This window comes from Mesoplodon mirus (assembly GCF_964341445.2).
Source record: "Mesoplodon mirus genome assembly, chromosome: 6".
Taxonomy (NCBI): domain Eukaryota; kingdom Metazoa; phylum Chordata; class Mammalia; order Artiodactyla; family Ziphiidae; genus Mesoplodon; species Mesoplodon mirus.
The window spans coordinates 81,381,641-81,669,998 of record NC_138982.1 but is presented as its reverse complement, the minus strand read 5'-3'; the positions used below and the strand labels follow the sequence as shown (position 1 = coordinate 81,669,998).

The 288,358-nt window shown below is 41.5% G+C and overlaps 5 protein-coding genes across 7 annotated transcripts; 3 read left to right on the top strand and 2 right to left on the bottom strand.

Moving 5' to 3' along the window:
• Window positions 1-9,441: 9,441 nt before the first annotated feature.
• Window positions 9,442-18,336, top strand: ADPRH (ADP-ribosylarginine hydrolase). 2 transcript variants are annotated; one of them, XM_082625889.1, is made up of 5 exons: window positions 9,460-9,501; window positions 10,929-10,962; window positions 12,042-12,367; window positions 14,354-14,714; window positions 16,107-18,336. In XM_082625889.1, the coding sequence occupies exons 3-5, from the start codon at window positions 12,055-12,057 to the stop codon at window positions 16,519-16,521; spliced, it is 1,089 nt and encodes a 362-aa protein (XP_082482015.1). In that variant the 5' UTR covers window positions 9,460-9,501; window positions 10,929-10,962; window positions 12,042-12,054; the 3' UTR covers window positions 16,522-18,336. The 2 variants fall into 2 exon arrangements, with proteins under 2 accessions (XP_082482014.1, XP_082482015.1); XM_082625888.1 differs by lacking the exon at window positions 10,929-10,962 and having other exon boundaries at window positions 9,442-9,501.
• Window positions 18,337-26,143: 7,807 nt separating this feature from the next.
• On the top strand, window positions 26,144-60,657 carry PLA1A (phospholipase A1 member A). 2 transcript variants are annotated; one of them, XM_082624787.1, is made up of 11 exons: window positions 26,146-26,411; window positions 34,617-34,818; window positions 36,813-36,990; window positions 37,515-37,623; window positions 38,907-39,008; window positions 41,459-41,548; window positions 50,566-50,733; window positions 52,125-52,214; window positions 55,700-55,808; window positions 59,409-59,573; window positions 60,246-60,657. In XM_082624787.1, the coding sequence occupies exons 1-11, from the start codon at window positions 26,339-26,341 to the stop codon at window positions 60,328-60,330; spliced, it is 1,371 nt and encodes a 456-aa protein (XP_082480913.1). In that variant the 5' UTR covers window positions 26,146-26,338; the 3' UTR covers window positions 60,331-60,657. The 2 variants fall into 2 exon arrangements, with proteins under 2 accessions (XP_082480914.1, XP_082480913.1); XM_082624788.1 differs by lacking the exon at window positions 60,246-60,657 and having other exon boundaries at window positions 26,144-26,411; window positions 55,700-55,812; window positions 59,409-59,545.
• Window positions 60,658-78,168: 17,511 nt separating this feature from the next.
• POPDC2 (popeye domain cAMP effector 2) lies at window positions 78,169-94,366 on the bottom strand (the record flags this gene model as incomplete). Its single annotated transcript, XM_082625712.1, has 4 exons — window positions 78,169-78,662; window positions 83,744-84,155; window positions 89,683-89,791; window positions 93,876-94,366. The coding sequence occupies 4 exons, from the start codon at window positions 94,364-94,366 to the stop codon at window positions 78,577-78,579; spliced, it is 1,098 nt and encodes a 365-aa protein (XP_082481838.1). The 3' UTR covers window positions 78,169-78,576.
• A 9,924-nt stretch (window positions 94,367-104,290) lies between these two features.
• COX17 (cytochrome c oxidase copper chaperone COX17) lies at window positions 104,291-111,624 on the bottom strand. Its single transcript, XM_082624666.1, has 3 exons — window positions 111,391-111,624; window positions 109,162-109,250; window positions 104,291-104,423 (listed from the first exon to the last, which is right to left on the bottom strand). The coding sequence occupies exons 1-2, from the start codon at window positions 111,495-111,497 to the stop codon at window positions 109,166-109,168; spliced, it is 192 nt and encodes a 63-aa protein (XP_082480792.1). The 5' UTR covers window positions 111,498-111,624; the 3' UTR covers window positions 104,291-104,423; window positions 109,162-109,165.
• A 9,617-nt stretch (window positions 111,625-121,241) lies between these two features.
• Window positions 121,242-280,342, top strand: CFAP91 (cilia and flagella associated protein 91; the record flags this gene model as incomplete). The annotated part of the gene is made up of 18 exons (XM_082625711.1): window positions 121,242-121,365; window positions 146,161-146,237; window positions 146,740-146,897; window positions 147,872-147,955; window positions 149,060-149,116; window positions 169,924-170,105; window positions 188,489-188,666; window positions 191,930-192,087; window positions 194,098-194,280; window positions 195,183-195,325; window positions 231,722-231,838; window positions 233,293-233,364; window positions 234,553-234,699; window positions 237,185-237,406; window positions 241,306-241,454; window positions 242,018-242,109; window positions 262,497-262,649; window positions 280,140-280,342. 17 exons carry the CDS (start codon window positions 121,242-121,244, stop codon window positions 262,646-262,648), a joined length of 2,295 nt encoding a protein of 764 aa, XP_082481837.1. The 3' UTR covers window position 262,649; window positions 280,140-280,342.
• Between the last annotated feature and the right edge of the window lie 8,016 nt (window positions 280,343-288,358).

Here is a 288,358-nt window from a genome sequence, read left to right as displayed (position 1 = left end):
CCCCGAAGGCCCTTTGAGGGGGAAAGTATGCATCTTGGAGGTAAGAGAGATGGTATGTTTGTTTAAAAAGCTGTCAGGTTGTTGGTCACTAGGTCTATCAAGCTATCCCATATTAAGATAATAGTAAATGTACTTACTTGCTGAAGAACAACTCCTCTTTTTCTCTTGTGTTGAAAATCGAAGGATGAGGCCCCACTTCTGTTCTTTTCTTGCTGTCTCCAAAATACTGGCAAGTCACTCAGTTATCTTTGAGTGATATTTTACAGAGGTGACATTTCCCCTCCCAACTTCCTTTTACTTGGTAGAGAACTCTAATGTTCCGAGACACTTAAGTCAAAAAAAAAAAAAAAAGAAAAAGAAACAAGTCAAATCAGGGGATGAGCAAACTGTTATTTATGTGCAATTTGAGGAAGCTCCCTCTGCTGTCCTACTGTTCCCTCCAGATGGTGTCACAAACCACACAGCAACCCTCCCTCACCTAGTGCCAGCACTGCCTCAGTGTCAAGGGGAGAGGAAACTGCACTGGGCAGCCTGGGGGAGAGGGTAGAAAGGTGCCCCACCGTGGGAGGGGCCGACCCATCGACTTTGGTGGTAGATCGTCTACGAACCCCGTGGGCTGGCTGTGTCTGTGCTGGTCTCAAGTTTTGTTTTAGCCCCCAGAAGTACCCCTCCCTAGTCACAGTCATGCCACTGCAACAGTGGACCACCCATCTCATGTGTAGTAGACACTTTGGGAGAGTGCTTAGCTTACAAGGCCACCCTTACCTCCACTCCCACCCCTCCACCCCCACCATCTTCACAGAGTGGGCGCCTGCTAGCCAAGTTAGACATTGTATCCCAGTCACCCCAGCCCCGGTAGAGTAACCCTCAGGTGAACACAGCGACAGAACCGAGGGGTGGGGTGAGGAAGATTTTAGTCCTCCCCCGACAATTTCCAACCAGCCTGCTACCTCTGTGTAGAATGCTGGAGCCTTCCATGGGTGAGCAGCCAACCCATGTTGGTCCAGTGGATCTCTTTTGTACCCGTGGAACCTGAGAGCACCTTGTCTGAGCCTGCACCTTTCTCAGTCTGCTTCTGGCACTGGGACTTCTCTGTTGCCTTGGATAGGATCCCCTTGGAAATTCTGTACTAAAGCATGTGCAACTTGGAAATACGAGGCACTTAAAACCCATGGAGCTACTCTTGACCAAAAGGGGCTGGAAGATGATGGGTGACTGCTTACCACTTTTGTCACCCAGATGGAGAGTTGAGAGACACATTTCATGAGGCTTTCCAGAAGGTCCCGGTGGGATGGAGTACCAGTTGCCTGCAGCAGAGGCCAACGTGGTAAGGCCCCGTTGTATTGGCTTTTCTTCCTTCCCAGTTTCAATTCCCCTGTCCTGCACCACTGGACTTACGTTCCCAACAATCTAGGGCTTTGTAACTAACTTTGCTTTCTGGAGAATCTAGGCTAAGGCAGGAGGGATACTTATATGGTAGAGATACAATGGTTTCCCATCTAAAATAAATGTGTAGAAGTAAAAAGGTGAGTCAATTTAGAGGAAAAAAAAGAAAATGATAGGAGACATGATAATATGAATATGGTAAATACAATACATTTGGTTTTGCCCCTGAACAGGGTGATCTTTGTAAAATGGTGATTCAATCTTTCCTCTCTCCACCTTAGAGCTGTTTCACTCTCCTCAAGCTGATAAAAGCCAGGCTGAGCTAAAACTGTACCACAGGGCAGGGTCCGGCTGGACCCCAAGGCTACTGCAAAGTTTTTGCATGTTGAGTGCTCAGGGTCCAAAGTGCTAGGACAGCTTAGGTGCTAAGAAAACCCCTTTCCCACAGTGGACTCTCTGTTGCCAAAGAAACAAACCCATTTTTTGCGTTAACAAAAATTTTCAGGAAGTCATGTTTTTGGTTTTTCTAACAAGACTGGCTGCAACCCCAGCAGTGAAGAGTCACAAGAAGCTTTCTGACCTCTGTTTCAGGTCAGTTCCCCAGGGTACCCACCTGGCAACAAGCACCCTGATTTCTGCTATGGAGTGTTGTTGCAGTGTCTTTCAGCCTGTCAGTGGAACCCCTGTGACTCCTTTCTCAGCTTCATTCAAACCCATCTATATAGCCTGCACCCAGAATGGGGTGGCCAGACCTGGGCTTTAAGACCACGGTGCTCCCGAGTGGTGCCACAGTCTGCTAAAGCTGTGGGAAAAGCCACCAGTGTGAGAGCGGTCACCTCTTCTTTGTACGCTCTCACATTCTTTCTGGTTCTCTGAGATGGAAAGCACCAGAATTCTTAAAACGAAAAGAGAAGTGGACATTCAGAGTTAACCCTGATCTCTCTTTCCCTATTGCCCACTGCCTCTCTCCCTCCGGCATTTGGCACTCTACTCTGTGCCTGAAAACCTTGACTCTACCATAATCCCTACACCGCCTTTCCCTATCCTCTCTGCCCATCCAAACATCTTCCTTCCATAGAGGAGCATTCCAAATGTCACTTCCTCAAGAAGCTCTCTTTGGGCCTCCCTGGTGGCGCAGTGGTTGAGAGTCCGCCTGCCGATGCAGGGGATACGGGTTCGTGCCCCGGTCTGGGAGGATCCCATATGCCGCGGAGCGGCTGGGCCCGTGAGCCATGGCCGCTGGGCCTGCGCATCCGGAGCCTGTGCTCCGCAACGGGGGAGGCCACAACAGTGAGAGGCCCGCATACCGCAAAAAAAAAAAAAAAAAAAAAAAAAAAGAAGCTCTCTTTGACTCTTCTAATCCCCATCTGCTCTTCCCCTTCTCTGAGCTCCTAAAGTCTGTACCACTCCTTTGTCACATCTAGCCAATTCCCCCCAATTTACTGAGTGCCTACTGTGTGCCTAGAACTGTATCAAGCACTGTGGATGCAAAGGTGAACAGAATGGGAGAGAGATAAGAGCAAGATGGACAGACCCTAAGAAAAAGAAACAAGCAATGGCAGGAAAAGACCAAGGCAACCAGCCAAATCTGAGGCTGCAGGGTGGTGAAAATGGCCACAAAACATTGGGAGGAATGAGTGGAAATAAGACATACCATGGCCGGGAATTATCTTTGTTATCTTTCAACATGAGCCCAGATCCTGATTGAAATATAACATTCAGTTTCAAACTAAATGTAGAAATAGATCCAGAAAAAAGTAACAAGCAATAACAAAACAGATGTTAAACTGGGTAATTCAGAGAAAAGAGCAATCAAAGGAGAGCTGAGATATTTTTAAGACTGGCCAAGGGGTTTTGAGGTTCTTTTTTTTTTTTTTTTTTGCGGTATGGGGGCCCCTCACTGTTGTGGCCTCTCCCGTTGCGGAGCACAGGCTCCAGACGCGCAGGCTCAGCGGCCATGGCTCACGGGCTTAGCCGCTCCGCGGCCTGTGGGATCCTCCCGGATTGGGGCACTCTCAACCACTGCGCCACCAGGGAAGCCCTATTACTTGATCCTTTAAGAGAAGAGACAAACCCTGTATCCATCAGCATTTGGGCTTCTCTGCGTGAGGGTAGGGGCCTGCCCTGGAATCCTGGCAGTTTGTGATTCTAGGATTCTGGGGATTGAGTTACCACAGACATTGGCTGCTATCCCCCTACCCACACTGTCCATTAGGGCTGCTGGCCAAGTTACAAAAGCCATACTTTTTTCAGTTTGTATTTCATTTTCCTTGTTCCCCAAGAAACAGTAAGGAGCCAACCATCTGGCAGTAGAAGAACACAGAGATGATTTTGGTGCTTTCATAATGGGACAGTGTAGCTGTCATGAAATCCAGCTTGAATAAATGAAAGCTGAAGAGACAAGTGAACAGCCCATTAAAGATTGAACAGCAGGGTGTTTACTGCTTAAACACACTAAACTATTTAACCCCCCCTTAGACAGAGTAACCACCTTCCTCGACTCCCCTCCTTCTTTCTTCTTCCCCTTCCTCCTCCCCTTCTCCTCCCTCTCCTCCTCCTTTCTTCTTTCTTGCATATTTTCCTGAAAAGTGAAATAGATAGCTGCCCTTTGTTTCTTAGTGACAAAGTAATCTAGGGGAAAAACGATCTTTAACAAAAGGTCATGGTCTCCATATTTCAAAAAAAAGGGGGGGTGGGTAGGGGAGTAGTCTAATTCCATGCATAAAATTAAAGAGAATTTGCATGGCTTTAGTGGAAAGCGGGAATTTATCTCTCATAAACTCTTCCCAGAAAGGGCAACATTTAAAGTATACCTTGCACAGACACATTTAGCTGTTATTTGAATACGAGAAGAGATCTGGCCATTTGCAGCCCAATTTATACAAGGACTGTCCCGTGTAGAGCAGAATTTGATGGAGTGAAGGGCCTTAACAGCACCCTCACACTGACTCCCTCCCGATTCTGGAACTGATTTTGCTGGTGTCCACGGGGGGAGGTTGAGGGACTCTCCAGTGGCTGTCACTACTAGAAAACCTTCCTAAACCGGCTTCCTCTGTGAAGTCTTGGTTTCACTCTCACTCTTTTTAGTTTCCCCCACCCCAAACTTCAGTTCTCTCCAAAGAGCAGTTTTAGGAATGAACGCCAGAGACCAAGGATGAGGGAACTGACACCTCATCAGAGGGAGGAGGAGGGGGCTAAAATCTGAGAGCACCTAAATGTCCCCTGACCAGGTTTCTCTTTACCCATAGTCCCAAGGATTCTTCTAGAAACAAAAATGAGAGCGGATTCAGGTAGGTTAGCCTAGGCTGACCCTGATGGAGGGGTTGTGGAGCAGAGGCTGGGGCTGGGGGGAGGGGTGGGGAGGGAGGGAGTGGGGGAGGGGTGGGGAGGGTGCGGGAGGGTGGGGAGGGAGGGAGTTGGGGAGGGAGGGGGACGGGGTAGGGGACGGGGTGGGCACAGGCAGGGAACTTTAGCAAGGCTCCCCAGGTTTCTAGTTTATGGAGTAGTTCCTTTCCATTTCCTGGAAGCTATATTTTCACCCACTGAGAGCCAGTCTTGTGGGCAGTGAAGTTCCTTCAGGATGAGCCTGTGGCCAGGAGCACCAAAGGTCCATTGCAAATCAGCGAAGGGGAGTGTGGGGACTCGGCTGACCAGCTGAGCTTCCCTCCCTGTGGGAAATCCCAGCAGGACTGGGAGAAGTGGAGCAGTGGAGGCCATCTGGTAGAAAAGGTACCAAAGAAGGTTTTAAAATCTACCTGGGTCTCCAGATCAAGGGCTGGGAAAAAACAACCTACAGAAGCAAGCTGGAGCACTCGGGGACGGGGGGAAGAGGGGCAGGCAGGAACATGGACTTCCCCCAGTTCTCTTTCTGTTCTGCTTAGAAGGATAGAAGCCACTGCCAGCTTTTAAAACACCAATTTGTATCCACTTATCTCTCCACTCAGTGTTCCCATCCCCACCCTCTGCCATCTTTGATTACTGCCTGCTTATTAGAATTACAGCACATATCTTAGACCTTTCTTTAAATGCTGCTTTTACACTGTCATAAAGCAGAGGCCTCTTTTGGAAGGAGCATGAAATATTTTAAAAATCAGATTCAGGAGGTTCAGAGCATTAACGAACTCAGGGTTTAGTCTATCGTATCATTTCAAAGTTTGTGTAAATGGCAGTACAGAGAATGGAAGAAGTCCTGGACTGAGAGTTCAGAGACAGTGGACTCCAGGACTACTTCCCACTGCTTGTGTGACCCTAAGGAACTCTCTTCACTTCATTGGGCCTCAGTTTCCTCACTATAAAGTAACAGGTTGTACAAATATCCCTTCTGACGCTAACATTTTGTGATTTAAACTTTGCTCTTATGTACGTATGGATTCTATTTTTAAAGAGTACTTTGGGACTAGTGGCCAGAGAGCCTGTTGATAAGCTGATCTTCAAGTTCTTTCCTAGCCTTCTTTAAAATCCTTCAAGCAGATACCTGATTTCCATTGTGCAAAGCTGGTGCTCAATCTTACGGAAGATGTGTTTGGAAATGATTCATTAAGATGGAAAGGAGAAAGCTTAAGACCGTGACCGCTCTCATAACCCAGTGACAGGCCCGACTGGAAAATAACTCACGCCTCAGGACTGAGGTGGCACCGAGCAACCGTGCATTACTGGGGAGGAAATGTCAATCTAAACTTGCATCTTTGCTTTTACTTTTACTATTTTTTAAAAATCTTTGCTTCTCTTGTGCACTAGCTGCTCCAGTTATTTCTGGGCTTCTGGAAATTTTAGTTTGTCTTTTAATTGTTCTTTAAAAATTAGCCCAGACATAATTTTCTCTATATGCCTCTGTGAACGCTGTAAGGTGATAATGTCTCTCTCATATTTGCCCACCTTGTACCTTGCACATTCTCCTTTGTCACAGTGCTCGTGGCCTAATGTCATTACACCCTACGAAGTCTCCTCTATTTGTGTGATTCTTGCCCTACCTCAGTAGCTGCATGGAGTGCCTAGCAAAGTGTCTAGCACATTTTATATGCCGTATTAGTCAGGGTTCTACAGAGAAACAGGACCAATACATACATGGAAAGAGAGAGAGATTGATTTTAAAGAATTGGCTCATGAGATTGTGGAGGTTGGCAAGTCCAAAATCTGCAGGATAGGTCAGCAGGCTGCAGACGCAGGTTAAGAGTTGAAGTAGCGGGCCTCCCTGGTGGCGCAGTGGTTGAGAGTCCGCCTGCCGATGCAGGGGATACGGGTTCGTGCCCCGGTCTGGGAGGATCCCATATGCCGCGGAGCGGCTGGGCCCGTGAGCCATGGCCGCTGAGCCTGTGCGTCCGGAGCCTGTGCTCCGCAACGGGAGAGGCCACAACAGTGAGAGGCCCGCGTACAGCAAAAAAAAAAAAAAAAAGAGTTGAAGTAGCAGCTCCATCTGAAGACAGTCTGCTGGTAGAATTTCTTCTTCCTTGGGTGAGAGCAGTCTTTTTTCTATTAAGGCCTTCAACTGAATAGGTAAGGCCCACTTACATGGAAGATAATCAGCTGGCTCCATGTCTACTGATTTCAATGTTAATCTCATCTTAAAAATATCTTCACAGAAACATCTAGAAAATGTTTGACCAAATATCTGGGTACTATTTCCTAGCCAAGTTGATACATAAAATTCACCACAGATGCTCACTAAGTCTTCTGAAGTGAGTTCATGATACAGCATATGTATGTGAACAGCCGCTTTCGGCTTCCTATTTCTCCTGGACTAGCTTTCTTCTGTTTCCTTCTAAAAAGCCTCTACTTCATTTTTTACTCACTTTAAATCATTTTCACAGATGTGTATTGTGGTCCTATTCTGTGGTCTGCTTTTCCTTTGAAACTTTTTGTTATTTTGTGTTTGCTGCAGAGTTCAAGGGGCCCTGTCTATTAACCATTTCCTGTTAGCTCTTTTTAAAAAAAATTTTAGCTCTCATGATTTAATGAGGCATGGTGGCATGGTATTACACATTCAGGCCCATGAAGTGGCAAAGATTTGTTTACTCTCCTGTCTTTCAGTTATCTATGCTTCTGTTTTCCTTCTGTTGAGCTAGCCTTGGCCATGGTATGGTTGGAGAGGAACTGAACATCAGAGCCTCATATTTCTTGGTATCAACATGAAAGGGAGTTTACCCTAGAGGCATTACCTTATCTGAATATTTGGATTCAATTATAGTAATGATACTATCACAAATGACACAGAGAAATGCTTACAATGTGAAGCTCAGTGGTTAAAAAAAAAGGATATAAAATTGTATAGACAAAATGATCCGATTTTTTTAATGTGCATAAAATAAAGATTGTAAGTATTTAAAATCTGAGTGGTGGAATATGTTTTTTTTTCCTGTGCTTTCTAAAATTTCTTTCTACATGTAAAAGAAACATTCTTAATGTGAAAAATTTCCCCTTCTCTCTCTCCCTACTCCCAGCAAACTCTCCCATTAGCCTCCTGAGAGGTAATTATAATCATTACTAACAATGTGACATGTATTCTTTCAGTCATTTTACACACACACACACACACACACACACACAGAGCTCTTTTTTCTTACATAAATAGACCATGTATATTACTCACTCAAAAACTTGATTTTTTTACTTAATGAAATGTCTCCAAGCTCTTCCCTTGTGAGCCTGATTATTTACCCAAAGTCTACTGATTTAAATGTCTACCTTTTTGGAAAGGTAATTATAATAATTCATAATTATGAATAATTGATTCATAATTATGCCCTAATTTAGGAGAAGGAAACTCATTCTCCACTCTAAACAGAGATTGAGGTATTTCCAATTTTCTGCTATGAGAAACAATTCTGCAAAGAAATCCAGAAACATTTATCTTTGTGAACACATGAGAGTTTTTAGTTATTTATTTAGTTAGTTATTTAGTTAGTTAGTTAGTTAGTTTTGGCTGCGTTGGGTCTTTGTTGCTGCGCGCGGGCTTTTCTCTAGTTGCGGCGAGCGGGGGCTACTCTTTATTGTGGTGCGCGGGCTTCTCACTGTGGTGGCTTCTCTTGTGGAGCACGGGTTCTAGGCGCGTGGGTTTCAGTAGTTGCGGCACGCGGGCTCAGTAGTTGTAGCTCACGGGTGTAGTTGCTCCCTGGCGTGTGGGATCTTCCTGGACCAGGGCTCCAAGCCGTGTCCCCTGCATCGGCAGGTGGATTCTTAAGCACTGCACCACCAGGGAAGTCCCTGAGAGATGTGTTTTTTAAGAGAGGTTTCTAAAAGTTTTCTCAACTTTTCTACTGGAAGTATGCATTATTTTTTTATCATAAAAAAGGAACATTTTATTAAAAAACAAACAAATCAACAGGCTAAGATGAGATCACTCAGCTGGGTGCAGTCCATGAGAGCAGGTCTGTGCCAGGACCTAGTATCCACCTGGTACACAGTAGGTGTTTAATGTCTGTAGCGAGAAAGATAAGCACAGCAAATCAAAATTCTTGATAAGTATATAGAATACTTGCATATGGTGATTCTAGTATTTTTCAGATGATATTATTTATTCAGACAAAAATACTTAGTTTTTCTTTGCTTTTCTTTGTTATCAGGATGAAAAAATTCTATTCTGCAACCAAACAAATGACAAGAGTTAAAATTAATTAAATTCTAACAACCAACCTAAGAGGTAGGTACTATTATTGTCCCATTTTATGCGTGTGGGGCCCAGACCGTGACAAAGGCCGCGCACACACTAAACACCCTTTTCCGAGTCAGGGGCCACACGCTGTTCACTGCCCAGAGGAGCTGGACTGGAGGAAAGGCCGAGGCGTCAACCCAGGGTCACACGTGAGTCTCCAACAGTCTCTCAAAAGCGGGGGTGCGGGGGTGCGGGGGTGCGGGGGTGCGGGGGTTCGGGGGTGGGGAGCGGAGCAGCGCCAATTCTATGCGCCTGGGGACGCGGGTCCCGCCGCCCGGCCCGGGCGCAGAAGGCTCCGCGCCTCGCCCGAGCCGAAAGCGGCGCCTGGCACTCGTCCAGCTCCGTTGAACCTGGGCGTGGTCCGCGGGCGCGGCGGCAGGGTCCGCCCTGGGCCTCCTCGCACCCAGACTTCCCCGCGACCGGCCCCGCCCTGAGCCCGCGCGCCGTGCCCGCCTCGGGGCCACCAGGTACCCCTCCCCGCTGTCGGTTCCCACACCCGCGCTCCTCGTCTGCCGGAGACCAGTGCCGCCCGCCCCTCCTCCCCACCCTCCTCGTTCGCGTCCCCCGCGCGCTCCTCCCTCGCGGTGCCCCATGGGGCCACCCCCCACCCCTTGTCGGGCCTGGACCTGTTCCCCAGTCGCCTGCTCCCGCCACCCCCACCCACCCCCCCAAAATAGCAGAGGACTGCCGGGAAGCAGCTGTCCAGATCCCAGTTGTGAATTTATAGCTCGGGGATGAGCCTATAAACTGTAAAAGTTAGAGGAGTTTAGAGAATATCAGCGTGCTGAGAGCGGGAGGCCAGAGCAGTACGGTGTCAAAGCTAAAGGAAATTTCCCCACAGAACGAGGTGGTCATCGCCCCCAGCCTCACTCAAAACTCACAAAAACACATTCGGGTGGAGCCAGAGGAATTACAGAAAAGAAGCTGAGGACTTTGGAAGAGGGTACAGAGGGTTAAAGATTGGTCTTCAGAAGCCAACTAAGCTTGGTCTCTGAAGCACTCAGCGCAGAGACAGGAGCTCAGGCTGCCTCGCTAGCTCCCCTCCTGCCCCGCAATCCAATTTACCCTGGGAAAGTTGAGATCCAGGATGGGTGGCTTGTCCACAACCACACACCTGATTCTGGGCAGAGCCAGGACTATCAGCCCAGAACGCCAGTTCCTAAGCATCATTTATAAACAACAAAATGTGTAAGTAATGTTTTACAAATAGCCTTTGGGAACCAGGAAACTCAGCAGGATCAGTAACTCAGTAATGGTCTGCTCAGTCTGTCGTCATTTTTCTCAGGTGCTTGCCAGTCTGTATCTCCTGGCCCACAGCAGTGCAGCTGGAGGAGGACTCTTGGAAGCCCAAGGACTTGAACTTAACCCTGAGTAAATAGATTTTAGGGAAGAGGAGGAGAGGAAGGCATCTTGGATGGGGAAAGAACTTGAGCTGAGGGAGGATGAGCTGACCCACCAGCGTTTGCAAGTGTTCTCCTGGCCGGGGCAAGTAGAGTGGCTGATAGAGTGGGAGCAGACAGTGGAGGGCTTTGGAGGTGAACGCTACAGGCTATAGGGCACAATGGGGAACTGGAAACGCACCGACAGGGAAACCAGCACTTTACTGGGGATTAGACTCATGGAGAGAGTGTTAGCTGAGACCCCAGGACTCTAGAACTCAATCATTTAGAAGGAAAACAAAATTTAAATATTGCTGTTGAAAGGAAGGTTGTGGGAGAAAGTACAGTCTTCTAGTTCAATTAATAGAAAAATCATTTTCCCTGGTTGTGTATGAATAATAAAAATACTGCTTACTATGTGCAAAGCACTGTTCTAGGTGCTTTATAAAAATTAATTCACTTACTCCTCATAACAAACCCACGAGGTTGTTACTGTTTTTGCCACCACTTTACAGATGTGGAGGGTGAAGCACAAAGAGGTTGCTCAAGGTAAGTAGGTCTGTGCTGAGGCAAGGGCCCAGAATCAGAAGATTTGGGTCCCAGTGCCTCCATTTGTTGCTTCTGTGAACTTACCCTCTCTGACCCTGCTTTCTTTTCTTTTTTTTTTTGTAATTTTATTTATTTTTTTGTACAGTAGGTTCTTATTAGTCATCAGTTTTATACACATCAGTGTATACGTGTCAATCCCAATCGACCAATTCATCACACCACCACCCGCACCACCCCCGCTGCTTTCCCCCCTTGGTGTCCATACGTTTGTCCTCTACATCTGTGTCTCTATTTCTGCCCTGCAAACCGGTTCATCTGTACCATTTTTCTAGGTTCCATGTATATGCATTAATATACGATATATGTTTTTCTCTTTCTGACTTACTTCACTCTGTATGACAGTCTCTAGATCCATCCACGTCTCAACAAATGACCCAATTTCGTTCCTTTTTATGGCTGAGTAATATTCCATTGTATATATGTACCACATCTTCTTTATCCATTCGTCTGTCGATGGGCATTTAGGTTGCTTCCATGACCTGGCTATTGTAAAGAGTGCTGCAATAGCTGTGAAGTGCATACTGTAATCCGGGCCTACTTATGAAGCAGGATGTGCAGGTGCTTTGCAAACAGTGCATTGTGATACCAGTGGAAAGTGTTAATATTTAAGTAAAGGAGGGATGCATTCCAAGGCCAAATTCAAACCAAAAAGAGAAAATGACAAGCTTGGTTTGACTTGCAGAATTTAATGGCTTGCCACTCACAGAGAGGCAAAGATGGAATCGTAGTTAAATTGTGGGCTTTGGAGTCAGATGGATCTAAGTTGGAATGCCAGCCCTGCCATTAATTACCTCTGTGACCTAAGATGAGTCACATAACATTTCTGATACTGTGTGGCTGATTTACTTATCTGTAAAATGGGCCTATCCCACTCCCCATAGAGCAGCTGTGAGGATTAAATGAGATGTCCTTAATACTGTGCCTACAAGCTGTGAGTGCTCAGTAAAATGTAGATAGGGCTATTATTTTTTCTGATTTTTTTTTCTCCCCATCCTCTGTGTGTCTTTATATTCGCCCAGAGACAGCCTCACCATGAGTGGGGAACTGATCAAGAAGTATGTGGCAGCCATGGTGCTGAGTGCAGCTGGAGATGCCTTGGGGTACTTCAATGGGAAGTGGGAGTTCCTCCTGAGTGGGGAAAAGATTCATAGGCAGCTGGCCCAGCTTGGCGGCTTGGATGCCATAGATGTGGAGAGGTGGAGAGTCAGTGATGACACGGTGATGCACCTGGCCACGGCAGACGCTCTCCTGGAAGCTGGCAAAGTCTCGGACTTGGCTCACCTGTATTCCATCCTTGCTAAGCATTACCAAGACTGCATGGGAGACATGGATGGCCGGGCACCAGGTGAGAGCAGCCAGTGGAGGTCCTGGACAAGTGGAGAATAAAACAGGCCCAAGGAAATCATTAAAAATGTTGAATGAGACTTAAATATCAAGGAGACATTAGTTTTTTTTGTTTTGTTTTGTTTTTGTTTTCTGTTGTTGTTTTGTTTTGTTTTGTTTTGTTTTTGCAGTACGCGGGCCTCTCACTGTTGTGGCCTCTCCCGTTGTGGAGTACAGGCTCCGGACACACAGGCTCAGCGGCCATGGCTCACGGGCCTAGCTGCTCCGCGGCATGTGGGATCCTCCCGGACCGGGGCACGAACCCGTGTCCCCTGTATCGGCAGGCGGACTCTCAACCACTGCGCCACCAGGGAAGCCCTGAGACATTAGTTTTTATAGTTGTGACAGAAATAGAAACAACCTGAATGTTCTGTAATTTATTTAATTATGGTGACACATCTGCAGCCATTTAGATTATGCAGATAAATATTTACCAATATGGAAAGATATTGTATATTAAGTAAAAAAAAATTAGGTTACAAAACACTATGTATCTTATGAACCCATTTTCTTTCTTTTTTTTTTTAAACATCTTTATTGGAGTATAATTGCTTTACAATAGTGTGTTAGTCTCTGCTTTATAACAAAGTGAATCAGCTATACATATATCCCCATATCTCTTCCCTCTTGTGTCTCCCTCCCTCCCACCCTCCCTATCCTACCCTTCTAGGTGGTCACAAAACACAGAGCTGATCTCCCTGTGCTATGCGGCTGCTTCCACTAGCTATCTGTCTTACATTTGGTAGTGTATATATGTCCATGCCACTCTCTCACTTTGTCCCAGCTTACCTTTCCCCCTCCCCATGTCCTCAAGTCCATTCTCTAGTAGGTCTACGTCTTTATTCCTGTCCTGCCCCTAGGTTCTTCATAACCTTTTTTTTTTAGATTCCATATATATGTGTTAGCATACGGTATTTGTCTTTCTCTTTCTGACTTACTTCATTCTGTATGACAGACTCTAGTTCCATCCACCTCACTATAAATAACTCAATTTCATTTCTGAACCCATTTTCATTAAAAGTATATATGTATATCTCTGTTGGGAGAGGTCTGGAAGAATATACACAAAGATGTTAATCATTGTGTCTGGGTGATAGGGGTATTTATGGTTTCTTATTTTCCTTTTACTTATTTGTAGCTTCTGAGTTTTCTTTAATAAAGAATTTTTTTTTTCTTTTTAAACAAGACTGGAAAAGGTCGTGTAGAGACCCCTTTTCTGGTTCCAGGTTGCTAACAAGTGGTTCCTGCTCACTTTGGGAACTTTTTACAGCCACTTGGGCCACCAGCTGATGTGAATCGCCTTTCCCCTAGCTCCTCCTGTATTAGTTAGCTTGACCTGCTGTAACAAAATACCACAGACCAGCTTGCTTAAACAATGGACATTTATTTTCTCACGGTTTTGGAAGCCAGAAGTCTGAGATCAAGGCGTCGGTTTCATTTCTTCTGAAGGAGGAGACCTTTCTCTTTGGCTTGCAGACAGTTTCCTTCTAGCTGTGCCCTCTCACAGCACACATTCCTGGTGTCTCTTTGTGTCTCCAAATTTCCTCTGCTTATTAGGACACTGATCAGACTGAATTAGGGCCCACCCTAACATTCTCATTTTAACTTCCTCACCTCTGCCCTATCTCCAAATACAGTCACATTCTGAAGTACTAGGGGTTAGGGCTTCAACATATGAATTTTGGGGAATACAATTCAGCCAGTAACACCTCCTGATGAAAAAAACTCCCTGCTCCATAAACCCAGAGGCGTCTAGTATAAGTACTCTGGTGTAAATAAGGCACAGTGTTGCCCTGGGGTTTGGGGTTTGGAGTTTGGGGACATTCATCATCATACTTTTTGGCTTTCCCTTTCCATCAAGGAAAGCTGGAGACGGGGCTTGGTTCTCTCATCCTGCGGGACCTTCGCTTTGGTACACTGACCCCATGCCCTACCGGACTCTCCCCAGGGGGCGCCTCAATGCAGAACGCCATGCTGCTGGAGCCAGACAAAGCCGATGGCTGGAGGATTCCCTTTAACAGCCATGAGGGTGGCTGCGGGGCTGCCGTGCGGGCCATGTGCATCGGTCTCCGGTTCCCTCACCACAGCCAGCTGGACACCCTGATCCAGGTGAGCGTCGAGAGTGGCCGGATGACCCACCACCATCCCACAGGCTTCCTGGGAGCCCTTGTGTCTGCTCTTTTTACAGCCTATGCTGTGAACGGCAAGCCTCCCCAGCAGTGGGGAAAAGGACTGATGGAGGTGCTACCAGAAGCTAAAAAGTACATTGTACAATCAGGCTACTTCGTGGAGCAGAATCTTCAACACTGGTAAGTTTGTAGGTGCACGCTCCTGCTAGAAGATGGTTGAACCTGTGTGCGCACGTGCGTGCATGTGTATGCCTAAAACTCATAGATCATAGCAACCATCCTGGTTCTCACCATCCAGTTCTGTCGTCCACCGCATCCAGCTGCCTCCCCACCCACCTGCTAAGGATTTCAAGTACAGTCCCATTGGTGGTGGCCACCAAGTCGCCAAGTGAAGACCTCAGGGAGTAAGGCAGCTACACTGCTTCCCTCATGCGTAGGGATCCTGTTCTCTATAGTTTTTGTGGCTGTTCTTTTTTTTTTTCTGGCCACACCGCGTGGCATGCAGGATCTCAGTTCCCTGACCAGGGATCGAACCCATGTACCCTGCAGTGGAAGCTCAGAGTCTTAACCACTGGACCGCCAGGGAAGTCCCTATGGCTATTCTTTACTGAGATGAACTTCCCTGCTTATTTCCTGGAACTTGTTTTTTCAGTGTTGTCTTGACACACAAATAATACTGTGAAATCCTTGGCTAAAATGATCTAGAGATAGGTTTTTCCACCAGCTAACTAATAAGTGGTAAGGCCACATCTTCCCCTTTTTCTGAATTCATTTCACATTCCCTTTCTTAGAATAAAAAGGTCCAGGGCTTCCCTGGTGGCACAGTGGTTGAGAGTCCGCCTGCTGATGCAGGGGACGTGGGTTTGTGCCGCGGTCCGGGACGATCCCACATGCCATGGAGCGGCTGGGCCCGTGAGCCATGGCCGCTGAGCCTGTGCGTCTGGAGCCTGTGCTCTGCAACGGGAGAGGCCACAGCAGTGAGAAGCCCGCGTACCGCAAAAAACAAACCAAAAAAAGGTCCAGAGGCTTTCTAATGAAATCACCCATGGTCATGGTGTTCCAAAGTTCTCTCTTAAAAAAAATAGTAACCGTATAAGGAGATGATGTGTTAATTAGGTTGATGGTAGTGATCATTTCATTATGTATATGTATATCAAATCATCATGTCATACAACCTTGAAAATGTACAATTTTTGTTAAGAAAATAATATACAGTAAATAATAAAATATATAATGACAGGCTAAATACGTAAAGTTCACCCTTGAAAGTTGACACTTGCCTTGATTCTCAACTCAGGAAAAACAAACCTTTATTTCTCACCTTTAACTTGCTGTATATCTTCTTTATGTAGCAACAGGTATCAATGCCTTATTGACATCATTCCTTAGCAAAAATTTATTGAATGAATGTCGCTTAGAGCTCATTTTGGTTTTTTTATATCATATGATTTTAGTACCAGAAGTTGAAGTCATCTTGGAGCTTTCCCTGCTCACACATCTATCTGGTACCTTTCCTAATGGCTTTTGACTTTATTTTTTCAATTGACTGTAGATTTTTTTTCCTTCCTACAGGTCTTACTTCCAAGACCAATGGGAAAAGTACCTAAAACTCAGAGGGATTTGGGATGGCAGATCAGCCCCTACCTTCCCCAAGCCCTTTGATGTGAAGGAGAGGGATCAGTTCTACACCTCCGTGAGCTACTCTGGCTGGGGCGGCAGCAGTGGACACGATGCCCCCATGATTGCCTACGATGCCATCCTGGCTGCAGGAGACTCCTGGGAGGAGCTTGCCCACCGAGCCTTTTTCCATGGTGGAGACAGTGATTCTACAGCTGCCATTGCTGGCTGTTGGTGGGGAGTGATGTATGGTTTTAAAGGAGTGAGTCTCTCCAACTATGAGAAGCTAGAATACAGAAACCGGCTGGAAGAGATAGCTAGGGCTTTGTATTCTCTTAGGTCAAAGGAAGATACCGTAATTACCCTTTAGGGAGAAGTGACATTCATTTCTGGTGGTTTCTCCTCTTGTGTAGTCCCTTTTCTGCTCAGTTTCACTTTTTTCAAAGTCAAGAGTCTTAACCTTGTACTCAGGGAATTTTGAGATAACAGTCCCTTGGGCACCTGAAGGTCAGTCTTTCCAAACTTATCCTGTCCTTGCCCCCGACCCCAAATCTACCCCTCTTCCTATCCTGAAGAGTCTTTATCTCAGTGGATGGCATCAGCGTCTCCCAAATTAGAAATCTCATAGCCTCATATTGAGTCCTCATTTTTACCATCTAACTTTTCACTCAGTTTTTTTCTGTTTGTTTTAGGGTGGGTTCCCCAAAGTGGACTCTGAGACAAGGATTTGAGTGCAAGTAGTCTATTTGGGGGGTGATTCCAGGAAGCACTGTTAGGAGAATGGGGAAGTGAGACAGGGAAGGGAGGGGAGCCAGGACAAGGTGCGTTAATGAGCACATTACCAATGTGGGCAGCTGGGACTCGGTCCATCTGGGTCCTCTGCGTAAGGCACTCGGAGTTGTCCCACCGACTTCCATCTGATGTTGGTGGAGGACCACGCCCAGGTGTGCTAACTCCCTGGTGCTTCCTGGCCTGCCTCTTGCGCAAGCCAAACGTGAGGGTCCTCAGGTAAAGCCTCAGAGATGTTTGCAGTGGCAAGCTGTATGGTGCATGGGAACAGTGAGGGGTATATGTGGGGTCCCAATAGCATCTGCTGGTTGGTTCTACCTCCTGAATATCCTTCAAATCTGTTATTCTTTTACCTTTTTGCACCAAGTATGTTTCAGCTGGATTTCTGCAATCCAAGCTACTCAAGTCTGAGGAGAGGCTGCTCCTAGCTGTGCCCTCTAACTTCCTGGGCATGGCACTTGACATGGTGCCAGTTTGTTGTTGCCTATTTGCTTGCCTTTATTCTCCTCTAGACAGAACCTAGTATGGTGCCTGGGCACACAGGAGATACTTAATCAGTATATATTAAATGAATGTTGTTTATTAGCCTCCTATCTGGTGCCTCTAATTCCAGTACTGCCTTCCTCATCGCCCTCCAGAGTGGTCTTTACAAATACCAAATTGATCATGCTGCACTTCTAATCACCTACAATGACTACTCACCCCCTTTCTTCATTCCTTGGTGCTCTTCCTTCTCCTCGTTCACTTTCAAGCCCCAGCTCAGGTAGCATCTCCTAGATGAAACCTACTCTGACTGTTCAGGCTCTTGACTCTCTCTCCTCACTACACCCACAGCCTTCTGTCTCTAGCCCTCTCGCCACACTGATCCTGTTGTGTGGTGATTGTGTGTCTTCTGGGGACGACCTCAGGCTACTTGTGAGGGCTTGTGTCTTATTCTTTTTGTGGCCTCCCCGTCTGGCCCATTAGAGATATTCAGTATCTACTTTGGAAGTTCATCAATTTGTGTTGATGTGAGTGCTTTCAATATGCGGTGCCTCATCTGTTTCGGATGCCCTCTACTTCATGATTGTCAGGAGTGACCTGTGCCGGCTTGAAAGAGGTAGAGGGTTTGATGCTTTAACCAGGCCTGTGTGCTGACTTAAATGAGACAAAGCTCTCAACTCTGTATTTGAAGCAGGACTCCAGCAAAGGCATGAGATTTATTATTCTTTTAAACGTAAAGAGAGAAGAAAATTCCAAAGCTCTTTTTCTGGTTCAAAAAATTCTGATGTGAGCTGGGACGAAGTGAGAGAATGACATGGACTTATATATACTACCAAATGTAAAATAGATAGCTAGTGGGAAGCAGCCGCATAGCACAGGGAGATCAACTCTGTGCTTTGTGACCACCTAGAAGGGTGGGATAGGGAGGGTAGGAGGGAGACGCAAGAGGGAGGGGATATTGGGATATATGTATAGCTGATTCACTTTGTTATAAAGCAGAAACTAACACACCATTGTAAAGCAATTATACTCCAATAAAGATGTTAAAAATAAAAGCTCTGATGTGTATTTATATATTTCAGAAAACAGACGTGTTTTAAATATTACAACTAGGACAGCAGAGTCTTCAGCAGGACAATCAGAATTGCAGACTTTAGGGGTGGGGATTTACAATTTACAGAACACGGTAATAACCTCTTAGATTCAGGTGTCTTAAATTCAGGTGTACAAGAAGACTTCTTTGTAGAAATATTTTGAGGACAGTTTTAGAATAATAGAAAACAGTCAGTACATATGTTTTTACTCAAGATTCTTGAACAGAAGATTAAGATGGAGACTCTCATGACTGTTTGTAATTTCCCACTTGATAAAAACTGATAGTGCAAAAGAGTGTGTGCTTTTCTGCAGCTGTAGGAGAAAAGGAAACATCTTTTCCTGGTCTTTCTGGGGTTTCTTTTACCAATAGTCAGGAGAGCCTGAAGTTTTAAGGTGGAGAACTAGAATTCAGTTAGCACTGCCCAAACAGCAGAACTGAGATGCTTAAACGTTACAATATAGAAAAGGGAAGAAGAGTATTTTAACAAGTGGATTCTGAAGCATGACGTGTTTTACCTCTGTAACTGGTTTGGTGAATGGTCTGAATTTAGTGAGAAGCAAACATGGAATGATTTTCTTTTTCTCTAGCTACTGCCTTCATACATACTCCATTGAAGCTGCTTTTCCTGCCCCTTAGCGTCATCTTTTTGGTCTTGGGATGGGGGTGTGGTGGTGGGTATTAAAAACCCAATCCAGGGCTTCCCTGGTGGCGCAGTGGCCGATGCAGGGGACACGGGTTCGTGCCCTGATCCGGGAAGATCCCACATGCCGCAGAGCGGCTGGGCCTGTGAGCCATGGCCGCTGAGCCTGCACATCCGGAGCCTGTGCTCCGCAACGGGAGAGGCCACAACAGTGAGAGGCCGGCGTACCGCAAAAACAAAAAAACAAAAAACCCAATCTAGTCCATCCCAGTCTAGTTTTTTAAAATTTCAGCTTTATTGAGGTATAAATGACAAGTAAAATTGTAAGATATTTAAAGTGTACATTTGTGGTGATTTAATATACATTGTGAAAGGTTTCCCATCATCTAGTTAATTAACATATCCATCACCTCACATGTTTATATTTTTTTGGTGAGAACATTTAAGTTCTCTCTTAGCAAATTTCAATTACACAATATAGTGTTATTAACTATAGTCACCATGGTTTACATCAGATCCTCAGACCTTATTCATCTTATAGCTGAAAGTTTGTACCCTTTTACCAACCTCTCCCTATTTCCCTCACTACCACTGCTTCCCCCAACCAGCCCCTGGCAATCACTTTTCTACTCTGTTTCTATGAGTTTGACTTTTTTTTTTTTAGATTCCACATATAAGTGATATCATGTAATATCTGTCTTTCTCTGTGGCTTATTTCACTTAGCATAATGCCCTAAGGTCCACTGATGTTGTCACGAATGGCAGGATTTCTCATAGCTGAATAATATTCCATTGTATATATGTACTACATCTTCTTTATCCATTCATCAATTGACAGCCCCTTGAGTTGTTTCCATATCTTGGCTATCATGAACAACACTGCAATAAACATGGGACATAGATATCTCTTCGTTACCCTGTTTTCATTTCCTTTGGATATATACCCAGAAGTAGGAATCCCAGTCCAGTTTGATCAATTCTAACACTTTAATGTCATGTCCTCCTTTCTCCCCACCACAGTCAGTCCCGAGCCCAGAGGGCTTAGAGGAGAAATGGAGACATGGATGCCTTTTTCATTCCTTGCCTCCCTCTCCTGGGGTTCCCTGTCCCTCTCCAGTGTTGCCCTAGACCACCCTCACCAGTGGAGCCCTGATGGGAAAGGGTCAAGCCAGTTGTCTTCTGAGGGCTCTACTCAACCCAAGGGAAACTCATCCTTCCCGGTCACATCCACCAGTGAGAGTGCAGGCTGCCCCACCTGCTGCTGTCTACATTTCCCCCATCCCTCTCAAATAGGACAGATCAGGAGGACGGATCAGGCTGCCTAGCAGACAGCTGCCTCGGAAGCAGATGCCACTGTCGCCTTCATGTGGTCACCCTCACGCTCAGCTGGTAGCCCCCCTCATTTGGCTTTGCTGTGAGGGTGAGGAAGAGCACCACCTTTCCTTCCCTTTCAGGAAGGGATGGGAAACCCCCCATAGAACTTATGGTTCTTGTGATTTTTCCTTCAAACGGCTGATTTTCGGCGAGAGGAGGTGGGGAAGGGAGGGCTCCTAGGGCAGTTCTGCAGCCTCCTAGGAAGTCCCGCTGGGATTTGTCTTTCCAAGGCCTTCCAGTCTCTTTAGAATGTAGTGGTGGAGGTGTGTGCGTGGGGGGGAACGGGGTCCCAGCAGGGTAGGAGGGTGGAGACTGTGGCATTTTTTGTTTGCTAGTAGGACTTCAGCTGCAATTGGAGACAAGAGATAGCGTCTTTTTAAGATCCTGTTCTATTTGCTATGCAAATTCTCACTCTTCACAGCAGTCACAATTCAGAAAGAGATCAGACTTTCAGACTCCTTTTTCTCAAACCTCAAAACCTCCTCTCCAAACTTGACTCTCAATTGGCAGCTTTGCTTCCTATTTCTCTGAGAAAATAGAAGCCATCGAAAGAGAACTGTCACACCCATCCTCACCTCTGTCTCCACCTACCCGCACCTGGGCTCCTGGGCTCTGCCTTCTCTCCTGACTGTGAGTGCTGGGGTGTGTGTGTGTGTGTGTGTGTGTGTGTGTGAGAGAGAGAGAGAGAGGGAGAGAGAGAGAGAGGAGGAGGACCAGAATGAACAGAGGAAAGAGACAACAGACTTAATTATATGCATAATGTTAGAGTAAATTTAAAAGATGACCTGAATGACAGTATGAACTTGTCATGCTAATCAAGTTAACATCTGTGTTCTGAAAAACAGAATAGGTCATGAGTAACATTACAGGGATTAATGGTATTTTTTGACCTGCTAAGTGATGGTACTTCATTTGCTTTCTTTGGTACCTAAGATTGCTAGATGTTACTAGAAGTCTTGGCAATATATACGTTTTTAAGATCTGCATTGGCCTCATCTGCCCTTCTCCAAGCTTCTTCAACCACACATTCTCCATTTCCTCTTCTGTCTCCACCTCTCCAGGGCAAGTAAATGTGCATCTTTTTAAAACAGCCAGAGCTACTGGGGGTGGTGAGGGAGGGAATGGAGACTCTGATGATTTCACAGTCAATCATCCCAGTGGATCAGCTCCTCACGGAACGAGGTCTGGTTAAGGACCCAGGGGGCATCCAGGCATGGCAGAGAGGGCAGTCTTGCCATCATTTTCTCATCCCTGGGGTTTGGGTTTGGGGATATTGACACCTAGGGAGTTGGTGAGACTCTCTCCTTTGGGGAAGGAAAGGCAGGAGGTAGAAAGAGTTGCTGTGTGTGCGTCAGGCAGTTTACTAGAGCTTGTTAACAGGTGAAGAACTGGGGCTCAGAGAAGCTGCCATCCATCTGAAGTCACACGGCTGGGATGAGATGGAGCTGGAGTTTAAAGCCAGGTCTGCCTGCCTCCAGTCCTACCACACTCTTATTGTTGGCTATAATTAGAAAATGTTTCCTTAGACGAAGCCAAAGTGAAACCCAGGAGTGAGATGGTGCTGGCAGCAGCCTGTGGCCTCTCTCCACCTTCCCACAGCTATGAGGTGACATCAAAAGGAAAGATGGTGGTGGGTTTGAGATGCACGTTGGGGGCAGGGGTAGGAGTGGGCAGAGCTGAGCCCAGCTAAACCCGTGGATGGGCAGATGGGTCACTTCCAGCCAGTTTCTTCCACCACTTGGAAGGCCCAACCCAGGGGACCCCCGGGGTGTCCTCTTCCTTTGACCTTCTCGTGGAATTGCCAGTACAGTACTGCACACCTGGCAACAAGCTCTCAATGTTCACAGGTCATTTTACTTTGAAGTTAGAAGATCTCAGGGAACAGAAACTAAACCATAGAATTTGGCATCCAACTGTCATTTAAAAGCTGCAATTTTCAGTCTTTCTCAAAATTTGGAGGCCTGGAGACACCTGTGATACATTTTCCTGACAGGTGTAAAGCAAGGGTCTACCTGTTCTTCCAAGGAAAACAGAGACAGAATATAGACAGCTTTAAAATGAAAGCAAAGTTATGTGGTTTGGGGCACAAAGGGCATGAAGTATTCTCTTTACATGAGTTTAGATGGCCTTATGCTCGTGTATTATGGTTTGTTCTGAGAATGGGTGTGTATGTGCGTGCAGGCCTGTGCACGCATGTGTATACACATGCAGTACATATAGAACACCAGGAGTGGAGGCTCCAAAATCATGCTCTTCACCTCAAATTGGAAAGGAACCTGGCAAAAGATCAGACTTTCCGAAAATCGAGTAGGATAGGGGCTTGAGCCATTTTGGGCTGTGCACTAAAATTTCATGAGAAGTTCTAATGGGTTTCTATGCGCCCTTAAAAAACAAATGAGGGCTTCCCTGGTGGCGCAGTGGTTGAGAGTCCGCCTGCGGATGCAGGGGACACGGGTTCGTGCCCCGGTCTGGGAAGATCCCACATGCCGCGGAGCGGCTGGGCCCGTGAGCCATGGCCGCTGAGCCTGCGCGTCCGGAGCCTGTGCTCCGCAACGGGAGAGGCCACAACAGCGAGAGGCCCGCGTACAGCAAAAAAAAAAAAAAAAAAAAAAAAACAAACAAATGAGGCAGGTGGAAAGAATTTTGTTTAGTGTGAAAAGCAAGGTGCAGAGGGTTTGTGTAGTGGGTCAGCAAGTGTGTAAAAAGTTCAGAAAGGATGGGATAGAATAAACTGGTGAGGCTCAGAATCATAATTTCCTAAGATTATTTTATATTAGTATGTTAGTTTATATTCCCCCCACTCCCAACCCCACCCTTAAACTGAAGGCCATGCTTCTATACATGTGTGCATGCACACATGCACACACACATAAAGGCTTACTCATTTATGGAACTGTCAGCCCGGGATCCTGAAGGAAGGTGAGGAAGCTAGGAAGCTGGGAATCTGAGCTGGGAATGGGCAGGCAGGAAAGGCCAAAAGAGATTCTATGGATTCCAGGGGTTATAGCCAGTAGCTTCCTCTCTTCCCCTCCACTCCCTTCTCTTCCTCTCCTCTCTTTCTTTCAAAACAAGTGTTTAACGAGCACCTATTATGTGCCAAACACAGTTCTAGGCAGGAGGCACACAACAGGGAGCCCTGAGCAATGAGCACTGGATATTGAACCCGGTGTCCTTGGTCTCTTGCTTGCCTCCCTGTGTTCCTTGATCCTAGGCAAGTAAAGCCATCTGACTCCACTTCACGGTGGGGGCCTCTATGCGGTCTTGGGATCAGGTCCCTTCCCACTGCCCTCTCTAAATGAGCACACCATACCAGAGGTACCATGCCTTTCCTTAGCAAAGATTGAGCGCTGGCTGCGTGGCAGGCACTGTGCTAGGCGCTGGGGACACCTCACTGAACAAAAGAGGCCAGAATTTTGCCCTCCCAAGGCTGACATTCCCCCTGGGGGAGACGGACCATATACACTGATTATAAGCTGGTGTTCCCTACCAGTGTCTCCTGTAGAAAGATCTCTATACTCACCTTCTAAAACACGTCACCTCACTTTCCAGGCGGACCCCGCTTCCTTGGCCCCCTGAAGCAGTGCTCCCCAGGTCTCTGGCCTCTGTGAGCTTTAGTTTCCTCACTGGTGAAACGGAGATGGCTGTGGTTAGAGCTAACAGAAGACTGGTGGCTCTGACGTGCGTACAGTCACCTGCGGAGCCTGCTAGAACTGCAGAGTCTGGGGCCCAGCCCCAAGGAGTCTCATTCAGTGTGTCTGGGTTGGGCCCAGTGGTCTGCCCCCCGTCCCCTGGGTGACTCTGAGGCAGGTGGTCTTGCCCAGGACCACTCCAGCCCCATGTGGAGAGCACTGCACCAGACGATGAATGTGACAGGGAGGGCACTCTCTACATGTCAGCTGTGTTGATGTTGCACAGGGAACACTGTGCTGGAAAAGCTGGAATGACTGGCCTGACGCGCCAGCTCTGGGTGTGATGGAGTGGCCAGGAGAATGCAGTCCTCAGTCTCCTGCTGTGAGGAGCCTAATTGACTGATGGTCCTGGTTGCTACCCTTCTGGATCTACCCTCGTCTTTGTGCTGAGACTGCCCACAGCTAGTGACTGAGCAGGGCAAGGCTGCTAACACAGCTCATTTTCATAAGAGACTTCAGCTTGAGGCTTCCCCGCTGCCTTGGCCAGGACATTCCAGGAACTGCATGGTGTTCTGGGGCTTCCTGTGCAATCCTCTTTCCTTCTCCCTGTCCTGCACAGGTGTCAGCCCTGCAGCAGGGTCTAAAGGGTCTCCCTACTGTCTTCAGCTCCCCTTTTTATTCATCACAGGTCTTATCCCTGATAAATTTCTTGCACCTCTGGTCCCGTCCTGGCTTCTTTTCTCTGAGGACCTGGACCTCTACACCTGGCTTGGTCTCTGACATCAGGACAGCCTTCGGTAGTGCCCTTCCTGGTGGCAACAGCACCTGATCAGTGGCATCATGTGCAGGGTGGGAAGCAAGGCCCCTCCAAAATCATTTTATCCCTGTCTTGGGCAGGCCTGGCACAGCTTGGTGCAGTGGTTGGTGCCGCCTGTTGACACAATGGTTCAGAGCATGGCCTCGGGAGCTAGGTTGTCCTGCTTCAAATCCCAGCTCTGCATGAGCTTGTGTAAGGTACTTAACCCCTCTATACCCTGAAGCTGTATGTAGATAGTACTCCCCTCACAGAGCTATGGTCCAGGAAGTTCCATACTGCCCTGTTGGTGGGTTCTCTGCCTCACAGCAATGTGCTGCAATTAAGGAGAGCTGGGTAAGTACGGTGCCTCCCCCTTCCCCTGACCCATCTAGAACTAGCGCTCTGTGGTTTCTGCCACTCCTTTGGGTGAAGGGTTCATGCAGTATACTGGAAACACCCTGGTTCCAGGCCAGCTCTGCCACTTCCAGCAGAAGGGTCTCCATAGGTCATTTTCGTTCTCTATTTCTTTGTTTCTTATCAGTGAATTCAAGACACTGAACGACTCTTCTTAGAGGCTGGACTTCTAGCCCCAAGATTCTATCAAAGGATAGTACTCTCAGAGGCCAACTTCATCTTCTTTCATTATTTCCGTTAAATGTACACTAAACATGTTAATACATTGTTGTCTCAGCTCTGTGCTGGGCACTGGGGACTCAAAAATGAAAAGAAGAGGCTTCCCTGGTGGCGCAGCGGTTGAGAGTCTGCCTGCTGATGCAGGGGACACAGGTTCGTGCCCCGGTCTGGGAAGATCCCACATGCCGCAGAGCGGCTGGGCCTGTGAGCCATGGCCGCTGAGCATGCGTGTCCGGAGCCTGTGCTCCGCAACGGGAGAGGCCACAACAGTGAGAGGCCCGCGTACTTCGAAAAGAAAAGGTTTTTGCCCTCAAGCCACTCAGGGTCCTCCTAGGGGGAAAAAACGTCCACAGATGACTCTGGGACAATGTGGGTTTGTGATCCCCTAGAGATGAAAGAGTTCTGCCTTGGTTTTTACTAACATTTTATAATGGGAAGTGGGAGAGGTGCAGGAAATAGTTTCCTGATGATGTTTGGCTCAGAGAGGAAGGGCAATGTGTTTACATGTCCCCTGCTTAAAAAAAAAAGAAAAGAAAAAAGTATATTTCTTTTCATTGAGAAGAAGAAACAGAAAAACTGGGGATGTTAAACAAATAGGGAGAGACCTGTTACAGGTCATGAGGCCAGTTAATGATTAGTGAGACCCGAGTGGGTGTTTAGTGTTCAAAACTGTGAGAGCCTGGGTTATGAGATCTCTTTGTCATTAGGGGTCGGCTTCACCCCAGCTCCGAGACTTCCAGCTCAACGATGGCCCCAGACCCCTGGGAGGGCTGCTTCTGGTCATGGGGGCTCCTTCTGTGGCTCAGTGTTGGAAGTACAGGTAAGTCGGGGGCTGGGGCCTTGAGTGGGACTTCTTTCGGTCAATAATTCTATTTTTTCAAGCCATCTATTTATGTAGCACTAACCTTTGGAAGGTCCCCTAAAAGCCCTCTCCTGAGATGAATTTAAAAGAGGGAGAAAAAAACCTTCAATCATAATGGGAATGACAGCACTTTCTTAAGTCACAAAAATTGAACTTCCTCTAGTTGTTTTACTCATTTTTCTAAAACCTGCGTTACTCCTTTCACCTTGCACAAGCCAGGAAGAGTATAAAAAAATAAAATGTGATGAATTCCAAAACATGATTCATTTTCACCCTGTAAATATCCATTGTTCCAAGATATATTTAATTTTAAAAATTTTAAATTTCCAAACTATCAACAATTTTGTCCTTGAGATTGTTAGAGGTCCTTTCTAATCTTGCCGACCCAGCTCAAGTTCAGGCTTGTCATCCCTCTTGGCAGTACTATGATAACTAGTCCTGTTCACCACAGATAACCAATGACCTTTAGCACAGTTTCTCTCAGATGCCATTTGCATGGTGCCTTTCCCAGTGAAAACCCCACCCACCGCTCTCCCTTGCTTAATATAGCAAATCTAAACCCTCTTATGGCATAGGGCATCTCGGAAGAGTAAAATCCCCTCCTCTGACCAGCAGTGGCATCACCTTTGGAAAGCTCCCTTCCCTCTGCCCCCAACAGCAGACTGCTTTTGTGTCATGTCCACGAGACATTTAATTCTCATTCCCCAGCTTTAGGGTGTGTCATTCTTTCTGCCTGTAGTTGCTCACACTACCTTTTTGTTCATTTCTGCTCTTCACGTCTTCCAAAAAGGCCTCCATGATTCATACTTCCCTTGCAACACCACAGGCCCCTGCTCACCCCTTCCCTGCATCAACGGTTGGCGTTGAAAAGGTGCTACTTAGCTTCATGTGTGCTTTCTCCTAACGCAATCATTTATTTGAGTGCATGTGTGTGTGTGCGTGTGTGTATCTAAAGTGACCGTATATCTTGTTGGTTTTTTTTTTTTTTTTTTTTTGCTGTACGCGGGCCTCTCACTGCTGTGGCCTCTCCCGTTGCGGAGCACAGGCTCCGGACACACAGGCTCCGCGGCCATGGCTCGCGGGCCCAGCCGCTCCGCGGCATGTGGGATCCTCCGGCATCGGGGCACGAACCCGTGTCCCCTGCATCGGCAGGCGGACTCTCAACCACTGCGCCACCAGGGAAGCCCTATCTTGTTTTATGAAGTGACTGTTTATACACTATATACTAGATCTAAAAGGATTTATATTTTACACATTTTTGATAAATGTGAGAAAAACTGCCCTGCAAAGAAGTCATAACTGTTGATTTGTACGTGAGCATGTCTGTTTTCCCACCCTCTCCAACAACACTTTGTATTATCAGATGTTTTTCATATTGGCAATCTCATAGAAAAAATAGTATTACACTGTTGTCTTAATTTTTATTTCTTATTGTGATTTGTGCTTCTGGTGTCTTGTTTAATCAATCTTCTTATAAAAATAACCTTTCATATTTTCTTCTAAACTCTATGGGTTTAGATGAAGATCACCAGGGACAAATCTTGTGGTCATGCGGTATTGTTTTTTTCCTACTCCTGTGGGGTATTTTTTAATATGATGTTGAATTTTATTTGCCAACATTTATTTTTATTTTTTCATATATTTCTATTTATTATTTTGTGTATTTGTTCATAAAGGAAGTTTATCTATCATTTTTTTTCTTGTATTGCCCTTCTCTGGTCTTGATACTAAGATGATTATAACCACATAAAATAAGTTTCTGTTCTATGAAAGAGTTTTATATAAGATAAAGGTTACTTGTAATTTAGAGGTTTGGTGGAGTTCTCCAATAAAACCCTCTGGCTCTAGTGTATTTTAGGGCCAGAGAAGACTCTTGATTACCAGTTTGATTTTTTCTTTTTTTGGTGCTAGTAGGTTTATTTGGATTTTTATTTCTTCTTGAGTCAGTTTCAGGAAATTATATTTTTCATTGCTTTTAAATTTTCCAATGCATTTCTCTGGGAATTTTTAAGAATATCTTTTATACTTACTGTTCTGCAGTTTTACTATCAACTGCCTATTTCTATAGATTTATTTCCTTTTTATCTTGCTCATTACCCTGAGTATAACTTGTGATTAGAGAACTCATATCTCTTTTCAGTTATGGAAAATTCTTAGCAATTACCTTTTCAAAATATTGTTTCTTCTCCCATTCTCTTCCTTTAGATAACAGCTACTAGTTAAATGTTGGAGCCTCTCCATCTATTGTCTGTACTTTTTAACTGCACTTTCATATTAAAAAGCTTCTTTTACTTCTTCTGCACTAGATATTACAACATTGATTCCATTTTTATTTCCATGACTATCTTTATCATTTCCATTTTCTAATTAGCTTTTTACTATATATCTTATCATTTATGCCCATTTTTATTTCATAATTTCTTATGCTCTGTCTTTATTTTTATCCTTGTGTATTCTCAGCATACTTATGTTAAAGCTTTGTCAAAGATTTTTTTTTTTTTTTTTTTTAATTTTTGCGGTACGCGGGCCTCTCACTGTTGTGGCCTCTCCCGCTGCGGAGCACAGGCTCCGGACGCGCAGGCTCAGCGGCCATGGCTCACGGGCCCAGCCGCTCCGTGGCATGTGGGATCTTCCCGGAACGGGGCACGAACCCGTGTCCTCTGCATCGGCAGATGGACTCTCAACCACTGCGCCTGTCAAAGATTTTTTAAAACTTTATTTCACCTGGAATGAATTCATGATCCACTTATTGGCTTTATCGACTATCTGTGTAAACACTTGATTTCTTTATATATTTGTTTTCAAGCTTTTTAAAAAGTAAACTAGTTACTGAAGTACAACATACATACAGAAAGGTACACAGATTATTAATACACAGGTTATTAATACACAGGTTAATAAATTTTCAAAATGATTTCACCTGTGTAACCATCATTCAGATCAAGAAATAAAATGTTACCAGATTCTTAAAACCCATTCCCTGTATCCCATCTTACTCACTACTGCCCCAAAGATAACTCTTATCTTGACTTCTGACACAATAGATGTTTCATTTTAATTTTCAATGGAAAATTTGTTTTCAGTCTCTCTCTTCATCTCTCTGTCTCCCCACCCGAGGCCCCATCTTTGCCCTCTCTCCTCCAGAAAGGTGCGTTGTCTCAGCTCCTGTGAGTGCGGCCTTGTCTTTCCATCCTGTCTCCCTAAATAAAGCTATAGCCCCAGTAAAAAGTCAATAGCTGTTTTTGTTTGTATTGTTTTTGTTGTTAGCTTCCTTTCCTGAGTCGGGGAGCCCCTCTCCACCGCTGGCTACCACTGGTGGGTCTTCCACACCTGACTTGGAGCACTTTTGGATCCCGCTTACCTCACAAAACTGAATTCTTACAACCACTGTCTTCTCTCAGACCTGGAACCCATCACCATTTTGCAATTCTATTCTTGTTCCTGTTTTGGAGATATTATTTTTATATTTGAGATTGTCTATGTCTTTTTCTCTCTCTCTTTTGGATATTCGTCTGTTACTACTCTTTGGCTAAAGTGGTGCTTGGAGAGATGAGGTATCTGAGCATGATTCACTGTGCCACGTTCCATAGTCTTGAATGACGGACAGTGCAATCCTATCGTCTGCAAATATCGGCAATTTTTTCTCCCCCTTTTCAAACCTTATAATTTTTATCCTATTTTATTGTCTTGTTTTACTAGCTAGGACTAGAACTTCCAGTCCAATATTTAATGGAAGCACTGATAGCAGACATTCTCATTTGTTCCCAGTTCTGAATGGAATGCTTCTAACATTTCACCAATAACTATAATCATTGCTATAGGCTTTGGGTAGGTACCCTTCCTTTCTTATGTTGAAGAGTGCTGGGTATTGAATTTTATCGTGTGTTTTTTCCCTACATCTATTGAGTTGAGCATATGGTTTTTTTCTTTAATTTGTTCATATGTGAATTACATTAATACATTTTCTAATGTTAAACCATCTTTTCATTTTTTTTGGATTAAACCCTGCTTGGCCATGATGTATACTTGTTATCCTCGAAGGATTTGACATTTTATCTAGGATTTTTATGTCTGTGTGTAATAGTGAAACTGGCCTTTAGTTTTCCTTTCTCCTTCTTTCCTTGTCCAGTTTTGACATTTTGGCTATTTTCATAGAATGAGTTTGGATTCTTTCTCCCCTTTTCTATTCTCCAGAACAGTATGTGTAAGATAGGAATTGAAGGATTGTTAGAATTTCTCTGTGAAATCTGTCGTGATAGAGTTTTTTGATGAATAGATTTAAAACTACTGTTTCAATTCTTTTATACTACAGTTTTACATTTGATTTTCTGTTTTTTCTTTCTTGACTAAGTTTTAGTAAGCTATAGTTTTCTAGGGGATTATCAATTTTCTAGGAAAATATCTATTTTTTAACTGTTGGATGGGTATAAACATGTTATTTTGTGGTTTAAAAAATCTACTGGGCTTACATCCCCTTTTAATTCTCTATATTGTTTATTTGTGACTTCCCCCTTTTTTTCTTACTCTATCATCAAAAGTACATGTTTTTTTTTTAAGTACATCTAGTTTATTATTCTTTTCAAAGAACACCCTTTTGGTGTTTATTGTGTGTGGCAGTTTCTATTCTAAGCAGTAGAGTGAACAGAATGGATAAAAATCCCTTCCTTCTTTGAAAGTATCTTCTAATGTGGGGAAATTAATAAACAATACATTTAATAATAAACTGGTAAATAAAGAATCTCCATTAGGTGATGATTGCTATAAAAATAAACAGATCAATTTAAAGAAAATTGAGAGAACAGAGGTGAGGCACATAGGCAGATTGCAATTTTAAATAGAGGGTTAGGGACTTCCTTGGTGGTCCAGTGGCTAAGATTCCACACTTACAATGCAGGGGGCCTGGGTTCAATCCCTCATCAGGGAACTAGATCCCACATGCCGCAACTAAGACCCGGCGCAGCCAAATAAATAATAAATAGGGGGTTAGAGGAAAGAAGATGCCATTTGACAGGCAAAGACTTAAAGGAGGAGAGGGAATTAGTCATGTGGATGTCCAGAGAAAGACACTTTGGGCAGAAGGAATGGCTAGTGCAAAGACCCTCAGGTGGGAACCTGTCTAGAGAGAGGAAGAGCTAGGAGGACAGTGGCTGGAACAGAGGAAGCAATAGTCAGACAGGCAAAGGGCTCCCCAAGGGGATGGTCTAAGATATTTAGGGCTTTCTTCCACTGTTAGGACTTTGGATTTGATTCTGAGTGAAATGCCTTGGTGGCTTTTGCACAGAGATGTGACATGATTTGATTTACTTTTCTACTACTGTGTTGCAAATAGACTGAAGGGGGACAAAAATGAAGGCAGGAAAAGCATTACAGGCTACATAATTTTGAGAGATGATGGTGGCTTAAACCAAGGTGGTGCCAGTGTAGGTAGTGAGAATGGTTTAATTCTGAATATTGTGTTCTGAGGATTTACTCACCATTGTATGGGGGTGGCAGAAAACAAAGTGTCAAAGATTTCTCCAGGAAGGTCAGCCTGAGCAACTGCATGGACTGAGCAGCTACTGATGCTGTTCATATTCATTGTTTTATTTAATTTCAACTACTTCCTTTTTTTTAAAAAAACGATTTAATTTTATTTATTTTTGGCTGCATTGGGTCTTCATTGCTGTGCACGGGCTTTCTATAGTTGCGGCGAATGGGGACTACATTTTTTTGTGGTGCACGGGCTTCTCATTGTGGTGGCTTCTCTTGCTGCGGAGCACGGGCTCTAGCTACGCGGGCTTCAGTAGTTGTGGCTCTTGGTCTCTAGAGAGCAGGCTCAGTAGCTGTGGCGCACAGGCTTAGTTGCTCCATGGCATGTGGGATCTTCCCAGACCAGGGCTCAAACCTGTGTCCCCTGCATTGGCCAGCAGATTTTTTTTTTTTATCCACTGTGCCACCAGGGAAGTCCCTTAACTATTTCCTTTATATTTCTTTTCCTACATTTTATTTGGTGTTGCTGTTTTATTCTTTTTCAGCTTTCTGAGTTTAAGATTAATTTACCTAATCTGTGTCTTTCCCCATTTTCCCCTGATATCTACATTTATGTTTATAGATATCAGCCTAGTACTGTTTTAGCTACTTTAACTCAAGTTTTGATATTGTATTGGTTTTATTGTTATTTAGTTTTTAATATTCTCTGGTCTCCATTGTGATTATTCTTTAACTCATTCATTACTTAAAAGGGAATTTTAAAATCTCCAAATGTGTCTTTAAATAACTTTTGTTACTGATTTCTAATTTTATTACATCTTATTTAGATAACGTTGTCTGGAATATATTGATTCTGCGATGCTTGTTGGGCCTTGCTCTGTGACATACTATGCTTATTTAAAAGGACTCAATTCTCTGTCTGATGGATGCAAACCTCCCTACATGACCAATAGAGCAAATGTATTCATGTATGTGGTTCAAGTCTCATGCTCAAGCAGAGTCCTTTCATCTTTTCTTCAAAGAGCTGGGAGAAGGCAGATGAAGTAGTCAAGTCAGGCATCGTTCTCTCTTGTGTCCCATGGGGGCTCAAGTTGCCACAGGCTGAGGAGCCTGGGGGCCTGCACAGTCATAGTGGGCTTCATCGCTGGGGTGTCCAAGACCTGGCTGCTCAGAAGGGAGATACAAGGGAGCTTGGGGACCAGGTCTGGGACTTAGGTGCTGAGGTGAGGAAACGGCTCTCAGCACTCTCTAAGGGTGCGGTTCCCACAATCTGCTCACAGTTCCACAGCCCAGCGTACCCCAGATCCACTTGCTTATTGTACATGTGCTCCCCCGTTACCTCTGAAGGCAGATAACCATTCCAGAAACCTGAAATAGCTGTCTTCCTGGTGAAGAGCCCTGCACAAATCAGTCTGCAGTCTGGACCTGTCTTCTGATTCTGCAGATAGTTTTGTCCCATGGCAGGAATATGAGGTAGCTAACAGCACCAGGACTTCGGGGCTGGGGGGCCAGTGCGACAGTGTGTGCCCTGCTGCTCCAGCCGGTCTCTTTCTGTAAGACCAACTGGGTGTCAGGTGCCCCCCCTCTTTATCACAGGCGTGAGGGTGGGCTGTTGGGTGTTGAAGATAGGCCAGATTTTTAGCTCCCTGGGAAGCAGGAGTTTCATGCTGCTGTATCAGTTCAGTATTGTAGAAGGCCTTTCAGTGACCTTGACCATAAAATATCCCGTTTAAACGTACCTGTTGGAAGGCACTGTAGAATACATACAGCTCATTAAGGGTCCTCTCTACCATCTGGCTGGGCAGCCATGTGCTGGACGCTGGAAGGCTCTGGAGTGGCTCTGGACTGCTCATAAGGAAAAGAAGTGATGAGGCTGGAGGGGGGAGTTTGAAACCCTCTGGGATGGGGTGCTCAGACCAGAATGAGCCTAGTCCCCAGGGCAACTGCTCATTTCATAGCCCAGAAAACTGTATTATTTAGCTAGGACTGCTGTAACAAAGTGCCAGAGACTGGGTGGCTTAAACAACAGAAGTTTATCATCTCCCAGTTCTGGAGGCTGGAAGTCTGAGATGAAGGTGGCAGAGGGTTTGTTCCTTCTGAGGGCTGTGAGTGAAGGAGCCATTCCAGGCCTCTCTCTTTGGCTTGTAGATGGCTGTCTACTCCATGTGTCTTCACATCATCTCTCTTCTTTGTGACCAAATTGCCTCTTCTTATTAGGACACCAGTCATATTGAATAAGGGTCCACCCTAAAGGCTTCATTTCAATGTAATTACCTCTGTAGGGACCCTATCTCCAAATATAGTCACGTTTTGAGGTGTTAGGGGTTAGGACTCCAACACATGAATTTATGCAGGGGTGGGGGGACTCAGTTTAGCCCATGACAATATCCATTTCACCATGGCCTTTAATCTTCTCTAGCTGAGCAATATTCATATTCTCCTCTGGTATTTTATCTTTATACCAGAAAAATATATATGTGAATTTATACTGTGAAAAATATACACAGATTTTGGTTACAGAAGTGATGCCTTTAATAAATGAGTCTGCTTATTACACTTGCTGATTTATGATGAATGCCTATAAGCCCCTGTTTCTCTCTTCCTTTCAAGAACACCTATTTTCCTTTTAAGAACAGATGACCTCACCTTGGATATTTCTTGGTTTTTTATTTGTTTGTTTGTTTTTTCCTCTAGGAGATGCACCTCCTACCCCACAGACAAAGTGCACTGACTTCCAGAATGCTGATCTTCTCCGAGGCACCAATCTCAAAGTCCACTTTCTCCTCTTCACCCCTTCTGATCCTCTCTGTGGGCAGCTCGTGGAAGAAAGTAGTGACATCCGGAACTTGGGGTTCAATGCCACTCTAGGAACCAAGCTAGTTATCCATGGATTCAGGTGGGAGCCAACCAACCAATAGGATCATCTCAGCTAAGAGCTAGAAAGTGACCATAATTCCATAGGAAGTTAGTGGGGAGCAAAAGGTCACAGGTCCCATTGCTCACCTCCTGCTGACTTTGAAGATGTCTCATAGCAGCCTGAACACACATCGTGTTGTTCTTTCTTTTTGGTCACATACGTTACTCCTCTGCTAACTGTAAATATGTGTGACCCTGGACACACTCTCCAGCTGTAAATATGTGTGACCCTGGGCAAGTCACTTTAGCACATAGAGCCTTGGTTTCCATATCTGAATAAAAGGGAAGTTGTAGAGATGGTCTCAGTGATCCTTTCCTCCCGAAGTGTGGGTTGCACGATTCATCTCAGCCAGTGAGGTTGTAGGCTTTGTGCAATCACTCAGGGGTAACATCGTGGTGTTTTTATCCAGGTTTTTTTTTTTTTTTTTGCGGTACGCGGGCCTCTCACTGTTGTGGCCTCTCCCGTTGCGGAGCACAGGCTCCAGACGCGCAGGCTCAGTGGCCATGGTTCACGGGCCCAGCCGCTCCGCGGCATGTGGGATCCTCCCGGACAGGGGCACGAACCCGTGTCCCCTGCTTCGGCAGGCGGACTCTCAACCACTGCGCCACCAGGGAAGCCCTTATCCAGGGTTTTATGTCCTCTTCTTCTCTTCTTCCTGGGTTTCATGACCTAAGAAACTTCCTCTTCCATCTCTCCCAGAGGTTAGCGTTTCTCAGGCACTACACACTTCTTCAAGTTCTCTGAGGCCCTGCAGGCCAAATTTTGTTGTAATGCATTGTCTCTGAGTCCCAATTTAATCACCACCCTTCCTTCCAACATCTTCTCTCCAAAGCCCGCTGAGAATGCCGGGAACAGAAAAAAGTTGCTGAGAGGAGAGAGGGAGAGAGCATGGTGAAAGAGTAGCCCTATGGAGCAGCTGGAGTTGGGGGGCCCGATGAAGAGGTGGACAGTGGGGCACTGCACAAAGGGTCACCATTTCCTCATCTCTGGGTTCTCTCTGCCTCTCCAGTCCCTCACTCCAGGTCCCAGCCACATCCTCCCTCAGACATCCCTTCTCTCTCTTGTGCCGAAGTCTCTTCTCCGGCAAATCTTGCATTCAGCCACTACCCAAGGCTGAGTGTGTGCCCTCAACCCAGAGATAGCTAATGGAGCTCAAGAGCTCAGCAGCCTCACTCTGCTGCCCGCTCCCAGATGCCCCAAAGCCACGTTCCCTGGCATACACCCAGTCTGGGCCCCCCTGTCCACGCGAGCAAGCTCTGGGCCATTGAGAAAACTTCTTCCCCATTCCCAATCTCTTGGGAAAGCTCTCTGAAAATTTTCCTATTCTTCTTCTTTTCCTAGAAAAGTCCTATTATACTCTAAGTTCCAGAAGGATAAGGAATATATCATGTTTCTTTATTTCTCACAAAGCACCTAGCATACTGCCTGGCCCATTTGTTGAATGAAGGTAGGAGTGAATGAATGAATGAGTAAATGAAAACATCCTCAAGGAAAGTGCCTATACTATAGAATGAGAATTAAGATTGCAAATCTTAACTCTAATCCACAAAGCTATCTTTTCTTTCCCATGAGTAACACAAGCAGGGTCAGTGCAGTGGTTTGTGTGGTCTATGCATTACACAGACGTACCTGACTCAGGGCCGGGGGCTGAACTCTGACCTGAGCTCTGAGCCCTGGCCTCAGGCTACATCCACCTGGAACAAAGGTACTCTTTTATAATTTACACACAGGCTCCACATGTGCAGTCAGGAGCCCTAACTGCTAACTTTGAGATTATGTCCTCCTTATGCTCACAGTGTTGTAGGATTTAGTGCCCATACCCGCCCCCCCCCCCCAACCCTGCTGACTTGTGACTTTTTCTCTGGGTTTGTTCTATTTATAGAAATCTCATTGTAATTTCCATGACAATGGATGCTGGCTGGGAAGATAATTTTTCTATCTTTTCTTGCCCCCCCCACCCTCCCCCCGTCTAGGGCTTTAGGAACAAAGCCTTCCTGGATTGATAAATTCATCAGTGCCCTTCTGCAGGCAACAGATGCTAACGTGATCGCTGTGGACTGGGTTTATGGCTCTACAGGTGTCTACTTCTCAGCCGTGGAAAATGTGGTTAAGCTGGGACTCGAGATCTCCCGTTTCCTCAGTAAACTCTTGGTAGGTGTAGAAGAGCTTAGGGTGAGTTCTGGCTGCTTACGGGGGAGCAAGGGGTCAGAAAGAAAGAAATGACATGTGAGAAGGAGCTTTAGGTGGAAGCAGAGCCACCCAGTAGTCTGTGGGTCTTCCGTTCGAATCTCAACCTAGCCGCTTACAGTGCTGACCTTGGGCAGGTTTTTGAACCTCTCTGAGCCTCCTGCTGCTCCTCTGTAAAACATGCCAGTGCATGTTACATCAGGGGTGCCAATGGCTGACTCTTCTAGGTCCTCAAGAGGAAATGGCCATGGTCATGCCTCACATACTTTGGACACCAAAGGGAAAGTGAGTGGGTTGTCCAGGTGGGGCGCCCAGGGAGAGGGCAAGTGATTAACAGGGTGAGATTCTGCACTTTTTCCCAAAGCATGTGTGGCTGGTGTGTCATGCCCAAGACCTTCTGCTTCTGATGCCTCAGGGAAAAGTGTTACCCTTGTAACGCCAGGGGCTGCTGTGACACAAATGTAGCTCACTGTAAATGCCCGTTCTAGGTGCTGGGTGTGTCAGAGTCCTCAATCCACATCATTGGTGTCAGCCTGGGGGCCCACGTCGGGGGCATGGTAGGACAGTTCTACAAAGGCCAGCTGGGACGGATCACAGGTAACATTCTTCCCTGCCCATCCTCTCAGGTTTAGAGAGAGAGAGAGAGCGCACAAGAGAGGTCATGACCTGGAAGAGTCTTTTCTAAGGCAGGCAGAGGGAAGTGTTGGGCCTTTGTTCTTATGATCAAGTCATCGATCACCACTGAAATTTACTCATTGTGGCCCTTTTGGATAAAATGATATTGTGTTGTTACTGCATGATCTTTAATGTCAGTGTTAGAGGCTATGTATTTCTTTCTGAGCCTCAGTTTCTACAACTGTAAAATGGGTTGTAACAGCTCATATATCCTTGGCCTACTATGGAAATCACCTGTAGACAGTTTTGTTAAATACTTGCAAAGTGCTGGGAACTTTATGCTTCAGGAGCTACCCTCAATTAATAAGGGACCAGAGCTGTGTGGTAAATACCCTGGCTTCCTGGCACTTCATTGAGACAATTCTGAGTCATGTTCTACAGCGTCCTTCAGAGGGACCCCAGTGGGATGAGACCCAAAGAGATAATCTATTCATTAAAATTTTCTTTCGTTCTCTGACTTGTTTTTCCACTCCCTCACTACGCTTTCTGTGATGCTCTCCCAAATAAGCTACTTGCACTTTATTTTATTTATTTATTTTTTTTTTGGGCGGTACGCGGGCCTCTCACCGTTGTGGCCTCTCCCGTTGCGGAGCACAGGCTCCGGACGCGCAGGCTCAGCGGCCATGGCTCACGGGCCCAGCCGCTCCACGACATGTGGGATCTTCCCGGACCGCGGCACGAACCCATGTCCCCCGCATCGGCAGGCAGACTCTCAACCACTGCGCCACCAGGGAAGCCCCGCTACTTGCACTTTAAATCCTTGTCTCACCGTCTGCTTTTTGGGAGGAAGAGGAAAAGGGATCCAAGCTAAGGCCTGGGGAGAGTAATATTTACTTTGCTCTGTTGTTGTAAGGACTAGAAAGTGTGAAAGTGCCCAGCACAAGGCCTGGCACATAGTAACTACTCAAAAAATTATAGCCATTGTTATTACTACCTGAGGACCAGTATTACTGACATTAATCCTGGCCAAATGGTTGGTGTTAGCAAGCACATTTCAGAGCCAGAGAAACTGGGTCATTGAGAGGTTAGAGACAACAGAGTAGAGCTTCCTGGGAAAGGTGGTCCTGAGCTAGTTCTCTTGCCCTTGGGTCCTTGTTGGGGGACTCCGATCCGAACCGGAAGGGTTGCCCATGTAGGTGTGCAGTGGGTCCATGGGGCTTCCTGTGGCTGACACGAAAGGGTCCCTGACATGTCTGTCCTTGCAGGCCTGGACCCTGCTGGACCGGAGTACACAAGAGCCAGCCTGGAGGAGCGCCTGGACCCTGGGGACGCCCTCTTTGTGGAAGCCATCCACACAGACACGGACAGTGAGCTGGGGTGGGGGAATGAGCACAGGTCAGAGGCCAGGAGGCTGGCATTTATCTGTGTGGCCCTGGGAGGAGACCCTTCCCCTCTAAGCTTCTGTTGCAGTGAGGAGTTTACCAGCATGATCTTGAAAGTCTCTTCCAGCTCTGTCATTCTCTGAAGACTGAGATGAATGATTTTATTTTTAGCCAGCAGCAGAAAGGAGGATTCTCATTTGTGGACCAAAACTGTTTGGTCATGAGTCTCACTCTGATTCAACGCTAAGCTTTGTCTGAGGTAGTACTCAGAGGGTACTTCTGCCGGGGAAAGTCTTGCTGCTTTTTCAGGGTGAACATGCCTGGCCCCAGGAAATTGGGGCATTCCACTCCTGGGGCAGGTACTCAGACCTATCAGGACTTCCCTCCTCCCCAGAGGATAAGGCCAGCCCTCAGTCTAGTGAAGAATGAGAATTGCCCCCTCCAGTAATGACAGGCACAGTCAAGAAGCCCCAGCTCTGAATCCATCACGACCAAATTAAGCTCTTCTGACCAGCGGGCACTCCTCCTCATTTCTACTCGACGTCAAACACCCACAGAGTCTGGTGCCAGGCCCCATGCTCAGTGTGTTGGATACAAGAAGAAATTACATTTGTCTCTGACCAGAAGAGTTTGCAGTTCAACTGAGAGATGGCCATGTCTCATTCCATTTGGCTAGAAGCCTTCTTTCAGCATTCAAGACTCACGGATTCAGGATTCTGGAAGAAACTCATGCAATCATATTATTCAACCCTCTTTCCCACCTCCATTTCACAGATAGGAAACCAAAGTCCATAGCCCTCTGCTTAGCTATTAAGTTAATTAAACATGCCAATTAACAAGGTTAATGCCTTATATTCCTAAATTTGCTAAATAGGTGACTCATTGGTCCCTGTTTACCTGTGCTAGGCTTCTCAGTCCCCTTCAAAGTTGGAGCCACTTCTTAATGTGATTTTTAAAAAAAAGGCATTCCATTTATTCAGTCGGTCTTTATGATCTATGTAGCAGGCACTGAGAATACTACAGTGCACAAGGCATCAAATAAGATCCCTGCCCACATGGAACTTACAAGCTAGTCGGCAAGCATTCGTTCACTATTTTGTTCAATAAATAAGTATTTGGCACTAACGTGTGCCAGGTACTGTGCTGGTGTTGGGGATAAAGCAGGAAAAAAGACAGGTAAAGGCCCTGCCGTGGTGGAGCTTACATACAAGCAAGCAATCAAGATAATTCCACCCTGTGATTATGATAATGAGGGATATGGGAGAAGTGTGACTCAGCAGGGGGTTCGGGGTCTGCTTCAAATAGGATTATTGAGGAAAATCTGGCCAAGTAGGTGATATTTGAGGTGAGACTTAGTGGATGAGAATGAGCCAGCTCTGGAAAGAGTGGGGAGAAGAACACGCTAGGGGGAGAGGACAGCCAAAACGAAAGCCTTGTGGGTGGGGGCAGGCGGAAGAGCCACGTGGTTAGAGCGTAGTGAGTGCTGTGCTGAGAAAAGGGAGCAGGACCAGGCTGGACGTGGCGAGGAGTTTAAATTTTATTCTATGATCAGTGAGGAGAGGGCGGCGATTTTGGATTTCCTTAAAAGAATACTCTGGCTGCTGGGCAGAGAATGGACTGCCAGGGGACAGTAAGGGAAGGCTCACTGGAGGGTGTTTGCAGTGCTGGCCTGGGTGAGGGGGACAATAGTGGCATGGGCGAAGGTGGTGGCAGTAGAGACGGAGAGAAGTAGAAAGACTCAAAATATACTTTGGAGGTAGAGCTGACCCGACAGATGATGGGAGAGGATGAATTCTAGGTCATCACTTAAGCCCTGGATAGATGACGTTAAGCAAGTAATACACGCTCAGTTGCTTACAACTCTGATAGATAATATGAAGAAGAAAATCAGGGTCTTTGGCAGCTGAGTCTGACCAAGTCTGAGGGGTCAGATATAGTCACAATGATGAGATGCAGGCTACAGCCTCTCAAACTCATCTCTTTGTAGCCAGATTATATTTCTGCTCAGTCATGAAAGCACAAAAATATGTGGGAGACTGGAAATGCGGTCCCCCACACACATATCTGAACTATCACTTGAAGCAAAATAGAAACTATTCAACAAGGAAATTTACCAAGCTTATTATAACATTTACTGATTCATAAAAACTTATATTAAGGGATATTTTTCTTGATTTTATTAGGCAAATATGAGTATCTTCTTATAAATTTATTCTTAGCTTCCTTTCAGCATGGCAAAACCTGTTTAGAAAACCATCGGAGGGCTAGTTCTGTAGTCTCCCAGCACTTAGGAATGAAGTGGGCACCCATTCAGCACAGAGAGGGGGTGGGCCCCCAAGGTCAGACCTCAGGCTCTGCTGCTGGTGGACCCTGCTATGGGACCTGGAAAATAGGCCCCTGCAGTAAGAGGTTAACGGGGTTCTGCCTCCTTGCAGATTTGGGTATTCGGATTCCTGTTGGACATGTGGACTACTTCGTCAACGGAGGCCAAGACCAACCCGGCTGTCCCACCTCCATTTATGCAGGTCAGAAAGCCAGAGAGAGTTGGTGTGTGGCTGCCCCAGAGACTGGAATTTACCAACAGGCTTCGTGTTGAGTCAGCCAGTATGGGCCATAGGGGGTCTTCCTTACAGTGTCCTTTGCTGTGTCCCATCAAGCTTACTCAGCACTTATTAAATGGATGTCTCTGGAGCCCAGGAATTCTAGGGGAGGAGTGCCTGAAATTAAAAGCCTGCTCCATATTTAGGCTCCCTCCCCACTTCTTAGGCCCTGCTGTAATCCAACGTCACTCAAGCCAATAACCTCTCTTCTTCCTGGACCCCGCTTTGTGGCAGAGTCCACAGTAGCTACATCCTCTGCAGAGCCTCGTTGTGGCAGAAACAGACTGATGCGCCCAAAGCTAGCTAGCTGAAGGATCAATTCAGTGCATGACCATTTCCCCAAGCTAACTAAATTTAAGTTCTCTAAAATTGCTTTCAAGATAATCTTCTTGAATACATTCAGTGAATATACATTTCTTCTCTTCTAAATTTATTCTTCCAGAATGTTCTTTTTGGATATCTTAATTGAATATATTCTTAGCATAATTTTAAATTTATCAAAAGCTAAGCGTTAAGGATTGTGTAGTCTTCTTATATTCTTATGAATATAGCCAACCTATCAACATTTCATGTGGGAATTTTATTTTGATTTCTGATTACTATGTTTTTAACCTTTTCCTGCTTTACCAAAATTTTAACATTTTAAGGATTCTTTTGACAACTGTGTTGAGTAACCACTAATCCAAACTTACCAACTTTACTGATTTTCCAAAAAGATGTTTCTTTTAACAATTCATAAATTTTTCAGCAATTCTGATCAGATGGGATGGTTTGATTTTAATGGCTTTTAAATTTTTCTTTGGCATTTTAATTGGCCACTTTTTCTTTTCTTCATGACACAATCTGAGAAGGGTTTAGTTTGTGTCTCCCAGCTCCCTGTTGTAGCTAGAAGGAGGTTGGCCATAGACAGTGTCCCAACTCTGGGGGAAAGGAAAGTCAGCAAGCAGCTCAGACTTGGTTCTGGTCCCAGAGAGGGGGTCCCAAGGTGAAAGAAGAGTCTGAAGACCCTAAACCCTGGAGTTATGGCTCATTATAGACCTCTTAGCCCCAGCAAATTCATTCAGTGTGAATTATTACAGATTTTAAAATAATCAACAAAAGGGGGAAAGTGGGGGGGGTGGTGGTGGTGGTGTGATGAACTGGGAGATTGGGATAGACATATATACACTAATATGTATAAAATAGATAACTAATAAGAACCTGCTGTATAAAAATAAAATAAAATAAAATTCAGTAAAATAGTCAACAACAACAATAACCAGAAAACCAAGTGTCTGTTATATTGGGACATTTGGCAAATTCAGTGTATCAGTTACTTGGTGAGGTGAACCTCAACACACTGGCTTTCTTTTTTTTTTTTTTTAGGTTGGTTCCAATTTTTATTATTGTTGTTAATAATAACACAGTGAATGTGCTTACACACCAACCTTTCCCCTTTCTTTTTTTTTAACATCTTTATTGGAGTATAATTGCTTTACAATGTTGTGTTAGTTTCTGCTGTATAGCAAAGTGAATCACCTATATGTATACATATATACACATATCCCCTCCTTCTTGCATCTCCCTCCCACCCTCCCTATCCCACCCCTCTAGGTGGTCACAAAGCACCGAGCTGATTTCCCTGTGTGATGTAGCTGCTTCCCACTAACTATCTATTATACATTTGGTAGTGTATATATGTCCATGCCACTCTCTCACTTCATCCAGGCTTACCCTTTCCCCTCCCCATGTCCTCAAGTCCATTCTCTACGTCTGCGTCTTTATTCCTGTCCTGCCCCTAGGTTCATTAGAACCTTTTTTTTTCTTTTTAGAATACATATATATATGTTAGCATACGGTATTTGTTTTTCTCTTTCTGACTTACTTCACTCTGTATGACAGACTCCAGGTCCATCCACCTCACTACAAATAACTCAATTTTTGTTTCTTTTAATGGCTGAGTAATATTCCATTGTATATGTGTGCCACATCTTCTTTATCCATTCATCTGTTGATGGACAAGTAGGTTGCTTCCATGTCCTGGCTATTGTAAATGGAGCTGCAATGAACATTGTGGTACATGACTCTTTTTGAATTATGGTTTTCTCAGGGTATATGCCCAGTAGTGGGATTGCTGGCTCATATGGTAGTTCTGTTTTTAGTTTTTTAAGGAACCTCCAAACTGTTCTCCACAGTGGCTGTATCAATTTACATTCCCACCAGAAGTGCAAGAGGGTTCTCTTTTCTCCACACCCTCTCCAGCATTTATTGTTTCTAGATTTTTAGATGATGGCCATTCTGACTGGTGTGAGGTGATACCTCATTGTAGTTTTGATTAGCATTTCTTTAATGATTAGTGATGTTGAGCATCCTTTCACGTGTTTGTTGGCAATCTGTATATCTACTTTGGAGAAATATCTACTTAGCTCTTCTGCCCATTTTTGGATTGGCTTGTTTGTTTTTTTGATATTGAGCTGCATGTGCTGATTGTGTATTTTGGAGATCAATCCTTTGTCAGTCGCTACATTTGCAAATATTTTCTCCCATTCTGAGGGTTCTCCTTTCCTCTTGTTTATGGTTTCCTTTGCTGTGCAAAAGCTTTGAAGTTTCATTAGGTCCCATTTGTTTATATTTCCATTTCTCTAGGAGATGGGTCAAAAAGGATCTTGCTGTGATTTATGTCATAGAGTGTTCTGCCTATGTTTTCCCCAAAGAGTTTTATAGTGTCTGGCCTTATATTTAGGTCTTTAATCCATTTTGAGTATTTTTGTGTATGGTTTTAGGGAGTGTTCTAATTTCATTCTTTTACATGTAGCTCTCCAGTTTTCCCAGCACCACTTATTGAAGAGGCTGTCTTTTCTCCATTGTATATTCTTGTCTCCTTTATCAAAAACAAGGTGACCATATGTGCGTGGGTTTATCTCTGGGCTTTCTATCCTGTACCATTGATCTATATTTCTGTTTTTGTGCCACTACCATACTGTCTTGATTACTGTAGCTTTGTAGTATAGTCTGAAATCAGGGAGCCTGATTCCTCCAGCTCCATTTTTCTTTCTCAAGATTGCTTTGGCTATTCAGGGTCTTTTGTGCTTCTGTAAAAATTGTGAAATTTTTTGTTCTAGCTCTGTGTAAAATGCCATTGATAGTTTGGTAGGGATTGCTTTGAATCTGTAGATTGCTTTGGGAAGTATAGTCATTTACACAATGTTCATTCTTCCAATTCAAGAACATGGTATATCTCTCCATCTGTTTGTATCATCTTTAATTTCTTTCATCAGTGTCTTATAGTTTTCTGCATACAGGTCTTTTGTCTCCTTAGTTAGGTTTATTCCTAGGTATTTTATTCTTTGTGTTGCAATGGTAAATGGGAGTGTTTCCTTAATTTCTCTTTCAGATTTTTCATCATTAGTGTATAGAAATGCCAGAGATTTCTGTGCATTAATTTTGTATCCTGCTACTTTACCAAATTCATTGATTAGCTCTACTAGTTTTCTGGTAGCATCTTTAGGACTCTCTATGTATAGTATCATGTCATCTACAAATAGTGACAGTTTTATTTCTTCTTTTCCAATTTGGATTCCTTTTATTTCTTTTTCTTCTCTGATTGCTGTGGCTAAAACTTCCAAAATTATGGTGAATAATAGTGGTGAGAGTGGGCAAACTTGTCTTTTTCCTGATCTTACAGGAAATGGTTTCAGTTTTTCACCATTGAGGACGATGTTGGCTGTGGGTTTGTCATATATGGCCTTTATTATGTTGAGGTAAGTTCCCTCTATGCCTAGTTCCTGGAGAATTTTTATAATAAATGGGTGTTGAATTTTGTGGAAAGCTTTTTCTGCATATATTGAGATGATCATAGGTTTTATCCTTCAATTTGTTAATATAGTGTATCACATTGGTTGATTTGCATATACTGAAGAATCCTTGCATTCCTGGGATAAATCCCACTTGTTCATGGTGTATGATCCTTTTAAGGTGCTGTTGGATTCTGTTTGCAAGTATTTTGTTGAGGATTTTTGCATCTATGTTCATCAGTGATATTGGTCTGTAGTTTTTTTGTGACATCTTTGTCTGATTTTGGTATAAGGGTGATGGCGGCCTTGTAGAATGAGTTTTGGAGTGTTCCTCCCTCTGCTATATTTTGGAAGAGTTTGAGAAGGATAGGTGTTAGCTCTTCTCTAAATGTTTGAAAGAATTCACCTGTGAAGCTATCTGGTCCTGGGCTTTTGTTTGTTGGAAGATTTTTAATCACAGTTTCAATTTCAGTGCTTGTGATTGGTCTGTTTATATTTTCTATTTCTTCCTGGTTCAGTCTTGGAAGATTGTGTTTTTCTAAGAATTTGTCCATTTCTTCCTGGTTATCCATTTTATTGGCATATAGTTGTGTGTAGTAATCCCTCATGATTCTTTGTATTTCTGCAGTGTCAGTTGTTACTTTTCCTTTTTCAGTTCTAATTCTATTGATTTGAGTCTTGACCCTGTTTTTCTTGATGAGTCTGGCTAATGGTTTGTCAATTTTGTTTATCTTCTCAAAGAACCAGCTTTTAGTTTTATTGATCTTCGCCATTGTTTCCTTCATTTCTTTTTCATTTATTTCTGATCTGATCTTTCTGATTTCTTTCCTTCTGCTAACTTTGGTTTTTTTTGTTCTTCTTTCTCTAATTGCTTTAGGTGTAAGGTTAGGATGTTAATTTGAGATTTTTCTTGTTTCCTGAGGTAGGATTGTATTGCTATAAACCTCCCTCTTAGAACTGCTTTTGCTGCATCCCATAGGTTTTGGATCATCGTGTTTTCATTGTCATTCATTTCTAGGTATTTTTTGATTTCCTCTTTGATTTCTTCAGTGATCTCTTGGTTAGTCAGTAGCATATTGTTTAGCCTCCATGTGTTTGTATTTTTTACATTTTTTTCCCCTGTAATTGATATCTGGTCTCATAGCATTGTGATTGGAAAAGATACTTGATACAATTTCAATTTTCTTAAATTTACCAAGGCTTGATTTGTGACCCAAGATATGATCTATCCTGGAGAATGTTCCATGAGCACGTGTGAAGAAAGTGTTTTCTGTTGTATTTGGATGGAATGTCCTATAAATATCAATTAAGTCCATCTTGTTTAATGTGTCATTTAAAGCTTGTATTTCCTTATTTATTTTTATTTTGGATGATTTGTCCATTGGTGAAAGTGGGTTGTTAAAGTCCCCTGCTACAATTGTGTTACTGTCAGTTTCCCCTTTTATGGCTGTTAGCGTTTGCCTTATGTATTGAGGTGCTCCTATGTTGGGTGCATAAGTATTTACAATTGTTATATCTTCTTCTTGGATCAATCCCTTGATCATTATGTAGTGTCTTTCTTTGTCTCTTGTAATAGGCTTTATTTTAAAGTCAATTTTGTCTGATGAGCATTGCTACTCCAGCTTTCTTTTGATTTCCATTTGCATGAAATATCTTTTTCCAACCCCTCACTTTCAGTCTGTATGTGTCCTCAGGTCTGAAGTGGGTCTCTTGTAGACAGCATATATACATGTCTTGTTTTTGTATCCATTCAGCCAGTCTGTGTCTTTTGGTGGGAGCATTTAATCCATTTACATTTAAGGTAATTATTGATATGTATGTTCCCATTACCATTTTCTTAATTGTTTTGGGTTTGTTATTATAGGTCTTTTCCTTCTCTTGTGTTTCCTGTCTAGAGAAGTTCCTTTAGCATTTGTTGTAGAGCTGGTTTGGTGGTGCTGAATTCTCTTAACTTTTGTTTGTCTGTAAAGATTTTAATTTCTCCATTGAATCTGAATGAGATCCTTGCTGGGTAGAGTAATCTTGGTTGTAGGTTTTTCCCTTTCATCACTTTAAATATGTCCTGCCACTCCCTTCTGGCTTGCAGAGTTTCTACTGACAGATCAGCTGTTAACCTTATGGGGATTCCCTTGTATGTTATTTGTTGCTTTTCCCTTGCTGCTTTTAATATTTTTTCTTTGTATTTAATTTTTGATGATTTGATTAATATGTGTCTTGGTGTGTTTCTCCTTGGATTTATCCTGTATGTGACTCTCTGCACTTCCTAGACTTAACTATTTTCTTTCTCATATTAGGGAAGTTTTCAACTATAATCTCTTCAAATATTTTCTCAGACCCTTTTTTTTTTTGTCTTCTTCTGGGACCCCTATCATTCGAATGTTGGCTCATTTAATGTTGTCCCAGAGGTCTCTGAGACTGTCCTCAATTCTTTTCGTTATTTTTTCTTTATTAGGCTCTGTGGTAGTTATTTCCACTATTTTATCTTTCAGGTCCCTTATCCATTCTTCTGCCTCAGTTATTCTGCTATTGATTCCTTCTAGAGAATTTTAAATTTCATTTATTGTGTTGTTCATTATTGTTTGTTTGCTCTTTAGTTCTTCTTGTTCCTTGTTAAATGTTTCTTGTATTTTCTGCATTCTATTTCCAAGATTTTGGATCTTCTTTACTATCATTACTCTGAATTCTTTTTCAGGTAGACTGCCTATTTCCTCTTCATTTGTTTTGTCTGGTGGGTTTTTACCTTGCTCCTTCATCTGCTGCATATACCTCTGTTTTCTCATTTTGTTTAACTTGCTGTGTTTGGGGTCTCCTTTTTGCAGGCTGCAGGTTCATAGTTCCTGATGTTTTTGGTGTGTATGTGCAGTGGGTGAGGTTGGTCCAGTGGCTTGTGTAGGCTTCCTGGTGGAGGGGACCGGTGCCCGTGTTCTGGTGGGTGGGGCTGGATCTTGTCTTTCTGGTGGGAAAGGCTGTGTACGGTGGTGTGTTTTGGGGTGTCTGTGAACTTAGTATGATCTTAGGCAGCCTCTCTGCTAATGGGTTTGGTTTTGCTCCTGTCTTACTAGTTGTTTGGCATGGGGCGTCCAGCACTGGAGCTTGCTGTATGCCCTATGCCATGCCCAGCTCTGTTGGGTGGAGCTGGGTCTTAGCATTGAGACGGAGGTTTCTTGGAGAGTTCTTGACGATTGATGTTATGTGGGGCCAGGAGTTCTCTGGTGGTCCAGTGTCCTGAACTCAGCTCTCCCGCCTCAGAGGCTCAGACCTGACACCAGGCTGGAGCACCAAGACCCTGTCAGCCACACACCTCAGAAGAAAAGGGAGAAAAAAAGAAAGAAAGAAAAAATAATAAAATAAAAAATATATATTTTTAAAAAGTAATAATAAAATAATAATAATAATAAAAACAAGAGAGCAACCAAACCAATAAACAAATCCACCAATGATAACAAGTGCTAAAATCTATACTAAGATAAATATAAAAATTAGAAACAAATCAGTCACAGGCAGCAAACCCCAAGTCTACAGTTGCTCCCAAAGTCCACCGCCTCAATTTTGTTTTGATTCGTTGTCTATTCAGGTATTCCACAGATGTAGGGAAGCTCAGGTTGATTGTGGGGATTTAATCTTCTGCTGCTGAGGCTGCATGGAGAAATTTCCCTTTCTGTTTGCACAGCTCCTGGAGTTCAGCTTTGGTTTTGGCCCCGCCTCTGCATGTAGGTCGCCCTCAGGCATCTGTTCCCCGCCCAGACTGGAGGGGGTTAAAGCAGCGGCTGATTAGGGGGCTCTGGCTGTCTCATGCTTGGGGGAGGGAGTGGTACAGTAGTTATAATTGTAACGCAGGGTGAGCCTGTAGCAGCAGAGGCCACTGTGACATTGCAACAGCCTGAGGTGCACCATGTGTTCTCCTGGGGAACTTGTCCCTGGATCACGGGACCCTGGCAGTGGTGGCTGCACAGGCTCCCTGGAGGGGAGGTGTGGATAGTGACGTGTGCTTGCACACAGCAGCAGCCTTAGCGTCTCATGCCCAGCTCCGGGGTCTGTGCTGATAGCCGAGGCTCGCGCCCATTTCTGGAGCTCGTTTAAGCGGTGCTCTGAATTCCCTCTCCTTGGACACCTGAAACAATGGTCTCTTGCCTCTTAGGCAGTTCCAGACTTCTTCCCGGACTCCCTCCCGGCTAACTGTGGTGTACTAGCCCCTTCAGGCTGTGTTCGTGCAGCCAACCCCAGTCCTCTCCCTGGGATCCGACCTAAGCCTGAGCCTCGGCTCCCAGTCCCCACCGGTCCCGGTGGGTGAGCAGACAAGCCTCTCGGGCTGGTGAGTGCTGGTCGGCACCGATCCTCTGTGCGGAAATCTCTCCGCTCTGCCCTTCGCACCCCTGTTGCTGCGCTCTCCTCTGTGTCTCCGAAGCTTCCCCTCCCGCCACCCTCCGTCTCCTCCAGTGAAGGGGCTTCTTAGTGTGTGGAAACCCTTCTTCCTTCACAGCTCCCTTCCTGAGGGGCAGGTTCCGTCTCTATTCTTTTGTCTCTGTTTTTTCTTTTTTCTTTTGCCCTACCCAGGTACGTGGGGAGTTTCTTGCCTTTTGGGAAGTCTGAGGTCTTCTGCCAGCGTTCAGTAGGTGTTCTACAGGAGTTGTTCCACATGTAGATGTATTTTTGATGTATTTGTGGGGAGGAAGTTGATCTCCGTGTCTTACTCTGCCATCTTGAAGGTCTAACGCATTGGCTTTCATAGATGGACTGAACTGCGGGGGACTCCCTTGATTGTTTTGTTGCTGGGTTGTGTATAATGAGGTTGTAAAAAATTGGTTGTGTGGGTGATGCTGAAGAAGGTAAAAATGTGCAGACAGATATCCGTTTTGAGAGGGAGGGTCGGGATCGCCAGCTCTCTGTATGCTCCCATTTTCTGAGAGTTTTTATGATCGTGGAAGAATGGGTGTGTATGTAAACAATTTTCTTGGTAAATTAACTAAGTTATCCAGGAAAATTAAAAAGAAAAGTGAGAGTGTAGTAACCATGTTCATTAATATTTTTAAAATGTGGCTCCAGGGACATCCCATGTATTTATAGCCTGTTGGAGTATAAAATTCAATAGAATTACAGTTAAGTAGCATGGAGGGAGTTTCCATTTGTCTTGAACTGAAACCTTCGTTGTGTTCTTTTTGCCCTGTTCAGGCTACAGTTATCTGATCTGTGATCACATGAGGGCTGTGCACCTCTACATCAGCGCCCTGGAGAATTCCTGTCCATTGATGGCCTTTCCTTGTACCAGCTACAAGGTCTTCCTTGCTGGACACTGTCTGGATTGTTTCAACCCTTTTCTGCTTTCCTGTCCAAGGATCGGTAAATGCTACCCCTTTGGCTTCCTTTGACAGTTTGGGGACAGTTCAAGTCTTGTCACCTCTTTAAGTCCTGATCTCCTATGGTCAAGAGGTCTTCCCGAGCAGGGTAAAGAAAACTTAAGCAATGAGTTGTTCAGCCTGTCCTTACCTGGAAGGTGGTGTTTAGCTCTCTGCGTCCCACCCCTCACCCTCTATACCGCTGCCCGATGCCATACTGGCTCTGCACACAACCCTCACACACACGCACGGGCACTGGCATGTAAGTCCAGCCTCAGGATGCTCTCCAGAAGTACTGGTATAGTCCAGATTGCCTGTACCCGCCCTCAGACCTGATGCTCACCATAGGTCTTCCTCGCTAGGTCAGCCATTCTCCAATTCCTGATAGGCTGTAAATCGAAGTCTTTTGGGGGAATCCCCAAGGCTGGCACGCTGTGCCCACCTTAGAGGTGTGAGACCACATGCCAGCTGGAGGGGTTCCTAACTGCCGAGTGGCCTGGGCACACTCCTGGATGATCCAGGCCAGTCTGGAGAGAAGGGCTCAGGAAGGCTGAGGCTCCAGCCTCAACTCACCCTGTGAAGATCATGGCTGTGAATATCCTGGGGTCATCCAGTGTGGAGGGCTCCAGGAAAACGCCTGGGTAGTGTAAATGGGTCCTCCCCCTCCCTCACTCTCCCACTTCCCACTCCTGGCTGCCACTCAGAACCGCAGCAGCCTGCCATTGCTTATAGAAATGAATATCAGCTTGACAAAATGTTAAAGTAGGGGTGGTTTCCCATAATAAAGTGAATCAATATTACTTCTTACTCATCGGGCATATGTCACTGTTTCCCACAGATGTGATGGACCAGATGGTTTAACAGCCACTTCACACTGCCCCGCCTCATCTCTCGCTAGACTATCCCTTTTTTCCAAACACCACAGGGATGCTAACTACTCATACTGCCAAGAGTATTTCATGTTTCCTCACCCTGTGTCCCTTTGCCCAGACTGCACTTTCTGCCTGGAATGCCCTTCTCTGACTTGTCAATACTATTCTTCAGCTCAAACACCTCCCTGTGCTCCAGTGCACAGGATACAAATGCCATTAAAACAACTGTCATATAGATTGTTTTGCAAGTTGAAGACATCATTTCAAATTTCTTATACATACTTCCTGGGAATGGGCCAGATAATCTGCAGAATGTATTTGTTGTTTACCTGTATGTTTATTCCCATCTGGATGGGGTTGCTTGTATCCCAGGACTCACCGCAGGGCGTGGCACATCATGAGTATACAGTGGAGTTGTCTGTGGAATAAATGGGTGCATGAATTAATCGATACATGGATGGGTGCTGTGGAGCCCTGAAATGGCCTCCTCAGGGCTCTGCTGTCTTTGCTTCTCTATCTCCAGGGCTGGTGGAAGAAGGTGGTGTTAAGATAGAGCCACTTCCCAAGGAAGTGAAGGTCTACCTCCTGACCACTTCCACGGCTCCATATTGCGGTGAGTGCGGGCAAATGAGCTGCTCAGCTCTGCCAGTGTGCTGTCCAGCTGAGTCCAGGGCTCCGTCTTGGGCTGTGTCCAGCCCAGCATGGTAGCTGAAGTGGGAGATGAAGAGCTGGGGCAAAAATGTCATGGGAAGGGAGAGGTGGGGGTCAGCAGCTACTGGTCTTAGATAGAACCAAAACTTTTCAGAGCTAGCCCAAACCACTGCTCTATGGATGAGAACTTGGTGGCATCTTACCTTACATCGGTACACTGGTCCTCCTTCCTCCCCACCATGGAAACCTGCCTTCCAGTGTAGGTTCTCTCTGGAGTGGTATTTGGGAGTCCCTTTTGGATTTCTCCTTCCTGCATACATTTCCCCCTCCTTATTGCCCATCCTATGTGTCTCCCACTCTGGCAGCCCTCCTAGGTCAGGGTCCATGAGGAATACTGGACCTTCATATACATATTCCAGCTGTTTACTATGGCTCCTAACCACTGCATTTCATTGAAGCTAAGATGCCAGCGATTGTGAGAGGTGTTTAATGTGAGAGAAATGGGTGTCTTAGAATCTATGACATACATTACAGGCTGAACCATTCTCCTTCCCTATGCTATTTAACTAGGTTGACTATACTTCCTGATTTTGTTATCCTGTTATCCTGGTTTATTGTGTGTTCAGAATAGAAGTACGCTGGTTTGGATGGGACATTATATGACCACCCTAATTCTAAATGATTTTCTGATCAGCTGGTGTCTGGTTGGTTGGTGAAGGGATCTTTGTGGCTATACCTTCCTGGTACTAGAGGGCCTGGTGAAGTGTGAGACACAGCCCGAAGCTCAGGCTCTGTGGTCCCCCAGACCTGGATTTGAACCTCGGCTTCTCCATTTACCAGCTGTGTCATCAGGAGCAAGTTTTTTTTAACCTTTCTGAACCTCTATATACTTATGTGGAAAATGGGAAAAATAACGGTACCTACTTCAAAGAATCAATTGTGAGGATAAAATAAAATACATAGTACACAGACAATTACCAGCACAGTGACTGGAGCTCAGTAAGTAATAATTCCCTTCCCTCTGTCAATGGGAGAATTTGGGAGATGAGATGGGGGTGTTTCTAACTTCATGCCAGAGAGAATATGTGGCTACTTCTTAGGAATAAAGTGGGTTACAAGAGTCATCTGTGGGCTTTCCACATGTATCAGCTCATCTGAGAACCCAACCCTGAGCGGTGATGTGCCCAAGGCTGCATGGGTGGGTGAAGAAGTCAGCATTCAACTCCAGGTCTTCTGACTCCAAAATCTTTACCTTTTCCAGGTCATCATCTGCCTCCATACTTGTGTCTCTGCTCCCTCTTCCAAGAACCCGCTCTTTTCAGCTGTATTTCTCAGTTACTCTTGGGTCTTGCCACCCCTCAGAGGTCAGCCTGAGGGAGGACTTCTTCCGGGTCGGAGGCAGGGCTGCTGGGACCAGACACCCCGTTTCTACTTCCAGCTCCAGGGCAGCTTCGCGGCAGCTCCTCTCTGTCCGCACAGCCAGGGAACCTGAGGAACACCTGGAAGTTAAAGGCATTTTTAGGTCCCTGCTAAGGGTGATTCACCAAGCCATACATTTTCTTACTGTTTCATTTTTGTTGTGAGACTCCCTCCCCATTCTCCCAGAAGTATGGCTGTGTCTGTTCAAAAACCTCAGCGGGCCTGTGTCTTCTGAGCCTTCCATTCTGAGCATCAGAGCTGGGCCCATCCTCTCCTGGGGGTGGGAGGTACGGGGCACCCACCGGGTAGCCCACCTGGCAGCTCCCGCTCTCACCCTCTCCCAAGCCATCATGGCACTGAGCTCCCATTGCCCAGCACTCTTGGCCTGCAGTCACCCTTGGCCTCTGCCAGGCAGGCACCAGAATGGACAGAGAATCCTCTCCAAAAAATCATTTTTCTAACAATAGTACTTGTCTCTTGTAGAGTAATGTTTCACCCGAAATGTTTTCTCCCCATCACCTCATTTAATCCTCAGCATGTTCTGTGAGGTGATGTTGGGGGTTATTGATTACAGATGAAGGAACTGAGGCTCGGAGAGGTTCAGTGACTTAGGCAAGGCGATACAACTAGTAAGCAGCAGGCTTGGCCTTGGACCCAGTTCCCCTGGCAAACCATCCAGGGCTCATGTGCTGTTTCCCATGTCATGTCCCCAAGCAGGTTGGATTTCACTACCAGCTTCCACCCCCCCAACGTTAGCAGACCTGGCCCTCCTAGGGCTTTCAGGGTAATCAGAGAAGAGAGAAGCAGAACCTCAGGAAACTTTCTTAATCAGTGATACATGCTGATAAAGGAAGAAGCGATATAGTATATCAAACTCAGCCCAGAGAATTAAATTCCTAACGCTATGTAAGTTAGCCGTTTTTCCACATTGCAAATATCCACTCCAGTTCAGCCCTTGCCCATCAACATAACAATCTGCATCCATAATAAACAACTGAGAAAGAGAGACAGGAGGGACGTGGCATCTGATGTTTCGCTCTGTGGAGCGGGGAGCATGTAGCGCTCTCTTGTCTTCTTGTGGGTTCTTGGCAGTGAGTCCTGTTACTAACCCCATGAGCCCCGATGGACCACATCACTCCTCCAACTTAGAGCTGACTCTCCTTAAATTCACTTAGTCCCTCCCCCCAATGTTCACCCATAAAACATGACAATTGAAAAAGTACAGGTAGGGCAGAGCTCTAGCTATGTCCCAACCACCAAAGGAATCTGTGAAAATGTTCGGAGACTGAAGTCACTGCATGGTGCCACCAGATGAGCACCCCTTAATGAGGGAAGGATGGGGTGCTGGGCAAGCTGTAACCCTTCTTAACCTCTCTTGCCAAAGGGGCCGCAGGTGTGGGGTTATCACCATGAACCAGGCTGCTCAGCCAGTCTGTGTCAACAATACCAGCTTTGAGAGACTCAGTGTCTGTGCTGCCCACATGGGTGGAGATGCCACACAGGCACCCAGCCACCACAGGGAGGGCAGTAGTCATCTCCTGCACACACGGTGGGTTCCCTGACACAGGGTGTATGCTAAGGGGGGGAGGGGCATTGCTCTATTTTATGAGTTAATTGTTTAGTATAAGATAGACCCTTTTTGGTTCTTTCAAAATCACACCCTCAGGATAATGTCACTCGTTGGTAACAAAGAGTGACACAGTGCCAAAGAGTGGCACATTCTAGGATTACAAGTAATAATAAAAACTATCATGTATTGAATGATTCCGAGGTACAGGCACTGTCTAAGGACTTTATACGCATTAACTCATTTAATTCTCATTCAGACCCCTGGGGTATGTAATTTTATTATCCCAATTTACACTAGAGGAAGCTGAGAACCTGCGACAACAGGTAATCTGCTCCAGGTCACACAGCTGCTAAGAGCTAGAGCAAGGTTTCCTAACTGCCCTGCTGCTCTCTGGGACATTTTGTGCATTGCACCCACTGACCTCTGGCCCAGTTATCTGCTCTGCTTTGGTTTCCTAGTGCATCACAGCCTCGTGGAGTTTTACTTGCAGGAGCTGAGAAACCAGGACACCTGCATCACGGTCACGTTCCTTAGCAGCAGTGTCACCTCCTCGGTCAAGATCACCATGTACGTAAGTGTTCCACATGGCTGGCTTCTCTCCTTCCATTTACATACATGCACATATATCCCAGGACAGGCACTGTGTGATCACTGATGGGTGGGTGGAGCCAGCTGAGCTGGGGATGGGGGTGAGGGTGGCACCTGCCACAGATGGACCCACAGACACATGCTGGACACCTGTTCCAGGTTCAGGATCAGTACGGGGTCCAAGTATAGTGTATTCAGACAATAGCAGACAAGCAGGCACACAGCAGTAATGGAATGTCCCAACAGGTGGGGAGAGTTTGGGGATTGGCTCCCTGATAGGAAACAGCATCAGGAATCCAGGCAGGGGGCATTAAGGATGTCAGCAAGTAGGAAGGCCTCAGCCATGGGCCAGGGAGGGCTGGCCAGAGCCTGGGAAGCACCTACTCCTGGGCAGAGGGATGGGAGGAGGGGGAGCAGTACTAGATGGGTTTCTAGAACAGAGTCTCAGGAAGAGGGTCAGTTAGCAAATGAGTGCAAGGTGAGGGCCAGCAGGGTTGATGCTGAGTGGTGCCAATCCCTGGAACTGGGGCTGATTTCCTTCCTTTGTTGGGTCACACTTGGGCCTCGCAGCTGGTGAGACCAGGCTTGAGGTAAGCAGGCAGAGAGCCTCAACTGCAGGGAGCCGCAAGCCTGGCAGGGGACAGGAACTCAGCAGCAGTGGTGCATGTTTCTTTAAAAAGTCATTGGGGGCTTCCCTGGTGGCGCAGTGGTTGAGAGTCTGCCTGCCGATGCAGGGGGCACGGGTTTGTGCCCCAGTCTGGGAAGATCCCACATGCCGTGGAGCGGCTGGGCCCGTGAGCCATGGCCGCTGGGCCTGCACATCCGGAGCCTGTGCTCCGCAGCGGGAGAGGCTGCAGCAGTGAGGGGCCCGTGTACCGCAAAAAAAAAAAAAAAAAAAAAAAAAAAAAAAAAGTCATTGGTTAGTTACTCACAAGCCAGCAGGAGACAGACTAATCAGACAAATCACTGTCTCAGGGCTCAGTCTGGAAACCAGAGTCCAAGCCAGGCAGTCCAATAGAAGGGAATTCACACAAAGAGCTAATTACAAATGAGTTGGGAGAACTGAAAACCCAAAAGAAGGATGGGGAGGCAATGCAGAGATCGGCAAAAGGAGTCACTCCACCTCAGAGCTCAAGGGACAAAGCCAGGTGGTGTTGGTAGAACAAGGAATGGGATGGGGAGTGGAGGGTGGGAATGATTGGCAGGAGTTGGAAGCAGGGAGGAAATGCAGCTCCTCCAAATCACTGCCTGAAGCAGCCTCCCGCCTGTGCCGGGGAGCCTGAGAAGTGTGGTTTGCAGGGGGATGGATGGAGCACAAACAGGGATGTGACCAGTGCCCATACACAGAAATGCACAATTGTCAGCAGTGGCAGGGGCTACGAGAACAAATAAGATAGAGCCTGACCAAGTGTGAAGAAACAATGTTTGAGTTGATATCTGAAGGATTTGGAGGATCCTTCCCCCCAGACCAGGGGTTAGTGAGATATGACACGGGGAGCAGACAGCAGTGGGACCAGGCACGGGGAGAGGAGGCTGGAGGGGCAAGTCAGGGTCAGACCATGCCACGCCTGGAAGGACAGGGTAGGGATTTGGGGTTTTATCCTGAGAGCAGTTTGGAGAGCTGCTGGGAATTTTAAACAGGAGAGTGACGGGATCAGATTTGGGTTTGGAAACATTTCTCAGGCTGCAGTGATGGATATTAACTGTGCTGTCAGGGAAAGACAAGTTTCTGCTGGGAGGAGCTCACATCTGGGCTCCCAAACACTCTGCCACCAGGCAGGGTTCCAACTCACCCAGGCCGCACAGCACAGGACAGCAGGCAGTCAGGACACCCACACAGATCTTGGGGTGCCCACATGAGCCTTGCAGATTATAGCTGAGTAATTTTCATTAGATCAGTTCAAGGTCACATTACTTCTGCAAGGTTGTTTTTATCACCTTTCCAGCCCACTGGTAGATGAGCCGACACTGTCAGGAATCATGACAGTGACACACAACCCTGGCTGCTTGTTAGAACCACCTGGAGAGCTTTAAAGAATACTGACAGCAAGCCCCACCCCAGACCAGTAGCAGTAGAATCTCCAGGTATGGCTTCAACCACTACACTGTTAGAAGCTCCCTGAGTGATCGGAATGGACATCCACAGATTCCTTCTTCTTTCTCCCCAAAGAGATTTGCGTTACTGTTTTGAAGAAGGCTATCAGAACATGATTATCTTCAATTCCTTGGTTCTTGTTTCCTCTTGCAGAACAGAAATTTAAAAGAAGGGAGGGGGTTTATGTGTGGTCTTTCCCCTACTTTCTATAACTTTGTGAAATCCCAAGATTTCCTTCCAATTAGAAAATTTACCCAGGCCAAGTCCCCAGGCCACTCACTCACAGTGTCCTTTGTAGTCCTTCTAATTTGCAAGCTCTCCATCCAAGCAGACTCTTTTTTTTTTTTTTTTTTTTTTTTTTTTTTTTGCGGTACGCGGGCCTCTCACTGTTGCGGCCTCTCCCGTTGCGGAGCATAGGCTCCGGATGCAGAGGCTCCGCGGCGTGTGGGATCTTCCCGGACCGGGGCACGAACCCGCATCTGCTGCATCAGCAGGCAGACTCTCAACCACTGCGCCACCAGGGAAGCCCCAAGCAGACTCTTAAAGTGAATAATCTTATTTTTTCCTCTGAAATACTTCAAAACACTTTTGAAATCTAAAAAAAAAAAAAAAAGAAGAAGAAGAAGAAAGAAAGAGAGAAAGAAAGGAAGAAAATGGAACAGCTTTTAAACAAAGTTTTACCAAATCTTCCTCAAAAGGACAAAACAAACTATATGACTAATCCTGGGTTAGAAAGTACACAAAGAAGACATTTCATCAGTGTGAAGAAGCCAGAAAGGAAAGGGAAACCATGCTCAGTTTAGACAACACCCAGTGCCACAGCGGAGGGGAAAGCAGCACCCTCCGGGCTCTCCCTCTTTCTCACGGTCCCTCTTTCTGAGCCCAGAGGGGACTGGAACAGGCCAGAGCAGGGCACAGGGGAGGGGGGACTGGGGCTTAGACCTAGGGCTGTGTGACTCCAAAGCCACAGCTGGGAGGAGACCAAACCTGGACTCCACTGCAGCTCTGTCTGGCTTCGAGGCCTGTTGTTTGTTTGTTCATTTGTTTCCATCTACACTTTCATACTCAGTCTAAAATAGAGTAGTCCTCACACGAAATTCTTGGAACTGAACATCCTAGAAGAGGCCTCTACTTCCAGGTAGATGGACCTGAGACTGAAGATATTCACTAATCAGAATTCAGATCTTCACTAACCTGAATTCAGTTCTTCACTAACTAGGACCCTTTTCCAGATGTGAAAATCCAAGGGCTACTATTTTGCTGCAGGGTCCACTTATTTACTTTCAAAAAGCAACACCTATTTTCTGAATCACATTCAAAGCTGTGAGGGTGTGGGCCGAGGGGCTGGTGAGGGTGATGCAGAGGACCGTGGAGCCCACCTTCCAGGAACTAACTGACCGGGCTACCCGCAGAGCCCCTAGGAGCCAAGGGGAGGCAAAGGCCAAACGTGTGCGGCAGTAAGTTACTTTGCCTTTCCCTTACAGACCTAGACAGCAACGCCACGGGAAAGGAATCATAGCTCACCCCAGCCCTCAGTGCCAGATAAACCAGGTGAAATTCAAGTTTCAGCCTTCCCACCGAGTTTGGAAAAAAGACCGGACTATCATTATCGGGATGTTCTGCACTGCTCCTTTGCCCGTCAATGACAAGTAAGCCCCGTATCCACCCCGCCCCAGACACACCCACAAGGACCAATCCTGACCTTAGATGTGACACTTGTTGAGGTGCAATCTCATCACGGGTATGAGCTTCCTTGATGCGGAGGTGACAAAGACCCAGGGTTTTCCTGAACCTCCTGCAGGGCCATCTTGGGTTGGGATGCTAAGAAGGCAAAGAGGTTGGACTTTAATTCCCCATCCCCATTTAATGTAAGAAACTCCATTTTATCTGAAATATATATATTAAATATGTATAGATAATTATAACATACAATATATATAAATATATATATATATACACATATATGTTTTATTACCTGCTCTACTTAGTTTCTCTGTAAGACTTCATTGGAACAAACATTGCTCACTGCATATTTCCTCTTCTTTAGCCTCCACTGGTCACAGTCATGGGTGTGGATCCAGAATCCCTGTCCCCTTTACCCCACCTCTCGCAGGCATTTAGAGTATTAGTCTTACCACACCTGGTCCTCAGAGGACAGGAGGGGGCTTGTCGTAATCCAAGAGTAATCATCCCATAGACGATTGTAGAATTCTTTCACCTGACATCACGGAAACACAGGTGCACGCAACTCTGAGCCCTCTCTCCCGACCAACCAGGAACCTGCCCTGAGGACACACCCTCTTGTTGTTCTTCTCTTGCAGTAAAAACACGGTCTGCTTACCTGAACCAGTGAACTTACAAGCAAGTGAGACTGTTTCTCATGACCTGAAAATAACCTGTATATAGCTAATATAAGGGCAGGATACATCTCCCTGGATTGGGGATGGTGGTTCAACTTATTCTAAGCCATTACTACTAAGAAAGAACACAAAAGTCTTGGTTATTTCCCCCATAATTAGCTACCTTAGAGAGGAGAGAGAGCTCATTTTACAGAGCTTTATCTCCATTGTGAATTTAAAGAAGCTTACAAAGATACCATTTCAACTTTCCTATTCATACTTAACTGCAATTGCCCCATATCCTTGGACATCTGTACCTAGGATTCAACAGAAACATATACAGGGAAAAGGCTCTTTTTTTTTTTTCCAAATAAAACTCCATGGAATATCTGAATCGTTTAATTGTTTTATTGGTATGGAATTCTGTTATGTACAAAAAAGGTGATTTACGGTCTGTGGGATTGGAGAAAACAGTAGATGCTGAATTCTCTATATTAAAATAGCAATTGTGGGACTTTCCTGGTGGCCCAGTGGTTAAGAATCTGCCTTCTAATGCAGGGGATGCAGGTTCGATCGCTGGTTAGGGAACTAAGATCCCACATGCCGCAGGGCAACTAAGCCCCGCGCGCCGCAACTAAGAACCAAGGCAGCCAAATAAATAAATAAATGTTTTTTAAAAAAATAGGAATTGGGGCTTCCCTGGTGGCGCAGTGGTTTAGAGTCCGCCTGCCGATGCAGGGGACACGGGTTCGTGCCCCGGTCGGGGAAGATCCCACATGCCGCGGAGCAGCTGGACCCGTGAGCCATGGCCATTGAGCCTGCGCGTCCGGAGCCTGTGCTCCGCAACGGGAGAGGCCACAACAGTGAGAGGCCCGCGTACCGCAAAAAAAAAAAAAGAGAGAAAAGAAATAGCAATTGGAAAGAAGTGCTTAGTATAAGAGAAGGGGTGGAGGGTAGGAAGGAAGATGGTACCACTCACCATCCCTTACCATTGCCTTCTCTGGGTATCTGGAAGGTTTGGGGGATCAGAGAGATCTTTTGGGAATATAGGTGGATTTTCTTTGGGTCAGTGTTTCCCAAACTTTGATCTTTATAAATAACCTTGTATCAAGCCACAGTCCAACAAGAAACAGATGGTGTGCTCAAATTGTGTAATTTGAGAATTTAATAAAAGAACTATTTATAAAGGAGTTAGTAGGAAGTGAGGAAACCGCAAGGGACAGTGCAGTTCCCTGGGACTGGGGCCAGTGGGAGCTACTACTGTCCTATGTCTGAAGAGGCCAGAGGAAGGAGCACCAGAGTCTGGAGACAGAGAGGTCTGCGGGACCTTTGGTCAAGGAACAGTCATCGGGCAGCAATCCTGCAGGGAGAGAACCAGGCAAAAAGATTCTCCACCTCACTCTTCTTTCCTCCCCCATTCTGCTGGTGCTCCCACTGAGTGATTGCAACTAGAAGCCAGAAGGCAAGAGGCACGTTGATGTGGCCCCGGGGTATAGAGCAGGGCAGAGAAGGGTGAGAATGCCTGCGATGGCTGGCCGTGGGAACACACAGAGAGACATGACACATACCTTCACTGCTTTCTCCATAGCCAGGTATTCCTGGATTCCTCTATACTTAATGATTTTGTTTAACTCTTAAAAACCATTTTTAAGTGTACAATTCAGTCGTATTCACTACATTCACATTGTTGTGCAGCCCTTACCACTATCCGTCTCCAGAACTTTTTCATCATCCTGAACTGAAACTCTGTCCCCATTAAACAATAACTCCCCATTGCCCCTCCCCCCAGCCCCTGGTGACCACCATTCTAATTTCTGTCTCTATGAATTCTACTCTTCTAGAGTACCTGATACAACCATACAGAATTTACTTTCGTATCTGGCTTGTTTTACTTAACATAATGTTTTCAAGGTTCATCCATGTTGCAGCATGTGTCAGAATTCCCTTCCTTTTTAAAGGTGAATAATGTTCCATTGTGTGTATAAACCACATTTTGCTTATTGATTCATCCATCAGTGGACACTTGGATTGCTTCCACCTTTTGGCTATCGTGAATAATGCTGCTATGAACATGGGGATACATACAATGCTTGAGACTTTTTTTTTTTTTTTCCGGTATGCGGGCCTCTCACTGTTGTGGCCTCTCCCACTGCAGAACACAGGCTCCGGACGCGCAGGCCCAGCGGCCATAGCTCAAGGGCCCAGCTGCTCCACGGCATGTGGGATCTTCCCGGACCGGGGCACGAACCCGTGTCCCCTGCATCAGCAGGCGGACTCTCAACCCCTGCGTCACCAGGGAAGCTTGCTTGAGACTTTTTTTAAAAAACCTAAGTAAATGGGCTTTGAAAGGAAACTGCTGACTTGCTGATTCACTCTCCACAGTAAAGGCTGGGTGAATGATGCAAGCAACAGGCTGCAACTGCTCCATCTGGGCCAAGTCACCTAGGTCACCGGGAGAGAGAGGGAGCCTTTGTCCGAAGGACAGGTGATGCATTGTGAATGCTCACAGACACACTTTGTTTTCTGCACCGTCCACCCCAGTCAGTAGGAGAACAACATGTTTGGAGAAACTTCTTCAATATGCAGGATTGGAGTTCTTTTTTTTTCCCCAAAACCCAAACCCCTCTTTTGTTTTATCCCTCCCTTTACTCCACCCAGGTTCCCAGCAAGAACCTCCCTAGAGACAGACCTACCCTGGGCTGTATGAGGCTGTACTTCCTGTTCTCTTACTTTAAATCACTGTTAGACTCCCTCACATTTTATGTTGCTCCCCATCAGAAACTTTAGATCATTACCTTAAATGGAAAACCAGTTTTCCTTATCATAAATTAATCCTAAAAATAAATACAATGAGAGCATAACAATGTTTAAAATTCCAACTAGATACCGTGGCTTGCTGCAAGCTCTATGCCCTAGGCCTGTTTTTTTCCTCATTAAAAAGAAAAGGTTAACAAGTACAAGGGAGATGTCAAAAACTTATCAACACCAAACAGAGACTTTCTTCTATATATGTAATCAGTGGACTGAAATAAATTTAGAGCCGGACTAGCAATTTCACCGAGATTTGATGTTATTTAATGCTGGGTCTATGTGCTACCTTAAACTGTCTTGCCCATACTCTAGAAAACCTGGCTTTACGTAGGTGGAATGTGTGTGGGGTTAGGAAAAAGGGAGTGGTAACAGAACTTGCTTGATGGCAGGGCAAAGGGCCCCTCCACACCCTTGTCGCTCCCAACCCCTGCTGAGAACTTTTCTTGAACAGAGACTACCACGCAAGTAATTCAAGAGTCAACCCCTGCCCTTACATGGCACTGCACACATGAATTCCAGAGGCTTCCTCTCTCTGGTCACTCTACTCTGAGTTTGTTCAGTTTGTACTGCAGTCCCAGGACTGGGCTCCATATACCAGGCCTTCTCCCCCAGGGTACACCAGAGACACACGTTCATTTGTTCTTTGTTGTAATCCTCCATTGCTTCACCCAAGAGTCACTTTAGGGTTACCCACAATACTTCAGCGTTTAAAGGTCTGTATTCTTATTGATCCAGCTTGCTTGCTTTCTTGTGGAGTTGACTTTTTGAACCTGAATGAACTTTTCATGTAACCCAGTTCCTTTACATATTATTATTGTAGTTTCTCCAACCTGTTGGGAATTTTTCACATCCTGATCTTATCCTTAAGAATACTTAGCTCTCCCTCCAAGCTTTATGTCATTTATATCTATATCTATACGCAGATATATGACATTTTTTGTAGACTCCTTTTTCATAACTATAGCTAAGAACTTGAAAGGAGAAGGTCAAGGGTAGACACCTACCTCTAGAAGCATCTTTAAGATCAGTCAATACTCTGAACGTTCACGTATATTTCTAACTCATGTTTATCTTGGCTACTTACATATTATGAGAAAAGTTCCAATTCTTTATATTTACAACAATCCCCTGATTAAAATATGATTAATTTAACTTTAGCATGACTTAATTCCCAGAAATGCAGGCTCCTAATAATTGCTACTTTATTTCCTAAATACATGCAAGCAAACTTTTTAGTGATTTGTTCCTGGACTTTGCTGGGAATCAACATCAAACTTCCTGATCTCTAATTTTAAGAGTCTCTGCTTTCTGATTACTGGAGCAAATATATTCATCCACCGTCTTCTACCTCTTCTCTTTGGGATTATCTAGTGGTGACTGAATAAAGACCTCAGTTACCCCACAAGGTCTTCCTAAAACAAGATTATAATTCAGGGTCTGAGTACCAGGATTGATTTAAAGCAGTTGAGTGATTTCAATCTTGGTCTTCATGTTAATTTCCCTCCAAAATCCACGCCACCTTACTATATATATTTTTTTTTAATTACAGAAGCAATACATGTGCACTTTAACAAGTCAGACTGTAGACACATAGTTTCCGTGGCCCCGAGGTAATAAATGTTAATAGCTAGGTGTATGTCCTACACATCTCTCCACATTAATACAAATATATACACACATGATTGTTGTTGGTTTTTTTTAAACAAAAATGAAATCATAGCACACACATCATTCTGCAATTTTCCTTTGTTATTCACAATATATCATGAATATTCCTCCTGGGCTATACATAGACTTCATTTATTCCCTGGATGTATACATTCCACAGAGCATGTCATAATTTAGCCAACCATTTTCTTGGTGATGAATATTAAGGTTGTTTCTAGCTTTCTTCAACTACAAATGATGCTGCGATAAGTACTTTTGTACATCTATTCTCATACTGGCTATAGGATAGATTTCTTTGGTGAGAATAGCTGGGTCAACAGATATATCAAAAAGTTAGCAGTGCTGGATTACTTTCCAAAAATGTCATATGAATTCACATACACTCTGACAATGGTTGAAAGAAATAGTTTCCTTGTGATTACTTATTCAAATAATTGCCTCCCTAAGATAAGTAGCCCAAATCACCAAATTTCTCCTGTGGAGTTACTATGTGCTGTTAAACACTTTCCAAGTTGGCCGACCAGTTACGCGTCTGTGAAATTGGAATGATGGGCTCTCCTACAGAAGTATAGGGGCCTGAGATTTTATTACCTTTTTGAAATGACATTCATTCAGACAGAGTAGTCTTCAGAGCAGTGAAACTCCCTATGGGTGAACTATGATGAACTTTTAAAAATAAAGCCTATTTTTTATGATTATAAAATTCAACTAATTTAAAAATTTTCAGTCAATACAGAATGCTATGTAAGAGAAAGTGAAAAGCTAAAACTTCCTGAGCATTTAGAAGGTGCCAGGTAGCATTCTAATCTCTTTATATAAATAATCTTATGTAATCTTCCCAACAATTCTGTGTATTACTTCATTTCACATATAAGAAAACTGAGGGACAGGAAAATTAAACAACTTCCCCATGGTTAGACAACTAGCAATGAGTGAAATCAGGATTCACACCAAGCCATCTGACTCCATCATCTGGACTCTAACTGCCACATTATATTTATACATGTAAACTTGCTCAGGTTGGTTTCTTGTATTTAGATGTCTGAACAAACATATCTAAAGAGAGATCTCCTCAGTCTGACCCCACTCAATCTAACTAAAGTTACCTGCCATTTCCCTCAATGTGCTTAAGCCAGGATCCCCTAACCAATACTGTGGACAATGCCATCTCCAAGCCTTTGCACCTGCTGCCCCCACTACCTCTGTTCAGATTCTGCCAGTCATTCTGGGTCCACTTCCAATTCTACCTCCCCCGGGAAGCCTGCCATCCACATGTCATTGCAGTTGGTACCCGTGCAGCCTCACAATGGCGGTTTATAGCTTATTCCATGTTGGTCAGGTTTCTATGATGGGATTGTAAGGCCCTTAAAGCAAGGACTATGTTTTCTCATTCTCTGTGTCTTCCATGTTGTAAGCATGCAATAAAAGCTCCTTGAATTGAATTAAAGACAATACTCTAATTATGTAGACAAAGGTAACCAGGCACAGAGAAGAGTGTCTTAACTCTAAAGGTTGGTGTCTTTTCATAAGTTTCAGGAATGGCCTTCATTTATGCAACTTGTTGTAAAATTTCACCTGTCATTGTTACACTTTAACCTTTAAAATCTCTACAGGAGGAAGCTCTGGTTGTACAGGTAAAGGAAATTATACTGAAACATAAATCTTCCCAAATTGCTGCATTCTCATCCAGTCCTTGATCTCCTTGTTGAGTGGTCCTAAGTGACATTCTGAAAGTGACATACTGCTTTTCCCAGCCTTAAACACACCTCTGACCTCACTCTTGAGCACACCCAGGCCCAGCGGTGACCATCATAGCCCTGCCTCTACCCCAGCAGAGGTGGCTCCTTCCCCTTAGAGGAGAACTTTGAGGTGGTAAGACTATTGCCATGCCTGAGTCCTTCCATGCCCCTTTGAAAGCCCTGAAATCCTCCCTGATCCTCAGTATTCACCCTCTCGTTTATAAAACCATACTGTTTGATTTATGTGGCCATTCAGTGTCTTGACAGCAGCCCAAACTCAATCCATGCAAAATCAAATCAACATCTCCCCTAAAGTTGTTCTTCCTCTCCTTACTGTTATAGGCTCCACCATCATCTGCCATCCAGGCTTGAAGCCTGAGTCATCTTTGACTCAGAACATCACAGTGCTCAAAAAAAGAAAAAAAAGCTCATTTCCCTCCTTCCTCCTAATACTTTATTTACACTCAGACACTGTCACTTTCTTCAAAATTTGCCTGATATGTGTCCCTTCCTGCCTATTCCCTCAGACATGTGGTAAGACCCTGGATCTGGTACCAACCTCGAACTAGTCTCTTTTCCTCCAGCTTCTTTCTCCTCTAGTCCATTCTATTTACCTGTGCAGATAATTCCTCTATAAACTCTTTAAACTTATCATTCTCCTGCTCCAAAATTTTCACTGATATCCTTAGCTTAAGGGCTTCATTAACTTCTTAACCTAGAATTCAGGAACTTTCATTGTAGCTAAATCCTTATCTTTTTTCCTTTATTTCTTTCTTACTCTTTACCAGAAGAAATCCTTAGCCCCTGCTGGGTTGATCCACTATAATTATTATTGTTGTGTTCTTTAAATAACCTTTTATATTAGTCATCAAGCCACAGAGTGTCAGAGGAGGAAACCAAGGCCCAGAAAGATTAGGGGAATTACCCAAGGTCGTCAGCCAGTAGAGGAAAACATAACCCCTCTCCCATTTATATTGCACTTCCAAACCTGGGCTGCACTTCTATTGGGTTTTAATAACTCTAAATGACCTTCATTAAACATAAGTGTGAGCTTTAATAACGTTTTGAAGATAAACAAAGGACAGTGTTTATCTGGAAGTAAATTCCTGCTGCTGCCTTGAAGCTCTGGATCTCTAACATCAATCCAAGCCTAAGCCAGTACAGATTCTTATTTTAGACAGAGCTGGAGGGTGGAGAGGTGGAAAGAAATCTAGGTTTAGATCCTGGGAAGGTCAGCCTAATATGTGGGCACCCCTCTTCATGGCACTGGGGTCAGACTGACTCAACTAAAAATGCCCCTTCTCTCTTGCAGTCACCAGGACTCTCAACTTTAAAACTCCCAGTGTTCACTCAGCCCTCCTGGTCTGGGTTTGAAACTGAATCCACTCCAATCTCAAGATCACTCCCTTTGACTCTCAACCTAACCTTCCATTCAGAAGTTACCTTCTGCTATATTCCTTATCTGGAGAATACAATGAAATGGGTAAAACTGGAGGCAAGTAATCACAAAAGCAGAATGTTCATTCATTCATTCAGCAAACCTTTACTATAAGCCAGTGATGTACTGTGTACCAGGCACCGTTCTGAGGGCAGTCTTCTTAACAATACAACATACTGAATGCTTACTATGTGCCAGGCATGGTTTTAAGTATATATATATATATAGAGAGAGAGACAGAGAGACAGAGAGACAGAGAGACAGAGAGAGAGAGAGAGAACTCTTACAACAAACGTATGAGATAGGTTCTTTTTTATTGCCATTTTACCTATGAACAAGCTGAGGTGCAGAGCAGTTAAGTTACTGGACTGTGAATGACACAAGGCTAAGTGGCAGAGCTGAAATTCGAACCCAGGTGGTCCAGCTCCAGAGCTTCGTATTCTTAACATTATGCTGATAGGGCATCCTAACCCAATGTCTACTTGTGTCACCCCCATCTCCTTTTTAAAGAAAACTTAATTTAACAAACATTTACTGGCAATGACAAAGTGTCTGGCCATGTGCTACATGCTGAGAATGAAAAAACAAATAAGACAGAAAGGACTGTTCTCTTCAGAAGCTCACACATAAGTGAGCCATCATGTGCCAATGTTGGTGGTCTTATAATTTACTTTAAAATACTTCAGCTAGACAGTGTGATAAATGAGTTATCTTTAGTCACCATTCTTGGAACGTTTGATCATTTATCCAAATCAGGAGTAATACTTTAGGGGCAGTCATCTGACATTTCATCAAAAGCTCACAATCCAGAGGCAGCTACTATAATTGCTTCAGTCCTCTTCATGTCCCCACGTCCCCCTCTCAACCCTCGGAATCCCTGGGAAGCTTTTACAACTACAGATTCTAAGCCTAAGGGCCCCAGAAATTCAATTTTAACTGGTTTGCTATAGGCCCAGTTTTATATTATTTTATTTTATTTTATTTTTATTTTATTTTTTGGTATGCGGGCCTCTCACTGTTGTGGCCTCTCCCATTACGGAGCACAGGCTCCGGACGCACAGGCTCAGCGGCCATGGCTCACGGGCCCAGCCGCTCCGCGGCATGTGGGATCTTCCCGGACCGGGGCACGAAACCGTGTCCCCTGCATTGGCAGGCAGACCCTCAACCACTGCGCCACCAGGGAAGCCCTATATTATTTTATATATTTATATAATATATGTATTATATATTTAGTTTTAAACTTTTTATTATGGTACATTTCAAACACATACAAAATTAGAAATATAGCATAATGAATCTCCGTGTACCCATTATCCAGCTTCAACAACTATCAACTCTCGTGGCTGTCTTGTTTTATGTATGGCATTGGTATTTTTTAAAAACTTCCCAGTTTATTTTAATATGCAGCCAGGGTTGAGAATCACTGCTCTAAACAAATAATTTCAATGGGATCGCTTCAAACAAAGAAGTATGCATCAGACATAGTGGAAGCAGGGAGGGGGATGATGAACTCTGACCATGTAGGGAAAAAGGGTAGGGTTTCCATGACTCCTCTCTGGATCTCAGGGTCTCCAGGGCTAAACCATCCCTTGGCAGCTCTGATGTCTGCGAACCCGCCAGAGGTGCTTCTTTAACTTGGCCTGAGGATCCCAGGCTGGAAGGTGGAATCACATGCCCACACACCCACAAAATGAAGGTCTTCTCAAATATATATATATTTAGTTGCATTAAAGTGGGGTTTACTAGGTTAAAGTAATACAGTATAAACGTGAGAGTTTTTTAAAAATATGCTTATGTTTGTGACAAAGATGTTAAAATCATTTAGGAGTTATTGGAAGGGGGAAAAGGAAAGAAACAGAAGGGGAGCCGTGAATAATGAGGAATCAGGTCATGTGATAGAGTGGGGCAGGGAGCAGCCCTTAGCACGCGGCTGTTGCAGCGCTCTGTTACCATGCAACCCGTTACCAGGCAACGGTTACCGGGAGACCACTAACGCCAGACGGTTAGAGCGGCAGTTGGAAGTCCCGCTCGGCCACTGTTTGGCGCCGCAGTGGGCCCCTCCCCCAACGAACAACTGTCAATGAGCCACCGTTAGTAGCCCCGCTCGGCCAACGGTCGGCAGAGTGGTGGTCCTCCAAAGGAGAGTGAAGTAAGAGGCGGATCCGGCCTTCTCCCCGGGGGCCCTCCAGCTCACCTGGCCTTGGGCAGGTGAGCTGGGGGCCCCAGGGAACAGGCTGGGGGCTGTGTCCTGCAGGGCTCCAGAGCCCTCGCCACGGCCATCCACTGGCCTGGCCCAGGCCTCGACGTGGCGGTGAACCTCTCCCCCATCCCCGACTCTGTGACCTAATGACAGCCGCAGTCTGCATGGGTTGCAGTCTGTGGGGCCTGGCCTCCTAACTGCCATTTGGGCGGCCTGAGGAGCCTGAGGACGGGTTGGGTCCATGCCCCTCCCCCACCTTTCCTATAAAAGGGCTTTGCTGAAAGCTTTCAGAGAGTTCGGGGTATTGAAGGCGTGAGCTACGTGTTTCCTCGCAGGGCCTTGCCATAAAACTTTCTCTGCTCCAAACTCCTGATGTTTTGGTGTCGTTTGGGCTCACTGTGGGTCGGGCACATGGATTTGTCCTCAGCAAGTAACAACTGCAAGAAACAGGGAAAAGAGAAGAAAGCAAATCGGAGAAAGGAGAAGGAGTTGCCGGTGTTTTCCTCTCAGACCTTTCAGAGGGGAGCAGGCATGAAGGCCAAGCTGTCCAGGAGCAGGAGATGGGGGGCACCAGGCCTGAACCTGGAGACATCAGACAGAAAGGACCTACTTCCTCAGTCACACATGAGTCAAAGAGAAAGAGTTCTGGCTTGAATAGTGGACAGAAGCCAAAGAAAACTGCAAAGCAGAACTAGACGTCTCTAAAATCCCACGTGTTAATCTGACCCAAGTTGAAATGGGTAGCAACTGAGTTTAGCAAAGCTCTAACCGTTTCCACCTAAACGCCAGACCTGTAGCACCGTGTGAGGGGCCGGGACCACGGCCACAAGTCAGAGTCCACCCAGCCCTCTGGTGCCTCCAGAGGGAGTCTACGGGGAGAGGAGGGCTGGGCAAGGTGGCCCCAGAGGATCTAGGGTCCTGCGGGGACTGGTGATACTGACAGAGCTGGAGGGAAATGGCGAGAGTGTGGGAAGGGAGGAGACATTGGCACTAGCCTTGAGGGACGAATAGGGTTCAGGGCTGGTGGGAGGGGCAGAGGGCAATTCCAGGCCATTGAGCAGTTGGCAATTGCAATCATGTGCTGTGCAGAGGAGGACTCCTGGGAAGCCTCACGTCAGATAATTGAACCAAAAGTGAAATAAAATCCCATGACCTCCAGGGAATTTCTGAGTAGGAGTCAGTGTATAAATTCAATGACGATTAGAAGTGAAACTGCTGAGGGCATTGCTCACACTTCTTCAGTCATCAGGATTTGCGGAGGCGTCTACAGGAAACCAGGGTGTCCAGAACATACAGGGAAGAAGGCACAGAGCCCCTAAGGTGGACTCGACTCCCCGCCCAGGCAGTTCTCCCAGGGTCCCGCACAGGTGCCTGCCTCTCTCTCTACCCTTCGCCATCGCACGCTCTGGCTTCTGGTAGGGGCAGAGCAGGCACGCAGCTCTTAGCCCGAGACTGTTATCGCGAGACGTTAGCGCAGTAGTTAGAGGTCAGGCTCCGCCGGCAGTCAGCCTCTCAGGGCTCTCCCGGTGAGTGCGGTAAGAGGCGGGTCCCGGCCTTCTCCCTGGGGCCCGTGGGTGAGCTGGGGGGCCCGGGGACAGGCTGAGGGCTGTGTCCCGCAGAGCTCCAGAGCCCTCGCCACGGCCGACCACTGGCCGGGCCCAGGACCCAGCTCTGCAACCTAATGGGGTCGCAGTCCATGGAGGCCTCAGCAACTGGAGTATATGGACACTGCCATTCAGGTAACAGCTTCAACCAGCTTCAGTCTTTCCGTTCAAGTTTCAAAAATTGATACAGCTGAGACCGGTTGTCTACCCCTAGGAGGCGGCCAGAGGTCAGGGTTAGGCTGCAGGGACGTCGCACGACGTCTCTTCAGGTCCGCCTCTGTGGTGGGCTTTTCTCAAAGAAGGGCGACTGTGAGCTGGGAATTCGCCTGATTGGTATTCGCCACAACATGTACTCCTTCTGATCCTACACAGATGATTCTCTCCAGTGTAAATGAAAAGCCTGAGGGCTGGCTGGGTCCTGGGCGTCCAGAGTCCTCAGTGATGACAGCTGGGTGGGGTCTGGGGACCTGGCCCCGAGGGCGCCACCAGCTGAGATCTGCCTCGTGGGCCGGACACTGGCGGGAGGACCCAGCCTGGGTGCTGGATGAATGCTCCCGGGCAGGGTAGCTGCCCCCCCCCAGGGACCCCGTCCTCTTAGCCAGGACCTGGACCTCGGAGGGTGAAGGTTGAGCCTTGGGACCTTGCCCTTTCTCGTCAGAACAGAGAATAACATTTGTTTTGGTGAAGGTTTACAGGAACATCGTGACCTGACCTCAAGAACAAAGGATCTGACACCAAGAAGTTTGCAACAACTAACCATGCCCCTCCCTCACCTTTCCTATAAAAGGGCTTTGCTGAAAGCTTTCGTGGAGTTCTGGATTTTTAAGGCATGAGTCACCCATGTCCTTTCATGGCCCTGCAATAAACTTTTCTCTGCTCCAAACTACGACATTTTGGTATTGTTTGTCCTCACTGTGTGTCGGGCACACAGACTTGCATTCGATAACAGGATCTCACAACCCACTGACCATTTCAACGGCCTTGATTATTCTCCTGGCTTTGTTCCCTCTACTCAAGTCCCTCAGAACTTGAGTATTTGGGAAACAGCTATGCTCTGCCAGGCTCTGTGGTGTGCACTGAACACAGTCTCCCTCCGTGCTGCTTTGAGAGCACCATCTCCCGGCTCACGTCCCACTGCATTGTGGCTGGAGCTCAGATTCCACAGCTGGTCACTGAGAGCTGTTGCTTCCTTCTGCAAGCATGCCTTACTTGTACCTCCAGCCCACAGACTCACGTGCATCTTTTACCTGGATTTTTTTCTGCTTTGCCTACCTTTCTCTGTATTTTAAGGCACAGCTCAAAGTCAGCTTCTTCACGAACACCTCCTGATCCCAGAAATGGGAAGTGACACCTGCTGAACTTCTGTAGCTCTTGTAGTGGTTTCAACTACTCATGTAAGGCTTTCCACAATGGACTGGAATAGTGCTTATTTGTATATGTATCAGGGATCCAGCTTCACCTTAAACTGGTTGTGAGCCACAAGAAGCCTGTTAATCTTCAGAGGAGTCAGGCCCAGGGACCTTGACTTAATAAGACCTTGGTGGAGATGTGGGAGAGTGCCTATAACTCATGTATCTTCTTTTCTAGATCTGGAGCTCCTTCAGGGCAGAGACCATGATTGATTCACCCAGCAAAGCATGTGGTATCCAGAATAGTGTTTGACAGCAGTGGATATTTAGTAAGTCTTCATGAGATAAAAGAATATTTATTGTCCTCTCCTTAGAGCAAATCTGACTATATGTCAAGCTTTATTCCAGAATACATGAAGTTGTAACCCAAAGATTTTATTTTCACATGTGTGGACCTCTAGCATGGGATTTTGTAAGAGGTTCACAAATCCATATAATGTCAACAATATTATGGAGACTGAATAAACACAATGCTTTGTAGTTATATGTAATGCTCTGTTTCAAATAGGTAAAGATACCACTGTGGTAAATTTTTGAAATCTACAAATTTATCTATAACCCTTATTGGAATCCAAATGTCTTATGCCATTACATATGACATTAGATAATAAAAGCACAACTTCTGCCACGTTAAGGTCTGATCCATTTACTTATTTATTTGTTTATTTATTTTTGTGGCAGTCCTTGCTGATAGTTTTTTTGTTTTGTTTTGTTTTGTTTTGCGGCATGAGGGCCTCTCACTGTTGTGGCCTCTCCCGTTGCGGAGCACGGGCTCCGGACGCGCAGGCTCAGCGGCCATGGCTCACGGGCCCAGCCGCTCTGCGGCATGTGGGATCCTCCCGGACCAGGGCACGAACCTGTGTCCCCTGCATCGGCAGGCGGACTCTCAACCACTGCGCCACCAGGGAAGCCCCCTTGCTGATAGTTTTATTTTTTAAAGAAAGGAGTACACATCACTTTCCAAAGTTAGCTTAAATGCTATCCTGCCTGGGAGGAAGGATAATGGGCTAAATGACTTCTCAAGTTCTTTCTTTCTTTCTTTTTTGAGGATTTCAATCCATAATTTTTATTTTTTAAAAAATTTTATTGGCATATAGTTGATTTAAAATTTTGTGTTAGTTTCTGCTGTAGAACAAAGTTAATCAGTTATTATACATATACATATATCCACTCTTTTTTAGATTCTTTTACCTTATAGGCCCTTACAGAATGTTGAGTGAGTTCCCTGTGCTATACAGTAGGTCCTTGTTGCTTAACTATTTTAAATATCGTAGTATATACATGTCAATCCCAAACTACCAATCTGTCCCTCCCCACTATTTCCCCTCTGGTAACCATAAGTTTGTTTTCTATATCTGTGACTCTATTTCTGTTTTGTATATAAGTTCATTTGTACCATTTTTTTTAGACTCTACGTAAAAGCGATAAGGTCTGATCCTTTTGAAAACAAGCACACACACGTTAAAAGCAGTTCACATCCTGAGGAACCTCTGTTATATACCACATGTGTGTAACAACAGCCCTGCCTGGGCCGTCCTCCAGCTTGGGGGGTGGCCCCGCACCCCAGGTAACATTTTTGTTTGTTTGTTTGTTTGTTTTTTGTTTAGTTTTGTTTTTGCGGTACGCGGGCCTCTCACTGTTGTGGCCTCTCCCGTTGCGGAGCACAGGCTCCGGATGCGCAGGCTCAGCGGCCATGGCTCATGGGCCCAGCTGCTCCACGGCATGTGGGATCCTCCCGGACCGGGGCACGAGCCCTTGTCTCCTGCATTGGCAGGCGGACTCTCAACCACTGCACCACCAGGAAAGCCCTCCCAGGTAACATTTTTGAGTCTCAGTTTACAATGTACAAGGAGCTTTTTTGTTGTTTATTGCTTCATTCACTCCCTACAACATCCCTCAAGGATTGACAAGAGAGCTATTGGATTTGTCAAGACTGACAAAGGGCTTCTATTGTGAAATGTACATGGAAGAGAGAGAATTCCAACAAGAAAGAAAATAAATACATAGTATAACTTTAGGGGAAAAAATGAGAAAAGAACAGAAGAGCAATATAGAACACATTGCAAAGTTCTACAAAGCACGTAATCGGAATCCTAAAAGGTGAGGAAAAAGAACATAGGGCTCTGAAGACAGGGCAAGAGGGCAAGAGGACAGACGGTGATGGTGAGGTGAGGTGGGTGTCTTAGCTGGGTTGGTGACATCGAGCTGAGTGACCAGAAGAAGTCAGCCAGGAGAAGGTATGATTGAAAAGCATTGCAGAGAGAAAGAAAAACTGCAAAAGCCCTGATATAGATAGGAGCTGGGCGTGTGTGAGGAGCACCCAGAAGTCTAGTGTGGCTGAAACATGATGAGTGAGAATAAGAGCAGAATGATGTATGGCTGGAGAGACAGGCAGGTGGGGTCTTGTGGGTCCTCAGTAGCTAAAAGAGTAGCATTCATCAGCATTCCTTTTACTCTCCCACATTGCCCAGTCCCTTTAATCAACGGAACACAGAGCTGATTATTAAGTAGGTCCGTGTGACGAGTAGAAGGGATTCGTGTCACTTCTGGGCCAAAGCATCAAAGAGCCAGTACAGGAACGTCAAGCTGTCTCTTTCTTAAGGTAACAAAGCCAGAAGGTCAAAGTAGGTTGAATCATTGAGTTGCAACATGAAGACAGTTGCCCTGATGAGTCACGCAGATTCTCAGTAGACTTTAATAGCAATAAATCTGTGTGCCATTAAGTCATAATAAGCTGATTCTGACTAATATCACATGGTAAGAAATTTGGATTTTATTCTAAGTGGAATAAGAAGTCATTAGAAATTTTGAGCAAGAGAGTGATGACATCATACACATTTTGAAATGACCACTTTATGAGGAATAGATTATGGGGAGGAGGGACAGGAGAAATCAGGAGCCAGTTATAAATCTGTTAAAGTTAATCTAGCTATGAAATAATGGTGGCTTGAAATTAGTGGTGGCAATGGACATGCTGAGTTGAATTGGGGATATATTTTGAAGATAGAACTAGCAAGACTGATGGAAAGACTCCAAGGTTTTGGGCCTGGGCAACTGAGTGGAATGAGAATGAATAGTTATAAAACTTTTTTGGTTTAAAGATCTCTTTCATAGGACAGGGGAAAAGGGAGAGAGAGAGAAACTTCCCAACTCCTTTCACAAAGTCAGCATAACCTTGATATTAAAACCTGACAATGATATGACAAGGTACCTAGATTCAAAACTCCTAAACAAAATATTTACAAACCAAGTTCATAAATACATAAAGAGGAAAATACATCATAATAAGATTGGAATTGTTCCAGGGATGCAAGTTTGTTTTAACATTCACATATCTATTAATGTAGTTCATTAACAGAATAAAGCAGAAAAATAAGCTCAATTAGTGCAGAAAAAGCATTTGAATCTGAATAAAAGAACTGACTTGTCCTAGAGCCCAAGCTCTTACTCAATATGCTACTACCTCCTAAACTATTCTTTTTTTTTTTTTTTTTTGCATTACACCGGCCTCTCACTGTCACGGCCCCTCCCGCCGTGGAGCACAGGCTCCGGATGCGCAGGCTCACCAGCCATGGCTCACGGGCCCAGCTGCTCCGCGGCATGCGGGATCCTCCTGGACCGGGGCACGAACCTGTTTCCCCCGCATCGGCAGGCAGACCCTCAACCAGTAGGCCACCAGGGAAGCCCCTAAACTATTCTTAAACTCTATAAATCAGGGCTCCCCTGGTGGCGCAGTGGTTAAGAATCCGGTGGCCAATGCAGGGGACACAGGTTCGAGCCCTAGTCCGGGAAGATCCCGCATGCCACAGAGCAACTAAGCCCATGCACCACAACTACTGAGCCTGTGCTCTAGAGCCCTCGAGCCACAACTACTGAGCCTGCGTGCCACAACTACTGAAGCCTGCCCACCTAGAGCCCATGCTCCACAACAAGAGAAGCCACTGCAATGAGAAGCCTGCGCACCGCAATGAAGAGTAGCCCCCACTAGCCACGACTAGAGAAAGCCCGCGTGCAGCAACTTAAGACCCAATGCAGCCAAAAAAAAAAAAAAAAGAACCACAATGATATGCTGCTACATACACCCAAATGGCTAAAATGAAAGAAAAAAAAAAAGACAATGCCAACTATTGGAGAAGAAGCAACCAGAACACTCATACACGGTGGGAATATTAATTGGTATAATCACCTAGGAAAAGTGTTTGGCAGTATTTACTATAGTTGAACATATACATATCCAATGCCTCAGTAATTCCAGTATATACCCCCCAAATGTGTACATATGTGTACCAAAAGATAAGTTCAAGAATGTTCATAGTAGCACTATCCGTAATTGCCCCAAGCTAGAAACTACCCAAACACATATCAATAGTGGAATGGATAAGTAGATTGTGGTATATTCACACAACAGAGTACTATACAGCAATAAAATGAACAAACTCTTGAGAGAGCAAGGGTTACCCAAGGATTCCCAGCTGTTTCAGCCCTCAGCTGTTTGAGTCTTCCCAGCCTGGGCCCCAGACACATGCATGAAGAAGCCTTTGAGGTGATTCTGGCTGTAGTCACTGTCTGAATGCAACAACACAAGAAACCCTGAGTGCAAACAGCCCCGCTGAGCCCAGCCAAGCCCCACTTTTGTGAGCAAAACAAAGTATCATGATGATTTTAACTCACTGCTTTAGGGATGAACGTTACACAGCAATAGGTAACCAGAATACATGTGGCAGTATTTGGGGGAAAAAAATAAAGTAGAATATGTTAAATTTGTAAGTCTACTTTAAAATGTTTAAGGAAATTTAATTAAATAGATTTGTAAAAATCCCTCTAAAAACTACTGTTTAATATTAGGGTCATAAATAGAGGGAAAGATTTGTAAGTTGAACTTAAAAGCTTAATGGCAAACTAGGTTCTAAAATTTCTACTTCCCTATGTTGAACCTTAATGAAAAAATTTTTAAATAAAACAAGACAAAAACAGTGAAAACTTCTTGGATAGCGACTTCATTGATCCTTTCAGAACGCTGAAAGAAACAACCTAAGGAAAGGAAATGAGTGATTTATTGAGTGCTTACTAGGTGCCACGCCATGTCCTAGGTGCTTTACCTGAATCAACTCATTGAATCCTCACAACCCTGTGAACTGGGTTTCATAATCCGCACTTTACAGACACTCAGAGAGGCTATGTGACTTGCCTGAGGTTCCGCAGTTAGTAAAGGCTAGAATCTGTGCTTTTGCACTTTTGGATGCCTTCTTTGGGAAGGAAGCCTGGTGAAGGCAAAGTTCTAAAAGTCACTCGGGGGCCTTGGTGTGGCTGCAGCACTTTAGCATCTTCTGTGTCTGCTCCGACCTTGCCTGTGAGCCTTCCAGTGGGTGAGAAGAAGGGTGTGCACACGAGTGACCTTCCTGTGAGGATTAATGTGGCCAGAGAAAAGGATGCTCCATTGATCCTTACAGTTCAGGAGTCAGAGTTGGAGCCAAGGGGGCCCGTCCCCTGGACATAACTTGAGAGTAGCTCTGGAGAGGAGTTCTAGAAGCTGTGGAAAGACAGGGGAAGGATTTCAGCACTGTGGCTCCAGATAGCTCGCATAACTTCACAGGGTTCTTTTCACGTCTTTTTTTCCTCTACCGGTTCCCAATATTTTAACTGTACCCAATGCCTAACATAACAGGGGCAGATGTATCTTTGAATCATCTCCTTCTAGAATATAAGGGTGAGTCAGCTTTGAAGTTATATAGTCCAGTCCTCTCATTTTATAGGAGAAGAGACCAAGAGATTAACTTCGGTTGCTTCCTATGAAGAATCTATACACTTCCTATGAAGAATCCTACCTAACATTATGGAATGAGTTCTCAAAAATCTGCATAGAAAATCGGTGAGCTTTATAAAACCCTGTCTTTTATTTTTACAAAGAGAGGGATAGGTAAATGAGGCCTGTAAAAACAGAAGTAGAAGAATAACCTGGGGGTGGGCCCTGGTGGTAGGCTGCTGGGATCCCGAGGGCAGGGAGGGAACTGCTGCTCTAACTAACCTGCATGAACATGGAGACTTGGCAGGTCCAGTAGAGCTACCATCTAGAGACCCAGACCCTGAGGCCCCAGGCAGCCCTGCCATACCACCTTCAAGGGCAAGTCTTCTGCCCCAGGAGGCTTTCTAGTGGTTCTGGGAGAAACATGCTATTTAACAACACTGACAGCTAACTAAGCACCTTGCAGCCACTTTCGAGGGAAAGAGCCTGAATATAGTGCGACAGTGATCAGTCTCTCCTGGGCAAATAAAACAGGTGAAGGTCTGGCTATAGCTTAGTTATTCAGGGGCCAAGGAGCTAGTGTGTGCTTTCTTTAGATCACCACCTTTTTGCTGTTCCTTTTGTTGTCAGGGGATCCTATCAGCTGCTACCTTCCTTGGAATACCAGACTGGAGGAAAAAGATGGGAAATCATGTATCTCAGAGGAGGAGGGGTAGGGAGCGGAAGAGAGAAGCAGGGGCAGCGTGGGGAGGAGTTTGTTAAATAATTCTATACAGAACAGAATTTTAAAATACCTTATACGTTAAACTAGTGCTTTATAGCTTACAAATTGCCTTTGTGTACTTTATCTCATTTACTCCCCACAGCAACCTGGTAAGGTAGACAGAGGCTACCTATCTACTTATCAGTAGGTATTAATTATCTATGAGACTACTAGCCCTGTTTTGCAGATGAGGAACTGCTCTGGAAGGTGGTTAACTGGCAGGACTAGAGTCACATCTTAGAATCACAGAATCATAGCATCACGGAGTTAGAAGGCACCTTAATAGCAATAACCTAAGGCATCCTTCTCTCAGGGCTTGAATCACCTTAAAAAAACCTGAGAAGATTTCTTCTGATCCCTATTTGAATTCTTCCAGTGACGAGTAACTCACTACTCCTTGAGGCAAATCCATTGTTAATACTGAGCTAAAATCCTCTCCTTATAGCTTTCAGCCCTTAATTCATTTGTGTCCTCAAGAACTTCACCAAATTAAGGGAAATTGTAATTCCCCTTCTTTTCAAAATTCGAAGGTATTAGTCTTGTCCATCTCTTGCAGATTAAGCATCTTACATTCTTCCAACTGTTACTCATGATTACTCATAATGTGATTACCTGGCACAGTGCCTGAAATACACAGTGGATACTCAGTGAATGTTTGTTGAATTGGTTCTCTGGCCTTGGTATTTTGTCCTGGTCCTGGCCTCTTTCCTTGACCATAATTAGCTTCCATGTTGTAATCTGTTTCTCATTTGTTTGTTTATTTAAATAATAGAAAGGAAACAATATATAGTATTTACTTTCAAACCACAAAGTCTTCAGAACAACTTGAAAACATAAGCAAAATGGCCCAAATTTCAGACAGCTTTCAGTTAATTTGTGATAATGGACTCATTATCTGACTTAACTGACCACTTCAGAGATGCATTCATTGAGCATCTCCTTTAAGTAAGACATCAAGTGGAGCATTGTGGATTGTGTTCATAGTATTAACTGGAAAGATTCTAGTGAAAGCAGGGTTAATTTGAGGTCTAACTGTAAGACCCTGCATGAATACATTATCCAACAGCACTGCTTTGCATGTTAAAAAAAGTAGCACCCAATTGTGGATAATTCTGGGCACCACCAAACTGAAAAATGTGCTCTCTTCAAAAATAAGCTCCAGTAGAACCTCTGACTATTTTTAGTTGGTCTTAAATTGGCTTGGTATGAGGGACAAGCGCTGGCGTCAGTGTGATGAAGCTGTGTCCTGACAATGCAGAATCCAGTCAGCTTCATGCCTCTTATGTAAGTGCTGGGCGGGGATGAGTAGCAATGAGCTTACAACTTTGGTCATTGAAGAGCCAGGGACTAGATGGTGAATTGTGCCCTGCTTTAGAAAGGAAACAAGTAAATTGCTACCAATCACGAGGGACTATGCTTATTCATTACAGTAATAACCCTAAAAGGAGTTTGATGGCAAATAAGTCAAACCAAACACCCTAAAACACAGTTCGAGGAAAAGGTCTCTGGGTTAACTTATCCCATTATCACAGACTAAATTGAAAGCCATCTAAAATTTGGCCGATTTGATCACGTTTTCAAGTTGTTCTGAAAACTCTGTGGAAGTAAACAATGTGTTTTCCCCTTACTTAAGCCAAAGAACATTTATACTCTCTTTATACTACAAATACTAGTACTTTAGAAAGTTAGTTATGTTAGCAGTTTTCTCATCTTGAGCCTCAGAAAAGGCTGAATTTGGAAAGAGGCCTATTATGCAATAGTATTAAGGGTGGAGGACCTGGGAGATGGAGTCGTGACCGCCCTGCACATAAGCATCTGCACTGTCATCACGTGGTAGGTGATAGACTCTTCACAGGTACAGAATGGAGAGAACTCCTAGTCAAGCAGGACCTACCACCCAGCAGAGGGAGGAGGACAGTCCCAAGTCACAAGAGAAATCATAGAGAAATACAGCAGCAAGTTCTTGCTGGAAGACACGCTGATGTCCTGGGGCTTGTGTCCATTATACTGTTGACTGGCTGCTTCTCTTTCCTCCTCTGAACAGCACATCCTTTGCCTTCTCACATAAACCCAGGAGGGCCTTTGGGGGCCAGCTGGGCCAACACACTCACATGAAGAAAGTGAGGTTCAGTGAGGTTGTGTGGTTTGCAGTCAGTAGCAGAGCCAAACATAGCAGCCAGGACTTCGGGCTCCCGGTGTGGGTCTCTTTCTTGTTTACAACCCCGCCTGCCTCTTAACGTTTGGGATACTCATGCATAAGGTGTGTAGCCATCAAAGGTGGGAATTTTCACACCTCCACTTGAATGGTTTTCTTTATAGGCAGAGGGAGAGGTACTGATCTTGGAAGAGTCAGGATTAAAAACTAAGTTGGGGATACAGGGCAGCTTAGGAAGAAGAAGAAACAGAGCAAAATAGGAAGTGGGGCAAATGGGAAGAAGGCAACAGAGAGATAAAAACAGCAACAGTAAAATGGGGAAGACATGGAGGACAAATATGGAGAGGGGAAATTAACCGAGAAGAAGAAACAGGCCTTTTTCTTCTTAAGAGCAGCAAACTGAGGGAACCAAGGACTGAGCAGAAGTCAGAAGGAAGGGAGAAAGAGGAGAACAAATGGAGCCGGGAAAAGAGAAGAAAGCCAGGAAGAACATGAGGACACAGGGAGCTGCTATGAGTTCAGAGTGTGTGCAGGTGGGTAGGTGTGTTGGACAAAGAGAGGGACCCACAGGACAGAATCCATATGCACTGGTGGGGGTGGGCGAGTAGGGTACAGTGGGAAGGAGGCAATAGGAGAGGACAACACAAATGGAGGAGGTCAAGAAAGGGATCTCGGGTGCTAGACGCTGGTTGTAAGGACTCTGCTTCCATAGATTATCAATTCCACACTTACGAAACCAAATAGCTAACCTTTTATCATTTGCCTCTCTTGCCTCTTTCATTATTTATATGACTTGCTTTTCAAAATATACAAACATTCACTTACTTACCTCAAGTACCCTAAATGCCTTCCTCACTGAACTAGTTTCTTGGGAAAATAGTCAGTGTTTCCTAAAGAATGATTAATCTCTTAGCTAACCCTCCCCCACCTTGGAAATGCCTTCCAAATTGGGAACAGTGGGATTTTCCTCAGGAAAAGCCAGGCCTGCACCATGGTTGGCTGGAGTCCTAGAGGGATAAGTCACACAGCATTGTGAGAGCAGCCAGGGGGAACATGAAAGCAGTTACCCAGAACTGCTCAGCACACACTTTCTTGTACACTCTCCTAAGGTGTGAGGGAAATCCTGCATGTTAGTCCCACCCAGATTACGCCCACTCTACCTCCCGCAGGTGTGGTTTTCTGGGAAAGTCACCCTATCATAGTAATATTCAGTCACAGCAGTGTCCAGTCCTGTGCCTGAGCAAATAACACACTTTCCACTGGCCCAGAGGAGAGCAAGGTGGGGACATTTTCCTCCCAGAGTCATTAGCCTCTAATCACAAGCCTCTTCGAAATAATCGATGTTAACAGAGGTACCTGTCCAATCCAGGCTAAATAATGACTGCTTTCCAGAGCTGACTATATGCCAAGAAGAACCATTAGGAATTAGAACCATGCCAGCTTTTTAAAAAATCCTTTAAAATGCATGCCACAAATAAAATCCCCTTTAGTCTTAGCTGTGGCCTTAGTTATTAGCACAACCTTGCAAAAAAAAATTAGCAACCTATCTACTTGCTCAAAATGTTGACCAGCCAGCCCACTTTCAAAAATACAATCACACTTAATAAGGGATGAGTTAAAAAAAATTTTTTTTTACACTCTCATGCTTTGCGTGCGCCAGGAGTGAGTTGCTATCTGCAGGGTTGGGTTAATGCCACTTTCTGGGAATCCTCGGGAGGACAGACTCCATGAAATGATTTTTTGCCCTTACAAACCCAGTTAAGGCCAGCTGTTGGCAAGAAAGTGGCAGCTGCCTTCTGAGTACTTACACAGGATCCTGAGCCCGGCAGCTGTGCCCATGTTAGTTCTCCCCTCACCTCATGTACTCCCCATCACTCTGATAATCCATGAACGATTCTGATCCCGACACCTCCTCAAAATCCTCCAGCACCAGACTGGTAGAGTCCTCACCCAGGACGCTGCTGTCGGGCCTGGACATCCTGACCCAGGGAGGAGGTGCAGGAGGGTTGGTGGCCGCTGGAGGTGGGGAGCTAGGGGGTGTTTGCTGGACAGATGTGGGCAGGGCCTGAGGAGAGAGGGATGCGGCAGGCTCACGGACGTCCTTGTCATCCTTCTGAGACTCTGGTCCTGCATCTGTGGCAGCAGGACCTAAGACGTGGTAGAGGCTGGGGAGACGGATGTCGAAGCGCAGCCCAAACTTAGCAAAGAGCTTGTCATTGAGAGCGTAGAGCTTCTCCGAGATGTCATAGCCCAGCAGGGCCGAGAAGAGGCGAGAGATGTATCGCTGTTTGGCCAGAAGGAGGTGGAGACTTTTCCGGGGCCAGGAAATATAGCTACATTCAGTCTCGGCTGTCAGAGTGACCTGAGAGGGGTCAGGAGCAGAGAGTAAAGGTTGAAACTAGAAAATGTGTCCATGCTTAGCACAGAGAAATATAGCGTTTACTTGGCAAACTGCTGCACTTTTCCTGAAGAAGCTGTGGAAGTAGCTCTCCATGGCCTTGCCTGGAAGAGGTCCTATGACTGACGTTTACTGCGTGCACTGACACGACAGGGGTGGGGGGTGGTTGTGTGTGTGTGTGGAGGGTGCTCTTGTCAGGAGCCCTGAGATCAGCCCTTCACTCGCTGGGCCCTCACCTCCTAGAGCCTCAGTGTCCACCTCCAGTCTCCTCAGCTCTCCTACTCTGTGTCCCATGGCTGATCTCACTAATGGCTGCAGAAGGTTCTGAGCCTGCTGTGATTACAGGAGAGAAAAAGGGCCTCCTAGCACTCGGAAGAAAGGTCAGGATGCTGATGACAGTTTTTTTTAAGGATAAAAAGAGATAATATATTGGAATGGGGACACAAAAAAGAGTTGGAAAGAATTTCAGTGAGAGAAGAGCCAGGCTGCATCCAGTGGACAGAATGCTGGCTTGGGATTCAAGCCCATGAGCTGCTCTTGACTTGGGCCCTACAAGTAACCAAATGGATCCGATGACTGAAGTCAGCAAAAGGGCACAGGGGAAGAGGAACTCTTTTTTTGGGATTGGGGGGGCCGCCACCTTGCGGCATGCAGGATCTTAGTTCCCCGACCAGGGATCAAACCCGTGCCCCCTGCATTGGAAGCACAGAGTCTTAACCACTGGACCTCCAGGGAAGTCCCAAGAGGAACTCTTAAGAGCACAAAGTAGAAGGACACCCCACTCTCCATTTATTTAGACATCTAGAAATTTCTGGGCACTCGCTATGTGCCCATGATACAAAGCTAAGTTACACTTGCAGGGTCAATAACGTGTGCCCAGCACAGAGTAGGCGCTTGATAAACCTTGTTAAAACAATGATGGTAAAGCTAGGTTTCAAATGAAGACATGCTTAGGATAGTAAAGGAAAAGGGTGTGGAATCACACAATTCTTTATACTCTGGCCATAATACTTTAAACGTGAGCAGGTTGGCAGAGCTCAAGATGAAGATTTGTGAATCGAGACAGTGGAAATGAGGAGGAGGAGGATAGCAGCTGACATTTACTGAGAGGCGACCACATGTTGGCGTTGTGTTAAATCCTTTATGTGGGTCGTCTCATTAAAGGTAGGGTTGGCTTTCCAAACATTCTTTGTTAGAGATCATATAAAATCCTTTTATTTCTTTGCCTCCAGAATTCCCCCTCCCCTCCCCTCAATCATCAACACTGAAGTCAGGGCTCTAAATTAACTCATCAAGACCAGAAACCAGTTTCAAGTTCTGGCTTTACCACTTTACTAGCTGTGTGACATCAGATGAATTGCTTAATCTCTCTGGGTTTGTTGCCTCATGCGAAAGAATTATTACTCACAATCCATCCATTACTAATTTGGTTCAACAAGTAATTGTCACATCTGCCATAACCTGTACTTTCGATGTACTTAGTAACAATTCCCAAACAAGAAATAAGTGTGCTGCACGTGAAGTGGGTGTGCGTAAGAGCTAATCTGGATGCAAGCAGTGTCCTCAAAGCTGAACACAGAGACCATGGGCATTCTTGAGAACATGCTGTTACTTCTTCCATCTTAAAATGAATCAAAATTTTAAAATTAAAATCCTTTTTCTTCACTTCACTTCCTTGACTAGCTAACACTCCATTGATTTGCTCTCCTTTTCAGCAAAGCTCCATGAAAAAGTTGTCTATACTTGCTGTTACCAATTCCTCTTGCACTCTCTCTTCAGCCAGCAAGGCTTTGCCCCAGTGGTCCACAAACTATTCCTGGCAAGGTCACCAATGACCTCTACATTGCTGAGTCTGACAATCAGTTTCCATAGCTTTCAGTCTCTCCTCTTTGATACTCTTTACTTGGTTCCCAGGATGCCATACTCTCCTGGTATAATCTCCTGATTGGTCCCTTTCAGCTTCCTTTGCTGCTTCCTCTTTTCCCCTCCAAATTCTAAACACTAGAGTATCCCAGGGTTAATGGATTCTTGAACCCCCTTTCTGTCTACACGCACTCACTTGGTGATTTTGTCCGATTCAATGGCTTTAAATATCATCTGTGTGCTATGACTTCCAGACTTATGTCTCAAGCTCAGACCTTGTTCTTTAATTCCAGACTCAAATATGCAACTGCCTATGCAGTGTCTCTGTTTAAATGTCCATAGATGGCACAAATCTAACACTCCCCAAACTGGACTTCCTCTCTTCTCACAAAGACGATACTATCGTAGCCTTCCTTATCTCAGTTGATAGCAGCTCCATCCTTCCAGTTGCTCAGGTCAAAAGTCTTAGAGGTTTTCTTAATGCTCTTTCTCTCATGCACTACATCCGATGCGTTAGGGAATCCTTTTGTCTCTATCTAGAAAATATACTCTCTGGCCCTAGACGATGTGGCTCCATATCACCTCTCTGACTTCCTCTCCTACGATTCTCTCCCCTCCCTCTCTCTGTTCCAGCCACATTGGCCTCCCTTCTGAACCTCAAACATGCTAGTCCTTCCCACCACCCAGCTTTTGCCTCTGTCTAGTATGCTGTTCCCCCTGATATTCTCAGAGCTCACACTACCAATCACTTCAGGTCTTTGCTCAAATGTCGCCCATTCAACAAAGACCTCCATGAACACCCCATTTAAAATTGCAACTACGTTGACCCTTGAGCAACACGGGTTTGAACTGCGTGTGTCCGTTTAAATGGGGATTTTTTTTAATAGTAAATACTAAAGTACTACACATCGGCCGGTTGGTTGAATCTGAGGATGTGGAACCCCAGATATGGGGGAACATATATTTGGCAGTTGGACTATAAATTATACGTGGATTTTCTACTGCGTGAAGGGTTGGTGCCGCTACCTCCTGTGTTGTTCAAGGGTCAACTATGTCTCTCCCTTAATTACACTACTCTATTTTTTTTTTACTAGAAGTTATTATCTTTTAACATATTACATAATTTACTTATTCATTATGTCTATGGCTTATTTTTTGTCTCCCCTACTAGAATGTAAATAGCATGAAGGCAGGGACCTTCATCTGTTCTGTTGACTGATATATTCCGGGCACCTTTAATAGTGCCCAGGTGAGAATTCCCTGGCGGTCCAGTGGTTAGGACTCTGCGCTTCCACTGCAGGAGGCACAGGTTCAATCCCTGGTTGGGGAACTAAGATCCCACATGCCACATGGCATGGCCAAAAAGAAAAAAAAAAGATAGTGCCCAGGTTACAATAACTGCTCAATAAATACTACGGAAGTGAATGAATGAAATCAGGTGAAGACTACCAATCTTGTATGTTGCAAAACAACTTTATGTCATTTTCTCATGTCCTATGTAAAATCCTTCCTAAAAGTCTTCAGGAAACCGATGGTTTGACTGATTCCCACATACACATGCACATGTCTGTAATAAAGTTTTGACCAGCTCTTTCTTTAATCCTCACCTTCGAAGCTGGTTGAATGGATTAAATAAGCTGACGTACGTAAAGAGACCTTGGGTCCAGTAAAACGTGATGCAAGTTGGAGAAATAATGCTGATTTTTGTGTGATCCCTCCCATGCTATGTTCTTGGTGACTAATGAGAGGGTCACAGTGCTTAACAGTCAATAAATTCTTAATTGAATTCTTGAGAGGTGTGATGGAATGTTGATTCCCTTGTGGTAAACTTAGTAAGTATTATGATTCAGTCACTGTGGATTCCCTGTTAGTCAACAAAGACTATGCAATTGCAAAGGCAAGGACAAGATGAACTACAACCGGAGACAACACTTGACATTTGCAAAGAGGAAATGGGACTTCACAGAGCCAAGAGCAAATATGTGGATCTCATTGCTCCCAATGGGGAAGCATGCTAAAAATACAAATGGGAGAAATACGACAGTCCCTATATCCCTCTCAGATGACTGAGAGGCCATCTGCGGTCACAGCCCTTCCTTTCAAGCATAACTTAGGGGAGGACGCCCGGCTTATCCACCACCTGTTTCTCAGTTTCAGTGTCAGAAACAGAGCCTGGTCTGGCTGGCTCAGGACCTGACTCAGGCCTCCTGAAGGTTCTTATGGTCCTGGGAGGGTTCTCAAAGGAGACTGCTGGGTGGCTTGGAGAGGACGTGAGTGTGTGGTGGGTGAGGCACGTTCAGAGGGGATCTGTGGCTGGTGGTCTAGGCAGTGGGATCAGGATTGCCTCTCAGGCTCTGTCCTCACAGAGTTAGGAGTCAGGGTGGGGCGGAAGCAGGCCCAGCCAGGTGGCATTGCCTGGCATGTGTCTATTCTGGGGTTGGCTCGAATGCTCGCCTGAGGGACTCCCTGATAGAACTGGTAGGAGACACAGGGAACCCAGTACTGGCAAACTATCTGGACAGAGGAGTCCCTATAATGGTGGGTATGTGTAAACTCCACTCTCCTGGTAATCCTCCCATTTTAAAAAAGAATAGAAATAGTGGTGTCAGGCCACTTGGCTTTGCCACTTTCTAGATGAAGACCTTGGGCAAATTACTTGAGGTTTCTAAGCCTTAGTTCCCTCATCTGTTAAACATGTTAATGGACGGTTGTGAGAATCAATAAGGCAATAAAATAGGTAGTGCCTGCCACGTGCTAGCCATTCAGTAGGTGAGAACTACAAAGAAGGTAACTGAAATCTGAAGGACTGGCAGAGAAGAGAGGAGGGCTCTAGCAGCCAGGCCCTGAACTTGGAGTGTGTATGTGATGTCCTCTGGAGCCCTGAGACACCAACTGCCCACTGCCGAGCCAGTTCAGTGAACCTTTACTGAACACCTACTACTGTGCACAAGGAGCCTGAAGATGGAGAGGAGAGCCCAGATTTCTACCTCAAGGAGTTTACTATGCGAAAGACAGAAAGGAAACCAAATCGTTAGAGACATGTGCGCAGTCAGCATGGTAAAAGGAATAGAAGAGGCACGTAGGCGGTGTGGGGGCGGGGCGGGGCAGGGGAAGCTGGTGAGGTCAGCCTGGGCAGGCCTCAGAGGAAGTGAGATGCCGTAGCCTCCTCTGGATGAGGAAAGTGCATTTCAGATAGAACCGACAGTAGGAGCCAAGACATGGCCATTGCAAAACAATGTGGTGTGTTTAGGGAAGAACTAGTAGTTCCGTAGGGCTGGTATGAGCAGGAACTGTGAGGAAGGAAGGGGCTGGAGATGTGGCTGGTTGTCACTAAGGGTCTTAAGTTACTCCCTAAGGAGTGTGGGCTTTTATCTTGTGGTCGCTGGGGTCTTCTGGAAGAGTTTTAGGCATAGGAGTGACATAGCCCCCCTTTCAGGGGTCTGCACCTCCCTACCCCACCCTTCCTCTGTCAGGCACTTTTTCCACAGGAGGAGAGTGCTCCCACCCCGAGCATCATATTGGCAGTGGTTCAAATGACAGATGTAAGAGGGGAAAGATGGAGGCAGGGATATTGCTGGGTTACAGTGGGATGGTCTTGGGGTGGTGCTGCCATGGGGCTCCCTATTACCTGGAAGACCCCCTCTGCAGAGGGATGTAGCGATTCCCACTCGGGAGAGTCCATGAACTGGTAAGGAAAGATGTAGTGCAGAAACTGCCCATCCTGGCTCACACGAACCCTGGCAAAGGGAGAGAAGAGACTGTGTGGGAAAAGGGAAGTGGCTACCCAAATCCTCTCCGAAGTCTAAGTTACATGTTAAAAAGTGGAAAATGATTAGGGTCCAGTATGGGCTTTTTCCTGTTTTCCCCAGAAAACTCAGAGTGTCAGCCTAAACCTCTCCTCTAAAGTGAGTTATACCGGGAAAGGTTCCTCTATCAGGCAGAGGGGGCAGATCAAAAAGATCTCTAAGGTACATCCTGTCCATTTGGAAGGAGCTACTGTTCCAGTTTTTCTGGAGCTTTATTGGCTAAACAATTATGTATGGAGCACCTTCTGTGTTCCTGGAAATCTGGGAATGTGGAGATGATCTGATCCTTGCCTTTAAAGACGTCACAATTTAGTGGAAGTCACAGGTACATAAATAACTGGCTGTAAGTCAGCGTGTGCTACTGTGGGACAGGAGACTAGAGGACGGAGAGATCTTAGTTCTCTCCAAGTGGCAGACTTCTCAAAGATGATATTTGAGCTGAGTTTTGAAGGATGAATAGGATACTGAGAAGCAGATCAGAATGGGGATGGAGATCTGAGAAATCCAATGTGGAATTCTGTTTTCCAATATCTGCTTTTCCCTTCCTCCATATTAGGAATTTTAGCTGGGTTCATGGCTGCCCGGCTAAACTACATTTCCCTACCCCCCTTGCCGCGAGGTAGAGCCATGTGATTACGTTTTGGCCAAGGGGATATTAGCACTCCACACCTTGCTCCTAGTGAATGCCTAGACATATATGTGTGTGTGCAAATTACCAAAGACCACCATCAATTAATAGATCATTGCGTATTATCTGACAACCTAAAGATGGAAGACAGAAGGGGACGTAGGTCTCAAACCAAGCCCAGGATGTGGTGTCAACCTACACTCTCTGATGGCAGAAACGCACCTGCTCCTACAAGACCTATCAATATGTGTAGATAACCATCAGAACTTCCCTGAGTAATGAAAGGATACAAGGAAAGATGAAGTGCCGCGTTCTCCTACCTCACAGTCTTCACATATTCTCTCCCCTCCAGCTGCCTCTCTTCCCAATCCCCACCTTCTCCTCAGGCCTCAGCTTAAACATTCCTTCCTCCAGGAAGTCTTGTCTGGCTGCCCCAGGAAAGTTAGGTCCACCGCTTAAATGCTCTCATTGCACTTTGCCTTTCTCCTTGGAAATACTATGTCTGTTATTCACCACTATGTCAAACATGAATTAGTGCCTCTCTTCATACACTGTGAGTACAAGAAAAATATATTTCTTTTTTTTCTTTTTTTGCGGTACGCAGGCCTCTCACTGTGGTGGCCTCTCCCACTGCGAGCACAGGCTCCGGACGCGCAGGCTCAGCGGCCATGGCTCACGGGCCCAGCCACTCCGCGGCATGTGGGATCTTCCTGGACCGGGGCACGAACCCGTGTCCCCTGCATCGGCAGGCGGACTCTCAACCACTGCGCCACCAGGGAAGCCCTATTTTTCCTTTTTTAACACAAGATCCCTAGTCCCTAGCCCTCTTCATAAATATTTTTGGAAAAGGGGAGGGAGGAAGGAAGGGAGAAAGGAAAGGAAGAAGGAAGGAACGATCAAACAAATGAACTCACTGTGTCACCATAAATGGGACCAAAACCTCAAAGAAAAGCTTCTCTAACAAAGGAAGAAAGACAACAGGAAGGAAATGAGGTTGCTGCCACACACATCAGATCCTCCTGTCCTCTCCCCAGGCAAGGAATCTGGACACCCAAGCAAGCCACTGAGGAGGGACGAGATTTTAGAGTGTGAGTAACATCTAATGAGCCTGCATGACTCCTTGAAGCCATTCACATTGTATATTGTATCCTTTGTAGTTTGAGTCTCCTCTTCCTTCTTGATCTCCTGGACATCAGGTAATTTCATCCTCCAAGAAGAGCTTAGACAGTTAGTTGCCTCTTCAGGAGTTCATACTTGGGATTGTATATGAGAGAAAATCTCCAACAGTAAGCACAGCTTAACAGGGTGATGAACTTTGAGGAGGTCACTTTGCCTTTCTGAGTCTTGAAAGGGATTGATTGCCTTATGAAAATAAAACAAAAAGAACATCTGAGATTTCAGCAAAGCGCTCCAGATGAGAGTCTGCACACATGAACTGGGGAGGTCTCCACAAGAAGCCTCCATTTCTTGACATGGAGTTCTTGTCTGCTGCTTTGAGGTGTTTGGTACCTCACCAGCCAAAGGTACGATGATTCTCCTTTAAAGCTGGAGCCTGGTCATATAGACTAGAAGCCCCTTTCCCCAGCTCCAACTTAGCAAAGTTGAGACAGGATGATGTTGAAAGATCTCAAAACAAAACTCTTACTCCAAACCTTGCAAAGCAAGAAAAATATCAAAATTGTCTAATTTTGGACTCAGGTTTTGGATGCTAAGTATAATAGGAAAAGCCACACTGAGAGGGCAAGGCCCCCTCTCCTCTTCACAGGGACGTGGTCTTCTGCAAGTTCATGGTAACTCCATTATATGAAAGATACCTGAACCATACAATAATCCTGATGTATGGTTTCCTTTCAGTTCACCCATAAATGAAATGAAACATCACAAAACCTCATAGCTCATCCACCCCAGGACCTCAGGCTCCAAACAAACGAAAACCATGTGTACACCACACGTTGATGCTATACGTTAATACATGAATGCATACTACTGCTGGTGGCAGTAGTAGGTGTAGTGCCATCGTCATCATGTCAAACTCCTTTCTTTCCCCACCATGGCTGGCGGGCTTGTCTGGTTTCTTTCTCTTCTGTTTGGAATCAGACCCTTCTGATTACTTTCTTGTCCTTCTACCACATTCTCCTGGTCTCAAGAAAGCAGGAAAGAGGAAATTAAGGACAAAGCTTTTGAAATACTCTACTTGCTTGCCACAGAGCCAGCCCAAGTACATACCAGGTTAAGATGCTTACTGTCAGATGCTTAGCTCCACATACAAGTCCCACTAGGGCAATATTTCAAAGAAGTCACAATTTCCTACCAACTGTGCAGCACAGAGCTCCATGGTATATTTGTTCAGAAGAGATCAGTCAATGGCCAATGCTTGCATGCAGCCTGACCAGGCATACGGTAATCCTGACAAAGCCCATTTCTGTTAAGGTCTGACTGTCAGCCTCCTTAAAAGGTGTCAGCCAGGTGTCTCCACCATATACTCAAAGAGATACACGTAGGCAACACTACTCCTCCCTCACTGTCTGGCCCGCAGGTTTATAGCACTTTACTTCTTCGTCTGTAAGAAGCTCAATAGAACAATTGGAAGTGGAAAAGTGGACAAGGGGTATTCCTGCTCCATACCTGGGTATATACAGAATGGCTTTACCAGGGCTTCCCTGGTGGCGCAGTGGTTGAGAATCCACCTGCCGATGCAGGGGACATGGGTCCGTGCACCGGTCCGGGAAGATCCCACGTGCCGCGGAGCGGCTGGGCCCGTGAGCCATGGCCGCTGAGCCTGCGCGTCCGGAGCCTGTGCTCCGCAGTGGGAGAGGCCACAACAGTGAGAGGCCCGCGTACCGCAAACAAACAAACAAACAAAAAGAATGGCTTTACCATAGAATCTGTATGGGATATTCCCCAAGATCTTTGATGCCCTGGAGGGAACAGGGGTTACAGGAAACCCCCTCTGTTTTGGCACTGTTTCTTGTACATACTTGGCACTTAGCAAATGTTGAATGCATGTGGAAGGAATGAATTAGTCTTACTGAAATGTCCAGTTTTCCAAAGCTTACAGAGATATTGCTGCAGTTTAGGCATGACATGCTGGCGTGTGTGTGTGGTGTGGTCATTTCAGACCGAGGCTCAAGAAACACTCACCCCACACCTCCCAGCACAAGTGCACACACAATCCTTCCTGCCAACCAAGGCGCCTCATGAGCTAGTTTCCTCATGGAAAATGCTAAGAAAGGGGAAGCAAGCGCATGCTTAGAAAAATCTATTTTGGTTTGTTTGACTTGCCACATCCTTCCTCAGTGGAAGGGACATGAAATGGAAAGGGAGGCACTGGGAAATGAGAAGTGTGGGCGTGGGGAAGAAATGCTGGGCATTGACTGAGCAGCTTACCGGCCAGAAAGCAGCAGGGACAGGCGGTCGATGGGCGTCTCGCCCTCCACGGCATAGGTCTGCTCCGTGTCCAGAGTCAAGACTTGCTCCTCGCAGCAGCGAACGATCTCCTTGTACGCTGGCAGGGGTACCTGCAGGGGCAGGCACAGCGTCTTGTAGAGGAGCTCGAACTCCTCGGGGAGGGTGTCCTCGCGCAGGCAATACACCAGGTGTGCCAGCTGGAGCACGCAGGCAGTCGCTAGCAGCACGCTCCAGAGGACGATGTCTAGGCCGCAGGCGTCAAACCAGCCCCACAGCACACAGCACAGGTAGCCTGTGCCCAGGAAGCCAAAGAGGTAGAAGCACCCATACACCCCGCTGCCCCCCATGAAGCCCAGGAGCAGGAGGCAGGTGGCCAGGTGGTAGACAGCCCCTTCCTGGTCCTGCCTCCAGTCGACGCACAGCGGCCCGCTCCAGAGGAGCTGGCCCACTGCGCTGCCGTTGCTGCTCATCTTCGGGCCTCAAAGCCTGTCGGGCTCTAAGACTGTCCCCACGTGGGAAATTCAGGAAATGGGTTAGCCTGTCCTCTCAGATGTCATCTCACCATTGGCTTCTCCCCACCAGCTCCACCTTTCCTGGGAGGAATGCTTCCAGTAGCTTGGGGGAATGAATGGCAGAACATAATACACTTCATGGAGAACTGAAAACCTTTCTTTCTCTTTCCCTCAGCAAGGCTCTGGCCCTCCCCGCAGAGCTCTGACGAGCGTCCACGGCTCCAAGTTTCTTAGGACAGTCTTCACGTTTGGCTCTTGGCAGGAAACCTAAATTGTCCTGAGGAAAAGATAGGACTATGGGGCTGAAAACTTCAGCAGTGAGGGATAAAAAAGCAGCCACATCCTGCTTTCTGTTGTCTCCAAACAGAATGAGGAGAGCCCAGCATGGGAGGCGCATTTGTGCACCATTTGGAATGCATCTCTCTTGGCACCGGAAGAAAGGGTGACCCCAGACGGATACCATGTTTGGAATTGGAATCCAAGAGGTACTGTCAGTGAGAAAAAACAGGCCAGGCACACAGGCAGGCTGGAAGAGCACTTAACATACCTCCCCAGAGGACAAGATAAGACCTGGGGCAAAAGAGGCAAGTGAGTGTGTGTGTGTGTGTGTGTGTGTGTGTGTGTGTGTGTGTGTGTGTGTGTGAGGGGGTGGACAAAGGGAAAGTGAGCACAGAATTTACTGTCACGCCTCAGGCAGGTCACTGTCCAGAGCCCCCTCTGGGAGGGCTGGGGGCTCTCCTGAGGTAGGAGGACACTTCAAGGTCGGAAAGTATGGGACTATTATCAGAAAAAATCCTAACAGTGAGAAGTGGAAAACCCCTTGAAAGCCTTTATGAAGTCACGTTGGAAATATGACTTTATTTTGAAATAGGCATTTATTTGACAACCATTAAACAAAATTAGCTATGCAAAGCAGCTTTTTGAATTCTGACTTTCTCCTGCGTGTATGTGGATCTAGTAATAGTTAATACAATGGTAATACATTGCTCAGACCATCACCCCACTCACCCCAATGTTGGCAAATTATAATAACCATCACCTATTGAACACCTACAAAATGGCAGACGTAGATTAGGTATTTTTCATACGCATGATTTAGTCATCACACAACCACTCCAAATAAATATTATCCTCCTCCTACATTTGAAAGAAACTGAGGTTTAGAGAGGTAACAAGTTCCCACAGGTAGTAAGTGACAGAGGCAGGATTTTTTTTTTTTAATATAAATTCATTTATTTATTTATTTTTGGTTGCATTGGAATTTTGTTGCTGCGTGCGGGCTTTCTCTAGTTGCGGTGAGCAGGGACTACTCTTTGTTGCGGTGCGTGGGCTCTCATTGCAGTCGCTTCTCTTGTTGCGGAGCACGGGCTTCTAGGCACGCGGGCTTCAGTAATTGTGGCACGTGGGGTCTAGAGCGCAGGCTCAGTAGTTGTGACACTTGAGCTCAGTAGTTGTGGCTCACGGGCTCTAGGCGCACGGGCTTCAGTAGTTGTGGTGCACGGCCCTAGTTGCTCCGCGGCATGTGGGATCTTCCTAGACCAGGGCTCGAACCCGTGTTCCCTGTATTGGCAGGCAGATTCTTAACCACTGCGCCACCAGGGAAGTCCCAGAGGCAGGATTTGATCTCATCTGTCTGACTTATTGCTGTGTCCCAAGTACTTGGCACAGTTAGTGGAAATACAGGACCAGATCCATGACTCTTAACTCCACTCCCGCCAGAAAGTCTGAGGACGTTCAGGAACTTCTGGATGAACCTGGAGTCTACCTCGGGTCATCAATTTGAAATCTGGGAATATGCAAACACTAAACTAAGAAATGTCCCTCTGGCTTCCACATGACTCCTTGATTTTGTTTCCTTACTACCATTACTCCTACACCCCCTGAGGTATGGGGGCGGGGACAGGGGGTGGAGGCACCCAGTAACCTTCCAGAACTATTCAAGTGCTCGATTCATAGGGACCTTTATTATACTGCTAGTAACCTAAGTAAAATTAGTGAGAGATTAGGAATTGTCAAATATGCAGAGGAGTAGAAGTTTTCAACTCAACACACACTGAGTGCCTGCTATGAGCCAAGCACTTAGCGGATCAAAGATTCCCAAGAGCTTTCACTCTATCAAGGGAGAGATACCTCAAAAAACAACCTCATTTCAGTGTGGGAAGCATAGTAACTGAGTTGAGTTTAGGAGAGGTGGCAGCCTAGAAGGAAGGTGGCATTGAAGAAGGAAGACACAGGTGCTAACAAGGAATTTGGGGTGCAGGGGTTGAATTAGCCAGGTAGAGGGAGAAGAGGATGTCTAGTGGTGAGAACAGCAGAAGAAGCATAGGCATGGAGGTGTGAGAATGTACGGCATGTTGAAGCTGGGGTTTTTCTTCTTTAATCACAATCACCTAACCAACAAATGTGCATCTTATTCCCTTCTTTCTAACGTTGAGGGGGAAAATCAGTGGCAAAGGAAAAGAGCTAGAGAGCTTCTGGAGAAGGCCCCATGCCCCACCCCGCCGCCCTCGCCCCCAGCCTTTCCCACAGCAACCATTTGGGTCCTTGATGTCATTTCAGCAGTGGAGTTTGGGAATTTCCATATGCTGCTTTTCTGTCACCTGCCTGCCTCCTGGCCAAGCCACCCCCTTTAGCAAGCAGCAGCTGCTTATCCCTCCACCTTAGTCATGCACCCCCTGAGCTGTCAGAGTGGCTGTCTCTGCCAGCTGTGAGCAAGGAAATGAGAAGCACAGGAACAGAGAAACAACCAAGGCTCTGCCCAAGATAGAATTTCAAAACAGGTCATCTTTCTCAGCAAGCCTGACCAATGGGCTGGTCCTGATCCCTTAAAGAGCCAGGCAGACCAGCTAGCTGACTGCTGCTCTCAGCCTGCCTTCTTTGTCAATCCACAAATGTGCTCATCTGAGCAGAAGGTACTAACATTTGTCAAGCAGTTATTGTTTCCTCATGTCTCCCCGTGATACTTTATTTTTAATGGAAGAAACAAGCTCAGAGAGGTTAAGGAACATCCCCACGGTGACAGAGATAGTATGTGAATAGGGGCTAACGCCTAGGTCATTGTGACTCTAAATTGTAGGTTCTCTGTGCTGTACCACCTTGCCAGGTACTTTGGGGAGTTAATATGTGTCCATATGCAGGCTCATTCATTGCTACCAGGGATTTGTGTGTGCCACTGGGGTGGCATAAACACCACATGCTACCTGTAGTGACAGTGATGCCTGTGGGGTGGGACCTATGACACGAATACAGTGAAAAGCTGTATCTTTGTTTTTAAAACCAGGTTTGATAGAAGAAGAAAGAAAAATTGTGTGTCAAAATGGTATGTTCTTATAAGGAAAGCCACAAATATTCAGGCAGAAGCACGGTAGAAAATATTTGGGGGGAATAAAAGGAAAGACACAGGAGTCACATCATTTGTTGAGTCAATTCTATTGAATAAGCATTTACTTAGGACAAAGTATGTGTGCTAGGAACTGGGGATAGAAGATGAGGAAGACAATGAGTGAGGGAGACTGACCCAGAAAGAACTACAACCCCAAAAATACACTTATTGGGCATGTGACCAATGAGACATAAGAGGACGTGTCAGGGAGCTTCTGGAAGAAGTATATTCCCTGGTGGAGACAGTAAGGAGGCTTGCTACCTTTCATCCTGGCTTGAATACAGTTGTGTGATGATATAATGCTTGAAGCTACCACAACCATGAGATAGGAAGGGGTTCAAAGGAAGCACTGATAGGGGAGCAAAGAATTCAGGAAAAACATCACAAGGGAAGATGACATATAAGCTGGTTTACAAAGCCGAGTAGGTGTTCCCCAGCTACGGGAGGGCATTCCAGGAAGGGAGAACAGAATGTGAAGTCAAGTCCAGAAGTAAAACGAAAATACATGGCATATTCTGGTAACAGAGAACAGTTTGTTATCAGTGAATCAAAGCGAGCATCAGGACACGAGGCAGGAGAGGCAGGCCAGGGCCAGATTATGAAGTCAGCCAGCTACACCATCTCTCCAAGAGTGGTCACGGACCATGGCTGGTCCAACAGCTGTTACTGGTCCATCATAAGATATGGACAGAAACTGAGAGAACTTAAGACATCTTTATACAGTTTGACAGGAAACTTATTAGTCTGTGAATTGGAAAAACTTAAAGTAGTAGTAGTTTACTACTTGTAGTTTGAGAAACTACATGTAGTTTCACCACAGGTAGTTTGATAAACATTGGTCTTGATGCTTTTAATGCTTTCCTAATGTAGTTATTAAAATCGAACACAGGCATGATTCTAGGCATTGGACACATACTGCTGAGTTGATCTTGGGCAGACACTACTGGTTCCTTATCCATTTCCCCCTTTTCCCCCAGTTTATGGAACTCTGATTTTGCTTGGGCGATATGTAAAGGAGGGTGGGCTTCTCTCCCAGTTGCCAGGGCCTGAACTTAGACTGGTCAAGGGACTTCCCTGGTGGCGCAATGGATAAGACGCCGAGCTCCCAATGCAGGGGGCCCGCGTTTGATTCCTGGTCAGGGAAATAGATCCCACATGCATGCTGCAACTAAGAGTTCCCATGCCACAACTAAGGAGCCCACCTGCTGCAACTAAGACCCGGTACAACCAAATAAATAAGTAAATATTTTTTAAAAAACAATAAAAACTGGTATCAAAAAGACTTCCAAGTTAAAAAAAAAAAAAAAGACTGGTCACATCCAAGCACGATATCCCATTCTCCACAATGGCAACTAGTTTAAGAGTGGACATGTGGGCTTCCCTGGTGGCGCAGTGGTTGAGAGTCCGCCTGCTGATGCAGGGGACATGGGTTCGTGCCCCGGTCCGGGAAGATCCCACATGCTGCGGAGCGGCTGGGCCTGTGAGCCATGGCTGCTGAGCCTGCGCGTCTGGAGCCTGTGCTCTGCAATGGGAGAGGCCACAACAGTGAGAGGCCCGCGTACCTCAAAAAAAAAAAAAAAAAAAAAGAGTGGACGTGTGACTAATGAGACATAAGAGGACACGTGTGTGGGAGTATCTGGGGAAAAGTATACTCCCTGATAGAGACAGTAAGGAAGCCTACTACCTTTCATCCTGGCTTGAATACAGCTGTATGATGATGTAACGTGTGAAGCCACTGTACCCATGAGATAGGATGAGAAGGTTAAAGAGGAGAAAAATAGAACAAGCCTTGGTTCTTCAAAGTATCACTGAGCCATCGTCTCAAATCTGAAACTTTCAACCTTCAGACTTTATGACAGGAGATAAATTACATTTATTGCTTAAGTCTCTGTAGTTGGGTATTCTGGTACTCACAGTTGAAGGCATTCAGATTCCAATCTCCCTAAGGATCTCCGTAAGGACTACTCTTCAACCAACAGTTCTCCAAACATCTGCTGATTGTTTTACTCTATGAAAACTGAACGTCATATGACTTATTATGTGCTACCAATAATTTTCTCTCAAAAGTCTGAGTAAACTGAGAGGAATTGCTCCTCTAAACTCAATTTGACCATTCAGGATGACTTGGTTGTTAAGTGAACACGATGATTTAGTGCAAAGTTGGTTGTCTACTCAATACCCATTTACCATATACCACTTCCTCCTTGTAACAGAATTCCAGTTTTGTTCTGATATCTCACCTACACATGGATCCAAGGAGGAAATCCTGTTTAAGCTAGTCAGCAAAGGGCATTCTGTTGACAATTATTATTGGTCCATAAAAATACACATAACCTAATTTGGCTCAGTCAGACCAAAAAAAGGGTGGGTGGGTGTGGGGACTTCATGCCTTAGGAATGATTTCTCTTTCCTCTGCTGCACTTGAACAAGAAAGTAGATTATTAGCTTCATTAGTCCTAGGAGAGAGCTCTGAGATGAAAATAACTTGAGTCTTGGATGGCACCACTGAGCCTTGATATCACTGCATCTAGAGCTTGCCCTAACCCTGGACTGCCAGTTATGTGTTTCCCTTGATGAGGATTTTGTATTACTTAGCTGTCAAAAGTACCATAATTAACACAGATAGAACTACCACCTAGCAGTTTATAATAGCTAAAGAAACACTGGGTATAGTCACACATGCACTCTTTTAAGGAAAATATTTATCATAGCACTGAATATTCAACTTTATATTTTTATAGCTTATATACATATATCCACCAGAATATAAGCTCTTTGAGAGCAGGCCACGTCTTACTAATCTTTGTTCACTACTTAGCACATAGTTGGCATTTAGTATGTCCTCAGTAAATGTTGAGTCAAGCAGCCTCTATTCTTGAGGACAGGGGATATGTCTGATTCACACATACTCAACACTTAGGGCAGTTCCTTGCACATAATAAGCCTTCATTAAATATGTACTGAGTGAATAAGTGAATTTACAACTATTAATATATGATGTTTATATTAGACACCCGGTACAGGAAAGAACATTGGGCTTTTGGGCTTGAACTCTAATGACCAAGACTCACATCCCAGGTCACCAGATATTTAACCAGAGCAACTTCCTTAACCTGAGTGCCTGTACTCACCTGTAAAATGGGGATTATAGTTTCTCCATCACCCTCACATCAGACCTGCAGAAGGTATAGTTAACCTAATGGAGACCTTGCTTAGGGACATGGTCCTGTTCTTATCAACCTTCAAGGCAAATGTTTCACGTTAGACGAAGGGAACTAATTATAGAGAATAGCGTGAATGTATCTGTATTGAGATTTGGGGATGTATTGTGAATAGCAGAGGCTTAGCAAAGAGGTATGTGGTGGTCAGAATGTGGTGATCACCTATTAGGAAGCTAAGTTCTTCATTTTTCAAATTATTGTGGTGACACCTATTACTGTTAGTATCAAAATGCTGCACATGATTTCTGGGAAGGCTTAAGCACTAGGGAAGGGTGGGCAGAGGGTCTTGTGAGATGTACTTTTAACTATGGCAGGTGTCAAGAAGGGTGTGTTAATTCTTTACACATCAGGTGAGCGTATCAAACTGGCAAAGGCTGAAAAAAATTAACCTTGCTAAGAGCTTAGGGAAACAGGCACCCACAGGTACTAAGGTATTATAAATGGGCACCCCCTTTCTAGAGATCAGTCAGGCAGTACTCATTCAAAGCCTTGAAAACTCTGGCCCATCCTTAGTTAAATGATTAGTAAAGATACTTGTAAAGACTTTCCTATGGGGCTTCCCTGGTGGCGCAGTTGTTGAGAGTCCGCCTGCCGACGCAGGGGACACAGGTTCATGCCCCGGTCCGGGAGGATCCCACATGCCGCAGAGCGGCTGGGCCCGTGAGCCATGGCCGCTGAGCCTGCGCATCCGGAGCCTGTGCTCCGCAACGGGAGAGGCCACAACAGTGAGAGGCCCGCGTACAAAAAAAAAAAAAAAAAAAAAAAAGACTTTCCTATGGAAACTTCCATTGCAGTATTATAATGGAGTAGCAAAAAAAATAAAAATAAAAAGTGAACATACATGCGAAAGAGATAAATGGCAAGATGGTCACCAAAAAGTGGCCCTATTGTAGACTGGTGGGATTTCAGGTGACTTCTTTCTTTCTTCCTTACATGTTTCCATAAAACCAGCCAGCAAAACAATGTATTTTAAAATCAGAAATAGGGCTTCCCTGGTGGCGCAGTGGTTGAGAGTCCGCCTGCCGATGCAGGGGACACGGGTTCGTGCCCCGGTCTGGGAAGATCCCACATGCCGCGGAGCAGCTGGGTCCGTGAGCCGTGGCCACTGGGCCTGTGCGTCCAGAGCCTGTGCTCCGCAAAGGGAGAGGCCACAGCAGTGAGAGGCCCGCGTACCGCAAAAAAATAAATAAATAAATAAATAAATTAAATCAGAAATAATTTAGGTATCTGTTATGTATCCTGTTCAATTCTGAGACCCAATTCCTAGAAGGGTATCTGACACACAGCAGGCATTCTATAAAACATCTGATTGTTGAATGTATGTAGATAGGGAATTGGTAAGCCATAGAGTAGATTTATACATAGCTACTACAACTCATATTGTAGAACTGAACTCACAGGTGGTAAAATATATTAAGGGGAGAAGGTAATTAATAGTGATTGCATTAAAAATATGTAGTATAGAAAAATGATCTAATTTTTTGTTTTAGAAAAATGTATAAGAAAAGTTTGGAACAGCAAAAATTAACATTGGGAGATGATAAGGTTAGGGATTTTCTTTTTTTTTCCTTTTGTAGTCCCAGGACATATTCAAGCAGAATCTGGATAACCACCTGCCAAGGATCTGTATTGGGTGGGAAGTTGATTCACATCATCTGCCTTAGGAGTCCAAGATTCTATTCTTCACCCTAAAAGAATGCTCTGAAAACTATAAAGTGCTTACTATCAATAAAAACTCTACATCCAAACGAATATTAAAGTGAAAAATATGAATACAGACTCAAAGAATTAGAGAATGTTAGTTAACACTGAATGTTACAGTGCCAAATGCTTTATGTACACCATTTCAATGCGTAAGCACAGTCTTGTAACTTAGGTATTGCTACTCTCCCTGTTTTTTTCTTTCAGATGAGAAAAACAGACACAAACGGTTGACTTGCTTGAGGTTACATAGCCAGCTGTTGAACTTAAGTCTGTCACACTTTGAAGCCATGCTCTTAATTAACTAGGAAGGAATCTTAGGGAACATTTTAGTTCAGCTCTTTTGTAAGAGGCAGTTTTCCAATCGTGATACATGGATCCTACATATTCACTTATTTGTTTCTCAGTGTCTTTTGTTGTTGAGATCTAAAACTCCATTTACTTGAAGACAGAATATGACCAATTGTCTCATTAGCTCATAAGCAGCTAATAGGACCACAGGGCTTGTATTACAAGATTTGTTTATACCACAGTCATCCCTCAGGATCCTGGGCGATTGGTTCCAGGACCCCTGTGGATACTGAAATCTGCATTTGCTCAAGTCCCTTATATATTGATAAAATGGTGTTGTTTTTCTATATAACTTAAGCATATCCTCCTATATACTTTAAATCATCTTCTGATCACTTACAATACATAATAAAATGTAAATGTTATGCAAATACTTGTAAATACAATGTAAACAGCTGTAAACACTATGTAAATAGTTGAAAAAGCAGCAAACTCAAGTTTTACTGGAATTCACCCACCCCCACCCCCCAATATTTTTGATCTAAGGTTGGTTGAATCCACAGATGAGGAACCCACAGGTATTTTTTTTTTTTTAATGTCTTTATTGGAGTATAATTGCTTTACCATGGTGTGTTAGTTTCTGCTTTATAACAAAGTGAATCTGCTATACATATACATATATCCCCATATCTCCTCGCTCTTGCGTCTCCCTCCCACCCTCCCTATCCCACCCCTCTAGGTGGTCACAAAGCACAGAGCTGATCTCCCTGTGCTATGCGGCTGCTTCCCACTAGCTATCTATTTTGGTAGTATATATAAGTCCACGCCACTCTCTCACTTTGTCCCAGCTTACCCTTCCCCCTCCCCGTGTCCCCAAGTCCATTCTCTACATCTGCGTCTTTATTCCCGTCCTGCCCCTAGGTTCTTCATAAACTTTTTTTTTTTTAATATTCCATATATGTTAGCATACGGTATTTATTTTTCTCTTTCTGACTGACTTCACTCTGTATGTCAGTCTCTAGGTCCATCCATCTCACTACAAATAACTCAATTTTGTTTCTTTTTATGGCTGAGTAATATTCCATTGTATATATGTGCCACATCTTATTTATCCATTCATCTGTCAGTGGACACTTAGGCTGATTCCATGTCCTGGCTATTGTAAATAGAACTGTAATGAACATTGTGGTACATAACTCTTTTTGAATTATGGCCACAGGTACTCTTTAAGAAAAATAAATACATAAACGCCATGTGAGGAACACAAAAAGAAACACACCTGAAGACTTTTGACCAGGGATATTCTCCTTTTTTTTTAATAAGTTATAAATACTTTTTAATTTATCAATGTTCATCAAAGAGCTCCCAAAATTAAATCTTCTTCATTTTTCAGGAATTATTCATTCCCAGAGCAGACCACCTGCAGAAAAAGATGTATTTTAGAAAGTCAGGTTTCAAGCATCATGTCAGACCTATGGAGTCAGGGAATTAAGATGCTAGAAATGAATGCCTCAGCTGAGGACTATTAACTAACTGCCACAATTATTCTAAACCAGTCATGAAATAAAAGATCCACATTTTAAAATTCTATTTCTGTTTAAATAAAAACATCACGGAAACTGTTCAATCCATTACAAGGTTAAACCTTTAAAGTCTTTGTTGAAGTAAAAACTATACATTTATTTATTTTCTCAAAAACATCTTCCACAAAAGACTAAGGGAGTTTACTTTTGCAGATACTAAAGAGAAGAGACCTGTAGCCTCCTCCGTTCTGACTTAAGTGTTTGGCAAAGATCCATGAAGTGGAAGGCAGAAGGTCAGCTCTGTACACAGGCATGTCCTGTGGAAAGTTACTCAATCCCAAGGGCAAAGTAAGGGTAACACTTCTGAAATGAATTTGGAAAGATCAAAAAGGGACAGCAGCAGAGGATGGGGTTGCTGGTGTACCAGGCTTCTCTCCAGACAGCTGGCAGCCACACCACCCCCACCCCCAACCCCTATCCCAGAAGACAGGAACAATGCTATAAAGGTAACTGAGTAATTTGGGCTAGCCAACTCTTCAAGTCTAATTCAAGCGCTTCCCTCACCTAGCTATTCCCTGCATTTGGTTTAGAAAAGAAGATAAGCCTTAACAACAATATAAATATATAAACTCTCTCTTTTCTAAGGCTCAAAGGAAGAATACACTTAAAGATAAGCAAAAATGAAGCCACTCAACATTTCAAGAGATAGCAGTCTATATAGCATTGCTACCGCTTTTGTTACCAGCTACTATACATCAGGAGGGGCTACCCACTGAAAGCCTCTGGGTACAAAGTCCTTGACAGAAGAGACCCTGTGTCTTCTCATCTTGGCATTTTCTAGAGTTTTAAACAATAGATATCTATTGAATGAATAAACGTTCAAATAGCAGAAATGACCCTTTTTCTTGACTCTCAGGATATTTTGATACATCATCAGTTGTCTCCGTGTGTGTTTTTTGTGTGTGAACTATTAAGTTCTGTTAAGCTTAATAAATACTGAGTATCACCACCACTCAGTGCTGGTCCTTTAATTTCTTTCAATGATTTTAGCCCCCAAGCTGGATTCTCTAGGTTCCTCCTGGCTCCTAAAGGCAGAAAGATACCAGCTGCCATTTCCTCTTTACATTTCTAAGCAGGTTTTAGGTTCCTCTAGTTTCTCTTTCAGTAAAAGAAGCAGTCAAAAGATAGATGGGACTAGAATCACCACCATCACACCCTGTTTTTCCTTAGGAGTAGTTTTCAAGTCTCTGCCTTTGCTGCTATTAAATATTTAGACAATTTATATTTATTTATACCATCCCTACTACGTCTTCAGCTTAAGCCAGTGGCTCTTAAAGAGGGGGACACTTGAAAATTATCTAGGAGCTTCTGAGTCAACCGGTACAGTTCAGGGCTCAGGCTTGTGAATTTTGGAAACCATTCCTCGGGTGATTATAAAGGTACACTTACTTTCATACTAAGTCCAATTTACTGGATTCAAGGTACAATTAAGATCTATCTTATTTAGAAAATAACATTAAAATCTACAAAGGTTTTTGAATTAAGGGTTTCATGATCATTACTGGGAAGATCTAAGATTGCAAAATATTTTTCCTTTGAAGCTATCCTCGGAAAAATGTGGTCTAATAGTCTAAGAGATACCAATTTAGTTAAGTTTATCTTATAACAGTGCAGACAGTAGCACTGGATTTTACCCTACAGTCACTGACCTGGTTACTGAGTTATATACACCTATGCGTTTCAACAACAGGTCTTTGTAATTAGCATTCAAAATAAAGTTTTAGGATTGAAGTTCAAGACTATTTGTAATCCTAAAAATGAATATGTTGGAATAAAATCTCTTTAAGTGCAAGGAGTGAAGTATAAAGTGTTTGAGATTTGGAGAGTAAAAAAGACCAAGATTCTAGTTTGAATGCCAGCACCTATCCACTCTTAACTTGAGAAAGTCATTTTTTGACTTCACTGTCCTTCCATTTCCCCATGGGGGCCAGGGAAATAGGACACCTGGGACCAATGTAGATCCAAACACCTGTTCTTCCTCCAAAAGTAGTATCATGCTGAAAATTTAAAAATGATTATTTTCAATTCTTGGAAAGGCCCTATGTGGATTCAGATTCTTCTTTTTGTAACCAGGATTCAAAAATAATCGGGACATATATTAAACAGACCTCAACAGAATGTCTGCTATCCATGACTCCCAAGATATGGCTCTTCTGTTCTGGTTTCTCTTTGACAGTTTACAAAGCCTATTCACACATATATCATTTAATCATCATAATGACTCTAATGAAGTAGTTTGGCCATGTACTGTTCTCCTTTACACATGAGAAAACTAAGGTTCAGAAAGTTAAGGACTTGCCCAAGATCGTACAATCAGTTAAACATCAGGTCTTCTAAGTCCAAAGCTCTTGCATTTTCTTTTATACACAAATGAAGTACAAAGGAATCACTCTTACTCTCTGTCCCAATAACATAGAAAACTATGATATCTTCTGGTCCTCGTGAATATATGCTAGTTATAGCAATAATTGTATCACCTGTGAGGTCCACATGAAGTCCAAGAGACTTCTGATGCTCCTGAAAATTAGCATTTTTAAAAATCACCCTTTTTGTCAATGCAGGCTTAACCCTAAGCAACAGCTAACAAAACTGACTAGGAAGAAAGTTAGATTAGGAACAAGGAAATCATGTACAAATGTTGAGATTTCATGTCTTTGAAATAATCAATAGTTATACTTTTTAAGAAAAGCTCCCCACAACCATATTTACTTCTTTTACAAAATGATTCACCATGGGATTTCTTTAAATAACCATCTAATCTTAAAGGCACTTAAGTATATCATGTATACACAGATATCATACCATGTGTAAAATCACAAAATATATTATGGTTCTCTTTTTATAAATGAAAAAAGTGAAATCCAGACAGGATTAATGTCTTGATGAATACAGATGTAGCTAAAGTAAAACACATGCTAAGCTAGAGAACAGGAGAACCAAAGTTAAGCCTCAGGACTTCCAGCCTAGACTGTTTTCCAGTACACAGTGATACTTCTTATCAGCTGGGGACAGGTTCCTTATCCCTCCTTTTTCACAGCTCAGTGAGGAAGACTGGCCACATGTAAAATTCCAAAGAGGCAGGAAAGAGGTGAAAGGGAAAGGAGCCAGGCTCTCTATTACTCCTACATTGGTATGTAGCTTTGGCATTATCTCTCAGCTATTATTAAGTTATAAGTGGTGGTGTGGTGTGGATCTTACGGGGGAGTAAGAGCACCAAGCAGAGGGAGCCTCTGGAGACAGAGGTTCCAGTTCTGACCCTGCCTATAGGAAGTCACTTCATATCTATAGGCCTTAGTTTCCTCATTTATTGATTTAACAATCCTCTATTGAGCACCTACTATGTGCCAGGCACTGTTACTGGTCCTGGAGGTATGCCAGTGAGTAAACAGAAAATTTCTGTCTCAGAACTTACATTCTAATTGAAGTAAAGCAATTTGGATGATAAATAAATACAAAATATGCAGGCAATGGTGTAGCCTAGCCACTAGCCATATGTGGCTATTAAAATAAAAAAACAAACATACAAAAAATTCAGTTCCTCAGCTTTACTAGCCACATTTCAAGGGCTCCAGAGCCACATATGGCTAGTGGCTACCATACTGTAGAGTGCAGGCACAGAATGTTTTTATTATCACAGACAGTTCTACTGGACAGTGCCAGGATAGAGTGGGTATACATGGGGAACAGATGCTATTTTAGATGGAATGTTGATGAAAAGCCTCTCCAGTTAGGAGGCTTGAAAACAGATCTGAAAAGAGATCTGAAGTGAGGGAGAAAACGGATCTGAAAAGAGATCTGAAGTGAGGGAGTAAGTCAAGTTGCTATCTGAAGGAACAGGTTCCAAACAAAAGGAGATAATTTATTTGTGGTTTTGTTGTATACACATCACTTAACGTCCCTTTCAGCATTAAAATTTGAATTCAAAGTTCTTCAAAAAATGGTCTGAGGTTTTAGTTTTATTAGAATAAAGCATGGTACAAAAGAAACTGCAACAGTTCCATTTCTGTTTTGCAGAAAGCAATGCTTCCATGTGCTGCCTACTCTGTATTTAAAAACACTTCCTAAAAACTCACAAGATTAGAAACAAAAAATAGAGAACATTTCCCTTTTAAGTCAGACAACTGAATATTTTGAACCTCCTAAGCCATGATTCCTCTGTCTCTAACATAACTCTAAAGGCTTTTGCCAAGCCCTTTCTTGAAAGCTAAATTCTCCCCTTCCCAAATCCACCAAACACCTCTAATTTTTTTTTTTTTTTTTTGGCTGCACCATGCATCATGCAGGATCCCTACCAACCAGAGATTAAACCCAGGTCCCCTGCAGTGGAAGCGTGGAGTCTTAACCACCAGACAGCCAGGGAAGTCCCACCCCTCTCAATTTATTAGCATCATTTACTCCATACACTAGAAACTGAGACGTTATCTTTCCAGTGATACTTAGGCATGTTAGATTAACCAGGTGAACTACCTTTCAGACAGAATGCTGCCCAATGATCGCTAAATCTGTAAAGCAATAAACAGATTTGAAGCAATCAGCCTATGTATTACCTTCCCAATAAGACAGTAGCATGCTCACCATTTCATATCTTAAATCCCAGGGCTTTCATGCATTCCTTGTGGGCCTCAATTAGGGGTCCACAGTTCTCTTCTCCTTTCTCAATGATGCTATAAAACAAAATGTACTTGTTATCTAACAAAGTAGGCACTAAGCACATTAGTAGTAAATAAGCATGCAAGATAGTGATGGGGAGTGAGGCCGAACACGGATCTCACTGAATACAACTGGAGTTTTAAAAAATGCTATTATACCAAATGGCTTTGTTTTATTGGCTCTTGTGATACTTCCTTGCCCATGAAAATGTCCCACAGATAACTAGTTTTGGGGGGGGGGCACGGAGGAATCTGATTAGAAGAAATAATTATGCATATTAAATATTGCCTCTAGACAATATCCAAGGAATAATACTGCTCTATAATGAAATAAACTGAATAAAAAGTTAATGTTAATGGACAGAAAGCAAAGCTTAATTTTTTGCCTATCCCAGAGGAATTAAATTTTTGATTCTGCTCTACATTCAAATACACCTAAGTAAATCTACTTCTAACCACAAGACACCCAACACAAAGAGCAAAAAACATTTCGCCGCCAAGAGCAGCCTGATGAGCCCCACTCATGATGATCAAAGAACTTTTTACTTGCAAAATTCACAAAGGAAAGACTAGGACCACACAGCTTTACTTCTAAGGGCCTGAAAATGTAATTTTAGCACAGAATCAAGTTAAGCCAAATTCAACTACAAAAAAAATTGACTCCTGACTCTAGATATTTTGGGAGAAGCCATAGCGGTCAGAGGTAATTGATGCAGAAGTAATTTAAAGAAAGGTAGGTTCTCCTTCCTTCTAAATCCTACATATCCTTCAATAACTTTAAGGGCTGTCTGCTTGGGATAGCAAGCTCCTTATGAAACTAATAGATAGCCCTCCCTGATCGCTTACTGAATGCTGTACTGTGCTAGGCACTTGATGTGGCTTATAGCACAGTAATCCTGGAGGCAGATACTTTTATTAGGCCCATTTTACAGATATGAGGCAGATATGTTAAATAATTTGCTCAAGGTCACAAAGCTGGTTGGTGGACCAGAATTCAAACCCTGACACTGGATCCCAGACTCTTAATCATGATACAATAATATCTGAAGGTTCAATAAGTACTTACTGTTAAAGTGTGTAAGTATAGTTACCGATCATAGTAGTCTTTCAATTCTCCCTTCACAGTATTATTTGCAAAGTACTGAGTATTAATAAAAAGCACTGAGCTCCTACAACTTTATTCCCCCTCTATGCCACTTATGATCTCTTTACTTTCTATGTGAAGCCAAAAAGGGGCTGGAGGGAGAGGTGTACATTCACATTATCTGAAGATTTCTTCTGAGATTTGTTCCACAATAGAGACTGTATACCAGCGGTCCCCAACCTTTTTGGCACCAGAGACCAGTTTTGTGGACGACAATTTTTCCACAGGGTCGGGGTGGGGGGTGGGTAGGTGTTAGTTCAAGCTGTAATGCGAGTGATGGGGGAATAGTTCAGGCTGTAATGAGAGCAATGGGGAGCTGGGGAGCGGCAGATGAAGCTTCACTCGCCCGTAGCTCATAGCTCATGGCTCGCTGTGCAGCCCGGTTGGGGGCCCTTGCTGTATAAAATAGCTGTATACAATAAGAACAAAACCTTTTGCGGGTTGATGGTATTGTAGATGTACTATTCTCAACACTATAATGTCATCTATGTCATAGCCTGGTTGATTTTTAAATCATCTATCTAAAAGCGGTGGGGTTAAGGGGATCTTCCCTACTGTTAAGAAACAAACGTACCCGGTCCTGTGTCCTACTATGTCTAAATTTGGGGAGAAATTACCAGAAAACCTTCTCTTTGATACTGCCAAACCTGATACAGCAATCATTAACTTTAATGCTCCATCAACTTTAAGCTCCTTTAAATCAAGCAGCATCTTTACCCGTTTCTACGTCTTCGGACCTAAGGCTGTGCTTGACCTATAACAGATGCTCAGAAACCCTTTGCAGTAAAGAATGAACGGACGAAGCGATCTCTCTCCAATCCCCTCATGTTTCCCCAGCCTGAGCTATAGGCTCAGTCTACAGACAGCTAACTGCGAACCCTACAGGGCTCTACAACCCTCAAGAGCGCCGCACGACAAAGCGAGGGCCACGACCAGCTCCACGCGGGGCAGAGGCGCCCGAACGCAGCGCGCGGAGCCGGCCGGCCGCCCCCTCCCTGACTGCGCACTGACCACGCATCGCGCGCCTTCTTGGTCTCCGGGCAGGCGCAGCAGGGCTTCACAGGCTTCTTCTCCTGCGACTCAGATGGGGCAGGGCTTGCGGCCGCCAGACCAGGCATTTTTCGCGCCAAAAGCAGCAACTAGTACAGACACCCTAAACTCTCCAACCTCCGCAAACGCCGCCGATTAGCCCGCAATCGCTTCCGGCAGTCGCTGTGAAAAGAACAGGAAGTCCTACCTCCCTCTGACAATTGGGGGTGGGGGGAAGGAGAAGAAGGGATTAAAAAGGGAAAAAAGGCGCGTGCGCAGAAGAGGCAAAATGAAGCCATTAACGCGAGAGCGCCTCTTCGGCGCAGGCGCAGAGAGGCGAGATGAAAGTGCCGCGAGTTTGTAAATAGACGTGGGGAGGACCCACAAAGGATGAACGTAGAAAGGCTACTCAGAGATATCTCAACCCTACACCCACCACGAATGTCGAAAACCGAAGCCCGAGAAGGTGAAATGACTTGTCCACGCCAAACAAGAGAAACCACTAGCGAAAGCCAGTTCCTCTTGAATATGAGATTAGTTCCCAGTATTTTATGCTCAGCATTATCTGCCTTTTTATTGTCCTCTCCACCCCCCTTCAATTTGAACAATCCAATTCACAGGTTTTGAAAAAAAAATTCCTCTGCTACTCATACCTCACCCCACACGCTTTAAATCCTCAGCCAGTTGGTATTTATAGCTCCCTCTCCAACTGATTTGATTTCAGTATGAATTGTCCAGTCACAGGGCAAATATACCGGTTAGAAAAGTGCTTTTTCCTCGTCATTTCTCAAATTCAGTTAACACCTATCTACCTAAGTAGATAAGTAAACTGGTGCCTACGTTATTTGCAATATAATGCCCATAACCATTGCGGGTTTTTTTGCAGAGAATTGTTGGAGAAAGAATGAACATTTTTTAAAGCAGGACTTCCAGGCGTTCGTAAAATAGCTGCCTAGGGATAGATATTTTGGGTAATCACACTTTCAGTATCACCTAACCGAGGTTTGTTTCTGTATTTCAGAGATTTAGCTCAGGGAATCCTGAGGTGTGTCTGTGAACTGGTGCCGTGTAGGAGTAATTTCTATATTTGTATTTTCGAAGATACTAAGACCATCCCCATTTCGTCATCTAAAAACTACTAATTAGCATGATTTTTACTTCATTCTGCATTGATATGTTTAGTAATACAACATCCTGTCCTTACATTCTCCTGAAGTCACCCTTATCCACCATTCTTTCAACTAGCTGTTCACTCCCATTGTTCAATTATCTTGCTACTCAAAGAGTGCTTCTTGAACTGGCAATGTCGACATCGCTTGTAAATGTAGTATACTATAAACACAGTTCAACAAATCAATGGGGAAAAGAAAATAAACTGGAAAAAATTAAATTCCACATCTAGATGTGAAAGGTCAAACTAAGAAATTAATAGAAGATAGTAGAGGAGATTATCTTTATACCAAGGGGTGCGGAACAACCTGTTTGACGGCATTTCAAAAGAACAAATTGTAAGTAAAAAAATTGATGAAGTTAATTACATGAAAATAAAGGCTTAAAGATTTACAAAGACATGCTAAGTTATTTAAACTGTTACCCATACCTGCCCCTAAGAGCTAAAGGATCCTTGCCTTGATTTATCTCTTTGCTTATTTCAAAGCACCTGGTATTTGTCAAAGATGTTTTACAGCTGTCCTTCCAGGAATGTGCAGTGGTCAACAAACCTGAACCGACTCTGACTTCACCACAGAAATGTTTCTGCGCAGATGAAACCTGGCAGTGTCCAAAAGTTACCTTTGCTTCATTACTATGCTAAAATCTCCACCCAGGGGGGAAACTTGCACTTTGCTAGGCACAGTCCATGCAGTGTGCAAAGAAGTGTGGAAGACTGCACGTGCCCCAGTTGCCCCTGAAAATCTCCCCCCATTTCCTAGAGCCTTGATTATGTCCCTGCCTCCTAACCACTTAAAATTCCTTTACTCCCCTCCCCTGGGGGAGAAGGTATATTTAGAGCACAAGCTCTCCACCATTCCTTGATCAATCAATAAAGTTTCTGCTCTGCTATACCAAAGCCGGGTTCATTTGATTGGCATTTGCAACTCCAGGCAAAGGACCCATTGAGGGGTCACCGACCTGTTGGGGATCTGTAACAAAATAAGGAGGCCATTAGACTGATGTGGCGCTAATGCCATGGTGACCTACATAAGCAAACCAAAATTTAAGCCTATAAATGCCTCAAGGTTAAAAAATAAAAATGCTAAATGCAACCAATCACAAGCAGATAACTAGGCTTTAAGCTGTAGCCAGTCAATAATTAATTTCCTTACTTTTCTTCCACCTTTTTTCTATAAAAGCCTCTCCCAGAGCTCCTGTTGGTGAAGCTTTCCTAACCACTTCTGGTTTGGCGCTTCCTGATTGGAATCAATTTTTCCTCAATTAAACTCTTAAAAATTTTAATATGCCTCAGTGTCTTTTAACAGACATTAAAAGTTACCAAATAGATGACGAACTGGTAAAAGATATTTGAAATATCTAAATCCAACATGGGATTAATGTCTAGAATACTTATGGAACTTAGTAACAATAAGAGAACAGCAACCTCAATAGAAAAATGGAGAAGAGATATGAACAGACAATATATAGAAGCAAAAATACTCATGCAAATTTTTTTGTTTGTTTCTCTGCCTATTTAACACAGGAGAATATGTAGAATATGTAGAAGAGAAAATCCAAGGTCAGCACTCACAAAAAGGGCTGTTCCAAAAGTACTAATCATAAAAATGGAAAATAAAACAACAATGAGGTATCGCTTTACACCCATAAGACTGAAATTAGATCTGTACTTGGATAATGCCAAGTACTGATGAGTACGCAGGAATCCTTGGGAAGGGAGACTGGTCCTGTCATTTTGGAAGGCAGTTAGGCAGTATCCAGTTAATTTAAGATTAGGTGCATATCCTATGACTCAGCAGTTCTATTCCTGGATCTATATTCCAAAGAACTTCACAGCAAGTCCATAAGGGAACATGTTATGGGGATCATTGTCACAGCATATTTATGTAGCAGGGAACTGGAGGCAATATGGGCATTCATCACTGGGGAGGTTGATAGGGAAATGTGGAGTACAGGGTCCGAACTAGAAGAAATTGACAACATACCCACATAGTAAAATGCACTCATTTTAAAAATAGCATGGGTAGTGGAAAAAAGTCAGAAAGAGAATAGATACATAGCCCAGTACTATTTGCATATATTTAAAGAAGGTGTGCAAAAACAAAAATACGTGTATGAACACGTGTGAAATGATTTGCTTATTTAAACAGAATGGTTGCCTATAAGGAGAGGCAAGTGGGGGCAGAGAATAAAGATAAATGCAACTAAAGTACCCTTGCAGGGACCAATGATGATCATGTGTCATGCACAGAGGAGGATAATTAAGTCCTGCACCTGAAGACCAAGGACAACTATGCTGGTTGCATCCTGCTCTATGCAGTTTCGAAAACACTGTTTTATGGGGTAGAAATGGAACTTAATTATTTTAATGTCCTCTTTCACTACACTTTTAGGTGGTGTGGAAAAAAGAGACTATACGTTGAGGTGGTGTGGAAAATTTTATTGTAAGGGTTAAGCCACTTCCTTGCTTCTGAGTAAAAACAATCATTTTGTCATAAAGAGGTATTGTGACTTTCTTGAAGATGTGTGGTCATCTTGTCATACTCATTTTGGGCCCCCAACAGTAGTTAGCACATGAGACACAGCATAACTGCTTTTTACTCAGACAAATTATTCCCCCAAAGCTTTATTTTGCCCTGTTGCTGCCAAGAATCTAGAAGCACTTTTTTCCACAGAAAGATCTCCCTTAAATAAGCAGAGAAACAAACAAAAACAAATACAAAAGAAAATGTTGTTTGGACTGATTTTCCCTTTTAGTACTGTCCAGTAACTCATATTGGCACTAATAATTCTTTTTTAAATCACTTTTAAAAATATTTATTTATTTATTTATTTATTTATTTATTTATTTATTTATTTATTTATTTAGGCTGTGCTGGGTCTTAGCTGCACCGCGTGGGATCTTTGTTGCGGCATGCGGGATCTTCAGTTGCAGCATGCATGTGGGATCTAGTTCCCCAACCAGGGATCGAACCCAGGCCCCCTGCATTGGGAGCGTGGAGTCTTACCCACTGGACCACCAAGGAAGTCCCTGGCACTGATAATTCTTCACAGAGAACCCAGATTTTTAAGAATGTGCTCACTTAGAATGAATAATCAGTTGAAATGACAATATAATCTTCAACTACAATACCTTCCATATATGTAGGACTGTTGAGTTTGTGAACCATCATTTAATCTTCACAGTAGTTGTGAAAACAAGCAGGGACCCTTTGGGGCCCTCCCAGGTACAAAAGCTTTTCTAGGTCCCTTGTTTCTTGCTTATAGGAAAAAGGCTTCAGCCTCCTAGACTTTCCCTGAGTCCCAGAGTACAGATTCAGATAGTTAGTGACTAGAACAATAGGGGCACAAGACTCCTAGTTCCTCCTAAAAGGATATACATAACAACCTGATACAGATCTGAGTCCCATTACAGGAACTAAGGCCCCCACCCAGGTGGAGGATGGTAACTTCAGCCTTAGCACAAGCACAGGGGACCCCAGACTGGTTGGAACCAGAAGGCTGATGATTAAGATTCTTGGAACACCACCCTGTTACCTCACCACCAACCAATCTGAAAAGAGTCACACACCCTGTGGCACTCCCTACAAATTTGCCTTTAAAAACTCTTCCCTGAAACCCATGGGGGAGTTCAGGTCTTTTGTGCATGAGCTGCTCATTCTCTTCGCTTGGCCCTTGTAATAAACATTTCTCTGCTCCAAACTCCAATGTTTCAGTTTGTTTGGCCTCACTGTGCATCCGGCACATGAACTTGGGTTCAATAACAGTTGAATGTGTTATCTACATTTATAGCTGAGAATATTGAGGTTCATAGATGGACATGATTTGTTCAAGGTCACATAACTTGTAAGTGACAGTCCTGAGCCTTCACATCTTCTCCCTCTAAGGTCTGTGGTCTATCTACTATCTCACTTAATTTGTCTAAATGAAAGGTGAATATTATTTAAAAATTAATCATTGTTCTGTATTTAATTGGGCAACTGAACTTCTGTGTCTACGAAATGAACAAGGAAGCAATGAGAAATATCCAAGAGAGTTTAGGGAGTTAAGAGAATTGTGATAAACTGTAGACACAGATTATAGACCAAAAAACTGAAACAGCCTTTCTGCAACTGAGAAAAGATTTTTCTTGCCCATTGTCCTTCCCTGCTTCAGTGAAGACAGGATACTTGCTTGCAGTGAGCACACTCTGCGACTTTCTCAGGGTAAGCTAGTATTGGCAGGCCTTGCCCCACCCACACTTCCTTTAACTTGCTGTGTTCAAGATATAAACAAGCCCTTGTTTTCCTCCCTGAGCACTGTGGGTCTTAAACTCTTTTCAACAAGCACTTCTTTGGGACATAATATTCTCCTGCCCTTGAATAAAAGACCAAAGGATACTCCTTTCCAAAGTGAAATAGTCATTTATATCCAGCTACTTAACTCTCCTCTTGTTTCAGAATGGTACAGCTAACCCCCACACATGGGTTATTTTTTCTTCTGCCTTTTAATTTATGAATAAGTAAGTGTTCAGATCAATTATTGATCTTTACATTAACATCATGCTTTACTTTTCTTACCCAGCCTAAATGCCTTTAGATTTATGGGATGGCCTTAGTTAAAGAAAAAGGAGGAGTAAAAAATATTGTAATTTAATGTTTCCCATTCTACCCCAGGAAAAAATCTCAATAACTCACTTCCCCCAAGAAAAACACAGCAGTTTGAGAGACCTGTAATTAGAGATTAAATTTAGAGTAGGTAGGGCGTGGAGACTAAATAAAGAAAGATTGGATTCAACCTGCTGTTTACGGAGGCAACTCGGAGGTTAGTCTGTATCAAGTTCTCACTTCCCAATTCCAATTTTAACCAGGAATACTTTACTTTTAACCCTCTGGCACTCTTTGCTGTTGCTATAATTGCTAAATTTGTAGGCAGCAAGAGTTGCAATGGTGACTGTAATGGACTTTTTCATAGTACAGTGAATCTGTTATTGCGTGATACTATGGGGACACATACCATAGTACCATAGCTACAGGTGGTACCAAGCAGGCATTCTGTGGATGGGATGACAGGCCTGGTGATGTAACAAGAAACAACTAAGGAAATACTTTCTAAAATCTCTCCATGATAAAGGTATTCTTAGCCATTTTTCGTGCCTAACTAACCCCAGGTATGGAGACTTTATCAAGTAAGGGTGGATACTTGAAGTTGGTAGAGAAGGAGTGACACCATATGCTGAGAGAGAAGAATTACAAGGCTTGAATTCTCACTTGTCTAGTTAGTAGGTTCAGCAGAAACTTTGTGTAGTATTTACATTTCTGCCGCTGCCAAAAATATGCTTTCCAATTGCTGCAGATAAATACGTGCTGTACATAAATTCTCTATAGCTTTTCAATAACCCTGAAGTGTCTGAGATTTACCCTGTTTGCCTGCCACAGTTCCATGAATGCTGGTAGAAGCCAGCAAACTGCTGAGTCAGAGATGAAGGATCATTTATTACTTATAGCAGAAGCAACCAAGTATCAGAATTTTTGCACCACTTCCCTGAGCCCCAGTTCCCACAGGGTGATGTGAAGAAGGCCAGGTGACATCACAGATGTTTCAACACAGAAAAGGAAGCTTAGGAAACCCAAATCTTTAATAATGGGCAGTAAGAAAGATTGCCCTTTGCTCAAAAGGAGACAGGATCTCTGACTTCTAAGGCTGTAAGCAAACCTGCCCCTTGCTCCAGAGACAGACATTATTTCTATTGTCCAAGGTTGTTTCCTACGCAAAGGAAAGGGCAGACAGCTACCCCCTTACAAGACAAGCAGACGCATGAGAGACCCATGGAGAACTGTCTCCCAAACCTGCAAAGTGTAACTTTGATTTTAATGAACCTGTATTATTGACTAGCACCCCTCTCCAGCTTAATTTCATAAAGATTGCATATTAGTCATTTCTTGCTGCGCAACAGTATTTCCACAAACCTAGTGGTAATACACATTTATTTGTTATTATCGCACTTCTGTACTTAGGCATCTGGGAATGGCTTAAGTGGGTCCTCTGATTAGGGTCTCAAGACGCAATCAGGATTTTGGCTGAGACTGTGGTCTCATCTGAGGTTCTACTAGGGAAAAATATGCTTTCAATCTCATTTAGGTTGTTGGCAGAATTCAGTTTCTTGCAGTTGTAGGACTGAAGGATTTGGTTTTTCACTTGCTGTGGTCAGAGGCCACCCTCATCTCCGAGAGGCTACCTGTAGTTCCTTGCCACTTGGGGTTTCCAAACATGGCCATTTGCTTCCTGAAAGCCAGCAGGGGAGAGAGTGAGCAACTCCAGCAAAATGGAGTTAACTACAGTCTATGTAAAACAATCACGTCATCATATATAAACCACTACATTTGACATATTCTACTGGTTAGTGTCTTCCAATATGCTTATCAAGGGAGCTGGCTGTTGGCTACTTCAGATAATTTATCTGATAGGGTGAGGAAAACTCTTTCTGAGGAGGGGACATGCTAGCTGAGACTTCAGATGATGAGGAGTCAGCAGGGATAAGATGCGGGTAGGGGTGAGGAGCATTCTGGGAAGAAGGAACAGAAAGTGGGAAATGTAGCTATACCTGAAGACAGAAAAATATTACCATGCCATCATAACATTGTATTTTACACGTTTTTGAGTCTGTTTTCTCCATCATACAGTGAGCTGTACAAATTATCTTAGATCTTCAATACCTATTTCATAGTAGACAGTAAAGTTATATTATAAATGGATGGATTTATTCACTTAGGAATCATTTTGTTAAGCTTTCAGGTACCAGGTACTTCAGAGGTACAAATGACATGCAAAGGCCTGTGCCCTCAATGAACTCACAGGTGTGGACAGCAAAGTTGCAAACAATTACTAATACAAGGTGGTCAATGCCACTGGTGCTACTACAGCACTGGAAGGAAGAAAGAAGCCTTGGTCTATTTGGGTGATTTGGGAGACTACATAAAGGTGGCAAAATTAGCGCTGAGTCTTGAAGAATACCTAAATTAGTTGAGGGGCGAAAACAGGAAAAGGCATTTTAGGCAAAGGAATCGGTGTGAGTGGCCAAATATCTGGCTGGTTTGCAAAAACCCCAAGAAGTTCAGAAGTAGAGAAAATAAAACCAGGAGTATGTGTGGAAAGAGGGATACCAGGCCAGGAGCCTCACTGAAGTGTCTGTGGACCATATCAAAAACACAAAGACGCTAACTCTAATGTGCGACACTAGCCAAATGGGATAATTTGAGCATCATAAAGCATAATGATCACAACGGATTAAAAGAATCTGATATGTAAAATGCATGCATTCATAATGATACTAATCAAAGAAAATCTTATTGGTTAACATCGGAGGTTGCTAGGGCACCAACTCATTTCTGTGAAATTTGATAACTAAAGTGAAAGAATCCAGCATTCATGCAGACTTTTCTCTATGATCCCTGTATTTCAGGATAACCAATGAGTTGGTGAGGGAAAGTTCTTTTTACAGAGGAATCCCAAGTAATAAAGAAAACTATTGAAGGTATCAGAAATTCACTGTTCTAGCATAAAAGACTTAAGAGATACCAAAATGCAATGTGAAGACTTTTCTTTTGATCTTTTGATCAGAAAAAAACAATTATTGAATGACATCTTGGACTCAACCAGCGACATTTGAATACATACTGAATATTAGATACATAGGAATTATTAATTTTGTTAGTGTTGACAATGACGATTAAATTAAAAATCCTTATCAGTTGGAGATGCAGATTAATTTAAGGGTAAAATAATGTCTGGGTTTGTTTTAAAATACTCAAGCAAAAAGGGGAGGTAGGCGATAGACGAAACTAGATTGGCAAAATGTTGATAACTGTTGAATCTTGGTGATGGCTAGTGAGGGCTCATTATTAAAAGTGGATTCACTTTTGCCTATGTTAAAAATTTTTCCATAATAGTTTTAAAAAGCAGAGCCAGTGCCTACTACTCCACATCATCTTCAGCTGATTTAATGCCTAGGGCTCAGAAAAGGGTAGCAGAATGCGGATCAACAGTTACTAATTACCCAGCCCACCCCCAACGCTGATACCCACGGCCAGAGCTCAGTGTGCCAAAGGCTGACGTTCACGAGCTTGGATTCCTCAGCTCGAACAAGCCCCGCGGAAAGGGGATGTCCGAACTGAAAGCCCCCAACTATTCTAGAAGGTGCTGAGATTTCCCAGGCATTTCCGAAAGAGGCTAACGGAGTGTAACTGGCCGATGGCTGCAGGATTTAAGCAGCAGCCTTTTCCCCAGCCTGCAGCCCCCTGGCCTTGACCCTGGTGGGCGGCTAAATGCTCGTGGTTTGGTCACCGGAGTGAAGTGGGAAGCGAGGCCGTCCCTCTCCCTTCCCTCCTCCCCTCCCCTCCCCAGGCCTGCTCTTCTTTCCTCTTTTCTTCCCCCTTCTTCCCCCACCCCTCAACGTTCCTCTGCTCTGCGCACTTCCCGGTCCTTCCGCTCCTGCGCCTCGCCCCGCCCCTTCCTTGTCGTCACTCGGCTCCTCCTCTCACACGCGAGTCCCGCCCCTCTCTTCTGGATTAGCTGTGTGTCCTTGCTCAGCCCTTGCTCCTCGCGGGGGTTACCATAGCTACGTTGCACGCCGCATCTCGGTCTCCCTAGTCGGTCCTGGCTGGCCGCAGGGAAGAGCCGGCACCATGAGTCACGTAGTGACCGTCGAAGAGCCCCAGGCCAAGCCGCAGGTGTCTCAAACCCGGTGCGGAGGGAGGTCGGGGCCCTGGAGCAAAGTCTCTGCCAATCGAACATATGATTTCCTATACGGTAAGGGCGGCTCCAGACCTCCCTCCTGAGTTGCCGACTCCTGGGCCAGGTGGGACCTGGCCGGGGGCGCGGCGGACAAAAGACGAGCCTCAGGATGGATCCTTTGCCCGCGGTCGTCTTCTGTTGGGTGGGGGCAGCTCCAAGCCCCCGAGGTGGTGGTTCTCTCGCGGCGGGGGTGGGGTGTCTCGGAGGCCGCAGGTGCGCTCTGCATCTCAGAGCACTGAGCGGGAACACCTGGCTCTTCTCCACCCTCTTTTTCTGATAATTTGCACAGCTTTAAGCAATCGTCCTGAATCCCGTTCCTGGCGTTCTGACTTGGAGATTCACTCAACGCTACCGCATGCAAACTGCATAAAATGCCCAAAGAGAGTGCCTTTCCTGCTCCCATTCCCCGGGCAACTCCAAATTTGGCATTCTAGGTAAAGAAGGGCCAGTTTATCTCATCTTTGTTTTCAGGTTTCTCTTTTTTTTTGCCGGTACGCGGGCCTCCCACTGCTGTGGCCTCTCGCGTTGCGGAGCACAGGCTCCGGACGCGCAGGCTCAGCGTCCATGGCTCATGGGCCCAGCCGCGGAGCGGCATGCGGGATCCCCCCGGACCGGGGCACGAACCCGCGTCCCCTGCATCGGCAGGCGGACTCTCAACCACTGCGCCACCAGGGAAGCCCAGGTTTATTTTTTTTTTAAAGCTTATTCTTATCCATCAAAGTGTTGCTTATAAACTAGGTCCACTAGGTCCTTTGGGCCAGTAAAAGCCCCGGTTTATTTTAATGACCTGATTGTTCATTTATGTTCTGTCTCTTCTACTGGACCATAAGTTCCCTGAGTTCTTTAAGTTCTTGTTCTATACATTTTTGTAGCCTTCTCAGCACTTATTTCAGTGCTGGTACATATGTTAGGTGCTATGTAATTTATTATGAATTATTTGAATTATTGAATTTACTACTATAATAATTATAATCAGTAAAGCATGATTTTTCCCAGTTTTGCCCTGTCACCCTACTTTTTTTTTTTTTTTTTTTTTCTTTTTGCGGTATGCGGGCCTCTCACTGTTGTGGCCTCCCCCGTTGCGGAGCACAGGCTCCGGACGCGCAGGCCCAGCGGCCATGGCTCACGGGCCCAGCCGCTCCGCGGCATATGGGATCCTCCCAGACCGGGGCACGAACCCGTATCCCCTGCATCGGCAGGCGGACTCTCAACCACTGCGCCACCAGGGAGGCCCGTTTGTCACCCTACTTTTAACCACGTGGTATCTCCTCTCGGAATCCCAGGGTCTCCTTTGGATGGGAATCTTTAGGGCAGCCATTTCCTGGTGTTGGGAATGTGTAATGACTGCTTACATTTGTATAGTACTTTACAGTTAACACCATTCTTTTATAAGTCTTACCTCACTTATATACAATTTTGCATTTAATTTGACTTTAATGCTTTGTATCTCTCAAGTGCCTCACTCGAAGTGCCCACAATACTTTGTCACTTCCCTGAATCTACATTTGTTGATGGACTAGTAGCTACACTACTGCCCTACTAATTAAAGTCTTTTAAATATGATATATTTTTCCCAGCTTCCAAAAATATTTTATAGTACTTCCTGGGTTTATCAAGAGCTCTTTCCTCCTTTCTTTCCCCCCAGAATCTGCAATTTATTATAGTTTTCCCAAAAAGTAATCATCATATTTTGGGGTTTGAAACACTTCCTCATCGTCACCATTACTTGGTTGTGACAACTTCCTGTGCTTCTTAGAATTATTTTTTCAATATGGGTAAATTGGCTGAGGGGCTCTTTCATGATTTTCATGGAAAAATTTCCCTCATTAAATTCATGGGCTTTTGATAACATTAGGCCTGGGAGCCGAAAGGATTGGTGTTCGAATCAACTGCCAATCAATAAGTTGCCAACTTCTTTATTTTTTAATAAATTTTTTAAAAGTATGGTTGATTTACAATACTGTGTTAGTTTCAGGTATACAGCAAAGTAGTTCAGTTATTTATATATATATAGTTCAGATTATTTTCCATTGTAGGTTATTATATTTAATTTACAGTAAATCCTTGTTGCTTATCTATTTTATGTATAGTAGTTTGTATCTGTTAATCCCATACTCCTAATTTATCCCTCCCACCTCCCTTTCCCCTTTGGTAACCATAAGTTTATTCTCTATGTCTGTGAGTCTGTTTTGTATGTAGATTCATTTGTATTATTTTTCAGATTCCCCATATAAGTGATATTGTATAATATTTGTCTTTGTCTGACTTACTTCGCCAAGTATAATATTCTCTAGGTTCATACATGTTGCTGCAAATGGCAATATTTCATTCTTTTTCTATGGATGAGTAATAGTCCATTGTGTGTGTGTGTGTGTATATATATATATATATAAATATATATATACCACATCTTCTTAAGCCAATCATCTGCTGATGGGCACTGGGTTGCTTCCATATTTTGGCTATTGTAAATACTGCTGCTATGAACATTGGGGTGCAGGTATCTTTTCAAATTAGAGTTTTCATTTTTTACAGATATATACCCAGGAGTGGGATTAGTGGATCATATGTTAGCTCTAGTTTTTTTTAAGGAACCTCCATACTGTTTTCCATAGTGGCTGCACCAATTTATACATTCCCACCAACACTGTAGGAGGGTTCCCTTTTTTCCACACCCTCTTAGGAATTTATTATTTATAGACTTTTTCATGATAGCCATTTTGACCACTGTGCGGTGATACCTCATGGTGGTTTTGATTTGCATTTTAGTCATGTTGAGCAATTTCTCATATGCTTCTTGGCCATCTGTATGTCTTCTTTGGAAAATGTCTATTTAGGTCTTCTGCCCATTTTTTATTGGGTATTTATTTATCTATCTATCTATTTATTTATTTATTGCCACGTTGGGTCTTCATTGCTGCATGTGGGCTTTCTCTCTTTGCAGCGAGCAGGGGCTACTCTTTGTTGCGGTGCGCAGGCTTCTCATTACGTTGGCTTCTCTTGTTGCGGAACATGGGCTCTTGGTGTGCGGGCTTCAGTAGTTGCAGAACGTGGGCTCAGTATTGCGGCACGCAGGCTTTAGGGAACGTGGGCTTCAGTAGTTGTGGCACATGGGCTCAGTAGTTGTGGCTTACGGGCTCTGGAGTGCAGGCTCAGTAGTTGTGGCACACAGGCTTAGTTGCTCCACGGCATGTGGGATCTTCCCTGGACCAGGGGTCAAACCCGTGTCCCCTGCATTGGCAGGTGGATTCTTAACCACTGCGCCACCAGGGAAGTCCCCGTTTGTTTTTGATATTGAGTTGTGTGAGCTGTTTGTATATTTTGGTTATTAACCCTTTGTTGGTCACATTGCTTGCAAATATTTTCTCCCATTCCACAGGTTTCTTCAGTTTGTTGATGGTTTGCTTTACTGTGCAAAATCTTTTAAGTTGAATTAGGTGCCATTTGTTTATTTTTGCTTTTATTTCTTTTGCCTTGGGAGACTGATCTAAGAAAATATTGCTACAGTTTATGTCAGAGGATGTTTTCCATATGTTCTCTTCCAGGAGTTTTATGGTTTCATGTCTTATATTTAGGTCTTTAAATAATTTTGAGTTTATTTTTGTAAATGGTTTGAGGGAGTGTTCTAATTGCATTAATTTACATGTAGCTAGCTGTTCAGCTTTCCCAGTACCACTTGTTAAAGAGACTGTCTTTTCTCCATTGTATATTCTTGCCTCCTTTGTCATAGATTAATTGACCATAGGTACAGGGGTTTATTGCTGGGCTCTGTATTCTGTTCTGTTGATCTATATGTCTGTTTTTGTGCCAATACCATGCTGTTTTGATTACTGTAGCTTTGTAGAATAGTTTGAGGTCTGGAAGGGTTATGTCTCCAGTTTTGTTCTTTTTCCTCAGGATTGCTTTGACAATTCTGTGTCTTTTGTGGTTCCATATAAATTTTAGGATTATTTGTTCTAGTTGTGTGAAAAATGTTATGGGTATTTTGATAGGGATTGTATTAAATCTGTAGATTGCTTTGGGTAGTATGGCCATTTTAACAATACTGACTGTTCGACTCCAGGAGCATGGGATATCTTTCCATTTCTTTGAATCATCTTCAGTTTCCTTTATCAATGTTTTATGGTTTCCAGCATACAGGTCTTTTACTTCCTTGGTTAGGTTTATTCCTAGATATTTTTTCATTGATGCAATTTTAAATGGGATTTTTTAAAACTTTCTGATATTTAATTGTTAGTCTAAAGAAATGCAACAAATTTCTGTATATTAATCTTGTATCCTGCTACCTTGCTGAATTCATTTATTAGTTCTAATAGTTTTTGTATGGATACTTTAGTGTCTTCTATATAGAGTCTCATGCCATCTGCAAATAGTGACAGTTTTACTTCTTCCCTTCCAATTTGGATACTTTTTTATTTCTTTTTCTTGTCTCATTGCTATGGCTAGGGCTTCCAATACTATGTTGAATAAAGGTGGTGAGAGTGGGCATCCTTTTCTTGTTCCTGAATTTAGTGAGAAGGCTTTCAGCTTTTCACCATTGACTTTTATGTTGTCTGTGGGTTTGTGGTTTATTATGTTCAGATATGTTCCCTCTATACCCACTTTGGTGAGAGTTTTTATCATGAATGGATGTTGAATTTGGTCAAATGATTTTTCTGTGTGTATTGAGATGGTCATATGGTTTTTGTCTTTCCTTCTGTTAATGTGGTTTATCACATTGATTGATTTGTGTATGTTGAACCATCCTTGCTACCCTGGAATGAATCCAGCTTGATCATGGTGTACGATCCTTTTTATGTATTGTTGGATTTGGTTTGCTAATATTTTGTTGAGGATTTTTGTATCTATATTCATCAAAGATATTGGCCTGTAGTTTTCTTTTTTTGGTAGTGGCTTTTGTCTGGTTTTGCTATCAGGGTGATGGTAGCTTCACAGAATGACTTTGGGAGTGTTCCCTCCTCTTAATTTTTTGGAACAGTTTGAGCAGGATAGGTATAAATTCTTCTTTGTAAGTTCGGTAAATTCCCGAGTGAACTCATCTTGACCTGGACTTTTCTTTGGAGGGAGTTTTGTTTTGTTTTGTTTTTTAAGTAGAATTAATTTACAATGTGGAGGGAGTTTGTTTTTTTTTTAATTACAGATTCTATTTCACCTCAACGATTGGTCTGTTCAAATTATCTGTTTTTTCTTGGCTCAGCTTTGGCAGGCTCTATGTTACTAGAAACTTGTTCATTTCTTGTAGGTTGTCCAATTTGTTGGCATATAACTGTTCATAGTATTGTCTTAAGGGTTTTTGTATTTATGTGGTGTCAGTTGGTATTTCACCTCTTTCATTTCTTATTTTATTTATTTGGGTCCTCTCTCTTTTCTTCTTGGTGAGCCTGGCTAGACGTTTGTCAATTTTGTTCCTCCTTTCAAAACAAAAACAAAAACAAAAAAAACAGCACTTGGTTTTATTGATCTTTTCTATGGTTATTTTATCTCTATCTTATTTCCTCGCTGATCTTTATTATTTCCTTCCTTCTTCTGACTTTGGGTTTTGTTTGTTCTTCTTTTTCTATTTTTTCCCCCCTGATATCAGCTGTTTTCCTGTGGGCTTTTCCAAAAGCAGACCTTGAGGTAAACGTTCATAGGCTACTACTTTATTAAGAAGTACAATCCAAAAGAAACCAGAGATAGGGAAATGTGACTGAGACAGGGAATGTCAGAGAGAAAATAAAACCATGTGTTACCAGGGTGATTACCACAAAGTTTGTATCAAGTAAAAGTAAAACCATTTTTCTGAGAAGCGGTATGTGTTACTTTGCCTATCGATAATCCAGCCCTAGAGTGAAAGGAGAATTTACCTGCTGGCTTCTGTCTCTCTTTGGTTAAAACTTTGCTTTATGTATCCTCAGTAAGAGACATGTGAAGGTGATATGCATTTCCCATGGATATTCACGTCTCCAGGTCACAGAGAAAAACTAAGGGGAAGGTGAGGGACACTTGGTGCAGACATGAGGTAAAAAGACACTGGGCTGTGCCTGCTGCTTGGACTGCAGCTTGGTTGAGCCAAAACAGAAATTCTTGCTCTGGTTAGTTGATAGGAAACAAGTTGGCAAGAGTTCCAGACATCTGCAAATTACAAGTTTATGAAATCATGTAAATGAAGTGGCTGATCCAAACATACCAAAACCAGAAACAAACAAAACAGCACTTCTCTTCCCCACACTATCCTGCCCCTTTTTTTTTTTTTTTTTGTGGTACGCGGCCCTCTCACTGTTGTGGCCTCTCCCGTTGCGGAGCACAAGCTCCGGACGCGCAGGCTCAGCAGCCATGGCTCACTGGCCCAGCCGCTCCACGGCCTGTGGGATCTTCCCAGACTGGGGCACGAACCCGTGTCCCCTGTATCGACAGGCGGACTCTCAACCACTGCGCCACAGGGAAGCCCTATCCTGCCCTTTTGATTATTACCTCCCAGAGGGAAAACTTTCAATTCTCTTTAGCTCTTTCTTCTCGTATTTAGTAAAATATTCTCTTCATCTTTTCTTTTTTTTAATTGGCCCTACATTTGTATTTAATTCAGTAATTGTAGCTACTTTAAGCAAATGAATTCCATGTTTTTTTTTTTACATCTTTATTGGACTATAATTGCTTAAGAATGGTGTGTTAGATTCTGCTTTATAATGGTGAATCAGTTATACATATACATATGTTCCCATATCCCCTCCCTCTTGCGTCTCCCTCCCACCCTCCCTATCCCACCCCTCCAGGTGGTCACAAAGCACCGAGCTGATCTCCCTGTGTTATGCGGCTGCTTCCCACTAGCTATCTACCTTACGTTTGGTAGTGTATATATGTCCATGCCTCTCTTTCGCTTTGTCACAGCTTACACTTCCCCCTCCCCATATCCTCAAGTCCATTCTCTAGTAGGTTTGTGTCTTTATTCCTGTCTTACCCCTAGGTTCTTCATGACATTTTTTTTTCTTCTTAAATTCCATATATATGTGTTAGCATATTGTATTTGTCTTTCTCTTTCTGACTTACTTCATTCTGTATGACAGACTCTAGGTCTACCCACCTCATTACAAATAGCTCAATTTCGTTTCTTTTTATGGCTGAGTAATATTCCATTGTATATATGTGCCACATCTTCTTTATCCATTCATCTGATGATGGACACTTAGGTTGTTTCCATCTCCAGGCTATTGTAAATAGGGCTGCAATGAACATTTTGGTACATGACTCTTCTTGAATTATGGTTTTCTCAGGGTATATGCCCAGTAGTGGGATTGCTGGGTCATATGGTAGTTCTATTTGTAGTTTTTTAAGGAACTTCCATAGTGTTCTCCATAGTGGCTGTACCAATTCACATTCCCACCAGCAGTGCAAGAGGGTTCCCTTTTCTCCACATCCTCTCCAGCATTTATTGTTTCTAGATTTCTTGATGATGGCCATTCTGACTGGTGTGAGATGATATCTCATTGTAGTTTTGATTTGCATTTCTCTAATGATTAAAGATGTTGAGCATTCTTTCATGTGTTTGTTGGCAGTCTGTATATCTTCTGTGGAGAAATGTCTATTTAGGTCTTCTGCCCATTTTTGGATTGGGTTGTTTGTTTTTTTGTTATTGAGCTGCATGAGCTGCTTATGAATTTTGGAGATTAATCCTTAGTCAGTTGCTTCATTTGGAAATATTTTCTCCCATTCTGAGGGTTGTCTTTTGGTCTTGTTTATGGTTTCCTTTGCTGTGCAAAAGGTTGAAGTTTCATTAGGTCCCATTTGTTTATTTTTGTCTTTATTTCCATTTCTCCAGGAGGTGGGTCAAAAAGGATCTTGCTGCGATTTATGTGATAGAGTGTTCTGCCTATGTTTTCCTCTAAGAGTTTGATAGTTTCTGGCCTTACATTTAGGTCTTTAAGCCATTTTGAGCTTATTTTTGTGAATGGTGTTAGAGAGTGATCTAATCTCATACTTTTACATGTCCCTGTCCAGTTTTCCCAGCACCACTCATCGAAGAGGCTGTCCTTTCTCCACTATACATTCCTGCCTCCTTTATCAAAGATAAGGTGACCATATGTGTGTGGGTTTATCTCTGGGCTTTCTATCCTGTTCTATTGATCTATCTTTCTTTTTCTGTGCCAGTACCATACTGTCTTGATTACTGTAGTTTTGTAGTATAGTCTGAAGTCAGGGAGCCTGATTCCTCCAGCTCCATTTTTCGTTATCAAGATTGCTTTGGCTATTCGGGGTCTTTTGTGTTTCCATACAAATTGTGAAATTTTTTGTTCTAGTTCTGTGAAAAATGCCAGTGGTAGTTTGATAGGGATTGCATTGAATCTGTAGATTGCTTTGGGTAGTAGAGTCATTTTCACAATGTTGAATCTTCCAATCCAAGAACATGGTATATCTCTCCATCTATTTGTATCATCTTTAGTTTCTTTCATCAGTGTCTTATAATTTTCTGTATACAGGTCTTTTGTCTCCTTAGGTAGGTTTATTCCTAGATATTTTATTCTTTTTGTTGTAATGGTAAACGGGAGTGTTTTCTTGATTTCACTTACAGATTTTTCATCATTAGTGTATAGGAATGCCAGAGATTTCTGTGCATTAATTTTGTATCCTGCTACTTTACCAAATTCATTGATTAGCTCTAGTAGTTTTCTGGTAGCATCTTTAGGATTCTCTATGTATAGTATCACGTCATCTGCAAACAGTGACAGCTTTACTTCTTCTTTTCCAATTTGGATTCTTTTTATTTCCTTTTCTTCTCTGATTGCTGCGGCTAAAACTTCCAAACTATGTCGAATAAGAGTGGTGAGAGTGGGCAACCTTGTCTTTTTCCTGATCTTAGTGGAAATGGTTTCAGTTTTTCACCATGGAGGACGATGTTGACTGTGGGTTTGTCATATATGGCCTTTATTATGTTGAGGAAAGTTCCCTCTATGCCTACTTTCTGGAGGGTTTTATCATAAATGGGTGTTGAATTTTGTCGAAAGCTTTCTCTGCGTCTATTGAGATGATCATATGGTTTTTCTCCTTCAATTTGTTAATATGGTGTATCACGTTGATTGATTACCATATGTTGAAGAATCTTTGCATTCCTGGAATAAACCCCACTTGATCATGGTGTATGATCCTTTTAATGTGCTGTTGGATTCTGTTTGCTAGTATTTTGTTGAGGATTTTTGCATCTATGTTCATCAGTGATGTTGGACTGTACTTTTATTTCTTTGTGACATCCTTGTCTGGTTTTGGTATCAAGGTGATGGTGGCCTCGTAGAATGACTTTGGGAGTGTTCCTAACTCTGCTATATTTTGGAAGAGTTTGAGAAGGATAGGTGTTAGCTCTTCTCTAAATGTTTGATAGAATTCGCCTGTGAAGCCATCTGGTCCTGGGCTTTTGTTTGTTGGAAGATTTTTTATCACAGTTTCAATTTCAGTGCTTGTGATTGCTCTGTTCATATTTTCTATTTCTTCCTGATTCAGTCTCGGCAGGTTGTACATTTCTAAGAATTTGTCCATTTCTTCCAGGTTGTCCATTTTATTGGCATAGAGTTGCTTGTAGTAATCTCTCATGATCTTTTGTATTTCTGCAGTGTCAGTTGTTACTTCTCCTTTTTCATTTCTAGTTCTATTGATTTGAGTCTTCTCCCTTTTTTTCTTGATGAGTCTGGCTAATGGTTTATCAATTTTGTTTATCTTCTCAAAGAACCAGCTTTTAGTTTTATTGATCTTTGCTATAGTTTCCTTCATTTCTTTTTCATTTATTTCTGATCTGATTTTTATAATTTCTTTCCTTCTGCTAACTTTGGGGTGTTTTTGTTCTTCTTTCTCTAATTGCTTTAGGTGCAAGGTTAGGTTATTTATTCAAGATGTTTCCTGTTTCTTTTTTTTTTTTTTTTTTTTTAATTTATTTTATTTTTTTGCTTTATAACAAATTTAATCAGTTATACATATACATATGTTTCCATATCCCCTCCCTTTTGCGTCTCCCTCCCACCCTCCCTATCCCACCCCTCCAGGCAGTCACAAAGTACCAAGCTGATCTCCCTGTGCTATGCGGCTGCTTCCCAATAGCTATCTACCTCACGTTTGGTAGTGTATATATGTCCATGCCGCTCTTTCACTTTGTCACAGCTTACCCTTCCCCCTCCCCATATCCTCAAGTCCATTCTCTAGTAGGTCTGTGTCTTTATTCCTGTCTTACCCCTATGTTCTTCATGACATTTTTTTTTCTTAAATTCCATATATATGTGTTAGCATACAGTATTTGTCTTTCTCTTTCTGACTTACTTCACTCTGTATGACAGACTCTAGGTCTATCCACCTCATTACAAATAGCTCAATTTCATTTCTTTTTATGGCTGAGTAATATTCCATTGTGTATATGTGCCACATCTTCTTTATCCATTCTTCCGATGATGGACACTTAGGTTGTTTCCATCTCCGGGCTATTGTAAATAGGGCTGCTATGAACATTTTGGTACATGTCTCTTTTTGAATTATGGTTTTCTCAGGGTATATGCCCAGTAGTGGGATTGCTGGGTCATATGGTAGTTCTATTTGTAATTTTTTAAGGAACCTCCATACCGTTCTCCATAGCGGCTGTACCAATTCACATTCCCACCAGCAGTGCAAGAGTGTTCCCTTTTTTCCACACCCTCTCCAGCATTTATTGTTTCTAGATTTTTGATGATGGCCATTCTGACTGGTGTGAGATGATATCTCATTGTAGTTTTGATTTGCATTTCTCTAATGAGTAAAGATGTTGAGCATCCTTTCATGTGTTTGTTGGCAGTCTGTATATCTTCTGTGGAGAAATGTCTATTTAGGTCTTCTGCCCATTTTTGGATTGGGTTGTTTGTTTTTTTGTTATTGAGCTGCATGAGCTGCTTATAAATTTTGGAGATTAATCCTTTGTCAGTTGCTTCATTTGCAAATATTTTCTCCCATTCTGAGGGTTGTCTTTTGGTCTTGTTTATGGGTTTCCTTTGCTGTGCAAAAGCTTTTAAGTTTCATTAGGTCCCATGTGTTTATTTTTGTCTTTATTTCCATTTCTCTAGGAGGTGGGTCAAAAAGGATCTTGCTGTGATTTATGTCATAGAGTGTTCTGCCTATGTTTTCCTCTAAGAGTTTGATAGTGTCTGGCCTTACATTTAGGTCTTTAATCCATTTTGAGCTTATTTTTGTGTATGGTGTTAGGGAGTGATCTAATCTCATACTTTTACATGTCCCTATCCAGTTTTCCCAGCACCACTTATTGAAGAGACTGTCCTTTCTCCACTGTACATTCCTGCCTCCTTTATCAAAGATAAGGTGACCATATGTCCATGCGTTTAACTCTGGGCTTTCTATCCTGTTCCATTGATCTATCTTTCTGTTTTTGTGCCAGTACCATACTGTCTTGATTACTGTAGCTTTGTAGTATAGTCTGAAGTCAGGGAGCCTGATTCCTCCAGCTCCATTTTTCATTCTCAAGATTGCTTTGGCTATTCGGGGTCTTTTGTGTTTCCATACAAATTGTGAAATTTTTTGTTCTAGTTCTGTGAAAAATGCCAGTGGTAGTTTGATAGGGATTGCATTGAACCTGTAGATTGCTTTGGGTAGTAGAGTCATTTTCACAATGTTGATTCTTCCAATCCAAGAACATGGTACATCTCTCCATCTATTTGTATCATCTTTAATTTCTTTCATCAGTGTCTTATAATTTTCTGCATACAGGTCTTTTGTCTCCTTAGGTAGGTTTATTCCTAGATATTTTATTCTTTTTGTTGCAATGGTAAATGGGAGTGTTTCCTTGATTTCACTTTCAGATTTTTCATCATCAGTATATAGGAATGCCAGAGATTTCTGTGCATTAATTTTGTATCCTGCAACTTTACCAAATTCATTGATTAACTCTAGTAGTTTTCTGGTAGCATCTTTAGGATTCTCTATGTATAGTATCATGTCATCTGCAAAGAGTGACAGCTTTACTTCTTCTTTTCCAATTTGGATTCCTTTTATTTCCTTTTCTTCTCTGATTGCTGTGGCTAAAACTTCCAAAACTAGGTTGAATAAGAGTGGTGAAAGTGGGCAACCTTGTCTAGTTCCTGATCTTAGTGGAAATGGTTTCAGTTTTTCACCATTGAGGACGATGCTGGCTGTGGGTTTGTCATATATGGCCTTTATTATGTTGAGGAAAGTTCCCTCTATGCCTACTTTCTGCAGGGTTTTTATCATAAATGGGTGTTGAATTTTGTCGAAAGCTTTCTCTGCATCTATTGAGATGATCATATGGTTTTTCTCCTTCAGTTTGTTAATATGGTGTATCACGTTGATTGATTTGCGTATATTGAAGAATCCTTGCATTCCTGGAATAAACCCCACTTGATCATGGTGTATGATCCTTTTAATGTGCTGTTGGATTCTGTTTGCTAGTATTTTGTTGAGGATTTTTGCATCTATGTTCATCAGTGATATTGGCCTGTAGTTTTCTTTCTTTGTGACATCCTTGCCTGGTTTTGGTATCAAGGTGATGGTGGCCTCGTAGAATGAGTTTGGGAGTGTTCCTCCCTCTGCTATATTTTGGAAGAGTTTCAGAAGGATAGGTGTTAGCTCTTCTCTAAATGTTTGATAGAATTCGCCTGTGAAGCCATCTGGTCCTGGGCTTTTGTTTGTTGGAAGATTTTTTATCACAGTTTCAATTTCAGTGCTTGTGATTGCTCTGTTCATATTTTCTATTTCTTCCTGATTCAGTCTCGGCAGGTTGTACATTTCTAAGAATTTGTCCATTTCTTCCAGGTTGTCCATTTTATTGGCATAGAGTTGCTTGTAGTAATCTCTCATGATCTTTTGTATTTCTGCAGTGTCAGTTGTTACTTCTCCTTTTTCATTTCTAGTTCTATTGATTTGAGTCTTCTCCCTTTTTTTCTTGATGAGTCTGGCTAATGGTTTATCAATTTTGTTTATCTTCTCAAAGAACCAGCTTTTAGTTTTATTGATCTTTGCTATAGTTTCCTTCATTTCTTTTTCATTTATTTCTGATCTGATTTTTATAATTTCTTTCCTTCTGCTAACTTTGGGGTGTTTTTGTTCTTCTTTCTCTAATTGCTTTAGGTGCAAGGTTAGGTTATTTATTCAAGATGTTTCCTGTTTCTTAAGGTAGGATTGTATTGCTATAAACTTCCCTCTTAGAACTGCTTTTGCTGCATCTCTTAGGTTTTGAGTTGTTGTGTCTCCATTGTCATTTGTTTCTAGGTATTTTTTAATTTCCTCTTTGATTTCTTCAGTGATCACTTCGTTATTAAGTAGTGTATTGTTTAGCCTCCATGTGTTTGTATTTTTTACAGATCTTTTCCTGTAATTGATATGTAGTCTCATAGCGTTGTGGTTGGAAAAGATACCTGATACAATTTCAATTTTCTTAAATTTATCAAGGCTTGACTTGTGACCCAAGATATGATCTATCCTGGAGAATGTTCCATGAGCACTTGAGAAAAATGTGTATTCTGTTGTTTTGGATGGAATGTCTTATAAATATCAATTAAGTCCATCTTGTTTAATGTATCATTTAAAGCTTGTGTTTCCTTATTTATTTTCATTTTGGATGATCTGTCCATTGGTAAAAGTGGGGTGTTAAAGTCCCCTACTATGAATGTGTTACTGTCGATTTCCACTTTTATGGCTGTTAGTATTTGCCTTATGTATTGAGGTGCTCCTATGTTGGTTGCATAAATATTTACAATTGTTATATCTTCTTCTTGGATCGATCCCTTGATCATTATGTAGTGTCCTTCTTTGTCTCTTCTAGTAGTCTTTATTTTAAAGTCTATTTTGTCTGATATGAGTATTGCTACTCCAGCTTTCTTTTGGTTTCCACTTGCATGGAATATCTTTTTCCATCCCCTTACTTTCAATCTGGATGTGTCTCTAGGTGTGAAGTGGGTCTCTTGTAGACAGTATATATGTGGGTCTTGTTTTTGTATCCATTCATCCAATCTGTGTCTTTTGGTGGGAGCATTTAGTCCATTTACATTTAAGGTAATTATCGATACGTATGTTCCTATTCCCATTTTCTTGATTACTTTGGGTTCGTTATTGTAGGTCTTTTCCTTCTGTTGTGTTTTTGCCTAGAGAAGTTCCTTTAGCATTTGTTGTAAAGCTGGTTTGGTGGTGCTGAACCCTCTCAGCTTTTGCTTGTGTGTAAACGTTTTAATTTCTCCATCAAATCTGAATGAGATCCTTGCTGGGTAGAGTAATCTTGGTTGCAGGTTTTTCTCCTTCATCACTTTAAGTATGTGCTGCCACTCCCTTCTGGCTTGCAGTTTCTGCTGAAAGATCAGCTGTTAACCGTATAGGGGTTCCCTTGTGTGTTATTTGTTGTTTTTGCCTTGCTGCTTTTAATATGTTTTCTTTGTATTTAATTTTTGACACTTTGATTAATATGTGTCTTGGCATATTTCTACTTGGATTTATCCTGTATGGCACTCTCTGTGCCTCCTGGACTTGAGTAACTATTTCCTTTCCCATATTAGGGAAGTTTTCAACTATAATCTCTTCAAATATCTTCTCAGTCCCTTTCTTTTTCTCTTCTTCTTCTGGAACCCCTATAATTCGAATGTTGGTGCGTTTAATGTTGTCCCAGAAGTCTCTGAGACTATCCTCAGTTCTTTTCATTTTTTTTTCTTTCCTCTGCTGTGCAGTAGTTATTTCCACTATTTTATCTTCCACGTCACTTATCCGTTCTTCTGCCTCAGTTATTCTGCCATTGATCCCATCTAGAGTATTTTTAATTTCACTTATTGTGTTGTTCATCATTCCTTGTTTCATCTTTAGTTCTTCTAGGTCCTTGTTAACTGTTTCTTGCATTTTGTCTGTTCTATTTCCAAGATTTTGGATCATCTTTACTATCATTATTCTGAATTCTTTTTCAGGTAGACTGTCTATTTGCTCTTCATTTGTTAGGTCTGGTGGGTTTTTATCTTGCTCCTTCACCTGCTGTGTTTTTCTGCCTTCTCATTTTGCTTATCTTACTGTGTTTGGGGTCTCCTTTTTGCAGGCTGCAGGTTCGTAGTTCCTGTTGCTTTTGGTGTCTGTTCCCAGTGGCTAAGTTTGGTTCAGTGGGTTGTGTAGGCTTCCTGGTTGAGGGGACTAGTGCCTGTGTCCTGGTGGATGAAGCTGGATCTTGTCTTTCTGTTGGGCAGGTCCACGTCTGGTGGTGTGTTTTGGGGTGTCTGTGGACTTTTTATTATATTAGGCAACCTCTCTGCTAATGGGTGGGGTTGTGTTCCTGTCTTGCTAGTTGTTTGGCATAGGGTGTCCAGCACTGTAGCTTGCTGGTCGTTGAGTGAAGCTGGGTGCTGGTGTTGAGATGGAGATCTCTGGAAGATTTTCGCTGTTTGATATTATGTGGAGCTGGGAGGTCTCTTGTGGACCAGTGTCCTGAAGTTGGCTCTCCCACCTCAGAGGGATAGCACTGACTCCTGGCTTCAGCACCAAGAACATTTCATCCACATGGCTCCTCAATTTGGGATGATTCATTGTCTATTCATGTATTCCACAGATGCAGTGTACATCAAGTTGATTGTGGAGCTTTAATCTGCTGCTTCTGAGGCTGCTGGGAGAGGTTTCCCTTTCTCTCCTGTTTTCTCACAGCTCCCGGGTCTCAGCTTTGGATTTGGCCCCGCCTCTGTGTGTAGGTCACCGGAGGGCATCTGTTCTTCGCTCAGACAGGACGGGGTTAAAGGAGGAGCCGCTTTGGGGACTCTGGCTCACTCAGGCTGTGGGGGAGGGAGGGGCACGGAGTGCGGGGCAAGCCTTTTGGGAGGTCTGAAGTCTTCTGCCAGCGTTCAGTGGGTGTTCTGTAGGAGTTGTTCCACGTCTAGATGTATTTCTGATGTATCTTTGGGGAGGAAGGTGATCTCCACGTCTTACTCTTCTGCCATCTTCCCTGGAAGCCTCCTCATCGTTTCTTAAAAATTTTTTTTAATTAAAATTTTTAACCATTTAAAAAATTTAAGTAGAATTAATTTACAATGTTGTGTTAGTTTCAGATGTACAACAAAGTGATTCAGATACATATATATATACACACACATATATACTTTTTCAGATTCTTTTCTTTTATAGGTTATTCTAAGATATTGGATATAGTTTCCTGTGCAATACAGTAGGTCTTTTTTGTTTATCTGTTTTATATATAGTAGTGCATATATGTTAATCCCAAACTCCTAATTTATCTCTCCCCTCCCCTCCCACACTATCCCCTTTGGTAACCATAAGTTTGTTTTCTACATCTGTGAGTCTGATTCTGTCTTGGAAATAAGTTCATTTGTGTCTTTTTTTTTTTTTTGCCATACACGTGCCTCTCACTGTTGTGACCTCTCCCATTGCGGAGCACAGGCTCCAGACACACAGGCTCATCGGCCATGGCTCACGGGCCCAAGCCACTCCACGGCATGTGGGATCTTCCTGGACCTGGGCACGAACCCGTGTCCCCTGCATCGGCAGGCAGACTCTCAACCACTGCGCCACCAGGGAAGCCCTGTATCATTTTTTTAATATTCCACATATAAGTGATATCATATGATATTTGTCTTTCTCTGCCTGATTTACTTCACTTAATATGATAGATAATCTCTAAGTCCATTCATGTTGCTGCAAATGTCATTATTTCATTCTTTTTTATGGCTGAGTAATAGTCCATTGTATATACATATATATATATATATATATATACACACACACATACACACACATACAACATCTTCTTTATCCATTCATCTGTTGATGTTCATTTAGGTTGCTTCCAGGTCTTGGCTATTGTAAATAGTGCTGCTATGAGCTTTGGGGTGCATGTATCTTTTCAAATTAGAGCTTTCTCCAGATAAATGCCCAGGAGTGGGATTTAAGGATCATACAGTAACTCTATTTTTAGGTTTTTAAAGAACCTCCATGCTGTTCTCCATAGTGGCTGCACAACTTTACATTCCCACCAACAGTGTAGGAGGGTTCCTTTTTCTCCACACCCTCTCCAGTATTTATTATTTGTAGACTTGTTAATGATGGCCATTCTGATGTGAGGTGATACCTCACTGTAGTTTTGATTTGCATTTCTCTAATAATTAGTGATATTGAACATCTTTTCATGTGCCTGTTGGCCATGCCTTCTTGGAGAAATGTCTACTTAGGTATTCTGGTCACTTTTTATTGGGCTGTTTGTTTTTCTGGTATTAAAGTATATGAGCTCTTGGTGTATTTTGGAAATTAATCCCTTGTTGGTAGCATCATTTGCAAATATTTTTTCCCACTTTGTAGGTTGTCTTTTTGTTTTGTTTATGGTTTCCTTTGCTATGCAAAAGCTTTTAAGTTTAATTAGGTCCCATTTTTGGTTTTGTTTCCATTACTCTAGGAGATGGATCCAAGAAAAATATTGCTATGATTTATGTCAGGGTCTTCTGCCTATGTTTTCCTCTAGGAGTTTTATAGTATCTGGTCTTACACTTAGGTCTTTAATCCATCTTGAGTTTATTTTTGTATATGGTGTTAGAGAATGTTCTAATTTCATTCTTTTACATGTAGCTGTCCAGTTTTCCCAGGACCACTTATTGAAGACATTGTCTCTTCTCCATTGTATATTCTTGCCTCCTTTGTCATAGATTAATTGCCTGTAGGTGTATGGGTTTATTGCTGGGCTCTCTATTCTGTTCCATTGATCTGTATGTCTGTTTTTGTGCCAGTACCATACTCTTTTGATTATTGGAGCTTTGTAGTATAGTGTGAAGTCAGAGAGTGTGATTCCTCCAGCTCTGTTCTTCTTTCTCAAGATTGTTTTGGCTATTTGGGGTCTTTTGTGTTTCCATCCAAATTAAAAAAAAATTTTTTTCTAGTTCTGTGAAAATGTCATTGGTAATTTCATAGGGCTTGCATTGAATCTGTAGATTGCCTTGGGTAGTATGGTCATTTTATCAATATGGATTCTTCCAATTCAAGAACATGGTTTTTCCATCTGTTTCCATCTGTTTCATTCTTTCCATCTGTTTTTGTGTCATCTTCAGTTTCTTTCATCAGTGTCTTATAGTTTTCAGAGTAGAGGTCTTTTGCCTCCTTAGGTAGGTTTATTTCTAGGTGTTTTATTCTTTTTGATATAACATAAACAGGATTGTTTCCTTAATTTCTCTTTCTGATATTGCCTTGTTAGTGTATAGAAATGCAACAGTTTTCTGTACATTAATTTTGTATCTAGCAACTTTACCAAATTCACTGATGAACTATAGTAGTTTTCTGATAGCGTCTTTAGGATTTTCTATGTATAACATCACGTCATGTGCAAACAATGACAGTTTTACTTATTCTTTTTAATTTGGATTCCTTTTATTTATTTTTCTTCTCTGATTGCTGTGGCTAGGACTTCCAAAACTCTGTTCAATAAAAGTGGTGACAGTGGGCATCCTTGTATTCTTCCTGATCTTAGAGGAAATACTTTCTGCTTTTCATCATTGAGTATGTTGTTAGCTGTGGGTTTGTCATATATGGCCTTTATTATGTTGAGGTTGGTTCCCTCTGTGTCCACTTTCTGAAGAGTTTTTATCATAAATGGATGTTGAATTTTATCAAAATCTTTTTCTGTACCTATTGAGATGTTCATATGGTTTTTATTCTTCAGTTTGTTAAGGGTGTATCATGCTGATTGATTTGCAGATATTGAAAAATCCTGGCATCTCTGGGATAAATACTACTTGATCATGGTGTATGATCCTTTTAATGTATTGTTGGAATCAGTTTGCTAGCATCTTTTGTTTTTTAATTTATTTTATTCTTTTTATTTTTTTTTTTGGCTGAGTTGGGTCTTCATTGCTGCATGCAGGCTTTCTCTAGTTGAGGCGAGTGGGAGTTACTCTTCACTGCAGTGCTTGGGTTTCTCACTGCGGTGACTTCTCTTGTTGTGGAGCACAGGTTCTAAGTGCACGGGCTTCAGTAGTTGTGGCACGTGGGCTCAGTAGTTGTGGCTTGCAGGCTCTAGAGTGCAGGCTCAGTAGTTGTGGCGCATGGGCTTAGTTGTTCCATGGCATGTGGGATCTTCCTGGACCAGGGCTCAAACCTGTGTCCCCTGCATTGGCAAGCAGATTCTTAACCACTGCACCACCAGGGAAGTCCCCACTCTATGTCTTTTGATTGGAGTATTTAGTCCATCAACAATTAAAGTAATTATTGATAGGTATGTACTTATTGCCATTTTAAACCTTGTTTTCTGGTTGTTTTTGTAGTTCTTCTTTGTTCATGTATTCTTTTTGTTTTTCCTTTTGTGGTTTAATTATTTTCTTTTGTAGTATTCTTGAGTTCCTTTCTTTTTGGATTTTGTGAATCTGTGTTTTTTGTTTTTGTTTTTTGGTTGCGTTGGTTCTTCATTGCTGCATGCGGGTTTTCTCTAGTTGTGGTGAGCAGGGGCTACTCTTTGTTGCAGTGCATGGGCTTCTTGTTGTGGTGGCTTTTCTTGTTGCAGAGCATGGGCTCTAGGTGTGCAGGTTTCAGTAGTTGCGGCACGTGGGCTCAGTAGTTGTGGCTCACAGGCTCTAGAGCACAGGCTCAGTAGTTATGGCACACAGACTTAGTTGCTCTGTAGCATGTGGGATCTTCCCGGACCATGGATCGAACCCATGTCCCCTGCATTGGCAGACAGATTCTTAACCACTGCACCACCAGGGAAGTCCCCCTATTGTATGTTTTTGATTTGTGGTTACCATAGAATTCAAGTATGTTGACCCACAACGATATCCACTTGCTTTAAATTTATAGTTATACACATTCTAAAAGATCTACATTTTTATACTCCCCTCCCCCACATGTTGTGATTTTGATGCCCTATTTTACATCTTCATGCTTATCCTTTTACTGTTAATTGTAGTTATAGTCGCTTTTACAAAATATTTTTTAATCTATGTACTGGCTTATTTAAATGATATTTAATCCTTTCATATATTTGCCTTTCCTATAGTTTCTTGCTTCTTTTCTGTTTAGAGAAGACCCTTCAATATTTCTTTAGGGTAAGTTTAGTACTGCTGAATTCATTTAGTTTTAGCTTGTCAGAGTTTTGTTTTTTTTTTTTTTGGCAGTACACAGGCCTCTCACTGTTGTGGCCTCTCCTGTTGCAGAGCACAGGCTCCGGATGCGCAGGCTCAGTGGCCATGGCTCATGGGCCTAGCTGCTCCGCAGCATGTGGGATCTTCCTGGACTGGGGCACAAACCCGTGTCTACTGCATTGGCAGGCGGACTCTCAACCACTGCACCACCAAGGGAGCCCCTGAGATATTTTTAAACCTCTCCTTCTATTCTGAATGATAATCTTGCTGGGTAGAGTATCTTGGGTTGCAGTTTTTTCCCTTTCAGGACTTTGACTATACCATGGCCCTCCCTTCTTGCCTGCAAAGTTTCTGTAGAGAAATCAGCTGATAGCCTTATGAGGTTTTCCTTGTAACTAACTCTTTGTTTTTTTCTTGCTGCCTTTAGAATTCTCTGTTTATCTTTAACTTTTGCTGTTTTAATTATGATATGTCTTGGTGTGGGTCTGTTTTTGTTCATCTTGTTTGGGACCCTCTTTGCTTCCTGTACCTGGATATCTGTTTCCTTATTTAGGTTTGGGAAATTTTCAGCCATAATTTCTTCAAATACATTCTTGATCCCCTTCTCTCTCTCTCTTCTCCTTCTAGAACCCCTATTATGTGTAGGTTGGCATACTTCATATTATCCCATAGATCTTGTATGTTGCCTTTATTTTATTTATTTATTTTTTGCAGTATGCGGGCCTCTCACTGTTGTGGCATCTCCCATTGCGGAGCACAGGCTCCGGACGTGTAGGCTCAGCAGCCACGGCTCATGGGCCTAGCCACTCCGCGGCATATGGGATCTTCCCGGACAGGGGCATGAACCCATGTCCCCTGCATCGGCAGGTGGACTCTCAACCACTGCGCCACCGGGAAAGCCCTGTTGCCTTTATTTTTTTCATTTGTCTTTCTGTCTGCTGTTCTGATTGATTAGTTTCCAGTATTCTATCTTCCAGATCACGTATTCATTCTTCTGTGTCATTTAGTCTGCTATTCATTGCTTCTAGATTGGTTTTTATCTCAGCATTTGAATTGTCTAATTTTGATTGGTTCATCTTTATAGTTTCTAGTTCCTTGTTACAGTGATCTGCATTTCTATTGATAATCTTTCTTAATTCCTTTAGCATTTTTATTACCTTCTTTTTGAACTCAAGGTCTAGTAGACTGGTGAGGTCTGTTTCATTATTTGTTCTTTCAGGGGATTTCTCTTGTTCTGTTGATTGGAAATAGTTCCTATGCTTTTTAATTTTACTTAACTTTCTCTGTCTATGAATTTAGGAGAAACAGCTATCTACTGTGGTCTTGAAGGGGTTTTTTTATGTGGGATTGACCCTGCAAAGACGGTATGTCTCCAGTATGTTTGGTGCAACGGCTGGTTTTGGTATGGATACCAGCCACATTTTTCCTCAGGGTGTGCTGGTCGTTACCCCCTTGATAGGGGGTGTGCTTGGTGTTGTCACATCTAGAGCCTGTGCTGGATGTGAGGCAGGGCTTCCTCTCTGCTCTGTGGCTGTCACCGTACTTTTGGGGGTGGGGCCTGCTCCCCAGTTGTTGGAATAGATGGCCTGAGGGTTGGGTTTGATCAGGCTCCATAGCCCTTGAGTGTGCACCCTGCCCCAAGGGAGGTAAATCCTGAAGGAAATGAGGCCCATGTGGTCACAGAAGACCTGTACACCACCTGTGTGGGCATCCGTGGTTCCACTCAGAAGCAGTCCAAGTTCACGTCCCTTTCTCTGTGGTGTTCATCCCAGATCTAGTGCAGGACTGTGGTTGTGGAGTGGGTGGGGCTGGGGCATTTGCTAGGCTGGGGCTGGCAGTCAGGTTGTGGTTGCAGGAGTTGAGCTGGCTGCTTTGCTGCCTGAGATCTGGGCTGCCTCTGTGGCAGTCTTTTCCCAGGACTGTTCTTCCCCAGATGTAGTGCTAAGCTGTGGTGTGGAGTGGGCGGAGCCTGGGCTCTCTTGCTGGGAAATGAACTGCTGCATACCCCTGCCCAGGGCCTGTCTGCCTGAGATTCAGTACTTAGCCCCTTCACACTCTTGTGGTGCCACCAGGTACACACGCTGACAATTTCTGCCCAGCTAGATCCACTGCCCCTGTGCGTGCACTTATAGTGGGCTCTGCAGGGCCCCCCAACCCTGATAACCTCCCAGGCCCTCTGGTGTGTCTCTGCATAGCTAGACCAGGTCTCTGCCCAGATCTCATGCCAAGCTGTGGTGTGGACTGAGTGGGGCTAGGGCATTCGCCCATTTGGATTGGGAAGTGCGGTGAGGTGGCAGCCACCAGTGCAAGGCTCTCTCATCCCTGATTGTTAGCAAGCCAGCACACGTGCACTCCTATCGAGTAGAGTCTAGGCTTCTTCAGTCTTTCTGTCTGTCTCAGTGAATTTCCCAGCAGGCAAGGGGGCTTTACTCCTCTGTGCAGGAATCCCAGGAATTGGATGCCCAAACTGTGGCTTGATCTGCTCACTCCCCAGAGTGAAGGTCCACCCATGTGGACCTTTTCTTCCTTTCAGATCCCTCCCAGGGATACAGGTCCTGATCTGATACCCTTTTTTTCCCATCATACCCAGTTGTATGGAGATCTTTATTGCAGCTTTGGTTGTATAGCAGTTCTTCTGCCAGTTTCCAGTTAGTTTTCATTGAGAATTGTTCCACATGTATGTATATATATATATATATATATATTTTTTTTTTTTTGCGGTACGTGGGCCTCTCACTTTTGTGGCCTCTCCTGTTGTGGAGCACAGGCTCTGGACGCGCAGGCTCAGCGGTCATGGCGCACGGGCCTAGCCGCTCGGCGGCATGTGGGATCTTCCCGGACCGGGGCATGAACCCGTGTCCCCTCCATCGGCAGGTGGACTCTCAACCACTGCGCCACCAGGGAAGGCCGTAGATATATTTTTGATGTGTTTATGGGGGAAGGTGAGCTCCATGTACTCCTACTCCACCATTTTGATCCCCCCAGTTGCTGACTTCTTGAAGCCTTGGTTTCCTTTTCTATAAAATGGAGGCCTAGTGCCGACCTCATTGGGTTTTTTGAGGATTAAACGGAATATTGCACATAAAGCACTTAATAACTGTCTAGGAGTAAGCAAGTAATGACCTGGTGACTGCTATTACTTGGGCATCTCAGAGACCTCTCCACTGCCATTTGAGCACTGATTTTGAGCACTGTTTTAGGCTATGTTGTAGAATGTGTAGTCACAAATCATAGAGTATTGTGTCATTATCTTTTATAGATGTAAAAATGTTCCTGTAGATATCATGTTTTCACACTCCTTATGGAAATAAGAGGAGAATGGTTTATTATTTATTATTCAGACTTAGGAGAAATGTGGGTTAAATTAATTTCAGTTGACCAGCACAATTGCAACCACTGACCCAATGATATCGAGTTGAGAAGTGATGGAAACTGGGCTGATTAGGAATGAAGAGACCAGATTTTATGGCCTCAAATTATAGGCTACTGAATTTGAAGACAGAATGAATGCACCTGTTTAAACAGAAGAATGACTATAGCTTCAACACCTCTGATATATTGGAAATAGTACAGGACAAAGTGAAATTTCTACATACTCTTATTTTAAATGATTTAAAAGAAATCACTGGGTCAGTGGTTGAAGTCGTGCTGTTCGTCTTCAACTGGGTAACTGAGGAGTCATTAGGTTCTGGAAATTGACTTATATCATCTAAATTCAAAAGAGATTTATTTCTAAATCACAATACCAATTTAATAATTTCTGCGGAGAAATATATGTTACCAAGATGTGTAGACTATTTGGTCAGGGTATTTGTTTCTCAAGAGATGTCTACTTGATAAGTCTGTATCTGAAGATTGCTTGTGAACTTAATGTCAAATTGTTTGATTTTAAGGCATAGTATAATCAATCATGAATATTCTTTGTCACTTTAGAGATATATCTAACAAACCCATACTTATAGCAGCAGGGCAATCTTTTTTGAACTGGGAAAAATAACTTAGTCTCATCTTAAGGGGTGAATTCTAAAAATAGCTGATCTTCTTTATCTCTTATTAGAGAATGACATTTTCTTACCCTGTCTACCAGTTATGGGTGATACACTGTTAAGAGTTTGTATCTCTCCTGTGGACTGAATATGGGAGATAGTGCCCAAAGTTATTGTTTCTTTCCCTTGGAAATGGGTGTTGTGTATATATACATGGTCTTTCTTCTTGCAGTATTTCCAGGACTATCCAGACCCAGAAGGTGGTTTGTTCATAGGAGAGAAGAGAACCTATTTAGGCTATGGTGCTTGAAAACATGTTCAGCCTTCTTTTTGCATTCTGATTCTATTAACTGACTTTGGAATACACAGAAAAGAAATGCATCTCATAGACCCTCACTGGTGGTAGAGTAATAAGGCTATGAGCTGCTGCAGAATTAGGCAATATCTAAGTTTTCTAATTTGTTTTCCAATTAAGAAATTATATTTCTTTTTTTTTTTTTTTTTTGCGGTACGCGGGCCTCTCACTGTTGTGGCCTCTTTCATTGCGGAGCACAGGCTCCGGATGCGCAGGCTCAGCGGCCATGGCTCATGGGCCCAGCCGCTCCACGGCATGTGGGATCTTCCTGGAACAGGGTACAAACCCGCATCCCCTGCATCGGCAGGCGGACTCTCAACCACGGCGCCACCAGGAAAGCCCAAGAAATTATATTTCTTTACTATTATTTTCTGCCTAGGAGTAGATATGTTCTATTCCTTATACTACCTTATTGTTTATTTCACAGATCCATTGTTTATCATGTCAAGTGAGAAAGACCACAACCAGGCAAATATTCAGGCGACCCTGATTCGAAGCAAACTGGTAGGTCTTATTTATCCACTAAGGTAGCCTAATGGACCTGAACCATCTAGTTTGGCTAACTCACTGATCAGATTGACTAATCACGAAATCTCCAATGGATTTTATATTCTGCAGAAATTACTTTGCCACGATTACCAGGGGACAAAGTATCTTAATACTTGTGGCCCAATGTGAGGATTAACTAACTAATAGTGAATAAAGGACCCATTATAACCTAAGTTATTTCAATGAGAAAAGTAATATATGCCTGTGTTGAAAGAGTTCAAATAGTACAAAAGCTTATATGGTATAAAGTAAATGCTACCCTTAGCCCTCTTCACATAATCATCCATTAGCATCAGTTTCTTGAGTACCCTTCTAGAGATAGTCTATGCATATACCAATAGCCGATATCATACACACTGTTTTGTGCCTTTAAAAAGTTTGCAGTAGTAAAGTACTTTAGAAAATCTGATGATATAATTTTGTCCTTTTTTCCCCTGCCTTCCTGTCCTAACATTAGAGAAGGGTTCCCAGGTATAGAACCATGTTCAGTAGCCTGTTTCATTATCCAAGATATTCTGTATATTGGAGCAAGGCAGATCCTGTTCCATCATTCATCAGTCGGGACTGGAAGGGACATGAGGAGAGACACAAAGAAGCCCTCCGGAAACTTGCTGTGTAAGTGTCAGGTAACTTCAGCTGCTACTCATGTTTTTAATGAATGCATTTTTCTTCTTAAAAATTTTATTTATTCATTCTGTATTATTTTAAAATATACAGGGACTTCCCTGGTGGTCCAGTGGTTCAGACTTCGCCTTCCAATGCAGGGGGTGCAGGTTCGATCCCTGGTCAGGGAACTAAGATCCCACATGCTTTGTGGCTAAAAAACCAAAACATAAAACAGAAGCAATATTGTAACAAATTCAATAAAGACTTTAAAAATGGTCCACATCAAAAAAAATCTTAAAAAAAAAGTACAGTTGTGATGTTATACCTAGATCAATTGAGCTCAAATTCTCTTTCTTAAGCCCTTTGACCGAAACAAGCCTGATTCAGGAGCAATGGTTATAGGTTTATTGGTTAGTAGATGTTCTCCAAAGGTTGGAGTGCATATGTATATTAAGTGATAACTTACCACCAAAGGTAGAAGTGAATGCGTTTGTTGTTTCTTTGATTCATCTTAGAAATTGCAAGTGTACTTTTCTGCTAGTATCCAAATACACTTTTTGGAGACTTGCAGCCAAGGCACCTTCAGAGACAGATCTCTTGAACTGCTTATTCTTTTAAGGAATATTTACAAGTTCATACCTAGTAAATTTCTTTTAAAATACTACCTTACAGCCTAGACATAAAACTTCATTTTTAAAAATTTTGTAATTCTCATGTGCTATTAACTAAAAGTGGATAGTTTTGTATGTGAGATTTCATAAGTCTACTCATTTATTAGCTTTCAGTTCCACTTGTTGGCTCCTGATTTCCTGGCTCAGGGAAAGTAACTATTCTAGTCTGAGATGTAGAACAGTAAGATGCATGTTATAGAAGACTTTGCTCTCAGTCTGAGCTACCCTGTGTATCCCCTACTTTATAGACATATAAATATGAATTGGAAATTATATGTTAGACTTGAATAATGTTTTCCTGCTTCATTTTAGAACTGACACTTCTTTTAAGATGCCTAAAGAAGTTTATGAAGATCCTGATGTTACTGGAAAGAATCGCTATAAATATTTTGAAAGGTAGAAAATAGTTACTGTGAATATGAGCCCTAGTATTGTTAGAGACCACTTTGTAATAATGATAGCAGCTCTCATTTTAAGTGCATGTGGTGTGCCAGGCATCACTTTATAAGTGCTTTACAATATATACAATATCAATTTTCAGAACTGAAATACAGGATAAGATATATTATCCCCATTTTACCAGTAAGAAGGCTGAGACCAAGAGAGGAGAAGTAAATTGCTCAAGGTCACATAAATTAGCAAGTGGTAGAGTTGGGGTTCCAACTAAGTCTGCCTGACATTAGAGGTACTAATTGCAAATAAGAATGTATATTTGAGAACAAAATGAAGTTATCAAATGAAGTGAGATAGAGCAAAGACACCATGACAGCCATAGTGCAGGGGAAAGTGTTAAAAGAGGGCAAATAGGTGAAATTTGCTCTCTTTGTGTGAATGTTGCCAAAACCAACATGATCAAAAGATTCACTTTGTTTCATTTGTGAGTAATACTCATGTGATAATCATACACTCAGATCAGATTAAAATAAGATGAGGATTTCCCTATAGGTCCTATCCGACTTAGCAAAATAGTCTTGATATTATATCTACATAAGCTCATTTGAGAAAAGTAAACTTGTAGTCCACATTATGCTGATTTTTTTCAGAGAAATGTTAAATTCTTAATATACTATACTCAATTCCTAGACTTTTGGGGGGAAATTTTTTAAAGTAAATCATTGGGAATTTCAGAATATCTCAGGGAACTTGAGAAGTTGCTGGGGACTAATGACCAGCTGAAGCCCAAGTATAGGGCACTGTTTTCTCAGAGTATGGCTTGTTTCCCATCTTCAGAGAACACACTGGGATGTTTATTAAAAATGCAGATTCACTAGCTCTACCTTGTATCTACTGAATCTCCTGGGCTAGACCTGGGAATTTGAATTTTAAACAAGAATCTTCCCACTCCCCAGTGATTTTTGTGTATGCCAAAGTTTGAGAATTACTGATATATGAAGTATTCAAACTCACTGATTTCAAGGGACAAACGTTAACAATGGAAGAAAGTTCAGAGAGCACACAATGCAAAAGTCCCACACATTTGTGTTTTCCTTTCTCCCCCAGGCCTTTCCTTCCATTTTATCAACAGATGCCATTCAATGTTGTTTTTGCATCAACCAGGTAAGTAACCATTATTTTAAAACTTTTTTCCAGTTTATTTTATTTATTATTTGCTTCCATATTTGTTTCCAGAGGATAGTTGTCTAAATCAATATTTTAAACTTTGGATCACTAACCATCAAAAGGTCTTCTAGTGGGTCATGAGCAGCATTTTAAAAAACAAAATAGAATAGAAAATAACCTAGAGCATCAGACATATTGAGGGTAGTTGTTTTTTGCTTATAACTTTTGTTTTGAATAGATACATACATATGCTCATCTAATTTTTTTTTTTAAATACTTATTTATTTATTTTATTTTTGACTGTGTTGGGTCTTCGTTTCTGTGCGAGGGCTTTCTCTAGTTGTGGCAAGCGGGGTCCACTCTTCATCACGGTGCACGGGCCTCTCACTATCACGGCCTCTCTTGCTGTGGAGCACAGGCTCCAGATGCGCAGGCTCAGTAGTTGTGGCTCACGGGCCCAGTTGCTCCATGGCATGTGGGATCTTCCCAGACCAGGGCTCGAACCCGTGTCCCCTGCATTGGCAGGCAGATTCTCAACCACTGCGCCACCAGGGAAGCCCGCTCATCTAATTTTTGCTATACACTTTCCCATGTCAATATAACTTAAAATTTCTATAGGAGAAAAAAAATCCAAGGTATTCTTGAAATGAACCAGAAAAGAAACCTTTTTTAAGGTCTCAGATTTCTGAATAGAAAGTTAGATAGGGCTTGACTTTCAAACATGCATTTAAAGGATATGGTTACTCTTAATGATATAGCATCTTATGAATAGGATATATGTTATCAAAGGTCTGTAATCCTCAATATAAGTGCCAATTATGATCCCAGTTCCCCTCTAATTTTTTAAGACTGTATATGGATACCTTTGGCTCTTATGTGGAAGGAGGAAAGATCCTCTGCTCTCCTCCTAGACAGAGCAACTTTGTGTATTGTCACTTTACCTGGGGACAACTGCAGACTTGTTTTCTATGAAATGCTTTGTATGAGCAAAAGAGGAGCTATAAGACAGGTATCTCCCTATAGATACCTTTGGTAATTCTTTAGAAGCAGGCTCACTGGATCTCCTGCTTTGGAGGTCATAATCACATTAAGTCTAAAAATTGTTCAGTTGATTGTGGGGAGTTCTGAGGTCTACAGTGGTGAACACTGGGCCCCTCCACTGCTTCCTAACTAATTGTGATGTAAGCGATAAAGATTTCCTTTGAGAGTTAAAGCATGACAGTTGACATTCTAGATAGTCTCTTTCTTTCTCAGAAGTTTTAAAGAATGAATCAGTAACCGTCTGTGAAGTCAACTCTGGAATTCTGGCAGCATTGAGTTTCTGAGTGGTGAGGATATTTCCACCTTATGTTAGCAAGTATGGACTTGTCTGGGGACAGCTGGCCTTCTCCAGCCACAGCCTTTCCATGGCTAGCTGTTGGACCCTTTACTTTGGACTCTGTGTAAGCATCTTGGTGAAGAGGATGAAAAGTAATATTTTTTAAATGTTCAATAGTGGTTTCCAGTTCCACATATAAGGTGCTTGGAAGTTGCTATTAACTGAAGATTTTAAAAACAGACAGGCAAATACAGGGAGTAATAGCTACCCAGAACAGAGATTCATGAGTAGAAACTGCCCTGAGAACCATTCCTAGGTAGGAAAACCTGAACTATAATTGACAAGTTGCTGAAGATTCAGTGTGGAAAACTCTGAGAATGAAAAACTCCAGGAGGACCCAGTCATGGGGGCTCCCACAATTTTGTGATTCACCTCCAGGAACTCAACCAGGTTCTCACAGTAAATATTGGAGAAAAATCCCCCCCATGCTTCTGGCAGGAGGAGGGAAAAAGGAACCACTTTGAAATGTGCTACAGCACTCTGTTCTTCTTAACAAGGCCAGCTGTCAGGAGAACCTAGTGAACCAGAGCCTAACCTGCTGGGGTATTATCAGAGCCTAACTGAGAGGGGTAGGAAATACCCAACTTCAGTCCCCTTTTGCCATCCTGCCCCACCTAAGGGGGAAGAAAAAAACTGAAAAACACTTATGAAGCTCATAGTCCAGATGCATAGGCTCACTGAAAGAAAGACCTAATATATGAAAATAGAATGCTTTCCCCTCCCCCCACACCTTACCACCAAATTACTAAAGACCTATTTACAGTTTTTCTTACTCAGTACACCATGTGTAGCTGTAAGAAAAAAAAATTACAAGGCACACTGAAAGGCAAAACCACAATTTGAAGAGACAGCATAAGCATCAGAACCAGACATGGCAGGGATGTTGGAATTATCAGAAAAGGAATTTAAAACAACTGTGATGGGCTTCCCTGGTGGTGCAGTGGTTGGGAGTTGGCCTGCTGATGCAGGGGACACAGGTTTGTGCCCCGGTCCGGAAGATCCCACATGCCGCGGAGCGGCTGGGCCTGTGAGCCATGACCGCTGAGCCTGCACGTCTGGAGCCTGTGCTCTGCAATGGGAGAGGCCACAGCAGTGAGAGGCCCACGTACCGCAAAAAAAAACAAAACAAAAAAACAACTGTGATGAACATGCTAAGGGCTCTGATGGGTGAAGTAGACTTCAAGCAAGATCAAGTAGGCAATGTAAGCAAAGAGATGGAAATTCTAAGAAAGAACTAAAAAAATAAAATGCTAGAGATCAAAACCACTGTAACAGAAATGAAGAATTCCTTTGATAGGCTTGTTAATAGACTGGACATAGCTGAGGAAAGAATTTGTGATCTAGAGGATATCAATACAAACTTCTAAAATTGAAAAGCAGAGAGAACAAAGACGGAAAAAATCAGAATATCCAAAACCTGTGGACAAATACAAAGGTATAGCATACGTATAATGGGAGTACCAAAAGGAGAAGAAAGGAACAGAAGAAATATTTGAAACAATAATGACTGAAAATTTCTCCAAATTAATGTCAGATATCAAACTACAGTCAGGAAGCTCAGAGAACATCAAGCAAGATAAATATCAAAAAAGCTACACCAAGGCATATTATATTCAAACTAAAGAAAATCCGAGATAAAGAATAAATTCTGGGCTTCCCTGGTGGCGCAGTGGTTGAGAGTCTGCCTGCCGATGCAGGGGCACAGGTTCGTGCCCTGGTCCAGGAAGATCCCACATGCCGCAGAGCGGCTGGGCCTGTGAGCCATGGCCACTGAGTCTGCGCGTCCAGAGCCTGTGCTCCACAACGGGAGAGGCCACAACAGTGAGAGGCCCACGTACCGCAAAAAAAAAAAAAAAAAAAAGTATAAATTCTGACAGATGCCAGAGTACAAAATTACCTAACCTATAGAGGAACAAAGATAAGAATTACATGTGACTTCTCAGAAACCATGCAAGCAAGAAGAGAGAGAAGTGAAAATTTAAAGTGTTGAGAGAAAAAAAATCAACCTAGAATTCTGTATCCTGCAAAATTATCCTTCAGAAATGAAAGCAAAATAAAGACCTTCTCAGACAAATAAAAATTGAGGGAATTTGTTGCCATTTGTTGCAAGAAATATTAGAAGAAGTTCTTTAGATAGAAGGGAAATAATATAGGTCAGAAACTTGGATCTACATAAAGAAAAGAAGGGCATCAAAGACAGAATAAATGAAGGTGAAATAAAAACTTTTATTTTTTAACAGTTTATTCAAAATAATAAGACCACCAGGGCAGAAATAGAGACACAGATGTAGAAAATGGATGTGTGGACACAGTGGGGAAGGGGAGGGTAGGATGAATTGGGAGATTAGGTTTGACATAAATACACTACCATATGTAAAACAGCTAGTGGGAACCTGCAGTATAGTACAGGGAGCTCAGCTCAGTGCTCTGTGATGACCTAGATGGGTGGCATGGGGGGAGGTGGGAGGGAGGTCCAAGAGGGAGGGGATATATGTATACACATAGCTGATTCACTTCGTTGTACAGCAGAAACGAACACAACATTGTAAAGCAATTATACTCCAATTAAAAAAAAAAAGGAAGACAATTGAAGACAAATGGTGGGCAGTTTGTTTTTCCTCTTTGACTAATTATTAAAGGAGCCTATTCAGAAAAAAATTAATAATAATAAGAGCAACAATGTACTTGATTATGTATGCTCATGAATATATCATGTATATGCTTATATATAAGTGAAATGAATGACAGCAATAATAAAAGAGATGAAAGGGAGGAATGAGGATTATTTTGTTATTATAAGGTACTTACACTGCTTGAGAAGTGATATAGTGTTATTTAAAAGTGGACTTGGATTAGTTGTAAATGTATATTGCAAACTCTGGGGCAATCACTAAAACAGTAAAAAATAAAGGGAAGTATAACTGATATGCTAATAAAGAAGCGAAAATGGAATCATATAAAACGTGGTTAAAACTACAAGAAGACAGAAAAAGGGTGGAAGATAAAATAAGAACAAAGAACAAGTGCAACAAGTAGATATGGTAGACATTAATCCAACTATCAATAATCACTTTGGCCATCAGGGGTCTAAATGAACCAATTAAAAGACAGATATTGTTAAAGTGGATCAAAAAAACACAACTATATGTTATCAATAAGAAACCTACTTTAAGTATAAAGACACATATAGATTAAAAGTAAATGGATAGATTAGAACAGAATAGAGAGCCCAGAAATAAACTCATGTGTTTATGGTCAGTTAATCTATGACAAAGGAGGCAAGAATATACAATGTAGAAAAGACAGGCTCTTCAATAAGTGGTGCTGGGAATACTGGACGGCTACATGTAAAAGAATGAAATCAGAACATTCTCCAACACCATATATGAAAATAAACTCATAGACCTAAATATAAGACCTGAAGCCATAAAGCTCCTAGAAGAAAACATAGGAAGAACACTCTTTGACATAAATTGTAGCAATATTTTTTTGGAGCAGTCTCCTAAAGCAAAGGAAATAAAAGCAAAAATAAACAAATGGGGGCTTCCCTGGTGGCGTAGTGGTTGAGAGTCTGCCTGCCGATTCAGGAGATACGGGTTCGTTCCCCGGTCCGGGAAGATCCCACATGCCGTGGAGCGGCTGGGCCCATGAGCCACGGCTGAGCCTGTGCGTCCAGAGCCTTTGCTCCACAACAGGAGAGGCCACAACAGTGAGAGGCCCGTGTACCGCAAAAAAAACCCAAAAACAAAAACAAATGGGACCTAATTAAACTTAAAAGCTTTTGCACAGCAAGGAGAACCATCAACAAAATGAAAAGATAGCCTACTGGGCCTCCCTGGTGGCGCAGTGGTTGAGAGTCCGCCTGCCGATGCAGGGGATACGGGTTCGTGCCCCGGTCTGGGAGGATCCCATATGCCGCGGAGCGGCTGGGCCCGTGAGCCATGGCCGCTGGGCCTGCGCATCCGGAGCCTGTGCTCCGCAACGGGAGAGGCCACAGCAGTGAGAGGCCCGCATACCGCAAAAAGAAAAAAAAAAAAAAAAAAAAAAAAAAAAAAAAAAAAGATAGCCTACTGAATGGGAGAAAATATTTGCAAATGATATGATGGATAAGGGGTTAATATCCAAAATGTATAAGCAGCCCATACAACTCAACATCAAAAAAACCCAAGCAACCCAATTAAAAAATGTGCAAAAGACCTGAGTAGACATTTCTCCAAAGAGGACATGCAGATGGTCAACATGAATGTGAAAAGATGCTCAACATTGCTAATCATCAGGAAAATGCAAATCAAAACCACAATGAGGGCCTCCCTGGTGGCGCAGTGGTTGAGAGTCCGCCTGCCGATGCAGGGGATACGGGTTCGTGCCCCGGTCTGGGAGGATCCCATATGCCGTGGAGCGGCTGGGCCCGTGAGCCATGGCCGCTGGGCCTGCGCGTCCGGGGCCTGTGCTCCGCGGCGGGAGAGGCCACAACAGTGAGAGGCCCGCATGCCGCAAAAAGAAAAAAAAAAAAAAAAAAAAAAAACCACAATGAGATATTATCTCATACCTGTCAGAATGGCTATCATCAAAAAGAACACAAATAACGTTAGCGAGGTGGAGAAAAGGGAACCCTCCTACATGGTTAGTGGGAATGTAAATTGGTGCAGCCACTGTGGAAAACAGTAGGGAGGTTTCTCAAAAAACTAAAAATAGAACAACCTTATGACCCAGCAATTCCACTCCTGGGTATATATCCGAAAAAAAACAAAATCACTGTTTTGAAAAGATACATGCACCCCAATGTTCACAGCAGCATTGCTTACAGTTGCCAAAATATGGAAGCAATTCAAGCATCCCTCAACAGATGAATGGATAAAGAAAATGTGGTATATATATACAATGGAATACTATTCAGCCATAAAAAAGAATGAAAATTGCCACTTACAACAACATGGATGGACTTGGAGGATGGACTTGGATGTGCTTATTATCCTAAGTGAAGTTAGTCAGACAGAGAAAGACAAATACTGTATGATATCACTTATGTATGGAATCTAAAAAATACAACAAACTAGTCAATATAAGAAAAAAGAAACAGACTCACAGATATAGAGACCAAGCTAGTGGTTACCAGTGGAGAGAGGGAAAGGGGGAAGGGCAATATAGGAATAGAGGATTAAGAGGTATAAACCATTATGTATAGAGGACTGGGGCTGGCGGCAGGAAGAGAGCCTGAAGGGGTTAGTGCACCACGGCTAGCCCGGAGGGAGTCCGGGGAAAGGGTCTGGAGCTGCCGAAGAGGCAAGAGACTTTTTCTTCCCTTTTGTTTCCTGGTGCGCTAGGAGAGGGCATTAAGAGGGCTGCTTGGGGAAGCGCCGGAGACGGGCGCGAGCCACGGCTAAAGGTGCGGACCCCGAAGACGGGCGTGGGACGCTGGGGCTGCTGCTGCCGCCACCGCGGGGCCTGTGTACGAGCGCGGGTCACTGTCCGCCCCGCCTTCCGGGGGGCCTGTGCACCCCGCCACTGCCGGGGTCCCAGGACCCGGGGACGGCTTTCCCGGGAAAGCGCACGGAGCGCCTCGGTCTGGTGCAACGTCACGCCGGCCTCTGCCGCCGCAGGCCCGCCCCACACTGCGCGCCCCTCCCTCCCCTCTGCCTGAGTGAGCCAGAGCCCCCGAATCAGCGGCTCCTTTAAACCCGTCCTGTCTGAGCGAAGAACGGACGCCCTCCGGCGACCTACGCGCAGAGGCGGGGCCAGGTCCAAGGCTGAGACCCGGGAGCTGTGAGAGCAGAGAAGATACAGGGAAATCTCTCTGTGCAGCCTCGGAGGCAGCGGATTAAAGCTCCACGGTCCACTTGATGTGCCCTGCGTCTGTGGAGTGCATGAATGGACAGCGAATCATCCCAGATTGAGGAAGTGGACTTTGAGGACAAGATTTAAGACTTTCCCCCCTTTTTCTCTTTTTACAACGAATTATCCCAAATTAAGGAGGTGGACTTAGAGAGCAAGATTTCAGACTTCTCCCCCTTTTCCTCTTTTTACAACGAATTATCCCAAATTGAGGAGGTGGACTTGGAGAGCAAGATTTTTGATTTTTCCCCCTGCTCTCTTTTTGTGAATGTGTATGTGTATTCTTCTGTGTAAGATTCTCTCTGTATAGCTTTGCTTCCACCATATGTCCCAGGGTTCTATCTGTCCGTTTTTTTTCAGTAATTACTTTTTAATTTTAATAACGCTACTATATTTCATACTTTATTCTATTTTACTTTACCTGCTCTTTCTTTTTTTCCTACCTTCTCTTCCTCCCTCCCTCCCTCCGCCCCTCCTTTCCTTCTTTCTCTCTTCTTTCCTTGCTCCCTCCCTCCCTCCCTTCTTCCTTTCACTCTTTCTTTTCTTTCCTTCCTCCCTCCCTCCCTCCTGTCTTTCTTTCCTTCCTCCCTCCCTCCCACCCTTCTTCCTTTCACTTTCTTTTTCTTTCCTTCCTCCCTCCCTCCCTCCTGTCTTTCTTTCTTTCTTTCTTTCCTTCCTCCCTCCCTCCCTCCCTTCTTCCATTCACTCTTCCTTTTTCTTTCATTCCTCCCTTCCTCCTTTCTTTCTTTCTTTACATCCTTCCTCCCTCCTTTCTTTCTTTCTTCCTTCCTTCCTTCCTTTCTTTCCTTCTTCCTTTCTTTCTCTCTCTCTTTCTTTCTTCTACTAATTCTTTCTTTCTACTTTTTCTCCCTTTTATTCTGAGCCGGGTAGATGAAAGGCTCTTGGTGCTGCAGCCAGGAGTCAGTGCTGTGCCTCTGAAGTGGGAGAGCCAACTTCAGGACACGGGTCCACAAGAGACCTCCCAGCTCCACATAATATCAAGCAGCGAAAATCTCCCAGAGATCTCCATCTCAACACCAGCACCCAGCTTCAGTCAACGACCAGCAAGCTACAGTGCTGGTCACCCTATGCCAAGCAACTAGCAAGGCAAAAACACAACCCCACCCATTAGCAGAGAGGCTACCTACAAACATAATAAGGCCACAGGCACCCCAAAACACACCACCAGACGTGGACCTGTCCACCAGAAAGACAAGATCGAGCCTAATCCACCAGAACACAGGCACTAGTCCCCCCCACCAGGAAGCCTACACAACCTACTGAAACAACCTTAGCCACTGGGGACAGACGCCAAAAACAACGGGAACTATGAATCTGCAGCCTGCAAAAAGGAGACCCCAAACACAGTAACATAAGCAAAATGAGAAGACAGAAAAACACACAGCAGGTAAAGGAGCAAGATAAAAACCTACCAGGGCTTCCCTGGTGGCTCAGTGGTTGGGAGTCCGCCTGCCGATGCAGGGGACACGGGTTCGTGCCCCGGTCCGGGAGGATCCCACATGCTGCAGAGCGGCTGGGCCCGTGAGCCATGGCCGCTGGGCCTGAGCGTCCGGAGCCTGTGCTCCGCAATGGGAGAGGCCACAGCAGTGAGAGGCCCATGTACTGCAAGATCCAAAATCTTGAAAATAGAATAGACAAAATGCAAGAAACAGTTAACAAGGACCTAGAAGAACTAAAGATGAATCAAGCATTGATTAAAAACATAATAAATGAAATGAAAAATACTCTAGATGGGATCAATAGCAGAATAACTGAGGCAGAAGAACGGCTAAGTGAGGTGGAAGATAAAATAGTGGAAATAACTGATGCAGAGCAAAATAAAGAGAAAAGAATGAAAAGAACAGAGGACAGTCTCAGAGACCTCTGGGACAACATTAAACGCACCAACATTCGAATTATAGGGGTTCCAGAAGAAGAAGAGAAAAAGAAAGGGGCTGAGAAAATATTTGAAGAGATTATAGTTGAAAACTTCCCTAATATGGGAAAGGAAATAGTTAATCAAGTCCAGGAGGCACAGAGAGTCCCATACAGAATAAATCCAAGGAGAAATACACCAAGACACATATAAATCAAAGTGTCAAAAATTAAACACAAAGAAATCATATTAAAAGCAGCAAGGGAAAAACAACAAATAACACACAAGGGAATCCCCATCAGGTTAACAGCTGATCTCTCAGCAGAAACTCTGCAAGCCAGAAGGGAGTGGCAGGACATAATTAAAGTGATGAAGGAGAAAAACCTGCAACCAAGATTACTCTACCCAGCAAGGATCTCATTCAGATTTGATGGAGAAATTAAAACGTTTACAGACAAGCAAAAGCTAAGAGAGTTCAGCACCACCAAACTAGGTTTGCAATAAATGCTAAAGGAACTTCTCTAGGCAAGAAACACAACAGAAGGAAAATGCCTACAATAACGAACCCAAAACAATTAAGAAAATGGGAATAGGAACATACATATCGATAATTACCTTAAATGTAAATGGACTAAATGCTCCCACCAAAAGACACAGATTGGCTGAATGGATACAAAAACAAGACCCATATATATGCTGTCTACAAGAGACCCACTTCAGACCTAGAGACACATACAGATTGAAAGTAAGGGGATGGAAAAAGATATTCCATGCAAATGGAAATCAAAAGAAAGCTGGAGTAGCAATTCTTATATCAGACAAAATAGACTTTAAAATAAAGACTATTAGAAGAGACAAAGAAGGACACTACATAATGATCAAGGGATCGATCCAAGAAGAAGATATAAGAATTGTAAATATTTATTCACCCAACATAGGAGCACCTCAATACATAAGGCAGATACTAACAGCCATAAAAGTGGAAATCGACAGTAACACAATCATAGTAGGGGACTTTAACACCCCACATTCACCAATGGACAGATCATCCAAACTGAAAATAAATAAGGAAACACAAGCTTTAAATGATACATTAAACAAGATGGACTTAATTGATATTTATAGGACATTCCATCCAAAAACAACAGAATACACATTTTTCTCAAGTGCTCATGGAACATTCTCCAGGATAGATCATATCTTGGGTCACAAATCAAGCCTTGATAAATTTAAGAAAATTGAAATTGTATCAAGTATCTTTTCAAACCACAATGCTATGAGACTAGACATCAATTACAGTAAAAGATCTGTAAAAATTACAAACACATGGAGGCTAAACAATACACTACTCAATAACGAACTGATCACTGAAGAAATCAAAAGGGAAATTTAAAAATACCTAGAAACAAATGACAATGTAGACACAATGACCCAGAACCTATGGGACGCAGCAAAAGCAGTTCTAATGGGGAAGTTTATAGCAATACAATCCCACCTTAAGAAACAGGAAACATCTCGAGTAAACAACCTGACCCTGCACCTAAAGCAATTAGAGAAAGAAGAACAAAAAACCCCCAAAACTAGCAGAAGGAAAGAAATCATAAAGATCAGATCAGAAATAATTGAAAAAGAAATGAAGGAAACGATAGCAAAGATCAATAAAACTAAAAGCTGGTTCTTTGAGAAGATAAACAAAATTGACAAACCATTAGCCAGACTCATCAAGAAAAAAAGGGTGAAGACTCAAATCAATAGAATTAGAAATGAAAAAGGAGAAGTAACAACTGACACTGCAGAAATACAAAAGATCATGAGAGATTACTACAAGAAACTCTATGCGAATAAAATGGACAACCTGGAAGAAATGGACAAATTCTTAGAAATGCACAACCTGCCAAGACTGAATCAGGAAGAAATAGAAAATATGAATAGACCAATCACAAGCACTGAAATTGAAACTGATAAAAAATCTTCCAACAAACAAAAGCCGAGGACCAGATGGCTTCACCGGCCAATTCTATCAAACATTTAGAGAAGAGCTAACACCCATCCTTCTCAAACTCTTCCAAACAATTTCAGAGGAAGGAACACTCCCAAACTCATTCTACGAGGCCACCATCACCTTGATACTAAAACCAGGCAAGGATGTCACAAAGAAAGAAAACTACAGGCCGATATCACTGATGAACATAGATGCAAAAATCCTCAACAAAATACTAGCAAACAGAATCCAACAGCACATTAAAAGGATCATACACCATGATCAAGTGGGGTTTATTCCAGGAACGCAAGGATTCTTCAATATACGCAAATCAATCAATGTGATACACCATATTAACAAGTTGAAGGAGAAAAACCATATGATCATCTCAATAGATGCAGAGAAAGCTTTCGACAAAATTCAACACCCATTTATGATAAAAACCCTGCAGAAAGTAGGCATAGAGGGAACTTTCCTCAACATAATAAAGGCCGTATATGACAAACCCACAGCCAGCATCGTCCTCAATGGTGAAAAACTGAAACCATTTCCACTAAGATCAGGAACAAGACAAGGCTGCCCACTCTCACCACTCTTATTCAACCTTGTTTTGGAAGTTTTAGCCACAGCAATCAGAGAAGAAAAGGAAATAAAAGGAATCCAAATTGGAAAAGAAGAAGTAAAGCTGTCACTGTGTGCAGATGACATGATACTATACATAGAGAATCCTAAAGATGCTACCAGAAAACTACTAGAGCTAATCAATGAATTTGGTAAAGTAGCAGGATACAAAATTAATGCACAGAAATCTCTGGCATTCCTGTACACTAATGATGAAAAATCTGAAAATGAAATCAAGAAAACACTCCCATTTACCACTGCAACGAAAAGAATAAAATATCTAGGAATAAACCTACCTAAGGAGACAAAAGACCTGTATGCAGAAAATTATAAGACACTGATGAAAGAAATTAAAGATGATACAAACAGATGGAGAGATATACCATGCTCCTGGATTGGAAGAATCAACATTGTGAAAATGACTCTACTACCCAAAGCAATCTACAGATTCAATGCAATCCCTATCAAACTACCACTGGCATTTTTCACAGAACTAGAACAAAAAATTTCAAAATTTGTTTGGAAAAACAAAAGACCCCGAATAGCCAAAGCAATCTTGAGAACGAAAAACGGAGCTGGAGGAATCAGGCTCCCTGACTTCAGACTATACTACAAAGCTACAGTAATCAAGACAGTGTGGTACTGGCACAAAAACAGAAAGATACATCAATGGAACAGGATAGAAAGTCCAGAGATAAACCCACGCACATATGGTCACCTTATCTTTGATAAAGGAGGCAGGAATGTATAGTGGAGAAAGGACAGCCTCTTCAATAAGTGGTGCTGGGAAAACTGGACAGGGACATTTAAAAGTAAGAGATTAGATCATTCCCTAACACCATACACAAAAATAATCTCAAAATGGCTTAAAGACCTAAATGTAATGCCAGAAACTATCAAACTCTTAGAGGAAAACATAGGCAGAACACTGTATCACATAAATCACAGCAAGATCCTTTTGGACCCACCTCCTAGAGAAATGGAAATAAAAACAAAGATAAACAAATGGGACCTAATGAAACTTCAAAGCTTTTGCACAGCAAAGGAAACCATAAACAAGACCAAAAGACAACCCTCAGAATGGGAGAAAATATTTCCAAATGAAGCAACTGACAAAGGATTCATCTCCAAAATTTATAAACAGCTCATGCAGCTCAATAGCAAAAAAACAAACAACCCAATCCAAAAATGGGCAGAAGACTTAAATAGGCATTTCTTCAAGGAAGATATACAGACTGCCAACAAACACATGAAAGAATGCTCAACATCATTAATCATTAGAGAAATGCAAATCAAAACTACAATGAGATATCATCTCACACCAGTCAGAATGGCCATCATCAAGAAATCTAGAAACAATAAATGCTGGAGAGGGTGTGGAGAAAAGGGAACCACTCTTGCACTGCTGGTGGGAATGTGAATTGGTACAGCCACTATGGAAAACAGTATGGAGGTTCCTTAAAAAACTACAAATAGAACTACCATATGACCCAGCAATCCCACTACTAGGCATATACCCTGAGTAAACCATAATTCAAAAAGAGACATGTACCAAAATGTTCATTGCAGCTCTATTCACAATAGCCCGGAGATGGAAACAACCTAAGTGTCCATCATCGGATGAATGGATAAAAAAGATGTGGCACATATGTACAATGGAATATTACTCAGCCATAAAAAGAAACGAAACTGAGCTATTTGTAATGAGGTGGATAGACCTAGAGTCTGTCATACAGAATGAAGTAAGTCAGAAAGAGAAAGACAAATACCGTATGCTAACACATATATATGGAATTTTTAAAAATGTCATGAAGAACCTAGGGGTAAAATGGGAATAAAGACACAAACCTACTTGAGAATGGACTTGAGGATATGGGGAGGGGGAAGGGTAAGCTGTGACAAAGCAAAAGAGAGGCATGGACATATATACAGTACCAAATGTAAGGTAGATAGATAGTGGGAAGCAGCCGCAGAGCACAGGGAGATCAGCTCAGTGCTTTGTGACCGCCTGGAGGGGTGGGATGGGGAGGGTGGGAAGGAGGGAGATGCATGAGGGAAGGGATGTGGGAACAGATGTATATGTATGACTGATTCACTTTGTTATAAAGCAGAAACTAATAAAAAAAACCATTATGTATAAAATAAGCTACAGGTATATATTGTACAACACAGGGAATACAGCCAATATTTTATAATAACTATAAATGGAGTATAACATTTAAAAATTGTGAAATAGTGTATAGTACACCTGTAACATATAATATTACACATCAACTGCACTTCAATTAAAAAATGTAAAAAAAAAAGAAGAAAAGTAAATGGATAGAGAAAACTATAGTATGCTAACACTGAAAGAAAGCAACAATAGCTATAATAATTTCAGACTTCAAAGCAAGGAAAATTATCAGGGATAAAGACAGGCATTATATAATGATACAGAGGTCAGTTCTCCAAGAAGACCAAATAATCCTTAATGTATATGTGCCTGATGACAGAGTGTGAAACTACATGTGGCAAAAAGTAATAGAATTACAAGGAGAAGTAAATGAATCCACTATTACCTCCTGTTGGAAATGGATACATTTAGCAGACAGAAAATCAGTAAGGCCCTAGTTGAACTTAACAATACCATTAATCAGTTGAATATAATTGGTATCTATAGACTACTTATTCAACAACAGCAGAATACACATTCTTCTCAGGTTCACATGAAACATTCACCAAGAAAGCCACATTCTGGTCCATAAAACACACTTTAATACATGTAAAAGCATAGAAATAATACAATGTCTGCTCTCAGACCATAGTGGTATTAAACTGGAAATTAAGAACAGAGAGAGAACTGAAAATCCCCAAATATATGGATATTAAACAATATATTTCTAAATAACATATGGATCAAAAAAGATATCTCATGGGAAATTTTAAAATATTTTAAACTAAATGAAAATGACAATACAAATTATAAAAATTTGTGCAATGCAATGGGAGCAGTGCTTAGTGGGAAATTTATAGCATTGAATGCATGTATTAGAAAAGAAGAAAGATCTAAATCAATCGTCTAAGCTTCCACCTTGAGAAACTAGAAAAAGAAGAGCAAATTCTATCCAAAGCAAGCAGAAGAAAAGCAGTAATAAGAATTAGAGCATAAATCAATGGAATTTTTTTTCAAGTGTATGGAGAGTATACGCCATGTACTTTAAAATTTTTCTTTATTTATCTATTTTGGTTGTGCCGGGTCTTAGTTGCAGCTTCTGGGCTCCTTTAGTTGCGGCATGTGTGCTCCTTAGTTGCTTCTTGCAGGGTCCTTAGTTGTGGCATATGAACTCTTAGTTGTGGCATGCATGTGGGATCTAGTTCCCTGACCAGGGATCGGACCTACATCCCCTGCATTGGGAGGTGGATTCTCAACCACTGTGCCACCAGGGAAGTCCCATAAATCAGCAGAATTGATCAAGGAAATTGATAGAGAAAATAAGTGAAACCACAAAGTTCTTTGAAAAGATCACTAAAACTGTTAAGCCTCAAGCCAGGCTAACTAAGAAAAAAAGAGAGGATACAAATTAATAATATCAGAAATGAAAAAGGATCCCCTTTTCAGAAATGGAAAAGGATCACTGCAGATCCCATGGCATTAAAAAGATAATTAAGGAATATTGTGAATAACTCTATGCCTACAAATTTGATATTCTAGATGAAAAGGATTAATTACTTGCAAGGCAATTTGCCAAAACTCACACAAGAAGAAATAGAAAATCTGAAAAGGCCTATATTATTATTAACAAATTTTTGAATCAGTAATTAATAACTTTCTAAAACATAAAGCACCAGGCCCAGATGGGTCTGCTGGTGAATTCTACCAAACATTTAAGGAAGAAGTTATACCATTCTCTGCCGTCTCTTTCAGATAATAGAAGCTAACTCATTCTTTGAGGCCAGTATTACTCTAATACCAAAATCAGGCAAAGACATTAAAAGAAAACTACAAACCAACATCTCTCATGAATGTAGGCATGAAAATCCTCAACAAAATATTAGCAAATCAAATCCAACAATGTATAAAAAGAGTTATACACCACAACCAAGTGGGATTTATCCCAGGTATGCAAGGCTGATTCTGCATTTGAAAATCAGTTAATATTATGCATCACATCAACAGGCTGAAAAAGAAAAATCACATGATCATATTACTAGAGGCCAGAAAAAGTATTTGACAATATCCAATACTCATTCATGATTAAAACTCTCAGTTAACTTGGATTAGAGAGGAATGTCCTCAACTTTATAAAGAATGTGTACCAAAAACTTACATCATACTTAATGGTGAGAAACTCAAAGCTTTTCCATTAAGATCAGGAAAAAGGCAAGGATGTCCCGTCTTGTCACTCTCTTTCAACATCATACTGGAAGTCCTAACTAATTCAGTAAGACAAGAAGAAGAAATAAAAGGTATACAGTTTGGAAAGGAAGAAATAAAACTGTCTTTTAGCAGGCGACATATTCATCTATGTAGAAAATCTAAAAGAAATTACTGAAAAAAAAAACCTCTCCTGGAACTAATAAGTGATTATAGCAAGGTTGTAGGATATAAGGTTAGTATACAAAAGTCAGCTGCTTTCCTATATACCTATATAGAACAAGTGGAATTTGAAATATAAAATGCAGTGCCATTTACATTAGCATCAACAAATGAAATACTTAAGTATAAATTTAATAAAATATACACAAGATCTATTTGAGGAAAACTACAAAACTTTGATGAAAGAAATCAAAGAACGACTAAATAAATGGAGAAATATTCCATGTTCGTGGATAGGAAGACTCAATAGTGTCAATATGTCAGTTCTTCCCAATTTGATTTATAGAGTCCATGTAATCTCAATCAAAATCCCTGCAAGTTATTTTGTGGATATTGACAAAGTGATTCTAAAGCTTATATGAAGAGGCAAAAAACTCAGAATAAGCAGCACAATATTGAAGGAGAAGAACAAAGTTGGAGGACTGACACGACCTGACTTCAAGACCTACTGTAAAACTTTTATAATCATGAAAGTGTGGTATTATGGAAAGAATAGACAAATAGATGAATGAAATAGAATAGAGAGCCCAGAAATAGACCCACATAAATATAATCAACTAATCTTTGACAAAAAGAACAGACAATACAATGGAGAAAAGACAGTCTTTTTAAACAAATGATGCTGGAACAACTGGACATCTACATGCAAAAAAATGAATTTAGGCACAAGCCTTACACCCTTCACAAAATTAACTCAAAATGATCACAGACTTAAATATAGAATACAAAAATATAAAACTCTTAAAAGATTACATAGGAAAAAAACCTAGATGATCTTGGGTATGGTGATGACTTTTTAGGTACAACACCAAAGTCATGATCCATTAAAGAAATAATGGAGGATCTGGACTTCATTGGAATTTAAAACTTCTGCTCTACAGAAGACAATGTCAGTAGAATGAGAAGACAAGTCACAGACTAGGAGAAAATATTTGCAAAAGACATATCTGATAAAGGACTGTTATCCAAAATAATCAAAGAAGTCCAAAACTCAACAGTAAGAAAACAAAAAACCTGATTTTAAAAAAGGTCAAAGACCTTAACAAATACCTCACCAAAGAAGATATACAGATGGCAAATAAGGATATGAAAAGATGCTCCACATGATGTCATCAGGGAAATGCAAATTAAAACGATATACTGCTATACACCTGTTAGAATGGACAAAATCTGGAACACTAACACCACCAAATGTGGAGCAGCAGGAACTTTCATTTTTGGTGGGAATGCAGGATGCTATAGCCACTTCAGAAGACAGTTTGGCAGTTTCTTACAAGACTAAACATACTCTTATCATATGATTTGGCAATCCTGCTCCTTGATATTTACCCAAAGAGGTTGAAAACTTATCTCTACAGGAGAACCTGCTCACAGATGTTTATAGCGGTTTTATTCATAATTGCCAAAACTTGGAAGTAACCAAGATATCCTTCAGTAGGTGAATGGATAAATAAACTATGGTACATTGCGACAATATAATATTATTCAACACTAAAAAGAAATGAGCTATCAAGTCATGAAAAGACATGGAAGAATCTTAAATGCATATAGTTAAGAGAAGGAAGCCAATCTGTAAAGGTTACATACTGTATGATTCCAACTATATGACATTCTGGAAAAGGCAAAACTATGGAGATTATAAAAAGATCATTAGTTGCCAGGGGGTTGGGGGGAATGGGGAAAGGATGAATAGGAGCACAGAGGATTTTAAGGGTAGGGGAAATACTCTGTATGTTACTATAATGATGGATACACATTATTATACATGTATACATAGACATGTAAGGATTTGTCCATACCCATATAATGTACAACACCAGGAGTGAACCTTAATGTAAACTGTGGACTTTGGGTGACTGTGAAGTGTCAATGGAGGTTCATCAATTGTAACAAAGCTACCACTCTGGTGAGTCATGTTGATAATGTGTCGGGCTATGCATGTGTGGGGCAGGGGGTATATGGGAAGTTTCTGTACCTTCTTCTCCATTTTGCTATGAACCTAAGATTGCTCTAAAAAATTGCCTTTAAAAAATGCAGATGTTCAATAGAGTTCACAATAACAAAACAAGATTTGCTAGCTTTGTGAAGCTCCTCTTTGTGTGCAGTTCAGTTGGGGCTGGAAGGGAAAATCTAGAAGACTGTAGGTGTGGCAGACAGTACATGTTCCTGGTAGTGGCCCGTAGTAGAGGAGGAGGGGCCTGGATGGAGGGAATAGAGCAGCAGTGGCTGCTGTAAAGATACCAAAGCCAGACTAAGTAAGGCTGAGGATGGGATCCAGGACAAGGCAAGGCTCAAGCCAAGTAGCAAGCAGATATGGAGTCTTTCTGGCATTGGGTCCCGATCGAGGTTGGGCAGAGGTGGGAAAGAGATTTTTGCTCTTTCTTATTCACATTTTACTCTGCTCTAAAACCAACTGAAATGGAGAGAAAAAGAATAGATTTGAGAAAAGTAACAAGTTGGTTGGGAAAGAAACTGTACTATTAAGTTGCCTAGGACTTTTGTCAAAGTAGCAGTCCTCCTTTGCATCCTATCCTCAGACCCACCCAGAAGGGTCCCAAGTCAGCAGAAAGCTTAGTCAGAAGGATTCCTCAGGCTTTACCATAATCCTAGCACATTTGATCAGATGGGTCAAATGTGAAATTATTTAATTTAGAAAACAATAATTTATTATTTTGATTCAAGCTTACGGTGTTATGATATTCACATGATCTGTGATGATAAAGCTAATTTGAAGTTATTTCCTCAAGTAGAATTTTTATAGTAGCATACTTTCTGCTGAAAAGTTAAGAAACTGTATGTACGTATTTATATTGTCTACATGTGTTAGAAATTAATAGCAACTGCTGAAAAATGATTTCAATGCCTGTTAGAATTCAGCATTAAAAACAATTTAAAGTACTGTTCCATCACAGGTCGAAATGCCAAATAGACACTTCTTTCTAATTGGCTTGAAATGCATTTTTCTTGGAGCTAAGCTGTACATGCTGTGCTCATGTATAAGCACCTCCCCTTGCCTTTGACTTTTTCATAATGGAAATCTCTCTTTTTTTCCATTATTTATTGTTTGTGTAATGTAACCAATTCTTCAAAATGATATATTTTAAATGGAAATGGTTATATGTTTTTTTCTTATTTTATAAGTAGTATATATACAGGTTAAAAAAAGTTAGAAAATTCGGAAGACTATAAACATGAAAAAAATTCTCTCTATAACCCTACTATCCAGAAATAATTGCTTTTATTATTGTGTATCCATCTAGGCATTTTTATGTGCCTAATAACACAGTCTTTAAAAACATAAAAATGTACTCCTAATGTACATACTGCTTTATAGTGTTCTTTTTTCTACTTTACTTTGGATCATAGACATTTTTGTTCGTTCATAAATATAGATTACATTGTAACTTTTAATAGCTGGATAAATTCCATTATGGATGTGCCATTTTTTAAAAAACAATTTTTCTACTGATGGTGATTAAGTTTGTAATTTTTTTTTAAAAAAGAGTCACATGAGAAGATTGGGAAGGGTTTCCATGGAGTGTTTTTTAGTCAAAAAAGCAAGACGCAAAAGCGTATTTATAGTATGATATCATGTTAGTCAAATGATAAAATAACACTATATTTGTGTCAGTGTAGAAAATAAGTGTGCAAAAAAATATGGAAGATATAATTCAAGGATACAACTGAGATACATACCCTAGATATTGGGTATATAGAGAAGATACTGCTACAGGTGGGTAAGGAAGAAAAAGGGATTGAGGGATGCAAACTCAAAAGCACAAGAAAACACTGCACTAAAACATTAAACCATATGTGCTGTCATACTTATTGTTTAAGAAATTATGTGTAAGGGTGGACATATGTTTAAGTGAATTAAAAAGTTTTTTTGTATTTAAAAATAGACAGAATGAAAAAAACAAGGGTGAAAATAATGGGTCCAAGGTTGATGCCTAATGACTCCAGGTATAACCATTTTTTAAAAATAAAATTGGCCATTAAAGAAGTTTTTTACTCTTATAAATGAGACTTTATATACATGTCTGCATATATCTTTTCACACTCATTGAATTATTTCCTACAGTAAATTCCTAGGAGTACAATTGCTGGGGCAAAAGTGTATTTTAAGGGTTTGATATATATTGATAAGTTACCTGTTAGGTTGTACCTATTTGTATTTCCATCAACAGTTTATGAGAATGTCTGTTTCTTCACAACTTCATTGAGGCTGGGTACTTTCAAACTTTTAAATCATTGCTTATGTTATATAATAAAATAGCATCTTGCTGTTTTAATTTACTTTTCTTAGATTACTAGTTATGTTCATTATCTTTTCATATGATTGCTAGAAGTTTTACTTTTTGTTTTCTGGACTGTCCTTTACCCATTTCTCTGTGGCTATTTAACTGTCTTATTGATTCATAAGGGCATTTTATATAGAAAGACTGTTTAACTCTTTATCATATATGTTTCAAAACCTATTGATAGGTATAAAGTGATTGTATCAGGTTTTAAGTTTTAAAATGATTTTCTCTTTTAGGGCAGAGCCATATACTTTTCCTCCTCCTTCCACTAAGTACCTCCCCATTCCTTCAAAGTATACTGTGGGCACTCAGACTGATTATCGCGATGCCGAAGTTCAAACAGACCCGTATTCTCCAGAATACATCGTATGTCAGGATTCCATCCCTGAACTGCTGACCCTGGCCACTCTCACGTGGGGTGAGTTGGTAATTCTTTTGAATATTTGCAGATGACAGTCCTGATAACCACATGTGCTATTGAGTTCTTGGAAATGACACACATAGAGGCAACTGTGGTTTAAAGTATTGCTATTTAAAGCATCTTGCTCATAGAGCTACTTCATAGACTCGTACATTTTCTGATAGATTTGTTCAAAGGTATTTATGCCCTTTTCACTGTAAGGAGGCTTATTGTCCTTTTCCCCTGAAGCTGAAGTTATATTTCGGCTTAATTTTGTGGTTACTTTGCTGACGACTCCCCTCCCTCTTCTCACTGTTTCTCCCAGTGAATTAGTTCTTTTTCACTGAGGCATTCATACTCCTTCTTTACACATAAACCTTTCTTGAGTGTATAATACTGAATGCCTATTCCAACATATGTAATAATATTATCTTTCTTTGCTAAAATATCTTGCAATTTATCAAGGCTCTCTTATATACTTTATTTGATAATTTGGATGATTTCTTTTGATATTATCTCTGAAATGCTAATGTCTTCCAGGCTCAGAAATTCACTCTCAGAGTATAGAAATTCACTCCGGTCTAGGCCCTTATTACGTGAAACTATAAAAATTAATAAGAGAAGGGACCTTTAGAAATTATTAGGCATTAGCTTATTGAACTCACTTGATTGTAGCTGGGAAGCTGAGAACCAGAGAGGCTGACTCCTCTAAGGTCATGAAGATAGTTGGTACACTGTAATGATTTTTATTAAAATGAGATTACTTTTGTTTCCCCTATGTAATTAATTGCTGTGATCAATTCTGCGTCACAGGCAAAGAAGATGTTCATATCTGAATTCTAGTTTTGATTCTTGTTTCCTGGCCCACTTTATGAATCCAGATTAAGCATTCTTGACACCCACACTTTAAACCAGAGGCTCTAATTTCAGGCCTAGATGACAGGTTAAACGTATGCTGAAATCTTTCCCTCTGCTCTGAGCACATAAAAGACATATTATAAAGATTAATAACCACACTTAAAAGCAAGGAAGAAAATTTCCATAGTCTAGAAGTGGAGACTTCTTCCTAAAAGAAAGAAATAGCTGGGAACCTGTGATGGTAAGCAGGGACTCTGAATGGTGGGGAGCAGATCTGAGTTACCTGCTTAAACTAAAGGAGACAAACTTTTCTCCTGCCCACAGATAGGATTGAAGCCCAGTGCCTGCCAGTCTAAGCCAAGTGCTCCTATCTGGTGCCTTGGGCTTTATCTCTTGGTGTGACAAGGGCTTAACGTTGAGCTGCAGGAGGACCAGAACCAGGACATCTAAAACAAGAAATCTGGGCAGGGGCTCAGAAGTGCTTCACTTGGTAAAAGGCCTAATCTGGAGCCCTGCCACTGGCAGCTCTGGGGTTGAAGTATCAATAAAAACCTCCATGAGTTAGGACTACCTCCTCATTGGTGAGACCTTGGGCAGAGGTTCAAATAGAGGCCCATATACTATTGATATAGGTATAGATGTTTAAAAATTATAAATCAAGGCACTATCTGTTAGATAAAATACATTCTATATTTTTCACAAATAAATCTTTCTAAAAAGTTGAAAGGACAAATGTACATTTAAAATTCTTAGACTCTTTGGGATTACATGCTGGAATGTGGCAGCAATGGGAGAGGCTGCCTAGTGGCCTGCCCTTTTCTCTGGCTCTGTTCAACATCACAAGGGACCTGTCATGAATGTATATGATTGCCCCACCTTGCTTCACCATTTTCTGTTTACACATCCTTGCAAACAGCTGCCACTTGGCTATGCCTTGGGCTTAAGGGTGAACAAACAGCAGCATATAGTCTGCCCTCAGGAGTCTGAATCCTGGGAAGAGGCCCATGTAAATTTTGGAAGTGGGCTTGGGGCAATTTGTGCATGGAATTCCAGGCTCTCTAAGAGCAGGAGTACTCCAGGTGGGCATTTTGTAGTATTATCTCTAAAGTGCTATGGGAAAATAATTCCAAATCTAGAATTCTTATACCAGCCAAACTGTTATTCAGTGAAGGTGAAATAAGGACACTTTCACAGGATAGGGCATTTCATAGGTCTATCTCATAGGCTATTGTAAAGATTAATTTAAATTCATTTATGTAATGTGCTTAGACCAGTGCTTAGTATGTAAGTAAGCATTCTATACATGTTAGCTATTAATCTGAAAAGGAAGAACAAAAGGACATACTTCAACAAGAAGAAAGATAAGCCCAAAAGGAAGAAGCAGTGTTTAAGAATATAATGAGCAAAATAAGAGAAAAATATGTGATTAAAAATTTTAAGTGTTGAGTTTTTAAAAATTATACTTAAAAAAAAAAAGAATGAAACAAGTACTAAAACTCTAGATCAGGATTGGCAAACTATGGTCCATAGGCCAATTTGGCCTATTGCCTTTTTTTATATGGCCTGCAAGTTAAGGATGATTTTTACATTTAAAAATGGATGAAAAAAACCTATTTTGCGACATGTGAAAATTATTTGTACTATTTTGTGACATGTGAAAATGATATGAAATTAAAATTCCAGTGACCCTAAAAGGGTTTTATTGGAATACAGCCAAACTTATTTGTTACTTAGTGTCCTTGCCTGCTTTTGCACTGCCATGCAGAATTGAGTAACTGAAAGAGACTGTGTGGCCCACAAAGCCTCATATATTTACTCACTGGCCTTTCACAGAGAAAGTTTGATGACCTCTGCTCTAGATCAGTCCTTTTCAGATTTTTGCATGAATAAGAATCATCTGGTGAGCTTGTTAAAACACTGATTCCTGGCCCCTTCCCAAAGATTCTGATTTATTAGGTCTGAGAAAGGGTGGAGAATTTGCATTTCTACCAAGCTCTCAGATGCTGCTGCTACTGCTTGATTAAGAACCACACTGAGTACTGGAGTTAAGAAGAAATAAGAATAAAGCATGCGAAAATTCTATTTTCTTTTGGAGAGACAGCAATATTAATTAGTTTTAGACTTTATTAGAAAACTATGAGTGGAAATTTCTAGGTTAAAAAATTTATGTGTAACCTCTGGAAAAAAGAGAAGAAATATATCATTTCACAATTGGTAAAGGAGAAAAAGAGGAAATAACAGTAGAAATGGGGGAAAACACAAAGAAAAAACACGATAAATAGAAAATGCATAGTAAAGTGTAGGGAAAATGTTCAAATATTTTAATAATCAAAATATATAATAAAAGTGACTTAAACTTGCCTATTAAAAAATTCTGGGATTGAATTCATTAAAACCCAGCAAAAACAGCTTGCTATTTATAAAACAGCATTATAACTTTGAAAATAAAGGAGTGGAAAATATACTGAAAGCTGACCCAAAGAAAGCTGGTGTAGCAATGTTAATATTAGACCAAAGTTAATCAGAAAACAGTAAAAGGGATAATGAAGAACATGAAATAGTTATAAAAGGAAAAACCCACCAGAAGTTATATCTGTTATGAATTTGAATTTACTCTGCATAGACTCAAAATATGAAGCAAAACTGATTGAATCACAAGGAGAAATGGACAAATTCCTATTCACAGTGGAAGATTTTTTAATGCTCCTCTTTCAGATTAAGCTATCAAAAGTTAGGATTTAGGTGATTTGAACAAGATTATTAATGTATTTCACATAAAAGAGTTTGCATGTGGTAAGCCATGGCGACACCTGCTGTAGATCTGATTATGCATTAAGAAACTGAATGTGGAAATAACTTGGCTGTAGCATTTCAAGGAAATAATTATGGTTCTGGGCTCCTTTGAACTGGCAGATTTCTCACTCCACATTTATAGTCATTTGATTTATGAGAAAGATGCCACTATATTCAGTGGGAAAAAGGTCTTTTCAATAAATGTTGATGAAACAATTAGATATCCATGTGCAAAAGTGAACTTTGATTCTGATTTCTACCTCCAGGCAGTACTGGGAAAAACAAACAAACAAAACCAACGTGTGTGTGTGTGTGTGTGTGTGTAAATTGATAACCTGACTCTAGAATTAATATGGAAATGTGAAAGGGTCAAAAGTAGCCAAGGCAAATGTGAAGAAACAGAACAGTATACACTATGAGATACAAAGACTTACTTTAAAGCTGCAGTAATTACACAGTGTGGTATATTCTCAAAGGTACACAAATAGATCATTGTTACAGAATAGGGAGTCCAGAAATTAACCCACAAGTAGATATCATCTGACTTAAGACAAAGATGATACTACAGTACACTAGAAAAAAAATGATCTTTTCAATAAATGGTGCTGAGTCGATTAGATAGTCATCTTGAAAACAGTGACTCAATTCCTAGTTCACACCATAAACTGAACCAATCCCAGATGTCTAAATGTGAAAGGTGAAACAAAAATTTAGAAGGAAACATAAGAGAATATTTTCATGGGTAGGCACACATTTTATTAAATAGAACAAAAAATGCTAACCATAAAGGGAAAATTAAGAAATTAGATCACATTAAAATTAAGAACCTCTGTTCACCAAAATACATTAAGATAGTGAAAAGGCAAACCACATATTGGGAGAAGATATTTGCAGTACCTACATATGACAGAAGACTCATATCTAGAACACATAAAGAACTACTACAAATCAACAAGAAAAAGATGACCCAATAGAAAAGTTAGCAAATGATGTGAGCAGTCACTTGATAAAATGGGTTTTCAAATGACCAATCAACATATGAAACAGTGTTCAACCTGATTAGTCATCAGGGAAATGCAAATTAAAATCTCAGTTTGATACTACAGATATACCAGAATAGCTAATGTTAAAAAGATTGATATTACTAAGTGATGATAAGGATTTGAAGCAAAGAGAATTTCATATACTGCATGTATATATTGCAACCATTCTTTGGAAACTGGTAGTATCTTCTAAAGCTGACACAATACCTACAACCCAGGAACGTCATCCCTCACTATATACCCAAGAAAAATGAGTACTTAGCTCTACTGTAAGAAATGCATATATGACTTTCACCAAGAGACAAGTGCAAGAATGTTCATAGCAGCACTATTCATAGTAACTCTGAACTGAAAACAACCCAGATGTCCATCAACCATAGAATGGATGAATAACCTGTAGTATGTTCGCACAGTGGAATACTATATAGTAACGAGAATGAAAGTACAGCTACACATAACCACATGGGTGAATCTCACATACATATTGCTGAGCAAAAGAAGTAAGACAGTAAAGAGTACCTACTTTTTTTTTTTTTTTTTTTTTGGCGGTATGCAGGCCTCTCACTGTTGTGGCCCCTCCCGTTGCGGAGCATAGGCTCCGGATGTGCAGGCTCAGCGGCCATGGCTCACGGGCCCAGCTGCTCCACAGCATGTGGGATCTGCCTGGACCGGGGCACGAACCCGTGTTCCCTGCATCAGCAGGCGGACTCTCAACCACTGTGCCACGAGGGAAGCCCCAAGAGTACCTACATTTGATTTCATTTATATAAAGCTCAAAACCTACCAGAACTAAATTAATATGTTAGGAATCAGGCTGGTGGCTATCCCTGAGGCAAGTAGAGACTGGGAGGGAATATGATGGGCAATCTAGGGTTCTGGTAAATTCTATTCCTTGATCTGAGTGCTGGTTATTTGGGATGTTCCTTTGTGTACCTTTCTGTGTATATATTATACATTAGTAGAATGTTTGCATAAAAATAAGGGAAAAATAATGACAGTAAAAGGTTGACACTGAAAGCACTAAGAAAAAAATTGAGTGCTATGTGCCAAGAACTGTTCCAAGTGCTTTATGTTTTCAACTTATTTAATCTTCACAAGTTAAGTAAATAATAAATTTTAAATCAGAAACCAGTAAGAAACCTTAAAAAGGCAAAGGAAATGGTCATTACGATCATAAATTTTTTGGATAAAGATTAATAATATACTGAAACTTCTTGTGGGAAACACCAAGACCAAAGACAGAAGTTGCAAATAAAGAGTATTAGAATTGGAAGAGGGACATACTATAGACTAAACGATTTAGGGACTATAAGAGAACACTATGCATCACTTTTGCCCTACATTTAAAAACTAAGATTATATTAGTTTCAGGTGTACAGCATAGTGAATTTTTAATAGATTATACTCCATTTAAAGTTATTACAAAATAATGGCTGTATGTCCATGTGCTGTATAATATATCACCATTGCTTATCTATTTTATACATAGTAGTTTGTATCTCTTAATCCCGTACCCCTGTTTCACCCTCCCACCCCTTCCCTCTCCTCATTGGTATCCACTAGTTTGTTTTCTATATCTGTGAGGTTGTTTCTGTTTTGTTATATACGCTCCTTTGTTTTATTTTTTAGATTCTACATGTAAGTGATAACATTCAATATGTCTTTCTCTGTCTGGCTTATTTCACTGAGGATAATATGCTCTAGGTCCATCTATGTTGTTGCAAATGGCAGAAATTTATTCCTTTTTTGTGGCTGAGTAAATTCCATTGTATATATACACCACATCTTCTTAATCCATTCACCTGTTGATGGATTCTTGGGTTGCTTCCATATCTTGGCTACTGTAAGTAATGCTGCTGTGAACATTGGGGTGCATGTATCTTTTCAAGTTAGTGTTTTGGGGTTGTTTTTTGGGGGGGGATATATACCCAGGAGTGGAATTGCTGCATCATATGGTAGTTCTATTTTTAGTTTTTTGAGGAACTTCCTGTTTTCCATAGTGGCTGCATCAATTTTAATTTCTACCAGCAGTGTACAAGGGTTCCCATTTCTCTACATCCTTCCCAGTGTTTGTTATTTGTAGACTTTTTGGTGATAACCATTCTGACAGGTGTGAGGTGACATCTGATTGTGGTTTACATTTCTCTGATGATTAGTGATATTGAGCATCTTTTCATGTGCCTGTTGGCCATCTGTATGTCTTATTTGGAAAAATGTCTCTTCAGCTCTTTTGTCCATTTTTTAATTGGGTTGTTTGGTTTTTTAGATATTGAGTTGTATGAGCTGTTTATATATTTTGATATTAACCACTTGTCAGTTATATCACTTGAAAATATTTTCTCCCTTTCAGTAGGTTTTTTTTCATTTTGTCAGTGATTTCCTTTGCTGTACAAAAGCTTTTGAGTTTAATTAGGTCCCATTTGTTTATTTTTGCTTTTGTTTCCTTTGCCTTAGGAGACATATCCAGAAGAATATGGCTATGATTTATGTAAGAGTGTTCTGCCTATGTTTTCTTCTAGGAATTTTATGGTTTCAGGTCTTACACTTAGGTCTGTAGTCCATTTTGAGTTTATTTTATATATGTTGTGAGAGAATGTTCTAATTTCATTCTTTTACATGTATCTGTCTCCTTTTCCCAGTACCATTTATTGAAGAGACTGTATTTTCTCCATTGTAGATTCTTGCCTCCTTTGTCATAGATTAATTGATCATAGGAGTATGAGTTTATTTCTGAGTTCTCTATTGTGTTCCATTGATCTCTATATCTGTTTTTGTGCCAGTACCATGCTGTTTTCATTACTGTAGCTTTGTAGTATAGTCTGAGGTCAGGGAGCATGATACATCCAGCTTTGTTCTTTTTTCTCAAATTACTTTGGCAATTTGGAGTCTTTTGTGGCTTCATATGAATTTTAGGATTATTTGTTCTAGTTCTGTTGAAATGTCATGGATATTTTGTTAGGGATTGAATTAAGTCTGTAGATTGCTTTGGGTAATATGGACTTTTTTTTTTTTTTTTTTTTGCGGTACGCGGGCCTCTCATTGTTGTGGCCTCTCCCGTTGTGGAGCACAGGCTCCGGATGCACAGGCTCAGTGGCCATGGCTCATGGGCCTAGCCTCTCCATGGCATGTGGGATCTTCCTGGACCGGGGCACGAACCCCTGTCCCCTGCATCGGCAGGCGGACTCTCAACCACTGCACCACCAGGGAAGCCCTGGTATGGACATTTTAACAATATTAATTCTTCCAATCCAAAGCACAGTATATTTTTCCATTTCTTGGTATCATTTCTAAATTCCTTCATCAGTGTTTTATAGTTTTTAGAGTATAGGTCTCTCACCTCCTTGGTTAAGTTTATTCTTAGTATTTTACTCTTTTTGATGGGATTTTTTTCTGTTTTGCTTTCTCTTTCTGATAGTTCATTGTTAGTATATAGAAAAGTAAAAGATTTCTGTATATTAATCTTGTATCCTGCAACTTTGCTGAATTCATTTTTAGTTCTAATACCTTTTTGGGTATTAGACTTTGGGTTTTCTATATATATATATCATGTCACGACTTTGGGTTTTCTATATATAGTATCATGTCATACACAAAGAATGATAGTTTTACTTCTTCCCTTCTAATTTGGATGCATTTTTTTCCTTGTCTGATTGCTGTGACTAGAACTTCCAATACTACATTAAATAGAAGTGGTGAGAGTGGGCATCCTTGTCTTTTTCTTATTTTAGAGTAAAGACTGAAAGCTTTTCACCTTTGAGTATGATGTTAGCTGTGAGTTTGTCATAAATGGCCTTTATTATGCTGAGATATGTTCCCTCTATACCAATGTCGATGATAGTTGTTATCATGAATGGATTTTGAATTTTGTCAAATGCTTTTTCTGTATCTATTGAAATGATTGTGTGATTTTTCTCCTTCCTTTTGTTACTGTGGTGTATTGCACTGATTGATTTGCAAATACTGAACCATCCTTGCATCCCTCAAATAAATCTCACTTGATCATGGTGTATGATCCTTATTATATATTGTTGGATTCAGTTTGCTAATATTTTGTTGCGGATTTTTGTATCTATATTCATCAAAGATATTGGCCTGTAATCTTTTTTTGCAGTGTCTTTGTCTGGTTTTGATATCAGGGCAGTGGTAGCCTCATAGAATGAATTTGGGAGTGTTTCATTCTCTTCAAGTGTTTGGATTAATTTGAGAAGGATGTTATTAGCTCTTCTTTATATGTTTGGTAAAATTCCCCTGTGAAGATGACTGGTCCCAGATTTTTGTTTGGTAGGAGTTTTTAAAATTACAAATTCAATTTCACTACTAGTGATCTGTCTGTTGAGATGATCTTTTTCTTCCTTGTTCAGTCTTGGAAGATTGTATGTTTCTAGAAATTTCTCCATTTCTTCTAGGTTGTCCAATTAGTTGGCTTATAACTGTTAGTAGTATTTTGTTATGAGTTTGTAAATCTCTGTGTTATTGGTTGTTACTTCTCCTCATTTTTTTTTTTTTTTTTTTTTTTTTGTGGTACGTGGGCCTCTCACTGTTGTGGTCTCTCCCGTTGCAGAGCATAGGCTCTGGACACACAGGCTCAGCAGCCATGGCTCACAGGCTCAGCCACTCCATGGCATGTGGGATCTTCCCAGACCGGGGCACGAACCTGTGTCCCCTGCATCAGCAGGTGGACTCTCAACCACTGTGCCACCAGGGAAGCCCACTTCTCCTCTTTTGCTTCTTGTTTTGTTTACCTGGGTCCTCTCTCTTTTCTTTCTTTTTTTTTTTTACGGTATGTGGGCCTCTCACTGTTGTGGCCTCTCCTGTTGCGGAGCACAGGTCCCGGATGCGCAGGCTCAGTGGCCATGGCTCACAGGACCAGCCGCTCTGCGGCATGCGGGATCCTCCCGGACCGGGGCACGAACCCATGTCCCCTGCATCGGCAGGTGGACTCTCAACCACTGTGCCACCAGGGAAGCACCCCCCTCTCTCTTTTCTTGTTAGCCTGGCTAAGGTTTTATCAATTTTGTTTATCTTTTCAAAGAACCAGTTCTTGGTTTCATTGATCTTTAAAAAATTTTTTTTGCTCGATTTATTTCCTCTCTGATTTTTATTTCCTTCTGCTGACTTTGGGCTTTACTTTTCTTTTTCTAATTCCTTTAGGTGGTAGGTTAGGTTGTTTATTTGAGATTTTTCTTGTTTCTTGAGGAAGGCCTGTATTGCTACAAAATTCCCTTCTGGAGCTGCTTTTGCTGCATCCCATAAATTTTTGGAAGGGTGTGTTTCCATTTTCATTTGCCAAGATATTTTCTGATTTTCTCTTTGATTTCTTCATTGATACTTTGGTTTTTAGTAGCATGTTTGTTTAGTCTCTACATGTGTATGCTTTTCTGATTTTTCTTGCCATAATTGATTTTTAGTTTTATACTGTTGTGGTCAGAAAAAATGCTTGATATAATTTCTATTCTCTTAGATTTGTTGAGATTTGTTTTATGGCCTAGTATGTGATCTATCCTGGAGAATATTCCATATGCACTTGAAAAGAATGTGTATTCTGCTGTTTTTGGATGGATGTCCTGTAGATATCCATTAAGTCCAACGTATAGTCTATTGTATCATTTAAGACCACTAATGCCTTATTGATTTTCTATCTGGATGATATGTCCACAGATATAAGTAGGGTGTTAAAGTCCTCTACTATTGTTATATTACTGTCAGTTTCTCCCTTTTGTCTGTTAATATTTGATTTATATATTTAGGTGCTCCAGTACTGGGTGCATATATGTTAACGAGTATAATATCTTCTCTTCTATTGATCTTTTTATCATTATATAATGCCCTTCTTTGTCTTTCTTTATAGCCTTTGTTTTAAAGTATATTTTGTCTGATATGGTATTGCTACCCTCGTTTTCTTCTCGTTTCTGTTTCATGAAATATCTTTTTCCATCCTCTCACTTTCAGTCTCTGTGTGTCTTTAGTTCTGAAGTGAGTCTTTTGTAAGCAGCCTAGAGATGGGTCTTGCGTTTTTATCCATTCAGCCACCCTATTTCTTTTGATTGGAGCATTTCGTTCATTGACATTTAAAGTAATTGTTGATAGTTATGTACTTATTGCCATTTTGTTACTTGTTTTCTGCTTGTTTTTGTAGGTCTTTCTTGTTCTTTTCTTCTGCTTTTAGTTTCTTTTTCTTCCTTTGTGGTTTGATTATTTTCTTTACTAGTATGCTTATGCCTTTCCTCTTCATTTTTGTGTATCTGTTGTAGGTTTTTGATTTGTGGTTACCATGGAATTCCTATATTATGACCTATAACTACATCTACTTGTTTTAAATGGTAGTAATTTAAGTTCACACCCATTTAAAATATCTACCTTTTTACTCCCCTCCTCCACATAGATTCTTACCTTTTATTATAGCCTTTTTTTTCCACTTACAGAAGACCCTTTAACATTTCTTTTAGTGTAGGTTTAGTATTGATGAGCTGTATTAGTTTTTTGCTTGTCGGAGAAGTTCTTTATCTCCCCTTCAATTCTAAATGATAATCCTGCTGGATAGAGTATCCTAGGTTGCAGATTTTTCTCTTTTAGCACTTTGAATATATCATGTCACTCTCTCTGGCCTGCAGAGTCTCTGCAGAGACATCAGCTGATAGCCTTATGGGTATTCCCTTGTAAATGACTCTGTTTTTTTCTTGCTGCCTTCAGAATCCTCTCTTTAATTTTTACCATTTTCATTATGATTTATCTTGATGTGGGTCTGTTTTGGTTCATCTTGTTTGGAACTTTCTTTGCTTCCTGTACTTGGATATTTGTTTCCTTCTTCAGGTTCCAGAAGTTTTCAGTCATAATTTCTTCAAATACATTTCACAACCTTTCTCTCTCTTCTCCTTCTGAAACCCCTATAATGGGAATGTTGGTACACTTGATGTTATCCTAGAGACCTCTTAAACTGTTCTCATTTTTTAAAGTTTGTTTTTCTTTTAATGCACTGATTGGGTGATTTCCATTATTCCATCTTCCAGATCACTTATGCATTCTTCTTTATCACTTAGTTGCTATTCATTCCTTCTAGTGTGTTTTTTTTAAGACAAGCTTTTATTCATCTTCTTTTTTATTAATTTATTGATTAATTAATTTATTTATATTTATTTTTGGCTGTGTTGGGTCTTTGTTGCTGCATGTGGGCTTTCTCTGGTTGTGGTGAGGGGGGCTACTCTTAGTTGTGGTTCACAGTCTTCTCATTGCAGTGGCTTCTCATTGTGGAGCACAGGCTCTAGGCCTACAGGCTTCAGTAGATGTGGCACATGGGCTCCGTAGTTGTGGCTTGCGGGCTCTAGAGCGCAGGCTCAGTAGTTGTGGTGCACAGGCTTAGTTGCTCCATGGCATGTGGGATCTTCCCAGACCAGGGCTCCAATCCATGTCCCCTGCATTGACAGGCAGATTCTTAACCACTGAGCCACCAGGGAAGTCCCCCTTCTAGTGTGTTTTTCATATCAGTTATTGTATTCTTCAGTTCTGACTGGTTCTTTTTTATATTTTCTAGTTCCTTGTTAAAATTCTCACTCTGCTCATCTATTCTTTTCCCTAATTCAGCTCACATTCTTATTACTAATGCTTTGAGTTTTTTATCTTATAAATTGTTTATTTCTGTTTCATTATTTTTTCCATGGGTTTTTTCTTTCTCTTTCAATTGAGATGCATTCCTGTGTCTTTTCATTTTGCTTAACTTTCTCTGTCTCTATGAATTTAGGTGAAACAGTTACCTACAGCTATCTTTTTTTTTTTCTGTATGCGGGCCTCTCACTGTTGTGGCCCCTCCCGTTGCAGAGCACAGGCTCCGGACACGCAGGCTCAGAGGCCATGGCTCACGGGCCCAGCCGCTCCACGGCATGTGGGATCTTCCTGGACCGGGGCACGAACCCATGTCCCCTGCACCGGCAGTCAGACTCTCAACCACTGAGCCACGAGGGAAGCCCCTACAGTGATCTTTAATGGGTGGGCTTATGTACAAGTGTCCCTATATAGTCTGCATGTGCCCAGTGCCTTTGGTGGGAGAGCTAGATTTGACGTGAACAGAAGTCACTTGTTTACTCTGGGTGTGCTGGCAGCTATCAACTTGGTAGGAGGTAGGGTTGGAGATGGAGAGGGTAGGGCCATAGCCAGGTGTAAGGCAGGCCTTCTTCTCTGCTCAGAGGCCATCACTGCCCTATTGGGGCAGGGTCATCTCCCAAGTTGCTAGAGCAGAAACCCTAGGTTCAGCAATCAAATCTTGTAGTATTTTATTTATTTATTTATTTTTTATAAACACCACTGCATTGTACACTTTATCTACTATTTATTTATTTATTTATTTATTTATTTATTTATTTATGGCTGTGTTGGGTCTTCGTTGCTGTGTGTGGGCTTTCTCTAGTTGCAGTGAGCAGGGGCTACAGTTTGTTGCAGTGTGCGGGCTTCTCATTGTCATGGCTTCTCTTGTTGCGGAGCACGGGCTCTAGGTGCACAGGCTTCAGTAGTTGTGGCACATGGGCTCAGTAGTTGTGGCTTGCGGGCTCTAGAGTGCAGGCTTAGTAGTTGTGGCACACGGGCTTAGTTGCTCCGCGGCATGTGGGATATTCCTGGACCAGGGCTCGAACCTGTGTCCCCTGCATTGGCAGGTGGATTCTTAACCACTGTGCCACCAGGGAAGCCCTCTTGTAGAATTTAAAAAGATGACTTATCATAACCAAATGGGTTAATTGTACAAATTCAAGTTTAGTACAATATCAGAAAACTAACCAATGCATTTTACCATTTTAACAGAAAATTTCAGAAAAATGCTTCTATAGGTGCAGGAAAAGTAGTGTTTGATAACATTCAACATGCATTCATGTTATAAACTCTAAATAAGCTGAGATCAGAAGGAAATTTTAGTAACTTAATAAAGGTTATCTTCGATAAACATAATACTAAAGGTGAGACTTGAGAAGCTTTACCCTTAAAATAAAGAAAAAGACAGTGATTGCTTTATCACCACTATTATTTAGCAATGCAGAGAAGATCCTAGCCCAGAGCTTATTAAACTAGGCTATGACCCATCACCCCCATGGACATTTGGAAACCTGGGTGGCATTTTTGTATGTAATAATGATGAGACAAATGGGTTGGGTTTGGGGGAGTTAGGCTGGCATGGATACTAAACATCCTACCCTGCATGGGGCAGTTTCATCCAACAATTAATTTTTTGCCCAATATGACAATAATAGCATCCTGATAGAGAAATAATTGAGTCAGTGCAGTAAGACAAGAGAAGAATTAGGTATGAGGATTAGAAAGAAGAAGCAAAACTCTATATGCAGACAATGTACTCATATAGAAAAATCAAATGAAATAAATTATCAGAACTAAGAACCTCAGTTTAATAAGGTATCCTATTATGAAACCAACATACAAATATCGGTAAGTTTTGTATGTATGAGCAATATGTAATTAGAAATATTATTGAAAAATCATATTTTTAATAGCAACAAATAACAAAGTCCCAGGAAAGCACTTAATAAAACATGCACAAGGCATTTATGGAGAAAAATATAAATTGTTCCTTAAGCACATACACAAAGATTTGACAAAAAAAGAGGAACATCATGTTTATAAATGGGAAGACTCATGCTTGAATAAGTATTATTTCTCTCACAAGTATTTTATATCTGCAAGCAACTCTAATCCAAATCTCTACTTGCAGTATAACCATGTATGTAAATCAGCATCTTTTCTCTTCCCAGAAATTATACAAAAGCAACAAGCACAACTCCAAAAGAACTCCCAAGAACAAATTCCATTCTCAGTGAAACTCACGTATATATGAGTCTTTGAACCACTAAATACTTGTAAGGACTGTGGAAAGCAGCTGAGACTAGGTAGCATGGACTGTGGAAGAGGGTCAGGAGAATCTCAGAAAGCTTGAGAAAAAATATGCTTTTTGGAGGCAAATTTGGCAATATTCAGAAATATTTTAAATGATTGTATTTTGTGATTAGTTGCTAGGCTCTAGATCCTTCTAAGGTTCCTAGAGAAATTCATACATGGTCATAATAAGACCAGTATTAGATGTTTGTTGCAGCATTATTATGTGTAATCAAAAAATTAGAACCAATCTAAATGTCAATTTGAGCAGATAGCTTAAATTGTGGTAGAGTCCTACAATGGAAGAATGAAATTACGTCTCTCTATATTGGCATGGCCAGATTCCCAAAACAAAGCTGAATAAAAAAGCAAGTAACAGAATATTTATAGTAAAACATCACATATGTAAATATTAACTTAAAAATAATACTGTATTTTGTTTATGTATAGTTCTTTTTCCTAGCTTTATTTAGACATAATTGACATGTAACATTGTGTAAGTTTAAGATGTACTACATGCTGATTTGGTACACATATATATTGCAAAATGATTACCACAATAAGGTTAATTAACACATCCATCACCCCACATATTTACTGTGTGTGTGTGTGTGTGTGTGTGTGTGTGGTGAGAACATTTAAGATTCACTCTTAGCAACTTTCAAGTATACAATACAGTTTTGTTAAGTGTAGTCAGCATGCTGTACATTAGCTCTCCAGAATTTTTTCATCTTTTCTCCAATTCGCGCTGACTTGGCGCACGTACGTGTCACCAGCTCTTTTTATTTTTTTTATTTTTTTTTATTTATGGCTGTGTTGGGTCTTCGTTTCTGTGCGAGGGCTTTCTCTAGTTGTGGCAAGTGGGGGCCACTCCTCATCGCGGTGCGTGGGCCTCTCACTATTGCGGCCTCTCTTGTTGCGGAGCACAGGCTCCAGACGCGCAGGCTCAGTAATTGTGGCTCACGGGGCCAGCGGCTCCGTGGCATGTGGGATCTTCCCAGACCAGGGCTCGAACCCGTGTGTCCTGCATTGGCAGGCGGACTCTCAACCACTGCGCCACCAGGGAAGCTCCAAGAATTTTTTCATCTTATAACTGAAAGTTTGTACCCTTTGACCACTTTCACCCATTTCTCCCACCACTTTGCCCCTGGCAACCACCAGTATACTCTCTGTTTCTATGAATTCAGTTTTTTAGATTCCAGATATAATGAGATTATACAGTATTTATCTGTTTCTGACTGACTTATTTTGCTTAGCATAATGCCCTCAGGTTTCATCCATGTTATCACAAATGGCAGGATTCTCTTCTTTTTTTGTGACTGAATATATATATATATATCGCTTTATATATATATATCACTTTGTATATATCACTTTATTTACCCACTCATCTGCCAATAGACACTTCAGCTGTTTCCATGTCTTGACTATTGTAAATAATGCTGCAATGAACATGGGGTGCAGATACCTCTTTGATGTAGTGATTTCATTTCCTTCAGCTATATGCCCAGAAGGGAAATGTCTAGGTCATATGGTAGTTCTATTTTTAATTTTTTGAGGAACCTCTATGGAATTCTTATGGAACTATTTGCCATAATGACTGTACCAATTTACATTCCCCCCAACAGTGCACAAGGGTTTCCTTTTCCCCACATCCTTGCCAGCACTTGTTATTGCTTGTCTTTTTTTTTTTTCTTTTGGGTAAGAAGTAGATTTATTAATATCCTTTGTAAAGAGGTTGCAGGAAAATGGGGCTTGAAGAGGGTGGTCATGTCCCAGGTCTCGGGTGAGTTCCTGGGACAGGCCACCAAGTGAGGGTCCTTGGCTTCGCACAAGAAACAATTAAGCCATAGTAAAATGAAAGCAGAGATATACATTCCATAGGCAGAATGCAGTCCATCTTGGAAGAGGAGAGCGTCCTCTCTCTTCTTTTTGATAATAGCCATTCTAACAGGCATGAGGTGATATCTCACTGTAGTTTTGATTTGCAATTCCCTGACGATTAGTGATGTTGAACACCTTTTCATGTACCTGTTAGCCGTCTCTATATCTTTTTTGGGAAAATGTCTATTCAGGTCTTTTGCCCATTTTAAAATCACATTGTTTTTTGTTTTGAGTAATATCTGTTCCTAATACATTTAGAATATAACCCCTTATCAGATATATGGTTTGCAAATGTTTTTGCCCATTTCATAGGCTACTTTTTCATTTTGTTGATTGTTTCTTTTGCTGTGTAGAAGATTTTTGGTTTGATGTAGTCCAGTTTGTTTATTTTTGTTTTTGTTGCTTGTGCTTTTGGTATCATATCCAAAATATCATTGCCAAGACTAATATCAAGGAGCTTTTCCCTTATCTTCTAAGAGTTTTACATTTAAGTCTTTAATCCATTTCAAGTTAATTTTTGTGAAAAATGTAAGATAAGGGTCCAGTTTCATTCTTCTGCATGTGAATACCCAGTTTTCCCAGCACCACTTATTGAAGAGACTGTCTTTTCCCTATTGACTATTTTTGACTCCCTTGTCAAATATTAGTTGACTACACATGCATGGGCTTACTTCTGGCTCTTTATTCTGTTCCATTGCTCTGTGTGTCTGTTTTTATGCCAGTACTATACTGTTCTGATTACTGTAGCTTTGTAATATAGTTTGAAATCAGGAAGTGTGTTTCTTCCAATTTTGTTCTTTCTTAACATTGCTTTGGCTATATGGGTCTTTTATGGTTACATATAAATTTTAGGATTGTTTTTTCTATTTCTGTGAAAAACACCACTGGAATCTTGATAGGGATGTATCTATGGATATCTTTGGGTAGTAGGGGCATTTTAAAAATATTAGTTCTTCCAATCCATGAACATGGGATATATATATATTTTTTACTTGTGTATTCTTCAATTTTTTTCATCAATGTTTTAATAGTTTTCACTGTATAGATCTTTCACCTCCTTGGTTAAATTTATTCCTAAGAATTTTATTGTTTTTGATGCTATTGTAAAATGGAATAGTTTTATTTCTTTTATAGATATTGTTGGTGTGTATAAATACAACTAATTTTCATGTATTGATTTTGTATCCTGCAACTTTATTTATTTATTAGTTCTAACAGTTTTTTTGATAGAGTCTGTAGAGTTTTCTCTACATAAGATCATGTCATCTGCAAACGGAGTTGATTTTACTTCTTCCTTTCTGATTTGCATGCCTTTTTCTTTCTTTTTTTTCTTTTTTTTTTTTTTTTTTTTTTTTTTGCTTGATTTCTCTGGCTAGGGCTTCCAGTATTATGTAAATAGGAGTGGTGAGAGAGTGCACCATTTTCTTTTTCCTGATCTTAGAGGAAAAGCTTTCAGCCTTTCACTGTTGAGTGTGATATTAGCTGTGGGCTTGTCTGTGTAGTTCATGTTGTTTCATATTTGTTTTTATTAGAGGGAGTATAGTGTAATACATAAGACCATAAAGGTCAGATTGCCATTTGCAAATTCTGAGTTTCACCACGTACTAACTGTGACCTTTCTGCAAGTTATTTTGATATTTCTTTGTATTTCAAAATATGGATTTTTCCAATATAGGACATTCCAAGGTGTGATTATTTCATAATCACCTAATATATTCAAATACTTTCTAGCATCTTACATGTAATTAAAATGTCTTCTGGCTGAATTGTTAACAAGAGACAGCGCAGGGCAGATAATAAACTCTGAGGCACATCTGGAGATGTATCCTGATATCATTTCATCCTGTCATAACCCTTGAATTTAAAGAGGACAGGAACTGAAAGGGAGTAAATTAAATACTGGTAGGTACATGAGTTTGTCTGTGTGTTTCTAAAGTGTTCTGCTTCATCTTTCAGGTCGAGGTCTCCCGGCAGGACAAGCTGAGGTAGAGATGATAGAACGTGCCCGGGAGAAGCGTGCTTGGGAAGCCACTCTCCCCCCTCTGAGTGACACCTCCCAGTTTGAGAAGAGGAGGATGATGATGAATGCCATGGAGAGGAAGGAGTGGGCCTTCAGAGAGCAGGAGATCGAAAAGTAGGTTCTTAATCACCCAGATAATTGCTTCAGCACAGATGGGATTAATGTTAATACTTTTAACCTATAGAGCGTTTTCCCAAATGTATGGGTTTAAAAGCAATCCTTAATCTGTAGAGTTAGGAAATTGGGCTTCAGGAGCAATAGCTCTATAATTTTCTCTCCAATAATATAAAAATATATTAAAAAATAATATAAAAAAAATAATATAAAAATATAATATAATATAAAAATATATAATGCCTTCTTTGTGTGTGTAGTTCAGTGTGGAACCCAAATTTAAACAATTCCTCAAGGCATCTCTGATTCTTCTCTTCCATTTTCTCTTTAGGGTCTTACCTAGAATCCCACTGATTTCTGCAAAATGTCTTTCAAACTGTCCCTTTCTGTTCATTCCCAATGTCACAGTCCCTAGTCTTTGGCCCTCTTCCTATCCATCAAACAGCCTCCTGGCTGACCCCATCTCTTTCCCCCAGTACTGGATTCACCGTCAGTACACCTTGGGTTCTAGCTATAGCCAATGAGGCATTTTTCTGTTTAAAAGGCAAACAGTGGAACTTTTCAATTAAGAGATGATCTCATAGTACATAAGTAATAATAATATGCTAAGGTATTTCTGGTTGAATTTTCAGTCATTTTAACTGATGTATTTTCAGTAATGAGGTTGTCTCTGGAATATGTAGAAATGATGAGGACCAAAAAATTACAGCTTCCTAGCAAGAAGGAAAGGAAGGGAAGTTTGAGGGTGCCATTTGTTCCAGGCTGTGCTGAGGTACTTCATTGCTCACAGCAGTACTACCAAGCCCCTGACAGTGTGCTTACACGCAAGCAAGCTAGGGACCAGTAGAGTTAGGGATTCACTGTGGTTCTGAATTCAAAATATGTTTATCCTTTTGCAACACCTTCTGATTAACCCTGAATTCAGACTGTGATATTTGGTAAAAGCTTGCAATTTAATAGAAAATAGTGTTTGGGGCAGAGTAGGTGTCACATACCCAATCCTGTCTGCAGAAATTTAAATTTATTGCTGCAATTTGAAGAGGAATATTCTTGTCAGAAGGACATTAAGAATATTAAAAAATATATCTGGCCAGAATGAAGATATCACCTGAGAACAAGAGTACTTTGGTTAAACTGAGGTTAATTTTAATAATTATATTTTGAGTCCCTCCTCAGGACTGGAAACAGGAAACTGCTTTACCCCGACAGAGCTCCTTATGGACCATTGGAACAGGGGGTGAGGGGTGGAAGGGGGCAGGTGGGTGGGGATGGTGTGAAAGACCTTCAAACCAATAACTCGCAGGCAGGATCTTCAGGTGATGTGCTGCTCTATACACAAAGAGCTAGGGGAACCCAGGCAGGAGAACAGTTAGTTCTGTTTGAGATGGGTAGATATTTGGGAAAATTACTGAGATGAGGTAGCTTCTGAGCTGTATGTAGAAGGATGAGTAAAAAGCTATCAGGTAGATGATAATATCGATGATGATGATGGTGATGGAGATGATAATGATGATATTCATAAAGCATTCAACACTTACAGAGCACTTATTTCATGCTTGAGCTAAGTTCTAAGCCAGTAGTTCTCAGAGTGTGGTCCACAGATGAGTAGCATCAGCACTTACCTGGGAACTTGTTAAAAATGCAAATTCTCAGGTTCCATCCCAGACCTACTGAATCAGGGGGCGGGGCACAGCAGTTTGTGTCATAGCAAGTCTTCCAGGTTATCTGATGTATGCTCAAGTTTGAGAACTACTGTTCTAGCATGTTGTGTACATTCACTCATTTAAGGTTCACAACAACCTTAGGGGATGGATACTATTATTACGTCCATTTTATGACTGAAGAGGCTGAGGTAAGTGATAAAGTTGAGAATTGAACCTAGGATTTCCAACTCTAGAAAGAAAGGGGACTGTTGGTGTGTGCTTATTTTTAAAAACGCCTACTGCCCTGTATTTACTTGTCACTGTTTCCCTACCCTCCCATGTATATTCACTTTGAGAACCTCCACCAGTATAACATGTTTGCTCTGTCTCTAGTCCTTTTGAGCAGAATATTCAGCTCTCTCTGCTGAGGCCGCACTTCTCCCTTGTCAATGTGGCAAATCTCAACCCTTGTTTATCCTCAAGTGCTGAGTTAATGGCTCCTGAAGGAAGGCTTCCCCACCATCCCCCTCCTTCCCTTTGATCAACTGGGAATAGTGCTAGAAGAGGCGCTCTGCCATTTCTTCTCCCACAGGAGTCTTTTCATTCTTTTGGCCTGGTATGTATCTCCCTGTGTTGTAAATGTTGGTTTATATGTCTACTCCACTAGAACAGTGCTTCTTGAGACAATGTATATTACCTTGTCCACCACTGTTTATTCCCTGCCTGGCATAAATATTTGACAAATGAGTGACTGAATAAATTACTGTGTAAATTTTTAAGTAAGAGTAAAATATTCAAATCTCCATTTTAGAAAGGAAAATCTTGATCACTATGTGGAACAAAGATTGGAAGGAGGAAAGCCTAGACTAACAACCAGAGTCCAAGTCAGGAGAGAGATGACAAAGACATGGGCTAGGGAACAGATGTAAGAAGTGTTTTAGAGAAGGAATCATTAGGGGAGGGAAGAAGGCAAGAGAAGGGGTAGGTTTCTGGGGGAATAGAATGAGTGAGGTTTTTTTGAGGTTGTCAGGGGATATAGCTGGAGATTCAAGTACGTAGAAGTTCTAGTTCAGAAATACCTGGGCTGAAGTACAAATTTTGAAGTCATATGTACACATAAGCAAGGTAGTCCTGGGAGAACAAGGTGAAGGTGAGGGGAAGGGAAGCGAAGAATAATTATCTGTATGTGTCAGCTGCTGGCATTTTCACATTCGCCACTTACGGCTGCATGCCACAACCTCATTTTCTCTCACTCCTCCTATTACTTAACCCTCCAGCAATACCAGTCGACCTGGAACTATGCACAAACATTCTGCTGTTCACTTAGGCCCATCTGCCTGGAGAATCCTTTTTTACCCCATCTACCTAGCAAACTCTTTTTTGTCCTTCAGAACTACACCCATACATATTCCTCTTATACAGAGACTCACTCATTGAGTTGCCACCCCAAACCCCCGATTCATTTGTCACACTTTTGGCAGAGTGGTCTTTTTAAGATACATGAATATGATACCAGCCCAAAGAGAAGCTTCTGTTTATGGCAAGTGTTCCCTTTCTCTGTAGTAGGGCACCCTATTTGAGAGATTGTAGACTTCTTTATGTTTTGTGATTTACTTGAAGACTGCAGGAGATTCGCCTGGAAGTTCTAAAAGAGCTGCTGAAGAAGCGTGATGAGAATCAAAATGAAGTAAACATGGCGTGCTTGAATGCCCAGTGGTCTAAACTGCAGGAGGTGAAGGAGGCAAAGTTGGCACAGATTCAGCGCACACATGTATCAGGTGATGGTGCAGTATGAACTGTGAAGAGAATGGAAAAGTTGGCTCTGCTTTGGGTCTTTGACCAAACCTGATTTAACTGTGATATAATTCTTTTTTGGTCCTAGTGTTAGTTAATAGATAAGGAACAGGAGATGAGTTATTTCTCAGAAGTAGAAGGGTGGAGGAAAATTCCTCACTAAGAAAATCAAGTAATGATGTTCTAACAGGTAGTGAAGTTATTGACATTATGGGGCGTGTGTGTGTTTGTGTGTGTAGGTGTTGGGCTCCCCATATTCATGGGCTGAGGCCCTGGATAGAGAGCCCTGTTTCTCAACCTTTTTTTCATTGTTTCCACTAAAAAAGACATTCAGACATCTTTTTTCCAATTCATCCCCCTGCCATGTAACTTTAATACCACAGGTATACTGTATATCTGTTTATGTACTATAAATATATCTGTACTTTATACATAAAAAGAGGAGTCAGTGGAGGATTAAGAATAACTACATTAAAAATTTTAATTAAAATATAAATTAAGAAAATTTAACTTATTAGCATTTAGCTTTATTTGCTATATTTGCTGAGTGACTTTTAATATAATTAATTTACTTATAAAAATTGTAATGCATCGCTTATATATGCAAATTAGTAATTTATACACATAATAGCAATGTAATCACATTAAAAATTATTCAAAATATTTTTCCTAGCAAAACAATTACAAAAAATTAAGTTAATTCCTTAAAAGTTATTTTTAGTGAACTTTTAAACTTTTTCTTGATGTGAGAAAATAACTTTTAACTTAACTAGCTGCACCTATGCATTTAGATACTGTCAACATTTTTTCTTTTCAGTAGTTGACATAACTAGTGAGGGGTTGACTTACTTTCTTTTTTTTTTTTTTTTAACTCCTCCTGTCCCTCTCTTTTGCCCTCTGGGATCACCTTCCCAAATAAACTACCTGTACGCATGCCTTTGTCTCAGGTTCTGCCTGTGGGGGAACCCAGGCTAAGGCACAACTCAAATGTCACTTCCTCAGGGGAGACCTTCAAGGACCCCCACCCCCATATAAGTCCGGTCCCTGTTATCTGTTCTCACTGTTATATGCCCCTGAATTTTTGTGTGTGTGTGAGAAAATGACTTTTTACTTAACTAGGTGCTAGATCTGCATTTAGATATAGTCAACGGTTTTTTCTTTTCAGTACTAGATATAACCAATGATGGGTTGACTAATTTTTATAAACAACTATTAAAATGTAAATTATTTTTATGTAATTATGAAATCCCAAGTCACACACAGAAGCACTGAGGATCAAATATAAATAACATCCAAAAGGCAGCAGTGGCAAGTGCAACCACCTCTTTCAATTGTGACTTCAAAATCTCATAATATTGTTTTACACCCATTGAGAGTGCATGATGTAGAGCCTTCAAAAGGGGATGGGTCTGTGATGGGATTGAAAGAAAAGGAACAGGTGGAAGTAGTAAGCCTGACTCCTTAGATGAGTAAACTCCTACTGTGTACAGCTAAGACTGCCAAACAATTCTGAAATCTATAAGTTTGGATATATTCTGATTTATTCTGGTGTTAGCCAAGATGGACAGAAATTTTTGAAGAACCTGTAGTCTTCCTTCCCTTTTAATTATTCTCTTAGGAGAGAATAATTCCCTCAGTCTCTGTTGAACATGTATTTTTCAGTTACTTTGAGTTTCTTTCATTCATTTGACAAACTTTCATTGAATATCTCTTTCTGGCCCAGAGCTTAGAATGCAGTTATAAAAGCTTTTTGATGAGTACCAGTTGAGAACACTAGCTGATTCAGCTTCTGTCATGGCCACCTGTCTCATGACAATCTGGATCACACAGATTTCAGATCTATGTTTTAAGTGTTCTGGCTGCAGTGAGTGATCATAATGAAATTCATTCAGTTCAGTAGCCTTCCTGTGAATAAAACTATGGTTTACTAGTCTGCATTTGGACCATTCAGAACAATATTTTGGAGATAGTCATGGAGGTATGTTTTATTTTAGCAATCAGAAAACTTTTGGGAAAGGGAAAGAATATAGAAGGGAAGTTGGAGAGAAGAAATATCATCAAGGATTATTCTGATTATGCATCACAGGTCTATGGACCTCTATCTCGCCTTGGTCGTTTCACAGACAACAACTCAGAGCACTTTGTAGTAAAAAACCACTATCTCAACACCTATGAAGGTAAGCAATTCACATAATTACAAGTCTAGTATAAGAGGATTATCTTAGAAATATAAATATATGAAATATATATTTAGATTAAAAGCTAATCAAAAATTAAAATATTTGCAAGAAATAGCAATTACATGTTTAGTATTATTAATAATATGTATTCATAGAAACCAATAAAAACTGCTAAGACCCAAATAAATAAATGGATACACTGTGCAACAATTTATTAAGGAGTAAAGTCAGTAAACTACTAAATATTTAAACAGGTTTAATGTCAGTAAAATCAAAGTTTTGCAAAAATGAAATAGAAAAAGATTTTATATGAGGTTTGTGAAGCAAACAAGAAATATATAATGAAATCGGCTCTTTATGAAGAAATGACAGAAAACTAGTGGGCAAGGGGATGGATAAGTAGGGGATAAATTAGTGGAGAGGGTTATACCTGTTATAAAGTCCAAGAGAGGCTTTTTAAAATTATTTAAATTTCAGTTGAGATGTTGGAGTATCACATGGCCAAGATCATGAGTTGATGGTCATACAATTGAACTTGCACCTCTGGCTGACCATCTCCAGAGCTGAATATGATAGCCTGGTGTACATCTACTTTAGAATGGTGGTGCCATGTTTCATATGATCATTAATTTTCTGTCTATTATTGTGGAATGTTACATTTTTGTAGGGCAATGTTTTCATTTTAGAGTACATTTCTTATTTTATATCTAAGTCATCAAGAATATAAGTTAATTGTATAGAAATTTCCTTTATATTTCAGGGACAATTCAATTACATGAGATACACCTTATCAATAATTCTAAATGAAACCACTTGGCAAACAGCTACTAAAATTAACAGCATGCTTTCAAATGATGTATTTAAGTACCGGATACTAAACATGTACTTCCTTCCTACAGGATTAGTCGAACTTGAGTCATGTCTCCCAGATTTTGTGACACAACCCCGAATCAGACCTCCAAAACCAAAAGTCACTACCACCAAAGATGGTTTTCTAAAGAGGGCTGCAAGGATGGACCATGAGTTGGCAGAGGTTCATAAGGTATAATTCTTATCTAGAAGACAAGATGCTTCTAGTGTGACTTTTACAGAGATATACTACACTCCAAAAATTGTACTTTGTCTTGGGCAGCAATGTCCAGTAGTTCTCAACACACAAGCCTACATTCTTTCTCCTCTCTAGACTTTTCTACCAGTTACCTGTGCTGTGCCAATCAGTGTTTTTCCCCCTCATTTCAAACTAGGAAAACCTCTTAGAGGTTATTCTCCCCATTTGCAGAAGTCACACTACTTTCTAAAAGTGGTTCTGACTTTGGATCTACACAATAAAATGTGACACAACATTGAGGTGTAACAAGTTTCTAGGGTTCAGGATTACTGTTGATTTTAATAGTGTAATAGGCCTCATTTTCTCCCTTTTAGATTTGTTACCAGGGCATCATGAAGAAAGGGAGTCATGTTCAGCATCCCACTCATCTAGTTTAAACTCAGCTAAATGAGAAAGTTTGACGGTCATCTCCCATGAGCCAGCTGTATAGCTTCATCCGTCAGCTTGGCTTTCTCTTTTTTTTAATTGGACTATAGGTGTTCACACTTGGATACATTTGAATCCTTAGTATATGACAGTGGTGCTCTATCTTTAGCCTGCATCAGAATCACCTGGAGAGCTTGTTAAAACACGTTGCTGGGCCCCATCCCCAAAGTTTCTGATTCAGTAGGGGTGGGGCTGGAGTACTTGCATTTTTTGCAAGTTTCTAGGGGATGCTGATGCTGCAGGAACCACACTTTGAGACTCACTGATTTAAGACATACCCTCATCACTGGTCCATGTATGTTTGTTTGTTCAGTTAGTAGTAGCATAAAGATCCATGGGAGCCCACACTCAAGATAAAACTTAGGACCTTGACAATCATTTACTTATATCTGTGTGGTTCTTTCCCACATTATCCCCATCTCCATTTACCGATTCTGAATTCTATGTTCATTATTTTCTCACTTTCTGTAAGATTTTTTGTAGATATTCTTTATTAGAGTATGGAAGTTCCCTTTTATTCCTAATTCACTGAAGCTTTTAATCATGTGTTTATGTTGATTTTTATCACATGTTTTGTCTGCATCTATTGAGATAATTATATATTTTTTCTTTAAAAAATTATTATTGTAATAGGGAATATTTATAGTTTTTTACAGATATTAATCTGTCCTCACATACTTATTAGGAACATAACTTGGTCAGGATGTATTATTCTTAATATGTTATTGGATTTGATTTACTGATATTTTGTTCAGAATTTTTATTCTGTATTCATGAGTGAAATGGCCTTATTTTTCTTTCTCAGTTTGACTATATGTGGCATTGGTGTCAGAGTTATACAGGTCTTCTGAAATGAATTGGGGAGTATTCCTTCTTTCCTACTTTGAAAAGAGTTTAAATAAGTTTGAGATGATCTTTTTCTTCAGTTTGGTAGAATATTCATATCAAATTATCTGAGACGGATGTTTTCTTCATGGGAAAAATTTTAAGCACTCCTTCAATTTCCTTACAACTTACAGAACTTTCTGCAGCATTTTGGTAAATTATATTTTCTTTACAAATTCCGTTTCACCTAACCTTTCAGACTTTTTTGCATATGGTTGTTGATAGTATTATCAATACTTTAAAATCTTTAGTGTTTATGTATAATCATGCCCACTCTTTTCATTCATAATATTATTTATTTGTGCTTTTACTCTTTTTCCTTAATCAATTTTACTGGAGGCTTGTTTATTTTCTTGGTATTTTTTTTCAAACATTTGAACTTTTGATTTTGTTGATTTTCTCTATGTAAATTTTTTTCAATTACATTAATTCCCACTCATATTTATTTTATCTTTCTTTCTACTTTCTTTGGGTTAGTTTTGTGGTTCTTTTCCTAACTTAAAATAGACATGTAGCTCATTAATTTTCAGGCACTCATCAGTTTTATATGATATTTAAAGCTAACCATTTCCTTCAAAACACTGATTTGGGTACATTCCATTAGTTTTGATATATAGTTTGGCATTATTATTAATATCTAATTTTTTTAAACATCCATTGTGATTTTTGGACCTGTGAGTATTTAACAATGTGTTTAAAATTTCCAAATATGCAGAAATTGTAATTAATTTCCTAATGAATTTCTCAGTTGCTCTATCGTCAGAGATCTTAGCCTGTATGATACCTATTCTTTGAAACTTAGTGAGGCTTGCTTTGTGAACTAGTATAGTATATGTTATTTTACATATAAAAAATCTAAATCCACCTTCAAATAATACTATAACTGCATATGTCATGCAGATACCTTATAGTAGATTATTCCCAATTCCTCCCTACTGTCCCTGTGACATTGCTGTCATTCATTTCATTGATCCATATGCTATAATCACCCAATACATTTTTACTATCATATCATTTACTATGAATACATTTTTACTATCACTATGATTTAACAGTTATCCTTTAGATCAATTAAAAATAAAAAATATTTCATTTTACCTTTATTTATTCCATCTCTTCCACTCTTCCTTTCTTATATAGATCCAAGTTTCTGACGTATGTCATTTATCTCCTGCCTGAAGAACTTGTTTTACCATTTATTACAGGGCAGGTCTGCTGGGAATTAACTCCTTCAGTTTTTATTTGTCTCAGGAAGTCCAAATGAATCCTTTACTTTTTTTGAGATATAATTCACATACCATAAATTTAACCCTTGTAAAGTATACAATTCAGTTATTTTTAGCATACTTATAAGATTGTTCTACCATCAACATTGTCTAATTCCAGAACATTCTCATCATCCCCAAAAGAAACCCCATACCCATTAGCAGTCACTCCCAATTACCCTCTTCCCCCTACCACCTGGCAACCACTAATTTACTTTCTTTTTATGGATTTGCCTATTCTGTACATTTCATATAAATAGAATGATACAACATATGGCCTTTTGTGTTTGGCTTCTTTCATGTAGCATAATGTCTTCAAAGTTTATCCATGTTGGAGCATGTCTCAGTATTTACTTACTTTTTAGGCTTGCATAATATTCCATTGTGTGGATATACCACATTTTGTTAATCTACGTATCAATTGATGGAAATTTGAGTTGTTTCTACTTTTTGTCTATTTTTGTATAAATAATGCTGATATGCACATTCATCTACATGTTTTTTAGTTCTCTTGGGTCTATACCTAGGAGTAATTTCTGCGTCACATGGTAACTCTATATTATACATTTTGAGGAACTACCAGACTGTTAAAAGTGGCTGCACTATTTTACATTCCCACCAGCAATGTATGAGCGTTCCAATTTTTCCACATCTTTTCCACCTCTTGTTATTTTCCATCTTTTATATTATAGCCATCCTAGAGTGTGTGAGGGGATATATCACTGCGGATTTGATTTGTATTTGTCTAATAATTTTGTCACCTTTTCCTGTTATTTGTATATCTTTTTTGGAGAAAAGTCTATTCAGATATTCTGCTTATTTTTTAATCAGGTTTCTTTTTATTGTTTATCATAAACATTATTTTTAATGTCTTTATTGGTTTTTAAAATAATTTTATTTTATATATTTTTTTATACAGCAGGTTCTTATTAGTCATCAATTTTATACACATCAGTGTATACATGTCAGACCCAATCTCCCAATTCATCCAACCACCACCCCAACACCCTTGCCACTTTCCCCCCTTGGTGTCCATACGTTTGTTCTCTACATCTGTGTCTCAATTTCGGTCCTGCAAACTGGTTCATCTGTACCATTTTTCTAGGTTCCACATATATATGTTAATATGCGATATTTGTTTTTCTCTTTCTGACTTACTTCATTATGACAGTCTCTAGATTCACCCACGTCTCTACAAATGACCCAATTTCGTTCCTTTTTATGGCTGAGTAATATTCCATTGTATATATGTACCACAACTTCTTTATCCATTCGTCCGATGATGGACACTTAGGTTGTTTCCATCTCCGGGCTACTGTGAATAGAGCTGCTATGAACATTTTGGTACATGTGCCTTTTTGAATTATGGTTTTCTCTGGGTGTATGCCCAGTAGTGGGATAGCTGGGTCATATGGTAATTCTATTTTTAGGTTTTTAAGGAACCTCCATACTGTTCTCCATAGTGGCTGTATCAATTTACATTCCCACCAACAGTGCAAGAGGGTTCCCTTTTCTCCACACCCTCTCCAGCATTTGTTGTTTGTAGATTTTCTGATGATGCCCATTCTAACTGATGTGAGGTGATACTTCATTGTAGTTTTGATTTGCATTTCTCTAACAATTAGTGATGTTGAGCAGCTTTTCACGTTCTTGGCCATCTGTATGTCTTCTTTGGAGAAATGTCTATTTAGGTCTTCTGCCCATTTTTGGATTGGGTTGTTTGTTTCTTTAATATTGAGCTGCATGAGCTGTTTATATATTTTGGAGATTAATCCTTTGTTGATTTGTTTGCAAATATTTTCTCCCATTCTGAGGGTTGTCTTTTGGTTTTGTTTATGGTTTCCTTTGCTGTGCAAAAGTTTTGAAGTTTCATTAGGTCCCATTTGTTTATTTTTGTTTTTATTTCCATTACTCTAGGAGGTGGATCAAAAAAGATCTTGCTGTGATTTATGTCAATCAGTGTTCTTCCTATGTTTTCCTCTAAGAGTTTTATAGTGTCTGGTCTTACATTTAGGTCTCTAATCCATTTTGAATTTATTTTTGTGTATGGTGTTAGGGAGTGTTCTCATTTCATTCTTTTACATGTAGCTATCCAGTTTTCCCAGCACCACTTACTGAAGAGACTGTCTTTTCTCCAATGTATATCCTTGCCTCCTTTGTCATAGATTAGTTGACCATAGGTGCGTGGGTTTATCTCTGGGCTTTCTATCCTGTTGCATTGATCTATATTTCTGTTTTTGTGCCAGTACCATACTTTCTTGATTACTGTAGCTTTGTAGTATAGTCTGAAGTAAGGGAGTCTGATTCGTCCAGCTCTGCTTTTTTCCCTCAAGACTGCTTTGGCTATTCGGGGTCTTTTGTGTCTCCATACAAATTTTAAGATTTTTTGTTCTTGTTCTGTAAAAAATGCCATAGGTAATTTGGTAAGGATTGCATTGAATCTGTAGATTATTTGGGGTAGAATAGTCATTTTCACAATATTGATTCTTCCAATCCAAAAACATGGTATATCTCTCCATCTGTTGGTATCATCTTTAATTTCTTTCATCAGTGTCTTATAGTTTTCTGCATACAGGTCTTTTGTCTCCCTAGGTAGTTTTATTCCTAGGTATTTTATTCTTTTTGTTGCAGTGGTAAATGGGAGTGTTTCCTTAATTTCTCTTTCAGATTTTTCATCATTAGTATATAGGAATGCAAGAGATTTCTGTGCATTAATTTTGTATCCTGCAAATTTACCAAATTCATGGATTAGCTCTAGTAGTTTTCTGGTGGCATCTTTAGGATTCTCTATGTATACTACGATGTCATCTGCAAACAGTGACAGTTTTACTTCTTCTATTCCAACTTGGATTCCTTTTATTTCTTTTTCTTCTCTGATTGCTGTGGCTGAAACTTCCAAAACTATGTTGAATAATGATGGTGAGAATGGACAACTTTGTTTTGTTCCTGATCTTAGTGGAAATGGTTTCAGCTTTTCACCATTGAGAACAATGTTAAGGGTGGGTTTGTCATATATGGCCTTTATTTTGTTGAGTTAAGTTCCCTTTATGCCTACTTACTGGAGAGTTTTTATCATAAATGGGTGTTGAATTTTGTCGAAAGCTTTTTCTGCATCTATTGAGATGATCATATGGTTTTTCTTCTTCAATTCATTAACATGGTTTATCACATTGATTGATTTGCGTATATTGAAGAATCCTTGCATCCCTGGGATAAATCCCACTTGATCATGGTGTATGATCCTTTTAATGTGTTGCCTGATTCTGTTTGCTGGTATTTTGTTGAGGAGTTTTGCATCTATATTCATCAGTGATATTGGTCTGTAATTTTCATTTTTTGTAGTATCTTTGTCTGGTTTTGGTATCAGGGTAATGGTGGCCTCATAGAATGAGTTTGGGAGTGTTCCTTCCTCTGCAGTTTTTTGGAAGAGTTTGAGAAGGATGGGTGTTAGCTCTTCTCTAAATGTTTGATAGAATTCACCTGTGAACCCATCTGGTCCTGGACTTTGGGTTGTTGGAAGATTTTTAATCACAGTTTCAATTTCATTACTTGTGATTGGTCTGTTCATATTTTCTATTTCTTCCTGGTTCAGTCTTCAGAGGTTATACCTTTCTGAGAATTTGTCCATTTCTTCTAGGTTGTCCAGTTTATTGGCATAGAGTTGCTTGTAGTAGTCTTGTAGAATGCTTTGTATTTCTGCGGTGTCTATTGTAACTTCTCCTTCTTCATTTCTACTTTTTTTTAATTTTAATTTTTCTTTATTTTTTTATTAGATTCTGCTTTATATCAAAGTGAATCAGTTATACATATACATCTGTTCCCATATCCCTTCCCTCTTGCGTCTCCCTCCCTCCCACCCTCCCTATCACACCCCTCCAGTCAGTCACAAGGCACCGAGCTGATCTCCCTCTGCTATGCGGCTGCTTCCCACTAGCTATATACCTTACGTTTGGTCGTGTATATATGTCCATGCCTCTCTCTTGCTTTGTCACAGCTTACCCTTCCCCATCCCCATATCCTCAAGTCCATTCTCAAGTAGGTCTGTGTCTTTATTCCTGTTTTACCCCTAAGTTCTTCATGACATTTCTTTTATTAAATTCCATATATATGTGTTAGCATACAGTATTTGTCTTTCTGACTTACTTTACTCTGTATGACAGACTCTAGGTCTATCGACCTCATTACAAATAGCTCAATTTCCTTTCTTTTTATGGCTGAGTAATATTCCATTGTATATATGTGCCACATCTTCTTTATCCATTCATCCGATGGTGGACACTTAGGTTGTTTCCATCTCCGGGCTATTGTAAATAGAGCGGCAATGAACATTTTGGTACATTACTCTTTTTGAATTATGGTTTTCTCAGGGTATATGCCCAGTAGTGAGATTGCTGGGACATATGGTAGTTCTATTTGTAGTTTTTTAAGGAACCTCCATAGTGTTCTCCATAGTGGCTGTACCAATTCACATTCCCACCAGCAGTGCAAGAGTGTTCCCTTTTCTTCACACCGTTTCCAGCATTTATTGTTTCTCGATATTTTGATGATGGCCATTCTGAGTGGTGTGAGATGATACCTCACTGTAGTTTTGATTTACATTTCTCTAATGATTAATCATGTTGAGCATTCTTTCATGTGTTTGTTGGCAGTCTGTATATCTTCTGTGGAGAAATGTCTATTTAGGTCTTCTGCCCATTTTTGGATTGGGTTGTTTGTTTTTCTGCTATTGAGCTGCATGAGCTGCTTATAAATTTTGGAGATTAATCCTTTGTCGGTTGCTTCATTTGCAAATATTTTCTCCCATTCTGAGGGTTGTCTTTTGGTCTTGTTTATGGTTTCCTTTGCTGTGCAAAACTTTTAAGTTTCATTAGGTCCCATGTGTTTATTTTTGTTTTTATTTCCATTTCTCTAGGAGGTGGGTCAAAAAGGATCTTGCTGTGATTTATGTCATAGAGTGTTCTGCCTATGTTTTCCTCTAAGAGTTTGATAGTTTCTGGCATTACATTTAGGTCTTTAAACCATTTTGAGCTTATTTTTGTGTATGGTGTTAGGGAGTGATCTAATCTCATACTTTTCCATGTGCCTGTCCACTTTTCCCAGCACCACTTATTGAAGAGGCTGTCCATTATCCACTGTACATTCCTGCCTCCTTTATCAAAGATAAGGTGACCATATGTGCGTGGGTTTATCTCTGGGCTTTCTATCCTGTTCCATTGATCTATCTTTCTGTTTTTGTGCCAGTACCATACTGTCTTTATTACTGTAGCTTTGTATAATAGTCTGAAATCAGGGAGCCTGATTCCTCCAGCTCCATTTTTCATTCTCAAAATTGCTTTGGCTATTCGGGGTCTTTTGTGTTTCCATACAAATCGTGAAATTTTTTGTTCTAGTTCTGTGAAAAATGCCACTGGTAGTTTGATAGGGATTGCACTGAATTTGTAGATTGCTTTGGGTAGTAGAGTCATTTTCACAATGTTGATTCTTCCAATCCAGGAGCATGGTATATCTCTCCATCTGTTTGTATCATCTTTAATTTCTTTCATCAGTGTCTTATAATTTTCTGCATACAGGTCTTTTGTCTCCTTAGGTAGGTTTATTCCTAGATATTTTATTCTTTTCGTTGCAATGGTAAATGGGAGTGTTTTCTTGATTTCATTTTCAGATTTTTCATCATTAGTGTACAGGAATGCCAGAGATTTCTGTGCATTAATTTTGTATCCTGCTACTTTACCAAATTCATTGATTAGCTCTAGTAGTTTTTTTGGTAGCATCTTGAGGATTCTCTATGTATAGTATCATGTTATCTGCAAACAGTGACAGCTTTACTTCTTCTTTTCCGATTTAGATTCCTTTTATTTCCTTTTCTTCTCTAATTGCTGTGGCTAAAACTTTCAAAACTATGTTGAATAAGAGTGGTGATAGTGGGCAACCTTGTCTTGTTCCTGATCTTAGTGGAAATGGTTTCAGTTTTTCACCATTGAGGACGATGTTGGCTGTGGGTTTGTCATATATGGCCTTTATTATGTTGAAGAAAGTTCCCTCTATGCCTACTTTCTGCAGGGTTTTTATCATAAATGGGTGTTGAATTTTGTCGAAAGCTTTCTCTGCATCTATCGAGATGATCATATGGTTTTTCTTCTTCAACTTGTTAATATGGTGTATCACGTTGATTGATTTACGTATATTGAAGAATCCTTGCATTCCTGGAATAAACCCCACTTGATCATGGTGTATGATCCTTTTAATGTGCTGTTGGATTCTGTTTGCTAGTATTTTGTTGAGGATTTTTGCATCTATGTTCATCAGTGATATTGGCCTGTAGTTTTCTTTCTTTGTGACATCCTTGTCTGGTTTTGGTATCAAGGTGATGGTGGCCTCGTAGAATGACTTTGGGAGTGTTCCTAACTCTGCTATATTTTGTACAACTTTGAGAAGGATAGGTATTAGCTCTTCTCTAAATGTTTGATAGAATTCGCCTGTGAAGCCATCTGGTCCTGGCTTTAGGACCAGATTTTTTTGTTTGTTGGAAGATTTTTTATCACAGTTTCAATTTCAGTGCTTGTGATTGGTCTGTTCATATTTTCTATTTCTTCCTGATTCAGTCTCGGCAGAATGTGCATTTCTAAGAATTTGTCCATTTCTTCCAGGTTGTCCATTTGATTGGCATAGAGTTGCTTGTAGTAATCTCTCATGATCTTTTGTATTTCTGCAGTGTCAGTTGTTACTTCTCCTTTTTCATTTCTAATTCTATTGATTTGAGTCTTCTCCCTTTGTTTCTTGATGAGTCTGGCTAATGGTTTATCAATTTCGTTTATCTTCTCAAAGAACCAGCTTTTAGTTTTATTGATCTTTGCTATCATTTCCTTCATTTCTTTTTTATTTATTTCTGATCTGATTTTTATGATTTCTTTCCTCCTCCTAACCTTGGGGGGCTTTTTGTTCTACTTTCTCTAATTGCTTTAGGTGCAAGGTCAGGTTGTTTCCTCGAGATGTTTCCTGTTTCTTAAGGTGGGATTGTATTGCTATAAACTTCCCTCTTAGAACTGCTTTCGCTGCATCCCATAGGTTTTGGGTCGTCGTGTCTCCATTGTCATTTGTTTCTTGGTATTTTTTTGATTTCCTCTTTGATTTCTTCAGTGATCACTTCGTTATTAAGTAGTGTATTGTTTAGCCTCCATGTGTTTGTATTTTTTACAGATCTTTTCCTGTAATTGATATCTAGTCTCATAGCGTTGTGGTTGGAAAAGATACTTGATACAATTTCAATTTTCTTAAATTTACCAAGGCTTGATTTGTGACCCAAGATATGATCTATCCTGGAAAATGTTCCATGAGCACTTGAGAAAAATGTGTATTCTGTTGTTTTTGGATGGAATGTCCTATAAATATCAATTAAGTCCATCTTGTTTAATGTATCATTTAAAGCTTGTGTTTCCTTATTTATTTTCATTTTGGATGATCAGTCCATTGGTGAAAGTGGGGTGTTAAAGTCCCCTACTATGAATGTGTTACTGTCGATTTCCACTTTTATGGCTGTTAGTATTTGCCTTATGTATTGAGGTGCTCCTATGTTGGGTGCATAAATATTTACAATTCTTATATCTTCTTCTTTGATCGATCCCTTGATCATTATGTAGTGTTCTTCATTGTCTCTTGTAATAGTCTTTATTTTAAAGTCTATTTTGTCTGATATGAGAATTGCTACTCCAGCTTTCTTTTGGTTTCCATTTGCATGGAATATCTTTTTCCATCCCCTTACTTTCAGTCTGTATGTGTCTCTAGGTCTGAAGTGGGTCCCTTGTAGACAGCATATATATGGGTCTTGTTTTTGTATCCATTCATCCAATCTGTGTCTTTTGGTGGGAGCATTTAGTCCATTTACATTTAAGGTAATTAGCGATATGTATGTTCCTATTCCCATTTTCTTAATTATTTTGGGTTCGTTATTGTAGGCATTTTCCTTCTGTTGTGTTTCTTGCCTAGAGAAGTTCCTTTAGCATTTATTGCAAAGCTAGTTTGGTGTTGCTGAACTCTCTCAGCTTTTGCTTGTCTGTAAAGGTTTTAATTTCTCCATCAAATCTGAATGAGATCCTTGCTGGGTAGAGTAATCTTGATTGTAGGTTTTTCTCCTTCATCACTTTAAATATGTCCTGCCTGTCCCTTCTGGCTTGCAGAGTTTCTGCTCAGAGATCAGCTGTTAACCTTATGGGGATTCCCTTGTCTGTTATTTGCTGTTTTTCCCTTGCTGCTTTTAGTATGTTTTCTTTGTGTTTAATTTTTGACAGTTTGATTAATGTGTCTTGGCGTATTTCTCCTTGAATTTATTCTGTATGGGACACTCTTTTCCTCCTAGACTTGCTTAACTATTTCCTTTCCCATATTAGGGAAGTTTTCAACTATAATCTCTTCAAATATTTTCTCAGTCCCTTTCTTTTTCTCTTCTTCTTCTGGAACCCCTATAATTCGAATGTTGGTGCATTTAATATTTTCCCAGAGGTCTCTGAGACTGTCCTCAGTTCTTTTCATTCTTTTCTCTTTATTCTGCTCTGCAGCAGTTATTTCCACTATTTTATCTTCCACATCACTTATCCATTCTTCTGCCTGTTATTCTGATATTGTTCCTATCTAGAGTATTTTTAATTTCATTTATTGTGTTGCTCATCATTGCTTGTTTCATCTTTAGTTCTTCTAGGTCCTTGTTAACTTGCATTTTGTCTATTCTATTTCCAAGATATTGGATCATCTTTACTATTATTTTTCTGAATTCTTTTTCAGGTAGAATGCCTATTTCCTCTTCACTTGTTAGGTCTGGTGGGTTTTTATCTTGCTCCTTCACCTGCTGTGTGTTTTTCTGTCTTCTCATTTTGCTTATCTTATTGTGGTTTGGGTCTCCTTTTTGCAGGCTGCAGGTTTGTATTTCCCGTTGTTTTTGGTGTCTGTCCCCAGTGGCTAAGGTTGGTTCAGTGGGTAGTGTAGGCTTCCTGGTGGAGGGGACTAGTTCCTGTGTTCTGGTGGATGAGGCTGGATCTTGTCTTTCTGGTGGGCAGGTCCACATCTTGTGCTGTGTTTTGGGTTGTCTGTGGCCTTATTATGATTTTAGGCAGCCTCTCTGCTAACAGGTGGGGTTGTGTTCCTGTCTTGCTAGTTGTTTGGCATAGGGTGTCCAGCACTGTAGCTTGCTGGTCGTTGAGTGAAGCTGGTTGCTGGTGTTCAGATGGAGATCTCTGGGAGATTTTCGCTGCTTGATATTATGTGGAGCTGGGAGGTCTCTTGTGGACCAGTGTCCTGAAGTTGGCTCTCCCACCTCAGAGGCACAGCACTGACTCCTGACTGCAGCACCAAGAGCCTTTCAGCCACACGGCTCAGAAGGAAAGGGAGAAAAAGTAGAAAGAAGGAATTAGTAGAAGTAGAAAGAAAGAAAGGAGGAAGGGAGGGAGGGAGGAAGGAGGGAAGGTAGGAAAAAAAGAAAGAGAGAAGATAAAGTAAAATAGAATAAAGTATGATAAATGGTGGGACAAATGGTGGAAGTAAAGCTATACAGACAAAATCTCACACAGAAGCATACACATACACACTCACAAAAAGAGGAAAAGAGGAAAAAATCATAAATCTTGCTCTCAAAGTCCACCTCCTCAATTTGGGATGATTCGTTGTCTAAAGGAGGGAAGGAAGGAAAGAAAGAAAGAAAGAAAGAGAGAAAGAAGATAAAGTAAAATAAAGTAAGATAAAATAAAGTTATTAAAATAAAAAATAATTATTAAGAAAAAAATTAAAAAATAAACGGACAGATAGAACCCTAGGACAAATGGTGGAACCAAAGGTGTACAGACAAAATCTCACACAGAAGCATATACATACACACTTACAAAAAGAGGAAAAGGGGAAAAAATCATAAATCTTGTTCTCACAGTCCACCTCCTCAATTTGGCATGATTCATTGTCTATTCATGTATTCCACAGATGCAGAGTACATCAAGTTGATTGTGGAGCTTTAATCTGCTGCTTCTGAGGCTTCTGGGAGAGATTTCCCTTTCTCATCTTTATTCTCACAGCTCTCGGGTCTCAGCTTTGGATTTGGCCCCGCCCCTGTGTGTAGATTGCCGGAGGGTGTCTGTTCTTCGATCAGACAGGACGGGGTTAAAGGAGCAAAGGAGAAGCCGCTTCGGGGACTCTGGCTCACTCAGGCCAGGGGGAGGGAGGGGTACAGAGTGCGGGGCGAGCCTGTGGCGGCAGAGGCCAGCGTGACATTGCACCAACCCAAGGCGTGCCGTGCGTTCTCCCAGGGAAGCTGGCCCTGGATCCCGGGACCCTGGCAGTGGCGGGCTGCAGTCTCCCCGGAAAGGGGGCATGGACAGTGACCTGCGCTCCCACACAGGCCTCTTGGTGGTGGCAGCAGCAGCCCCAGCGTCCCACACCCGTCTCTGGGGTCTGTGCTTTTAGCCGCGGCTCATGCCTGTCTCTGGAGCTCCTTTAAGCAGCGCTCTTAATCCCCTCTCCTCCCGCACCAGGAAACAAAGAGGGAAGAAAAAGTCTCTTGCCTCTTCAGCAGGTCCAGACTTTTTCCAGGACTCCCTACCGGCCAGCCGTGGTGCACTAATCCCTTCAGGCTGTGTTCACACCGCCAGCCCCAGTCTTCTCCCTGTGCTCCGACCGAATCCCGAGCCTCAGCTCCCAGCCCCGCCCGCCCCGGCGGCCGAGCAGACAAGCCTCTCGGGCTGGTGAGTGCCAATCAGCACCGATCCTCTGTCCGGGAATCTCTCCACTTTCCCCTCCACACCCCTGTTGCTGTGCTCTCCTCTTCTACTCCAAAGCTTCCCCCTCCGCCACCCGCAGTCTCCGCCCGTGAAGGGGCTTCCCAGTGTGTGGAAACCTTTCCTCCTTCACAGCTCCCTCCCACTGGTGCAGGTCCCGTCCCTATTCTTTTGTCTATGTTTATACTTTTTTCTTTTGCCCTACCCAGGTACGTAGGGAGTTTCTTGCCTTTTGGGGGGTCTGAGGTCTTCTGCCAGCGTTCAGTAGGTGTTCTGTAGGAGCAGTTCTACGTGTAGATGTATTTCTGGTTTATCTGTGGGGAGGAAGGTGATCTCTGTGTCCTACTCTTCTGCCATCTTCTCATCCTCCTCCCAAAAGAAGGAGGAGAGCATATTGCCTTCCTTTTTTTTTTTTTTTTTTGCTGTATGCGGGCCTCTCACTGTTGTGGCCTCTCCCATTGCGGAGCACAGGCTCTGGACGCGCAAGCTCAGCGGCCATGGCTCACGGGCCCAGCCGCTCCACGGCATGTGGGATCTTCCCGGACCAGGGTACGAACCCGTGTCTCCTGCATCGGCAGGCGGACTCTCAACCACTGCACCACCAGGGAAGCCCTAGAGGAGGAGAGCATATTGCCTCAGTTAAAACTTCCTTCCACCTCCTGCTTTACAAAGCCAATGCTTCTTTTTATGCTTCTTTAAAAAGCCCATTTCTACTTTTATTGATTTGAGTCCTCTCCCTCCTTTTCTTCATGAGTCTGACCAACGGTTTATCAGTTTTGTTTATCTTCTCAAAGAACAAGCTTTTAGTTTTATTGATCTTTGCTATTGTTTTCTTTGTTTCTCTTTCATTTATTTCTGCTCTGATCTTTATAATTTCTTTCCTTCTCCTAACTTTGGGTTTGTTTGTTCTTCTTTCTCTAGTTCCTTTAGGTGTAAGGTTAGATTGTTTGAGATTTTTCTTGTTTATTGAGGTAGGTGTGTATAGCTATAAACTTCCTTCTTAGAACTGCTTTTGCTGCATCCCATAGGTTTTGGATCGTCATGTTTTCATTGTCATTTGTCTCCAGGTATTTTTTGATTTCCTCTTTGATTTCTTCAGTGATCTTTTGATTATTTAGTAACGTATTGTTTAGCCTGCATGCATTTGTGTTTTTTGCGATTTTTTCCGTAATTCATTTCTAATCTCATAGCGTTCTCGTCAGAAAACATGCTTGATATGATTTCAATTTTCTTAAATTTACTGAGGCTTGATCTGTGACCCAAGATGTGATCTATCCTGGAGAATGTTCCGTGCACCCTTGAGAAGAAACAGTAATCTGCTGTTTTTGGATGGAATGTCCTATAAATATCAATTAAATCTATCTGGTCCATTGTGTCATTTAAAGCTTCTGTTTCCTTATTTTCACTTTGGATGATCTGTCCATTGGTGTAAGTGAGGTGTTAAAGTCCCCCACTGTTACTGTGTTACTGTTGATTTCCTCTTTTATAGCTGTTAGCAGTTGCCTTATGTATTGAGGTGCTCTGATATTGGGTGCATATATATTTATAATTGTTATATCTTTTTCTTGGAGTGATCCCTTGATCATTAAATAGTGTCCCTCCTTATCTCTTGTAACAGTCTTTATTTTAAAGTCTATTTTATCTTATACAAGTATTGCTACTCCAGCTTTCTTTTGATTTCCGTTTGCATGGAATATCTTTTTCCATCTTCTCACTTTCAATCTGTATGTGTCCCTAGGTCTGAAGTGGGTCTCTTGTAGACAACATATATAAGGGTCTTGTTTTTGTATCCATTCAGCCAGTCTGTGTCTTTCGGTTGGAGCATTTAATCCATTCATGTTTAAGGTAATTATCGATATGTATGTTCCTATGACCATTTTCTTAATTGTTTTGGGCTTGTTTTTGTAGGTCCTTTGCTGCCCTTGTGTTTCCCACTTAGAGAAATTCCTTTAGCATTTGTTCTAGAGCTGGTTTGGTGGTGCTGAATTCTCTTAGCTTTTGCTTGTATGTAAAGGTTTTAATTTCTCCATCAAAACGGAGTGAGATCCTTGCTGGGTAGAGTAATCGTGGTTGTAGGTTCTTCCCTATTTTTTTTTTTTTTAATCTTTATTGGAGTACAGTTGCTTTACAATGGTGTGTTAGTTTCTGCTTTATAACAAAGTGAATCAGGTTTACATATACATATGTTCCCATATCTCTTCCCTCTTGCATCTCCCTCCCTCCCACCCTCCCTATCACACCCCTCTAGGTCGTCACAAAGCACCGGGATGATCTCCCTGTGCTATGCGGCTGCTTCCCACTAGCTATCTCTTGTATGTTTCATAGTGTATATATGTTCATGCCACTCTCTCACTTTCTCACAGCTTACCCTTCCCCCTCCCCTTATCTGCAACTCCATTCTCTAGTAGGTCTGTGTCTTTATTCCCGTCTTACCCCTAGGTTCTCCATGACATTTGTTTTTTCTTAGATTTCATATATATGTGTTAGCATATGGTATTTGTCTTTCTTTTTCTGACTTACTTTACTCTGTATGACAGACTTTGGGTCCATCCACCTCACTATAAATAACTCAATTTCGTTTCTTTTTATGGCTGAGTAATATTCTATTGTATATATGTGCCACATCATCTTTATCCATTCATCCGATGATGGACACTTAGGTTGTTTCCATCTCCGGGCTATTGTAAATCGAGCTGCAATGAACATTTTGGTACATGACTCTTTATGAATTATGGTTTTCTAAGGGTATATGCCCAGTAATGGGATTGCTGGGTCAAATGGTAGTTCTATTTGTAGTTTTTTAAGGAAAGTCCATAGTGTTCTCCATAGTGGCTGTACCAATTCACATTCCCACCAGCAGTGCAAGAGTGTTCCCTTTTCTCCACACCCTCTCCAGCATTTATTGTTTCTAGATTTTTTGATGATGGCCATTCTGACTGGTGTGAGATGATATCTCATTGTAGTTTTGATTTGCATTTCTCTAATGATTAATGATGTTGAGCATTCTTTCATGTGTTTGTTGGCAGTCTGTATATCTTCTTTGGAGAAATGTCTATTTAGGTCTTCTGCCCATTTTTGTATTGGGTTGTTTATTTGCTATTGAGCTGCATGAGCTGCTTATAAATTTTGGAGATTAATCCTTTGTCAGTTGCTTCATTTGGAAATATTTTCTCCCATTCTGAGGGTTGTCTTTTGGTCTTGTTTATGGTTTCCTTTGCTGTGCAAAAGCTTTGAAGTTTCATTAGGTCCCATGTGTTTATTTTTGTTTTTATTTCCATTTCTCTAGGAGGTGGGTCAAAAAGGATCTTGCTGTGATTTATGTCATAGAGTGTTCTGCCTATGTTTTCCTCTAAGGGTTTGATAGTTTCTGGCCTTCCATTTAGGTCTTTAAACCATTTTGAGCTTATTTTTGTGTATGGTGTTAGGGAGTGATCTAATCTCATTCTTTTCCATGTACCTGTCCAATTTTCCCAGCACCACTTATTGAAGAGGCTGTCCATTATCCACTGTACATTCCTGCCTCCTTGATTAAAGATAAGGTGACCATATGTGCGTGGGTTTATCTCTGGGCTTTCTGTCCTGTTCCATTGATCTATCTTTCTGTTTTTGTGCCAGTACCATACTGTCTTTATTACTGTAGCTTTGTAGTATAGTCTAAATTCAGGAAGCCTGCTTCCTACAGCTCCGTTTTCCATTCTCAAGATTGCTTTGGCTATTCGGGGTCTTTTGTGTTACCATACAAATTGTGAAATTTTTTGTTCTAGTTCTGTGAAAAATGCCAGTGGTAGTTTGATAGGGTAGTAGAGTCATTTTCACAATGTTGATTCTTCCAATCCAGGAGCATGGTATATCTCTCCATGTATTTGTATCATCTTTAATTTCTTTCATCAGTGTCTTATAATTTTCTGCATACAGGTCTTTTGTCTCCTTAGGTAGGTTTATTCCTAGATATTTTATTCTTTTTGTTGCACTGGTAAATGGGAGTGTTTTCTTGATTTCACTTTCAGATTTTTCATCATTAGTGTACAGGAATGCCAGACATTTCTGTGCATTAATTTTGTATCCTGCTACTTTACTAAATTCATTAATTAGCTCTAGTAGTTTTCTGGTAGCATCTTTAGGATTCTCTATGTATAGTATCATGTCATCTGCAAACAGTGACAGCTTTACTTCTTTTCCACTTTGAATTCCTTTTATTTCCTTTTCTTTTCTGATTGCTGTGGCTAAAACTTCCAAAACTATGTTGAATAAGAGTGGTGAGAGTGGGCAGCCTTGTGTTGTTCCTGCTGTTAGTGGAAATGGTTTCAGTTTTTCACCATTGAGGACGATGCTGGCTGTGGGTTTGTCATATATGGCCTTTATTATGTTGAGGAAAGTTCCCTCTATGCCTACTTTCTGCAGGGTTTTTATCATAAATGGGTGTTGAATTTTGTCGAAAGCTTTCTCTGCATCTATTGAGATGATCATATGGTTTTTCTCCTTCAATTTGTTAATATGGTGTATCACGTTGATTGATTTGTGTATATTGAAGAATCCTTGCATTCCTGGAATAAACCCCACTTGATCATGGTGTATGATCTTCTTAATGTGCTGTTGGATTCTGTTTGCTCGTATTTTGTTGAGGATTTTTGCATCTATGTTCATCAGTGATATTGGCCTGTAGTTTTCTTTCTTTGTGACATCCTTGTCTGGTTTTGGTATCAGGGTGATGGTGGCCTTGTAGAATGAGTTTGGGAGTGTTCCTCCCTCTGCTGTATTTTGGAAGATTTTGAGAAGGATAGATGTTAGCTCTTCTCTAAATGTTTGATAGAATTCGCCCGTGAAGCCATCTGGTCCTGGGCTTTTGTTTGTTGGAAGGTTTTTAATCACAGTTTCAATTTCAGTGCTTGTGATTGGTCTGTTCATATTTTCTATTCCTGATTCAGTCTCGGCAGGTTGTGCATTTCTAAGAATTTGTCCATTTCTTCCAGGTTGTCCATTTGATTGGCATAGAGTTGCTTGTAGTAATCTCTCATGATCTTTTGTATTTCTGCAGTGTCAGTTGTTACTTCTCCTTTTTCATTTCTAATTCTATTGATTTGAGTCTTCTCCCTTTTTTTCTTGATGAGTCTGGCTAATGGTTATCCATTTTGTTTATTTTCTCAAAGAACTAGCTTTTAGTTTCATTGATCTTTGCCATTGTTTCCTTCATTTCTTTTTCATTTATTTCTGACCTGATCTTTATGATTTCTTTCCTTCTGCTAACTTTGCGGTTTTTTTGTTCTACTTTCTCTAATTGCTTTAGGTGCAAGGTTAGGTTGTTTATTCGAGATGTTTCCTGTTTTTTAAGGTAACATTGCATTGCTATAACTTTCCATCTTAGAACTGCTTTTGCTGCATACCATAGGTTTTGGGTCGTCATGTCTCCTTTGTTATTTGTTTCTAGGTATTTTTTGATTTCCTCTTTGTTTTCTTCAGTGATCACTTCATTATTAAGTAGTGTATTGTTTAGCCTCCATGTGTTTGTATTTTTTACGGATCTCTTTCTGTAATTGATATCTAGTCTCATAGCGGTGTGGTGGGAAAAGACACTTGATACAATTTCAGTTTTCTTAAATTTACCAAGGCTTGATTTGTGATCCAACATATGGTGTATCCTGGAGAATGTTCCATGAGCACTTGAGAAAAATGTGTATTCTGTTGTTTTTGGATGGAATGTCCTATAAATAGTAATTAAGTCCATCTTGTTTAATGTATCATTTAAAGCTTGTGTTTCCTTATTTATTTTCAATGTAGATAATCTGTCCATTGGTGAAAGTGGGGTGTTAAATTCCCCTACTATGAATGTGTTACTGTCGATTTTTCCCTGTTGATTAAATTCCCCTTCTATGAATGTGTTACTGTCCGCTTTTATGGCTGTTAGTATTTGCCTTATATATTGAGGTTCTCCTATATTGGGTGCATACATATTTACAATTGTTATATCTTCCTCTTGGATAGATACCTTCATCATTATGTAGTGTCCTTCTTTGTCTCTTCTAAGAGTCTTTATTTTGAAGTCTATTTTGTCTGATATGAGAATTGCTACTCCAGCTTTCTTTTGGTGTTCATTTGCATGGAATATCTTTTTCCATCCCCTCACTTTCAGTCTGTATGTGTCTCTAGGTCTGAAGTGGGTCTCTTGTAGACAGCATATATGTAGGTCTTGTTTTTTGTATCCATTCAGCCAGTCTGTGTCTTTTAGTGGGAGCATTTAATCCATTTATATGTAAGGTAATTATCTATATGTATGTTCCCATTCCCATTTTCTTAATTGTTTTGGGTTTGTTATTGCAGTTCTTTTCCATCTCTTGTGTTTCCTGCCTAGAGAAGATCCTTTAGCATTTGTTGTAAAGCTGGTTTGGTGGTGCTGAACTCTCCCAGCTTTTGCTTGTCTCTAAAGGTTTTAATTTCTCCATCAAAACTGAGTGAGATCCTTGCTGGGTAGAGTAATCTTGGTTGTAGGTTTTCCTCTTTCATCAACTTTAAATATGTCTTGCCACTCTTCTAACTTGCAGAATTTCTGCTGAAAGATCACCTCTTAACCTTATGGGTATTCCCTTGTATGTTATTTGTTGCTTTTCCCTTGCTGCTTTTAATATTTTTTCTTTGTGTTTAATTTTTGATAGTGTGATTAATATGTGTCTTGGCATGTTTCTCCTTGGATTTATCCTGTATGGGAGTCTCTGTGCTTCCTGGACTTGATTGACTATTTCCTTTCCCATATTAGGGAAGTTTTCAACTATAATCTCTTCAAATATTTTGTCAGTCCCTTTCTTTTTCTCTTCTTCTTCTGGGACCCCTATAATTCAAATGTTGGTGTGTTTTATGTTGTCCCAGGGGTCTCTGAGACTGTCCGCAATTCTTTTCATTATTTCTTCTTCTGCTCTGCAGTAGTTACTTCCACTATTTTATCTTCCAGGTCACTTATCCATTCTTCTGCCTCAGTTATTCTGCTATTCATTCCTTCTAGAGAATTTTAAATTTCATTTATTGTGTTGTCTATCATTGTTTGTTTGCTCTTTAGTTCTTCTAGGTACTTGTTAAACGTTTCTTGTATTTTCTCCATTCTATTTCCAAGATTTTGGGTCATCTTTACTATCACTACTCTGAATTCTTTTTCAGGTAGACTGCCTATTTCCTCATGTGTTTGGTCTGTTGAGTTTTTACGTTGCTCCTTCTGCTGTGTATTTCTCTGTCTTCCCATTTTGCTTAACTTATTGTGTTTGGGGTCTCCTTTCTATAAGCTGCCGGTTCGTAGTTCCTATTGTTTTTGGTGTGTGCCCCCAGTGGGTAAGGTTGGTTCAGTGGGTTGTGGAGGCTTCGTGGTGGAGGGGACTGGTGTGTGTGTTCTGGTGGATGAGGCTGGATCTTGTCTTTCTGGTGGGCAGGTCCACGTCTGGTGGTGTGTTTTGGGCTGTCTGTGGCCTTATTATGATTTTAGGCAGCCTCTCTGCTAATGGGTGGGGTTGTGTTCCTGTCTTGATAGTTGTTTGTCATAGGGTTTCCAGCACTGTAGCTTGCTGGTCGTTGAGTGGAGCTGGGTCTTAACATTGAGATGGAGATCTCTGAGAGAGCTTTCGCCGTTTGCTATTACAGGGGGCCGGTAGGTCTCTGGTGGACCAATATCCTAAACTTGGCTCCCCCACGTCAGAGGCTCAGGCCTGACAACCGGCTGGTGCACCAAGACTCTGTCAGCCAACTGGCTTTTGGGAAGTCTGAGGTCTTCTGCCAGTGTTCAGTAGGTGTTTTGTATGAGCTGTTCCACATGTAGATGTATTTTTAATGTATTTCTGGGGAGGAAGGTGATCTCCACGTCTTACTCCTCTGCCATCTTGAAGCTCCAAACTCGGGAACTCCACACTCCAGAGGCCCTCTTTTCCATGTGGTGCCCCTCCCCTTCTGCATGGGTCCTAACCTTCTCCATTTTTTTCTTGGTGAATCTGGCTAAGGGATTATCAATTTTGTTTATCTTCTCAAAGAACCAAGTTTTAGTTTTATTATCTTTGCTATTGTTTTCTTCATTTCGATTTCATTTATTTCTGCTCTGATCTTTATGATTTGTTTCCTTATACTAACTTTGGCGTTTTTTTTGTTCTTTGTTTAGTTGCTTTAGGTGTACGGTTAGAGTGTTTATTTGAGATTTTTCTTGTTTCTTGAGGTGAGATTGAATTGGTATAAACTTCCCTGTTAGAACTGCTTTTGCTGCATCCAGTAGGTTTTGGTGCTCATGTTTTCATTGTCACTTGGTTCTATGTATTTTCTGACTTCCTCTTTGATTTCTTCAGTGATCTCTTGGGTAGTTAGTAGTGTATTGTTTAGCCTTCAGGTGTTTGTGTTTTTTACAACTTTTTTCATGAACTGATGTCTAATCTCATAGTGTTGTGGTCAGAAAAGATGCTTGATACAATGTCAATTTTGTTAACCTTACCAAGGCTTGATTTGTGACCAAAGATGTAATCTGTCCTGGAGAATGTTCTGTGTGCACTTGAGAAGAAAATGTCTTTCAGGTGGAATGTCCTATAAATATCAATTAAGTCTGTCTCGTCTTTTGTGTCATTTAAAGCTTGTGTTTCCTTATTTATTTTGTGTCTGGATGATATGTCCATTGGTGTAAATGGGGTGTTAAAGTCCCCCACTATTATTGTGTTACTGTCAATTTCCCCTCTTATGGTTTTTAGCATTTGCCTTATGTATTGAGGAGGTGCTCCTATGTTGGGTGCATAAATATTATAATTGTTATATCTTGTTCTTTGACTGATCCCTTGATCATTATGTAGTGCCCTTCTTGTCCCTTGTAACAGTCTCTATTTTAAAGTCTATTTTATCTGACATGAGTATTGCTACTCAAGCTTTCCTTTGATTTCCATTTGCACAGAATATCTTTTCCATTCCCTTAGTTTCGGTCTTTATGTGTTCCTAGGTCTGAAGTGGGTCTCTTGTAGATAGCATATAAACAGGTCTTGTTTTTTTTGTTTGTTTGTTTGTTTTATTACTTATTTGGATGTGCCAGGTCTTAGCTGTGGCACACAGGATCTTTAGCTGCAGCATGGAGGATCTAGTTCCCTGATCAGGGATCAAACCCACACCCCCTGCATTGGTAGCATGGAGTCTTAACCACTGGACCACTGAGGAAGTCCCAAACAGGTCTTGTTTTTGTATCCATTGAGCCTGTTTGTGTCTTTTCGTTGCAGCATTTAATTCATTTACATTCAAGGTAATTATCAATATGTATGTTCCTATTACCATTTTCTTAACTGTTTTGGGTTTGTTTTTGTGGGTCTTTTTCTTCTCTTTTGTTTCCCACCTAGAAAAGTTCCTTTAGCATTTGTTGTAAAGCTGGTTTGGTGGTGCTGAATTCTCTTAGCTTTTGCTTTTCTGTAAAGCTTTTGATTTCTCTGTTGAATCTAAATGAGATCCTTGCTGGGTAGAGTAATCTTGGTTGTAGGTTTTACCGTTTCATCACTTTAAATATATCCTGCCACTCCCTTCTGGTCTGCAGAGTTTCTGCTGAAAGATCAACTCTTAACCTTTTGGGGATCCCCTTGTATGTTATTTGTTGCCTTTCTCTTGCTGTTTTTAATGTTTTTTCTTTGAATTCAATTTTTGTTAGTTTGATTAATATGTGTCTCAGAGTGTTTCTCCTTGGGTTTATCCTGTATGGAACTCTCTGCACTTCTTGGACTTGTGGCTATTTCCTTTCCCATTTTAGGGAAGTTTTTGACTATAATCTCTTCAAATATTTTCTCAGACCCTTTCTCTTTCTCTTCTTCCTCTAGGACACCTATAATTTGAATGTTTGTGCATTTAATGTTGTCCCAGAGGTTTCTGAGAGTGTCTTCCCTTCTTTTTTCTTTTTTCTGCTCCTTGGCAGTTATTTCTACCATTCTATCTTCCAGCTCACTTATTCGTTCTTCTGCCTCAGTTATTTTGTTGTTGATTCCTTCTAGTGTATTTTTCATTTCATTTATTGTGTTGTTCATCACTGTTTGTTTTTTAGTTCTTCTGCATCCTTGTTAAACATTTCTTGTATTTTCTTGATCCATGCCTCCATTCTATTTCTGAGATTCTTGATCATCTTTACTGTCATTACTCTTAATTCTTTTTCAGGTATGTTGCCTATTTCCTCTTCATTTATTTGGTCTTGTAGGTTTTTACATTCCTCCTTCATCTCTAACGTATTTTTTTGTCATCTCATTTATTTTAATGGGTGAAGCTGTGTTCCTCTCTTACTGGCTGTTTGGCCTGAGGCGTCCAGCACTGGGGTTTGTAGGCAGTTGGTTGGAGACAGGTCTAAGTGCCAAGATGAGGACCTCTGGGAGAACTCACACCTATTAATAGTCTCTGGGGCCTGAGGTTCTCTGTTAGTCCAGTGGTTTGGACTTGGCACTCCCTCCACAGGAGCTCAGGCCTAACCCCAGCCTGGGAACCAAGACCCCACAAGCCATGTGGCATGGCAAAAGAAAAAAAAGGGCAACGAACAAAAAAGAACAGAACAATAACAAAGAATAAAAAATAAAATTAGAATAATTAAAATTAAACCACAACAACAAAGCAAAACAGAAACAGCACAGCAAAAAAATAAAGATTAAATGAAAAAATAAAATTAAAAAAAATTAAAAGATTAAAAAAAAAAAAAAAGCCAGAGAGGCCTTAGTGTGTGTGTGTGGGCCCTTAGGCCCAGGACCCACACGGCCAGAAAAGACCTTGGTTTGGGGGCGCAGGGCTCAAACCCGGGTCCCAGTCAGCTGCAGGGGGCCCTGGGGGTGGGGGGCTCAGGCCCAGGTCCCCAGCAGGCTTTCTTGGGTCTGAGGGGGGGGGGAGACACTGGCCATGTTCCCTTCCAATCCCCTGACCCTCCAAAGGTCCCTCTCCATCCCCACCAATCCCCATGCCATGAGTGGGCCACTCCAAGCGTGGGAATCTCTCCCCTCCCCCAGCTCCCCCTCAGGGGCGTCGGTCCCATCCCACCTCTACTTTTCTTCCCCCTCCCACGTCCTACCTGGTCGCATGGGGATTCCTCCCATCCCCTTAGGTGTCCAAGGTCCCCCACTAGTGCCTAGTAGATGCCCTACTTGTGAGGAGACACGAACCTTGTGTCCACCTACTGCGCCATCTTGACTCCTGTTTAAAACTTTTGACTCTCCCTAAATCCATCTATTAATAGACTATTGTTGACAAGAACCCTTACTGATAACAGAAACAGTCAATCAACACATATTTTGTACATGTAGTATATACTATATTCTTACAATAAGAAGAGAAAAGATTAAGAAAATCATAAGGAAGAGAAAATACATTTACAGTACTGTACTGTATTTATTGATACCATAACTTTATGTCATGTGTTGACAAGATGAATCCTCTGTCAGTCAGTACCTACCTATATCATTATTGCCAATATTGCGTTATATGATACAAAATACAGTAGAAGTTATATGTACTACTAACACCAACATTAAAAATGAAAAAATTACGTAAAAAAGTTTATTTTTACTTACAGGAATAACGATTGATGCGTTGATAACAAAGAAGTGGCAATATGATTGCTTAATGGTAGCCTACTGTAATCAATACAATTTCTTCACATAGCCTAGCCCATACACTAATGAATGAAATATAAAATTTTAATGGCATATAGTATTACAGTCATATTCATAATACAGACTTGGAAACACTGTTACACTTTTGTAAAAAGTCACTTACTTGTGGTAATAGGGTGATAGGCATATCAAATTATGAGAGAGAGAGGCATTTGGTATGGTAATGTAATTCTTTGAAAGCAAAGTTATAAACCAATAATAAAACTAACACATTATTAATTTTATATTAACTATCAATCACCTTCTGCCTACGTTAAGATAGACTATCCACTCCAATACAATCTTTTTTCTTATTAAAGTACAGTTGATTTACATTATTTTATTAGTTTCAAGTGTACAACACAGTGATTCAAGATTTTTATAGATTATACTGTAAAGTTGTTACAAAACAATGGCTATATTTCCCTGTGCTATACAGTATATCCTTGTTGCTTATCTATTTTATACACAGTAGTTTATATCTCTTAATCTTACCCCTATCCCTATCTTGCCCCTCCCCCTCCCCTCTCCCCACTGGTAACCACTAGTTTGTTGTATCTGTGGATCTATTTCTGTTTTGTTATATACATTTGTTTGTTTAATTTTTTAGATTCTACATATAAGTGATAACATCAGTCTTTGTCTTTCTCAGTCTGACTTACTTCACTGAGCATAATACTCTCTAGATCTATCCACGTTGTTGCAAATGGCAGAACTTCAGTCAGTTTTATGGCTGAGTAATATTCCATTGTATATATACACCACATCTCCTTTATGAATTTTTCTGTTGATGGACACTTTGGTTGCTTCCATGTCTTAGCAAATGTAAATAATGATCCTTTGAACATGAGGGTACACATATCTTTTCAAATTAGTATTTTTGGTTTTTTTGGATATATATCCACAAGTAGAATTTCTGGATCACGTGGCAGTTTCATTTTTTCTTTCTTTCTTTCTTTTTTTTTTTTTTTTTTTTTTTTTGAGGAACTTCCATAGTGATTTCCAAAGTAGCAGCACCAAGTTACATTCCCACCAACAGTATACAAGGGTTCTCCTTTCTCCACATACTCACGAACATTTATAATTTGTGGTCTTTTTGATGATAGCCACTCTGACAGGTATGAGTGTGATAGCCACTCTCTCATTGTGGTTTTGATTTGCATTCTCTGATGATTATCGATGTTAAATATCTTTTCATGTGCCTACTGGCCATCTGTATGTATTCTTTGGAAAAGTGTCTATTCAAGTCTTCTGCCCATTTTTTAATCGGGTCTTTTGTTTTTCTGATACTGAGTTGTATGATCTCTTTGTACACTGTGGATAATAACCCTTTATCAGTCATATTACATGCATATATTTTATTCCATTCAGTAGGTTGTGTTTTCATTTTGTTGATGGTTTCCTTTGCTGGGCAAAAGCTCAAGTTTAATTAGGTCCTATTTGTTCATTTTTACTTTTGTTTCTTTTGCCTTAGGAGACAGGTCCATAAAAAATATTGCTACAATTTATGTCCAAGAGTTTTCTGCCTATGTTCTTTACTAGGAGTTTTATGGTCTCCATTCTTACATGTAGGTCTTTAATCCATTTGAGTTTATTTTTGTATACGGTGTGAGGAAAGTTTCTAATATTATTCTTTTACATGTAGCTGTCCAGTTTTCCCAGCACCACTTATTGAAGAGACTGTCTTATCTCCACTGTATATTCTTGCATCCTTTGACAAAGATTAATTGAAAATAAGTGCATGGGTTTATTTCTGAGCTCTTTATTCTGTTCAGTTGATCTATGTGTCTGTTTTTATGGCAGTACCATGCTGTTTTGATTACTGTAGATTTGTAGTATAGTCCAAATTCAGGGAGCATGTTACCTCAAGCTTTTTTCTTTTTTCTTAAGATTGCTTTAGTAATTCAGGGTCTTTTGTGGTACATATAAATTTTAGGGTTATTTGTTTTGGTTCTGTTGAAAATGTCATGGATATTTTGATAGGGATTGTATTAAATGTGTAGATTGCTTTGGGTAGTATGGACATGTTAACAATATTAATTCTTCCAATTCAAGAACACAGGATATATTTCCATTTCTTTGTATCATTTTCAAATTCCTTCATCAGTGTTTTATAGTTTCAGAGTAGAGGTCTTTGACCTCCTTGGTAAGTTTATTCCTTAGGTATCTTATTATTTTTGATGTGACTTTAAATGGGATTGTTTCCTTGCTTTCTCTTTATGATAGTTCATTATTAGTATATAGAAAAGCACATATCCTGTAACTTTACTGAATTATTGGTTCTAATAGTTTCTTTTGTGGAAATTTTAGGGTTTTCTATATATAGTATCATGTCATTTGCAAATAGTGACAGCTCTACTTCTTCCCTTCCAATTTGGATGCAGTTTTTTGTTTTTTGTTGTCTGATTACTGTGATGAGGACTTCGAACACTATGTTAAATAGACGTGGCAAGAGTGGGCATTCTTGTCTTATTCCTGATTTTGGAGGAAAAGCTTTCAGCTTTTCACCATTGAGTATGATGTTAGCTGTGGCTCTGTGATAAATGGCTTTTATTATGTTGAGGTATGTTCCCTCTATATCCACTTGGATGAGAATTTTTATCATGAATGGATGTTGAATTTTGCCAAATGCTTTTTCTGCCTATGTTGAAATGATTATATGATTTTTGCCTTTCCTTTTGTTAATGTGGTGTATCATATTGATTGATGCGAACCATCTTCGCATCCCTCAAATAAATCCCACTTGATCATGGTGTATGATCCTTTTTATATATTGTTGGATTGGGTGTGTGGATATTTTGTTGAGGATTTTTGTATATATATTCATGAAAGATATTGGCCTGTTATTTTCTTTGCAGTGTCTTTATCTAGTTTTGGTATCAGGGTAATGGTGGCCTCATAGAATTATTTTGGAAGTGCTCCATCCTCTTCCATTTTTTGGAAAAGTTAAGGCTAGGTTGGTAGAATTCCCTCATGAAGCTGTCTTGTTCTGGATTTCTGTTTGCTGGGAGGGTTTTTGTTTGTTTGTTTTTGTTGTGTTTTGTTTAGGGATTTTTTGTTTTGTTTTTTACAGATTCAAGTCACTAATAGTGATCTGTCTGTTCAGATTGTCTATTTCTTCCTGATTCAGTCTTAGACGGTTATATGTTTCTAGAAGTTTGTCCATTTCTTCTAGATTGTCCAATTTGTTGTCATATAACTATTCATGGTATTTCCTTATTTTTTGTATCTCTGTGATATCGGTTGTTATTTCTCCTCTTTCATTTCTCATTTTGTTGATTTGGGTCCTCTCTCTTTTCCTCTTGAGGAGCCTGGCTAAAGGTTTGTCAACTGTGTTTATCTTTTCAAAAACCAGCCCTTGGTTTCATTGATCTTTTTTATTATTTATTTGGTCTCTGTTTTATTTATGTCCTCTCTGATCTTTATTATTTCGTTTTTTCTACTGACTTTGGGCTTTGTTTGGTCTTCTTTTTCTAATTACTTTCGATGCAACGTTAGGTTGTTTGAGATTTTTTGTTTGTTTCTTGAGGTAGGCCTGTATCACTATAAAGTTTCCTCTTAGGACTGCTTTTGCTGCATTCCACCAAGTTTGGAAAGTTGTGTTTCCATTTTCATTTGTCTTGAGGTATTTCCTCTTTGATATCTTCACTGACCTATTTTTTTTTTTAGTAACATGTTGTTTAGTCTCCACGTGTTTTTGCTTTTCCCTTTTTTTTCTGTAACTGATTTTTAGTTTCATACAATTGTGGTAGAAAAAAAATGCCTGACACAATTTCTATTTTCTTAAATTTGTTGAGACTTGTGGCCTGGCATGTGATCCATCCTGGATAATGTTCCATGTGCACTTGAAAACAAAGTATATTCTGCCGTTTTTGGATAGAATGTCCTGTAGATATCTATTAAGCCCAGCTGGTTTATTGTATCATTTAAGACTAGTGTTGCCTAATTGATATCCTGTCTGGATGATCTGTCCATTGGTATAAGTCAGATTTAAAGTCCCCTAGTATTATTGTATTATTATCAACTTCTCCCTTTATGTCTGTTAATATTTGATTTATATATTTAGGTGTTCCTGTAATGGGTGCATATATGTTAATGAGTGTAATATCCTCATCTTTATTGATCCCTTTATCATTACATAAAGCTCTTCTTTATCTTTTGTTATAGACTTTTTTAAAGTCTATTTTATCTGATATGAGTATTGCTACCCCTGCTTTCTTTTTTTTTTTTAAAGGGGTAATATTTTAATACCATCCTCTGTGTGTGTGTGTGTGTGTGTACACATTTATCTGAATATTTTCAATCAGCTTGACTGAAGTATAATTTACATACAAGAAAATACACATAGTTGCATATAGAGTTGGATGAGTTCAAAAATACATATCCCTAAGTTAGCTCCACACAATCCAGATACAAGACATTTCCTTTTACTTTAGGACCCTCTCCCTGGTTTGAGAAAAGGAGCAATAAAGTGTAAACTCTTCAAATAGAGTTTTGTAAGTTTTATCAAGGCTACTGGTTGAGGAAGGAATATTAGGCTCAAGAGCTTGGGCATTGGCATATGAGAGCCAAAGTTTCATTTAGCCAAACAAAACACTTTACCCCTGCTTTCTTGTATTGTCTTTCTTATCCAGTCACCCACCCCATGTCTTTTGATTGGACCATTTAGTCCATTGATATTTAAAGTAATTATTGTTAGGTTTGTACTTATTATTACTTGTTTTCTGGTTTTATAGTTTTTCTCTTTTCATTTCTTCTCTTTGCTTCTTCTCTTTTAGTTTGATGATTTTCTTTAGTAGTATGCTATGTTCCTTTCCTCTCCATTTTTGTGTAACTACTGTAGGTTTTTGATTTGTGGTTACCATGGGATTCATATATGTTGATCTATAACTAAATCTACTTCTTTTAAACTGGTAGTAATTTAAATTCAAACACATTGTAAAAGATCTACCTTTTTTGCTCCCTTCCCCCACATTTTGTGTTTTGATGTCCTATTTTATGTCTTCATGTTTATACCTTCACTACGTGTGTAGTTATATTTGCTTTTACAGTTTTTGTCTTTTACCTTTGTACTCGTTTATTTAAGTGGTTGATCCTCAGCCTTTACTATATATTTTCCTCTCCTAGTGGGATTTTTCCTTTACCATAGTTTCTTACTCCTTGTCATAGGCTTTTGTTTTAAACTCAGAGAAGACCCTTTAACATTTCTTTTAGTGTAGGTTTAGTACTGAACTCTTATTTAGTTTTTGCTTGTCTGAGTTCTTTGTCTCTCCTTCAATTCTAAATGATAATCTTGCTAGGTTACAGATTTTTCCCTTTGAACACTTTGGATATATCATGGCCCTCCCTCTGGCTTGCAAAGTTTCTGCAGAAAAATCAGCTGATAGCTTTATGGTGGTTCCCTTGTATATGACTCTTTGTTTTTCACTTGCTGCTTTTAGAATTCTTGCTTTATCTTTAACTTTTGCTATTTTAATTATGATATGTCTTGGTGTGGGTCTGTTTGGGTTCACCTTGTTTGGGACACTCTGTGCTTCCTGTATAGTACCTGGATATGTTTCTTTCTTCAAGTTCGGAAAGTTTCAGCCATAATTTCATCAAATACATTTTGACCCCTTCTCTTTTCTCCTTCTGGGACCCTTATAATGTAAACGTTGATATCCTTGATATTGTTCCATAGATCCATTAAACTGTTCTCATTTTTTGTTTCTTTACTTGCTCTGATTGGGTGATTTCCATTATTCTATCCTCCAGATCACTTATGGGTTCTTCTTTATCACCAGTCTCCTATTCATTCTTTCTAACGTGTTTTCATTTCAGCTATTGTCTTCTTCAGTGTTCTGACCTGTCCTTTTTTATATTTTCTAGTTCCTTGTTAAAATTCTCTCTGTATTCATCTATCCTTTTTTCCTACTTCAGAAATCGTACTTATTACTAATGCTTTGAATTCTTTATCTGGTAAGTTGTTTATTTCTGTTTTAATTGGTTGTTTTTTCAGGGGTTTTGTCTTGCTCTTTCAATTGAGACAGATTCCTCTGTCTTCTTATTTTGCTTTTCTTTGTTTCTATGAAATTAGATGAAACAGTTACCTGTAGTGATCTTGAAGGGATGTCCTTATGGGGGAGCATCCCTATACAGTCTGTCTGTACCCAGTGGTTTTGGTGGGAGAGCTGGATTTGACATGAACACAAGTCACGTTTTCTCAGGGCATGTTGGCAACTCTCACCTTGGTAGAAGGTGGGGCTGGAGATGGAGGTGCTAGGGCCAAAGCCTGTTGTAATGCAGGGCTTCCCCTCTGCTCAGTGACCATCACCGCCCTGTTGAGGGTGGGTTCCTATACCACGTTGAAGCCCTGAGGGTCAGGTCTGGGCTGACTCCATTCCTTCCAAGTGTGCACTCTCCCCATTCCCAGCACTGACACCCTTACCCCAGATGAGAGCAATGCTGGAGCAAGAGGGGCTGGTATAGAGTACTTGGCATGGATTGGAGCACGGGCCTTGGCACAGACCGTGGTAGTCTGGCTGGGGCCAGAGATCTGGACTGTCCCTGATGCCCTGCCTGTTTAAGCACGAGCAATGGCTGTCCCCACCCTGCTCAGATGCTGCTTTATGTCTGAACCACTTCTGTGTCTCACAGCCAAGCTTTTAAGCAGGGCTGGAGCATTCTCTTAGCTCAGGCTGGTGCGCACGCCGAGGCATTCATGGGAAACCAGCCAGCCACCCATGCAATTTTCAGTCCGCCCTCTTTGCCCTGCTTTGTGAGCAAGCAAGCATGCACATGCTCCTTAGAAGCAGAGTACAGGCTCCCATAGTCCTCCTGTTACTCCTGCTGTCCCTCTAACCAGCCAAGGGGATTTGTCGTCCCTGTGTCAGACCCCAGGACTATGATGCCCAATATGTGACTCAAACTGCTCACTCCCTAGGAAGGATCTCTGCCTGTGTTTAACCCCCTCCTCTTCTGAATCCCCTGGGAGGTTGTGACTTGATCATTTCTCTTCTCTACTTACCCAGTTTCATGTGGATCTTTCTTACAGCCTTGGTTGTGCAAGTCTGTAAGTCTCCAGTTAGTTTTTAGTGAGAACTGTTCTACATGTAGATATATTTTTGATGTACTCGTTGTGGGGGGGGGGTGAGTCCTGTGTCCGTATTTTTTTTTTTTTTTTTTTTTTTTGCGGTATGCGGGCCTCTCACTGTTGTGGCCTCCCCCGTTGCGGAGCACAGGCTCCGGACGCGCAGGCCCAGCGGCCATGGCTCACGGGCCCAGCCGCTCCGCGGCATATGGGATCCTCCCAGACCGGGGCACGAACCCGTATCCCCTGCATCGGCAGGCGGACTCTCAACCACTGCGCCACCAGGGAGGCCCTGTGTCCGTATTTTTGATGTACTCGTTGCGGGGGGTGAGTCCTGTGTCCTACTCCACCATCTTGATCTTCTCCAGACAAAACAGACTTTAAAACAAAGACTCTCCAATGAATCTGTTATCGTTAACAGTACCCTCCGCATTGCTAACTACCACACAGAGGTCAATTCTCTTCTCTCTGCAGTACTTGACTGGTTACTCTCTCCTTCTTGAAACAGTTTCTTCAGTTGAAATCTGTAACACAGCTCTCTTGTTTGATCTTACTTCACTGAACTCAATACAAGTCTTGGACACAATGTTCTACACAATGAATACTTAGGCGATGATGATCATGATGACATGAAAACATCTTGTATAGTTACTAGATTTTTACACAAAGACACACACATATACAACAGATAAGTAGTTTGTTAACTGTATGGCATGATTATTTACCATTCATTAGGTGGAAGTAGATCACCATAACAGTCTTCATCTTTATGGTCTCCATGTTGAGTAGACTGAAGAGAAGGAGGAAGATGAGGGGTTGGTCTTGCTGTCTCAGGGGTGGCAGAGGTGAAAGAGGTAGAGGAGGTGGAAGGGGAGGCAGGAGAGGCAGGCACACTTTACAGAAATACATTGTAATTTCTGTCTGACTTTTTTTGCTTTTCATTTCTCTAAAAATGTTTCTATATGGTACCAATCCTTCTTCCATCATTTGCTTTAGTTTCAGTGGCCATATCATAGAAGGGTCCATGTCATAAAAGGAAGTCAAAAGCAGCCTTGAATAATTGAAATTGTTCTCCCAGATCCTCTAATGTCACTTGTTTTCTGGCACTGCTTCTTCAACATCCTCATCCGCATTGTGTGTCACTGGTTAGGGAGCACGCACCTCCATCAAGTTGTCTTCTGTTCATCCCTTTGGCGTGCTGTCTTTTAGCTCTTGAATTTCTTCAAGATCCATGTCTTGAAACTCTTCACCCCCCCCACCACCTTTTCTGTCATACCCAGAATCTATTTCATGATTTCTTTGATTGACATTGTCATAGACCCTGTAAAGTCATGCATAACATCTGGACACAGTTTTCTCCAGCAGGAATTTATTGTTTTGGGCTTAATGGCTCTCACAGTTTTTTTTTCTGTAACAATGATGGCATCTTCAATGGTGTAATCCTTCTGGACTTTTGTGGTGTTCTATCAGGGTTCTCTTCCATAGCATTGACAATCCTTTCCACAGAGTACCGTGTGTAATGAGTCATAAAGGTCCTTATCACCCCCTGATCTAGAGGCTAAATTACAGCCATTGTGTTTGGGGGCAAGTAGATCACTTTGACACCTTTGGTGTTGAACTCACGGGGTTCTGGTTGGCCAGGGATGTTGTCCAATAGCAAAAGAACTTTAAAAGGCAGTCCCTTACTGGCAAGGTACTTCCTGACTTCAGGGACAATGCATTAATGGAACCAATCCAGAAAAAGGGCCTCTTTTACATCCAGGCCTTCTTTTACAACCAAAAGATTGGCAGCTGGTGATTATCTTTTCCCTTCAAGGCTGGAGGGTTAGCAGCTTTGTAGATAAGGGCAGTCCTGATAAGAACCCAACTGCATTTGCACAGAACAGTGGAGTAAGCCTGTCCCTTCCTGCCTTGAATTCTGGTGCTCGCTTCTCTTCCTTACTAATAAATGTCTTTTGTGGCATTGTTTTCCAGAACAGAGTACTTTTTTTTTTTTTTTTTTTTTTTTTTGCAGTACGCGGGCCTCTCACTGTTGTGGCCTCCCCCGTTGCGGAGCACAGGCTCCGGACACGCAGGCTCAGCGGCTATGGCTCACGGGCCCAGCCGCTCCACGGCATGTGGGATCTTCCCAGACCGGGGCACGAATCCGTGTCCCCTGCATCAGCAGGTGGACTCTCAACCACTGTGCCACCAGGGGAGCCCAGAACAGAGTACTTTTATCTGCATTAAAAACCTGTTCAGGCAGACATCCTTTCTCCTCAATGATATTCTTAGTGGTGTCTGGGAACGTATCTTCTGCCTCTTGGTCAGGAGAAGCTGCTTCTCCTGTTATCTTGCTTTAAGCCAAACCTTCTAAAACTATCAAACCATCCTTTGCTGGCATTAAATTCTCCAGCTTTAGATCCTTCACCATCCTTTTACTTTAAGTTCTCCTATAATGACTTCACTTTTTCTTGAATCATATTACAGTCTATAGGTATGCCTTTCATCCTGCACCCACATGAAAGCTGCATTTTCAACATGCGATAAAAAGGTATTTTGCAAAGATTCCAAGGTTTTCACATCTGCTGGTGTAGCTACAGTGATGGCTTCATGAATTTCTTTGTCTTTTTCACAGTGGTCCTTACGCTGGATTCATTTATCTTGAAATGGTGGGCAACTGCAGCTGCAGACCTCAATTTATGGTGCATATCAAGCAATTCAACTTTTTCTTGTAATGTCACGACTTTTCTCTGCTTCTTGGGAGCACTCCCACCATCACTAGTGGCACTTCTTATGGCTCCCATAGTGTTACTCAGTGTTTACGGTATTGCACTAAACACAATGAAGAATATACAAGAACTGCTAGAGATCATTTGTTACCATGACATGCAATTAACTGGAGAGATGAACTGTTCACTCATAGATGATTAGTGTCACCCTACATTTTAAGTGGATACTAGCAACACTTGAGCTCACAGCAGAAGCCATAAGAGGTAGTCATGAAATTATTACAGTAGTATAGTATCTACTACAGTTACTTTTATGCAGTTATGATTTAACACTGCATCTTTACATTTGTTTACATTTCTTTTGACTTTGAATGGCACCATGTTTGGTCTGTAAGTGTTTATGTGCATAAGTTTTGATAAATTTTAACTTTTTATAGATTTTGTGTATTTTATGGTAGTAAATGATAAAATAGATTAATATCTACATATATTTTATGAATTCATGACATACCTAGCTTTTTCCATATTTCTGGGCTATGTGGTTTGTCTGCAAGTTTTTAAAAATTGTCAAAAATCTCCCCCAATTTTTCTAATATATTTATTGAAAAAAATCTATGTATAAGTGGATCCATGCAGTTCAAACCTATGTTGTTCAAGGGCAAACTGTACTTTTAAACTGCTGCTGCTTCCTGTTGATTCATTAGTTTGGGTTATCATAGAGCTATTATATATATTTGCCATCAGATTTATTTTCAGGAAACTCAGATGCTCTGTTACAACCACAATAATTGGATGTGGTTCCAAATTTTACTCATAATTTTCATATTTTTATTAATTTCAAGTCTTGGCTTAGTGCTTTATCACTTATTTAAGTGTTTTATCACTTATTTGTGTTTTATGGAAAAAATAATATAAAAATTATGTGATGAAAAGTAATGAAAGTGTGATTTTAAAATCACAGAGATCAGAATTTTTGATACTTTTAAGTTAAAAAGTATCCCCCTATGTCTGAAAATGGAACTGATGAACAAAATCTTATGTATAATTTTGGCAGGATTTTTGATGATCAAAAGTAAGAAAATAAAGTGCATGTTTAAACACATACACTCTTCCACAAGGAACCGTGTTCAAAAATCTTGATGTGTAGGCCTTCAGGCCCAAAGTAAAGCTCTCTTCACTGAGATAATTGCCATTTAATGCCCCTTAGTTCCCCCATAACAACAAAACATACTAAATATTTCAGTCATTTACTACACAGCACAATTTTCTATTGCCCAGGCAGTCATTTAAAACAGCAAATTAGCTCATGTGGAAGAACAGGAGTTGGGGGGTTTGCTTCCATATACACATGACAGAACCTTTCAAAAACTCAAAAAAAAAATGTTTAAAGTCTCCAAAACTTTTGATTAAAATGGATACACCTAGAATATGTTTCATGTTTGTTCAGTGGTTAACTTATGCATGGGAATATCATAGGTGCACCCTGGTTTGGACTTTCTCAAACCGTCCTAGGGTGGCCATAGAGAAAATCATTTCTGATTGATATTCAGATCTGTGGCCTAGATTTGGTAGTGGGAAAAAATACAAAGGTAAGAAATGACACTCACTGGTGTGTTATTTCAGGCACTGTTGGAAAAGAAGAATAAGGGCCTTGAAGCAAAGAAACCAATGCGTTTTCTTCAAAGAAAGCCAATACCTCAACCTCGACTTCCAACTCCAACTTTGGAGATGAGTTCCAATGTAAGTTTGAAGCTTCTTTTATTTGAAAAGCTAAATTCAGTATTGCTGTTTATTCTCCAGATAGTTTGGGTTAAAAACAAACCTAACATAACAGTGTTCATTTCCCAAGATATGACTTACGTTGCCTTTATCCTTATGTTTCAAATGCACACACAAAAACAAGCAAAATGAAATGAAATCTAAAGTCAATCCTTTTCAAGAATAAAAACACAAAGAAGAAAATCTTCCCAAGAAAAATAGGCATCAGAAGGTAATTCTGATGTACGTCAAATAAAAAAAAGAAGATCGAATGATGATCAGTTACTGTAACTGTCTTCCCACATGAGGAAGTGGCTGATGACAGCTGGAGTTAGAGAGGAATGCAATACCAGAGGTGTCATCAAGATTGGCTTAGAGAGTTCACCCTGACCAGGGCCATACCTTTACAGGGCCCCAGACTCAGTTTGGTCAACATTCCATATTTGGTTAGGATTTAAAGGACTGACTCAGACTAAACCTACAAGAAACTGCTGGAGATGCCACAATGCAAATTTGTTACTTTACAGAGAGAAATATAACTGCCTGGTATATCAGGATATTGCTCCTGGGAGGTCAGCTTGTTATCTCCCAATACAGGGCAGTTCTCACAAGAAGCCAAATTGTACAGAAGGTTGTTGTGCTTTGTCAGAGGGAGGGGCGTTGACGGGAGATCTCACTAGCACCTCCGATGGCTCTGATGTCTCTGGAGGGAGTGGAATGCTCCCGCTGACTGGACACGATGTGCTTCTGGGCAGTGTCCCCTTTTCTAGACTTTGTGCCGACCACTGCCTGTGGTTAACACGTTGTCATTCACGAGTGTTAATACCATTGATTCCACTGTTGATTACTTTTGCATTCAGAGGGGCTTTAAGTAAATTTGCAGACTCTGATCTTTCTGCTTTTGACATACACTTATTTAAGGTGATTTTTATAGATAGCTGATCTTATCCATTATATTCTTATTTTACCAGTTTAGCTAAATTCTTGTGAAAAGCACCTCATTTTCGACTCTGATATAGAATAGCTGTATTCTTCGTCTACGTATGATCAAACATGAAAATACTATTGCAAAAGGGATGTTATTAGCAATACTTACTTCTTCAAGAAAGATTTTGCTGGAAAGGAATATAGAAAAAATGAAAATGGCTTAATTTGTAAGGATACCATGACAGTAGGTGAATTTTTTGCTTCTGATGTAATTTACTAATGATATCTTATTTATCATGAAAAAATAATAATGAATTTTAACAATACAGTAAGTAACATTTAAAGTCCTATATGTTCAAAGAGGGATGATGTTTTATTCTCTTTAAATCCTTTTGGCATCTAGCTTTTTGCTAGATATAAATCTTTTGCTTGATAAAAATCTTCAAAAAAGTATTTGATGCTGACTGCTGCTGTTCTCAAGCTGCTTGGTTCTACCTTTGTTCTTTTAGGAAGAAGAAGATATAGAAATGGCTGTGATCTACCTTCAAAAGTTACTCCGGGGCAGAGTCGTTCAGAACATGGTGCGTAGGGTGCAACCACTGGCCCTGTTCTTCTCCTTTGAGAATAGATTTACAGAACGCATATGTGCTTGGTTCCTTGGGGTGAATTGCCTCTTGCACCCTGCTGTCCTATGGAACTATGCTCTTGAGTTGCCATAGTTTACCCGAGTGGCACAGTAACAAGGCAAGAAAGGACCGCCTGCTGTTTGCTGTAGTGTACCCAAGGCAGTGTGAAGCTAATGTCTTCCTTGGAATTGATAAATCCAGCAATTTTCATACCTGAATTGTGACCCTAAACATCACAAGTAGATTCTCTTATTTTCCACAAAGTTGTAATACAATTATCTGCATTTGTATATAGCTATCAATACCTGAATAATAAATGAAATAGCTAAGTAATAACTACAGTTTTGAACTCTTAGCATATGCTCACATTATATATTCTTTGCTCTACATATATCAGCTCTTTTTCTTTTTTTTGTATCAATTACCCATTTTACAGGCGAGTAATATGAGTCTGAGGGGGATTATGTTAACTGCCAGCAAATTCACCTCTGGTCTTCCTGACTAAAAGCTTTAGCCAGATTATTTGTGCCACTAGAGCAAGCTCACACTTCAGTTTAAAAATGGACTGATATAAAGCCTCAGCTGAAACATTTTTTCTCCCCAGACAGCTGTAACTCTTAAGAGACTCAGTTATGGTGAGTAAGTTCAGGGAGGCTGGATGAGCATCCTGTGTTCAGCGTTATTCTCTATTCTCCTGCCAATATTTCCCCAGGAGAAACATAGCAGTTAAGTTCAGACAGCAGATCCTGTATTCCAGATGAGGAGCAAATCTCTTGGAAAAGAAAATATGACCATGAAAAATACCACCCCCAGCCTTCTTAGGGAAGGAGCAGAGGAAATGAGGAGAAGGCTCTAGTTTCTTAACATGACCCTAGAGTTGTCACCTTGTCTTTGAGAGGCATTTTAAGAAACTGAGTCAATAACTAACTAACCTATAGCTAAGCTCCTTCTCTGCCTGAGCAGCTGAAGGTGCAGAAAAGAGGGCTGACCGCTAGCTCTGTGGCACACACCTGCTCTGTGGCCCCGAAAGGCAGAACAGAACCCTCTGTTCACAAGTGCCTCACAAGTCACTGTCTGCGAGGCCTCGTGCCTGGCACAACGGATGCTGATTTTCAAGTCTCTCTCTGATCTGACTTGACACAGATGTTTGAAGGGAAAGAGAAGCGACTGGAGTTGATCCAGGAGCTGCGCACCAGCCATGCACTGCAAGAGGAGGACAGGCTGGTGAAGAAAGCCGAGAAGCAGGTGACCCTGGCCTTGCAGCGACAGAGGAACTTGCACGAGCACAAGGTTCTTTCCTTTCCTCTCCTTTTCTTGTCCCATTTTTTCCCTTGGTTTTTATTATTATACAAGCAACATTATAGTAACAATAAATGATGTGATGAAAAAGAAACACCCCCCACAAGCCCAGCATTTTTCATCAGTGGTGCTGCAGTCCAGAATTTGAATGGGCTGTGCCCTCCCTGAATTGAGTCTGCTCTTAGTTTTTTATTTGCAAAAAGAAAAGAAAAACCCCCCACAATTTTGAAAGGTTTTCTCTTCCAATCTTTCTTAAATATTTGGTGACCCTAATATATTTCAGTGGGAGCTTAGCAGAATGAATAAGTAATTAAAGCAATAAGAAAAAAGTGAGAAATGAGATTTTAAAAACTATCCATACTCATTTATGAGTTTTGGAGCTGTACATAGCTCATACTCCTTAAACTGCATATTAAATATGTTAATATGATATTCTGTGACTTTCACCAGGTCGTCTGAGCTCTGTGTGACTGACAGTAGCTGCTAATTGCAGCTCTAACCCGACAACTGTAAATGTGTTTCCTGCTTTCTTCTGGCATTTGTCTATAGACACATAGTATTTAATGTTGTTGACTACAGTGTAGATACACTTTTACTATCTGTCCCACTTATCTGTAAATCAAAATGAAAAAGAACCAATTTGCAGAGATTTTAGTGTTACAAGAAAGTAAACTTGGGACTTCCCTGGCGGTGCAGTGGTTAAGACTCCACACTTCCAATGCAGGGAGGCGTGTGTTCGATCCCTGGTTGGGGAACTAAGATCCCACATGCCGCGCGGTATGGCCAAACAAAAAGAAAGTAAACTTACAGCAAAGCTAACATGACCCACCTTTAGTAACAAACGTAACTCTTGTGCTGTGAATTAGGCACAAATGTTAAGCAGCTCGGAAACGAGCACCACTTTATTCCTTTTACATGACAGCAGGACTGGGGATGGTCTCTGAGTGATGGGAGCTGGTTTGCAGGGAGGGAGAAAGAAAGCCACAGACTGTGAGACCCAGCAGAGGAAGCAGAGAAAGAAGAGGAGAATGCAGACACTGGAGTCTCTAAATCTGGGCATCCTGGAGCCCTGGGAATGATGGAGACGGGCTGCACTTCTGTTCAAATAGGGAGCAGAATGCCCTGGCAGCAGAATACCCAGGACCTGGATGGAAAAATGCCCTCCTTGGCCCCTTCAAGGTTTCTGATTATAGACTTTAGCAGCTACAGCTAAGACAATCCAGGATTTTCAACCCGTCTACCTCATTTAGTGGGTAAATACTTGATAGACATCATGACAGCTAAGAGCTAAGGGAGGAATTAATGGGAAGAACTGTCACATAGCCACAGACTCACCCTGCTTACCTTCGGCTGTTCCTGGATACACCAGTAAGATGCAGGCATCTGGGGGAGTGGGCACCCCACGGGTACCTACAGCAATGCCGATCCTCTCATTTTCCCCTTCTCTCATATTGAGGGAGAACCGTCAGTGTGAGAACAGCAAGTGCCTGGGAGAAGAGCCTTTCCCCCTTATCCCTGAGGATAGGAGCAGGAACACAGTACAATCTTTTCAAACACTTTTGTTCCCCCTGTGCCAAAGCCAGCCCAGAGAGATCCATAAATAGATACTGCGGCTTACTCCTGGCCAAGAACTCTAGGCCCCTAGCCCCTGTTTTACCTCAGTGATTACACAGACATGTAGGCTTGTTTCCCGCTCTGTTTCAAAGATAGTTCTTAATGACTTTGAAATTATTTAAATGAATAAAAAGTACTAAGGTTTTCTACTTTCATGTTACTGAAGATCTTAAAATTCCCCAAACTTGTGTTAAAGGACAAAGCATTGAAAAATTAAAAGGTACCATGAGCGAATTTTTAAGAGATTCTATTTTTTTGAACTCCAATATTACCTTTTAATAAAAACCTTGACATTTCCCTTCATGTCTGGGGAGACCCAAGCACTTTACCTTCTGGATAAAATTGAAAGGAAAAAAAAATTCTGTGTGGACACTAACAAATGTTTTGCTAAATCCTCTTTATAATTTGAAGACTATCATCCATCAGTGACTGAGCAATCTACTTTCTCAAGTCTAAGTTTGTATCATAAGTTTTCCTAGTAAAACCCTTGGGATGGGGCCAGTCTGGAGATAATATTCCTAATAAAAACTAAGTGCAGGGCCTCCCTGGTGGCGCAGTGGTTGAGAGTCCGCCTGCCGATGCAGGGGATACGGGTTCGTGCCCCGGTCTGGGAGGATCCCATATGCCGCGGAGCGGCTGGGCCCGTGAGCCATGGCCGCTGAGCCTGCGCATCCGGAGCCTGTGCTCCGCAACGGGAGAGGCCACAACAGTGAGAGGCCCGCGTACGGAAAAAAAAAAAACAAAACAAAACTAAGTGCATTCTGAAAGTGAAGTGACTGTCAAGGATAATCCAGCATCCCTCCTCATAAATCACCATTCTCAGTGGAATTTGTATCCTCATAGTTATATTATTATTTTTAAGGTGTCACTGGTTGAAAACCATTTGGCTGGACTGGAAGGATGGGTGCTGGCAGACATGTTTGACTTCCTGTCCAAAGAGCTGGTGAGACTGCAGGAGGAGAGGAGGGTCCACGCCCTGGCCATGCTGGCCGAGCGGCAGCGCAGGATGCGTGAAGCCGAAGAGAGTGGCCGGCGCCAGGTGGAAGAGAGGCGCCTGCAGGAGGAGGACCAGATATTTAAGGAGGCAAGTGGGGACGTTGGCAGGAAACTCATGATATGAAATGACTTTCGTTTTTTGTTTTTCATTGTCTTCAACAAATAATGTATTGAGTTCCTATGATATGCCCAGCACTGTGCAAAGGCACTGTGGGGTACTTTGGAGGGAAAAACCAGGTGTGGCCCCTTCTCTCCTGGTGCTTAAATCCTGTATAACATGCAAATAAGTGTAGGATCAGAAAATGTGTTAAGTTTCATGAAGGAAACAAATGGGGCCCGGTGACATATTTTGAAGAAGTCACTCTGTTTTGCTGTGTGAACAGTTGGTTGTAGGGAGGACAGGGTGGAAACAAGGAGACCTGGAAGGAGGCTGATGAAGTAACTCAGGCCAGAGTGAGAAATGGGGTAAAGTCAAGTATGATGTCCAGTTTCCGGTGTCAGTGAGTGGGGAGGTGATGGTTCTATTTTCTGAGGCGGGAAAGCTGAGGGTGGAATAGGTTTAGGGGCAAGAGTGGAATGAAGAGTTTGATTTATATTAAGTTTGAGACATCTTAGTGGAGGTGTCATTTCAGCAGATGGATATACAAGATAGAGTTTAGAAGAGAGATTCTGACTAAAGATACAACCTTGGGAATTAGGAATGCCAGGCTGGTAAATTAGAATTCTGACCAAGACTCAAGAGATGTGAAATTCCGAAGTGACCAAGATGCAAACTCAGAGGAAATCTGAGGAACCAGTAATATCTCAAAGCACTCTCACCCTCATCAAGTATACAAAAGCTCAAGCATTAAAATTGGAGGAGATTTGTGAGGAAGATTTCTTTAAAGGGAGCTGTGCTGTGACTAATTCCCCCAAAAAATCACACCCAGAGGTGGGGACGAGTACTTCCCCTTTCTTGGAGAGCTTGAAGTGTATTCTTTCAGCTAGGGCGTTTCACCCCCGGAACGGAGAGGAGGAAGCTGGGCAGGCTGAGGGGAGGTGGGCACAGAAGAGGCTGCATGGGCAGCCAGCACACCCAGAATATGTTAAGGCAAAGACTGTGTGAGTTTCCCTTGTGCCAGATGTGGGCCAGATGGGAAAGGCAGAAAGAACCAACCTGGAACTTAAAAAAATTCCTATCTAAGAGGCTGTCTGAATTGTATTAATATATGTGGATAGTTTTGAGCTCCTCAGGTTAAAAAAAAAAATGCTATGTCAAGTTGGGGTCTTCTTATTTGATCTGGGATTCAAAGGATTTACCCAGTTCCCATGGAATTAGGATTGACCCCTGAATAGTATTTGGTGTGTGTTTTTTCAGATAAGAAATTGATTAAAATTAAACAGATTTCCCATCCTCTATACAGCTTTAAAAAGTTTTGGGTTAAAGCTTTTTAACTATAGTGTCATACAGCCTATAATAATAATTCATATTCTAGCTTCCTACCATCCTAACACATTTTTCCTTAAAAAGAGTTACTGAGGGCTTCCCTGGTGGCACAGTGGTTGAGAGTCTGCCTGCCGATGCAGGGGACACGGGTTCGTGCCCCGGTCCGGGAAGATCCCACATGCCGCAGAGCGGCTAGGCCTGTGAGCCATGGCCACTGAGCCTGCACGTCCGGAGCCTGTGCTCCGCAACGGGAGAGGCCACAACAGTGAGAGGCCCGTGTACCGCCAAAAAAAAAAAAAAAAAGAGTTACTGAAATGTAGGAATTTTTAGCAAACCAGAATTTACTATCCTCTACCTAATATCACTAAGGAAAAACCAGTTGGGATGGGAAGAACCAGTTGGGAGTGAGAATAAAAGGAAAGAGACAGAGGAACCACTATACTCAGAAACACGTAAAGGAAGAAGCTGGTGAAAGGCTTCTAGGAAGGTATCTCTTAAGTGGGAATGATCCCAGGAAATGTCAGCATGTCTAGGAGGGGCAAGAAAGGGTTAAGATGACCCTTCCAGCCTGAGTTAAGGAAAATTTATGTAAAAAATGTATCCATCTCTGGACCCCAGCATCATTTAAATTCCCTATCTCCCATCATATGACCCTCGTAAAGATAAATATTCTTGCACATAAATATACCAAAACCAAGAAATGTACACGAGTAAATTTCCAGAAAAATAACATGTAGATATTGAGAAACATAGAAAGTCATAGACTCATATTTTAAACACATACACACTTTTGCACATCTATAAGTTAAGACACACAAACATAAGCCCACATGCACAATATTAGCAAAGATGGGAGGTACACACATATAGCTAACCATACGTCTCCTTATTCACTTACGCACATAGAAGCACAAATGTGTCCAGAACATACACATTTATAAAGACATATGTAAACACAAAAATACATGTATTACTAGAGGTGAACCAAATTAAACTTTCCACCTCTGAACTATTACAAGATTCAACTGTCTAATTGTTCCATCTAGGTGTGACTTGTTTCCTGAATAAGTCTGTGGTCTCCATCGGAGCAGGCACGTGCCTTCCACAGCGCCAGCATAGCCCTCTGTACGTAACAGATTTTTTTTGTTGTTTTTTTGGGGGTTTTTTTGTTTGTTTGTTTGTTTGCGGTACGCAGGCCTCTCACTGCTGTGGCCTCTCCCGTTGTGGAGCACAGGCTCTGGACGCGCAGGCTCAGCGGCCATGGCTCACGGGCCCAGCTGCTCCACGGCATGTGGGATCTTCCCGGACCAGGGCACGAACCCGTGTCCCCTGCATCAGCAGGCAGACTCTCAACCACTGCGCCACCAGGGGAGCCCTGTACATAACAGACTTTAAGAAAATATATTTTGGTTGGTTGGTTGTTCGGTTGAACTGTATTAAACTGGTCATTGGGTCTCTCCCATAAGGAAGGCATAGGGATTCAAGGTTATGGACTTGGTGTTTTACAGGTAGATATTCAGTAAACATTTCATATTCAGAGTCCTGCTGCAGTGCCAGTCAAGAAGCAGGTACTGAGTTGTTACTGAGTCCCAAGCATTATCTCAGATACGAAGAAATACTCACACATTAAATAAAAAGTGCCCTTCCCCCAAAGCTCAAAATCTGTTGAGACAGAATGCATACAAAACTAAGTATGACACCCTTGATGCTTGTGATACTTCCTTGGTATCTACCTGTAAAACAGGTAAAACTAAACTGTATTATTTATGGTTGCATACTTAGGGAGTGAAACCCTAAAGAATAGGAAGTCTTTACCATAAATTCATGAGAGTGGGAAGGGTCTGTGGTCAGATAGAACTCACAGTGACCTCTGGGATCCTAGCAGTGGCTTGACCCTCATTCATTGCACTGTACATTTATGTGCTCTGCACTTTTCTAAATGTATAGTCTATATTCTTTCAAGAAAGCTTTAAAAAGAAGCAGTCCAGGGCTGAGAAGATAGTTAAAAAAATTCACCAGAGACCCAGGATCCTTCTAGCTTCCTGCTTTTCTGTCCCTTGGGTGTGACCCTCATGGCAGTTTAAGATGACTGGTGCTCCTGCATTTTGTCCCCATGAAATGAGAAATGAAAAGAGAAAAAAGAAAAAAGAAAAAAGCTACATCTTTCCCTGTAAGAATCCTTTAAGAGGAATAAAGGACATTGTGTAATATATCTTAGTCTCTGCCACAGTTAGGTAGCTTGACCAAATTACACTGCTGGTAAGAACAAAGCCAGGATCCAAAACAGGGCTATTGACTCAAGCCCATGATCTTTCTGCAGTGTTGTATTGCCCACCCCATAATTCTAAAATGAGCCAGATAGGTAGGGGCTTCCCAGAGTGGGTAGATAGGTAGATTAGAAACAGACTATCTATAGTTTAAAAAAAAAGAATAATGAATGAGGGGACTACTGATGAATGAAGTAGATGTGCTAAAAAAGTCAACCAATGTTCATGCATTTTTCTTGTGTACAGTAGTAGCATTCCTATTCTGAGTAATTGGAGTATTTTGGGGTTTTGCAGGTAATTAAAGTTCACCAAAGTACTGTAACTTCCTATCTGGAGGATATAATACTGAACACTGAAGAGAATACTGCAGAAGAACAAGCCAGGGCAGAAATAGAGAAGATGGCTGAGGAAATCAATGACATTGCTTATGAAATGGAAAGCCGGTGTGTACCAAGGGGACAGATGGTGGGATGGACAGCCTTTTGCTGTTACTCATATGTATTTTTCAAGAGCTTAAGATTTCACCACTAAGGAGAAACAAATATATAACTCATGCTTCAGTATGCATTGTTTTAGCAGCAGCCAGCAAGCCTGTACCTTTGTATGGTAACAGCATTGGGAATAGAATTTTCAGTTATCCTCTGCAGTCTGGAGCACTTTCATATTTCTTACTTTTAGAATAGCACAAAGCATGAAAGCAATGTGAGTAAGTATGTCCAATTTTACTTGGACATCACCGCAGGGTTTCTGGCTGCCATTTGTAAGTTGTATCTCTAACACTCCCTCCCTTCCTGGTAGGCAGGCTAAGTGAAGGACAAATTTGGATTTTCCATGGAGTTAACCAAACTCACCAGGAATGTGCTACTTCAGATCACTTAAGGAAAAGGCAGTGGTGGGATTTGAGCAGTGGAGTTTCTTACACAAACAAGGAGGATCCAAGTATAAATTGGCAGCTCAAGTAAGGCAACAAAGGAAATACTCGTTTAATTTGTTTTTTACTTTTTAGTCGAACTCAGCTTCAGTCAGAGGAGATTGTTGCCGAGTTGGTTTATAGTTTCCTGATCCCACAGTTGCAAAAGGACTTTGTCAAAGAAAAGGGTAAGCCAATGCAAATGCTCCACGTGATGATCTTTTTTTAAAAATTTTATTTATTTATTTATTTATTCATTCATTCATTCTTTCTTTCTTTTTTTTTTTGCGGTACGCGGGCCTCTCACTGTTGTGGCCTCTCCCGTTGTGGAGCACAGGCTCCAGACGCGCTGGCTCAGTGGCCATGGCTCACGGGCCCAGCCGCTCCATGGCATGTGGGATCTTCCCAGACCGGGGCACAAACCCATGTCCCCTGCATCGGCAGGCAGACTCTCCACCACTGCACCACCAGGGAAACCCTGTTCATTCATTTTTGGCTGTGTTGGGTCTTTGTTTATGTGCGAGGGCTTTCTCTAGTTGCGGCGAGCGGGGGCCACTCTTCATCGTGGTGCGCGGGCCTCTCACTGTCACGGTGTCTTTCGTTGTGGAGCACAGGCTCCAGACGCGCAGGCTCAGTAGTTGTGGCTCACGGGCCTAGTTGCTCTGTGGCATGTGGGATCTTCCTGGACCAGGGCTCGAACCCGTGTCCCCTGCATTGGCAGGCGGATTCTCAACCACTGCGCCACCAGGGAAGCCCGTGATGATCTTTTTAAAGGTAGAAACTATTTTCAATATTCCAGAGATTTAAATCTGAGCAGAGGTATGGGGAAAATTCTGAAGGAGAATCACTGCATTTTCTTATTTCAGAGTTGTCACGTTCCCTCGATGCTGTCTGATTGCAGAATATAATCACCTCTAGTATGGATGGGTGCAGTTCTAATAAGTTTGACGGAGCGTCAAAATCCAAACCTTCTTGAAGAGGCAGTTCCCGAGGGGTGGGATGGAGGGGTGGTGGTGAGGGGCGGCTCGAGAGGGAGGGGATGTATGTATACGTAGAGCTGATTCACTTTGTCTACAGCAGAAACTAACACACCATTGTAAAGCAACTATACTCCAATTTAAAAAAAAAAAAAAAGAGGCAGTTCCCAAGTTCCCAGAAGAGGTGTATTTTGGTTGTTGTTGTTGTTTTGGTTTGGTTTGGTTTTTATTGAAATATAGTTGATTTACAATATTATGTTAGTTTCAGGTGTACAGCAAAGTGATTCAGTTTATATATGTGTATGTATATATATATATAAAATCTTCTAATTCTTTTCCACTGTAGGTTATTACAAGATACTGAATTTTGTTCCCCAGGCCATACAGTGAATTGTTGTTATCTGTTTTATATATATTTGCATGTATATGTTAATCCCATACTCCTAATTTATCCCTCCCCCACCTCTTTCCCCTTTGGTACCCGTAAGTTTGTAATTTGATTTTTTTTCAATGTAAAGCAAATGTTGAGAATATACAGGGTTTTCCAACCGTAGTAGCCTTTTGCAGGCAGGGCATGTGCAAGGCAGGTGTTGAAAAGCTGGGAAGCCTGACACACCTAAATTGACTCTGCAGCTCTGTGTGAGTCACAGTATCTCCTGTTCCTGCCAGGACTGATCTCAGTATAAATAGCCTCACTTATCCTTTGCCAAAAGTGGCATGTTTTTAAAGACTGATGCTTTTAGTCAATAGAGAAAGAGAAAAAAATACGTGTTTTTAAAAACAGTGTTCTTCCGGAGCTTTCAGACTACTGGTGACAGTCCTGATCCCAGAGGGAAGGATGCAACCAGAAGATTAATATGTAAGTGAAAAAAGAGCTTGGGAGGCTTTAGAGTTTGCAGGGGAATTCTAGACAGGTTTAAGAGAAGTGTTAATATTTAAGATCACGTAACCAGTGAGAAAGGAATGGTAGTTCTAATGCATTGGACGAGAACAAAGAAATATCTTGTTTTCCCATTACATGATTGTACTTTTTTAAACCAGTACCCACCCCAGCAATAAGCATCTAGTTTGTTCCCAGTGTGTGTTCCTATAAATAGCAGTGAACACCCTGGTCATGCTTCTGAGAGTAAACTCCTAGCAGTACAGTGCTGGAAATAAGGTATGTGTGTTTTATGTTTTGATAGATACCACCAAACTGCCCCCACAAAAAGATTGTTCTAATTCATACTCCCATCAACAGTGTATGATAGTGCCTCTACCAACAAAATTTAATTTTGTTAAATTAAATCAAATAATATTTTTCTATCACCTTATATTATAAAAGGGATCTTATGTTTTCTAGATCCTTAAGAAAACATGCAACTCCTTGCTCCTTCTCCTCTGTCCAAGGTGAGGCCAACCTGCTTCAGATCAATTCCACCTGAGGGAACTGAAGGAGGGGGGAAATCCTCTGTTTAATAGTTACTAGTCTGGTGGTGCAGTGGTTGAGAGTCTGCCTGCCGATGCGGGGGACGCGGGTTCGTGCCCCGGTCTGGGAAGATCCCACATGCCACGGAGCGGCCGGGCCCGTGAGCCGTGGCCGCTGGGCCTGCGCGTCCGGAGCCTGCGCTCCGCAATGGGAGAGGCCACAGCAGTGAGAGGCCCGTGTACCGCAAAAAAAAAAAAGTTACTTGTTTGTGACCCCCTCCCCAGCTTCTCCTGGCTCTGAGGGGAAGGAGCTGGAGGGGGCACGAGATATAAAGGCGTCAGTGGGACTTGTCTGTGGGCAAGCTGGGCAAGTCCTAACTTCTTCCCTTTGTGTGGACGTAGCCCAGATGAAGAAAGCCACCTGGACAGGGAGCACACACTAGGGCCTTTTGTTTCTCTTTCCAAATAAGACATCCATGTGTTATAGATACTCTTTACCCCAAATTAAGTAATATTACATACAGACCGTTTGACATATCTCATTATTAATTTTTATTTGGATGAATTAAAAAAAATTTTTTATTGAGGTCTAGTTGATTTATAACATTATATTAGTTTCAGGTGTACAACACAATTTAAAATTTTATAGATTATATTCCATTTAAAGTTATTATAAAATATTGGCTATATTCCCTGTGCTCTACAATATATCCTTGTAGCTTATTTATTTTATATGTGGTAGTTTGTACTTCTTAATCTCCTACCCCTATCTTGCCCCTCCCAACTTCCCCTTTCCTCACTGGTAACCACTAGTTTGTTCTCTATATTTGTAGATCTGTTTCTGTTTTGTTAAATTCATTTGTTTGTTTGATTTTTTAGATTCCACATGTAGTGAAAGCATACAGTATTTGTCTTTGTCTGACTTACTTCACAAAGCATAATACCTTCCAGGTTGATCCATGTTGTTGCAAATGGCAAAATTTCATTCTGTTTATGGCTAGGTAGTATTACATTGTGTGTGTGTGTGTGTGTGTGTGTACACACACACACACATCTTTTTATCCGTTCCTCTATTAAAGAACACTTAGGTTGCTTCCATTTCTTGGCTATTGTAAATAATGCTGCTTTGAACATTGGGGTACATGTATCTTTTCCAATTAGTATTTTCATTTCTTCAGATACATATCCAGGAGTGGGACTGCTGGATCATATGGTAGTTCTATTTTTACTTTTTTGAGGAACCTCCAAAATGTTCTCCAAAGTGGTTGCATCAATTTACATTCCCACTGACATTGCATGAGGGTTCCATTTTCTCCACACCCTCTCCAACATTTGTTATTTGTGGTCTTTTTGATGATAGCCCTTCTGACAGGTGTGAGGTGATATCTCACTGTGGGTTTGATTTGCATTTCTCTGATGATTAGCAATGTTGAGCATCTTTCCATGTGCCTGTTGGCCATCTGTATGTCTTCTTTTTAAAAAAATGTTTATTCAGGGAACTTCCCTGGCAGTCCAGTGGTTAAGACTCTGCACTCCCACTGCAGGGGGTGTGGGTTTGATCCCTGGTTGGGGAAATAAGATCTCGCATGCCACGGCCAAAATTTAAAAAGTTTATTCAAGTCGTCTGCCCATTTTTAATTGGGTTTGTTTTTCTGATATTGAGTTGTATGAGCTATTTATATATTTTAGATAATAATCCTTTATTGGTCTTATCATTTGTAAATATTTCTCCCATTCAGTAGGTTTTCTTTTCATTTTGTCAGTGATTTCCTTTGCTGTGCAAAAGCTTTTAAGTTTAATTAGGTCCCATTTATTTTTGCTTTTGTTTCCTTTGCCTTAGGAGACAGAGCCAAAAAATATTGCTACAATTTATGTCAGTGTGTCCTGCCTGTGTTTTCTTCTAGGAGTTTTATGCTTTCTGCTCTTACATTTAGGTGTTTAATTCATTTTTCATTTAATTCATATATGGCCTTTATTATGTTGATGTATGTTCCCTCTACACCCACTTTGTGAAGGAGACGTTTTATCATAAATGGATGTTGAATTTTGTCAAAAGCTTTTTCTGCATCTATTGTGATGATCATATGGCTTTTATTCTTGTTTTTTAATTTAATTTTTATTTTATATTAGAATATAGTTGATTTACAACGTTGTGTTAGTTTCAGGTGTACACCAAGGTGATTGTTTTTTGTTTTTTTTTTTTAATTATTTATTTTATTTGTTTTTGGCTGGGTTGGGTCTTCGTTGCTACGTGCAGGCTTTCTCTAGTTGTGGAGAGCAGGGGCTATTCGTTGCAGTGCACAGGCTCCTCATTGCTGTGGCTTCTCTTGTTGTGGAGCACAGGTCCTAGGCACGCAGGCTTCAGTAGTTGCAGCACGTGGTCTCAGTAGTTGTGGCTCACAGGCTCTAGAGCACAGGCTCAGTAGTTATGGCACACAGGCTTAGTTGCTCCGTGGCATGTGGGATCTTCCCAGACCAGGGCTTGAACCCGGGTCCTCTGCATTGGCAGGCAGATTCTTAACCACTGCGCCACCAGGGAAGCCCCAAGGTGATTGTTATACATATACATATACCCATTCTTTTTCAGATTCTTTCCCCATATAGGTTATTACAGAATATTGAGTAGATTTCCCCGTGCTATACAGTAGGTCCTTGTTGGTTAGCTATTTTATATAGAGTAGTGTGTTAATCCCAAACTCCTAATTTATCCCCCCCCACCATCTTTTCCCTTTGGTAACCATAACTTTGTTTTTGAAGTTTGAGTCTGTTTCTGTTTTGTAAAGAAGTTCATTGGTATCATTGTTTTTATATTCCACATATAAGGGATATCATATGATATTTGTCTTTTATCTGACGTACTTCAGTTAGTATGATAATCTTCAGTTAGTATGATAATGCCATGTTTCTGAATATGGCATTATTTTTTAATGGCTGAGTAGTATTCCATTGTATGTATGTACCACATGTTCTTTATCCATTCCTCTGTTGATGGATATTTAGGTTGCTTCAGTGTCTTCACTGTTGTAAATAGTGTTGCAATGAACATTGGGGTGCATGTATCTTTTTGAATTGTGGTTGTTTCCAGATATATGCCCAGGAGTGGGATTGCTGGGTCATATGGTAGTGCTATTTGTAGTTTTTTAAGGAACCTCCATACTGTTCTCCATAGTGGCTGTATCAATTTACATTCCCACCAACAGTGTAGGAGGGTTCCCTTTTCTCCAAACCCTCTCCAGCATTTATTGTCTGCAGACTTTTTGATGATGGCCATTCTGGCCATTCTGGTGTAAGGAGGTACCTCATTGTAGTTTTGTTTTGTTTTTTATTACATCTTTATTGGAGTATAATTGCTTTACAATGGTGTGTTAGTTTCTGCTTTGTAACACAGTCAATCAGTTATACATATACATATGTTCCCATATCTCTTCCCTCTTGCATCTCCCTCCCTCCCACCCTCCCTATCCCACCCCTCTAGGTGGTCACAAAGCACCGAGCTGATCTCCCTGTGCTATGCGGCTGCTTCCCACTAGCTATCTATTTTACGTTTGATAGTGTATATATGTCCATGCCACTCTCTCACTTTGTCACAGCTTACCCTTCCCCCTCCCCATATCCTCAAGTCCATTCTCTAGTAGGTCTGTGTCTTTATTCCCATCTTACCCCTAGGTTCTTCATGATATTTTTTGTTTTTTTCTTAGATTCCATATATATGTGTTAGCATATGGTATTTGTCTTTCTCTTTCTGACTTACTTCACTCTGTATGACAGACTCTAGGTCCATCCACCTCACTACAAATAACTCAGTTTTGTTTCTTTTTATGGCTGAGTAATATTCCATTGTATATATGTGCCACACCTTTATCCATTCATCCGATGATGGACACTTAGGTTGCTTCCATCTTCTGGCTATTGTAAATAGAGCTGCAATGAACATTTTGGTACATGACTCTTTTTTTAATTTATTTTTTATTAGTTTCTGCTTTATAACAAAGTGAATCAGTCATACATATACATCTGTTCCCATATCCCTTCCCTCTTGCGTCTCCCTCCCTCCCACCCTCCCTATCCCACCCCTTGAGGCGGTCACAAAGCACCGAGCTGATCTCCCTGTGCTATGCGGCTGCTTCCCACTATCTATCTACCTTACGTTTCATAGTGTATATATGTCCATGCCTCTCTCTCGCTTTGTCACAGCTTACCCTTCCCCCTCCCCATATCCTCATGTCCATTCTCAAGTAGGTCTGTGTCTTTATTCCTGTTTTACCCCTAGGTTCTTCATGACATTTTTTTTCCTTAAATTCCATATATATGTGTTAGCATACGGTATTTGTCTTTCTCTTTCTGACTTACTTCACTCTGTATGACAGACTCTAGGTCTATCCACCTCATTACAAATAGCTCAATTTCCTTTCTTTTTATGGCTGAGTAATATTCCATTGTATATATGTGCCACATCTTCTTTATCCATTCATCCAATGATGGACACTTAGGTTGTTTCCATCTCCGGGCTATTGTGAATAGAGCTGCAATGAACATTTTGGTACATGTCTCTTTTTGAATTATGGTATTCTCAGGGTATATGCCTAGTAGTGGGATTGCTGGATCATATGGTAGTTCTACTTGTACTTTTTTAAGGAACCTCCATACCGTTCTCCATAGTGGCTGTACCAATTCACATTCCCACCAGCAGTGCAAGAGTGCTCCCTTTTCTCCACACCCTCTCCAGCATTTATTGTTTCTAGATTTTTTGATGATGGCCATTCTGACCGGTGTGAGATGATATCACATTGTAGTTTTGATTTGCATTTCTCTAATGATTAATGATGTTGAGCATTCTTTCATGTGTTTGTTGGCAATCTGTATATCTTATTTGGAGAAATGTCTATTTAGGTCTTCTGCCCATTTTTGGATTGGGTTGTTTTTTTTGTTATTGAGGTGCATGAGCTGCTTGTAAACTCACCATTGAGGACAATGTTGGCTGTGGGTTTGTCATATATGGCCTTTATTATGTTAAGGAAAGTTCCCTCTATGCCTACTTTCTGCAGGGTTTTTATCATAAATGGGTGTTGAATTTTGTCGAAAGCTTTCTCTGCATCTACTGAGATGATCATACAGTTTTTCTCCTTCAATTTGTTAATATGGTGCATCACGTTGATTAATTTCTGTATATTGAAGAATCCTTGCATTCCGGGAATAAACCCCACTTGATCAAGGTGTATGGTCCTTTTAATGTGCTGTTGGATTCTGTTTGCTAGTATTTTGTTGAGGATTTTTGCATCTGTGTTCATCAGTGATATTGGCCTGTAGTTTTCTTTTTCTGTGACATCCTTGTCTGGTTTTGGTATCAGGGTGATGGTGGCCTTGTAGAATGAGTTTGGGAGTGTCCCTCCCTCTGCTGTATTCTGGAAGAGTTTGAGAAGGATAGGTGTTAGCTCTTATCTAAATGTTTGATAGAATTCGCCTGTGAAGCTATCTGGTCCTGGGCTTTTGTTTGTTGGAAGGTTTTAAATCACAGTTTCAATTTCAGTGCTTGTGATTGGTCTGTTCATATTTTCTATTTCTTCCTGATGCAGTCTTGGCAGGTTGTGCATTTCTAAGAATTTGTCCATTTCTTCCAGGTTGTCCATTTGATTTGCATAGAGTTGCTTGCAGTAATCTCATGATCTTTTGTATTTCTGCAGTGTCAGTTGTTACTTCTCCTTTTTCATTTCTAATTCTGTTGATATTAGTCTTTCCCCATTTTTTCTTGATGAGTCTCGCTAATGGTTTATCAATTTTGTTTATCTTCTCAAAGAACCAGCTTTTAGTTTTATTGATCTTTGCTATCGTTTCCTTCATTTCTTTTTCATTTATTTCTGATCTGATTTTTATGATTTCTTTCCTTCTGCTAACTTTGGGGTGTTTTTGTTCTTCTTTCTCTAATTGCTTTAGGTGCAAGGTTAGGTTGTTTATTCGCGATGCTTCCTATTTTTCAGGTAGGATTGTATTGCTATAAACTTCCCTCTTAGAACTGCTTTTGCTGCATCCCATAGGATTTGGGTCGTCATGTCTCCATTGTCCTTTGTATCTAGGTATTTTTTGATTTCCTCTTTGATTTCTTCAGTGATCACTTCGTTATTAAGTAATGTATTGTTTAGCCTCCATGTGTTTGTTTTTTACACATCTCTTCCTGTAACTGATATCTAGTCTCATAGCATTGTGGTCAGAAAAGATACTTGATACAATTCAATTTTGATACTTGATACAATTTCAATTTTCTTAAATTTTAAATTTTCTTAAATTTTTAAAATTTTCTTAAATTTACCAAGGCTTGATTTGTGATCCAACATATGCTTATCCTGGAGAATGTTCCATGAGCACTTGAGAAAAATGAGTATTCTGTTGTTTTTGGATGGAATGTCCTATAAATATCAATTAAGTCCATCTTGTTTAACGTATCATTTAAAGCTTGTGTTTCCTTATTTATTTTCAGTTTGGATGATCTGTCCATTGGTGAAAGTGGGGTGTTAAAGTACCCTACTATGAATGTGTTACTGTCAATTTCCCCTTTTATGGCTGTTAGTATTTCCCTTATGTATTGAGGTGCTCCTATGTTGGGTGCATAAATATTTACAATTGTTATATCTTCTTCTTGTATTGATCACTTGATCATTATGTAGTATCCTTCTTTGTCTGCTGTACTAGTCTTTATTTTAAAGTGTATTTTGTGTGATATGACAATTGCTACTCCAGCTTTCTTTTGATTTCCATTTGCATGGAATATCTTTTTCCATCCCCTTTCAGTCTGTATGTGTCCCTAGGTCTGAAGTGGGTCTCTGGTACACAGCATATATATGGGTCTTGTTTTTGTATCCATTCAGCCAATCTGTGTCTTTTGGTGGGAGCATTTAGTCCATTTACATTTAAGGTAATTATCGATATGTATGTTCCTATTCCCATTTTTTAAATTGTTTTGGGTTTGTTATTGTAGGTCTTTTCCTTCTCTTGTGTTTCTTGCCTAGAGAAGTTCCTTTAGCATTTGTTGAAAAGTGGGTTTGGTGATGCTGAACTCTTTCAGCTTTTGCTTGTCTGAAAAGGTTTTAATTTCTCCATCAAATCTGAATGAGATCCTTGCTGGGTAGAGTAATCTTGGTTGTAGGCTTTTCTCCTTCATCACTTTACATATGTCCTGCCAATCCCTTCTGGCTTGCAGAGTTTCTGCTGAAAGATCAGCTGTTAACCTTATGGGGATTCCCTTGTGTGTTATTTTTTGTTTTTCCCTTACTGCTTTTAATACATTTTCTTTGTATTTAATTTTTGACAGTTTGATTAATATGTGTCTTTTGCGTGTTTCTCCTTGGATTTATCCTGTAAGGGACTCTTTGTGCTTCCTGGAGTTGACTAAGTATTTCCTTTCCCATATTAGGGAAGTTTTCAACTATAATCTCTTCAAATATTTTCTCAGTCCTTTTCTTTTTCTCTTCTTCTGGGACCCTAAACTTCGAATGTTGGTGTGTTTAATGTTGTCCCAGAGGTCTCTGAGACGGTCCTCATCTCTTTTCATTCTTTTTTCTTTATTCTGCTCTGCAGTAGTTATTTCCACTATTTTATCTTCCAGGTCACTTATCCGTTCTTCTGCCTCAGTTATTCTGCTCTTGATCCCTTCTAGAGTATTTTTTTTCTTTTTTTTTTTTTGCGGTATGTGGGCCTCTCACCTTTGAGGCCTCCCCCACCGCGGAGCAAGGCTCCGGACGTGCAGGCCCAGCGGTCATGGCTAATGGGCCCAGCTGCTCGACGGCACGTGGGATCCTCCCAGATGGGGGCACGAACCCATGTCCCCTGCATCGGCAGGCAGACTCCCAACCACTGCGCCACCAGGGAAGCCGCCTTCTAGAGTATTTTTAATTTCATTTATTGTGTTGTTCATCATTGCTTGTTTCCTCTTTAGTTCTTCTAGGTCCTTGTTAAATGTTTCTTTCATTTTCTCTATTCTATTTCCAAGATTTTGGATCATCTTTACTATCATTATTCTGAATTCTTTTTCAGGTAGACTGCCTATTTCCTCTTCATTTGTTAGGTCTGATGGGTTTTTATCTTACTTCATCTGCTGTGTGTTTTTCTATCTTCTCATTTGCTTATGTTACTGTGTTTGAGGTCTCCTTTTTGCAGGCTGCTGGTTTGTAGATCCCGTTGTTTTTGGTGTCTGTCCCCAGTGGCTAAGGTTGGTTCAGTGGGTTGTGTAGGCTTCCTGGTTGAGGGGACTAGTGCCTGTGTTCTGGTGGATGAGGCTGGATCTTGTCTTTCTGGTGGGCAGGTCCACATCTGGGGGTGTGTTCTGGGGTGTCTGTGGACTTATTATGATTTTAGGCAGCCTCTCTGCTAATGGGTGGGGTTGTGTTCCAGTCTTGCTAGTTGTTTGGTATAGGGTGTCCAGCACTGTAGCTTGCTGGTCGTTGAGTGAAGCTGGGTGCTGGTGTTGAGATGGAGTTCTCTGGGAGATTTTCGCTGTTTGATATTATGTGGAGCTGGGAGGTCTCTTGTGGACCAGTGTCCTGAAGTTGGCTCTCCCACCTCAGAGGCACAGCACTGACTCCTGGCTGCAGCACCAAGAGCCTTTAATCCACATTGCTCAGAGTAAGAAGGAGAAAAAGTAAAAAGAAAGAAAGAGAGAAAGAAAGATGATAAAATATAATAAAATGAAGTAAGATAAAATACAATAAAGTTATTAAAATACAAAATAAAAATAATTATTAAGAAAAATAATTTTTTAAAGTAAAACGAACAACAACAAAAAAACGGAGGAAAACCTAGGACAAATGGTGAAATCAAAGCTATACAGACAAAGTCACACAGAAGCATACACATACACACTCACAAAAAGAGGAAAAGGGGAAAAAATAATAAATCTTGTTCTCAAAGTCCACCTCCTCAGTTTGGGATGATTCAATGTCTATTCAGGTATTCCACAGATGCAGGGTACATCAAGTTGATTGTGGAGATTTAATCCGCTGCTCCTGAAGCTGCTGGGAGAGATTTTCCTTTCTCTTGTTTGTTCAAACAGCTCCCAGGGTCCAGCTTTGTATTTGGCCCCACCTCTGCGTGTAGGTCGCCGGAGGGCGTCTGTTCTTCGCTCAGACAGGACGGGGTTAAAGGAGCCACTGATTCAGGGACTCTGGCTCACTCAGGCCTGGGGGAGGGAGGGGTACGGAGGCGGGGCGAGCCTGCGGTGGCAGAGGCCAGCATGACATTGCACCAGGCTCAGGCGTGCCGTGTGTTCTCCCGGGGAGGTTGTCCCTGGATCCTGGAACCCCGGCAGTGGCGGGCTGCACAGGCTCCCGGGAGGGGCAGTGTGGATAGTGACCTGTGCTTGCACATAGGCTTCTTGGTGGCGGCAGCAGCAGCCTTAGCGTCTCATGCCCATCTCTGGGGTCCGTGCTGATTGCCACGGCTCACGCCCATCTCTGAAGCTCCTTTAAGCGGCACTCTTAATCCCCTCTCCTCGCGCACCAGGAAACAAAGAGGCAAGAAAAAGTCTCTTGTCTCTAGCAGGTCCAGACTTTTCCCCGGACTCCCTCCTGGCTAGCCGTGGTGCAGTAACCCCTTCAGGCTGTGTTCACACAGCCAACCCCAGTCCTCTCCCTGGGATCTAAGCTCCGAAGCCCGAACCTCAGCTCCCAGCCCCCGCCCACACCAGCGGGTGAGCAAACAAGCCTCTCGGGCTGGTGAGTGCTGGTCAGCACTGATCCTCTGTGCGGGAATCTCTCCGCTTTGCCCTCCGCACCCCTGTTGCTGTGCTCTCCTCCATGGCTCCGAAGCTTGCCCCCTCCACCACCCGCAGTCTCCGCCCGTGAAGGGTCTTCCTAGTGTGTGGAAACCTTTCCTCCTTCACAGCTCCCTCCCACTGGTGCAGGTCCCGTCCCTATTCTTTTGTCTGTTTATTCTTTTTTCTTTTGCCCTACCCAGTTACATGGGGAGTTTCTTGCCTTTTGGGAGGTCTGAGGTCTTCTGCCAGTGTTCAGTGGGTGTTCTGTAGGAGTTGTTCCACGTGTAGATGTATTTCTGATGTATCTGTGGGGGGGGGAAGGTGATCTCCGCGTCTTACTCTTCTGCCATCTTCCCCAAGCTCTCATTGTAGTTTTGATTTGCATTTCTCTAATAATTAGTGATGTTGAGCATGTTTTCATCTGCCTTTTGGCCTTCCATATGTCTTCTTTGGAGAAATGTCTATTTAGATCTTCTGCCCATTTTTTGATTGAGTTGTTGTTTTTAATATTGAGCTGCATGAGCTGTTTGTATATTTTGGAGATTAATCCCTTGTCAGTTGCTTTGTTTGCAAATATTTTCTCCCACTCTGTGGGTTGTCTTTTTTTTTTTTATCATTTCCTTTGCTCAAAAAGCAAAAGCTTTTGAATTTAATTATGTCCCATTTTGTAATGTTTGTTTTTATTTTCATTAATCTAGGATGTGGATCCAAAAAGATATTGCTGTGATTTATGTCAAAGAGTGTTCTGCTTGTTTTCCTCTAGGAGTTTTATAGTATCTGCTCTTACATTCTAGGTCTTTAATCCATTTTGAGTTTATTCTTGTGTATGGTGTTAGAGAATGTTCTAATTTCATTCTTTTACATGTAGCTGTCCAGTTTTCACAACACCACTTATTGAAGAGACTGTCTTTTCTCCATTGTATATCCTTGCCTCCTGTGTCATAGATTGACCATAAGTGCCTGGGTTTATCTCTGGGCTTTCTATCCTGTTCCATTGATCTATATTTCTGTTTTTGTGCCAGTACCATATTGTCTTGATTACTGTAGCTTTGTAGTATAGTCTGAAGTTGGGGAGCCTGATTCCTCCAGCTTTGTTTTTCGTTCTCAGGATTACTTTGGCTATTCAGGGTCTTTTGTGTTTCCATACAAATTGTAAAATTTTTTGTTCTAATCCTGTGAAAAATGCCATTGGTAATTTGATAGGGATTGCATTGAATCTGTAGATTGCTTCGGGTAGTACAGTCATTTTCACAATATTGATTCTTCCAATCCAAGAACATGGTATATCTCTCCATCTGTTTGTGACATCTTTTCGATCTCTTTTCATCAGTGTTTTATAGTTTTCTGTGTACAGATCTTTTGCCTCCTTAGGTAGGTTTATTCCTAGGTATTTTATTCTTTTTTGTTGCAATGGTAAATAGGATTGTTTCCTTAATTCCTCTTTCTGATCATTGTTAGTGTATACGAATGCAAGTGATTTCTGTGTATTAATTTTGTATCCTGTAACTTTACGAAATTCATTGATTAGCTCTAGTAGTTTTCCAGTGGCATCTTTAGGATTCTCTATGTATAGTATCATGTCATCTGCAAACAGTGACAGTTTTACTTTTTCTTTTCCAATTTGTATTGCTTTTATTTTCTCTGATGGCCATGGCTAGGACTTCCAAAACTATGTTGAATAATAGTGGTGAGAGTGGACATCCTTGTCTTGTTCCTGATTTTAGAGGAAATGCTTTCAGCTTTTCACCATTGAGAATGTTTGCTGTGGGTCTGTCATATATGGCCTTTATTATGTTGAGATAGGTTCCCTTTATGCCCATTTTCTGGAGTTTTTTTTAAATCATAAATGGTGTTGAATTTTATCAAAAGCTTTTTCTGCATCTATTGAGATGATCATATGGTTTTTATTCTTTAATTTGTTAATATGGTATATCACACTGATTGATTTGCATAATATTGAACAATCCTTGTTCCCCTGGGATAAATACCACTTGATCATTGTGTACGATCCTTTTAACGTGTTGTTGGATTCTGTTTCCTAGTATTTTGTTGAGGATTTTTGCATCTGTGTTCATCAGTGACATTGGTCTGTAATTTTTGTGTGTGTGTGACATCTTTGTCTGGTTTTGGTATCAGGGTGATGGTGGCCTTATAGAATAATCTTGGGAGTGTTTCTCCCTCTGCAATTTTTTGGAAGAGTTTGAGAAGGATAGGTGTTAGCTCTTTTCTAAATATTTGATAGAATTCACCTGTGAAGCCATCTGGTCCTGGACTTTTGTTTCTTGGAAGATTTTTAATTACATTTTCAATTTCATTACTTGTGATCGGTCTGTTTATATTTTCTATTTCTTCCTGGTTCAGTCTTGGAAGGTTATACCTTTCCAAGAATCTGTCCATTTCTTCCAGGTTGTCCATTTTATTAGCATATAGTTGCTTCCCTTTTTCATTTCTGATGTTGTTTACTTGGGCCCTTTCTCTTTTTTTCTTGATGAGTTGCGTAAAGGATTTATCAATTTTGTTTATCTTTTCAAAGAAACAGCTCTTAGTTTCATTAATCTTTTCTGCTTTTTTAGAAATAGGCTCTATTTTATTTCTGCGTGGATCTTTATGATTTCTTTCCTTCTGCTAACTTTTGTTTGTTCTTCTTTTTCTAGTTGCTTTAGGTGTAAAGGTTAGATTCTTTGAGACTTTTCTTTCCTGAAGTAGTCTTGTATGACACTATAAACTTTCCTCTTAGAGTTGCTTTTGCTGCATCCCAGAGATTTCAGATCATTGCATTTTTTATTTCATTTGTCTCCATGTATATTTTTAAATTTCCTCTTTGATTTCTTCAGTGATCCCTTCAGTGATCCATTGGTTGTTTAGTGGCATATTGTTTGGCCTCCACGTTTTTTTTTGTAGTTGGTTTCTAGTCTCATAGAGCTGTGATCAGAAAAGATGCTTGATAAGATTTCAATTTTCTTAAATTTACTGAGACTTGTTTTGTGGCTTAGCATGTAATTTATCCTGGAGAATGTTCCATGTGCACTTGCAAAGAATGTGTATTCTGTTGCTTTCGGAATACGTGTTCTATATAAACATCTATTAAGTCCATCTGGTCTAGTGTGTCATTTAGGCCAGTGTTTCCTTATTAATTTTCGGTGTGGATGATCTGTCCATTGATGTAAGTGGGGTGTTAAAGTCCCTTGTACAGTAAGTCCCCTACATACAAACGAGTTCCATTCTGAGAGCACGTTCGTAAGTCCAATTTGTTCGTTAAGTCCAACAAAGTTAGCCTAGGTACCCAACTAACACAATCAGCTATATAGTACTGTATTGTAATAGGTTTATAATACTTTTCACACAAATAATACATAAAAAACACAAAAAATATAGAAAACATTTTTAATCTTACAGTACAGTACTTCAAAAAGTACAGTAGAAGGGCTTCCCTGTTGGTGCAGTGGTTGAGAGTCCGCCTGCCAATGCAGGGGACGCGGGTTCGTGCCCCGGTCCAGGAGGATCCCACATGCCACAGAGCAGCTGGGCCCGTGAGCCATGGCCGCTGAGCCTGTGCGTCCGGAGACTGTGCTCTGCAATGGGAGAGGCCACAACAGTGAGAGGCCTGCGTACTGCAAAAAAAAAAAGTACAGTAGAAGAATACAGCAGTTGGCACACGGGTATTTTCGCATCTTTGAAAGTTCGCATCTTGAAGGTTCACATGTAGGGGACATACTGTATTGGAAACCTGGATGGAGTCAAAAGAGAGAGCAAAGATTTAAATGTCTGTGGGTTTTCTATAAATATGTAAATTTCTAGATGAAGAGAAAACTATTCATGCAGAAAATCTGTATTTCGTTGGAGAGAAATTTCTGAATAATTTCATTCCTCAGTAGGGATTGCCTGTTTTCATTGCCTGTGACAGAGGGACCCATATTATAGGTCTTGTAAAATAAATTAGTAAATTCTTTAACACACACACAGAGTTCCTAGTGTTATGTGCTACTGTTGATTTTCTCCCTTTATGTCTGTTAATATATGTTTAAGTGTTCCTATGTTGGGTGCATATATATTTACAACTGTTATGTTTTCTTCTTGGATTAATCCCTTGATTATTATGTAATGTCTCCTCCTTTGGCTCTCCTAACAGTCTTTGTTTTAATGTCTATTTTATCTGATATAAGTATTGCATCCCTGCTCCCTGTTGATTTCTTTTTGCATGTAATACCTTTTTCCATCCTCTCACTTTCAGTCTGTGTGTGTCTTTAGATCTCAACTGAGTCTCTTGTAGGCAGTATATATATGGCTTTTATTTTTGTATACATTCAGTCATGTTGTTTTTTTTTTGTGGTATGCGGGCCTCTCACTGCCGCGTACGCTCAGGCTCACACCAGCGCAGGCTCAGCAGCCATGGCTCATGGGCCCAGCTGCTCCGCGGCATGTGGGATACTCCCGGACCGGGGCACGAACCCATGTCCCCTGCATCAACAGGTGGACTCGCAACCACTGCGCCACCAGGGAAGCCCCAATATGTCTTTTGATTAGAGAATTTAGTCCATTTACATTTAAAGTAATTATGGACATGTAGGTATTTCCATTTTTTAATTGCTTTGGGGTTTTATTCTGTAACTCTTTTTTGTTCCTTTCTTCTTTCCTTCTCTTCCCTTGTGATTTGATGATTGTTTTCAGTGTTGTTTGGCTTCCTGACTCGTTTTTTGTGTGTATCTATTACAGATTTTTGGTTTATGGTTACCATTAGGTTTATACATAGATGTAGATAGGTCTATCTGTATCTATATATGATTATTTTAAGTGCTTATCTCTTAATTTCAAACACATTTTAACAACTCTGCATTTTTACTCCCCTCCCTTCGCAATTACTGTTTCTGTCATCATATTTTATATCTAGTTTTATGTATCCCTTAACGGCTTATTGTGGATATAGGTGATTTTACTACTTTTGTCTTTTAACCTTCCTACTAGCTTTGTATGTGGTTGATTTACTACCTTAACTATATACTTACCTTTACCAATGAGCTTTTTCTTTTCATAATTTTCATGTTTCTAGTTGTGGCCTTTTCTTTTTCACTTAGAGAAGTCCCTTTAACATTTCTTGTAAAGCTGATTTGGTGGTACTAAACTCTTTTAGCTTTTGCCTGTCTGTAAAACTTTTGATCTCTCCATCAAATCCAAATGAAAGACTTGCCAAGTAGAGTATTCTTGGTTGTAGGTTTTCCCTTTCATCACTTCAGCTATATCTTGCCACTCTTTTCTGGCCTGCAGAGTTTCTGCTGAAAAGTCATCTGATAGCCTTTTGGGAGTTCCCTAGTACATAACTTGTTGCTTTTCCCTTGCTACTTTTAATAATATCCCTTTATCTTTGATTTTTGCCATTTTAATTACAGAGTGTTTTGGTGTGGTCCTCTTTGGGTTGATCATGTTTGGGAGTCTCCATGCTTCCTAGACTTGCATGTTTGTTTCATTTCACAAGTTAGGGAAGTTTGCAGCTGTTTTGGCTTCAAATATGTTCTCCGTCCCTTTCTCTGTCCCTTTCTCTGTCTTCTCCTTCTGGAACCCCTATAATGTAAATGTTAGTATGTGTGATATTTTCCCAGAGGTCTCTTAAACTGTTCTCATTTCTATCCTTTTTTTCTATTCAGCTTGAATGATTTCCACTACTCTGTCTTACAGCTTGCTGATCCATTCCTCTGTATTACTTAATCTACTGTTGATTCCTTCTAGTGTATTTTTCATTTCAGTTATTATATTTTCATCTGTTTGGTTCTTTATATTTTCTAACTCTTTGTTAAAAACTTCTAACCTCTCACTCTCTTCATCCGTTCTTCTCTAGAGTTCCTTTTTTTGTTGCTGTTCTGCCTTATTTTTTTATTGAAGAATAGTTGATTTACAGTGTTCTTAATTTCTGCTGTACAGCAAAGTGATTCAGTTATACATATATATACATTCTGTTTTTATATTCTTTTCCATTATGGTTTATCACAGGATATTGAATATAGTTCCCTATGCTTTACAGTAGGACCTTGTTGTTTATCCATTCCATGTCTGGTGAGTGGGGCCAGATTCTGGGAAGGCTGGCTGAGGGACCTAAAGTGTCTCAGAGCTGGTATTGGCCTGCTGGTGGGTGGGGCCCAGCAGGTCTGGGGTTGGTCGCAGCCTACTGATGGGTTGAGCCAGGTCCCGAGGTCTCTTGCTGCAGGCCCTGGGGGTCCCAGTTCTAGTGCTTGTGCGCTCTGGTGGACAGGGCCATGTCCATGAGTGGCTGTGGGATCAGGGTGTTTTAAGGCAACCTGCCCACTGGTGGGTGTGGCTGTGTCCCTGCCCAGCTAGTCGCTTGGCCTGAGGCATTCCAGTACAGGTGCCTACAGGCTGGTGGGTGTAGGCGGTACTGGGTCCTGAGGCTGATGAGCTAGAGCACCATTTACAAAATGGTGCTCACCAGCACCAGTGTCCATGTGGTAGAACAAGCTCCCCAAAATGGTTACCATGAGTGTCTGTGTCCCCAGGGTGAGGTCCAGTTGCCTCCTACCACCCCAGGAAACTCGCCAAGACCAGGGGGTGGGTCTGACCGAGGGTCGTTTCAAATTACTGCTTCTGCCCTGGGTGCCACAGTGTATAAGATTTTGTGTGTACCTTTTACGAGTGGAGTCTCAGGCTTCTCTGGTGGCGCAGTGGTTGAGAGTCCACCTGCCGATGCAGGGGACACGGGTTCGTGCCCGGGTCTGGGAAGATCCCACATGCCGCAGAGTGGCTGGGCCTGTGAGCCATGGCCACTGAGCCTGAGCGTCCGGAGCCTGTGCTCCACAATGGGAGAGGCCACAACAGTGAGAGGCCCGTGTACCACACACACACAAAAAAAGAGTGGAGTCTCTATATCCCACAGCCCACAGGGTCTCCTGAAAGAGAGCCCCACTAGCCTTCAAAGTGGGTACTCATCTTTCCAGTGCAGGACCCCTGGGCTGTGGAGCCCAATGTGGGGCTCAGACCCCTCACTCCTTGGGGAGAACCTCTGAAGTTCTAGTTATTTTCCTGTTTGTAGGTTGCCTACCAGGGGTATGGCTCTTGACTCTACCACAACTCCACCCATCCTACCCATCTTATTGTGGTTCTTTCTTTATATCTTTAGTTGTAGAGGTCTTTTCTGGTAGGTTCTGGTCTTTCTTTCTCATCAATAGTTTCTCTGTAAATAGTAATTTTGGTGTGCCCATGAGAGGAGGTGAGCTCAGAGTCTTCCTAATCCACCAACTCTCATTTTTCTTAAATTTCATGGAGGGGAATGACCTTGAAGACCTTTATACAGATGAAAATAATAGTAACTACCAAGGTTTAAATGTATACTAAGTTCCAGACAATGTACTAAGCATTTTTAGAAATACCTTATTTAAATTTCTTACAACATCTATAGATGTGTTCTCATATTTCAGTTAAGGAAATTAGTGCTTAGAGACATTATACAGTATGCAGATTGTACCATGGTCTTTGTGGCTCCAGAGTCCCCATTCTTTCAACTCTGACATATTGTAAGTTGCTAGGTGATTTACCCTATATAAACTAGCTGACACCTCAATAGCACAGAATCCACAGTACTGCTTATTATGCTTTACTAGCTGTATGACTTCAGGCAAATTACCTAATCTCTCTGTGTCTCAGTTCCCGCATCTGAAAATGGGGATATTAATACTACTCTCTTTTAGGGTTGTGGGTGGCTTAAATGAATAAGTATATGCCAACTGCTTAAAACAGTGCCTGGCACAAAGTAAGGACAAATGCTAACTGCTATCATCATCACAATTACCTCTTTCCAAGGCAAACGGGATGCTTAATGTACTAAGTCTTGGTAATAAATATTCTTAGAATGTGGAACTAGGACCAACTTTTAAATCCATGGGCTCAGAAACTCATCGTTCAACAAGTACCCTTCATATTAGGGACTAAGCCTCAGAGAAGTATGAAACGAGGTCTTTACCTTTATGTCATTTACAATCTAGGTAAACAAAATGTAACTCACATGAAGTACTTCAGTGCTGAACAGATTTGTACAAACTCAAGTGTGGTCACGGTAAATGTGGGCTGACTCAGTCAAAGGAGACTTCCTGGAGGAGCTGGGACTTGCGCTGGGCTTTGCAGAAGGGCAGGATTTAGAATGCAGGCATTCCAGGTGAGGGAAGCTGCTAAGCAGTAGAATGGAGGCAAACCTGGTGGGGAGGAGCATGACTGGACTGAGCAGAGAGTGGAACAGGGGGAGCAGCAATAATAAGATTTGGGTTGAGTTACCCTTGGAATGTATCCTTCCAAAACAGACGGCAGGTAATTTTTCTTTAAGCCAGTCAGCGTTAAGTAAGAGAATATGTGGTTTGCAAAGTTATCATTTCTGTCACTACTCTCTTGAGAACCTTTGGGAGTGGTATGTTCCGACTTCCAGAGTAATAAGTCTTCTGTCCCTCTGGCACAGTGAGGAATGCACAGCAGAAGCACATCCTCGCAGCCCATCAGGTCATCCACAGGCACACAGAAGACATGCTCCAGAAGCATTGTGTTGAGCAACAGCAAGCATCAGACACTGAGCTACTTGAGGGAGAAACTGAAAATGAGCAAAACAGCTAAGGTGAGTTTGATTTTTCATCTGGAAGTAGAGAGAAGGACAAGCAGCATCATTCAGCTCTGTGCTGTACTCTAACAATCATAATGTAGAAAATGAAGCATTCCCATTTAAATTGGTGCATTTCATGCATCTATTTGACAGGCCTGAAGCAGTTACTGTCTGCTAAGGTTTCCACTACAGAGGCAAGAAAAAAGTGTCCTCGTGCTTTCTGTCTGTCTGATTGTGGCAGCCCAGATTGAATGGGGGAATACAGGGGAAAAAATTAGTTCATTTCATCTGGGTTATGGAATCTGCTATTCAAAGTGTTAGAGAACAGAGTTGATATGACAGCAGCTGGACTCTTGTGACCAGAAAACAGGACTCAAAATTACCTTTATAGGTTCTTTTAGCATATGACTGTATGCCATCACAGATAAAGCTACAAAATGTGTCAGTGTTATTAAAAAAAAAAAAAAAAGCTTGTTCTTAGGGGATACCTTGTCTAACTCCACATTGCACTGTTCTAGCTATAAACATGGCATGAGGCACCGCCTGCCCAATTCTAGCCCTGATGCCCTCTGCAGTATCAACCAGGGGCCTGGTCTTAGGTACAACTAAACATTCATACTCACAAGACTAACATATGCCATATTTGGTATGATTTGAGTATCAATCTACTCAGACTCAGAAAGACAGATATAATACAGGACCCACAGCTTCCAGCAGGGCAGCATCAGGTGTTTCAACAATCAATGGATCACTAAAGAAATCAAAGAGGAAATAAAAAATACCTAGAGACAAATGAAAACAAAAGCACGACAATCCAAAACCTATGAAACACTTCAACCCAGAGAGGGCAGCTTTTTTTTTTTTTTATTAGTTTCTGCTTTATAACAAAGTGAATCAGTCATACATATACATCTGTTCCCACATCCCTTCCCTCATGCATCTCCCTCCCTCCCACCCTCCCCATCCCACCCCTCCAGGCGGTCACAAAGCACCGAGCTGATCTCCCTGTGCTCTGCGGCTGCTTCCCACTATCTATCTACCTTACATTTGGTAGTGTATATATGTCCATGCCTCTCTTTCACTTTGTCACAAGGGCAGCTTTTTTTACAGCACAGATAGGGGGTGTCTCCCAGAAAAGTAAAATATCAGTAGTCCCCCTCTCTGGAATGGAATTTACTCTCTTGTACTCCACAGCAAAGATAAGTTTCTCTCTCTCTCGCCTCTCTCTCTCTCCTCTATCCTCTCTCCCCTCTCTCTCCTCTCCCCTCCTCTCCTCCCCCTCTCTCTCTCTCATCTATCTCTCTCTTCTTTCTCTCCTCTCTCTCTCCTCTCAATCTCTCTCCCCCTTCCCTCCTCTCTCTCTCCCTTTCCCCTCTCTCTCCCTCCCCTCTCACTCTCCCCTCTCCCTTTACCCTCCTCTCTCTTCTTTCTATTCCCTCTCCCCTCTCTCTCTCAACCCCCCCTTCTCTCCTCTCTCTCTCCCTCCTCTCTCCCCCCCACTCCCCCTTCTCTCCTATCTTCTCTCCCTTTCCCCTCTGTCTCTCTCTCAAACCCCTCTCTCTCTCTCAACCCCCTCTCTCTGTCCCCTCCCCTCTCCTCTCTCTCAACCCCCTCTCTCTCTCTCCCTCTCCACTCTCTCTCTGTCCCCTCTCTCCCCACCCCTCTATTTGTCCCCTCTCTCTCTCCTCTCTCCCTCTCTCATGTCTCTCTCTCTCTCTCTCCCCTTTCTCTGTCAACCACCTCTCCCATCTCTCTCCCTCTCTCTCCTCTCTCCCCCTCCCCCTTCTCTCCTCTCTCCCCCCCTCCTCTCTCTCTCTCTCATCTATCTCTCTCTTCTTTCTCTCCTCTCTCCCTCTCCCCACCCTCTCTCTAGCAGGCTCTCCCTCTCTCTGTCTCTCTCCCCCCTCTCTCTCTCCCTCTCCCCCTCTCCCCCTCCTCCCCTCTCTCTCTCCCACTCCCCTCTCTCAACCCCCCTTCTCTCCTCTCTCTCTCCCTCGCCTCTCTCCCCTCTCTCTCTCTCCCCCCTCTCTCTCTCCCCTTCTCCTCTCTCTCTCCCCCCTCTCCCCCTCTCTCCCCGCCCCCCCTCCCCCCGACCGCTCTCTCTCCTCCTCCTCTCCTCTCTCTTTCCCCTCTGTCTCTCTCTCAAAACCCCCTCTCTCTCCGCCCCTCTCTCTCCCCTTTCTCTCCTCTCTGTCAACCCCCCCTCTCCCCCCTCTCTCGCAGGCTCTCCCTCTCTCCCCTCTCCTCCCTCTCTCTGTGTCTCTCTCTCCCCCCACCACTCTCTCTCTCCCCCTCGCTCTCTCCTCCCTCTCCGCCCCTCTCTCCTCTCTCCCCCTTCTCTCCCCTCTCTCTCTTTCCCCTTTGTCTCTCTCTCAAACCCCTCTCTCTCCCCCCTCTCTCTCTTCTCTCTCCCTCGCCTTCCTCTCCCCTCTCTCTCTCCCCTCTGTCTCTCCCTCTCTCTCCCCCCTCTCTCCCCTCTCTCTCCCCCCTCTCTCCCCTCTCTCAATCCCTCTCTCCCTCTCCCCTCTGTCTCTCCCTCTCTCGCTCTCTCCCCTCTCTCTCTTCTCTCTCCCTCGCCTTCCTCTCCCCTCTCTCTCCCCTCTCTCTCCCCCCTCTCTCCCCTCTCTCAATCCCTCTCTCCCTCTCCCCTCTGTCTCTCCCTCTCTCGCTCTCTCCCCTCTCTCTCCGTCTTCTCTCTCTCTCTCTCCCTCTCCCTTCCCCCCTCCCCTCTCTCAACCCCCTCTCTCTCTCATCTCTTCCCTCTCCTCCCTCTCTCTCCCCCCTCTCTCTCTTCTCTCTCCTCTCCCCCCTCTCTCTGTCTCTCCTCTCTCCCTCCCCTCTCTCTCCCTCTCCTCTCCTCTCTCCCCTCTCTCTCCCTCTCCTCTCCACTCTCTCTCTCCTCCCTCTCCTCTCTCTCTCTCCCTCTCTCTCCCTCTCATGAACAGGAATCCAGCAGCCCTATATAATGTCTTTCCCACCGTGGGGTTCCTTATCCATACTGTACCCCAAAAACATGTGCATGTGCCATCTAGCCCTTACCAAGTCACTGTTGTGAGAACTGATTTCTCACAAGGTTTTCTGTGAGTAGTAAGTGGTCCTTGTCTCTGACTCAGAGAATCTTCTGTACACACACATGTATGCACATACGTTAAAAAAAAAAACCTATGGGATGCAGCAAAAGCAGTTCTAAGGGGGAATTTTACAGCAATACAATCATACCTCAAGAAACAAGAAAAATCTCAAATAAACAACCTAACATACACCTAAAGCAACTAGAGGAAGAAGAACAAACAAAACCCAAAGTTAGTAGAAAGAGCAAAATCATAAAGATCAGAGCAGAAATAAATGAAATAGAAATGAAAAAAACAATAGAAAAGATCAATGAATGTAAAAGCTGGTTCTTTGAAAAGATAAATAAAATTGATGTCTTTAGCCAGACTCATGAAGAAAAAGAGGGAGTGGGCTCAAATCAATAAAATTAGAAATGAAAAGGGAGAAGTTACAATGGACACCACAGAAATACACAAGAACGTAAGCGACTACTACAGGCAACTATATGCCAATAAAATGGGCAACCTAGTAGAAATGGACGAATTCTTAGAAAGATACAATCTCTCAAGATTGAACCAAGAAGAAATAGAAAATATGAACAGGCCAATCACAAGTACTGAAATTGAAACTGCGATTTAAAAACTTACAACAAACAAAAGTCCAGGACTAGATGGCAGGTCACAGGTGAATTCTATCAACCATTAGAGAAGAGCTAACACCTATCCTTCTCATTTAGAGAAGAGCTAACACCTATCGTGCTCAAACGCTTCCAAAATGCAGCAGAGGGAGGAAGACTCCCAAACTCATTGAGGCCAACATCAACCTAATACCAAAACCAAACAAAGATAACACCAAAAATAAAAAAAAGAAAGAAAGGAAAGAGAGAGAGAGAAAGAGAAAGAAAAGAAAGAAATTTACAGGCCAATATCACAGATGAACATAGATGCAAAAATCCTCAACAAAATACTAGCAGACAGAATCCAACAGCACATTAAAAGGATCATACACCATGATCAAGTGGGGTTTATCACAGGAATACAAGGATTCTTCAATATACGCAAATCAATCAGTGTGATACACCATATTAAGAAATTGAAGAATAAAAACCATATGATCGTCTCAATAGATGCAGAAAAAGCTTTTGACAAACTTCAACACCCATTTATGACAAAAACTCCCCAGAAAGTGAGCATAGAGGAAACTACCTCAACAGAATAAAGGCCATGTAAGACAAATCTACAGGTAACATCATACTCACAAATTGAAAAGCTGAAAGCATTTTCTCTAAGATGAGGAACAAGGATGTCCACTCTCACCACTTTTATTCAACATAGTTTTGGAAGTCTTAGCCACGGCAATCAAAGAAAAAGAAATAACGGGAATCCAAATTGGAGAAGAAAAACTGTCACTCTTTGCAGATGACATGATACTATACATAGAAGCTCTTTTTAAGATGCTACCAGAAGGGACTTCTCTGGTGGTGCAGTGGTTAAGAATCTGCCTGCCAATGCAGGGGACATGGGTTTGATCCTTGGTCCAGGAAGATCCCACATGCCACAGAGCAACTAAGCCCATGTGCCACACCTACTGAGCCTGCACTTTAGAGCCCGCGAGCCACAACTACTAAGCCCGCGTGCCACAACTACTAAAGCCCGTGTGCCTAGAGCCCATGCTCCACAACAAGAGAAGCCACCGTGATGAGAAACCCACACACCGCAATGAAGAGTAGCCCCCACTCGCTGCAACTAGAGAAAGCCTGTGCACATCAGTGAAGACCCAACACAGCCAAAAATAAATAAATAAATAAATTTATATATTAAAAAAAAGATGCTACCAGAAAACTACAAGAGCTCATCAGTTAATCTGGTAAAGTTGCAGGATACAAAATAAATACGCAGAAATCTGTTGCATTTCTATACATTAATAACAAAAGATCAGAAAGAGAAATTAAAGAAACAATCCCATTTACCATCGCATCAAAAAGAGTAAAATACCTAGGAATAAACCTACCTACGGAGGCAAAAGACCTGTACTCTGAAAATTATAAATGCTGATGAAACAAATCGAAGATGACACAAACAGATGCAAAGTTATACCATGTTCTTGGATTGGAAGAATCAATATTGTCAAAATGACTATACTACCCAAGGCAATCTACAGATTCAATACAATCCCTATCAAATTACCAATGACATTTTTCACAGAACTAGAATAAAACATTTTAAAATTTGCATGTTAACAGAAAAGACCCCAAATAGCCAAAGCAATCCTAAGAAAGAAAAATGAAGCTGGAGGAATCAGGCTCCCAAACTTCAGACTATACTACAAAGCTACAGTCATCAAGATAGTATGGTACTGGCACAAAAACAGAAATATAAATCAATGGAACAGGATAGAAAGCCCAGAAATAAATGCACCTATGGTCAATTAATCTACAATAAAGGAGGCAAGAGTTTACAATGGAGAAAAGACAGCCTCTTCAATAAGTGATGCTGGGAAAACTCGACTGCATGTAAAAGAATGAAATTAGAATACTCCCTAACACCATACACAAAAATAAACTCAAAATGTATTAAAGACCTAAATGTAAGACCAGATGCTATAAAACTCTTAGAGGAAAACATAGGCAGAACACTCTGACATAAATCGCAGCAATACCTTTTTCAACCCATCTCCAGAGTAATGGAAATAAAAACAAAAATAAACAAATGGGACCTAATTAAACTCAAAGGCTTTTGCACAGCAAAAGAAACCATAAACAAAATGAAAATACAACCCACAGACTTGGGGAAAATATTTGCAAATGATGTGACCGACAAGGGATTCGTTTGAAAATTTACAAAGAGCTCATGCAGCTCAATATCAAAAAAACAAACAACCCAATCAAAAAAAGGGCAGAAGACCTAAGGAGACATTTCTCCAAAGAAAACATACAGATGGCCAAGAGGCACATGAAAAGATGTTCAACAATGCTAATAATTAGAGAGATGCAAATCAAAACTACAATGATATATCACCTCACACCAATCACAAAGGCCAACATCAAAAAATCTGCAAAAAATAAATGCTGGAGAGGGTGTGGAGAAAAGGGGACCCTCCTGCACTGTTGGTGGGAATGTAAACTGGTGCAGCCACATAGAAAACAGTATGGAGGTTCCTTAAAAAACTAAAAATAGAATTACCATATGATCCAGCAATCCCACTCCTGGGCATATATCTGCAGAAAACCATGCTCCAAAAGGATACATGCATCCCAATGTTCATTGCAGCACTGTTTACAATAGCCAAGACATGGAAGCAAGCTAAATGTCCATTGACAGATGAATGCATAAAGAAAATATGGTTCATATATACAAGGGAATACTACTCAGCCATAAAAAAGAATGAAATAATCCCATTTACAGCAACATGGATGGAGCTGGAGATTATCATACTAACTAAGTGAAGTCAGTCAGACAGAGATAGCAAATATCATATGACATTGCTTATATGTGGAAGTTTTTAAAAAGATGATACAAATGAACTTATTTTAAAAACACAGACTCACAGAGTTAGAGAACGAACTTATGGTTACCAGTGGGGAACGGTGCGGGGGAGTTTGGGATTGACATGTACACACTCCTATATTTAAAATAGATAGCCATAGGGCCTCCCTGGTGGCGCAGTGGTTGAGAGTCCGCCTGCCGATGCAGGGGATACGGGTTCGTGCCCCGGTCTGGGAGGATCCCATATGCCGCGGAGCGGCTGGGCCCGTGAGCCATGGCCGCTGGGCCTGCGCGTCCGGAGCCTGTGCTCCGCAACGGGGGAGGCCACAACAGTGAGAGGCCCGCATACTGCAAAAAGAAGAAAAAAAAATAAATAAATAAAATAAATAAATAAAATAGATAGCCAACAAGGATCTACTGTATAGCACAGGGAACTCTGCTCAATACTCTGTAATAACATAAATGGAAAAAGAATTTGAAAATGAATAGATACATGTATATGTATAACTCAATCACTTTGCTGTACACCTGAAACTAACACAACATTGTTAATCAACTATATTCCAATATAAATTAAAAATTAAAAATCATCTTTACTGTTGGGGTAGTCATTTTTCTTACATGCAAATTAAATAAGATTAATAACTTACATAGTTTGAATTGAATACATCTGCATTTACTTCTGAGTATATAACACCTGTTCTATGACATCTACAGTGATCTTTGAAATCAAGCCATAAGAGTTTTTTTTTTTTTTTTTTTTTTTTTTTTTTTTTTTTTTTTGCGGTATGCGGGCCTCTCACTGTTGTGGCCTCTCCCGTTGCGGAGCACAGGCTCCGGATGCGCAGGCCCAGTGGCCATGGCTCACGGGCCCAGCCGCTCCGCAACATATGGGATCCTCCCAGACCGGGGCACGAACCCGTATCCCCTGCATCGGCAGGCGGACTCTCAACCACTGCGCCACCAGGGAGGCCCCATAAGAGTTTTAAAATGATTCTTTCTTTTATACTTAGGTTTTTCGTTTTTTAAAGTTTATTAATTTAATTTATTTATTTTTGGCTGCATTGGGTCTTTGTTGCTGTGTGTGGGCTTTCTCTAGTTGTGGCAAGTAGGGGCTACTCTTCGTTACAGTGCACAGGCTTCTCACTGCAGTGGCTTCTCTTGTTGTGGAGCACGGGCTCTAGGCATGTGGGCTTCAGTAGTTGTGGCATGTGGGCTCAGTAGTTGTGGCTCGCGGGCTCCAGAGCGCAGGCTCAGTAGTTGTGGCGCACAGGCTTGGTTGCTCCGCGGCATGTGGGATCTTCCTGGACCAGGGCTTGAACCTGTGTCCCCTGCATTGGCAGGCAGATTCTTAACCACTGCGCCACCGGGGAAGCCCTATACTTAGGTTGTAATGAAATGTATTTTACTTTCACTATGTAAAGCATGTTGTGGTTATAAAATATAGTTTCAAAAAAAACCTAGTTTCCAGGCTAGCTACAGACACTCAGCAAGGAAGGTTAACCAATAAATTAATACAGTATCTTCTTCATATTTTATTAAATGGTTGGAACATGATGCTTAGTTGCCCCCATAGTATATATCACTTCCTCTTCCTTCTCTCAGAGGGAAGGACAGATGTGAGGTTATTTAATAATATTTAGTGAGAGGGTCAGTAGGCATGGACTACTGATTAAAAACAAAAGTTTTAAATCAGCTTAAAGACAATAGAGGTAATAAAACAGTGAGGCATTTCTGGGGGAAAATTTACGAGTAGAAAAATCCATTGAGCTGAGTCTGGCATTTGGAGCCATTTTTTTCCTTAGGGAATATGCAAATTCTAGTAAATGTGGCTGAAAAGCTGAGCAATACTTTCACAAGCTTTGCAAAACTAGAGGGACAAAAACTGTGGAGTCAAGGTTGAGTCCCTAGTAAACCTCCTCCATTTGGGCTGGGACTCCATAAGGTTATGCCCTAGTAGAAAGTGTTCACTGGAAGTATATCACCCCTCAAGTACACTACAGTTTAGCTTCTAATCATCTGAATGATCCAAAAAACCCTCAGTCCCATAAAACAAATTTAAAAGATCCTTGATTCCTGTTGCCTCAAGGAAATTGTCAGGGACAACACTTAAATTCCCTTTGGAGAAAGTTGGCATCATCCTAGACCTCAATTTATTTTCATATTTTTTCATGAACAAGTTCCAGAACACAACAAGGATATCTGGTATATGAACAGACATGACAATTTGAACAAGCAGCAGAAAGTACAGATACTAGAAACAGACCTAAAGGGATCTAAGCTAGGAATTATTTAGACACAGGTTTCAGAATAACTGTGCTTACTGCTATGTACTTCTAGCCTCCAGAATTGTGAGAAAATACATTTTTGTTGTTTAAGCCACCAGGTCTATTGTATTTTGTTATGGCAGCCCGGTCCAAGATTGTGGTACCAAGAGTGAGGCGCTGCTGTAACAAATACCTAACTGTGTGGAAGCAACTTTGGAACTAGATAATGTGTAGAGGTGGGAAGAGTTTTGAGATGCATGCTGGGAACATGGGTGTTAAGGGCAATTCTGACAAGGTCTCAGATGGAAATGTGGAATGTGTTATTGGAAACTGGAGGAAAGGCAATCCATATTATAAAGTGGCAAAGAACTTGGCTGAACTTTGTTCTAGTGTTCTGTGGAATGTAGAACTTCTGAGCAATGAAATTGGATATTTAGCTGAGAAGACTTCTAAGCAAAGTGTTGAAGGAGCAGCCTGGTTCCTCATGACTGCTTTTATAGCAAAATATGAAAGGAGAGAGATGAACTGAAGAAGGAATTGTTAAGCAAAACAAACAAGAACTTGTACATTTGGAAAATTCGCAGCCTATCCATATTTCAAAAAATGAGAAAATCCATTCTAAAAAAGAACACTAGGGGTGTGGCTGAACAGCTATTTGATAAAGAGTCTATGGAATTATAAGAGTAGGAACTCTGCCAGTTTGAAATGAAGGAATGGACACAAGATGAAGGAAGGCATCAGACTTCTTGGATTTGACAGGATGACATGATAGAGCCATTATGCTGCAAATGTGCACGGTTCTTTAAGAAGAGGGAAAAATAACCCTGAAGGCTTATCAGCCACTTCCTCGGTTTCAACAGGTCAGATGGCCTCTGCCCAGAACCTTAAGGATGGGACCACCTATGGCACCCTACCCTGGCAGAGGTGCAGCGACAGGATCCCCACTGAGGCTGTGGGGATGGGGGACAACAAAGCTGGAGGGGTGGGGCCATCCCCAGAGCCATTGGAGTAATGCTGCCATCCCAGTGGACCAGGAAGGCAGGACACTGAGCCGAAGGGGATTGATCTTGAGCTTTAAGATCCAATAGAATTTGTCTAGCTAGGCTTTGGACTTGCTTGGGACCCATTACTCTTTTCTTCCTTCTGATTTCTCCCTTTTGGAATGGGAATATCTGTCCTATGCCTGTCCCACCATTGTATTTTGAAAGTACATAATGTGTCTGGTTCACCGCTGGAGAGGAATATTGCCTCAGGATGAATCGTACCTTGAGTCTCACCCACGTCTGATTTAGATGAGAATTTGGACTTCAGACCTTAGAGTTGATGCTTGAATGACTTAAGACTTTGGGGCTGTTGGGATGGAATGAATGTATTCTGCATGTGAGAAGGACATGAATTTTGGGAGGCTAGGATGGAATGCAATGCTCTGAACTGTGTCCCCCCCTAAATTCGTATGTTGAAGCCCTAACCTCCAATATGATGGCATTTGGAAATGAGGACTGTGGGATACAATTAGGATTAGATGATATCATGAGGGTGGGTCCCTCATGATGGGAATAGTGCTCTTATAAGAAGAGACACCAGAGAGCCTGTTCTCTCTCTCTTTCCCTGCCGTGTGAGGACATAGCAAGAAGGCAGCCAACTACAAGCCTGGAAGAGAGTCCTCCCCAGAAACTGACCATGATGGCACCTTGATCTTGGACTTCTAGCCTCCATAACTGTGAGAAAATAAATTTCTAATAGCCAAAACAATCTTGAGAGAGAAGAACAACGTTGGAGGTACGATACGCCCTGATTTCAAACTATACTACAAAGCTGCAGTAATCAAAACAGTATGATACTGGCACAAAAACAGACAAATTGATCAATGGAACAGAACAGAGCAGAGCCCAGTAATAAACCCACACTTATATGGGCAGTTATCTATGACACAGGAGGGAAGAATATACAATGGGGAAATGCAGCCTTTATAATAAGTGGTGCTGGGGAAACTAGACAGCTACATGGAAAAGAATCAAACTGGACTACTTTCTTACACCATGCACAAAAGTAAATTCGAAGTAAATTAAAGACTTAAATATAAGACCTGAAACCATAAAACTTCTAGAATAAAACACAGGTAGGATGCTCTTGGACACTGGCCATAGTAGTATATTTCTTCTTGCTATGTCTCCTTAGGCAAGGGAAACAAAGCAGAAATAAACAAATAGGACTATATCATACTAAAAAACTTTTGCACAGTTAAGGAAACTATCAACAAAATGAAAAGGCCACATACTGAATGGGAGAAAACATTTGCAAATGATATATACAGTAAGGGGTTAATATCCAAAATATACAAAGAACTCATATAACTCAACATCAAAAAAAACTCAATTAAAAAATAGGCAGAGGGGGACTTCCCTGGTGGTCCAGTGGTTGAGACTCCGCCTTCCAATGCAGGGGACACAGGTTTGATCCCTGATCAGGGAACTAAAATCCCACATGCCACGGGGCAACTAAGCCCATGCACTGCAACTACTGAGCCCACACACTTTAGAGCACATGTGCCACAACTACTGAGATTGTGCACCACAACTAGAGAGCCTGTGCACCGCAACACCTGAGCTCATGTGCTCTGGAGCCCGCATGCCACAACTAGAGAGAAGCCTGCACACTGAAACGAAAGATCCCACATGCTGCAATGAAGATCCCACATGCCACAACTAAGACCCGATGCAGCCAAATAAATAATAACTTAATTTAAAAAAATAGGCAGAGGATCCAAGTAGACTTTTTCCAAAGAAGACATACAGATGGCCAACAGGCACATGAAAAGATCCTCAACATCAATAATCATCAGGGAAATGCAAATCAAAACCACAATGAGATATCACCTCACACCTGTAAGAATGGCTATTATCAAAAAGACCACAAAAAACAAGTGTTGGCAAGGCTGTGGAGAAAAGGGAACCCTTGTGCACTGTTGGTGGGAATGTCAACTGGTGCAGCTACTATGGAAAACAGTACGGAAATTCCTCAAAAAATTAAAAATAGAACTACCATGTGATCCAGCAATTTCCACTCCTGGGTATTTATCCAAAGAAAATGAAAACACCAATTGAAAAAGATATGTGCACCCCTATGTTCATAGCAGCATTATTTACAGTTGCCAAGATATGGAAGCAACCTAAGTTCCCATCAGTAGATGAATGGATAAAGAAGATGTAGTACAGGGCTTCCCTGGTGGCGCAGTGGTTGAGAGTCCGCCTGCCGATGCAGGGGACACGGGTTCGTGCTCCGGTCCGGGAAGATCCCACATGCAGTGGAGCAACTAAGCCCATGTGCCACAACTACTGAAGCCCACGCACCTAGAGCCCATGCTCCACAACAAGAGAAGCCACTGCGATGAGAAGCCCACGCACCACAACGAAGAGTAGCCCCCACTCACCACAACTAGAGAAAGCCCACACACAGCAACAAAGACCCAATGCAGCCAAAAATAAATAAATAATAAATATTTTTTTAAGTTTCTCTTTAAAAAAAAAAAGAGTAAATCCTGAATTCTCATTTAAAAAGAAAAAGAAAATATGTTTCTGTTACTTAAGCTACCCAATCTAAGGTATTTTGTTATGGCATCCTGAGCTAAGACACTTACTATGTTCAAAGAAATGAAAGTCAATATGGAAATTTTTAAAGAGAACTAGAAATGATAAAAAATGATATAGCAGATTTGAAGAAAATAGAAATTCTAGAATTTAAAAATACAGAAGTCAACGTGAGAAACTCAGTGAATAGATTTAAGAACAGGATATATACAGCTGAAGAGAAAATTCGTAAATTAAAAGATCAGAATAATTTATCTAGAAAGAATCACAGAGACAAAGAATTGGAAACTACAGAAGAAAAGGATAGATGTAGTATAACTTAATCCTTAGGAAGCGACAAAAGGATAGTAGGCATGGACAACTGATTCAAGAAATTTGACTTCTAAGAGAAGAAATGTGTTGGGAAATCATACGAAATATGAATTTTCTAAAACCAATGAAAGGGTCAATGTTTAAGAAGGCTTCTTAACCCCAAGTAGACAAAATAAAAAGAAATCTATACCTAGATGCATTGGAATATGACTACTGAAAACAAAAGAAAAGAAAATCTTTAAAGTGTTGAGAGAGAAAAGATGAATTACCTTCATAAGAGCAATAATTAAGCTGAGAGTTGACTTCTCACCAGAAACAAAGCCAGAAAATACTGGAATGATATATTCAATATGCTTAAGTAGTATAATAAAATAGGATTCTATACCTTTCAAAAATATCCTTGAGAATGACAATAAAAGACATTTTCAGATAAATGAAACAGGAAATTTGTCACTAGGAGATTTGCCCTACAATAAATTACTAAAGGGTAGTCTTCAAGCAGAAGGAAAATTATCCCAGTTGGACGGTTGGAGATAAATGAAGGATCAACATGTGGATAAATATTTACTGATGGCATAGAACAACAGTTAGAAGAAACAGCAAAAATAGCAACAGTACAGTTATACAACAATAGTATGTAAGTCAGAAAGGGCCTAGATGGGTTAAGTTGTCCCAAGGCACTTGCATTGTCTAGGAAGAGGACAAAAGTATCACCGAACATTACAGTTGATAACTCAAGGAAACATTTTGTATCCTTTAGGGTAAATCCTAAAGGATAGTGAAAAGATGTATGACATCTAAACTAATAGAAGAAAATGAAATAAATAAAAAACACTCAATACAAAAGGAGGACAAAAGGAGAGAAAAAGGAAACAACCAATAGAAAGCACTGAATAAAATGGTAGGTGTTTATCATTGATTCAATTACATTAAATGTAGATAGACTAAATGCTCAAAGTAAAGTCAGAATTTGTCAGACTGAATTTAAAAAATAACTCAATTGTATGCCTTTTATATGTAAAATCTAAATATGCAGAATGGTTACAAGTTAAAGGAAAGTAAAAGATACCGTGAAAACACCATCCACAGGAAAGCTGATGTTAACATATTAATGACAAAGAAGACTTTAAGCCAGAAAGCACTTACTAGAGCAAAAGAGGGACACTTCATAAAGATAAAGGTTTAATTCACTGGGAAGGTATAATGAGTCACAATTTGAATATATCTAATAACATGGCCTCAACCTATATGAAGCAAAGGTTAAGAGAACTGCACGGAGAAACAGAAAAATCCATAATAATGCTGGGAATTTTAATCTCTATCAGGAACTGATATGGTAAGCAGAGGAAAAAAAACTAAAAAATAGAAGATTTGAGATATATAGTTAAGAAATTTCACCTAATAGACATTTATAGAATATTATACCCAACAACTCCAGGATGCAAATTATTTTCAAGCACACAGAGAACATTTGCAAAAATTGACTATATACTGTGTCATAAAGCAAGTGTCAACTATTTCAAAGTTGAAATCATGGCAAAGTGTGTTCTCTGATAAAAATGTAATGAAACTAGAAATCAATGACAAGATAATTCTAATTTGTTTGGAAATTAGGAAATTCAGGTGTAAATAATCTGTTCATCAAAGAAAATACCAGAATAGAAACTTGAAAATATTCTGAACTGAAAAATGACCAAAATGCTACATACATATCCAACATGTAAAATGGGACTGATGTGGTGCTTAGATGGAAATTTGTAGGCTTAAAGGCATTTATTAGAAGAGAAAAGGTGAAAGTAAGACTAAGTATCCTTTTCCAGAATTTAGAAAAAGAACGGCAAATTAGATGCAAAAAAAAGTAAAAGGAAGGAAACAAAAGTAACAGGAATTAATAAAACAAAATAGACATGTCTTCTGATTCTAAGTAGATACAGTAGGTAGCTTCAAGAATTAGAGAAAATTATGGATATATTGTAAATGTAACCTTTTAGAGACAGTGAAGAGCTCTGGCAATAAAGGGGAACTTGATGAACTAAAATGGTAGAGAGGAAAGAGTCCTTCCTAAGTGATCTAAGATCATTGGCCATTTTCTTCCCTTGAGGCACTGGCCAAATCTGGTTATAAGACTTTACTAAGGGAAACAGAAACCAGCAAGACTTTTAAAAACTGTGTGAGCAAGCATGATGGATTGGAATCTGGAGGAGCCCCAGACCTAAGGCCAAATTTCTCCAGAATGTCAGCTTTAGGTTTTTGGTAGATAACCCCTTTACTAGTAGAAAGGTGCTTGAATCTATCATGTGTTATTTAGCCAGCTGTGTCAATGTGATCCTCACTCAGCCTCATGGATTTATCCACTGTTAATTCATTGTTCCATGAATTTTTTTTTGTCAAATAGCAGAATATCCTAACTTTCCCTACCACCGTGATGTTTGATGGCTTAGCAGTGGTAGCATTTTTGTGTGATTTTTTTGAGCTCAGAACAAGATTGAGATTTTTCTAAGAAAACTACCCTTAACCACCATCATGGAACACTGAATGACTTTGGAAATTAGCATTTGCTGCAGACTTGGTAATATTTTAAATGAATCCAACCTAAAATTACAAGGCAAAACAGAACCTGTATGTAGAATTTATACTATGGTAAAGTCATTTCAATGGCAACTAACATTGTCTGAATCACAAGTAATAGTAAGCTGCCTTATATACTTCCTGTGCTGCCAAAGCTAAAAAAACGAGGTGTCCATTCCCATGCATATTTGCAGTGAATGTATTTTCTGAGCTTAAACTGTACTTCCAGGAGCGTTTTTTGGACCTTGAAACAAGTGCAAAGGAAATTTCTATATTTCAAAGTTATTTAACTGTGCAGTGGAGGCATATCCATCTAACCTTCATGGAAGTGATTAATCTGCATTATAGGCAAATATCAAGAGAAGAATCTAATGGAATTCTATAAATGCCTTCCAAGCAATAAATATGCACAATTAAAAGCACATGCTTATGGATTCAGATCAGTATTGCCAGCACCTATCTGTGAAAGACATTTTTTTAAAATGGAAGTATAGTTGATTTACATACTTTGCTGGTTTCAGGTGTACAGCAAAGTGATTCAGTTTTACAATTCTTTTCCATTATACGTTATTACAAGATATTGAATATAATTCCCTGTGCTATACAGTAAATCCTTATTGTTTATCTATTTTATATATGTAGTGTGTATCTATTAATCATATATTCCTAATTTTTCCCTCCCTGCCCCTTTCCCCTTTGGTAACCATAAGTTTGTTTTCTATGTCTGTGAGTCTGTTTCTGTTCTGTACTATTTTTTAGATTCCACATATAAGTGATACCATACAATATTTGTCTGAAAGACATTTTCAAAACTGCAATGGGGGGCTTCCCTGGTGGTGCAGAGGTTGAGAGTCTGCCTCCCGATGCAGGGGATGTGGGTTCATGCCCCGGTCCGGGAGGATCCCACATGCCGCGGAGCGGCTGGGCCCATGAGCCATGGCCGCTGAGCCTGTGCATCCAGAGCCTGTTCTCCGCAACAGGAGAGGCCACAACAGTGAGCGGCCCGCGTACCACAAAAAAAAAAAAAAAAAAAAAAACTGCAATGGGGAGAAGTCTCATTACACATCACCATTAACAGATGAACATTTGCTATCACTTTAAATTACCTGAACCCCAATTAAGCAAAATGTTATCCACTAAATAAGAGTTTCATTCTTTTCTTCAGGAGACCTGTATTACAAAAAAACTGTAGGCAATTATTATTACTATCTTCTGAATTTTATCAATAAAATTTTGTGAAAATTTGTTTTCTTTCTTGTTATTTTAGTACCTACATAATATGCTTGATTTTGTCTTCTGGCCCACAAAGCCTAAAATATTTACTGTCAGGCCCTTTGCAGAAAAAGTTTGTTAATTCCTACTCTGCAGCAGATAAAAAGAATGAAAAAGAACTAAAGACAAACACATGGATGAATCTCACAAATATAATGAGAACTGAAAGAAGCCAAATCCCCCCCAAAAAAAATCTACAGTATGAGTCTATTTATATAAAATTCAAAATCAGCACTAAACTGTGTGTTGAGGAATGTACACTTAGGTAATGATATAAAGAAAAGCAAGGAAGTGATTACTGTAAAAATCAAATAAAAATCAGAATAGTGATTTCTTTTAGAGGGTTGTGATTGGAACAAAGTGGGAGCTTATGGGATTTTTTGCCCTGGGTGGTATTTACAGAGATGAGTAGTACACATTAATTCATTAAGCTGTACAATGATTTCTTTTTGTACTTTCCTTTGTGTGTCATATTCTGTAGTTAAAAGTTAGAAATACCTATGTAGATATACGAACATGTACATACATGCATTATGCTTGCAATATACACAGAATAATCCTAGAAAGATCAATGTGAACTTGGTAAGTAGTTGTTGTTGGCATGGAAACTGAGGACTGTAGGTCAGACTGGGGAAAGAGGCTTACTTTCCACATGTTTCTGTCCTTTTGTAGTTTGAATTTTTTTTTACTATACACACATATTAATTTTTAAGTTATATCAGTTAATGTAAAGTCTTTTTTCAAGTTGTAGAATTTGGAAACTGAGACTAACTGAGGTGAGTTAGGAAAAGTTTGGATCATGGGGCCTGTAAGCGGCAGAGCTGGGATATGTCTGGGGCTGTGTGACTTCAAAACCAGGACTCTGTGTAATTGTATCACAGTAATTTTTTGGATGTATTGATCTGATAATCATTGTTTCTAAAAAGATGATGTAATCATAAATATTTGTGTTGTTTTTTACAGACTATCATCTTTTTAAAAAGAAGCTGTACAAATCATCATAGAGCATTCCAGTCCTCTGTGCTTCTCCTAAGATGTGCAGCTCTTATGGGCATCTCAATATGTGATGCATGAGAAAACAGATTTATTTTCTTTAAACTCCCAATAATTTAAAATGATTTTCAGTAATAATAATCAAATGAAGGAGCCTTATTCTCTTTGGTGTTTCCCAGAGGCTCTACTTCAAGAGGAAATTTTCTCCTGTCTCATTTCAACATTTCGTTAACTATGAAGATATGCCAGCTTGTTGAATCAAATAAAAAATGTTACTGGATATTTAAGTGGTTTTGGTTTGCTATTCATAGTGCATTGGCATTATCTGTTAAGACTGAAAATATGCAATCCCCATGACCCAGCATTTCATTCTCACAGCATTTCATTCTCTGGAAGAAATGCATGAGTATGTACACCAACAGGCACGACAAGAATGCTGTAGCAGTACTATTCATGCTGGCCCCAACTGTCTATCTACATAGGAATAGAAAAGTAAACCTTGGTATATCCATGCAATGGCACATCAAGTCACCACTGAGCTTTAGCTCTGAGAAGTATATTCATGTAACACCCATGGAGAGAGTGCAGCTGGAGAGCAATCTGCCCATCCTACGTGTTGACAAGTGTCAGGGCTGAATGGATCTCTCCTCATTTAAAGATCAGTAAATAGGAAAAACAATAAATAAACAAAAGTATCCACAACAAATCAACATGGGACCCATGTAAGGAACTTATAAAAGAAAATGTATGTTATCTGAAAACAATAAAAGCTTATCTTAGAAAATATCTTACTGTAATAGGGAAGAACTAGTTCTGACTCCATGTTGGATCTGTTTCTTTTACTTTAACCTTTGCTTTTCATTGCTTTCGTCATTAGAGTCACTGTCTGTAACTGTAAGCTTAATGGCCTGCCACAGGGTACCCTGCTCCTCTGCCTGTTAAACTACAGTGCCTTTGTTCAGCTCACAGAGAGACATTCTGACCCTGTCCACCTGTGAATGGCTGCAGAAAAGAAGAAATTAACACATCCCCTCCTCAATGCGGCCAAGCAAGGAGATATTTTGCAAGATAAATGGCCTTTTTACTTTACTTCCTCACCTCCTCCCCCTCTCTGTTCTATAAAAGAAACTGGCATCCAGACCCCCATAAGATGGTTATGTTGAGTCTTTAGTCCGCCATCTTCTTGGTCTGCTGGCTTTCCAAATAAAGTCACTATTCCTCGCCTCAACACCTCATCTCCTGATTTATTGGCCTGTCATGCGGTGAGCAGAGTGAGCTTGGGCTTGGTAACAAATTTGGCTTAGCCAGCCAGGAGCCTTGCTGCTTGTGGCTAGCCAGCCCCAGTCAGGGAATATTGGAGCAAGGCCCTAGCAGCTGCCAGGACCATTTGTCCTGTGGATCTTCCCTTCAGAATTCCCTGAAGTGGCACCAGCTACCCCAGCACTTGGCAGTTGGTGCAAGGAACTGACAAACTTCTATGAGTCGACGGACTCAATTCTGGAGGATAAGTTGCTCAGGTGTGCATTGTATGCCGGGAGCATATTCCCCCCTCAATTTGGGCTTTTCCTTTATAAGACAAGCTAATTTGTTTGGTTGGGGTACCCTGTTGGAGAGGGGAATTGTTGGACTCTACCTGATTTGGGAATGGGTTCGTTGGTTTTGGCTTTGTGTGCGTCAATGTTGGAATTTGTGCTTTTTGTATTGGAATTTGTTTGCATCTTTTGTGTTTTGGTGTCATCAAACTTATAAAAATGGGAAATAACTCCAACTATCCTGAAGGAGAGCCCTTTGGGGGTGTATATTAAATAAACGGGCAAAACACAGATGTGAACCTATGACTAAGAGAGACATGATATACTATTGTAATAGGGTGTGGACCCAATATATGTTAAGTTCAGAAGAGCAATGGCCCCTGAATGACTCACTCAATTATTATACGATCTCACAATTAGAAGTGTTTTGCAAAAGAGCAAAGAAAAGAGATGAGATTCCATATGTAGGAGCATTTATAATATTGCATCAGGAGGAAAAGGAGTCAGAGGGCTGCCACCTTATGGTGCAGTGGTCTGAAAGGAAACCCAAGGGGAAACCTGTTCTACAAGGGGAAGAGGGAGAAAATGAGAGTGGGGACATGTTACTTCAAAATCTAAAGCCCCTCCGGCCTATCCAGCTCCCCCACTGGCCGAGCAGGCTGCACTGGCAGTTGTTTCAGCTGCCCCCCATGCCACCAACATATTCTCTCCTTTCACCACCTCCTGTTTCTCCTACCCATGGGGATCAAACAGAAGTTTCTATATTAACCCCTGGAGCATAGGGACGTGGTTTAGTATTACCATCTAAGACTCGACAGGGCACCCAATTTGGACTGGGAGCCACTTCCACAGCAGGGCAATTTCCCTTGCGCTGATATCCTGTAAGAAGCCAGGGGACTCCCTTAGACTTGAGGCATCTGATTCTAATTTCCCCACAGGAGCCCTGGGTAACTTTGACAGTAGGGAACAAGTTGATTGACTTTCTAATAGGTATGGTGCCACATATTATGTGGTAAACACCAAGGTGGCACAGAAAGCATCTCAGTCTATCCCGGTCACAGGAATTTCTGGAGAAGTACAAAACCATTCATTCTTACAACCTCTTAGAATGCCAACTAGGGAACCTCACCCTGAAACATAGCTTCTTATATATGCCAGAGTATCCAATCCCCCTTTTTTGGGACAAGTCTCCTTTGTAAATTAAATGCTCAAGTAACTTTTTCACCAGAACAGCTTGACATCAGGGTCCCACCAGAGCACTCTTTAAGCCTACAAATGGCGCTCATGGAAACCCCAGAGAAGGAAACAAAGTCATCCTAGGAGAAACTTGCCTGTATCTTTGAGATTCAAATGTCCTATCTGGTTTTCTCAAGAACTCTCATCTCTGCCATCTTTTTAAAATGCAAGTTTTGAAAAGAGGGTAAAGTAATTTAGAAGATTGTTGTCTATTACAATACTTAGTGTGTAACCAGGCCTCCAACAAAATAGATGATGGTTAACATCTTGAGGAAATAGATCACATTTATAACATAAAATAATTGTAATAGTGTGATTCTAGGTATGGGAAGAAGCAACAAGGGAAAATGTCTCCTGGATCATAATTAGACAGAGGATCCAGAGAATCTTTAATTATCAGTAGGGCCTAATCCAAAAATTAGCACCTGGAGTGGCATATCAAGAATTTTTGCCTGATCTAGGATGAGCCTCCTAGCACCATGGGACAAAATCTGATCATGAAATGTCTCCAAAATGTTGGTCAAGTTCCTGACCAAGAGGAGAGGATTTGAGAAATGGAATATTTCCTGCCATATCAGTCATCAGCAATTGCAGCCCTCCAATGTGAGCTGGTGAACACTGAGGGAACTCAGGAAGGAAAAGGATACCTGCCATCTAGCAGCCATCAGACTGCAGCCACTCCCTATTGTGAGCCCTAAGGAAACTCAGGATGTGAAAAAGCAGGATACAGGCCCCAGATAGCTGTGGTGCCTATCAAAGGAAGGATGGGGCCTCCCTGGTGGCGCAGTGGTTGAGAGTCCGCCTGCCGATGCAGGGGATACGGGTTCGTGCCCCGGTCTGGGAGGATCCCATATGCCGCGGAGCGGCTGGGCCCGTGAGCCATGGCCGCTGGGCCTGCGCATCCGGAGCCTGTGCTCCGCAACGGGGGAGGCCACAACAGTGAGAGGCCCGCATACCGAAAAAAAAAAAAAAAAAAAAAAAAAAAAAAAAAAAAAAAAGGAAGGATGTCAGTGAGCCCAGACTCTTGCATCTTCCCATACACAGAAAAGCGCAAATTCCTTAACTTGAGATGTTGCCTCCTGGGTTTGAACTCCTAAAAAAATTCCCACTGAATAAAACATAGCTCTCAACTTTTAGGTTGTGAATATTTTTTATGTTTCCAAGTGTAAAGTAGACACTTGCCAAAGAGGAACAAAAGAAGACAAATCTCAACATTTGGAACACTGGCACCGCTGGTGGACACTCCCAGAAAGATCCACCTGATGAAGCAGTTAGAATGGTCGTCACCCCTTTTCCCACAATACTGTGCAATGGACATTGACAGTGGGGAACTGTAACAGGAAAGAGCCAATTTTGACTCCATGCTGGATCTGTTTCTTTGACTTTAACCTTTGCTTTTTGTAACTTTTGTTATAATCATACATAATGGTCTGCCTCAGGGAACCCTGTCCCTCTGCCTGAATGTTAAACTAAAGTGCCTTTGTTCAGCTCACTGGGAGACAATCTGACCCTGCCCACCTGTGAATGACTGCAGAAAAGAAGAAATTAATACATCCCCTCCCCGATGCTGGCCAAGCCAGGCAAAACTAATGGCCTTTTTACTTTACTTCCTCACCTCCTCCCCCTCTCTGTTCTATAAAAGAAAACTGGCATCCAGACACCCATAAGATGGTTATTTTGAGACTTTAGTCTGCCATCTTCTCGGTCTGCCAGCTTTCCAAATAAAGTCACTATTCCTTGCCTCAACACCTCGTCTCCTGATTTATTGGCCTGTTGTGTGGCGAGCAGAGCGAGCTTGGACATGGTAACAACATTACTATAGGAAACAACCTTTAGAAACTGCTTGGTGTTTTTAATAAGAGGCAAAAAGAAATGGCCTCTTAGAAAACTGAAGCAGGGAATCATAAGAACAGACAGGTTAGCCCTGGATGACCAATCCTACAAGCAGTTGGAATTCTTAAAGACGAAACAAAACCAAATAAAATAGAAACAATAATCAAAGTTACAATAAAAAATTTCCTGAGCTGAAAAAATACCTGATCATACAAACTTGAAAGGTTTTACCTTATCCTAGGAAAACTAGGGGCAACGTTTTTGTTTTTTTGTTTTGTTTGCCTTGAGGATCACTGATCGACAGAAAAGTACTGCACAAGTAAGAGGCAACTGAATTTTATTCTGTTCCTTTAAAATTGCTAACCTTAACTAGGTAAAGGTTATATTATTCACTTGTGAAATGGAAAATCGGGAACAGAAAATGAGAAGACATGAGTTAGGGATGATGGGGTAGGAGGTGGGAGGGAGGGAACAGCAGGGAACAGGAGACTTTTTCCGTAAAGAGCCAGATAGTAACCATTTTAGACTTTGCAGGGAAGATGGTCTCTGTTGCAACTACTCAACTCTGCCATTTTAGGGTGAAAGCAGCAATGGATAACACATAAATGAATGAACGTGGCTGTGTTCCAAAAAAACTTCAGGTACAAAAACTGGTAGCAGGCCAGATTTGGTCCATGGGCCATAGTTTGCCCACCCCTGCTATACAGCAGTGAACTAAAGTTAAAATCAATACCTACTTTAATAAAGGATTTAAAGCAGCTTCTAATAAAGAACATATAATGAAACTTACAATAGAATATTTTCTAAAAAATCTTTATCCTTGTATCGTCTTCTAAAACTAAGCTTTGTGTTTAGGCAAAAAGAACACTATAAGGTATTATAAAATTCTCATTAGCTAATTGAAGTTTACCAAGAAAGGAAAACTTTTTCCTGATACTGGCAGCCCTCTGCTTATAATGACTTGAGTTGAAACACCCCGACTTTAATAAATCTTTGCTCTTGAAAAGAAAACATCCTGAGTGATGAGCAAAACTTGTGTTTAAAGCCACGTGATCATGACACCTGGGGCCATGTAGTGGGTTGGGGTTGCTACAGTAGTACAGTCGGTAGCAATGCACAGTCACAACAAACTGATTTCTGAGGCGGGAAAAGTTTTTTGCATGCATGCATAATTAGTCACAGTGAATCCTTGTGCTTCTTGACAAAGGCATTGCCTCTCTTCAAAATGCTTAAGAACAGACAAGGTAAAATCCAAGGAAGAAGTTTGTCGTGTGACTAAAGGATCGCTTTGGGATGAGAAACTGCTGGCACAAAATTGTTGGAGAGTCCAAATTCCTGAAGCACAGAGCTCCCAGACAAATTAAAGTCTGAGTATATATTAGTTCAGGGGGAGATCCCACTACTGACTCTCATCCCCCTCCTCAATTCTAGATCATGGTACACACTTGGGAGGAGAGTTGCATCTACTAGGAAGACTTGGAATACTTTTATGCAGCAAGCATACATGGAGAGTAGCCCAGTGGGTTTCAATCTCTAACCAATCAGATGAGTTTCTCCATCTTACCTGGAGAAGAGTAAGAGAGAGGGAGAATATGGATATGCTGTCATCAGTGAAGAAGTGAGAGGAATGAATGCCCCATGTTCTGGAGAATCTAAGTGTTGATAATAAGGGGTCCCTCGCTACCAGACATCACAGCAGTTAGAAGGAAGCCATAAGTATCATGAAGAAGAATTTCCCAGAAAACTTAAAAAACCATTGAATAAGGAGGTATCTTTATTGTAGGTGTCAAATGTTAAGAAAACTGGAAGCGGGGACCACAGTTGTTCTCAACCATGGCTGCATGTTAAAATCATCTGAGTACTTTAAAAAAGGGGCTCTTCAGCCTCTGTCTAGACCAATCAAGACAGATCTTTAAAAGAGGAGCAAGGCAAGGGTATTTTTTCCAAGTGATCTAATGTGCATTCAAGTTTTAGAATTGAAGACTTTCCCAAGGAAACTGTCCCTCCCCAAGAATTTACCATTCAGAGAGATTTACCGTGGAAGACATGTCTTCAATAAAGGTTTTAATGATATTTTATTTCTAAACCCTCAAGGATTCCAAAGGAACAAATGTGGGAGCAAACACTGATACTGGGCACAGTCATAACACCTGAACTTCCTCTGCCATGGCACATATCACACTTGATCCTAAATGCTTATGGGATCACCTCGTTCACCAATTGGCCTCTTAGGTCTGAGGGGAGGGCAGGAGCTGCAGCTCATGAGTTCATTTGTTTATATCCTGGTGCCTGGCACAGTCTCTGGCACATGGTAATCTCTCAATAAGTATTTATTCAATGAAGTTCTACATACCTAACATTTGTAGAAGCAAATATTTGTGTGGTTTTGGAAAACATTTATGATGTCTTGCTATTTTATATTATAAAATGAGTTAAGAACATAATTCTAATTTATAACATTAATTTATAGTAAATTATATTTAACTTTTTATGATTCAACTGGTGAATGTTATCAAGGAACCAAGTAAGTCATAAAGGGAGTAAGGGCCTTCTGTATCCTGAAAGGTGTTTATCCCATTTATCGTTGCACAAACAACATTCAACAACTTAAGAAACCTCCAATGGAGGATTTAGAGAAGATGCAGAAATGTTCTCCTCACTGTTTCTTATTTTAAATAAAGGTTAAAGGACTTCCCTGCTGGCACAGTGGTTAAGAATCCACCTGCCAGTGCAGGGGACATGGGTTTGAGCCCTGGTCCAGGAAGATCCCACATGCCACGGAGCAACTAAGCCCATGCGCCACAACTACTGAGCCTGTGCTCTAGAGCCTGTGAGCCACAACTACTGAGCCCATGTGTCACAACTACTGAAGCCCTCACACCTAGAGCCCGTGCTCCTCAACAAGAGAAGCCACCACAATGAGAAGCCCACGCACCACAACGAAGAGCAGCCCCTGCTCACCGCAACTAGAGAAAGCCTGTGCACAGCAGTGAAGACCCAACGCAGCCAAAAATAAAAAATAAATAAATTTATTTTAAAAAAATAAATAAATAAAGGTTAAAGACATTATATTAAAACATAATTATAGTCAGCTCCCAGTTATGACAGAAAGAAGAGGTCAGCAATCCACCTTACGAAAAAAGTATATAACTGGACAAAATTGTCAAAACACCCATTTTTAGGGCAGTAGTAATCTACCAGAGATGGACAACAAATTGAAAACTTGCTGAAGATTCAAGTAAGAACAACAGAAGTCTAGTACCCACCCACCCTCAACCCCTCACCTACCTCAGTCAGCAAGAATGGTAGTCTTCTAACCCAGCAGCTTTGCTGCCAGACTGGGAAGAATGGATTTAGGGTAGGCAGTGGGGGAGAAATCTTGTGAATTTACATGCCAAACTTAGTGAACTTAGTTAGAAGTGAACAGGGAAAACCCACAGCTTTGTTAGCCCAAAGATGTAGTCTCAGTTGGGATGAGCAGCAGACCAACCAGAAATTTAATGGGAGAGACCCTGGAAGGGGTTAAGACAAGTTCACCGTGCATCCCTACTTGACTGGGAATATGAAAAATTAACCCAGATGAGGGAA

Bases quoted from the DNA above. Each gene is read 5' to 3' on its own strand.
- ADPRH (XM_082625888.1), top strand. From the start codon at position 12,055: ATGAGTGGGGAACTGATCAAGAAGTATGTGGCAGCCATGGTGCTGAGT. The intron at 12,368-14,353 runs GTGAGAGCAGCC...GACTCTCCCCAG, and splicing joins CATGGATGGCCGGGCACCAG to GGGGCGCCTCAATGCAGAAC. The intron at 14,715-16,106 runs GTAAGTTTGTAG...TCCTTCCTACAG, and splicing joins GAGCAGAATCTTCAACACTG to GTCTTACTTCCAAGACCAAT.
- PLA1A (XM_082624787.1), top strand. From the start codon at position 26,339: ATGGCCCCAGACCCCTGGGAGGGCTGCTTCTGGTCATGGGGGCTCCTT. The intron at 39,009-41,458 runs GTGAGCTGGGGT...GCCTCCTTGCAG, and splicing joins CATCCACACAGACACGGACA to ATTTGGGTATTCGGATTCCT. The intron at 50,734-52,124 runs GTAAATGCTACC...CTCTATCTCCAG, and splicing joins GCTTTCCTGTCCAAGGATCG to GGCTGGTGGAAGAAGGTGGT.
- COX17 (XM_082624666.1), bottom strand. From the start codon at position 111,497: ATGCCTGGTCTGGCGGCCGCAAGCCCTGCCCCATCTGAGTCGCAGGAG. The intron at 109,251-111,390 runs GTCAGTGCGCAG...TTTGTTTTATAG, and splicing joins AAGAAGGCGCGCGATGCGTG to CATCATTGAGAAAGGAGAAG.